General features: G+C 39.7%; 4 protein-coding genes and 1 long non-coding RNA gene across 12 annotated transcripts; 3 read left to right on the top strand and 2 right to left on the bottom strand.

The window, feature by feature from the left end:
- Positions 1–10,809: 10,809 nt before the first annotated feature.
- RWDD3 (RWD domain containing 3) lies at positions 10,810–22,280 on the bottom strand. 4 transcript variants are annotated; one of them, XM_055341348.1, is made up of 4 exons: positions 22,182–22,280; positions 14,084–14,571; positions 11,400–11,515; positions 10,810–11,301 (listed from the first exon to the last, which is right to left on the bottom strand). In XM_055341348.1, exons 1-4 carry the CDS (start codon positions 22,264–22,266, stop codon positions 11,187–11,189), a joined length of 804 nt encoding a protein of 267 aa, XP_055197323.1. In that variant the 5' UTR covers positions 22,267–22,280; the 3' UTR covers positions 10,810–11,186. The 4 variants fall into 4 exon arrangements, with proteins under 4 accessions (XP_055197323.1, XP_055197324.1, XP_055197325.1 ...); XM_055341349.1 differs by having other exon boundaries at positions 14,084–14,565; positions 22,182–22,267; XM_055341350.1 differs by lacking the exon at positions 11,400–11,515.
- A 32,260-nt stretch (positions 22,281–54,540) lies between these two features.
- Positions 54,541–84,568, top strand: LOC129520298 (uncharacterized). Its single transcript, XR_008666551.1, has 3 exons — positions 54,541–54,621; positions 58,080–58,191; positions 84,511–84,568. It is a non-coding gene; the product is annotated as an uncharacterized LOC129520298 (long non-coding RNA).
- On the bottom strand, positions 61,257–164,478 carry TLCD4 (TLC domain containing 4). Of its 5 annotated transcripts, none has more exons than XM_055341404.1 (8): positions 164,390–164,478; positions 163,923–164,016; positions 109,656–109,821; positions 105,212–105,301; positions 103,427–103,485; positions 101,109–101,203; positions 81,334–81,407; positions 61,257–66,377 (listed from the first exon to the last, which is right to left on the bottom strand). In XM_055341404.1, the coding sequence occupies exons 3-8, from the start codon at positions 109,808–109,810 to the stop codon at positions 66,059–66,061; spliced, it is 792 nt and encodes a 263-aa protein (XP_055197379.1). In that variant the 5' UTR covers positions 109,811–109,821; positions 163,923–164,016; positions 164,390–164,478; the 3' UTR covers positions 61,257–66,058. The 5 variants fall into 5 exon arrangements, with proteins under 5 accessions (XP_055197379.1, XP_055197380.1, XP_055197382.1 ...); XM_055341405.1 differs by lacking the exons at positions 163,923–164,016; positions 164,390–164,478 and adding exons at positions 110,178–110,274; positions 130,299–130,760; XM_055341407.1 differs by lacking the exons at positions 163,923–164,016; positions 164,390–164,478 and adding an exon at positions 130,841–130,928.
- LOC129520297 (phosphatidylinositol N-acetylglucosaminyltransferase subunit P-like) lies at positions 136,239–136,670 on the top strand. Its single transcript, XM_055341409.1, has one exon. The coding sequence runs from the start codon at positions 136,269–136,271 to the stop codon at positions 136,668–136,670; it is 402 nt and encodes a 133-aa protein (XP_055197384.1). The 5' UTR covers positions 136,239–136,268.
- An 85-nt stretch (positions 164,479–164,563) lies between the features above and the next one.
- ALG14 (ALG14 UDP-N-acetylglucosaminyltransferase subunit) lies at positions 164,564–255,070 on the top strand. Its single transcript, XM_055341408.1, has 4 exons — positions 164,564–164,746; positions 169,607–169,758; positions 200,390–200,521; positions 253,983–255,070. The coding sequence occupies exons 1-4, from the start codon at positions 164,611–164,613 to the stop codon at positions 254,211–254,213; spliced, it is 651 nt and encodes a 216-aa protein (XP_055197383.1). The 5' UTR covers positions 164,564–164,610; the 3' UTR covers positions 254,214–255,070.
- Positions 255,071–288,358: the final 33,288 nt, after the last annotated feature.

Here is a 288,358-nt window from a genome sequence, read left to right as displayed (position 1 = left end):
ACCAAAGAACAATTACTGATCCCAGAATGGGGATCAAACCATTTATAGAAAGAAACATTCTGAAAACAGAAAAACAGATCAATAGATAGTTGGCAGAAGAATGGAAAACAAGAAAGCACATTTCAGGAAGAAGGATGAACCTGAGTATATGCAGAAGGGGAAAAAAAAAGAAGTATTTAACCAGTTTAGGTAGGTCAAAAGGATATGTAAAAGATAAAACCAGGCAACAATGCTTTGTGGTCAAACTGAGAAGGCATTTGAAATAGCAGAGTGAAGAGTTCACAACTAACCCAGTGAGAAACAGGAATGATAGTGTTATCTGAGGAAGATTTATCTAGTTCCAGATCTACCAGGCCTTTTCCATAATTCCAAAAGCAAAAGTTCTAAAAATAAAAAGTGTAGGACATTGTTTTGGTTCCTTTTTGATACTTTATTTGGAGGCAAAAGCCAATCTTATTTGAACTCATTTGGTGTTAAAGTTTAAGTTGAACAATACAAGATCACTTATATTTTTTATTTACTCTACTTAAGGTGAATATCCATATATTTCACTGAAGAAAAACAAGATCTGACTACAGGACATTGCTCCAGTATCCATTAGGGGACTCTGTAATATAAAGTATCTTCTCCACATTACCCACCTTTCTAAAACTCCAACATTTTCTGAAATGAAAAATCTGCAATCTGAAACACATCTGACCCTAAGTTTTATATGAAGGATTATTAATACATAGGACGGGTCAGGGGGAGAACAGAGATGAGAATATTAGGTTGGAGACTTCCAATAGTCCTCACCAGAAAAAATAAGAACCTGGCATACAGTGTGTCCATGAAAATGGAAAAGATATGAGAATACAAGATTTAGCAGGAACTAGACTTGGCAGCTATTTGGATACAAAGAAGTGAGGAAAAAGTCAATGGAAAATCCAAGATTAATCCTGGGAGTCAAGTGACAGTTTTGGTAACAATATCAACAAGAACAAAAAGGGATCATTTGTTTTTAATCCTAGTGGATTTAAGATGTTGGCAGGACATTTAGGTTGTAATATCAGGCAGTTAGAAACAGGTGTGTAGAGTTCAGAAGAGAAGCCAGGACCTGAGGTGTAAACTTGAACCAAGGCTACAGAGAGAAGATACACAAATGGATAAAATTCCCAAGTAATAAAGAAGTGAAAAACTCCATGCATGGAAATCTGGAAATCACTACCACTTTACAGCATAGCTTTCCTACTTGCATGTACAGTCTATTGCTGAAGATTAGCAGAGGCTAACAGTTCCCCAGTGATGGAAAAACAGGATTGTCAGACACATCAGGAAAAAAAAACTAGGTTGGAGTTCACATAGGAGTACCACTCTAGAATTCCCTCCTAATAACACTTTATAGCAATGAACTGAACAAACACAAGTTTAGAGCTCTAGAAAGCTGTCCCAAAGCAGGTGAGTTCACTTTTTTAAAAAAATCAATACACATCTTTGAGTCTACATTTTTTATACTCCTAGGCTGGTAGAAATGTAGCTTTTTGTGGAATTTATTACTGGGGTCAGTTCTGACTCAAGAGGAGCCATTCAGGCCAAAGAAAAGTACAGTTTGTCAAGTTGTTAACTTGTTTTATAAATGGTATCTTTCTTACCAATGTTATTACAGATTCCTTTCAGTCTTTAATGTTTTGTAGCTTTGGTATATGGTAAGAAGACACCAGAGTGGGGTAAGCGGCTACGAACTGAAAGCCACATTCCTTGCCTCTGAAAGCAAAGCTACGGATGGCTTCTTGAGAAGTGTGATGGCTAATTGTGTGTCAACTTGGCTGAGCCATGTTGTTCGCATATTTGGCCAAACATCATTCTGGATGGTCCTGTGAGGGTGTTTCAGGGTGAGGTTTGCATTTAAATCAGTGGACTTTGGGAAAGCAGATTGCCCTTTATAATGTGGGTGGACCTCATCCAATCAGTTGAAAATGTGAATAGAACAAAAGATGGACCTCCCCCAAGCAAGAGAGGACTCGGCCAGCGGCCTGCCTGCGGACTGCAGCTGCATCACTGGCTCTTCGCCACGGCTTCACACTGACAGCCTTCGACGTAAATGACAACATCCGCCCTTACTGAGACTCCAGCCCGCTGTCCCATTCCACAAATTTTGAGTTTGCCTGCCTCCAACTCCTTAAAATAAGGAGTTGGCTCTGTTTCTCTGGAGAACCCTGACTAATCCAAGAGGAACGGAAGGAATAAAGAAACATCACTCCAGGTGATCTGAAGAAATTAAAACTATGATGCAGGTTGTTTGGAAAAAAGCAACCTAGTCCAAAACCAAACGGTGGAAAGCAAACTGACTTAGGCATTAGATTAGCTGAAACGACAAAGTGATCAAAAATGAAGAGTTCACTCCCCAACTTTTCTCGTTCCTGGATCATTTTTGTAAGTCACTGGCAGTTTTGCAATCTTTAGACGTTTTTGTCTGCTTTTCATGATATGAGGGGATTGCACCTAGTTTTAATCTGTTTATTTCAAATTCATTTTTCTGCCCTATGCAGTATAGTAGTGAAACTTGATTAGTAGCATTTTTTTCATTTGTCATTTATCAATTTCAGATAGTGGTGCACCAAATGACAGACAAATTAAGCTATCGTACCCCAATTTCAAAATTGTTAATATCTTCAACTTATGTAGCTGTTTGTACAAGTATTTGCATGTTGTATTTTCCCTTTTGTATAAAAATACATGGAAAATAGCATATTAAGGGGTCAAAAATAATGCAAACAAGCCTAATAAGTCTCATAAAGTTAGCATAACTGAAGACAGAGATCATTGGGCATGCTAAGACAGGGAGATGTACCGCTTCTGTCTCAGAATCAATCTCCACTCAGTTGAATCCATTTCAAACAGGCTGTATGCCTTCAGGCCTCAGGGGTTCTTCACTTAGAATTCCTGCTGCCTGGAATTCTCTGCTGCCTACTTTTCCCAGGTTTGGTCACTTTCATTCAATATTGCTTCAAATGCCATCCCCTTAGAGATTTCCCTAACGACTCTACTTAAAATAGCCTATCCTTCTGCACCTACCTTCCAAATTTTGTATGTGGCTGGGCCAAGCTTTAAGATTGGAGAAATTGCTACTAATTACAAAGATCTAAGAAGTACTTTCAATATTTTTCTTATTTACTAAAAATATTGTAAGAACTCTGGCATTTTTTTAAAGGTAAGCCTACTTTTACAGAAGAAAAAATATACAATAAAGTAAGTGTAGAGTCTAATGAATTACTATAATGAAATGTCTGAGAAATGAGCACCTGGTCAGGAAGTAAAACACAGCCATCTCCCCCTGCAAAAATAACAACAACAAAAAACCTTTAGGTGCAACGCCAACCACAATCCCATGGTTTCCCCCTGTAGGTGACTGCCATGCTGACTTCTATTATAACTACTGCTTTGTTTTGTTTGTCTTTGAGTATGCCTCTGTAACTCAGTGTCAATAGCCTGCTTTTGAACTTTTAAAGTCATATGGCACATATTCTTTTGTTTACTTCATTTGTGCAACATTGCTTTTTAAAAATGAATCCATGTTGTTCTACATGGTTATACTTCATTCACTTAGTTTGCTCTGTTGTGTTCCATTGCATGAGTATACCACAACTTACTTATCCATTCTGTGTTAATGGATGTTTGAATTGCTTAATTTGGGCTATTAAAAATGATATTATTATGGACATTCTTGTATGGGTAACCTCACACATGCGCATGTTTCTGTGAGGTATATATCTATGAGCAGAAATGCTGGGTTATAGGATATGGAATTGTCAGTTTATCTAGATTATATCAAGCTGTTTGTTCAAAGTAGTCAGGTCAATTTATACTCCTGCCAAAGGTGTGTCAGTGTTGACATTGCTTCACTTCTTTGTCCACTCTTGTTATTATCCATCTTTTAAGTTTTAGCTCTTCTAGTAGGTGCCAAGTGGTATCATTATGGTTTTAATTTGCATTTCCCCTGATTACTAATGACATTGAGCACTTTTGCATACTTTTTGATCCATTTGGATAATTTTGGTTATGAAGTACCTATTCAAGATTCTTTTGCCCATTTTTCTATCGGGTTATATTTCTTTTCAATATTATGAAAATGAGACCTGTATCAATTAAATGTTAAAGGCCTTTGCCCATTCTGTGGCTTGCCTTTCTGTTATCTTTAATGATAGCTTTAATGATGAACAGTAGTGTTTTATTTTAATGAGTCCAATTTACCAATCTTTCCCATCAAGATGTTGTTTCTGTGTCCTGTTTAACTCCACGATCTGAACATCAAGAAAATATGCTTCCGTGTTTTCTTCTAAAATATTTTCGCCATTCACATTTTGGTCTCTAATCCATCTGGAATTAATCTTGGTTATGATGTTAAGTAGGAGCAAAATTTATTTTTCTTTTTCTCCGTGTAGGTACTCAATTGTTCCAGGACCATGTTCTGTCCTTTCCAAGTGCAATTCCTATAACATCCCATTTAACTCACCGATTGGGCTTGGCAGAGGCAGATGGGTCTCAGAGAATGGCTGTAGAATATCAAATTCAGGTAGGTAATTGACTCCAATTATAATTGTTATTCCAGATGTGGTCTTATCCTGCAGCAAATCAACATAGCCCTGGATACTTGGTATCCAGCTCTGGTTCTGGTAAATGCTTTTTCTCGATATCAGTTTGTAAAGCCTACTAGAAGCAGTTTGGTTTTGCCTACCAAGTACAGCCTGACACTTTCACTTCATGACTATATTTTACTGATACCATAAGTTGGTATTCAAGGACTTCATTCATTTTAACATCCCTCTGAGCATGCTAATGAGACCTGGTGAAAATAAAGTAGTCAGTGCTCTAAGTACCTTATCAAAAAGAAGGAGATAAAAACCCATAAAAATTCAGAAGCCCAACAGCATGATGAGGTTTTTAGGGCTCCAGTGTTTCCAGGTATATCCCAGGATATCCCAAGTTGCCTCCCCCTGTACTTCTACCATTAAAGTATAATGCTTCTTAGGCATCTTTGGATTCTGGAGGCAATATATTTTGCATTGGAATGTGATTTTCTGCCCCATTGGATGAATAACCCTTGGAATTGCCTGTTTTGAGTGGGTCCCAGAGCAAGAAAAGGTTATAGATCCAAACTACAGTACAAGCTGCTTTACTTACATGGACTTTGCAACCCAGAAGACCCAATGAAGCTCAACACAATTATGGCCTGTGGTGATGCCATATACAGCCCCTCACAAGCACAGTGTAACTTAGGGTTTTAAATCAAAGCCATGCTCTCTTTTATGTATAATTACCTTTCCCTTGAAAAAGAACTCCTACCTTACTCCTAGATCTTAGATGAGACTGAACACTTAACTGTGCTCATTGACTATAGCATGAACTGGATATTATTTCATCCATGAAATCCTAAATTTAGTATGTACAATGAAGTGACCTGTACAAGATCAAGCTGAAGCAGATCCTGAAGGCACAGGCAAGCTACATGATCCAGTGGCTCAGATGCCTCTAGCAACTACAGAACAGCTTCTTCTTCCTGTCATGGGGGAGTACCTATAACTTGTTAACAGAGAAAGAAAGAACTCAGGCCTGGTATATAGTTGGTTCATCACAACATGCTTCAGCAATTACCATTCCAGGCTAGAGTGTCTCTGAAAGGTTAAAGTGAAGAAAAATCTTTTCAGGGGGCAGAACTTTGAGCAGTACTTCTGGTTGTCTGCTTTGTCTAGGTAAGGAAATGTCCATGGTGTAGATCTACAGTGTTTCATGGGCAGTGGCTAATGAATTGGCCAGGGACTCAGTCACTTTGAAAGAATGAGATCAGAAGACTAATGACAAGATCTGAAGCAGAGACATGTGAATGGACCCCTCAGGATAAGCACAAAATATGAGGATATTTGTGTCCCATGTGATGTTTATCAAAGGGCAACCACTGTGGAGAAAGCCTTCATTGATCAAATGGACAGGCTGACTCAACCTATAGACATCAGTCACCCTCTTTCCCTAAGCATCCCAGTGGTTGCTCAGTGGCTCTTCTACAAAGCAAATATGGCAGCAGGGATAGAAGCTATACATGGACTCAGCAACACAAAATTTCTCTTACCAATATTGACCTTGCTGTTATCACTGTCGAGTGCCTAACCTGCTACGAACAGAGATCAATGCTGAATCACCAGTAGGGCCTCATTTCCTAGGAGATACTAGCTGCCTAGTGGCTAATCATGTTGGACCTCTTCTCTACTGGAAGGGCCAGCAATTTGTCTTCATAAAAATACTTATCTTGGATATGAATCAGAAGTCCCTTCCTGTAATACTACCAACCACAGTATTATAGACATTGTGAGAGCACAATGAGAAATTCATTTCACTACAAAAGAAATGTAGCAATGGGCTTGTGACTATGAAATTCATAGGTCTTTCCATGTACCAAATCACCCAGAAGTGGCTTGCTTGATAAAATAATATAATCATCTACAAAAGACTCAGTTATTTGGCCAGCTGGGAGACAAGATTTTGAAAGGCTGAAGTGCTATCATACAAGACAAAGAAGTACTTTGAATCAATGATCAATACAAGATGTGTTTCTCCCACTACCAGAATACAAGGGTCTAGAAATCAAGGAAACAAGAGGATGGGTTTCTGTCCATATTATATCTAACAATCCACTCACGGATTTTTTTTATTCTCATTTATGTAAACTTGGGCTATACTGGTTTGGCAATCTTAGTTCCCATGAAAAGAATATTTCTACCAGGGCACACAAAATGATTCAAATGAATTAGAAGTTGAGACTGACACTTGCATATATTAGGCACCTCATGACACTAAACCAAAAGCAAAGAAAGAGGTTCCCATAATGGCTGTGGTGATTGATCCAGATAATTACAGCAAAATTGGCTTACTGATACACAATGAGGTCAACAAGAACTATGTTAGGAGTCCAGGAATTCTCTGGGTTGCCTCTTAATATTTCTTGACCAATAGTCAAAATTAATAAGCAACTCAACTATTGAGGACTTAGATCTTTCCAGAATGAAGCTTTGGCTACCCTACTAGGTAGAGAGCCTTAACCAGTGAAAGTACTGACTATGAGCAAAGAAAAATGGAGTAGAAGAAGAAGTTATAAATATCAGCTGCAGCTTTATGGTCAGGCATAGAAATAAGTACCAAAGTACACATGAAAATTTTATTCATTGCATGTTCTGTATATCTTTGTATACATTAACTATTTCTTCTTCCCTCTTACCTTAAGTTCATCCCTTTCCTTCCCTCAAGTCATATAGGAGATGTTGGTGTTGGCACACTTTTATGATTTCATTTCAGGTTACAGAATATTGAGGTGGGATTTGTGACTGAACTAGAAGAATAACACCAGTGTGTATAATAATAACTGATGGGACTTTATTTTTCCCCTTTGGGGGAAAAAGGTGAAAATCTCTTTGCACACAAAAAGATAGTTAAGTCTGCATAGATGAAAGCATAAAATTATAGTTGTACAGAAAGTTAAATATGAGTAGGGAGTATATGAGAATGTTTAATAGCTAAAAGGGAAAATTGTGCTGGTTACTTGCTACAGGCACTCAAGTGTTTCCCCTCTCACTTCACACACACACCCATCCTTCTATATTCTGTGGTTCTTCTGGGTTGGGATATTCAAACTACATTTCCCACACTTCTTTGCCAGCTGAATTCCTGTTGGGTTTGGTCAATAGGAGGAACTGCTGAGAAATCTGAAGACAGCACAGATTCCAGCACTGTGATGTGATAGTTGCTGGTATTTGCTACGGTGGTAGCAAGTGGCAACTTCAACAGCCCAGGGATAGTACCTATAAACAGTTTTAGCTCTGGTCCAGGGAGTATCATTTTAGCAGATCTGGGACCAATTACAACTGTTTTTAAAGTGCAGCAACAGGTACATACTTTTGGCAATTTCTGAACTCTAAGGAAATCACCCATCCCTCTTTTTTTTGTTTTCCTGTCATCCAGTGTCATTCCTTTTCCCTTTTGCTTTTCCAGCCTTCTAACCAATTCCTGCATTAAATTCACTGTTTGAAATACCTTTGCTGGTTTCTGATTTCCTAAATGGACTTTAAGTAATTAACCATCCTTTAATTTTTATATTTTTCAGTTTCAGAATTTCTGTTTTTTATTTTGTTGTTTTGCAAATATAAGTATACCATGTCACCTCTTACAGTTTCTAATAACAGCTCCAAGTTTGGCTTTTATCTACTGAAACATACTAATCATAACTGTTTCATGATCTAGGTCTAATAATTTCAGCATGTAGAGTCCTTATGGGTCTGTTTCTATTGTCTATTGTTTCTGCTGTTTCTTGCTGATAGTATCTTCTCTTCATGAATCCAATTATATCTGATTATTTGCTTGATATTGAATTTTAAAATTACTCACAGATAAAATTTGACACCTAGAATAATGTTACCTTCCTCCAAAGATTTGGAGGATATGGGGGCATTAGAATTATGGATTACCTTAATCCAAAATCAAAGTTTAAGACTTCCTGGACCTAACAGAATCATCAACATTTAGCTGTAGTATTAGGACAATTAGTTCATTTACACTTCGGTCTTACTCTTATGATAATCCTTCAGGAGTCCCAGCCTTTGGCCTCACCTCTTCTATCTTCCAGAAGTTCTAATTATCTTTTCCTAAGTTCCTCAAGCTGAAAAGAAACCATCAGAGTTTGAAGCAAAAATATCAATGAAAACAATTCTCTCCCTCTAAAGTTAATAAAATACCAAAGAGACTCTTACAGACTTTTTGATAATTTTAAATTATCTTTTATTCAGAGATGGTCAAATTAAATTTATGTAAATCTCTGTCAAGTTTAGTTTTGCATTGATATGTATATTTGTGAAAGACTCAGATGTATTCATCCAAGAAAGTAATCATAACAATACTTTTTAAACATAATTTTAGCAAACAGAAATTTAATTAATTTGGAGAAAGTCACTACCAACATTCAATTTTGCCTGATTCAAGTTTTTCTCTAGGGGTACAGGATCAAATCTGAAGATGAAAGTTTGGAGGAGAACCACAAAGTATGCTGTGGAAAACATCTGAGCAGAGAAGATTCAAGATAAAATAAATAAAGGACTAGCAGTTCTGTTGTGATAAAATTCAGATCAGCCTCCTCCTTCTTTTCTACTGTTACAACCTTGATGGCAATAATTTTTAATCTCCCTGTTTAGTAAATCCAACTACATTTATCAGTTCTCCAAGAAAAAAATCATTAACACTCTGGAATGAGGTAAAATGAACCAAAAGTCTCCCTCAGTAGAACCCCATAAAATGATCAATAGGTAGATATAATTAAATTAATTAAATTATAAGGGTGCCTGAAAGTGAGACAATCAGATTGAGCCACTGTGGCCCCAGAGCAGCACAGTCAAGAAACACTACCAGCATGCTGCAACATTTCCTCACTTATGTCTCCCATCAGTTATGATTTTATAATGACCTCATCGTACTTCATAGATGCAGTGAAAGCGATTTGCATAGCCTTTCCTCCATCACTTGGCCCTTTATTTTGGAAGCACAACTGATTTTATGAACACAAATACCCTTTCTCAAACATAAATGCCTCCTTACATTTTTGTTACAGATTGTAATACAAGCTTTTATTTTATGGCTTCTTTCTTCCTTAGGTTGTAATAAATATATTTTAAGATATCATACTTCAACATATTTCCTAAGAAATAAAAAATAGTATCTAAGGGTCTCTGGGTGGCTCAGTCAGTTATGCATCTGCGTTTGGCTCAGATCATGATCCCAGGGTCCTGGGATGGAGCCCCACATCAGGCTCCCTGCTCAGCCAGGAGAATGCTTCTTCCTCTCCCTCTGCCCCTCCTCCCCATTTGTGCTCACACTCTCTCTCTCATATAAAAAAAAGAAAGAAAAAATAGTAATCTCTATATCATTTCCTCCATCCAACAAGTCATTTTATGTAAAACATTTCTTTCCTTGTAAAACCAGAAGGTAAGTTTTTCCAAAAATTATTTTAAGGGGAACCTGGTGGCTCAGTTGGTTAAGCATCTGACTCAATTTCATCTCAGATCATATTAGTAGTAACATCAAGCCCCTCTGTAACAATTCAACTGTGCTTCGTATCATGTACCTCTCTAGTCGAAGTGGTATTATAAACATTCAGTGACAATGAATCAGTGTTAATTATAAATCCTTGATCCTTTGCAATGTGCTTGAAAACACAAACCTTTTGGGTTAAAAGCTTTAACACCTGTTAGGAAGAATTTGTCACGTGGGTTTGGAATCTTTGGTTTTTCCCCCTTTATGAATTGTACTGGCTGTTGACCACCAGACACCTGACTGCAAATATCTTTTTTCTTGTATTCCCATATTTCTAGACAATGATTTTTGTAAGACAATAAATTTATTCATTATATAAAAAAAAAAAACGCTGGGCATGAAGCCTGCTTTAAGATTCTTTCTCTCCCTCTCCCTCTGTGTCCCTCCCACAATAATAATTTAAAAATATTTATAATAATAAATATTTATTATTATAAGTATTATTATTTAAATTGGCTCTCTAGTCCTATAGCTGACAAGTACCATGCTATCTGGGACCCCAAAGAAAGTGACCAAAAATCAAGTTCTATAGAACTTCTTTGGTTTGTATTTAAACCAACAGTTTATGCACTTTCGCAAAGAAATCAGTGTTGTATTTTTCTTAACATTCAAGTTAAAACATTAGACATAATAAGCTGAATGGAGGAAAATCGTGATCAAAAGCTAAAAATATAAACATGAAAAAAGTAAACATGAAAACAAATCTTTAAAAAAATTCATTTAATTACAAGAAAATTGGCCAGAAAATTGCACAGTTCCAAACAAATCCTCTATATAATCACAAGAGCTCATTTACCATCATCATTTTATATTTATCTTTCAAATAACGCTCCTTCTAATGAATCTAGCCTTTACTGGCAAAAATTAGAATACTTGGGTGTTTTTACTGTTTAATAGTCCATAAACAAAATGGGCCTTTGTTCTCAAAGTTAGAACGGTGTCTATCATTTTGCTTCAGAGAAACTTTAAAATTGTTCCCTTACGAGGATTTCAATTAGCCATTCCCAAAATCCAATGTAAAACACAAAACAAAACAAAACAAAAAAACACTGCTGTCTTACTAAAGATTCCTGTCTTCCATTTCATTTTACCAGCCCGAGAACAAATTCGGAGAAAAGCTTCTTAAGTCCTGCAGTTTCAAATTCCTTTTGTAACTCATCCAACGATGAATACTCTTTGACTTCAAATGCCAGAAACCTGCATTATACAAGAGAAACTCATGAATATGCCTAGATTTGTCAGAGTATAATTATCGATTCAGTTACTTTTCCATCTGCAATCGTACTAAATTATACCTTTTGTGTTCTGTCTGTACTTTTGTTTCAAACAGTACACTAATCATTTTCTCTTTGCATTTCTTTCCACTTGAGTCCACATCTACTTTGGAGGTTTTCTGAAGAATCAGGTACTCCTAAATGATAAATCAGTACATTAAATACATATCTTACTCTGAATCTCCAAATCCTAGTTTTAAAGGAGCCATGGGCCTGCAGGGTTATTTTCCTGCCTGGAGTACTCTCTGAATCAAGCAGGAAGAGGGCTACAGTGTCTTTCTATTCTAGGCAGAACAATGTGCTGGTTGAAGGAGGCCATCAAACTACACAGGTTTAAATCTGGACTGCGTGGCCTCCTGAATCTGATTCCAGGCTGGTTATCTAAGCCCTCTGTGCCTCAGGAACCTACTCCATAAAACAGTACTCAGAACGGCACCCACCTTATGGGAAGCTGTGACGATTAAATGAGTTAATACATGCAAAGCACTCAGAGGACAGGCTGGCACAGAGTACTATGGCACAATTAATAGTACAGCCAGGGGATCCCTGGGTGGCTCAGTGGTTTGGCTCTTGCCTTTGGCCCAGGGCGTGATCCTGGAGTCCTAGGATCAAGTTCCACATCGGGCTCCCTGCATGTAGCCTGCTTCTCCCTCTGCCTGTGTCTCTGCCTCTCTCTCTCTCTGTGTCTCTCATGAATAAATGAATAAAAATCTTAAAAAAAAAATAGTACATCTACTGGCAGTATTATTACTATTTCTGTGCCTGAAAAAAGATAATAGGCACACAGCACTTACCATTCAAATTGGATGGTATCTATAAATATGTACCTCCAATTCTCAATCCTGATGTACAATCTTTAAAAATCTAACCAAGAGGGATCCCTGGGTGGCTCAGCGGTTTGGAGCCTGCCTTTGGCCCAGGGTGCGATCCTGGAGACCCAGGATCGAATCCCACGTCGGGCTCCCTGCATGGAGCCTGCTTCTCCCTCTGCCTGTGTCTCTGCCTCTCTCTCTCTCTCTCTCTCTCTCTCTCTGTGACAATCATAAATAAATAAAAATTTTTAAAAAAATCTAACCAAGATATTTACATTAAATAGTATTTTAGGGAAAGCTCATAAAAAAGAAAACACATTAGGGATGCCTGGGTGGCTCAGTGGTTGAGCATCTGCCTTTGGCTCAGGGCATGATCCAGGGGTCCTGGGATAAAGTCCTGCATTGGGTTTTCCACAGGGAGCCTGCTTCTCCCTCTGCCTATGTCTCTGTTTCTCTCTCTGTGTCTCTCATGAATAAATAAATAAAATCTTTTTAAAAAAACTCTTTAAAAAGTATAATTTCGGGATGCCTGGGTGGCTCAGCGGTTGAGCATCTGCCTTCAGCCCAGGGCGTGATCCTGGAGTCCCGGGATCAAAACCCACATCGGGCTTCCTGCATGGAGCCTGCTTCTCCCTCTGCCTCTCTCTTTCTCTGTGTCTTTCATGAATAAATAAATTTTTTAAAAAATAAAAAAAAATAAAAAGTATAATTTCTCTACATTAGCAAAGTTCTAGTCATATGAATAAATACTTGTTAATTAACTGATGGATCCAATCTGAGTAACAACATCTGCAAAACAGCTGCACTTAGCCTACCATTCCTGAGCTGGCCTAAAGAAAAATCTGAGCCTTTCAGGGAAATATGAACAAGGAAATTAATTTGTATTCATTTTGTTAGCCAGTAGTTTACCCGAAATGTCCAGTTTTATACATATACTATAAATCACCTTGCATATCTGGTACTTTGGTCAGACCTCAAACTAAGATTTAAACTTTAATTATTTGTGGCATCTAGAGCTATAACCCCAACACTAATCTGGTTAACCAAATGCCAAATAAGTATTGTGATAAGCGCCCATCCTGAAAAAGCCCATCCTGAAAAAGTTATTCTACAAATCTTTCAGATTATAGGTTGTGCAAGCTAAATCTGTTTTGAATAAATTCAATTGTAAGTATTCTTGACCCAACCCATCTGAAAGCATAAAACCTATTAAGTGATTTGTAGTGCTTTCAAGATTTAGAATATAATAAGCAGCTTTCCTCATCTGGTCCCACAGAAAACAGGTTAGATGAGTGGAGAATGCAAACTTGGAGAATCTGAAGATGATGATTTTGAAAGCAGCTGCTGAGACAAGTCAGGTGGAAAGCAAAAGTTAGGTAGGAGGTGACAAGCTGACAGCCTTAATGATGCTACTTCCACTAACACTAAATCCTGGTTAGGGGGAACCAGCTCCTCTTTCCAGGTATTATGGAAGCCAAATTAAAGCATCAGAATGTGTTTTTAACTGACAAAAAGATAAAACTTTTACATACTACTCATAAACAGATATACTTTGCTGTTCTTGAGGAATAAAATCTAAATATGCACGAACTTTTAGTGCACGTTTATAAAGTTGAGGCTCAAAGCTAATTACAGAAACAAACATTCATGCACCACAGAGATTTTCTTATGATCTATCACTTTCATCAAATGGAATAATTTTTTAAATATCCACTTATTCTTCAAGCTTTGCAAGTTTGTAGTCGTAATTAGAAGTTAGAGACATTCTTTAAAAAATAGAGATTCATTAACATCTTAATGATTAATTTGTCCCATGGTCACAAAACACACTTATAGACACACCATTTTACAGAAAATAGCCAAATTCATATTCAATGTTAAAATTTTTGGCACCTTGATATTGCTTCTGTCTCCTTGCAGTAAAATCAGTATTATTTTACCCATGAACATCAGTCTTCCTGTCAGCTTTAAATCGGAAGCCCACTTCTCAACAGTTTTGACATACTTGGTCTTTGCTCTCATGTGATCTAAATGCAAAAGAGTTATCCACAGTCCATCTTCCACGGTCATGCCTGTTGCAAAAGTACACTTTTCACTGCCACTTCCAGTTTCTAGTTGGTTGAGGATGTGCCTGAGATTCTGCTGAATCCAAAGAACCAACTCGTGAATCATAGGTTCCGACAAAAGGTTCTCTGCTTGCTTAAGTAATTTCTCTTTCACAGTCATGGACTGGGCCCGGGTCAAGTGTTTGGAGTGAACTGAGATACCAGGTAGACACGAAGGGTAATTGACCGGCAAATGGAACACCAATTCTAAAGGGACATCCGCACCCGTAAGTCCTTCGGCTTTTGTGAGAATTCTGAATACCGTCCCATCTGTTTCTGGAAAGCATCGAAAAATAATGATTAGCTATACATAATTCAATTTGAATGGCACACCAAGAAGTTAAGATTTTTGTTTTCAATGAGAATTTAGGATTCATGACAAAACTGGAGATATCTTACAAAGAGACACATAATACCAAGAGAGCCGTGATTTACAGATCTCCTTCAATCTTACCCATATTCATGGGCTTCTAAATACCAGCACTCGGGGCTTCTTTAGCATTTGCACTTTTGCCCCATTTCTATTCACGTTTACCAGAAGGCTTTCTCTCTCTCTCTCTCAAGATTTTATTTATTTACTTGAAAGAGAGAACAAGAGAGAAAGCACAAGCGGCGTGAGGAGCAGAGGGAGAAGCAGACTCCCTGTTGAGCAGGAAGCCCAACGAGGGGTTCAATCCCAGGACTCTGGGATCATGACCTGAGTTGAAGGTAGACAACCGACTAACCCACCCAGGGGCCCTCGATTTCTCATCACAAAATTTTTTTCTACCCACACTTAGTTCTAATTCTGGAAACTCTTAATGAACTCACAATAATGTTCAGAGTGTTGCAAAAAATACAATCAGTAATTAAAAGTTATACAGTACATCTAAGGAAGGTCATTTTGTGGCAAATCCAAGTCAAAGCAAAGACTGGAATGCTGTGTGGTTGCAGGGCCAGAGAAACTGATGACTGTGCATGAGACAGTAACTGCCTGGCCCCACTCTTTTCTACTTCAAATATATTAGTATCAGTGTAACATGAAGGTAACAAGATGAACTAAAATGGGGCTGACATCAATTCAGCCCTTTCTGGCTCCATGAGAAGGAGGGGGAAAGCACACACAGGATAGGAGATGAAACACTGCTCTCTTTCAGATTTGCTCGACTTCACCCCTCTGATGTGTTCCACACCACTTCACCCCACTTTTCAAAAAGTTGATAAAACGTCAGGCTGATTCATTCTGCAGGGGGCAGAAGCACACAGATCAGAAGAGCAGAGTAGAACAGAACTGGGTGCAGACGAATCTCTTTGAAGCTAACTTGCCTCTCTCTACCCCTACTTCTTTCTCCACAAGCCCTTGTTCCATTCTCCTTCACAAGAGAGGCAGGCAAACCTTTCTCATTTTCATACCTGGATTGCTGCTCAACAGCCTCAACAACTGGAACCTGAATGTGTCCCCCTTGAAAGAACCAAACAGAACATTAAAATGGCTTTCTAGCCATCTGATTCCATTTATATAAAAGCTGTTCTTACAGACATTGATTCACACAGGACCAAACACATCTGCTATGAAAAGGTTTTTGTTGTGGTTTTTTTTTTTTTTTTTTTTTTTTTTTTTTTTTTACGATAGTCAGAGAGAGAGAGAGAGAGAGAGAGGCAGAGACACAGGCAGAGGGAGAAGCAGGCTCCATGCAGGGAGCCCGACGTGGGACTCGATCCCGGGTCTCCAGGATCACGCCCTGGGCCAAAGGCAGGCGCCAAACCGCTGCGCCACCCAGGGATCCCTGTTGTTGTTTTTAACAGACTCTTCAGTATCAGCTGCAAAGCACTATTTTAAGACACCATCCAGAAACACAGTGACCATCATACTTTAAAGGCCGTATTAACATGATACAACTGAAATGTGTTTACAGAAGTAAAATGGGTACTGTATAAAGAAAAATTTTCCAAACCTAACTTACTTAGTGCACTCCTCTACAATCCATCATGTTTCTCAAAACCCTTCTTTCTTCTATCTAGTTCCTTATTTTTTAAAATATTTTATTATTAAATAGGGTCCCTATATGTAAGTTAGATTAGTACATTTCACTGTGAAATGGGCATTATAAATACACCTACAGACAACGTATGACCATTAGGCTGAATAAACTCTCCAAAAATCCTTTAGGGAGCCCACTTTCTCCCTCAATGGGAGACAATGTATTGTCATACATTCATCATTCAACAAACATCACCTCTTTAAAATCTGTCTTATGATTCCCATGGTACTTTGAACTTATTTTCTGGTACTTTCATATCAGAAGTATTATGGCTGAAACAAATGAACTATTTTCTTCACCACTGGAATATCTCAATTTTCTTTTTAGACAACAGTCAAGAAACAATTTTACAAGTTATAAGAAACTTTTCAATTTTATGGCTCTACAGCTCTGAGAGCTAGTTTGTAACTATGGGGCTCACAGGTGCACAAGTCCTTGCTACCTGTGGTAAGCTAAATAATGGCCCAAAGATGTCCTAATCCCCAGAACACAGCAAAAGGGCCTTTTGCAGATGTGATTAGGTTAATGATTCTGAGATGGGCCCTAAATGTAATCACAAGTGTCCTTATAAGAGCAAGGCAGAGGGAGACTGTACTACAAAAGGTAATGTAATCTCTGAAGTCAGAAGCTATGCTGCAAGCTTTGAAGACAGAGAAGGACCATGAGCAAAAGGGTGCAAGAAATGCAGCTCTAGAAGCTGGAAAAGGCAAAGAAGTAGATTCTCCCCCAAGAGCCCCCAGGGGGAACCAGCCTTGCTGACCACTGGCTTTCAGCCCAGTGGAACCAATTTCAGGTTTCTGACCTTCAGGACTACAAGAGAGAAAATACATGTTATTTTAGGCCACCACATTTTTGGAAATTGGATATAGCAGCCACAGGAAACTAATACAGTGGAAGCTTTTCCCTTCAAGCAAGACTCCCTTTCTGATCAAAACCCTGAAACCCACAGTGTTCTCCAGTCTCTGCCATTCAAGTACCCACCTGGTCCTCCCCAGTGCAGATAGCGAGCTGACAGAAACAGGCAGTCCAGGGAGAAAGTATGAAAAGGCTATTGAGCTGGCTTTCAATTTCTTACCAATTATCATTTTTCTCTCTTAGTAATTTTCTGGTCCTAGTCTACAAATAGAAAACAAGGGAGGGGGGCACCTGGGTGGCTCAGTTGGTTGGGTGTCCAGCTCTGTATTTTGGCTCAAGTCATCATCTCGGGGTGGTGAGATCAAGCTCCCCATTGGGCTTCATGCTGGGTATGGAGCCTGCTTGGGATTATCACTCTCCCTTTCCCTTCCCTCACACTTGCACTCTCTCTCAAAAAAAAAAAAAAAAAAAAAAAAAAAAAGAGAGAGAGAGAGAGAGAGAAAGAAAAAGCAATGGGAGATCCTTACTTTTGCCTTAGAAAATTGCAAAATTATTAGTTATATGTTTAGAAGAAAAATTGCTTTGATTCTTTCAAGAATTGGAAAGGATTAACATTCTTCCTAATTGGTCTTCTCCGAGACAGTGATTCTCTGCCCATTTCCCCTTCACAACACACACACACACACACACACACACACACACACACACACGCTACAAACTAACATTACAAAAAATGTTATCTCTATAGGAAAATGAAAAGCCTAATAACGTACCCCATTCTGCTGATATTTAATGTGGTAATAAAACTATACATTCTTTTAAAAACTCATTTTCTCCCTAAAACTCTAGAAGTATGTATATTATGCTTTCATTTCATATCTGCCTTAGTTTGTACATGCAACTAAACTGGCTCTTTCTCACATCAGAATTTTTCATATAACCACATGCACTGTCAATCTGATTTTTTCATTAAAACACACACACACACACACACACACACAACACACACAAAACAAAGTTGCCTCTATCTGCTTTAAGATTATTGGCTTAGAAAGAGTGATTAACAAAAGTAATCATGCTCTAAATCTAATGCTAATCTTTGCCCACCCCCGCCAACCTCAAAAAACTCATTAAGTTTAACAAATTCATCTTTGTCAATAAATATCTAAGCCCAAGAAAACTTATGTTTTCCCTAGAAAACTAAAATTTCATAAGTTCCAAGACTATTTTAATCTAAAGATCTTACCAAAAGATCTTGTTTCTGGTTGAAATTCACATATAAATTCCCTAGTTGTTTTTTTTTTTTTAAGTCACTCTGCCTTATAATAAGTGCATTAATCTCATAAATAAAACACTAACTAAAATAGGTTTCAAACCTTATTCTTCCTTCCAAGTATATGAAAGAAATTACACACTTAACCACACTCCACACAACAAAAATTCAAACTAGAAAAACTGAACTGAACCCCCAATTCCACAGCAATGTTATTTTTAAGGATTTCCCCTACTTCATGGTCACACAAGAGGAACTTAATAAATGCTCTCCAATTAACAGAAGATATTGGAAAATGTAAACAATTTAATAGAACAAATTCTTCAAGATTCATTTAGCATCCATTAAGAAACCATATACAACTGACTTTCCTTTTACTTGTGTGTTTTTGGGTTTTGTTTGGGTTTTGGGTTTTTTGTTGTTTTTTAGGTTTTTTTGTGTTTTGTTTTTCGCAATGTTTAGATATCATCAGAGTAAGCCTTTGCTCAAAAAATCATGAAGAAGCCCCAATCCCCTCTTGTACATCATTGCATAGGGCTTTCTTTCCTTTTGCTCCCGGGCAGCTCACCATGAGTATGCATCCACTCATGCTGGTTTCTATGTTATGGCTGGATTTTTATGTGTTTAAAATGCGGTTAGAGGAAAAAAAGCAAAAGGAAAACTAAAAATAAGTAAAGCTAAAAGTGACAATCTGATCCGTTAGAAGTCAAGTTCAAGGCTGAATTGGTTTTACACAGGTGAGCACAGTACTGACAATCAGCAGGAAACAGAGCTGAGCAGATTTAGAGGGGTCAGTGGGTGACAGTCATGATTGATTTTGCAAGAGGGCCCAATCCAATCTGAACATGAGTGTTAGCAGAATACAAAAACTCACTCTGAAGCTACTGTGCAAACACACTATATATTTAGTCTTATATGCCTTCCATTTTACAACTTTTTGATCTGCAAGATAATTTCCAGAAATACAACTCCACAGATAATGAGCACTGACTACAGCAATATAACCTGTGACCCCCCCCCAACTCCCTCATCAAGGAAGTGAGGATTTATAACAATATCAATTTCATCTGATAGGTGTGCATATGTAAGCATGTCCACACACTCCCCTTCAGAATTACTCTGAATAGAAGTTGGGTGATACCTATCTCCTTTCTCTGAGTGATCATTGATGGTCTTTCACAAGTGTTATCCTTGCTAAGAATTCTTTTCCTCACGTAACAGCCCCATCTCTATCAAGGAGTATGATACAGTACAAAGGTCCATACATTCTGGTGCCTGGTGGTTACTTAACCAGCCTGAGCATCTGTTAACTTCTCTATAAAACAAAGCTAAGAGTACTCCTCATCAAGTAAGATGCATATGAAGTATCAGGTACATGGAAGGTGACCTCATTAAACCTGGCACTGGCCTGACTGCACTGTATGAGGAGGCGTAAAATATTTTGGATTTGGTCTACCCCACAGCCTTTCCTAGTAGATAGCAGTGTGGGGGGTTGCATAATTTGTACCCATAAGAGACAGTTATACCGGATGCCTCTTACTATAAGCTTACTATAACCATTGTAAAGAGGCCATGTGCTTAGTTCCCAGCACAAATTAGCACAACTCTGATTTTCTAATTAGTCAGCCTCTTCAATCTTATGGCCTTAATAGCTGACCCTTGGGCAGGCAGCCTAACCCTTCCTAGGCAACCTCAAACCAGAAATGCAATCCAACCCACAATATCCCACAATATTCTCCTGATTCCAGGAGGAACAAGGAGATGCATTATTTGTGGGGAGGCCAGAAAGGAACTGATGGTGTTAATGGTATCAATTTCATATCCTCCACCCCAGGCCGACAGTGACCCAGAGAATGGCAGCCAGTAGCCCACTGTATGTTTATTGTGGTCTATTAAAGAAGGCCTTACCTTACCCTTAATTCCCAGTTGTGAACATCAAACAACCCTATTTCAATCACTGAATTGTTCTATTCTCCAATGAACCTTTCAGCAACAAAATGTCCTAAGTTGTTACACTGAATTCTTTTATAATTCAATTACTTATTGATGCCAGAACGCTGAATTAAATTAATTAGGAGGCATGGCTTAAAAGTCACGCTCAATTTAACAGCAGATAAAGGGTCCACAGTGTTCCCGCTATTAAGAAACTGCTCTCTTTCTTTCTAGGGTTACTTGTTTAGGTTTTTCTCTGACCCCTCAGTAGTATCTTAGGCTGAGCGATGTACTCCTGACCCAGCTCACTACCACTCCGTCCTCTTTAAGGTGTAATGGGAAATCATGCGTTCAATTTTCCGAGACATTCCAACTGAGCCGTTATGAAAGAATTTGGAAAAACTGATGATCTCCCAAATAGCCTGCCTTCAGGCAGAAGTAATTATCAATAAAGAAAGACATGGAGACAGTGAATAAGATGATGAAGAATTATGAATGCTATCCAATCAGAAGAGGGGTGACAAGAAAACACTAAAAATAAATTCCTTCCTATGGATTGTCGAGGACAGTTTGACAGGATAGGCAGTGAAAAAGAAACAGCTCCATTATTGGAATTGGCTGGCAGTGTCTGGAACAAAACAGTGGTCACATGACCACAGGTGATGCAAGAAGAACCAATGAAAAGGTCCAAAATCTGGCTTCCTGTGTGAATAAGCAACCAAATGATACCATGAAACCCACCTAAGTCCTAGACAGTTTTCTCACAACACCCAGAATATTTTTTAGACTACTTTCTTAAAGGTCAACCAACGGATGGTCAGAAAAGCAATTTCAGTAGTTGCTGAAACATAACGTAAGGCTAGGGCAGCCCCCCGGGTCGCTCAGTGGTTAGCGCGGCCTTCAGCCCAGGGCGTGATCCTGGAGACCCGGGATCGAGTCCCGCGTCGGGCTCCCTGCATGGCGCCTGCTTCTCCCTCTGCCTGTGTCTCTGCCTCTCATGAATAAATAAAATAACAAAAGGCTGAATCCCGTGCCAAAAGGTTTACATAATACATTTAAAAACTAAGTGAAAATGGAAAATTATCTGCATCACCGCACTTCTTTCCATCACCTGCAGTCCTGGTTTTTACTTACTGGAAGTCACAGGCAGGGCCAGAATACCTTTTAACCATCGTTGAAAAAAGAGCCAAAAGAACCCCGCTAGACTGTAAGCCCCTAGAGGGCACGGGCGTTTGCGGGGCAGCCGGACCCGGACCCGGACCCGGACCCGGACCCGGGAGCTCAAGGACCGAGTCCCCGGAGCCTGCGGCCCGACCGCCGCCTTTCGGCGGAGCAGGGAACGCCAGAGGCGCAGCCCCCCGGAAACGTCACGGAGCAGAGGCTCGGAGCGGGCGCCGCGCGGACCGCACACGCGGGTCCCGGGAGCGGGGTGCTGGGGTCCCGTGACTCGCGGGGGCGCCGCCCTCGGAGACCGAGAACCGGGCGCCCGGGACACACGCCCGAGCTACAGAGGGCGAAACGCAACTCGGGGCGGCTGGGTTCCAACCGGGGGGGCGGGCACCCCTGGGCACGGTGCGCCCTGCAGGCATCACGGCCGCGGGGGGGGGCGGGGCGGGGCTCCGGGAGCAGCAGGCCGCCCCCCTCCCCGCGGCGGTGGCCTCGCTCTCCCGCCGCCTCCCGCGGCCCCGGCCCCGCCGCGCGCCCCCCGCGAGCGTGGGAGGAGGGCTCCCGTCGTGGACCTGCAGTCCGCCCAGTCCCGGGGGCGAGGGGAAGGACGCCCGGGCCCTGCGGCGCGGGGCAGTCACCTGAGCGGCTCAGCACTTCCCACTCGTCCGGCCCGCAGAAAATCGCGGCCAGGGCCGAGAGCTCCTCCCGCGCGGGCTCCGCCATGGCCGCCCCGCCGCCGCCGCGATGCCCCGCCCACGCCCCGCCCACGCCCCGCCCACCGCCGCGATGCCCCGCCCACGCCGCCCCGATGCCCCGCCCCTGCCGCCACCGCCTTCTCCCCAACCTGCCCGGAGCGGCGCGGCCGGGCGGCCACTAGGGGGTGCCCCGAGTCTCCCCGGCGCGCCGGGCCCGGAGGGGACCGTGGCTCTAGGTGTCCTTCCAGGAGCTCCTGCTTGCTGACTCTGGACGCCAGGCTCCATCTCTTTGGGGAGAGTTTTCCCGGAGGCCGGAGGCGACCGTGCAGCGCACCCGTTTGCTTTCTGACCGAAGAAGGAGGCTCCCTGCAAAGTCTGAAGCCTCCTAACCTTAGCGCAGGCTTTGAACGCACCATTCCCGCCCGATCTTGGCCTTGCCCCCCCACCTCCTCCCCCTGCCCCCCCACCTCCTCCCTCCACCCCTCTCCCCCCACTTCCTTCCACCTCCTCCCCACACACACATCCTCCCCCACATCCCCCCCCCCGGGGGTGGAGGACAGACTGCGCGGAAGGAACCTGCTGGCTAAGAAGAGGAAACAAGCAGGAGTGACGCGTGAGGGGGTGAGCCGTGGCCCAGCGCAGAACTGACCTAGGTGTTGGGGACCTCGCAGTCAACGGGGCAGGAGACGCTCTGTCCTTGGTGAAGCTGGGAGTGGCTCTGGCAGTGTGGAGCACCCCGAGCTGTAACTGGCGCCGGGACTCGGACCCGAGCCGGACCTCTGGGACTTCTTGCTCCTGACCCAGCAAAAGCAGAGGACCTGCAGGTCCTGCCGTTCTAAGGATGTTACTGGGGTCTTGTGGGGAGCTGTGCGCCAGGGTGCTGGGAGCAAAGTCTTAATCTTCCCTGTTTGTCCCCTGCCGACAGCCCAAACTCTTTGGCCTTTGAGGATGCAAGGGTGTAAAGGCAGCAAACTCCAGCTTTTCAATATTACCCATTTTGTGACATTCGATGCATACAAAACAGTGGGACTCTCAAAGCTTAATAATGGAAGGATCGTCCTTGAATCCAGTGCTTCCATCTAAGAATTTGAGCAACATCCATCAATAGGGTAACAGAATTATCCGTCCATTCTGTTCCAGCTTTGATTTAGTGAACAAGATTACAATGATCCTCTGTGATAGTCCTATCAGTCAGCATGTTTGGCTTGTCCTTTTGTTTTTCTACGTAACAATTTAAAATTTTGCAGCCCCAAGAAGTACTGGTCTAGCTCCCCGAGGTCCCACAATTTTTCTTTGTATCAGGAAAAAGTTTGTAAGATAAATGAGAAAACTTAGATGGATACACAATGACTCCTGTCATTGACCTACAGAAGTCACATCTAAAAGGGCTGATTTTGGGCAGCCAGGGTGGCTCAGCAGTTTAGTGCCGCTTGCAGCCCCGGGTGTGATCCTGGAGACCTGGGATCGAGTCCCATATCCGGCTCCCTGCATGGAGCCTGCTTCTCCCTCTGCCTGTGTCTCTGCCTCTGCCTGTGTCTCTCATGAATAAATAAATAACATCTTTAAAAATAAATAAATAAATGTAAAGATCCTGAATCCATGTTACCATCCTCAACATCATTCCCACTGTCCCTAAAGAGGGATTTTTAAGAAGGAAAACATGCTGGCTTCCGAAAAACCAGATAGGCAATCTAACCAGATAGACTGCAGGAAAAATGCTTTTCTCAGGATGCCATGGGATTTCAATGACCCCAAGTAATTAAGAGCACTGCTGTGCACAAAATTGGAAAGACAAAGGTTTATTTAAACCCATAATTATCTCTGATGTGGCCAATTTGTTTAATAATAATTTTTTAAATTTCTTTGACTTCTTTCCAAAATAGCAGCAGTTCAATAGGTCCATAATTAGCTACAAAGGAGTACGGTGAACAAAAGAATAAATTTTTAATTGAAAATTGAAAATTACTTGATTTTGGTTTGAAGTCCAATATCAGTAGGAAAATACAAATATTAGTTATTTGACTTATTAAAGATAGTCTACAAAAAGTCAAATAGTTCATATCTTATTTTTAATTTCCCAAGTTCAACATAAGTGATATGAGTGAAATGAAATGAACAGCAAGGCTCCAGTTGTCAGAAATATTAGTAGGCAATCACAAAGCCTGCTGTCAGCTAGGATTCCATTAAATTGATGTAAGAGTACATCAATCTATTTAAAATTTTCTTGTCAATAGGTTTCTTCTTTGCTCTTCCTTTCTCTGTTGATTTTTTAACCTGCTTTTCATCCTCCATTTAGCAAGTTTAAATAAAAAAGAAGTCGATGTGAATGTCTTTTAAATTGACACTATCCTAAGGCCCTGAAATCCCATGAATAAGTTTCTACTCTCTGACATTTGGAAGTAATCATCACAGAAAAAGCATAATGTCAGCTTGATATTTCTCACACTATGAAAATATCAGCTACATGTCAAATATCTAAAGCCTACCTTAATGTAATAAATTTTCTTGTATTCACAGGCTACTGAAAATTCTAAATATTTAAATGTGGAATGAATGTCTAGACGTGTGGATGAATGTCTAGTTAGAGCACAGTCTCTTTCTCTTCCTCTCTCTACTTCTCCTCTCTCAAACAGTGTATGATTTGCTAGAATATTATTTATACATGCAGCTTGCTAAATAGTTGTTTTCCCAAGACCATAAGGAGAAGTTTTAAATATCTCACCTCTAGTTAAACCACTAGCTCAGAAAATAGTTCTTTTAGCTTTTCTGAGAAAACATTTTTACTTACTTTATCATGAGTAGTATGGAGACGTAAATACTTACTCTGTGTCTGAAAATGTAAGTCAAACCCCATTTGGGCATAGAAGTGAGAACATACAATTTTAAGAGTTTTAGAAGAGGTTGTCTGGATACTAGTATCATATCAAAAAAGCTAAGAATACTGAAGTACTGGGACATAATAAGGAAAATGATCATGTTAAGACTATAAGTTAAAAAAAAAAAAAGAACTACTAAGAGTATTATATACCTGAAACTAATATAACACTGTATGTTAACTAACTGGAATTTAAAAAGAGAGAGAACCACTAAGAGTAAAGAACAAAAGAGGCATTAAATGCCACCTTGCTAAATCAACCTGAACTTCAATAAGCTGTGCTACTGGTTTTACCCAAAGAGTTTCTCTATTCACTCATTTCATAAAATGTTCTTGGGCACACACTGACTGTTGATTGTTCTAACCCTACAAGCTGAGTGTTTTGAGATACAGAGATGAAAGCAACAAGCCCTTGCTCTCAAAGACTTTAGTTTAGGGTTAGGCAAGTAAACACAATGAGCAACAATTCCAAGTTCTTTGACCACACCTTACTGATGTGAAGGTCAATGTAATAGGTGAAAGCAATGAGTGCTGAAGTAGCACGTACCTCCCACAACTTCCCAGAGGAGAAATATGTTTGCAATGTTCAGGAACATAATACATTTCCAAAGGTGCATAAAGACAGTTGTGTTGCTCGGTCATCGTTTTCTTCATTCTGTTTCAGTGTGAAAGTCATAAATTGATTTTTCACCAAGATAACAAAATAAAAGCAAATAAAACCTATGAGAATTTGACAGTGAGTGACTCAGTAATCATACCATGTGGTGGCAAGATCTGCTTGCAAGTTCAAATAATTTGTACTCACTCCAAAAGATTAGTTACATTCTGCCTATGAGAAACATGCTTGATTCTTATGCATGAGTGATATCAAAACAGTTCCAGCTTGCTTTGTGGGAAAACATCCACATGGCCCAGTTCCAATGGCATAAAAGTTCAATCCCTTATCAATAGTATAAAAACAAGTCTTTAGTATCAGTAGGGTTTTAGAGTTTATATAATTAAAATAACATCCAACACTTAATTTTTGTTATTACTCTAACTGGATTCCTTTTATTAATTATATTTTCTCACAATGTACTACTAGTATAGCCAGTTTTTATTATGGGATGGGGGAAGGTACTTTGGGTACTATGTGACTTTAAAAATCCTTTGCTTCAAACTCATGAAGGAACTATAAATGAGGAAACTCTCCCATTTTGGCAAAACAGATTCTCAGTGGTTGAAAATCCAAAGAGGTAGGTACATCAAAGAACCACATCTATGACTGGGAAAATTAGACCTGGTTTTCCTTTAAAAAAAATTTTGGGGGGGCACTTTAGGCAAAAATTGTATTAGATACAGAAAGAGGGAGGGAAGAAGGGAATGAGGAAGGAAAAAGGAATGGGGGAGGGGCAAAGAGTGGGGAGATAGGAAGGGGAACAGTTCAGAAGATAATATGAAAAGGATGAGTTTTATGAGGTGAAGAAAAACATGAGTTAAAATTTTGGCTTTACTTCTAGAAGAAAAATATTGCTTCACCTGCTTTTTAAGCAATAGAGAGACCTAGAACTTTATTTGTTAATAATATGAGATCTGAGATTTGCCTCAAAATAATGCAGAGAAAAACAAAACAAGAGGCTGGAGTGTGGCTGTGGCTGAGTCGACCATAGATTAATAAGCGGTGAGGCAGAAGGATTTGGTATTTTATTCTGTCTACTTTGTATATTTTACATTCTCTATAATAAGTTACTTTTTAAAACATATTCAATAGAGAATACATCAAGATATTTGAGTTTTGCATAGTGCTCAATAAGGAGAAAAGAACAGAAATAAAGGGGAAAATAGGAAGGAAAGGAAAAGAAGAAAAGAAGCAGGACTAAATAGAGACAACAGAGTCGGTGAGAGGTATTAAGAGATAGAAGATAACAGGTTCAAAAGTGGTATGTTCAACAAATGTATGGCTTAGGATTCGTTCAGATGCAAAAAGCACAAAACCCAAAACTGCAGCACTTTTAACAAGATACACGGGGTTTTGTCTTAGAGATTCAAGAGGAAGGAGGCAGAGCAGCCCTGGTTTGCTCAGCGGTTTAGCTCCGCCTTCAGCCCAGGGTGTGATCCTGGAGACCCGGAATCAAGTCCCAAGTTGGGCTCCCTGCATGGAGCCTGCTTCTCCCTCTGCCTGTGTCTCTGCCTCTCTCTGTGTGTGTGTCTCTCATGAATAAATAAGTAAAATCTTTAAAAAAAAAAAAAAAAAAAGAGGAAGGAGGCAGGCAGAGCTGTGGTGCCCTGCAATGTATGGTCCTTCCCCTCTGTGGCTTGCTCTGTACAGTTTGGATCCTCATTGTCCTGCCATGCTCCGGGGTGGTCACTAGAACTCCAGCCACCAAGTCTATACATCTGGTCAGGAGAATGGGACTCAGGCCAATGCCATTGACTACAATTGAGTCCCATGCCCACTCCCAGCTAACAGAGGGTTAGAAAACAGTATTTTTATTCTGGGAGGCGACATACCCAGCTAATATTGGAGGAAGAAATGAAATATTATTATTATTCCTTTCTCATTATGGAGAAAGAGCAAACATTAGGAGGCATCTGGCAGTCTCCACTACATCGAGTATAGTTTTTAGTCAAGAGATTAAGTTGTCACATACATAATTCTGTCGAAGAGCTCACCCTTGCCCCATCCCTTGACTGCCACTACCCGTCACTGTTTGTCTCGCCCTGTTTTATTTTTCCCATAACATTTACCATTACCTGAAATCACTTTGTTTGTTTACATGTATCTTGTGGTTGCCCCACAGAAAACAGGATCAGTCCTCCACCAGCACCACCAAAGTGGTTCAGATGTCCAGAGTGATGAGGACACACGTGTATCAGAAAGGTCCAAAAAGGGTTTATTGCTCACATGCTGAGGCCTTCTGGAAAGAATAGGGCAATTCAAAATGGCCTGACTGAAGCCTGGGACAAATGGCTCTGGTGTTCATTGTGGTTTGTGAATAATGCCGGGGTTAGAATTCTCCTGGGCTTCACTGGGATTTCTGGGATCTGAACAAGGGAGGGAGTGCCCAGACTTTCTTACCCACTTGTCCAGAGGTGGGCAGAAGGGAAAAGGGAGGGCTGGAGGTTGAAAGCTGTCAGCAGTCAAACATCAAAAACAGAATCAGACTAGTTTATTGCCTGTCTCCACTAGAATTTTAACTTCTGTGAAGTCAGGGGCCTTATCAGTCTTGTTCACCTCCATATCTTCCTCATCTAAGACAGTGTCTAGTGAATTTGGAATTCAATGAATATTTGTTGATACAAATAAACTCACTGCAACGTTTATAAACTCTTCATACAATGCCATATTCAGCAGAGTTATGGAACACCTACTCTATCCTAGTGACTTTATGAGATCTCAGGCATTCCATGACTGAGTAAGATACAGTCACCATCCCTCAGAAGCTTCAAATCCAGTTTGGGAAAGGCATTAGCCTTTCCTGGGGCCAGGTGGTAAATGTTCTGCCAAATGAACAGAGGGCTGTCAGAGAAGGCCAAGGAATTCTGGTTTGACCGTCATGTTTGAGTTTCCTCATCACAGGGTACAAGGAGGAAAGCTGGAGTAAAAGATGGCTGGAAAGATAAATCTCTACTTTCATTCGACAAGCATTTATTGAGCACCTTACTATGTGCCAGCTATTACACCAGACCCTGGGAAACTGGTTTTTGACACAGATGGAAGTTGCAGTGTAGTCGGGGAGACTCAAGTTTATAAACTCTTCATACAATGTCTTGCTGATTTGGTAATCAGCAGCCTGTTGAAATTGTGGAAGTAGATGAAATTGCTTTCCTGTATCCCAAGAATTTCATAACGATGATGATGTGTTTCCCAGCAATTGGAACAGTGAAGCACTGGTTTGCCAGTTTTTCTAACACAATCCGGATCAAGACAATAGTCCCTTTGTGATAGGCTCTCTGTGTTTCCCTGTTGTTTTCACTTTTTGTCTCATTCTGTTTTCAGTGAAGAGAAAAATCAAGCCAAGAAACAGAAAAAAAAAAATTCCTTTGTGGCACTTTTATCACTTAGAAGGGTCTCTGTCTTTCCCTAGGAATATAAAAACTATTTTAGAATAGAAAGGTTGAGCTGGAATACTTGGTTTGTTGTCTCAGATAAAATTTATGTGATTCTCATTGCCCTTTGAAAGCTTGATTGGCCAGTAATTTCTTCACTGATGGCTTCATTTGTTTTAAAAGGAACATTATACTTCAAGAGGCATGGCCGGAGTTGCTACTATTGGGATCATATTACCAAATACTCTCCCGTTTCCTTCTCCTTTCTTATAAGATACTTTCCCAGCTCTTTACCTGGTGAATTCTTTTTTTTTTTTTTAAGATTTTATTTATTCACTCATAAGAGGGAGAGAGAGGCAGAGACACAGGCAGAGGGAGAAACAGGCTCCACGCAGGGAGCCGACGTGGGATTCGATCCCAGATCACCAGGATCAGGCCCTGGGCTGAAGGCGGCGCCAAACCGCTGAGCCACCCCGGCTGCCCTACCTGGTAAATTCTTACTCATTCTTTAGCTCTGAATCCCACCCTGCCATCTGAATCTGAGTTGAGGACCCTGCCTATATTTCCCCACCACTTAGCATATTTACACACTTGTCAAGCTGTATTGTAGTTACTTATGTGTCTATAACCCCAGTAGAGTATGACTTTCATGAGATGAGTAATAGACATTGGGTTTGTCCTAGCTTTTTGGACAGTGATTGACTCCTTGCTGGGTGGACAACTTATGAGCCCCCATTCGGTCCAAAACTGTCTTCGGTTCTGGTTTGATTATTCTATCTTTGGTTGTACCTCCAACATTAGCACAGTGACTGGCATATAAAAGGAACTCAATATTTGTAGAATAAACCAAGAATGAGTGAACCCATAGTTATAGTGTCAAAGTAAATTGACTGTGATTCATTTTTTCTTATTACCTTTACTCTGATTCCGACCAGATTTTATTACCCTTGAACATGTTAATACACATCAACATTAAGCAAGCAGATTATTACCCATATCTTTCCTGGAATCACATTCCGAGTAATGAAGAAAGTACAAATGGGCAAAAAGTAGTGAATTAGTCCTACTAAAGCCCCAGGATTTCATACAGGGGAGTGAAAGGGAGAAGGAAGTTGTCACCTTTACAGTAACTTCTTACATTTCAGTAATAATCTTCCACAGTTGCCTCTTCACTTTACTATATACAAAGAAAAAACAAATTTTAGGTAATTAGTACAGCTAATACACAATATAAAGTTTAAAGACTGTTGGGATAAGTCTGGAAGTTATGTGGTAGGTAAATCTATAAGTGTTTATGTCCTAACCTGAAATAGGACACCACATGGTACCTGATGCAGCCTGGCTAAAAAATATATCATATTTCCACCTGTGTGAGTGTGTGTGACTAGGGTGTACATTTTATTTACTATTCAGGTTAATATTAATCATTTTAAAAATAACAAAATCACTTGAGGACAAGGTAGTTATATATACTATAACACAGCCATAGTAATTAAAATTGTTATAAAACAGATTTTTCACCTTGTAACTCATAATCGCTTAAGAAGTTTCTTTTTTTTTTTTTTTGATACTTCAATATGTTGTTGGCCCATGTTTTAAGTTAAAAGACCACATTATATTGAAGGGGGCCCAGGAGATGATAATTTTTTTGTCATGATAGAAATGTTCTATTTCTTGATTGAGGTGGTAGTTATATGAGTTAATGACACTTAACTGTACCCTTTTAGACCTATGCATTTTATTTTATATAGAGGATATCTCAATTTAAAAAAATAGAGTACTGGGGGGAAAAGACAGATTAGTAAGTTCATAATACTTTTATTAGATTCCTTTTTTTTTTTCTGATTTTGAGCTGATGCCCTCAACTTGAACACTGAAGGAAGTTGTTCTTTTAAAATTCTTTAAGCCTTGCTGCTGCGTGATTTTTATGTTATAATAACAAATCTTGGCAATAAAAGGCTGCAGGTCTCAAGTATCTTCAAATGGCACCAACTTGTCTGTGTGAGTAGGATTTTAACAGAACTGAAGAAAACCATTCCTTCATTTAGGAGAAGTTGTTTTTAGCCTACCATTTCCTGTTAATGTAAAAAAAGAAAGGAAATATGATTGGTACAAGCATACTTCATTTTATACAGATTAAAGAGGGGTTATTCAAATACTTTTTAATGTGCTAAATAAACTATTTCAAATAATTTTGTGGTGACTTCTTTTCTAAGTGAGGGATCTGTAATGATGTGGGCTGTCTACCATTTGTACATCAATCCTTAGATGCACATATTTTCACATTTTAACAACTCTGAAGCTGGGAATTTTTCTACCATGGATGGCACCTTGCATTGGCCATTGACCAGGCAGCAGACATCAACATGGCTTGCACATGCATTAACTTGTATGTTTTCCTTAATCACATGATTTCTGGTGAGATCATGAAAGCAGCAGACTCAAAACTTGCAAAATGGCAGAGTGGGCATTAGTAATTTGGAGAAAATCTAGAATCCTAGCATTAGTGGAATGACTTATTTAAAAGAAATGCTGTCTCACGGATGCTCTTGATGGAATAAAGGATGATATATGTGAAAAAACATAGACACTGATGCTGTGAGTTGATACGTAGATTCACAGCTGTCAGACACAGAACGTGAGGCAGTTTCAGGAATGTTTTAACCAATTTTTTGCTTATATCTTCCTTTTTATGTATGCACAACAGTGGTATTTGATAATGAACATCCAAATGGCCTAAAGAAGCTTTTTCAAGAAGCATTAAAAATTCCAAGTGATAAGAGAATGAGCCATAGTATAATTGGCAGCATATTTTTTGGCAGCATATTTTATTTTTAATGGTACATAAAATAATGTCTTATCTTACAACTGATGGCATCTTAGATGCTCTTAAAGCTGATCTTTGCAATTTTTGTGTGTTGGTTTTTCAGCCAGGGGAGATGAAAGAGCAATCAGGAAAGAATCTTAAGTGTATGGTAACAATAATACTATTTATTGAGTAGTTACTATAGGCCAGTGTTATGCTAAGTGCCTTATGTGTATCATTACATGTAATTCTCCCCAAAAAGTCTGAAAGTTACCATTGAACTGACTTTTATCAGTTCAGATCCATTAAATAACATGTCTTATGTTATGATTGCAAAGCTGAATTTGAACTTAGTTTAGACTGATCCCCAAAGTTCTTGACCTTTGTGTAGTAACTTCTTCCCCTGCCTCTACCCCTGAACACCACTCCTGCTAGTCTTTTTTTTTTTAAGGTTTTTTTTTTTTTTAAGATTTCACTTACTTACTCATGAGAGACACACACACACACACACACACACACACAGAGAGAGAGAGAGAGAGAGAGAGAGAGAGAGAGGCAGAGACACAAGCAGAGGGAGAAGCAGGCTCCTCACAGGGAGCCCGACGTGGGACTCCATCCCAGGTCTCCAGGATCATGCTCTGGACCAAAGGCGGCACCAAACCACTGAACCACCCAGGTTGCCCAGGTTTTAATTTTTAAGTAATCTCTACACCTAATGTAGGGCTCAAACCTATAACCCTGAGATCAAGAGTCACATGCTCTACTGGCTGAGCCAGCCAGGCACCCCAGCACTCAAACTAGCCTTACCGGTTAACTTGCTTCAAGCTTATGTACTCCTTGCTTGCTGACCTAAATCTCTTGGTCTGTAGCACAACTAACTCACTTTCCTGGAGGTTTGCAGACCACTGGCCTTAAGGAGTGAAGGACGAAACTACTCCAGAAGGTAAGGCCTGACTACGTTCAAAGACAGCTGTCACGGATGCCCCCAACTCGGTTCGCGGTCGTGTCAACACACACCTAACCGCCTGAGCGAGCCCCTGCTTCTCCTGCAGCAGCTCCCTCCTTTCCCCATGCCTTCCCCTTTTACACCCTCTGGCTTCCCCTGGACAGAGAATATGGTCTTTGAGATATTAGTCCCCCACCTTCTCCGGCTGCCAGCTTCCTGAACAGAGCAACCTTTTCTTTCCCACTATCACTTGTCTCTCCAATACTGATTTTGGAGCTGCAAGCAGCCCAACCTGAGTTTAGAACCAGTTCTCGTCAGCTGACAGCCCTACCCCACCATCCCCAGAAGTTCAAAGTGAAAGCTTCGGGGGGTGGGGGCGGGGGCGGGGGCGGGGGCGGCATGAGAGCCCTAGCGGCGTTCAGCTCTGTTCAGATTGTTCTGGAGCTTTACCCTGACTTGGCAGTGCAGCTCCTCCTGCAACTGTGTGGTACGTCCCGGGATCCTACCACCACACCACGCCACCGTCTTTGCCTTCGCCAGTTCTTTTGGGACTGCATCCCGTGCAAGTGCAACAAAGAGCACACTACCGTCACTACCGTCACAACTCGCAGTTCTAATACATGCGCGCATTTTTTAAAGAGATTTTATTTATTTATTCATGAGAGACACAGAGAGTGAGAGAGGCAGAGACACAGGCAGAGGGAGAAGCAGGCTCCACGCAGGGAGCCGATACAGGGCCCGATGCAGGACTCGATCCCAGGACCCCAGGATCACGCCCCAGGCTGAAGGCGGCGCTAAACCGCTGGGCCACCCAGGGATCCCCTGCATGCACGCATTTTTCTGGATAAGACAGCACTTCCCACATCCCTGGAACGGAGTCTGAGCCGCACCGGGTGGCGCAGCCCGCCCCGCCGCCGGGGGGCACCTGCGCCTGCGGCGTGAAACCACAGCAGCGCTCCGCTATGGGCGGTTTCCCCTCGGCAGTTTCGCTCTCCCAGGCCAGCCTGGGTCGGGAAGCACGCGGTGCCCCTCCTGACGAATCAGCAGACGGTCCAGAGTCACCTGACGCTGCGTCCGCGCTGACGTCACCCCCGGCTCCACCTCCCGGCGCGGCGGCCGCGCGCGTGCCGTGGGCGCCGGCGCGGTGAGTCCGGCCCAGGAGGGTCCTGAGGGTGAGTCGCAGGCGCGCCGCTTTTCTTGCGGCTCTCGCGTTATAACTGCTCCATGTTATTATTAGTCACCTCTCGTGCCTAATTCATAAATTATATTTTTATCACAGGAATGTCTGTGCTGGGAAAAGCGCGGTGTGTCGGGGGCTCGGGGGTGTCGGAATCCAGGCCCGCAGCCGAGGGGCGCCCGCCCTTTGCCCTCAGCAGCTCGCGGTGGGGAGAGCGAGCTGCGCGCACAGAGCACAGGGCGCAGGCGCCAGGGGCCTCCTCGGTAAGCGTCGGCCCCTCAGGCGTGAGCCCCTCAGCCTGTGACCTCGAGGTCAGGGGCTGGAGCCCCGCCCGCCCGGGGCGCGGTGCTCAGGCGGGTCCGCTGCAGCTTCCCGCCCGCTCTCCCTCAAATACATAAATAAAATCTTTAAAACAAAAACCGAAAACACAGGACCACAAACCTGCTGGGTTTCCCTCGGAACAGCTGTTTCCCTGCAAGCTGCCTGCCCACCTCTGAGAACTCCCGTTTATTTCCCCGACTGTAAGAAGATGCAGATTACAAGACCATTTCGAAGAACTTCGCTGGTTTGAAAATTCATGGCTTCTGCACAAATTAAAGCCATCCACATATTGCGTGAGTCATACGATGTGTAAGGAAATCTGGTGGCTTTCCTGGCCAGTTCCACCCCCAGTTTCTTTGGTAATAGGTCATTTATTTCGTAGAATTCAGATTTAGTAGGATTCAAGCGATAAGCTTAAAATTACAACAGTTTTGCTCAGTGGTAAGAATTTTTTTTTTAAGATTTTATTTATTCATGAGAGACACACAGAGAGACAGAGAGAGAGGCAGAGACACAGGCAGAGGGAGAAGCAGGGAGCCCGACGTGGGACTCGATCCCGGGTCTCCAGGATCACGCCCTGGGCCGAAGGCGGCGCTAAACCGCTGAGCCACCCGGGCTGCCCAAGAATTTTTTTTTAGACTATAAAATATTCATGGATGAAATAGAAGAAATAAGTTGATGCTAAAAACCTTATCTCCAGAAACTATCTGAAGATACCTTTTTTACCACAAGACTTGTGACTCAGGGAGGGAAACCCGCCAAATTCTGCAGAGTTCTCGTTCTTACCCCAGAATATATCCTTGAAATGGAAGTCAACTCTTTAACATTAGGCAATAAGAAGGAGGCTGAAGTGTCCTGTTTTTCCTTATGGACTATTGATTTCAATCAAATTTTAATACCAAAATAGAATATATGATTACTCCCCCCCCCCAAAGTGATGACCTTTGAAATATATATTAATAAATGATTTGAAATTACTTAAAAAACTATGTATTCCATCTTAGGTGATCAATACAATTCTATAAATTAAAAATACTCTAATGAAAATGCTGACTTGGAAAAACAAAACATGCAATGTGATTGGAAAATTACGATATTATTAAGTATTTCTTCCAAAAGCAGTACGTTATTTTTCCAACAGAAGTGGAATTGATTTGATAAACTGCCTTCAATTAATAATGTATTTGAGGAGAGCCTCCTGAACATTTTTGTTTGTTTGTTTACCGGTGTCGGATAATTACCTGGAGCAGCTATTTCTTACCTCAGTATTAAATACCGGTTGGAATGTTTGATAACTTTCTATGATGTCTAACTTGCTTACACTCAGGAAGGACATTATTCAGGGAGTAGTTTGCCTCCTGTGTTCATTGCTTTGGATAACATTTTAACAAAAGGAAATCAAGGAAAGGAATGAGACTATCTTTACTGAATATTAATTATTCTACTGCCTGAAATGTTCACATTAACAGACGGAAGCCACAGAACCGCAAGCATGAATAAGGGCATATCTGCCTACCTATATGTGCTTACACCAGGAAGGGCTTCCCAGCATGACTTGCTGATTCAGGCATAGCAAGAACATCATCTGCAAGAACAAGGTGTGCCTTTCAAAATCCATCAGGGTGAACCCCTGGCTCCTCACCTCCATATCTCCAGGCATCGAGGCATCTTAGTTACTCATATGTAGTAAGGCCCAGATACAGTGCTAGTTCCAATAGTACATAAATTAATTGGGTGTGAGGGCCAGGAGGAAGCTGACTCTCTGTGTGTCTCACAGGAAGCTAGTAGAAGTGATGTCCCAAGCACTTAACACTGATGCAGCTTGGCCCCCGACCAGTCTCTAATGAACATTAGGCATAAACATACTGGCTACAGCAAAGCACCCTGGTTGAGTGTTACGACCAGAGCCTGTGTACTTTATAGGTTACAGATACATTTTAAAATATATTATCTTCACTTATATGTGGAATTTAAGAAACAAATGAGCAAAGGTGGAGGATGGGAGAAAGTGAGAGGCAAACCACGAAACAGACTCTTAACTATAGAGAACAAACTGATGATTATCAGAAGGGAGGTTGGTGGGTGGGGGAATGGGTGTAATACGTGATGGAGATTAAGGAGTACACTTGTAATGAGCACCAGGTGTTGTATGGAAGTGTCGAATCAGTATATTGTACACTTGAAACTAATATTACAAAACTAATATTACACTGTTAACTGGTATTTAAAATACATGTATCTTTTCCCACTTAATCCTCAAATATTTATGTAGGCATTATTCTTTTTCTAATTTATAGGTGAGGAAATGGAGGTTTGTTTACAGAAGTTAAGTTGCAGTAGGTCACACAACTAACTAGTAAGTGGTAGAGCCTAAATAAATTATGGCTGCTTAACACAACAAGTTTTATTCTGTAATTTCTCTTTCATTATCAGTGCTAATTATCAGGATATGAAACTCAATAACTTTAATTTTTTAAAAGTCTTATGGATTCAGAAACTAGAAAATTAAAACTGACAAAAGTGTTGATTCGGTATTTCAACTTCATGTTATTCAAATCAGTTACAGGTCATTCCCATTAAATGACTTTTTTCTTGGCCTATGGAAATGTTAACGCTAGCAAAAGAAATATGTGAACATTTTCAATATTTTTGTGAGGCTCTTCAGTGCTCTCAATTTCTGCTACTGTCAGCATGTTAATTTGTATTGAAAAATATGAATCAAATAGCTGACTTCCTGGATGAAATTTATCCTACGAGTTTAATCTCAGTAAGCAAGGCATGAAGTCATTGAGTCTTTCATAGGGGGACTAAAAATTGACTTATCCCGGAGAGTAGAGACAAAGTTCCTGTTCAGAAAATTCCAAATAATTTATGTAAATACTCGAGGAGATAGAAGCTAGCTCCTGACTCCTTAAGTGTGGGTTTTGCATAGTGACTTCTATCCAAAGATGACAGTACAGAAGGGGAGGGGGGGAGGGAAGTAACTTTACAGTGGAGAAATTTGACAGATACTGCCTTAGCCAGGTGATCAAGCTTAGCATCAATTGTGATTAGTCATATGATTAAAATAACTTTCTGAGGTCTTCCTCCCAGAAGCCATAACCTCAGTCTAATCATGAGAAAAGCACCAGACAAATCCCAGTTGAGGGACATTACACAAAAAATACCTGACTAATACTCCTCAAAATGCCAAGGTCATGGGGAGCCTGGCTGGCTCAGTCACTAAAGCATGCAACTCTTGATCTCAGTGTTGTGAGTTCAAGCCCCACGGAGGGCATGGAGCCTACTTAAAAAAAAAACAACAACCAAAACTGTCAAGGTCATCTAAAACTGAGAAAGTCTGAAAAATCCTCACAGTGAAGAGGAGCTGAAGGAAACATGATGACTAAATGTTATGAAGCCTGGATGGGATTCTGCAACAAGAAACAGCAGGGCTCAGTTAACTCAAAATTCCTAAAGAAGCAGATAATACAAATGAGACTGCAATTCCTCGAAGCCACCCTTGTTCTGAGAAAGCTTACCTCCAAGATCACCCCCTACACACACATACACACATATGCAGTTATCCTCTCTCATTTTGCTTTCACAGCCAAGGTTCTTATAAGGAAAGCGCAGACTTAACAGTCTCTACTTCACTTCTCATTCATTCTTCAATCCAGTGCAATCATGTGTCTACCAACAATGACTCAGAATCCAAATCCAGTGAGTCCTTTTCAGTTTTCACTTACGTAACCTGATACAGATGAAATTATTGATCACTCATTTCTTTTTTTTTTTTTTAAATATTTTTAAATTTTTTTATTTATTTATGATAGGCACACAGTGAGAGAGAGAGGCAGAGACACAGGCAGAGGGAGAAGCAGGCTCCATGCACCGGGAGCCCGACGTGGGATTCGATCCCGGGTCTCCAGGATCGCGCCCTGGGCCAAAGGCAGGCACCAAACCGCTGCGCCACCCAGGGATCCCTGATCACTCATTTCTATAAAACGTCCAGTCTCCTCACCACAGTCTCTCCTGTTCTCCTCTTACCTTTTCTTTTCCTTTGCTAATATTACAGGATATCTCCCCTTCACTATTTTTATTTCTGCCTTTTTAAACTTGATAGAACTTGAGCTTCTTGGACTGGAGAAGGGTCACTTGAGTAACCCTCTTAGTTATGCAAATATAGGATGAGTAGACACCCATCACTCTGGAATAAGGGACTTTTTTTTTTTTTTTTTTTGTCTTAACAAACTGTTTCTTTCATTGGTGTGTAGAGCTGGTCATTAGGGAGGAGATGACACAGTCCCTGTAAGAAACCTAGTGCCTTCTTGCAGAGAAGACATCAGAGCCCCATACTCCAATTTCTATGATTCAAATGTAGGAAACCTGTAAAGGGTCTATCAAGGAGTCCTGACCAAAGTCTGCTAGAAAGAGAATTAACCAAGTATTCCAAGAGCTGAATGGACCAGGGAAATAAGACATGCCAACACAGAGACTCTGCTGCCTTTGCAGGGCCTTGGGGGTAGTAGCCTACCAAGAATGGTCTCTGATTGCCACAGTCCTATGGGACTCGAAATGCAAGCTCCCATGGCCACCAAAGCTAAGCAATCAGGTGGTATTCCCTGGGTAGCAGTCATAAGAACCAGGGCAGTCATAAAAACTAAGGCAACAGATGCATGTAAAGCCTCCCTCCAGGAGACGCTGGTACTTTGGAGCACAGCACAGGGAGAGCTTGAAGATAGAATCTGTGGAAACAATTATAATCTATGCCTAGATGGGTGTTTAATTAGAAACCTCCTTCCCCTCAGGCTGCAACTATGATCATTAGCTATTTCATAGTCCTCCTTCACAGAGAGACCAAGCTCTTGGGTCTGTCACCTCCTGCTGTGCCCTGGGGGTAGTACTGTTTAAGAAGCCTTTCTTCCTCAGTTACAGTCCTGTAGGACGCACAAGCATACGCCCCGTTGGCTGCCAGAGCCAGGTAATACAGAAGTGACCCATGGCAGCAGCTGCAAAACTTGAGATACCAGAAAGGGGTATGAGCTCCTTTCTATAATACAATGGGAGCACAAGCTGCCCTGGCTTCCAAGCCAGGTGGCCAAGACAGCCCCTGGGCTGCAGCCACAGTAAAGCACACTTCCAGGAGATGCTGCTGCTCTGGATCCTGGAAAGGGGGTAGGGCAAAGGGGGTACCTGCTAAAGTCCATCCCAGAGAATTTTCCAGTAGGCACCTACATGTGTGTGTAAATTAGATGCCTGCCCTTCAGGGGTGCCTGGGTGGTTCAATGATTGAGCGTTTGCCTTTGTCTAGGGTCATGATCCGAAGGTCTTTGGATCAAGTCCTGCAACAGGCTCCTGGGAGGGAGCCTGCTTCACCTTCTGCCTGTGTCTCTGCCTCTTTCTGTGTGTCTCTCATGAATAAATAAATAAAATCTTAAAAATAAATAAGATAAAATAAAATAAAATCTTACCTTCAGGCAGATGCTTTAATATGAGCTTTCTTTATTTAAGCCTGGGTGCTGTTGGCTGCCTCTGACCTAAGTCTGGGGCTGGGTGAGTTTGATGTTTTGGGGGTCCATCTCTCAGGTGTAGGTCTTACAAGTTAAGTTACCTGATTAGAGGGTGCAAACCCTTGGTCTCTGGGGGTGAGGAGGCTTTGAATTTTCCAGGCTTTGAGTTTTCTTCTGGTTGTAAGTCAACATGCTGAGGATGGAGGGATTTATGGGGAGATTCTGTGCCAGGCTTTCCTATCTGCTTCAGTGCGATTTTCTCCTCATTTGCCCAAAATGTAGTCATCACTCAGCTACACTTTGGGTTTTTTAAAGAGGGATTGTTCCATAGGTGGTATTCTGTGGGAGGAGGTGAGTTCAGGATCTTCCTACATTGCTATCATGAACTGGAACCAGAAGCCAATTCCATAGAAGAGAAGGGAACTTTTTCAGACTTATTTTATGAAGGCAGCATTACCCTGACACCAAAACTAGACAAGGACCACAAGAACATGAACATAGATGCAGAACTTCTTAATGATATATTAGCTAACCAAATTCAACAGTACATTAAAAGGATCACACACCCTACCCTGATCAGTGTAATTTATTATAGGGCTGTAACAATGGTTTATCATCTATAAATCAGTGTGATACATCACAATAATAAAATGAAAAATAAAAATCAAACAATTATCTCAGTGGATGTAGAAAAAATACTTAACAAAATTCAATATCCATTTGTGATAAAATCTCTAAATAAAGTGGGTACAGAGAGAATGTACCTTGCAGCTAATATCATACTCAGTGGTGGAAAGCTTAAATCTTCTCCTCTAAGATCAAAAATAAGACAAGGATGCTCACCTCCTCATTTTTACTGAGCATAGTATGAGAAGTCCTAGTCAGAACAGTTAGACAAGAAAAAGAAACACAGGGCATCCAAGTTGGAAAAGCAGAAGTAAAATCATCAACACTTACAGATGATATGATATTATGTATAGAAAACCCCAAAGATTCCATCAAAACACTGAAAGAACTAATAAACTCTGTGAAGTTGAAGGATACAAAATCAATGCATAAAAATCTGTTGCATTTCGTACACAAATAACAAGCTAGTAAAAAAAGAAATTAAGAAAACAATCCCATTTGCAATTGCATCAAAAAGAAGAAAATATCGGGATGCCTGGGTGGCTCAGCCGTTGAGTGTCTGTCTGCCTTTGGCTCAGGGCGTGATCCCGGGGATCCGGGATGGAGTCCTGCATCAGGCACCCTGTGGGAGATCTGCTTCTCCCTCTGCCTATGTCTCTGCCTCTCTCTGTGTGTCTCTCATGAATAAATAAAATTTTTTTTTAATAAAAAGTATCTTTAAAAAAAAAGAAAAGAAAATACCAGGAATAAATTTAACCAAGGAGGTGAAAGACCTGTATACTGGAAACCACAAAACATTAAAGAAATTGAAGAGGGTACAAAAAATTGAAAGATATTTTGTGCTCCTGGATTGAAAGAATTAATATTGTTAAAATATGCATACTAATCAAAGAAATCTACATATTCAGTGCAATCCATATCAGAATTCCAGTGACGTTTTTCACAGAAATGGAACGAATAATCTTGAAATTTGTATGGAATCACAAAACACCCTGAACAGAGGCATCTGGGTGGGTCAGCCAGTTAAGCGTCTGACTCTGGATTTCAGCTCAGGCCAAGAACTCAGGTTGTGAGTTCAAGCCCCAAGTCAGGCTCTGTGTTGGGTGTGGAGCCTGCTTAAGATTCTCTCTTCCGGGGCTCCTGGGTGGCTTATTCAGTTAAAAAGCTGCCTTTGGCTCAGGTCATGATCCCTGGGTCCTGGGATCAAGCCCTGCATTGGGCTTCCTGCTCAGTGGGGAGTCTGCTTCTATCTCTATCTCCCTCTGCCCCTCCCCACCACTCATTTTCTCTCTCTCTCAAATAAATAAAATCTTAACAAAAAAATGACCATGAATAGCCAAAAAAATCTTGAGAAAGAACAAAGCTGGAGGCATTATACTCCCTGATTTCAAACTATAGTACAAAGCTATAGCAGTTAAAACAGTATGGTACTGGCATAAAAGAACAGACACAGAGAATGGAATAGAATAAGGAGCTTAGAAATAAAACCACACATATGTGTCAATTAATTTATGACAAAGAAACCAGGAATATACATTGGGGAGAGGACAATTTAATAAATGGTGTTGGAAGAAGTGGACAGGCCACATGCAACAGAATGAAACTGGACCACTACATTCCCACACAAAAAAATCAACTCAAAATGGATTAAAGACTTGATCTTAAGAGCTGAAACTATAGAACTCCTAGAAGAAAACATAGGCAGTAAACTCCTTGATGTAGATCTTGGAGATGATTTTATTTTTAACTGGCACCAAAAGCAAATAAACAAGTAGGACTACATCAAATTAAAGAGCATCTGTACAGAAAAAAAAAAAAGATCAACAAAATGAAAAGACCACCTATTGAATGGAGAAATTTTTAAATAAATTATAAATCTGATAAGGGGCTAATATTCCAAAATACATAAAGAACTCATAAATAATAGCAAAAACTTTCAATCCAATTAAAAAATTGGCAGAATATCTGAATACATCTTCCAGATGCCCAACATCACTAATCATCAAGGAAATATAAGTCAAAATCACATGTTAGAATAGCTATTACCAAAAAAGACAAGAAATAACAGGTATTTGCAAAGATGTGGAGAAAGGGAACACTTGTGTGCTGTTGGTGCAGCTACTATGGAAAATAGTATGGAGGTTTCTCAGAAAGCTAACAATAGAACTATCTATCATACAATTCAGTAATTCCACTTCTGAGTATTTATCTGAAGAAAAGAAAAACACCAATTTGGAAAGGTATACACACCTCCATGTAATCTGCGGCATTATTAATAATAGCCAAGATGTGGAAACAAGCTAAGGTCCACTGATGAATGGATGGGGAAATTGTGGTATATATTCACATATAATGAAATATTATTCAGCCACTAAAAAGAATGAAATCTTGCCATTTGTGACAATTTGGACCTCAAATGCATCATTCTAACTGAAGTCAGGCAGAGAAAGAAAAATACCATATTATCCTTCTTATATGTAGAGTCTAAAATATAAATAAATAAATAATACAAGCACAGAGATATGGAGAACAGATTGGTGGTTGCCAGAGGTGGGAGGCAGGAAGTAAGAAAAAGGGGTGAAGGGGGTCAAAAGGTAGAAAACAAATTGAAGAATAATAAAATGCTATTCAAAGCTAATGGTAAACATAATCCCAGACAGGTGGAGGAGGGCCAGATGCAGAGCCAGAGTGAATAAGCTATTTGTAGTCTGGTGATTGGATTTGAAAAGGAGTAGAGCTTCCCAATGACCATTTTAAAATCACTGCAGAGACTGGTCAAAGAGTTGGGAGCAAGAAATCAGCATTGGTTCCAATGTCAGAGTGCTTTGGAGAAAGTTTTTGCTGGAGACCAGCAGGGGTAAAAAGATTTAAGTTTAGCTGGGGTCCTGTGTTAGCCAGATGGTTCCAACTGCTGGTGAAAAATTCATCTAATGTTTTGTCATTTGGCAGCTATGGCAGAGCCAATCTCAGGCATTAGGGAGAAAACTTGTAACTATGCTGATCTAGTAGGAAGTAAAGGAAATGCCAGGAAAGTTAGAAGGCGACACCCCTGGTGGAGAAGCAATGTTCAGTAGCATTTTTGGCTATTTTTTTTTTTTCTTTCAAACTACAACCAGATAGAGAACTCAGTGGAATATCTAAGAAGAACCAGGGCAATCTGTTTTACTGCTGGAAGATCAAGAATGCAGAAGGAGGAGGCCTGAACTAGAAAATTGGTGGAAAAATAAACAAAATAACTTATTCTAAGCCTACCTCTTTGGCTCTTTTCTTTCTCCTTGAGAATAATGTTCTACAAAAGAAGTTAACTGATAAGTGCTAACTGAGCAGTATTTTGAGTATCTATTTCTATAAATAGTTCAAAAGGAGCAGAAATCACAGTAGGTTGGAGCCACTGAGGGAATAGTGACTGAAACTTGTCTTCAGGGATAGGTAGGATTCCCACTAAGTGGAAAGGAAGAAACAGGAGAGGCTTGCTAGGTAGAGGACCATGCCATGTACAAAGGAGGCAGGAAGCACAAGGCCACTATTACTCGTAGTTTAAGCAGATGAGAAAAGGTTCAGATAGACTAAATTGTCAAAGGATACACAGCTCCTATGTTACTATACTGGAAATTAAAGTAAAGGTACTTGATGTAAAAGCCTACATTTCTTCCCTCAGAAAGAAAGGAAAAGAAAAAAGACAAGACTGGTGCGGGGATACTACCCTAGGCACTGAATTCTCTTCTTGGATCTTAGATCTCAGCCATTACTCTGCAGCCAGGCATCTCTCCAGCTTGCTGGCAATTCTAGCTGCCTAACTCATATCTGGCAACTGCAGCCTTGCAGAGACACACAGATAAGCTGAAAAACAAAAACAGAAAAGGCAGCAATAATTCTAATGCAACTCTATGGTACTGTTGTCCCCTATCAGACCAACAAGCACATCCCAACACCATCCATCAGACTGCGGGACCAGTCTCTAATGGTGATACCCTATGGACTGAAACAAAGATAGTAGACTTACCATTTCCAGGCCTCTCTCCACTTGATGCCTGGAAGAGGACAGACCCACAAAGCCCCCACTCTTGGGTTGAACCTGTATCTGAAAAAGTATGGAAACTGCTTCCTAACATGGACTCAATTTATTTTTTTTATTTTATTTTTTTAAAAATTTTTTTAAATTTTTTATTTATTTATGATAGTCACACAGTGAGAGAGAGAGAGGCAGAGACATAGGCAGAGGGAGAAGCAGGCTCCATGCACCGGGAGCCCGACGTGGGATTCGATCCTGGGTCTCTAGGATCGCGCCCTGGGCCAAAGGAAAGCGCCAAACCGCTGCGCCACCCGGGGATCCCGGACTCAATTTATTAAACAAAACATGTGATCGCATTTGTAAATTTGTGAAGGTCACACCAGTCACACAAGTTTTGGTCTTTCTGCCTGACACATAAATATTGCCATTTTTTAAGATGTACTTCACCTAGATAATTCCATCCAATCTGTCACCTTATTATCTCTGAGGGGGAAAAAATAGGTATGCTATTTTTCTTCTAACATGTATTAAGAAAAAAAGCACCTCTTGACCTCCAGGAATTGGCCTGCTACTATCAGCTAGGCCTTGGGGCTCTCCTGTCGAACATCAACAATTTCACAGAACTTCAGCATCAGACAAGGCTGCTTTGTGACCATGGTAAGTCAGGGCAATAAAAGCCACTCCATAGTCATGTCTGCACACAGACATAACATAAACATTGTGCAAGCCACAGAAATTACTCAACATCCTTCTAACCTGCCTAGTATGAATGACTGGTGCTTCTTTGCCAATAGCCTATTCTCCATTTGATCTTCTCTCCTTGAAGATAGATTTATTAAGATACCCAATCATGGAATTACCTGTCTCCTGACAAAATCCAGCCCTAAGCACAGCCCCATTTCCTCAAACTCTCCCTAAATTGTGTTAAATGATAACACAAACCCAAGTCCTATAATTTGTCATGGAGACACCCCACGAGTTCCCCATGGTATGCATTCTTCCTTTCTGCCATGAGTACTTAACCCCAATTTGTTCACTCACAAGTATGTTTCTAGTAGTCTTTGGAGGGCAGTGGCAGTATGTTCTCCTATATCTAAGTAAAATACTGAATACATATGTACTATTATGTAATTATGTGACTTTAAGAATGATAGGAAGTCACATGGACACCTGATGTACATTGATATACAGCCAGTATCTACCAACTAATTAAGCATTGCTTTTTTAAAAAGATTTTATTTATTTATTCATGAGAGACAGAGAGAGAGACAGAGACATAGGCAGAGGGAGAAGCAGGCTCCATGCAGGAAACCCGATGCAGAACTTGATCCTGGAACTCTAGGATCATGCCCTGAGCCAAAGGCAAAGGCTCAACTGCTGAGCCACCCAGGAGTCCCTATGCACTGCTTTTTGTTGTCTCTTAACTTGTCTTATTTCACTGTTTTTTTTTAATAGTGTTTAATTTGTTATATTTAAACATTTATACTCCCCAAAGGATTCTCCTGGATCTATCTGGACAGAAGGAACTTTTGATTTGCTTGTTTTAAATAGGTATGTGATCATATATAGCTCAAATACCGCCTCAGAAAGCATGTGCTCATGGGGTGACATTTATAGCATGTAGTACAGGATGGACACAGCACCTTGTTGTTAAAAGACTCAGATGCTGAACTCATCCTGCAGAAGCAGGAACCCACGGTTCCTTTCAGTATTATTGCTTGTGTTATATCAACTCCTTCTCTGTTTTCTCCCATCTCAGTAAAGTCTACAGACAATATCTTTGTTCAGGTGTATTTTTTGTGGAAAGTGGAGATGAAACAAGTTTTGCCTCTGAGTTCATTCTATAAATTGTGGGAAAGTGTTTGGGTTTTTAGAGGCTACAGAATTAGCAATATGTTTTGATCTAATTTTATCTAGATTTTCAAGGAGAGGCTTTCTGTTGACACCTGGGTTGTACACATAATCTGAAAAATATGTTGAGACTTTTTGAACTATAGTGGAGAATGGAAGTGGCTGTAACTACACTATGGACTTTTTCGGAATGGACTTCTCTTTTCAATCCTTACTACTCAAAGTGGGATTCAAGGTACAACAGCGTTGGCATCAACTAGAAGCTTATTAGAAAAATAAATTCCTATCAACCCCAGGATCAACCATGCACAAACCCCAGACCTACTGAATGAGAATCTGCATTTGGATAAAACTCTTGTGCTCGCTTCGGCAGCACATATACTGAATAAAACTCTTGATTCTTTGTAAGCACAATGAGAAGAACTGTGAGTCTGGTACTTTACCTCAGTCATCCTTGAAGGAGAGAAAGGATAGAAAGAAGGAAGGAAGACCATCTTATTTTGAAAGCTCTTATGCTAGGTTATCAATAAATGAGTTTATGAGGTCTTTAAACATGAGGAGATAATAAGGAAATATTTTAAATTAAAATTCATAAATACTATGTAGTCCATAAATGCTTTTTTTGTTTTGTTTGTTCTTAATATCTCATATTACTGTCACAAAATTTCTCACAACTAATTTTTTAAATATAAGTGCTATTATGATTGAAATCATCTTTTTTTTATTACTTACTTTGACATAAAAATGCTGCCAACTTTGACCTAAAAAAATAAGGACATCAATATTCCTTCTTAGCTACCCAGATCAGCACTGCAGTTTTTACATATTATTTCCCTTTGATTTAAGTTTCAGGATATTATTAATATTCCCTACCGAAGTTGGTCACCAACTTTCACTCATCTTGTTTTGGTAGGAAGTTAAGTTGCCAAAATAAATTGTATTAAGTCAATATTCACTTTATAATTTTGGCTCCCTTAACATTTTGGAACAAAATCATAAGCACCCTTCAAAATTGTTTTCAGGTTTTGGTAAATTTAAGAAATGCTAGAGGTCACAATGACATTTGATAATGAACCTTGTGCTGAAGTAATCCTGTTGATATAAGTACTTTGAGAATTCTGAGTACTGTGCTGGCTCTCATCCTCCTTAGCAAAGATAAGAGAATGTTGGAAGTGCTCACACTCCAGTGACCTTAAGAACACAGTAAACAGAGAGCACTAGTCTGCTGGGGTAAAGATTTACTTAAATTTCATTGCTCTTCTCCTCAATGTTTGCTGAAGAGAAAGAAGTTCCCCAAGATATTCGACTATCAACTACAATGTTTTTGTTTATTTCCAGGAAATAAAAAATTATGTGAGGACCACACACTTTAGAAATCATATTTGTTATAGGAAATTATATTTTTCCACTGAATCTGTAGGATGTTATTATTTAAATGTTTGCTATTTAAATAATTTGATAGATTGCTTAGTATTTAAATATAAATTGCTCAACATTGTATAAATGGAATCTACCAGACTTGTACAGACTACCTTCCCTCAATATTTCATGTGAAGGGTCTCATTAGTCAGACTCCAGCCTTAACTTTCCAATAGCAGTCGCTGAAAATATAGGGGGCCCCAAGTAGATACAATTCCAAACACATCAGAAAGCCTCATTCTTCCACAGAAACCATAATTAGGCAATTCTTATTTATCATTAATGTATTGAAGACTTTCCTTCCTCACAATTAAATAATATATATATGTGTGTTTTTTTTTAATTTTTATTGGAGTTCAATTTGCCAACATATAGCATAACACCCAGTGCTCATCCCGCCAAATGCTCCCCTCAGTGCCCATCACCCAGTCACCCCAACCCCCCGCCCACTTCCCCTTCCACTACCCCTTGTTCATTTCCTAGAGTTAGGTGTCTCTCATGTTTTGTCACCCTCACTAATATTTTCACTCATTTTCTCTACTTTTCCTTTATTCCCTTTCACTAATTTTTATATTCCCCAAATGAATGAGACCATATAATGTCCTTTTCTGATTGACTTATTTAACTCAGCATAATACCCTCCAGGTCCTTCCACGTGGAAGCAAATAGTGGGTATTTGTCATTTCTAAAGGCTGAGTAATATTCCATTGTATACATATACCACATCTTCTTTATCCATTTATCTTTCGATGGACACTGAGGCTCCTTCCACAGTTTGGCTATTGTGGACATTGCTGCTGTAAACATTGGGGTGCAGGTGTCCCAGCATTTCACTGCATCTGTATCTTTGGGGTAAATCCCCAGCAGTGCAATTGCTGGGTCGTAGGGCAGGTCTATTTAACTCTTTGAAGAACCTCCACACAGTTTTCCAGAGTGGCTGCACACTGGCTGCACAGTGCAAGAGGGTTCCCCTTTCTCCACATCCTCTCCAACATTTGTTGGTTCCTGTCTTGTTAATTTTTACCATTCTCACTGGTGTGAGGTGGTATCTCATTGTGGTTTTGATTTGTATTTCCCCGATGGCCAGTGATGAGCATTTTCTCATGTGCTTGTTGGCCATGTCTATGTCTTCCTCTGTGTTCTGTTCATGTCTTTTGCCCATTTCATGATTGGATTGTTTGTTTCTTTGCTGTTGAATTTAACAAGTTCTTTATAGATCTTGGATACTAGCCCTTTATCTGATAGGTCATTTGCAAATATCTTCTCCCATTCTGTAGGTTGTCTTTTAGTTTTGTTGACTGTTTCTTTGCTGTGCAGAAGCTTCTTATCTTGATGAAGTCCCAATAATTCATTTTTGCTTTTGTTTCTCTTGCCTTCATAGATGTATCTTGCAAGAAGTTTTTGTGGCCAAGTTCGAAAGGGTGTTGCCTGTGTTATCCTCTAGGATTTTGATGGAATATTGTCTCACATTTAGATCTTTCATCCATTTTGAGTTTATGTTTATGTATTGTGTAAGAGAATGGTCTAGTTTCATTCTGCACGTGGCTATCCAATTTTCCCAGCACCATTTATTGAAGAGACTGTCTTTTTTCCAGTGGATAGTCTTTCCTGCTTTGTCGAATATTAGTTGACCATAAAGTTGAGGGTCCACTTCTGGATTCACTATTCTGTTCCATTGATCTATGTGTCTGTTTTTGTGCCAGTACCACACTGTCTTGATGACCACAGCTTTGTAGTACAACCTGAAATCTGGCATTGTGATGCCCCCAGCTATGGTTTTCTTTTTTAATATTCCCTTGGCTATTTGGGGTCTTTTCTGATTCCACACAAATCTTAAGATAATTTGTTCCAACTCTCTGAAGAAGGTCCATGGTATTTTGATAGGGATTGCATTAAATGTGTAAATTGCCCTGGGTCACAGTCACATTGACATTTTAACAATATTAATTCTTCCAGTCCATGAGCATGGAATATTTTTCCATCTCTTTGTGTCTTCCTCAGTTTTTTTCAGAAGTGTTCTGTAGTTTTTAGGGTATAGATTCTTTACCTCTTTGGTTAGGTTTATTCCTAGGTGTCTTATGTTTTTAGGTGCAATTGTAAATGGGATTGATTCCTTAATTTGTCTTTCTTAAGTCTCATTGTTAGTGTATAGAAATGCCACTGATTTCTGGGCATTGATTTTGTATCCTGCCACACTGCCGAACTGCTGTATGAGTTCTAGCAATCTTGGGGTGGAGTCTTTTGGGTTTCCTATGTACAGTATCATGTCATCTGCGAAGAGGGAGAGTTTGACTTCTTCTTTGCTAAATAATATTTTTAAACACCAGCTTGAAAATAATGTGTTCTGGGGGGAGAAGGAGAGTAAGGCTAATAAGTACAGCATAAAGTAAGTGTTTCAAATGGTTTATAACAAATTTTTAAATCCAATATTCTAAAGTCAAGGAGGGGTGTTGGTTCCTTTTTTGGGCAATGAATCCAAGAAGGTTCTCCAGCAAGGAATTTCGATCACTGTTTTCCCTTGAAAATCTCGATTCTTTATATTAAGCTACTGTTAAAACAACCATTGGGAGCACCTATTCATATGGTTTTATCTTAAGGAAGCTTTTTACTGATGTATATCATCCAGAAGTTTGTACAAATTACATAAATTTTACCAAATGAACTCACCCATGTAACCAGCACTGAGATCAAGAGACAGAACATTGCCAGAATCCCGAAGCTTCCATCCTTCCCCCTCCCTGTCGTTATCCAGCCTTTGTCTCTCTCCAAGGTGTAACTGTTAACATCATAGATTAGTTTTGCCTGTTTTTTGAAACTTATGTAAATAGCATTATATGGTATTAACTCTGTTATCTATCTTCTTTCACTCAACAATAACATGAGTTCATGTTATTCACCCATATTATTCCTAGTAATTGTAGTTCATACATTCTCATTGCTATGTAGTATTCCACTGTGGGAATAGATAGGGAATGCGTTTTCCATTCTAGTATTGATGACATTTGGATTGTTTCCAGTTCAGGACTGTTATGAATCATGCTGCTACATATATGGTTTCAAAGCCAAAGTAAAATAATGAGTTTGAATAAGGAGAAGCTTGTCAGATACTTCGTTTTCATCATGAGTTTCCTCTAAGAAAATGAAGCTATTGGACTAGAGAGAGCAGAGTTGAACCTTAGAGGTTAATATTCTGTAATCCTAAAATATCATACTAATACTTTCTTCTTCTTATAAAAAGTAGTCAGCTTATCAACTCCATTAGTTTCCATTGCTGCTGTAACAAATCACCACAAATTTGGTGGCTTAAGGCAACACGGATTTATTCCGTTACAGTTCTGGAGGTCGGAAGTTCAGAATGGGTCTTAAGCAGCTAAATCAAAGCATTGGCAAGGCTGCATTCCTTCTGGAGACTCTAGGAGAGACTCTTCCTTGCCTTTTCTAGCCTCTAGATGCTGCCCATGTTCTTCATCCCACAGCTTGCAGCCAGTAACCCATCCCTGCCATCTGCACCTCTGGTCATGTATCCTGCCTCCTTCCCTATATAGATCTTCCTCAATTTATGATGAGATTATGTCCCAATAAGCCCATCATAAATTGAAAATAAGTAAAAAATTCATTTTTACACCTAATCTATTGCACATTGTATCTCATCCTAGCCTACCCTGAACATGCTCAGAACACTGAATTAATCTACAGTTGAGTAAAATCATCACACACAAAGCCTATTTATTATTAATAATAAAGTGGTGAATACCTCATGTAACTTATTGAACCCTGTACTTAAAGTGAGAAACAGATGGCCAAATGGGTACAAAATGGTTATAAGTGTATCAGTTGTTTACCCTTGTGATCACCTGGTCAACAGGGAGCTGGGGCTGCCACCACCCAGCATCATAAGAGAGTATCATACCACATATCACTAGCTGGGAAAAGATCAAAACTCAGAATTCAAAGCACAGTTTCTATTGAATACATATCGCTTTCACACCATTGTAAGGTTGAAAAATTGTAAGTCCAACCACTGTGAGTCAGGGACTATCTGTAATATAAGAACTCTTTTGATTACATTGGATCCATCTGGATAATCCTGTATAATCAAGATCCTTAATCACATCTGCAAAGCCCCTTTTGCTATGTAAAGTAACATTCACAGATTACAGGGATTAGAATATAGATATCTAAGGAGGGCCATTATCAGCCTACCCCAACAATTCTCTGAAATCATGTTCTGCTACCATTTCACCATACATTTTGTCCTTCCTGCCTCACTGAAGGAAAGCAGAAACTCAGTGCCCTTTTATTCTGTGATTTCAGCCCAAAAACATTTATAACATAAATTCCTGGAGAGTAGAGAGTGACCGCTGTATTACTGTTTCTGCACCAACCCAATAATAATCTGATGCTCAGTCGGCATTCAGTGACTATTGGTTGGTTGACTGAATTCATGAAGAACTATTCCCTACATCCTCACATCTCCCTGATAGGTAAGAAGCAGCCACATTACACTCATGGACCTGGGGATGGGTGCCTGCAGCTGTACTTTCATTCCATAGTCTGGTCTTAACCTCCATTTCCTCATCTGATAAATGAGGTGGCTGGCACAGGTAATATCTAGAGTACCTTGCTATCACTATTCGTGTTCCACATTTTAAGTGGAAATGATACTTACAATATACTGTAAAATGAAAAGGTGAGGATTCAAAATTCTGTAAATGGTATGATTCAAACTGACTGTAAAACTATGTACCATACTAACATAAATGGGGAAACCGGATTTGGGTATTAACCGTATTAACTTCACAGTATTTCGGTAAACTTAAGCTGTTATTTTATATTTGAAAAAATATATTTTAATCCTCTATCCAGGGATCCCTGGGTGGCGCAGCGGTTTGGTGCCTGCCTTTGGCCCAGGGCGTGATCCTGGAGACCTGGGATCGAATCCCACGTCGGGCTCCCGGTGCATGGAGCCTGCTTCTCCCTCTGCCTGTGTCTCTGCCTCTCTCTCTCTCTCTCTCTCTCTCTGTGTGTGACTATCATAAATGAATAAAAATTAAAAAAATATATTAAAAAAAAAGCTTTTAAAAATAATAATCCTCTATCCAGGATTCTCAGTAGGTATGGAGATGGATGTATATACATCCCAATCTGAGCACTTATACAAAACTGATTGGAAGATATGATGTGATCATATGTATAGATATTTAAAGTTTCAGAAACAGTGGACTAATTCACTGGGTTTCTCATTAAATTCACCTCATTATAAAAATAAACATCAATTAACATTAAACATCAATTATTAAACATCAATTACCATAATTATCATTATCCATAGAAAAAGTTACATTAAGAAAACATTAAAACAAATAATCGTGGTCATTTCTATGTGGCTAGACCACGGATCCCATTTCTTTCTCTTTTATTTTAGTAAGCAGGCTTTGCTTCTATGATGAAAATAAAATTAACAATTTTAAAGTATTTTCAAGAGTCTACACAAAAATTTTTGTTGGCTTATAATTTGAGCAAGTAATATTACAAATATTCTGTATGTACATGAATGTATATAATTGGAATTATTCAGTCTTTAAAGAAAATTTAATGATTTTCTTTCTACCCTTCCCGTAAAACATATTCCTTCCTTGGTCTTCCCCCTCTCAGGATATAGGAACATCCTCCCATTGTTCAAGCCAAAATCATAGAAAATCATTGTTTATCAGGCTTTTTTCCTTACCTCCCCACAAATCCATCAATAACCACTGTCAACTCTACTTCTAAAATATACCCTGAATCTGTTCATTTTTCTCCATCTCTACTGTCAGCACTTTAGACTGAACCAGCATTTTACAAAAACTGTGAGTTGCAACCCATTGATGAGTTATGAAATCAGTTTAGTGGATGACAACCAGTATTTCTTCTTTTACAGTGAAATCAAATAGCAAATCTCAGAGTGCATCACTCATGGTTAAAGGGATTGCTTCATGAAATTTTTGTTTATGCATATGTGTTTATGTACTGAGTTACCATATAAAATATGTGTCTTCTTGGCTATCGTGCTAAAAAACGTTTGAAAGCCTGCATGTAAGCCCACATCATTTTTCCCCTGGACTGCTTAAAACCTGGAATTCTTACTCTCAGCATGATGAAAAGCCAAAAACCTTACAATGGCCTAACAACCCAATGTGATCTGTGCCTGTATACCTCTCTGACCGCATCATCTTTCTCTCCTCTTCTTACTAAACATACTTCAGTCACAGTGGCTTTCTTTATATGAAACATACCAAAGTATCTATACCTCGGGGACTTTGCACCTGCTATTTCCCTTACCTAATGTGCTCATCACAACACCTGTATGTTCCACATGATCTTAGTGCAAGGGTCATCTCTACAAAGTAGCCTTTCCAAAATGCCTCCCAATCCCAACTGTCTTTTCTTTCTTTCTTTTTTTTTTTTTTTTAGGATTTTATTTATTTATTTGAGAGAGTAAGAATGTGCAAGAGCATGAGCAAGGGGTGGGGAGAGGGAGAAGCAGGCTTCCCACTGATCAGGGAGCCCAATGTGGGGCTTGATCCCAGGACTCTGGGATCATGACCTGAGCTGAAGGCAGACGCTTAACTGACTGAGCCACTCAGGTGTGCCCTCCCCACCCCCCACTGTTATTCTTTCTTTCCCAGCACTTATTACTTGAAATTACCTTGTATATTTATTGCTTTTTGTCAAGTTTGTTTACCATTGTTTTCCAGTGGCTAGAATGTAGGTTCTAAGAGAGCGGAGTCTTCTGTGTCTACCTTGTTCACGATGTCCTCTAGAGCCTAAAATAGAGCCTGGCACATAGTAAGTACTGACTAGATGTTTTTTTGATTGCATGATTTACTATATGTGAAACACTATGCTAGATCTGAGATCAAAGAGGAAAGACAGGGCTCACAGAGTCACTTGACCTATATATGCTTTCCTCCTCCTTACCTCTCCCTTCTAGCTCCCTGTCAAGAAGGCCTCGACAGTTTTGTTCACCATATTTATATACCCTGTGCTTTCATGGTACCTGGTACCTAAAGTGTCAATGTTTTTAAAGTGAATGACCGATTCCATGAATTTGTGGTGGCTCCAATTACACAGAGTTGAATGATTTTCCAGCAGATTTCTGGATCCTGAGTTGAATATACAAAATGTAGGCATTTGGTTAGATCTGGGATAAGGATATTTAAGAGTTTAAGCTAATGACTGGAGAGTCACGAAGGGAATGGACAGCGGAGAGTAGACTTCTTTTTGGGTTCACGTTTTCAATACACACAGTTTAGATGCCTTTCTAAAAAGAATGGTCCAAGTTATAAAAGTTTTTGGGTTAGTCATTTTTAAAGAACAAAATTAACATACTGGCACATCCATTTTCTCACTCCATTCTTTAGAACATAAATCCTAATTAGCATTTATTTTTACTCATTAGAATGCTAAGGAATCATTCACATTTTCTCCTTAGAGCAATGCAGATTTACTTATTTCATTACTTTTCTTCGTGACACGGTGTCTTAGAGAGTCCATCTACTGATTGTAAAAATCCAGAGTGGATCTTTCTATAGATAATTCCATTATCAGTCAGCCAAAGACCAATAAAGTTACAAGAAACAACTAAGTTTACCACTCAACTAACTCACAGACAACAAAGGTCATCAGAATAGTTTCCCCATCCCAGTTCATCCTGGCCTTGACTTTGCACAGAGCCACCACATAACCCTAGCAGACTACGTTTAAAGTTACTAAGAACACAACAATCTTATGGAAAGTCTGATTAGCCAGTACTGAGTCAACCAAGGTAATTGACCCATTTGTGGTAGACTTGCTTCTCAAGATAATTGGAGGATTCAGAGTTTTTGTTTTGGTGAGAAAGGAATAAATAACTTACTGTTTACATTTTCATTAGTCATTTGCTTTCCTTTCTGATTATATTTTCTTGTGGGAAATAAAGAAAAGGGGTTCCAGTTTGGATACCATAATGGAGATGTTTATATCTTTCAGAGGTTAACACTAGGAAGAGTATTTTAAAAATCAACTTGGCTTCAAGTATAGTGGGAAAGTACATCATTAAAACTTTATCTCTTTTCCTGAAGAATCTTGAAGCACTTAGCAAATATTACTCTCAGACTCTTTTGGCTAGGTTCATCGATTGCAAGTGATACCATCTCCTTTTACAAGTGAGGAAGATGGAGTCATAAACAAGGGGCCTTACTCAAGGGCACACAGTTACAATCAAAATTAGAATTTAAGCCACCTCCAAAAACTTAGCAACTGAAACCAATATTGTAGAATTGCTGGCTGACAGAAATTAGCTTGCCATAACCTGGGCTATATACCCCAACCTTGATTTTAATTACTCTTTTTTTAAAATTTTTTTAAGATTTTATTTATTCATAAAGATGCAGAGAGAGAGAGAGAGGCAGAGACTCTGAGAGCCTGATGTGGGACTCGATCCCGGGACTCCAGGATCATGCCCTGGGCTGCAGGTGGTGCTAAACCGCTGCGCCACCAGGACTGCCCTTAATTACTCTTATCATAGAATGATGAACTTGAAAGAAAAGGAGCCTTAAATTCATCCAGTTGAACTTCTCACCTTACAGGTGAAAACAAATGCCAAGAAGGTGAGAACACTCGCCTACACAGGTCACAAGTAGGTGGTAAGCTGGAACTGGAATCCAGGTTTCAGACTCCCAGATCAAGTCTTTCCACCATGTTACTCAAAATAACAAAGTCTGTGCAAAAGCCTGAGGAGGGCTGAGCTCCCACTACTTGTTCCAGCCAGTGGGAGTGGATGAACTAATTTCTTTGAGAGAAAACATAACAGCTTGGCTATGGCCATAGAAGCTTCCCCAGGACAGAAAGTTCTGGGATCCAGGCTCAGTAAAGAATGAATTTATTTATCCTGGTTGTTCCAGAAGACCTCTTGGCAATCTAACCAGTGCTTAATAAATATTAACATGATTTGGGGTGCCCAGGTGGCTCAGTTGGTTAAGTGTCTAACTCTTCATTTTGGCTCAGGTCATGATCTCAAGGTCTTAAGATTGAGCCCCAAGTTGGTCTCTGCACTCAGTGTGGAGTCTGCTTGTCCCTTTGCCTCTGCTCCTCCCCTTGCTGTCTCTCTCTCTCTCTCATAAATAAATAAATAAATAAATAAATAAATAAATAAATAAATAATAAAATATTTTTAAAAATATATAAAGGAACATGATTTAATAAATGTATTCTCCACTTCACCTGAATGTGTTTTGTTTTTAGTGGAGAAAAAAAAAAGAATTTTCTTAATATGTCTTGAGGTTAAAGTAGGTGACAGATCTGTGAGAGGCAAGGGTTTCCAAACTTGAGGCATAGCAAGTGCAAAGGCATGCAGCTTGGATGAACAGGTGCAGATAGCAGAACCAACCTGCTGGAAGTTAGATAGATAGGATAGGGTAAAATCACCAAGAACTTTAAATTCGGTTGAAGGAGTTTAGACTTGGGAGTATTTTACTCAGAATATTCAGAAATTCAGATCAGGGCTGTGACACATATTGAGGATGTGTTCGAAAATGAGTCAGTAGCATGTGTGACAGATGGGCAGGGAGGTAGTGTATACTGGGAAAGACCAATTAGGAGACTGTATAGCAGTCCAAGAGGGAACGATTTAGAGTGTTCTCCATGACATCTTCCTAGCAATTCAGACACAGAAACTGGAGACCTAACACATTGACAACAGCCTCCCTGAACCTGCTCCAGGTTACGTGGGCTTCTGCTGTCTGCTTTGAACTTTGCCCTCCACCCTCACCATCCAATGACCACCTCTCCTAGGCAGTCAAACCCCTCCACAAGGCTGTAGCTGTCTGCAGCAGTCTCCAACTACCGACCTGCAGCCAGACTCCCCAGAAGGGCCTTATATTCTAGTCATCCTCTCTAAACTTTACTCAAGCTCTTTGACGAGAGAGGGCTGGACTGACACCATGGGCAGCATTGAGTCACGAGGACAGACAGCAGACCTGAAAGGGCTGTGGGGAAACTATGGGTCAGTGACACTCAGGAATCTTGAATACACAAATACGAGGGTTCAGGGCAAGACCATTATTCAGACATGAGAAAAGCAATGCAAGTCACCATAGTGAGGCACTTTGAGACATTTCTTTCCCCCAGAATGAATTCTCCAAGTGGCCATTATGTTAAAAGTTTACCACAGGCTCCATTCTGCTCTTCCAACTACTGTACTTTGCCTTTCCTCATGTATAGAAAATGCCTGAGGCCTTGACTTCCCTCTTTCCTCTCATCCACAGCATCTCCGAAGAGCTGTTGCCATTCTCCAACATCTTGCTGAGTCCTCGGCTCCCCATGTTCTGACATCACATCCAGTGGCATCTGTCACCTCTCAGTTCCGCAGCTTTATTCGTGAGTAATATTCAGTTTTTCTAAAGCCCTCTGGTTCTCTCTTTGCAATATTTAGCAGATCTGGCCCTTCTGTCTTTCTTCCTTGTCCAAGGCCATGCATCAGGCTTAACCACTTTGCAGTTGCTTGGCCAATTTCTCCATCACTAGCCTATTTCTGTACTCCCATTCATCTGACGCTGAGAATCTCCCTCGGATGCCATTCCAATCACATCACTAAGCCTTAAAGCTATACTTGCTCTGTTGTAATTGCTTTGTTTCAAGTAAAAGCTCTTACTAATAGGATAGGAGAGCTGGAAGGAAAGTCAGGAGATACATAAAACATAACTTTACAGATAACAAGACTAAGACTCACAGAGATTAAGATACTTTTTCACCAATACCTTTGGCCCTTGGATACTTCACTCTGCAAATTGCTCTTTCCTAATTTACAATTCAAACAAAATCCTACTGTCTTGTGCCATATCCATTCGTACATCCTTTCTGTCCACAACACAGTATACTTTCAAAACTTCATTTTCTAAAACCTCTCATGATGAGTCTGACAACACAAATTATTTCACAAAGCTTAACTGTCGGGCACAGTTGGGTGTTTTGTAATCACAACAGATTTGGACTTGGGGTCTTCTGCAGGCTCAGACAGTCCACTAAAATCACTGCTCCAGGAGGGTGGCCCCTCATTCCTGCCTCTGCACGGAGACATCTGTCAGCAGTGGGTGGCACACTACCAAGATAGATGATAGATACACACAGTCATACAGCATACCTGCATATATATACATATATATATAAAGACAAATACTATATGATTTCACTCATGTGAAATTTAAGAAACAAAACCAATGTTTGGGCAGGGGGATGGGTTAAATGAATGATGGGGATTAAGGACGGCGCTTGTGATATATAAACTGTATACCAGAAACCAATATAGCACTGCATGTTAACTGGAATTTAAATAAACATTTGAAGAAAAAAGGCACATATAATGAATGCTTACATTGCATTTTAATGAAGACATTCTTGTAATGTGCACATGAATTTCACTATATTCATTTTGATGGGTTCATGTTACCCCAAATGCAATGTTTACCTACAGAGCATGTTCTTATTTTGGTTTTCCTATTCCTTGAGATCTTTTATCTCTACTTTTCTATGTCATTCTTCCCAAATTTCTATCTATCCTTGAACTTTATCCTCCATAAAAATGCAGCCTATAATCCATATTACTTTTCATTTCTCCCTACAAGTCCCCTTCTTTGAAAGTTCTGCTTAGATAATTTCTGAAATGGTATAACTAATGATTTGGTAAAATGACATAACAAGATGTAGCAGAATTTAGCTGGAGATAGATAAAAGAGGAAGGGGCTATTTAGCCAATAGGGGAGTCAAGCTCCAAGCCTAGGAGCGCTGCAACAATGGGCTACTCAAGTAGATTCGGTGTGCATAGACCTTATTTGAAGAGTCCAATTTATGAGAAGCATCTAGGAACAGATTATCAGTTACTAGAAAGGGGAAAATTGCAAACTTGCCAACTTGCTTATTCTGTGCAGTTAAGAACCATCAACAAGGAGGGAACGCAGTAAGTTAACTTTGGTAAAGACTAGGAAAAAAAAAGACGGGTGGCTCATCTTTGAAACAAGCTGAGGTGTGAGAGAGAGCACCCATTTACACTTGCTTAGAGCAGTTCTGAATCCTTGTAATTTTACCTGTGGCCTGTCTGCACTAACAGCTGTGGCTGCTATTTTAATTTTGAAATTCAGCTGTTCCTTTGCCAGTCTTGACACAACATTTTAGGCATGTTCTGAAGCATGACTCATGGTACTCTCTCCAAAGGCCACTTCAGTATTCTATTCAATTAGCTTTCTGCTTCCTGATCTACTGGATATTCTCAGACCAAGATGCAAAATTAAGACATGGGCAATTTGAGAAGGGAGAAACTCCAGCCAAGACATTTGGCAAAAAACACTTGAGACCACATGAGAGGCCTAAAGAACACGAGGAAGGAGATTAAAAACATAACTGCAAAAGTTTTACTTAATCTGAAAGAGCCTATGGATTAGATAGCACCATTCCTTCCATCAACAAGCATGACTATAATGCCTGCTTCCCCTCCTGGTTTGTTATAAGGCAGGGACCTCAGGGAGAAAAGGGAAGGAAGAGGGTAAACAAGCTCTACAAACATCTTGAAGAAAAATATTAGCTTTAGGATTCAAGAGCTGGAAGAGATTTGAGGAAAGTAATTTTTATCATCTATTCATCAATTACTATGAAAATGTACACTTTGCAGACTCAGACTTTTGCACTAAATAATTGTGATTTTATTAATTTTTTTCCCACAAAATACAAAGCTTTGCACCACATTAGTGTTCTAACACAGGAAAATTTCACGGTTTTCATTGGGAGGAGGGACGATTTATATATATAGGATATTGATTTTATACACATTCTTAAAATCAAGATCAAATAAAATTTGTCATGACAAAGGAAGGCCAACCTTGTGTAACATGCAGATTATTGCTTAGAACTTGCATATACTTTGAACTGGCACACATACAAATAAAATATATAAACATTTAACATTTTTAAGGGAATTACCTAGAGATATTAATTAATCCCCTTCAAATTAAGCACAACCAATGACCAAAGAATACTAAATTGCTATTTGAATTGCTAATAAATCTGAATAACACTTGTTTATAAATTACCAAGTCTCACATTTTGTAAATAAGAGTTTTTCATTCAGCCTTATGGAAATAAATTAGAAGGTGTGTTTCTCAAAATGTTAAATGTATTTTGAAAGACTTCCAAAATCTTTATAACAATTAAATAGTAATGTATATTCCCAGAAAAAAATTTTGTGTATCACTAGAGTTATCACATTTGCTGCAATTTCCAAGTAGCTTTTTCAAATGAAATCCATGTCTAAAAGTTATTATAAATTCTAATAATTACCAAAAATACTCATAACTCATTCTAGTTACTAGTAAGAGTATCATCTATGCAAAAATTCTTTAAGTAGAAAGTAGACATAATGATACTAGAAGCAAACCAAGCAAGAAACAGAAAAATATATAGCATATTTTATTTACAGTTATATTTTTAGGCTTCATTAACCAAGAAGTAGCAAATACCTAATGCACACTTAATTACAGAAAAAATTAGGTAAAGATATAAAGAAAAAATATACAGATGATGATTAACGAGTTTTCAGCCAGAGGTATTGTATTTATATCTTTAAGATTTAGAAATACTTCTCATTGTTTTTGGTCTTAAATATAGGGCCTGATATCAAAACTGTCCAGTTTGCTGTAGACATTTTCAATGCAAACAAATGGTTCATGGTTTATGGTGTAGCAAGGGACTCAGTGTAAACATTTTCAATGCAAGCAAACCAATTTTAGCAGCTAGCCTTCAGTTCTCCACTGCTATCCAAAACATCTTCAAATAAAGGTACAACTTAATATCAAGGCTGGTACAGGCAGTTTGAGGCCGGGGCTAGAGAGGGATAGGGCTCTAGTCCATGGGTGTTGCACTTGTAAAACATGCTGAGTAATCCACTTGCTGGTAAGCTTGTTTTTAAAAGAAACATGACCATAACTAAATTTGCTCAGTTAAAGAGCAGGACCCAGTAATGCTGCCACACACCGGCAGCCCCTCCTCCTAACGGCCTCATAACACAGAGCTACTTCAGTTCCTCCTCCTGCCATGGGGTCTAAGGAAGAGCATTTAGATAATTTATAGGTCTACAATGAATCCATAGCTGAAATATATATAAAGCTCTTACTGCTAAGCCAGTCTAAGAAAGAGACTACAGATGTTTTTCTCAATAAAACCATAACCTTATTAGCCTTGTTTCATCTTGTAACAAGTATTAAGTACTAAATGGCTTCTGATAGCCTCTTAGCAATTATGGTTTGCTGACCTCTACTTAAACGTATTGCAATGCTTTTTTTCAATTGAAAAACGTACTTGAAAACTTTGAAATTTGCCACAACAGAACAGAACACTTACAGGTATGGGGAAGCCTCAAAAGTTGAAAGGTGCTGGCATAGTCTTAAGGGTGTTAGGAGGATGAGTTGGAAGGGCTGAAGGAATTCAGAGAACAACGTTTAGATGAGGAAGGGACATCATGCCTTTTAAAGGAAAATCAGTCATGGTGTCTCCAACTCCAGGTCCTGCTGGCTTCTCATTGTTCTCACACATGCCACATATGCTTCGTGTGAAAAATCCCTTGCAGTAGCTTTAAGGGATTGTGCCTGTCATCAGTCTAGCTGTGGTTAAGGCTGGGCAGTTTGTTTGTGTGCCCAGGATCTCTAAACACTGGAGGGGTCTCACTGCTGTGTTGGTTCATACTGGTGGAGAAATGCTGTGCCACATTTCTGATAAAGTTATATGCACTTCATCTGGAACCCAAGACACACAGATAGATACATAGTCTTCCATAAAGTAAAACTATGATGTCCACAATTAACATGGACTTTTCAATTTTAAGCAATAGCCTAGACCACTGAAAGCTGATTCATATGTATATTTACACATTGGAGTTAGCAGTAACCTAGAAACTGAAATTTGTTCAAACATTTATTTTAATAGTGTCTTTTGGAACATGTTTATTTCCCTAAAAAATGAAACAGAACAAACATGAATGTTACACTTCCCCTATATATCTCCATGACAGGACTTTTTCTGATGCATGATGACAAAAGGTGTAACCAGCTGTAAAGCTGGCCCTTACATCTGTGAAGAATCGTTCTCCGAACACCCAATGCACCTCAGAGAAAGTGTACAATTTAGAAACTGACACTTTAGCAAGAAGTCGAGCCAAACAGATTAAAATTTAGAAAAGAATTTGATTCAAACACCTATAAACTAGGCAGTTTTTAAAAATAAGACCTTTACAATAGTACTGGGGCATCCTCGGTATATCAATCACCCTTAGGAATGGTAAAGACATTATTATTTCTCCAAACATAGCACTAGCCCATGAAACAACAAAACTAAACAGTTGAAATAAAAATTACATCTTAACTTACCATAAGGCATCAAGACACAAGTTACACATGAGTTAATTTCTTTGCACTTATATAACTCCATTTTGAGTTTTAAATAAATGCAAACAATACTTACTAGAAAGATTTCAGACACAAGAGTGCAAATTCTACAAACTCAAGTTCATAATTTTTAAATTCTCCCAAATAACAGACGCAGAATCTATGATCTTGCATGCTATTTAGTTGATTTTCATTCACTTTCAAAATTTTGTAAGAATTTTTATTTTTTAGACTACACATTCAAAGAACACCTTTATAGTTACAGGTTTGTCACTAATCTTTTTCTATAAAAATAGAATTGCTTAAAAATTTATACCAATTTGCTTTTATTTTCTACAAATATTTTAATAGTTGTTAAATTCAGAATGCCTAATAGAATTATTTAAATTAATCCAGTCAAAATACTTAATATGTAAAATGTCTAGCAAAAGTTAGTCATTTAATAAATGAAAAATTCATCGTTTAATAAATGATATGTTCTGTCTTTAACTCCTTGTATCTTAGGTAGGTGGATACAATCACAGAACAGCAAAGTATAGCTCCTGTAAAGATCTGACTTAAAGTAGTATGGCAGTTTGTAGTGTCTTTTCCATTTCATGCATGTTGTACAAGGAAATATGTAGCTTCTACTTTTGGATATTGAATCTGGATGTTGAATTAGCTGTCATGCAGCCAGCATAAAATAAGATTTGCTGACTAAAGGGAATAGTGAACTTTGGTTCAAAACATTGTATTTTAAACACTTGTTTTGTGAGTAGCTATACTAATGAAAAGTGCTGTTAATGAAAGCAAAAATAAAGTTTTAAGCATGAAATTGCAACTATAAAAACTGAAACTGCTATATGGAAACTCACTTATCAGTGAGCTTTATATTACAATACATTGCAATATATTGCTTTATATTGTCTTCATTTTGATGGTGGATTTAAAATCTGTGTTCAGAAACTATAGAAATATCCCAAGAGTCAAAAATATTTACTTCAATTTTTGTTTCTTTTTAAAGGAATTAATTTCCAAAATAGTTTTCTAATATAAATATTTTCCACTTAAAAATCCAGTTTTCTTGCAAAAGAGCAAGAAAAGAACAAGATAAAACCATGTGCTTTCCTACTCCCTCTAAACAACCAATACACATTTAAGTGCCTGTGATGTCAAAGGCACTAAATTGGTATCAAATTATCAATTTAATATTAGTAGCTTTAAAAACAAACACCTATACATTACTTTGTCTTTCAAAAATAAGTGTACTTAACTATAAGCCAATAAATTTGATTTTCTCATTGAGTTATTGACGGAGATTTCAGTTACTTTCTTTAAATGTTCTAAAACTTATCAGGCTCTCTCTGGATTAAACAGCCAAATCAAATCAAATCAGATCAAATCAGTCTGATCTATCCAGCCAGCCTCCCTTCACCATCATAACATGGACAATGAAAGGAAATCATTCTCCTACCAGCTGAGAAACTGAGTGGATTAGATCTTTTGGGTTGGGCTCAATTAAATTCAAGCAGCTGTCACTGATTAAATTTCTTCCTTAGGTGAGAACAATCATTAAAGTACTTGAGAAAAATAAAGGCAATAATAGTTAACTATTATAATTCTATATTTGGGTTGTAAGAATCAAAGAAGTAGTTAACATATACTTACAAGATACACAAAAAAACCCCAAAACCCAAAAAACGGGAGTCACCAACCATTTATCACCACACGGGAGAAGGATGTTAAAAATCAGAATATTTAGATTAAATTGTCTATTTTTTTTCCTGTCCTTTAGGAAAGACAGATGTCCAAAGCACTCAAAATGTTGGTTAAGTATGGGTGTAAACTGTGAATAAAATATGAATTCTGACTCTTTTGGAGTTTTGTTCTCATTAAGAGGCCTACGTTAGGAGCGTGACAGATAGATACTGCATAACACTTTGGTACTGATGATGTTGGGTTCTGAACTTAGGGGAGGTTTTGCAAATAGAGCAAATAGAAAGGTTATATTTTTCATGGAAAAAGTGCAAGGGAAACAGAGACAGCAGTGTTAAAGCTTTTTTCTTAATAATTCCTCCCATCAGCCTAAATAATTATCTGTAACATGCATTTTTAGAAAGAGGAATTCATCTCTTAAGGGGCTCTGTAAGACCTATCTTAAGCCTTACAACAAATAAAAAAGCAATACTTTGATAAAATGTTAAAAATAGAAATAAAGTGGTCTGAAAAATCTAAAAATTAAAGTATTTTCTGTGACTGAAGTAATTAAATATTCCCAAAATAAGCAAAAATATTTTATCATTCATAGATGATAACATAGCTAAACAAAATATACATCATTTCTAATAGCCTAAGAAAAAGAACATTTTAACAATTTAGAAATTAAACCCTACACGGGTATTGATAGCCATAGTAAGAAGTGAGTGCAGTACAACAAAATGTTGAGAGCTATTTACAAATTTAAAAGCAGTTCCCATTCTTTCAGCAAAATTGGTGACATAAAACTAAGTGCACCCAATTAGCATAGTCATCTTTCCACAGAGAAAAATACCAATGCAGGTTAACAGATTTCTGAAAAGATTCACCACTATATTTGTAATTTTTTATTTAAACCTTTAAGATTTTATCCATGCTTATATTGCAGAAGAAAATCAGAAAAGAAATCTTGGAATAAAATCTAAGTTTTAGTTTCTCTTTTCTAAAGGTAAAAAAAAAAAAAAAGGATTAAAATCCTCGATAACAAATATAATTAATAAGAAGTACAAGAACATGCCAAGAATTCATCCTATCAGTAGATATAATGCAGATAGTACTGAAGTATGCATATCAACAGCCCACTTTTAGTCAAGTTTTCCATTCTGAAGACTACTTTTGGTTTTCTCTTGTCTGATGAAAGAGATGACTTTGATGCAACCCTTTGTAATTTTGATCATCCACATGACATTCATTATATCCAAAACAACACAAGTAGAGATCCAGGAACATTGGATTAAAAATCCAAGCCTTATGTAGGCTTCTGTTCCTAACACGGAATACATGTAACTATAAAAAGGAGGTATTGGGGCAATCCGCACGATGAAGAACACCACTGTCATGAGTATTCCATTGATGACGTTAGCCTTGGAAAACTTAGGATACTTCAGAGCTTCAAAGAACCACCTGGAAAAAATTTTTAAAAGCATCACATTTACTCCGTATCTCCAAGGATTAACCATTTTAATTTTAGTTTTCAGTTTTTAAAATTCAGTGAATATCCCCCTAAGATTTATATAGAGAGACAAAGGGCCTAGAATAGCCAATATAATACTGAAAAGGAAGAAAGTTGGCAGACACATACTACCCACTTTCAAGACTTACTTACTATATTAAAGCTACAGTAATCAAGACAGCATGGCATTGGTGAGAGAGCAAACAGATCAACAGTCTTAGCCCAGAAACAGACCCACACAAATATACTCAATCGATTTTTCACTACAGTGTAAAGGGAATTCAATAGAGAAAGAATAGTTTTTCCAACAAACAGCTGGAACAATTGGATATTCATATCCAGAAAAATGAACCTAGGCAGAGACCTCACATTTTATCCAAAAATTAACTAAAAATGAACCACAGACTTAAAACATAAAATGAAAAACTATGAAACTTCTAGAAGAAAACATAGGAGAAAATCTTCATGATCTTGGGTTTGGTGATAATACTTTAGATATAACACCAAACGCACAATCATAGAAAACAATATTAAGTTGGACTTTACTAAAATTAAAAACTTGCTCTGTGAAAGGCACTGTTAAAACAAAATAAAAGGATACCCATGCACTGGGAGAAAATCTTTACAAAATACATCTAGGATAAAGTACTTGTATCCAAAATATAAAAGGAATTCTTAAAACTCAACAATAAGGCAACAACCCAATTAAAATGTGGGCAAAATATCTTAAACACCTCATCAGAGAAGATATACAAAAGGAAAATAAGAATATGAACAAGATGTTAAACATCATTTGTCATTAGAAAACCGTAAATTAAAACAATGAGATACTACTACATATCTATAAAAATGATAAAATCCAAAATTTTGGCAATACCAATTGCTGGCAAGGATATGGAGCAACGGAACTCTCAAGCATTGCTGGTGAGAATAAAACAGTAAAGCCCCTTTGGAAAACAATATGTCAGTTATAACACTAAACATATTCATAGCACACAATCCAGCAACCACTCTCCTAGGTATTTTTCCAACTGATTTGAAAATTCATGTCCACACAAAAAAATTACATGCAAATTTTTACATCAGGTTTATTTATAAATGCAAAAAACTGGAAGCAAGCAACTAAGATGTTATTCAGTAGGTGAATGGATAAGCAAATTGTGGTATATCCACACAATTGAATGTCATTCAGCAATAAAGAGGACAAACTACCAATTTACATAACCACATGGATAAATCTTAAGTGCAGATTACTAAATAAAAGCCATTCTGAAAACAATACCCACAGTATGATTCCATTTATATAACATCCCAGAAAAAGCAAAACTATAAAAACAGAAAACAGATCAGTAGTTGCCAGAGGTTCAGGGAGAGAGAAAGAGGGTAGAGAGTAAGTGAAGCAGAGGAGATATTTTAGGGTGGTGAAACAATTCTATATGATATTGTAGTAGTGACTGTATGACATTATGCATTTGTCAAAATCCACAGAACAGCATGAAGAATGCGTACACATTTTTTTTTCAAATTTTAAAATATCAGTTTGGTAGTGCCAGGATAGAATCTAGACTGTGGTAAAAGAATCTAAGTGCTTTACAAATATATGACATAACCTTACTGTAGGAAGTGCGGTAAACACAGGTGATCTAAGTAACTTTGGAAATGGTGGCTATAAGACTAAAGACAAAACTATACACAAGCACTGTATTCTAGTTGGTAAAGTTGCATGTCATGGAGGAACAAGTTAGCAATTCTGAAACCCATATATATAAATTGGGATTTAACAAATAAGTACATTTGTTTGATGGTGAAGCGGGGACCCGATTTCTCATTGTTGGGGTGGAAAATTACCGACAAGTGAGTAAAAGAGGCTAGATTGAGCCATATGATACTGGGTTAGAGTTGAAAACATCAGTATGAATTCATTTAGCTTAATTGTGTGTGTGTGTGTGTGTGTCTGTATTTATGGACATAGAATAATTATAGGTAGCTGTGTATACACAGGCTAGTATATTTCCCAGTTGTTATCTGGGAAATTATAGAAACAATGATGTCCCAGTAACAATGAGGACACCCAGAGCCTAGACCATGGTCTCTAATACCATTTTCCAATAAAAGGAATCAGGGCTCTTTGAGATTCTAGGGCTGGAACAGAGAATATACAATATGAATCCAGCATATTTTTTACTGCCAGAAAGTAAGGAAATACTCAAAAAACAAAATGGTGAGGTTATAGCAAAGGTTATAGCAAAGCAGAAACCAACTGAAAGAGTTCAATGGCAAAAGCTGTAACATTTTAAAAACACTCGAAGTATAATATAAATCCATGAATCCATAGTAATATAAATGAATGAAGGAATAAGTGATTGAAGGAGAAAAGATAAATATCCTATGCAGAATAATTATAAATAATTTCTGTAGATATTGCACTCTCAACAAGGAAAGGCATAACTCCTCACTCCTCAAGAGGGGAACTATTCATAGTGACTTCCTTCCAGAGTTCAGGATAGAAAGCAGGTGGGATTGAGAGAGTAACTTAAAAATTGAGAAATCTAACAAATGTTACTTCAGCCAGGTAAACAAGGAAAACATCAAGTGATAAGTCATGTTTATAGCACGTAGGCCTGATATGCTGTCATGGGAATGGTACTTTAATTCTGTGGTCTTCCTCCCCAAACCCCATGATCCAAGTCTAATCATGAGAAAAACATGAGAAACTCAAATTGAGAAATATTCCACAAAACACCTGACCAGTACTCCTCAAAAACAACAAAAGTCTGAGAAACTGTCACAACAAAGAGGAGTCTAAGGAGATACAACTAAATGTAAAGTGGTATCCTGGCTGGGGTCCTGGGATAGAAAAAGGAAAACTAAGGAAATCTGAATACAGTAGGGACTTTAGTTAATAATAATGTATCAATATTCATGAATTGTGACAAATGTACCCTACTAATGTTAAAATGTTAATAAGGGGAAACTGGCTGTGGGGTTATGAGAAACTTCTGTATCACCTTGCACTTTTCTGTAAGTCTAAAATTATTCTCAAAGTTTATTTTAAAAAATTCAGTATTTTCTCTGTTATTTCTGCTCTTTAAAAAAGATTTTGCTGAGGGATGCCTGGGTGGCTCAGCAGTTGAGCATCTACCTTCAGCTCAGGGTGTGATCCTGGGATCCAGGATCAATTCCCACATCGGGCTCCTTGTGGGGAGCCTGCTTCTCTGCTTGTGTCTCTGCCTCTGTATGTGTGTGTCTCTCATGTATAAATAAATAAAATCTTTAAAAAAAAAGATTTTGCTGAATTTCACCTCATTGTTTAGAGATTAAACTGCAAATATAGTAAAATGTACTATCTTAATATATATATATAAATATATATATCTTAATATTTAATTTGACTGAATTAGTTATGACTAAACTAGAAACTGCTTAACCTTAGTAACTAAAGCTTAACAATTAAGAAAACCTTAAAATATTTTACTAAGATCAAAAGATCAAGTAGGAGTAATTAGTAGGATAAGAGGTGTATTACAATTTGTAAGTATATGTAGTGTGAAAAGAGAAAAAGCTCAACTATTCAAGTCAATTAAAAGAGAAACTATTTAGGTAGCAATGTCAAATTAATAAAATATCACAAACAGGAAAACCATCACTGAAGCAGTAAAGTCAAAAACCTTTGTTCTAAGGGATCTTCTATCCCTCAGTCTTCTTTAGTCCAAAGACTTCTCTTGTTACCCTCAGCCATTAAAAAAAAAACAACCAAAAAGCCATTTTTTTAGACTAGATGGTGGCCACGGGATTACCAGAAATGCTATCCCTCAAATGACCAATCCCTTTCTCATCACAACTCTTAACACCCCGTATTTTACTCTACCCAATTCCACCTAAACCCATTCTTTGACCTCCCAACTCTCAAAATCCTATCAGCCTCCAGAGTTTGATTACTTCCTTTCCTACCTCCCTGAATTCAGATAACTTCAGAACACACATCAGCACACTCAGGTCTCTAAACACTTCATACATCCCACCCACCCTATCTGCCTCCAATTTCTTATCACACCACCTTTCCCAGGCATGTACACTGCAAGTCGTACTGTGCTCTGCAACCAGAATGCCTGGGTTCAGAGCCTGCCTCTGCCACTTAGCACCTGTGTTGTCTTTCCTCTCCCTGTCATTGACTTCTGTGTCTTAGTTTTATCTCTACAATACTGGGGGCAATGATGGGAACTCCCTTCTGGTATGAAGCTGTTATGACACATAGTAAGAACCCCACTCCAGCTAGAGCTCAATAAATAATTATGACTCCCCAATACTGAAATTAAGATAAACAGCAGGCACAACTATAATTTAAAGAGAGCTGGACTTTAGCTGAATTCTCAAATTCCTTCACCGTCCTTTTACTTAACTCCACACTCCATAAAATTGCTTCGAACCTCTTTCACCATTCACGTTACTTCCCTTCCTCATTCTTTTCTACTTGTCAATCCCTTCAGAGGAACTGGCCTCTTCTAACTACTGAGATAGTAGAGTCCATCAACCATGAATTCCTTAAACTCTGACCTCAAGGTCTCAAAACTTCTTTTCAGGCACCTTTACCTTTATACTCAGATAAGGAGGTTTCTCTTGCTCTCTCTAAGGCTAACTGCTTCCCTGCCCATGCTTGGGACCACACTCCATCTTCTGGGACTTTAGTCCATCAATTATCCCCTTCCCCTTGATCCATCTAGGTTGATTGTTTCTTCTCTCTGACCAACTTGCTCAATTTTTCCTAATCCAAAAATCCCTCTGCTTCTCTTTCCTATCACACTTTTTGAAAGAGAAGTCAACAGTATATTCACAGGCATTCTTATTATATCTCATAACCCAATACAATATGATTACATTCCCCTACAAAAGAAATTGGTCACTAGTGGCTTCCCTATAATCAAGACAGTGGGTTCATCTTAGACTTCATCCTAAATGGCTTTTCTATAGCATATGACACTGCCAACCATCATACTTCCATCTCTCCTCACCTCCATGATACTATTTTCCTCTTGGTTCTCTAACTACACTTTTCCAGTCTCTACTTCCTCTGCCTATCCCTTAAATATTTGTGCCTCCCAATCATCATTCATTTGTATATGTGCTACCAAGGCCATTTCATCCACTCTCAAAGGCTTGACACCCTAACATGAATATTTGATTTCAAGTCATCTCTCAAGGTCTACTTGTAGTTCCAGATTTTTAATTTATTGTTGAGCATTTTTATTTCATTTATTGGTGAGCATTTCACAAATCAAAAATTCTCAAATATGCCCAAAACTCAACATGCTTAAAGCCAATACTCTACTCCTTGCCTAATCACTCCTCTGTACCCACCCCTCAACCACAGAAAACTGCCTCTTTCTCTTCTGATCCTCTCATTTTGTGGGGTTTTTGAGAGATGATATGCTTTTATTTTCATGAATAAACTCCATTTTTGTGAATATATACAAATATGTAAATATATGATATATATATAATGAGTTTGTACAAGCAAACTTTTACAATAACACTAAGCTATATAAAATTGGCTTGTGTAATTAAATGGTCATATTTCAGGTAGCTACATAAAACTGGGAAGGGCCCAAAGGCCATCTTTTCAATATAGTTTGTGTGTTAGGTGTCATAAGCATCCCAACATTTGCTTTTTCTTTGTTCAAATTCAGGTCTCTCTGTGGAAAACTGTGTGTGTGGGGTCTGTAAATTTTAATTATTTATTTTTAAACTTGAAGTATAATTGACATATCACAGTATATTAGTTTCAAGTGTACAACATAGTGGTTCCACATTTGTATACACTGGGAACGGAGCACCACAGTAAGTCTAGTTAATGTCTGTCATCACACAAAGTTGATACAACATTACTGATTTATATTCCACAGGCTGTACCTTACCCCACACATTTTATAAATGGAAGTTTATAGCAACCAATCCTCCCAAATCTTCATCAGTGGCATCACCAATGACTTAACCATCCAAATCAGAAACTTGCAATCATCCGAGACTATTCCTATAGTCTGTAAACAACCCCTACCCATTCCATTTCTGAAAATTCTTCCTTTTCTTCCCCTGATTCATTCCGTTCCCACTGCTGCCATTATAATTTTTGTTCCTCAGTATCTCTAACCTCAATGACTACAATGACTCAACTGGTCTCCCTTGACCTAACCTTTCTAGACTTTTCTCTTCTCACAAGTCCTATTCTGTATTTAGTCCAGAATACTTACACTTTCTGTTCTCCAAGTACTTCATGCACTTTCCAAATTTTTGGTTGTGTGGAAAGGTGATCATCTACAAATCCAGACTTAAAGAAGTTGTCCTTTGGCTCTACTATGAAATCACCATATTCATCTTCTGCCAATTTTTTTCATGTGACCAAACCTGGTCTTTAAGCCAGTTTCATTCATTCATTCATTCATTCATTCATTCATTCATTCATTTGAGAGAGAGAGAGTGAACATGTGAGCAAGCAAGGGAGGGGCAGAAAGACAAAGACAGAGAATCTCAAACAGGCTCCGTGCCCAGCACAGAGCCCCACTTGGGGCTCAATCTCATGACTCCGAGATCATGATGTGGGCCAAATCAAGAGCTGGATGCTTAACTAAGTCACCCAGGTGTCCCAAGCCAGTCTCTTTTAAAAGAAAGAGCTCATATATTACTTTGAGATAAAATAATATTTATGTAATTGCTTTTCCCTTCCTCTCTCACATCAGAAGAGCCACCTATTTTGTTGGAATCTACTTCTTACCTAATTCAAACACTCTTTCATTCCAACAAATAAAGGCTACTAGATTCTGAATATATGCATTAAAGCTGAGAGGGAAAGGGGCAGGAGGAAGAAGGAAGACATGCTTGTGAGAAGAAAGGACAGAGGGAAAACACTCTTTTACCCACCATCTACAGTTATTACTAAGAAAGGTATACAAGAAAAGATAGCAAATTGTACGTGTTTATAATCTTCCAAACCCAACTCTATAGGGAAAAATCTGTCTTTGGTCATTGAGCACTTCTTTCTCCACCTGCACTTCTAAACTTGAACCTTTCAATTATGTCCTGGGAATTAATGGTGCAGTGTGGTATTAACTACAAATAGTGTAAAAACAAGATATTATCTGGTATAATTCACACCTGGCAAAAGCAAAAATGGTTCCTTGCAGGAAGAGAAAGAAAGGAAAAAAGTGAGAAGAGAATGGAAGCAAAAAAGCCCATCCCAACACAGCACTGCTTCAGTGTGTTTTTGGAATTCAGAGTTGAAGGTCAGAATTTTGAGTAAGCCTGGGGTTCTAGGAGATATTGTGAGTTCAAGAGGAGCAAAGAGAATTTTAAGAAGTGTAGCTGTGAATAACAAACTCGATCTTTGTTGACATCCTTGGAAAAACTCCAATAAGGCTATGGATGCTGTACATTTCTCGGCCTGGGCAGTGAGTTGACCCCAGTTACCTTGGTTGCTAATGTAATTTTTTCAGAGTGTAAACATTGGTATTTAATAAATATTAACTGTGAAATTTTAGGAGTTCAGAAATTTAATTTTAAAAAAGTTGCCCACTGCTCCAATATTATTTTGGCTCCCCTTCTTCTTCTAAACCATTCCTTCATTATCTACTCCTCCTTATCTTATGCTTCCATTCTAAACACTCAACTTTATCATTTAAGTGCCATCTTTTCTCATGGCTTCAAATGTCACCTCTATCTGATCATTCCAAAATTCTTCTCTGTACCTCTCACTATAGTTCTACTCAGATGCCCTGTTTGTCCTCTTACCTAACATCTCCAAACCAAACCACCTTCCCTCTAGTCCTCCCCCTTGCCTCCTCATTTCTTTTCATGGGCCCAATCCTCAAAGGTACAAAGGAGTTGCCCTAAACTCATCCCTTTTCTCTAATCTCTCATCCATTGCCAATTTCACTTTTTCTTCCTTGAAAATCTCTATTTTGTCATTTTTTATCTATCCCCACAGGCTAATTTGGACTCCTATTTATTTCCTGGACTAATGTAATTACACCATCCATTCACATAACTAAGAGTGTCTGCTAACCTCCTAATCCAATATTTTGCCTCCAGTCTTCCAATCTATCCTACAAATACCAAAAACTACAATTACTCAATGCTATTTTCAGAATGTCTTCCCCACTAGACTATGTTCTCATCATCCACTGGTTCAAGTTCAATTAACTCTGACACTCAACACCCTGTAAGTCTATCCACCCTCCTCCTAGGCATACTCTGATTCTACAAGAATGGGTTTCTCTTTCATGCAGCATGTTTATTCCACTTTTTAAAAACTTATGTTCATTCCTTCCCCAACCACTTCTAAAAACATCCTAAAAAACATTTTAAGAATATGTCCTGCCTTCTCTGTGAAGGCTTGCATGACAAATATCAATAATAGATATTGAAATGTGGTCCATGCACCCTGAGACTTTTTGGAGGGTGTACAAGGCAAAACTATTTTCATAATAATATTAAAATATTATCCACCTTGCTCCTTGTGATGACTTCTACAATGAGGGTGTAAAGCATGATAGATAAAACTCCTGGCATCTTAACACCAATAACGGCAATGGCACAAAATGATACTAGTGGACACTGTAGGCTTTACCACCACACACTTGCAATTAAAAATGAAACAAGGGAATTTTTAAAAATGTTACAAAAGGGGGGGGGCAGAAATGGTTTCACTTAAGAATGTCCCCAATGAAGAAGAATAATTTCACTGCATCCTGACCTTTAGGTTCATCTTTTTAATATTATGTGTGATAAAATGGGAAGTATACATAACACACTTCTGTTGCAAAGTACAACAGTTATCTGAAGGAAAAAAACCCTTAGATGATGATTTGAATTATGAGCTAAACTACCTGCCTTTTCCATGAAACACCATTTTTACTTGAAAAAACAACTGAAAAAACTATGTTATTTAGACTTGGGTATTTGGCAGGCATTTTCTCAAAAATGAAAAGTGAGTTTGTCACATTGAGAAAAGAAGCTTGTCAGTATTTGTTGCCAATAACAAAACTTGAACTTTCAAATGAAAATCAGAATTTTGGAAAATTTTTATTTGCCACTATGATTTTGATAGACTCCCAATACTTAAAGGCTTTTGAAATGAGATCAGTGGTGATATTAACTAATGTGAGGTTTTTAAATATTACTATTTAATGTACCAACATTTGGAAAACCTACAAAACTCAGTGGACCAAATAAACAAATGACCAAGGCATGATGTTACATAATTATGCATGGGCAAAAGATTCAAAGTGCAAAGAGACCAATGAATTTGAATATAACTCTGTATGGGAAGTTCGCTGATATAGTTTCATATTCTATATTTAGATAACCTTTAAAAAAATACCTCTTGGTATATTTTGGCATAACGTTAAAGAAGAATATCCTTGAATACTTGAAAAGACTTCTTAAATACTTCTACCTTTTCCTACTACATTATTAACTCTGAGAGGCCGGGTTTCTCTTTCATATGCTTCAACCAAAATAACATTTCACAACAGACTGAAAACAGAGGCAGCCCTGAGATTCCAGCTAAATACCACCATGCTAGACATTAGAAAGATTTGCAAAAGCGTACATACATGACACTGTTTCCACTAAAATTTTTTTCATTTTGGTAATGTGGTTATTTTTCACAAAAAACACATTATGTTAACATAAAATATTGTTACTATTAAATGAATTAATAAATATTTTTAATGTTGCAGTTTTAATTTCCAATCTGGCAAATATCAGTAGATATAAGCCCACAGGAAATAAAAGTTCATTCAAGTCCTCAATAATTTATGATATCAACAAGTTTGAGAACAGCTGTTTTATACCATTAACATCAGCGCTTTTTTTCTTGCCCTTTTATACATAACGTCTTGTTTTACTAGCTCATCATTTTATACTTTTAAGTCCTACTTTTTCAATCATAGACATGACACCAGACACCATACTCAAAGGTCCCAGAGGGCAGGGACTGGGACTTTAGGTACTGCGGAGGTATTTAGGAAATACTGAATTAACATACTAAGGAGCATGTGTACAAAGTTCTTATAAGCTATTTAATTTTAATAGCAATGAATAAATATGTCCTCATGGCAACTCAAGGCATTTAGACAAGAAGGAAGTTACCGCCATTGAATTATTTCTTATAAAAAGAAACCTGATGCGTGGATATAACTTAGCAGAAGAAATGTAACTGTGAAGCCCAGGTGTCCAAGCTTTATTTCAGTCTTCTTTTCCTCTATGCACCCACCACATGCATTCCATGTGCCTTCTTTTTTTTTTTTTTTTTTTGGTTTTGTATTTATTCATAGAGACAGAGAGAGAGAGGCGGAGACACAGGCAGAGGGAGAAGCAGGCATCATACAGAGAGCCTGATGTGGGATTCGATCCAGGGTCTCCAGGATCACGCCCTGGGCTGCAGGCAGCGCTAAACCACTGCGCCACCAGGGCTGCCCTCCATGTGCCTTCTTAAATCATACAACACTTTAAAATAAAGAAAACAAAAATTTACAAACTATAAAGAAAACAATTAGCCAATAGAAAACTCTAACAGAGCTTAAATAGCTGCACTCAATTTTGTTATGATCTCCTTGCTCCATTATACCATTTCCTGTTCACATTCCAACCACACTTCTCCTTCTCTTAATTTACTAAAGACTCAAAGCTTTTAGATAAAGGTATAGAATTAAACTATTGCTAATTTAATGAGTTCTCAAAAAGTTTCAAACAAAAACAAATTGAAGTTCCTTTAAGCATCAGAGTTAATTTTTGCTTCAATATCACATATTCTGAATCATATTCAAGAGATGGACATTGCTAGAGCTTAACTGATCACCTCTTGGGGGGCATTTTGTCAAAAAGCAATTAAATGGCTATTAATGTGCCAGGTAATGAGTGCTGGACCACACAAAGTTTAACAAAATTTTGTCCTTGATCTAATGAAACACAGAGATGAGTAAGACACAGAAAGAGAAAGAGAGAGAGAGAGAAAACACTATCATAAAATACACTGATCATAATGGTGTAACTCTATGTCACTATTATGGAAACACAGGTGAGGGATACACAATATAACCAGAGAGAGATGGGGTTTAGTAATGGAAATAATCCTCAGGCTGAGTCTTGAAGGATGAGTAAGAAGCCAGGAGACTTTTCCAGCATGTGAACAAGTTGGAGAGATTTTTGAGGAGGAAAGAGAGGCAGAAAGAGATAAAACAGATGTATTTGGAAAATTTTCTGTCCTATTAAAGAGCCCATGTTTTATCTTGTAAGCAGCAGGAATCACTGAGGGGATTCAACCAGGGGAGGGTTGAAAACATTTTTGTGTTTTAGAGGGATCATTGTGGAAGAAAATACAAAAGACAGATGCAAGGGGAACAGGATTGGAGACACGGACAGTCTGTCTAGAGCAGGAATCAGCAAACTTCTTCTACAGAGAGCCAGAGAGTAGACATAAGTAGTAGGCTTTGGAAACTGTACACTCTCTGTCACAACAAATTGACTCCAGTGTTGTGGTGTAACAGCAGTCATGTAAACAAATGAGCATAGCTGCGCCCCAATAAACTTTATTTACAAAAAAACAGCAATAGTTTGGCCCCTCAAGCCTTACTTTGCCAACCCCTGGTCTAGAACAGCACTGTCCAAAAAACCTTTATGCGATAATGAAAATGTTCTATAGATATGCTACCCAATTTGGTAGACACCAGTAACATGGGGCTGTGAAGCATGTGAAATGTTACCAGTTAGACTGAGAAACTGAATTTTTAAATTAAATGTAAACAGTTACAAGTGACTCATGGGTACCCTCTTGGGCAGTACAGGGTTAGAAGTTGGTACAGGAGCCTAGGCAAGACATGATGGGAACTGATGGTAGAGACAGAGAGATAGTGGCAAGGCAAGAAATATTTAGGATCTAATGATGGACCAAATGTAGGTGAGAGAAACAAAGATGATAACCACATGTCAAGCAGGAGTGACTGACAGAGAATGGCTGGGCCACATGCTGAATAAGAGAATATAAGAAACTACAGAGGGAAATATGTTGCATTCTATTTTAGACATGTTGACTTTGATGTCCACTTGGAAGGAGAAAACACTTGACTATAAAACACAGAAGTAGGTAATATTAAATATGCTCTTTTTAAAGAGAAAGCAACTGTAGTACAGTGATGTTAAATAACTTACCCCAGGTCAGGGCAGGTTAAGTGGCAAGGCTGAATTGCAACTTGAGTTTATCTGGTTCTAAAATTCATGCATAGTCCATCACATGAAAATGAGAAAATTGGTAATAGTTGACACCGTGAAAGAACTCACCCCAGGGAGAAGCATGGAGAAGGTCAGTGGGCCCAAAAGAGAGCCTCAGGGAACACCAGCATTTATGGAACTCTTACCAAGGAAGCTGAGAGAGTATGGTCAGAGAAATACAAGGACTGGGTGAATACGGTGTTATGAAAGCAAACCGTAGAAGAAGGTGCTCAACAGCATCAAGTCCACAGAGAGACATAATGAGACAGGCACCAAAGGGAGTTTGCTGCATTTTGCAACTGGAAGTCACTGGTGCCTCTAATGAAATAGTTCCAGCACAATGACAGAGGAGGAAGCCTAATTTTAATGAGTTTAAAGAGCAAAAAAAGGTACAATAGAGAAAGCAAGTATAAACTATGTACTTCCAGTGTTCATTGGGTTTTAGCATGTTGAATATGAATGACATTAAGCATTTACTGTATATAATACCCAATGGCAAGCACTGTGCCAGGTGCTTTATACACATGATCTCACTGAATCTTTACAACAAACTGTGAGGCCTATAGGCATCATCATCCCTGTTTTATAGGTAAGAAACCAATCTTAGATTAAATAATCTTCCACTCATATACAATGGTGAGTGGGAGAGTTTGGATTTGATTGCAGGTCTTTTGACTTCATAGTCATTGCTCTTTGCTCTAGATTTTCACATTATCAGAGTCTTTGAGGATTGTAGAAGAATTATTATTTTAAATATATAAATGGCCAAGCCTAAGAAACTTACTATCTTCTTGAAGAAATATTACACCATCTGAAATACTGGCAAACAAAATAAGACAGTATATAAACAAAACTTGGGAAAGAAAATGTCCAGCAGCAGCTCTGTAATCTATTTGCTCTTATTTGGGGAGTGGAAGGATCACTCTTCCTCTGCTCCCACAACCTTTGGCAAGAAAAAAAAAGATCAGTCTGGGGAACCTAGGTGGCTCAGTCAGTTAAGCATCTGTCTTCAGCTCAGGTCATGATCCCAGAGTCTCAGTATTGAGCCCTCACATTTGGCTCCCTGCTCAACAGGGAATTTGCTTCTCTCTGACCCTCCCCCATTCTCATGCACTCTCGCGCTCTCTCTCTCTCTCTCTCTCTCTCTCTCTCAGATAAATAAAATTTTTAAAAAATCAGGCTAATTGCTTGGTGAACATACTAATGACAGATGTCCTGATAAACAGACTTAGGTATTTGTTGCAGGAGAGTCTCATCCATGGAATGCTTTTCAGATAAACCTAGTTTAGGATTGCTTATGGTACCCCTTGGGGAATATTTCATAAGTTATGTAACTATCTATTAAATGGCAGTGTTTCATAACCTCTATGTCCACAATAGGAGCTATATATACTGCCTATATGGCCCCTCATAGATAACCATATTCCAGAGTCAGCCCAATGCCAAAAGGACCCAGGGAATCATTTTGATGGTCCTGAACATCTCCCTAATTTCAGGGCTTCGTGATTACCTGGATCCTTGGGATTATTAGTAAAGTTTAATAGAGGGTACAGTCTAACCCACACGAGTCTGGTTTGACACTCTCAATTCCCTGGGTTATCTCTGTACTAAGTCACAAAAGGGCTAACTGCCATCCTGGGAGCCTCCCCTGGCTTTGTTACTTTGACCTAAGATTTAAAAATAGGTAAATTTTTCAAAGATAGAGGATGTGAATAAGGGAAGAAACGAAAGAACCACTCACAGGTGTATGAGACAGTAAGGGCTCAAAATGGACCCTAATGAATAAGAAGAAATAAGGCTGGAGACATATGGAGCACATTACAGTGAACCTCAAAGTCAGAGAAGTGTCTAAATAGGATGCAGTTTTTAGAAGAAAATAAGGTACAGAAAGTGGATCCCAGGGAAGATTACATCAGTAGCCCTGTGAAGAGAGGACTGAAGAGAGGGTCAATCTGGAAGGACGGAAGTCAGTCAGAAGGCTATGGCACTAACTGAACTGTGGATATCCAGAAGGCCCTCACCTAGGACCATGGACATGGAGTGAAAAGAACAGCTAACGTTACACAGAAAAGACATCAGCAGTCCTCACTAAATGACAAGATAAGTGTAATACAGCACCATAATAAATCCATTGGCAAATATGAGCAACTACCTCCTCCATGGGGTGGAGCTTAATTTCCTTTCTCCCTCACCCCCTTGAGAGTGGGCTCTACTTCATATCTTGCTTTTCAAGAATAGATAAGGAAAAGAAAAAACTTCACAGTGGAGAAACCTGGTAAACACCACTTTAACCATGGGATGCAAGTTCACATCCCCAGTGATGTCACATGGACACCATGTTCCTCCTGACATGATGTGATGAGAAGGGCATTCTAGTGTCAAGAATATGAACTGGACCCAAGTTGAACCCAAGTATAATAAAGCATCACCATCCTTCAAAGAGAGCTTTGTTGTAAAGCTAGGACCACCACTTTCTAACTAGGTTTCTCTCACTTTTCCAAAGCTTGGTTTCCTCATGTGCACAATGGTGATAATAATTAATATCACATATTCTCATTTTTATTCAGTAGCTTTAGGATCTTGGAAAAAACTTCCCAAACTAAAAGTAAACAGCACAAGTTTAAAATAATGAGATTAATAACCTACCGCTGGTTCACAAAAGGGCTGGAAAGTTCTGCAAGCAGGCGAAAATTCCCAATGGATGCCAGGACTCCATACCTCTGGATGATAGACATAAAACACAATGTCAGGGAGGACAAGCTTATCAACATTTCTAAATATTAAAAGAACATTCAATAACTTCTCCATGTAAAATAACATCAATACCAAAACAAACCATGTCTCCTAGCTGATTTTCGTTATGAGAATTTAGAAATGTCACTACAATTCTATAATATTTTTAAAAGACAGCATATTGTACAGTTATGTACACTTATAAAAACAGATTTTAAGCAGTTTCCCATGTTGAACTAATGAATTCTGCAAACAGCCAATGGTAGCAGCATTCTCAAATTACTGTAAAAATAATGACCAAAATAGCATAAATTTCAGAAGTTGAAGAATTTTATAGCAATGAAATACCTACTAGAAACTCATTTTTATATCCATCAATAAAAGTATCTTTAAAATCTCAAAAGTGTACTTAACATCCTCAATAACAATATGTGAGTCTGTGAGTAGATGCATATTTGCCAAGGGTACACACATGCTAAAACTTATTTATCGCACTTGACCTGAAAAATATATTTGTCAATCAGAAGATACTGCAGCTAAAACACACACTTTAAGGACCTTTATGAACTTAGAAACACAATGCCTAGTAGTACATTGTATGAATTTAATAATAGGAAAAGTAGAGCTAATAAACATTAGAAGAACAAAAGTATACATTTCAAAAATATCGTGTAATTAAAAAAATTATTGCTAGGTAAATAGTCATTTCAGTACTTCTAATTCAATCAGAATTATGATCACACACAAAAAGAAATAGTCCTACCTACCCCCAAAACATTAGATACACATGGAACTTCAGAAACCCGATGCCTAAAAGCTATACCATGCTGTCTTCCAAATGGGAATGATGCAAAGCAATAAAAACATGAACTTTTCATTTGAATATTTTCAGTTCTTCTCCATAGAAATTATTTTAGGGATTAAAAATTCAGAGCTTGGGGATCCCTGGGTGGCTCAGCGGTTTGGTGCCTGCCTTTGGCCCAGGGTGCGATCCTGGAGTCCCGGGATCGAGTCCCACGTTGGGGTCCCGGCATGGAGCCTGCTTCTCCCTCTGCCCCCCCCCTCATAAATGAATAAATAAAATCTTTAAAAATAAATAGATAAAAATAAAAATTCAGAGCTAGTTACACAAATTAGCTTTTCCAACACTAATTTAGAACTTTTTATAATCTCAAACTCACTGGCCTTAGTGAAATTGAAATGTGTGATGAGGAGAAAGAGAAGAAGGGCACCTGGGTGGCTCAATGGTTGAGCAACTGCCTTTGGCTCAGGGCATAATCCCAAAAGATCGAGTCCTGCATCAGACTCCCTGCCGGAAGCCTGCTTCTCCCTCTGCCTATGTCTCTGCCTCTCTCTGTGTGTGTCTCATGAATAAATAAATAAAATCTTAAAGAAAAAAAGAAAAAGAAGGAACAGAGGGAACAGGCACAAAGACAGTGGGTGATTATTGTGCACGGGGGTGATCAACTTTATCTAAAGTCAGCTGAGACACAGCCACACCACTCCAAAAACACTGACAACATAGAAATAATCACTCACATGTGTTATTACTTTAACAAAGAATTATAAAGAATCAGTGTTTATCTGAAATTATATATTGTTTTGTACTATTTACTTTTCTGTTACAATAAGAGCTTTTATTTAAAAAGATTAGTTTAATAATGGCAATTAGTAGTAATTAAGAATAGGACTAATTTAACCAGTAAATGTATGAAAACAATATTTTTATGGTTTTTTTTTTAATAGGAGGAGAGAGAAGGAAAGGCGGGGGGGGGGGTAGAGGGAGGGAGGGCGGAGGGAGAGAGAGAGAGAGAATCTTAAACAGGCTTCATGCCCAGGAGCTGATGTGAGTCACACTCTCAGTACCCTGAGATCGTGACCTGAGCAGAGATCAAGAGTCAGATGCTTAACCAACTGAGCCATCCAGGCGCCCCAACGTTTTTATGTTACTTTCTACCCTTTTATTTAACTCTTTTTTTCTGGATATTTAAATTTACTAGGCTATATTATTGTATATTTCTGAGGCTTTGTAAAAGGAGAATGTAAATACAATTGGGACTAATTAAACAGTTGTCTATATTTAATAAAAAATAGTGACAACTTCTTATCCATGACACAGTAGGATATTTTTACTCTGTTTCCTTTTCCAATACTACTACTATGAACTGCCTGCAGCCATTAGGTGAAATTATATATATATATATATATATATATATATATATATATATATATATATATATAAAATACACACACATATACACACACATATTTTGCTTTTATTCCCCAGGAATGAACTACAGTCCAGCATACAATTCACTTTGGTTTCTAACTCTGCTCTTAGAAGTCCACATTACTTATATCGGTCCAACAGGAGGACCTCAACCTAAATATTTTCCTAAGAAAGATGTGAGCATAATATACTTGAGGTTTTACTTACTAGCAACAGCAGGCTTCTTAGAGTTATAAGAATTAAGTCCCTAGCTCTCTTAAAAAGGTCCACCCACTTTATTCCTACAGGCTTGTTTTGCTAGACCAACTGTTTGTTTCCAAGGTCCTTTGCATGTATAAATTCATCATATAGACTACTCATTTCTAAAATAGCCATCCTTTTCAACACTCCAAAGCACACTGGGTGGATTCCAAGTAAGTTAGAGTTCTAGTAAAGAAAATCCTGTTCAGTGTGGCTACTCTTTTCTGGTAACATTTTTTAGTTCAGAAGCAGTCCAATTTCCCCAAAATGAGTCATTTTTCCATTGCAAGAGTGTTCATCACAACCTGCACACCCCATCAAATAACTAAGGTTTGGATTGTTCATCCTTTTCTGGCTGCTTACCGGTCCCCTCAGTAATCACCAAACACTTTTAGAGAAACGGTACATAAATACCCATTTACTTAATGTAATACTTTTCTTCCTTTTCCAATTTATTTCCAAGTTACAGAAGGACATTCTCCTTGCCTCACACTCTAAACATGTGATTTTACAGCTGGCCAACATTTGCTAGCAACAATTGTAGCTATGTTGTAGGCACATGTCTATGGAGATCATCTCCTTATATTTCCATAAAGTCAAAACTTTCATTGTTTTTGCAGGTTTTGAGGAAGCTAAAGGTGACAAAGAACCTTCATTGTGAAAGCCTCAATGTCACAGGTAAGCAAATCACATTCCTTTTTAGCACTGTTCTATGCATGATGTAGAAGACATTTCGCAGGTAGTAACTTTTCATTTTATTTGGTAAGAAGTTGATAGACCAAATGGAATTTGCCAGACTTACATTTGTGCTGTCTGCCAAATATGCAGACAGATTGAGCAAAATCTAATCCATACTTGAACACATCAACAATTTTTGTTTATTTGGATTCTTTATAATCTTTATAGAAATCAAAAATTCAGCTTGGACTCCATTTTTCAAATCAAAGTACCTCAGAGCTAGGGGAACATCTTTTTGTTGCTGTGATTCGGTGCAACACTTGATAGAATGAAGAAAGTATGATCATTAGTAAGATCCAACAGAATCAGCTCTCTATGTTGTAAGAAGCCAACACATCTGTTATCAAAATTTCCCTTTTTTTTTTTTTTTTTCACTGACAGGATGTTTTAGTTGCAACCTCTGAATCAGGAAATGTAACTTTAGTCAGTTTCATAGAGCAATCAAGGGAAAAAATAAAATGTGTACATCCATGTGATATGTCCAAGTTAATTCAGTGCCTGCTATTTTCAACTGAACGTCAATGTCTTTTTGGAAAATGAAAAAAGTACAGATTGAGATGCATTTGCTTCTCTCATTCCAGACTTGTGAGACTCAGTCTCTTCAGGTGCTTTTACATCCCTATCTCTACCAGGCCCAGGTTAATTTGCCAGAGCTGCTATAACAGAATACCACAGGTTGGGTGGCTTAAATAACAGAAGGTTATTGTTTTACAGTTCTGGAGGCTAGAAATCCTAGATCAATGTGCTAGAGATCAAGGTGGATCCATGTTCTTTCTGAAGGTTCTAGGGAAGGCTCTGCTCCAGGCCTCTCTCCTAGCTTCTTGCAGTTCCTTGGCTTCTGGCAGTCCAACTCCAATCTTTAGGCCTTTTCCCTGTGTGCATGTCTGTGTCCAAATTTCCCCGTTTTATAAAGATACCAGTCACATTGGATTAAGGACCCACCTTCTCAACGATGACCTTGTTTTCACTTAACTAATTACATCTGTATTGACCTTATTTCCAAATAAAGTCACATTCAGAGATAGTAGACCTTAGGACCTCAACAAATGAATTTGGGGGCGGGTTACAATTCATTCCATAACAATGCCCAAACTCAAATTCTTTTCCGCACGTTGTGCAGTATGGTCTATCTTGGTTATCCAATTCCCTCATCCATGTGTCTTTCCATACATCTATAATAACATACCACTATATACTAATATATGTAATAATATACATATTTCCATATATAATAACTATAACCTTCTTTATTGGTGATGCTTAGAGCATTCTGGTGTTGGTATCATAACTATTCTCATTCTGGTTATCCAAACTTCCAATAGACAAAGATAATTGTTAATGCTCATGATTACAACATACCTCAGTTCCATCATTCAGCATAATGTGACAATGAATGATCCATTATTGTGAATTGCAAATCATGGTTGCCATGATTTTTTTGCATCACAGAAAAAGATTTCACAGGATGTAAGACTTTCAGTGCTAAAATGGTAAAACCAAAATGGACTTGTGCAGGCCACTCCTATCTTTGTTTTATTATGAATTTTATTATAATAAATCTCAAATGTCAGGTGAACTTTTTCATTTTAATAATCAGAATCATCTTCCCAGCAATGAGAAAGAGACATGAATAAAGAGTAAATGTCTTGGGATGCCTGGGTGGCTCAGCAGTTGAGCATCGGCCTTCAGCCCAGGGCGTGATCCTGGAGTCCTGGGATGGAGTCCCATATCAGGCTCCCTGCTTGGAGCCTGCTTCTCTTTCTGCCTGTGTCTCTGCCTCTCTCTGTGTGTGTGTCTCTCATGAATAAATAAGTACAATCATTAAAAAAAAAAAAAGAGTAAATATCTGACCTAACTCATGCCGCACAAAGAAGCACTTTGAAGATAATAGGAAACAAATTGCCTTGCATATGCCAAGTTCCTTGATGTTTTGTGGATTTATTTTTTAGTTTTGGTGATTTGTTTGAAGTTTAGGTAAGTGTTTCCAAAGGAAGTAGTTGGAATATTTCAGTTAAGAAAAGGTCAGGAAAATAAGTAATTGTGTTTAGTTGGAGACCATCCCAGTAAAATTAAAAAGCTAAAATGTCCTGCTTTCCTCTACTACATACTTAAATTCTGCAGTGAGCAGAGCAAGGGAGAAGAGCTTTGAAAATAGTGCACAGGTAGAACATAATTTTTGGGGAGGCGAAAAAAGCAAGGAAAATAGTTACTTTAGGGAGATTCTTACTTGAAGCACACATATGAAAATCTTAGAAATATTTTTTATTAGGAGAAATCCTCTATTATAATAAATTTATGTGTGTAATAAACATTTACTCTTATTTTTTAATATTTTTTAAAAGATTTTATTTATTTATTCATGAGAGATGAGAGAGAGAGAGAGAGACAGCGACACAAGCTGAGGGAGAAGCAGGTTCCATGCAGGGAGCCCGACGTGGGACTTGATCCTGAGACTCCAGGATCACGCCCTGGGATGAAGGCAGCACTAAAACACTGAGCTACCAGGGCTGCCCTACTCTTATTTTTAAAGTTAATTCTCTCATTTATAACATTGCCTTTCTCTTTTCAGGTAAAGGCAGCTCTTATTCCAATCTATTTTTCTAACAATCTTATTCTTTTGTTTAATTGTTTTAAATCTATGGTATTCTAGGTAACTATATCCAATGTTTAGAGAGTATGACAGACCAAACTACTATAAAATATGAATTAATATGTTCCTAGGGTCAGCCAAAGCCATGCTAAATTCCTTACTGTATCTTTCAAGTAAATCATTTTTCCAAAGATGAGATCCAATACTGAAAAATTTTTAATTTTTGTGATTTCTAAAATATTTGCAAGCAGATACGCCAAAGTCATGCAAAATATTGAAATAATATTCCAGCAATAGTCTTACTTTCAGAATTTTAAATATTTCTCTCTACTGAACTTTAAAAATACAAAAAAAAACCATGTACTGACTTTTTTTAGAGTCTAGAAAATTATTTCTTTTAACTCCTTTCAAATTGGTATAAAATTAAAAGTAATATTAACCAAAATATCAAATTAACATCAGATAAAACCTGACTTTATAATAGTCTTTAAATATTAAAAATGACTAGCAAAAATTATAAATTTTGTATGTTACTTTCATCTAAATTTAGACAAAATGCAGTATCTCCACACTTTGAAAAGACTTTCTCTTGATTTATGAAAAATTGGGCATAGCATCCTAGCTGTTCTTCTAATTTCTCTCCCCTCTTCCCAAAGAAAAGGGTTAGTTCTCTCATTTCTAACCCAGTGGTTCTCAAAGTGTGATCACTAGCCTAGAAGCATCAGCATTACCTGGGTATTTGCTAGATATGCATATTCTTGGGCCCATGACAGATCTCCTGAATCAGAAACCCTGGGGGTCAGATAAGCAATCTAGTTTTAACAGACCCTCTACATGATTTCAATATTCAATAAAGGTACACAACCATTGCCCTAGCTTACAGATGACCTAGGAATCTCTAAGCCCTTGGGGAAACTATCTCCCTACTTCTCTGACATTGTAATTAGTGAAGATTTACAAATCCCCCATCAGATCCCACCAGCATTATGAAGGTAGACTAGCTGTATCCCTCTAGAAATTTTTCCCCGACTCCTTAATATCCATCAGGGTTAAGTGTCTCAACAGATCTCTCTGCTTGTCAGAGTACTTAACTCCCTGCAAATATCTGTATTCTTTGTCTCATTCTTTCTATCCATAAAGCCTAGTGCAGTGCTTGGCCTATATTTTCTGAGTTGAACCTCACCTGCCTCCTCAGTGTGAAACAAGCAGAATCACCTCCAAAACCAGAATCCTAAGAGTCCTACAAACCTATTTCTGAGTGGGTAAGCACTCTAATGAGAATATTAGTATTCCATTCTAAAAGAAAAGGAGAAAAATATCCAGATGTTAATTTTGTAAAGAGATCAGTAGAAAAGAGTTAGAGGTCATCATAAATGTATATGATAAAAAGAAAAGTCTGATATTTAATCTCCAAAAATTTATACATTTAGATTAGTGAAGCAAGACAGAAAAAAGTGGGTAGGCAAGTAAAAGAGATAGGGAATATCACCTTACTTCTATCAGATTGGCTAGTGTCAAAGCTAAAAAAAAAAAAGTAAGTGTTTGCAAGGATATGAAGAAAAGGGAACCTTCATACACTGTTGGTGGGAATGTAAACAGACATAGCCACTATGGAAAACAATATGGATGTCCTCAAAAAATTAAAAATAGACTACCATATGATCCTGCAATTCTACTTCTTGGTATTTACCAAAAAAAAAAAAAAAAAAATAAGAACACCAATACAGAGAGATATGTGCACCCCTATGTAGCATTATTAACAGCCAAGATATGGAAGCAACCTAAGTGCTCTCTGATAAATGAATGGGTAAAGAAGATATGGTATGTACACACAATGGAATATTAGTCATTAAAAAAAGAATGAAATCTTGCCATATATGAGAACATGGATGGACTTGACCTAGAGAGTTTTATGCCATGTTAAAGAAGTCAGTCAGAGAAAGACAAATACCATATGATTTCACTTATATATGGAATCTAAAAAAACCAAAACAAATGAACAAGCAAAACGGAATAGAAAGACTCACAGATACAAAGAACAAACTAAACTAATGGTTGCTAATGGAAAAGTCTGTTGGTGAGGGACAGGGCAGGTAGCCAAATGGGTGAAGGAAGTTAAGATGTACAAACTTCCAGTTATAAAATAAGTCATAAAGATATAATGTACAGCAAGGGTAGTATAGTTAATAATATTGTAAAAACTTGGTTTGGTGATGGATAGTACTACACTTAATGTGTAGATCATTTGGTAATACATAAAAATATAAAATCATGATGATGTAAGCCTGAAACTAATAGGATATCATATGTCAACTATACTTTAATTAAAAAAAATAGAGGTAAGAGAATTTGAGACCTGCATAACAGCTATGGACCGGAAGGAAACTCGCTAGAAGAGGGCATCAATGAGCCCTTTATTAACTGCATAACCTTATGGTTATTAACTGAATTTCTCTAACCCCATTTCCAGATTTCTACAAATATGATGAATACTTTTTAACAGAGCTACTGTTAGGAGTGCGTGACGGCTGCTGCACTATCCTCATCATCCCTGTTTTATGGAATAGTGGAATGATAGATGGAAGTGTCTAAGAATGCTACTTGATTATCACCACTGTATCCCAATGCTGATGGCAGAATTTCCATATTTCTTGGCTGGCTGACTGTCAGAATCTTTCAAAACCTTATTCTCTTTGGAAAATTCATTATGATAATTAAACAGTTAAGTCTGGGAAGACGGGAGACTTAGTATAGTGATCACAAGCCCATGGCATGGAGGCCAGGCTTTGAACCCTCTCTGTCATGGGTGACCTTGGGTGAAGCTGATCTAAATTTCAGTTTCTCCATTTGTAAAATGGGCATAATACCACCTTTATGACAGAACTGATGCAAGAATAAGATGAAATGTGTACCAATGGCAACCAAGAGAAATATGAAAACAGAAAAGGCACTCCAAAAGTGAAAAAAAAAATCTGTAGTTTAAAGGTAAAACTGAACCTCATAATTTTTCACACCATGATTATGAAGACGATTAATTAAGCTTAAGGACGAGTCCTAAAAGGGCCTTTTCCTTCCTGTCTATGTATTAGTCTTTGGCTCACTGATACTTGGGTGATTTCATGGGATGAATGGCCCAACTGGAAATGATGAGGAAGAGGTAATAATAACACATCACCGTCATGATTAGTGAGGAGTGAATGTGGGCTCACTATTCTATTTCAGTATAAAACATAAATTATGTCAACACATCACTCCTCAAAAATAGCTAATGTTACTAATTGTTGCAGAAAAAAATCCAATTTGAAAAGGAAAATAAATACTTCTTAGGGTGAACTGCTTTATTTACAGAATAGCTTATGCCAAACTTTCTACCTTACAAGGATACTTCACCCAACCCAAACTTCACTCTGTTCATGACAACTTTATGTTCATCACCATCAGGATGTGGTGGCCTCCTTTTACCCACAGATTTTGTAATCCCATCTACCAAATCTCTTTCAATTTGCCCTTCAGCCTGGACAACTCCAGGTTAAGAAGTATAGCATCTCCAAAAGCTGCCTACTCCACCTTGGAATTGCTATTCAAAAGTTCCAGAACGGGGGATCCTTGGGTGGCTCAGGGGTTTGGCACCTGCCTTTGGCCTAGGGAGCAATCCTGGAGTCCCGGGATAGAGTCCTGCGTCGGGCTCCTGGCATGGAGCCTGCTTCTCCCTCTGCCTGTGTCTCTGCCTCTCTCTCTCTCTCTCTCTCTCTCTCTCCTCCTCCTCCTCCCTCCCCCCCCATCATGAATAAATAAGTAAAATCTTTAAAAAAAAAAAAGTTCCAGAACTACACTGCACCCTCTATGACCTCTACCTGCCAGTCCCTACTTCTGATCTTGCTAATCCAAAAATCTCCTTCACATGATAATTCTTCAAATATTTAAAGATAGCACATGTCTATCTTCTTTCCAGGTACCATTTCCAACTTGCTAAAAAAAAATTCTGGTCTACCCTTTTCACAAGGTTCCTGAGCCTTATTAACTGCCCATCTTCAGAAAGTAAAAAGAAAACAAACAACAAAAACTAACCAATCTCTTGGTGAAGCATTTACACACAATAATCTCTACACATTAACCAGTTAAGTCACACATGCACATACATCTTTTTGAAGGCATGGGGTAACCTTTCCAAAGAGAATTTTAGCAGAACATGTCAATATACTTAAAAATGTACATGTCACTTGCCCAAGATTTCCACTCTACAGAATTATTCTTTGAAGATAACTGTGTATCGCACAAATATGGCATAAATATGAAAAAATATAAGGATGTTCAATCTATACATAATCAAGAAACTCTGAACAGACACACAACAATAGGGAATTGGTTAAAGATGATTATATATCTACATGCCACCAAAAGAGATAACAATCTGACCAGATGGCCTGAGAATAAAAACATTTTTGGAACTTAAAAAAGACTTAGAGAATTTACCTCCTTCATGCTCTTCCTTAGGAAATCATTTGAGGTTATGCTACAGCACAACAAGTGAGTGAACCAAGAAAGACAGACACAGGATCCAGGAAACAGTGACCCCACACCAGGAAAGTCATGGCAGGAAGCCCAGGACACTGGGAAGCAGACCTAGAGAGCAAGCTGTTCAGACTGGAGTGGCAAATGGAGGGCTCCAAGGGCTGGGAAAAGACAATTGCAGACATGGGATGCAATCCTTGAGAATATGAGAGAAGTCAAATGTTAAATGATAAAGGCAAATGTTGCAAGAAGAAAGGGAGGCACCAGAAACTCTAAGCAAAAATTAGATAGGAAATGTAATCTTGCTTGTGCAGAGAACTATTTTAATATAATCATCATAAACACATTATTCATTTTCTGTGTAGGATAAACTGGATATAAAGGAAAACTTAATATGATTATGGAATAAAAGGTAAATAGTTTAATATCTTGGCGATACAAAAGTCCAAGTACAAATGACAGAAACTGAGGAGTGAAGTAGGGGTTAGAGACACAGAAGGAAGAACTGAAGTGCTAGTATGTTCACCTTAAAAAGTGTATCAAGAGGTGCTATGGAACCAGAAATAAGAATTTTCAGAGGAACTGAGACAGAAACTATAACTCCTTTAACAACACTGAAATAGAGGCATGAGCATTAAACTTTTATCTATCACAGCATGAAGATAATAAACATTCTCTCACATTGACCAAGACTGGGTGATAGTCTCCGAGGATGGCCACCACCAATTCCTTCTCTCTTTGTTTGTGCACAATGATCCTCACAGGAAGAGGTGCAGTCTAATTTTCCTTCCCCTGAATCTAGGCTGCCCTCGGAAGCTCACTTGACCACCAGAATGCATTGGAAGTAACATTATGGGTCTTCTAAAGCAAGGTCATGAGAAGCCTTGCAGTTTCTTCCTGAGAAGCCCAAGGTACACGGAAGGGCCACATATGTGCGCTGTAGGCAACAACATGCTGAGGTCCCAGCAGACAGCAGCAATTCACGAGAAGGGGCTACTGGAATGAACCCCCTTTGACCCAGTTGAGCCTTTAGAGGACTGCAGTCCCAACTGCTACCTAATAGCACCCACAGGAGAGACCCCATACAAGAACTGCCCTGCTTTCTTCTTTTTTTTTTCCTAACATCATTAAGAACTCATTGAGTCGATGGGTTTCAATGGCCACAGTAGTTTTTGTAATTGATGATCAAAATGCCACATTTTTCAGCCAACAGGACTACCTTCATGTTGGTTCCTGTGTCCTTTTGACACAGCCCCATTAGTCTTGATGGACTGCTTTCTGATACAAGATTACCAGTTATTTTGTTGTATGCAAACTTCAATATGTAAAACAAATTTTACATTTTAGTTTTGATCTCATTTTTGTAATAGTCATACACAGAATGCTATTTTTGACTTATGCATGCGTACATAGGAAAAAAGCAGAAATACATTCCTATATGTAAATGGTAATTAAATAGATATAAGTAGTTATGTCTGGGTTGTGGGATTGGGGCATTTTTCTTTTTGCTTGTCAATGTTTTCTAATCTTCAAGTAAAAATGAATGACCTGGCTAATTAATTTTTTTAATGGCCTCTGCTTATGCATTATTTTTCATAGCTTTTTAATTTACAATGTTGCTATAAGGGGCTTAACCACTGTTTTCCAAATGTATACTCCTGTGGTTCTCTTTCTACCCTTCTGAAGTTCCCCTTTGTCTCTTATAGAGGATTATCCATCCTCCTTCTGGTCCCTGACCGCGACCTTGATCACACTGCCTCCACAAGACAAACCTTACTTCTAATGGCATATGGGCCCCTTTCCCCTGGAACAGCTATGTTATTGCCACAAACTTCATAGCATCTAAGTTACCTTTCTGCCCAGTGTCTCCCATTTCCTTCCATGGTATCACACTCCTCTAGTGCTCTGGGTCATTTTGCCCTTTTCATTTTCTGAAATCCAAATTAGTCACCATGATCTATTGATTACAAAATAGCTTTTAGGTTTTTCTTCTTCATTAATATGACCACCACGATAACCACCAAAATTAAATTCTTCATAATCTATCACTTATACTACTCTGATAACCTCCTACAACATATCCTCCCCCATGCAGTATTTTTTTCTATATATTATTATCAGCTTTACCTTTCTACTATGCCAATTGTATCAAGTTATTTTTTGGCTAGAAGTCCTACAGCAATTCTGGGGGGAAAAAAACAAGGCTGGTAAGTTGGAATGTTCACTCTATCAGGTGACCCCATCTTACTCATCCAAATGTACAACCACTACCAGTCCCCCATGGATCCTATGCCCTTACTACAGCCCCTGAAGATTGGACCTCTTCTCCTCAGTGATTTTCATCATGTCTTCTGACCGAGGAAGCCTTCCACACTTTTTTGCTGCCAATTTAAACATATTTTTTTTTGAGATTGAGTTTAAGTCCCATCTATCTCAAAAGCTTTCTTAGAAATTTTTAAAAAGCATAAATATATATAGGAAAATCTAGGCACAACTTATATTCACTTCAAGAATATATATCAAGTATTGTCAACTGTTATCTCTGAAGAATCAGACCTAGAAGACATTATACTAAGCATTATATTTCAACAAACTCAGAATTTTGTTTATAAATATCCATATGTAGACAAAAATATTAATAGAAATTAACACATTCATCTTTTCATTCCCTAAATTGCTAAAGCATTACTGATTTATCAGCAGCTGATGTATTGGTTGAATTTTTTGATAACTTCCAATGTTTAAATCTTTGCTACCTAGCAGAATTCCACAAGTTCTATCATATCCTTATCCCCTACCCCCAGAGCTCCTTAGTTCAAAACCACACAGGGGTATAGAACTATGCTTCAGTAATCTTGCTTCTGTATTTTCTGCTCCTGTACCTCATGACTGGCCACCTGATTAATCCAATGCACCTATGATAGCATTAAGTGTGGCATGTACTTCCAGGGGCATAGGTAACTATTAGATAAGCCTTAGGTTATGTGTAATTCTTCATTACCTTATCCCCAGCTGTCCTACTCAAGAAAACCAACCGAAATACAAATGGGATAGATGTTATTAATGGGAGAGGTTTAAGTCTACTCTAATATTTTTAGATACATGAATTATACATTCTGACACTTTATTGTTAGTGAATTATGACAAAACTCACAACTCACTTCTGGCCAATAACGGGTTTCTGACTCTACCATTTATCTACAGTACAACTCACACTTGCCTTGGCCTCTACATGACTCCCTGAGGGAAAACAAGACAGGATTTGTCTGATCCCTTCTGGAGCTTAAAAGAAAATTCTCCCTTTAGCCACTGATTATGAAAATCTGGATTTTTCTCACCATGGGAAATTTCATTTTCTTCAGCTGAAAGTGGCTAGGGTTACAGCTTTAGTAGATAAGAGAGAAGGATAACTAAAATTATTATGCATCTACTCCTGTTAGCATGGTCTTAAATACTGTGCCACTATCAATGGCCTGGAGTGGGATGGACACCCTATCTCACCACTAGGGCTAGAGAGAAATTCTGGGCATCTCAAACTGGACACTTGTATAAAAATGTGACTGTGTTCGGCGTGGCAATAATGAGGTGCTTTTTCATAGGTTATTACACTGACCTGGAGCCTTAACACATTTCCATGGAAACTCTTTTCAGAGTACCATCAATCTTAAGATGAGATTTTGGAACAAAATCCATCCTATATTTAATAATTATTTGCTGAACTGTAATCATTCAAGGCTTTTGGTTATTTATTTACAAGACAATCAAAGGTCTAAGCTAACACACAGAACTGGATTGCCAAATGAGACTCATGTGAAACTGATCTTATCTAATATTAAGCTTTACTAAATGTTCCAAAGATAGAAGCAGCCAAATAATTCAGAGGACACAGAGAGAGGTGGGGGACGTCAAAGGCAGCTAGCAAGCCAGGTCCTCCCTGTGTTGAACAGGAAGCTCTGGTCCCTAAGAAATGAAAACTCTACTAAGTGACATTCACAAAGTTCCCCATACAGCAGTGAGAGTTTCACTTGTAAAACAGCTCTTTCCATACCCCCAGAAAGTTGTACGGCCAATATGATGTTCTCCAAGGCAGGCCTCACAGCAACTCCATTCACATTACCATGTCATCTTTGGCCAGGGCCATCTTAAAGGCATTTCAGAGTTAAGGTCTCTTCCTCTTAACATAGGTCAGAACTCTGTTTACCCAAAGGTCCTGCTGACAAGATCAGACTAGAGTCATCTGCCCTCCTTTCTTCCCCTCCCTTTCTTCCAAGAAGCAAATGGATTTGTAGGCCAGCTGCTTTCACCCCTTCCTGCAGTTACTTAAGAACTTGGTGACATAATTTAGCTTACTCTTACTTGCCCATTGCCTAATTTCTCAGTATTAGAACCAAATCAAATCATTTTAACAAAACTGTTGAATCACAGAATTTCAGAATTAGAATAAAACTTCAAAGATACTTTAGCGTAAACTCCTACCCAAAGTTTTTACTTGCTATATCTATTTTTATATCTAGCTGATTTAAGATATCTTATGGTAGAACTATTTTTAAAAGGTCACTGTTATAATCATCTATTCATTGAGTGTCTCTTCTGTAAAACAGAAGTCTGACCTACTTCTCTTTCACTGTCCTCAAAGGTCCCAGTTCCAATACCTGAATTAATCCAGAATAAATCTACTCTTCTTCCACTTAATAGTCCTCTCACATTCCCAAAGACATTTCCAAATCATCATGTCCTACAATTTATCTTTGTAGGCTCACCTCTCTGGGTCCTTCAATTGTCACAGGACATAGTTTCCTAATCTAATCTCCACTCCGTTATTCTGGCAGCCCCGCCCCCACCCCAGGCATATGCAAGGTCACGGACATCAGATAATGAGCTTGGGTGTGGTCTAACCAGGAAATCTGTGATTTTTGTTTGAATTGGATACTCTGCCTCCCTTAATAAGAGTCTAAATTTGAAAGCAGAATTCTTTTTGAGATGTGACATGCTTTTGGTACAACTGAAGTTGTGGTCATTTACCACCTCTGGGTCATTCCTCCCTTCTTATACATTGCCACACCTAAATGCAAACCTAACATTTATCACTATTAGGTTCCACCTATTTGTTTCAGCCTATTGCTCCAGCCTGAAACTTTTTAAGAATGTAATATATTATCCAGCATATTATTAGTTCTCCTTCCTCGCCTTCAGTCATTTGATAGGCTTGTTAAAAAAAAAAAAAAAAAACTTTCTTTATTGTGGTAAAATATATGTAAAAGTTACCCTTTTAACCACTCTTAAGTGTTTAAGTCTCCAAAACTTTTCATATCCCCAAACTGAAACTCTCACCCATTCAACAATAACTTTACCCCTTCCACCCAGCCCCTGGTAACTTTTCTTTTCTGTGTCCATGGATTTGACTATTCCAACGCATCATATAAGGAGAATCATATGATAGGACTGTTTTTTAAAAAAAATCTAAGACAAATATTGACTAGGGTAGACATGGCAAGCCTCTCAGGTGACATCTATTTTACTGTCACACAGAAGTCCAACGTATGAATTGTTTCATTTCCTGGTATTGAAAGGAAATAGGCTTCAAAAACCAAGCCAGGTTAGAAAGGGAAAGGGAGACAGTTCTGCTAAAATAATCCAACTATGCAAATCTGAGGGGATTCTCTGCTCTCATAAGAAAGCATGAAGAAGCAACCACAGGGCCAGGAAGGAAGAGCTAGCCTTGAACTCCACCTAAACCCAAACAAAGGGCGGTCTTAAGGAGATTTGTTATGTTCATGAAATAGGGGGAAATGGTCACATCAAATATTAAAGTTTTAATATTTTAATAAAAATTAAATTCCAAAATCCAAACTCATATATTATATGTGTGTAGGTCTATACATATTTGCACACACATAGAACATAGTTTTTTAAGTAGCCACTTAACATTTTTACCACGACTAATCCCTCCATTAGTAGTAAGAGTTATAAACTAACTGTAAAACTGTGGTTGCCTATAGATTTGAATAACTATACAAATACTAACAAAAATCTAAATCATACAGACCTTACTACTGAATCTTGCTTTAGCAAGCTATATTGGATGGCTGTTTTATTACTTACCTCATCAACAAAAGTATTCAGTTTTTGAAAGTTTATTATCTTTTGAAATGTTGCTCTAACAGCTATGATAGTTACCTAAAATTTTTAAGGCTCTCCTAACAGGAGAAAAGGAGGAAATACATTATTTATGTCTAACTGAGAACAGGCAACACTATTCAAGTCATCTTAAAATATTTTAACAGTTTAACACTGTTAATGATAAACTGTTAGTCAGTCATGGCATTTGTTTCATGGCACTGTTGTGGCAATTCTTTAGACTAAACCGGAAACCAGTATTTTTCTAATTCTTGTCTCCTGATGTAAATTACAACTTTTTATTATATCTGACATAACAAGTCTTTCATTTTTCAATACCACTTCATACATACTTGCTTGCAAAAATGTTTTTAAAATGTGGACACTGGAGTATAACACTAAACAAAAAAACAAATTCTCACCCTCAGGGTATCACACTGCACCTAATTCCCTTACATAAATTCACTGAGAATCTTGGAAACCAAATTCTCTTCCTAAATTGCAGCTGCGTGGTTTAATGATTAGGTTCCAAGGTAGAAGGTAGTGTAATAATTCAGAGGAATTGGGGAAAGTATGTATAGCAGTGCTTTTCTTTTCAAATTTACAAGTTTTCCAAGAGTATTCTAACTTTTATTTAAAAGTTGTGGTTTGATAGGGGGAATGAGGTGATTCACAAGAAACACAGAAGAAAATGAAAGCTACCAAGAGTATCCTGACTGAGTGAGGGAAAAGTAAATACTAAGAAAAAATCTGTAGGATTATCACCTTCTTATATAGAGAGAAGATTTCTTAAGCTCTACATTACTCCACCAGAGAATTTTCAAACTCCATTAAATATACTGAGAGAGATACAAAAAAAAAATCAAGATGTTATATAACCTATTTAATAACCTATATTTAAAAGGATCTTACTTTTCAACTATTCAGTAGAGCATACATTTAAAACCTACAGATAACTCATCTCTATTTTTCATTTTAAGTTTTATTTAGTTACAATCAGACAGTCTTTTGGGGTGTCTGGTTGGCTCAATCGGAAAAGCATGTGACTCTTGATTTCAGGGTTGTAAATAAGTTCAAGTGGAGAGAGAACTTAAATAAACTTTAAAAAAAAGAAAATTTTTGAAGAAAAGAAGTTACTACAAATAGCTTAATTAGTTGTATGCATATCAAGTCAAAGTGCTTTCCAAACCCCAATTATCAACATATAAGTGAGGAAATTCATAAAAGTTTATGTTAAATAATAATAGTAGTTGTTACTATTATTATTTTGTTAGCCTTACTTAAATTGCACAAAGTGACCTGGGATTCACTGCTTGGAACAAAAATTTTTCTAGAGTTGAACTGGAAATGTAGAATCCATAAATGACAAAGGATCACTAACTACATCTATAAGCATTTATTATTTTCTAGGTTTTTTTTTTGTTTCCCTCTAAATAGTTTCACTTAGATAATTATAATTAGATAAATTTACCTCATATCATTTATTTCATACAACAGGACATAGGAAGAAACCAAAAAAGCAATCATCTCTAGAAAATACAGCAGTTAATTTTTTTATCAACTAAATAAAGTTAATTTCTTTCAAAAAAATCCAGTATGCACCTTGATTTTTTTCTATAAAAGCATAAAAGTCCAAAGAGAAAACAGTATTTATCCCACATATAACACTCAATCTGCCAATCCATGCACAGCCAGCCCTTTGGCAAGCCTGTAATTCAAGGGCTGAGAGAGAACGGCAGCTCATCATATTCACATTTACAAGTTCACATTAAGTGACCTGTTATCTTTCATCAACTTATATTCTTTTCACAGCACAATGGTTATTTGTGACGCATGTTCAGAGAACATACTTCTATACTGCAGTATGATACTAAACTTACATGGGCACCCACACATTCTTCCCAGATTTAATCAGTATTTTGTTAGTCAGCTTTCATGTTTTTTAAGCAAGTGTTTAGGAAACAAGTGCTTGTACACCAAATATTTAAGAACTGTAAAAGGTAAAAATCTATATTTTATAACTACTTATAATCTATTAAAATCTAAAAAGAAGACAAACAGTAGGAAATGCCACTAAAAATAGCCTATTGGTTCAGAAAAATAAAGGATATCTTTTGGATATACATAAAGCACTTGTTTATAGCATTAAAACCAGCATAGTTTTTAAGACATTTATGTTAATGATTTAGATTTATGACTTCAAATGGGTGATATAGTCATGGAAGGCCAATAATATAAGGACTTTAGTAAAACCAAATAAGAAAAAGTCAGTGGTTATATTTAAGTTTTAAAAAGTAGAAAACATGGAGTTGGTATACCATAACTATTACATAAAATTTAGATTATCCTAGGGGCATCTCGGTGGCTTAGTTAGTAAAGTGGCTGACTCTTGATTTTAGCTCAGGTCATGATCTCGGGGTTATGAGACTGAGCCCCAGGTCGGGCTCCACACTCAGTGTGGAGCCTACTTAAGATTCTCCCCCTCTCTCTGGCCCTGCTTGCTCCTGCTCTCTCTCTTGTGCCCATGCATACACATGTGCTTGCACATTCTCTTTCTAAAAAAAATAAAATTTATGTTATTCTATTTTACATGTATCTGTTATTTCCAAATATCTATTTGGGGCTTGTTGGCATATCTAGGTTTAAAAATAATTGATTATGGAGAAACCTAACAAACATACAAGGGATATAAACTTGCTAATTTACAAAGGTATAATGCAGGAAAATAATTTTAGATATAAAACAATATGCATTACTGCCTGAAACATTCTGTTGAGTAGTACCCTCTATTAGTTCAGTCTTAGAACTCTGATGAAGTATCTGTGCAAGACTCTCCCAAATGCTCCAGTCTACTTCAATGTAATTACATATATACATGTAATTGTACAATAATTAAACAGAAAAGAATTATAGTAACTGGTTATATAAGAATCTATTCCTAACTCTGGCTGTTAGTCATAAACGCATCTAGAAAGACAGGCAGATATCAAAAGCTACGAAATCCTAAATGGTTTAAGTGAAAATTTAAGAAACTAGGGTCATCTGCCTTAAATTTTATAAATCCAAACAGACATACTAATACAAGCACACAAGTAATTATTTTTGTTAATAAAAAGATGACATATCACAAGGGTGATCCCTGAATGCATCTGGAGTTGGTCTTTATAAACTGAAAATTGTATGCTTTAATGTCTGTTCACCTTTAAGTCATCATTCCCAATCTTGTCTACTTGTCAGACTACTGTAAATTCTGGCACTCACCAGTACATAGTAGTATGCATACAGCGCTGCACAATGGTGAATTATAAAATATTTGTCACCAATCACTTTCCAATACAAAATGAGAATCAACAAATCTGAAAAAAGGAAAAATAAGTGAGATATTACATAGGAAGAAAGCTGTTTTGTTTTTCAAGTGTATTTAACTTTCTTCCTTAAGGAGAAGACTACTTCACTAGTCTAATTACCCATGTTATTGTAAGGTATCGCTTCCACACAACTGTTTCCCCAACTCTACTGTGACTACCCCCAGATGAAGACCAAGTCAGGGAATCTAGCACAGTGCTGACCACACAGGTAATATATTTGTTGAAAGTATAAATGAATAACTTGTTTCCAGGGTTACATAAAACAGAAATGTTATTGAAAAAGATAATTTTTAAATAAGCTTAAATTACTGATGTTTGCTACTATAACAATTCAGACAGATAAGATGGCTGCAGAAAAGGTACAAAATGACAACTCATTTATGACACAAATTCAACAAACAATATTTAAAAATTAACAAAGGATGTAATTAAATATTCATTCAAAATAGAAAAAAAAAAACTAAACCAATTCAAAAGATATACAAAGAGGTCAAGGCATCAATTTCTCTTTAAAAGATCCTAAATCTAAGCACCATGATTCAGAAAATAGTTTCCCTTAACAAAACAGAATGTTTAATGAAACAAAAACTTCTCAAAATGTTAACACAACTATTTTCTTTCCCAAATGGTTAAATGTGAAATTTAGACATGGAAGCAAATGGCTATCATGGATGGAAACCAGGGGAGGATTCAGCATTTATGGGGTTGGAGCTAATATATAATATTGGAATCTTCTTTTATACACTAAAAAAAAAAAAAAGAAAATTACTGATACAAAACTAGATGTCAATATTTATTTTAAGAAAAAGTAATCAGATTACAAATTTTAAAGAGAAAGCAAATAGTACAAATATGAAAATCAAGAAAAGATAACAGTACTAGAACTGACTGCATGACAGACCTGCAAAGATACATTTTCCACTACATATTTTGGCTGTACACTCTTTGGTCACCAATTTCTATGATAATGACCTTGTCACATTTTCCACAGACAGAATAAAAAGAATTCACTTTCATTCAGCTTGGTTTAGAAAAGCTGGTTTCAGTTCATAATTCTTATTTTTAAATGCTTCAGATTATGATCTTATTTGAGGAAAACTTTATCAAGTTTCTTTTATACAAGACCTTCTGGGGGAACCTGGTTAGCTTAGTGGTTGAGCGTCTGCCTTTGGCTTTGGTCGTGATCCTGGGGTCCTGGGATTGAGTCCTGCAGCAGGCTCCCCGTTTTTCCCTCTGCTCGTGTCTCTGCCTCTCTCTGTGTGTCTCTCATGAGTAAATAAATAAAATATTAAAAAAAAAAAAAGACTTTCTGGGTGACTACTCTCTGAATGGACAACACTCATTAAGCAGGGCATGGGATGTACTATAAATGTTGTGTCATCCTTGTCAATGACGGTATTTTTTGCTAAACAAACATTCTCACTTAGTTTCCCCTCTGTCTCTTGTTTAAAAGGTTATTCCAATCCCATCCCACAAGAGGAGAAATATGACAGAGGGAAACATGGAGCAGAAAGAGTCCATGATCTTAATGGATTATGACTAAAATAGTTTTCCTTTGTGAAGTTTCCCCAGACAATACAAAACCACAAGCATAGGAACGCATTTCAAGTGTCCTTGCAAGTGAAAAAGACCTTCATGCTTAAACTTCATTTGCTTCCACCCATTCCACCTGAGAGACCCTTTAGGCCAAAAATGGACCATTGCTAGTAAAAAAAAATATATCTTGGCCTGAGACCCCACTCATAGCTCTATCTTCAAAGAGAACCAGAGAGCCAACAAGAAAAATGTTTCATGTTCTACCATCACAGCAGATATTTTTTCCCTCTATATGGGTCCCACAAGCAGCTTCTCAAATAAATAAACCAAAAGCACAGACTATGTATTCTTTGCAAAATCCCATGAGTAGTTTATTTTTTTTAATTTTTTTTTCTTTTTTTGGTATATATTTTTATTGGAGTTCGATCTGCCAAAATATAGTATAACACCCAGTGCTCATCCCATCAAGTGCCCCCCTCAGTGCCCATCACCCAGTCACCCCAACCCCCTGCCCACCTCCCCTTATTCATATCCCAGAGTTAGGAGTCTTTCATGCTTTGTCACCCTCTCTGATTTTTCCCATTCATTTTCTCTCTTTTCCCTTTTAATCCCTTTCAGTATTTTTTATATTCCATGAGTAGTTTAAAAAGAAATAGTGACCAACATATCACATACCAGAAATGAGGTAGCCTGTAGCAATAGAGATATTCACTTTCACAAGCGATGAATCACCCCTATAAATATTTAAAAAAAAAAAAAAGAGTTTCCTTTTTTTAGCACATGGGTTATAGATGACAGCTACATTTTTTTAAATTGAGAAATAGAATTAAAATGCTTCCTATAGATTCTTGAATGGTAAATTGTCATTTGTACCAGGCCCTATGTTAGCTATAATATACTTCTAACTACACAAATAATCATAATTTCTTATATTAGCTAAAAGTTTTATATAAATAGTTTTACCAAAAGACAACTTCATATAAATGTGTTCTCATATGATTTGTTTTCTGAAAGGATTCAAACAGATTTCCAGATGCTGGATTTTTGTATTTTGGGGTGGTTTTTTTTTTTTTATTCGTTATTCTAAATCAGAGACTCAAATACCTCAAGAAGTCATCTAGCCTGCCTGATTAAGGCAATCAATACACTATGATTAGTATCACTCTACTGATGACTGGAGAGATCTGCCTATTATCACACAACTGGGAAATGGTCAGAACAGGACAGTTTAATTCTGCTGTTTCAAAACCTATACATATCAAGATCCTACAATTTGCTCTAATAATTGTCTTTACTCCAAGAAACAAATATGAACTATTAGCCTTTTATCTGGTTTATAAGGTGAACTACTGGTGAAATGAACACAAAATTAAACTGATAACAGCTAAACTGCAAATGGAAATGTTTAGCAGAAGTCCCGTCTTCTTTATAAATTTTGACCTGCAAATATAACCCAGGAAAATTGAACCTGGAATAAATTGCAGCATCAAAGAAAAGTAAAAAGTCTGATAAGGACAAGAATTGGTCACTGAATCAAATCTTTGTCATAAAATTTACCTCCCAAAAGAACTGGTTCTGTTGACAATCATTTACTACAATAAAATTAGGAGGAAAAAACTTAGAAACAGTTTAGGTAGATTACATGAAAACCTTATGGAATTAAATTCACTAAATTGATTCACTTTGAAAAATACTTTTCTGAAGAGAATTTATCAATACTGATTGAATTCTGATGAGCATAATTCCATATTTATTAAAATGATATTGTTGCAAACAAATAACCAAAAATTAAATTGTCCCACATCCCCCAGAGCCCTCATCTACTACATCCCCATGCAGTGCTTTCTCAAAACATACCTCACCTCTCAAACAGCGAAACTAAGCCTTCTCATATAATGCCAGGAAATACAGTTTGCAATATCTCTGCCATTGGAATGACATTTACATTTTTCAAAAAGAGTCAGCTTAGAAATTATCCTATTATTGCTGAACATAGTTATTATTAGTACTTCAAATCTCCTCACGTGGTACTAACTTCGTCTTCATCTATAATCCTCATTTTTATACCTTTGATATCAAATGATGGGTTAAACACAAGACTGAGTCTTAAGTAGATTATTATCCACATTGACTATCCTATCTCAATAGTAACTCATTTTTGCTCAAAACAGTGGTTACAACATATTGGTTTTACTCACTAACTCAGTATAGATGTTTACATCGTCATCATATTCTCCCTGTTTTGGATAATAATTGTGATACTCGTACAAAGTGGCCCTCATTATTTGTGTTCAACTCTAAAATCCTTTTATTGCATCTTGCTAAAATAAGCCTGAACACAAGCATTTTAATAAACCATGCACCATCAATATGTTTTCCATTTTAAAGTAGGAGATGTTCTTATTAATTATTAATATCAAAACATAAAATCAATTTGACTATATTGGAAAGAAAGCTTACCAGAGTGGATCAGCCATTGTAGCCTCATCAAAAAAGAAAAGGTACAGGCCAAAAAGCCCAACCACCAAAGAATGGCATGTAGATACTACCCTGAAATGAAACAAAATATAAAGATTTTAGGTTCTTTGCAAGAAACTGTAATTCTAGCGAGACATTTAACATTTTGAAGAAGTTAAATCTGGAAGCATTTAAATATAGGAATGGAGTACATCTAAGAGTATGATATAAAATTGCCATTTAGAAATCCAAGGGCTATGACTTTACTTTGGAATTAATAACGAGAAGGATGCCCAGGTCTACAATTTCCCGCAAAAAAATTGTGGAATCACTTATTGGTTAAATATTCCAAAGCAGGAGTGCCAGGGTAGCTCAGTCAGTTGGCATCAGACTCTTGATTTCAGCCTAGGTCTTGATCTCAGGGTCATAAGTTCAAACCCTGTGATGGGCTCCGCATTGGGTGTGGAGCCTACTAAGAGAGAAAGGGGGAGGAGGGGGGGGAGGGAGAGAGAGAGAGAGAGAGGGAGCAGAGCCTATCTAATGATGAGGTTGACAAAATTTTGTACAGAGAGCACCTGGTAAGTCCACTACCCTGCAACCTGCTCCAAGCCCCAACCCTAACAACATCACTGCAGCAGTAGTTTCCTGTTCCAAACAGTTAGGAATAATTTCTAAATCTACTGACCTTCACCAATTCTATATTCTTGAATCGGAATTCGAATGGATCGTGAAATGAAAATTTATTGCCTTGGAGATTTCAGTGTTAAATGCACATTCACATGCACTGCTGCACTTGATTCCTATAACCAATCCATGAGAAAGCTAGAATAGCTATTATTAGTCTCTTTTTATTATTATGAAACCAATTCTAAGTAGAAAAATTGAGGACCATGAATTTATACAGAAAATCTATTTTTAAAAGAAACACTTGAGTGAAACCAAAATGTTCACGAGATCCGGGCTGAATTTTCTTTTATAGAAGGAATAAGGTTTAGATGAAAAACATCAGTTTCTACGAACATATCTTGCTAATAATTTAATGATTCAACCAACACCCAAGCTCTAGGATACACTACACTTAAAGAAGTGTACATAGGATACAGTATATTTATTCACACAATGAAAAAGTTTACAACTAATTAAGTTTCTTTTTTCTTCATTAGAATAAAGGATAAAAGGAACAGCAAAATTTTCTCTCTAGAAATTAATGGGATATCATAAATTTCTGTCTAAAATATGACCCCAAATCTTTAACACTGACACATATCAACTAATATGAAGCTTGATATTAGAAAGTCTTATTGTAACTTGAAAAATCAATATGCTTGATGTAATAGTGTAGGTCTAAATAGATATACCATGTTACATCATATTTAAAATGCTCAAATATCCTAATTATTTATTTTTTTTAAAGATTTTATTTATTTATTCATAGAGACAGAGAGACAGACAGAGAGAGAGAGAGAGGCAGAGGGAGAAGCAGGCTCCATGCAGGGAGCCTGATGTGGGACTCGATCCCGGGTCTCCAGGATCACACCCCAGGGTGCAGGCGGCACCAAACTGCTGCACCACCCGGGCTGCCCCATCCTCACTAATTTAAAGGCATTGACAAAGAATACTTTGTAACACCAAAAGATCATTTCGAAGTGTGAATAAACCAATTTATCTGGTTTACAAGTCTGGAAATTTCATGCCAAAGGTATCTATACAAATACAGCAGTTTAAGGATGTAAGTTCCTTTGCGGCAAACAAAACTCTCCATCTAAATAATCATACAATCAGCTTTCTATTGCCATTCAAAAATTCTATGACACCAGAAAGCACAACCTCTCACTAACTTATTTTAGTGTTTAATAAACTTACACCAGAAAGTTTCCCCTTGGAAAAATGCAAACATTTTGTTCCTGATACTCAACCCTCAAATTCCCTTTTGTGTTGAAATGTTACATGATAAGTGGGAAGAATTACAAGCCCTAGCTGATGGAAATGGTATTAATTCATGAGAGAAAAGTTAAATCTTATTTGGATCAAATAAGCTCCTACTGTAATGAGCAGGAAAAAAAAAAACCCTATGTTTACATACTCCTCTGCATTAAAAGTCTATGCATTCAGAAACTTCTGTTTAGCAAACATTTCACAATCTATTCTTTATTTTTTTTCTTTATTTTTTTTTTACAATCTATTCTTTAAAATCAGACTCTTGGCAAAGCAAAATGTAGGTTCTCACAGTCTAAAATGAAACACCAAGATGCCCAAAAGAAAATACTTTTTTTTTCCCAAAGGGGTTAAAAATAAATGTTTGTGCTAATAAAAAGACAGGGAAATAATGGAAATAATGACCATTGTAGAACAGCAATTTAAAGTTACTGATTAGATCATTTGCAATTGGTAGGAGTATTGCCAACAGAAATTATAAAGCTCAAACAGACAAGAGTTAAAAATTAGAGAAGCGGATTTTAAAATTAGGAGTATTTCGACACAATAGGACTTTCCATACCATAGGAAAAGAAGTGTATATAAGAAAATGTTTTTTAATTATAAGATATAAATAATACCTCTATAAGTATGTTTTTTTCTGAAAAAGCAACAATTAAATACAGCAATTTATCACTTAAACTGTCATCTCTCAGGTGTGAATTTTCTAGTGAGTTGTTTTTCCTCCTGTCCTTTTTTCTTCTGTAGGGCTTAGACCGCTCATTATTCAGAGATTCTTTCCTGATTATTAGTAAGAATTACGTGGGTTGTGTTGATCTGGGTGTTTCAAGACTGGAAGCTGATTTCAAGACCCATATATTTACTTTACTCAAAAAACAGTCAATCTTTTTTCTTTCTTTACATTCTACCTCACAGTTTCAGTCTCATGTAAACCAAGCTGGAGTGGAAACAAGAGAACATTTGAAAGACAAAGAGAGAACACCATTTGAATAGGGTAACGTATCTTCTGTAATCCCAGACTCCTTTTTCAAATAGGAACTCAGTTTCCCAAATGGTGATTCTGCACACCACAGAATGGCAGTGATTAGACTGAATAATGCAAAGCATTTTTCAATTTCATTTCATTTTCATCTTTCCCTCTATCTCTCTGTACTATCCCTATTTCGTGGGCTCCCTGCTCTCCAAGATTCAGTTGCCCTTACCTACCCTAACCATGGTGAAAAGGAAATGAAAATAGCTCAAAATTTATTCTCAGAAAATTGGTCTCCCATCCCACTCCTCAACCCTTCCTTCTCTTTCCCTATTCTACCTATCTCCATGTTAGAAAGGGTTTTTGAAAATAATGGTTAGTATCTTTTGTATCCCGCTTGTGCAAAACATCTTTGTGCTATTAAGACAAAAAAACACATACTTATTTTTCAAAACTACACAGAGAAATAGTTTTCATTTTTTGGGTAAAAAGAGCTATAGCATGTATGAACTGGACAAATCAGTTAAGGTACAAAAGGAAACAACTGCGGTCTTATTCACAGTCTTAAGTTATAAGAGTGGATACCTACAAACCAATTTGGCTCAAATAGAGGGGATTTCCAGTCAAATATGACCATTCTCAAAAAAATACTTAGACTTTGGCAGAAGTTAATTCTAAAAGGAAATTTCGATGAAAAATAATTATAGCAAGTTTAGAGACCTGCTGAATTTATTTTATAGTTAGCATTAACTTCAAGTAAACAACAAATATACTGATAGCTGCTCCAATTCACCGTAGTTTGCAAATACTTAGTGATGTGTGGGTGAAATGTTCTCAAGCACATGAAGCAGTCATCAGAGTCATTTTGTGTTTGAAATGTTGTGTGAAAGGTTAACGAGTTGCACACACAAAATATCCATAAGCCAACTAATTAAAACTCTGCAGATTTCTATACCCTAAACAAGTACTACTCATTTTCCTTTTTTTTGGGGGGGGGAGGGTCTTAAATAAAATCTAAAAAGTGTATTTTACTTTAACAAAAGAATAGATTCTGGTGGGCTGAATTATAATAAAAAGTTCATTAAAAGAGAGACAGGTATGTTAACCATTTACCACACTCTTTGGTGTACAGCATTTAACTGCCTTCAGTCTGGCTAAACCAGACAACACTATATATAGGCTACTCACAGCCCCAGCCAACAGTAACTTCTGTGATCACTTCCAGAGAGCATGTGTTTGTTATCATAAACGTTTCAGAGAATGTAAAACAGGACTCTTCTGAAGTCAGCTGGAATCTACTTAAATGTTCCCACGCTTCCCCAGAAACTTCAATTTTTCCTAACATCTTTCAATAGAAGAATTTTTAGAATTTTCTTGTATGAGATCTATCTACTTACTTTCCTTTTCCTCCTAAGGTCAGATAAAAAAATCTGACCTTAAATTTTGTTAGATCTTAAATGAACAATTTTTTGGAAATATTTTAGATAATTTTATTTCATAAAACTAACTTTCAAAAATCAGTTACATTTTCATATGCTTTACCTGGAGTTCCATTCAATCTTCTTCTCAAAGCTGAGACTAACAAAACCTGGAGAAACTTTTGCTGAAAACCAGAAACTTATAAAGTAGAAAAGAAGCTGAAAGGTGAAAAAGCTGGTAAAAACAGTGCTGGAGACCACTTTGGTGTTGGTGTCCATATTTCTTCAAGCTGTTAAGAAAAAAAAGATAGCTGTCAGTTGCTTTAAATTGCTCATAATAAATCTAATTTTATTTTAAAAGAGTTATGTGCTTACATTTTTAATATTTTAACTTGCACAAATACCAGAATACAAGGAAACTAAAAGACTTTTAAGTCTTTATCAGCTATTTGTCACGTATTTTGTATTTATATTTAAAGAAAAGGGAAAATTATCTTAAATATCTCACTCTTGTCAATTTTAGAAGGCAAATTTGACAGTATGATTTCCAAAATTATCTCAGTCTTAGAGTTTAAGAGGCATTTCAAGTACTATAACTGAAGGTATTCTTTTAGTAATATTTTTAATTAAACTTAGGAAGAATCACCTGATTTCTCTATGCCTCAACTTCCTCATCTATATGAGTTCATTAGATAATTTCTAAGAAACAATTAGGCCAAGAATCCTAATAAAACCAAGATTATCTGCAACAGCAAAACAAAAATAATTATATTATAAAAATTGTACAGTGAGACAAATGACATTTAAAACAAAATTAAAATGTTAAGAAGAATACTATCTTAGAAAAAAGAACTATACCACTGTTGCTGCTTAAATTAGAATTTAACTTATAAGAAGTATTCTGCAATCACACACATCTTTGAACCAAAAATAGCCCATGGCTTTTTATCTCTAAGATTTTTATAAAAGAACTTCAGGTTTTAATGGTAGAGTTAGTAGAAAGAATAGTAATATGCATATATACACATTCAAAGTATGTTTTCCATCTCACTGAACTGAACTGTATTTGGATCCTAAAAATCTTCGGAACATTCAGACCAAAAGAAAGACACTAAAGCATTTGCTCATATTCAGCAAATACAGCATTTCTAGAAATGGCTCCATCTTTGAGAGAGCTGACCCTCAAATGAAAAGGAAATGAATCAATACATATTTCCAGCTGCCTCATGTGAAGAAATAAAGTCACCTACTGAAGCCAATTCACTAGAGAAAAGCCAAGTCATTGACTGTACTAGCAATAACCCCACTTCATTCCCTTCCAACCAGGACCTCATAATAAGAATCAGGCTCCCACAGGGCCCCTTCTGACAGAACTCATGTGTCTGTAATGAGTTCTTTCCCCATTCTTTCTTTCTGATGTGTGTGCTCAGTAAAAATATTGATATTACAATTCTTCTCCCTGAGATTCCATTAACCTTATTGTTCATTTACTTTTTTTACAATTCAACATGTGTTTTAGGGTATTAAAATTTTAATTTGTGATCTTTTAACCTAGGTTTAATATTAACCAAATAACACATAAAAGTTTTGTACATAAATTAAACATCATTATAATTCACTAAGTGAGATGTAATAGGGAAAATGGTTTTCTAAGATTAAAGTAAATGGGGATCTGGAGGCCAGGTGGGCAGATAAATATTAAAAAATGAAACCAGTAACCAGAAAAGAGTGGAGAGTTTAAGCTTCATTGTGAGGATAGCTTGCCCTGAAGGATTCTGTATGTTCCCTGTTAGTCCTGGTGGGTGGCTGGACATAAGCTACTCATTTACTTTTGTTAAAATTCAACTATATAATGAGCATTTGTTTCATTAATGATTTCTTTTTTTTTTTCAAGATGCAACTTTTTTTTTTTTTTAAGATTTATTTATTTATTCAGAGAGAAAGAAAGAGAGGCAGAGAGGCAGAGAGAGAAGCAGGCTCCATGCAGGGAGCCAGACGTGGGACTCAATCTCAGGTCTCCAGGATCACACCCCAGGCCGCAGGTGGTGCTAAACCGCTGCACCACTGGGGCTGCTCTCATTAATGATTTCTAAAGTTATATTATAAAACATAGTAGGTATCACACAATATTATCCATTTTATGAACTATTACCCAGCATGTTAACAAAAAAATACTTGAACAACTCACCATTAAAGACATTCCTCATTCCTACTGGAAGAACAAACATTATTAAAATGTCTATCCTACCCAAAGCAATCTGCACATTTCATGCAATCCCTATCAAAATACCACCAGTATTTTTCACAGAGCTAGAACAAATAATCCTAAAATGTGTATGGAACCACAAAAGACCCCAAATTCCCAAAGCAACCCTCAAAAAGAAAAGCAAAGCTGGAGGCATCACAATTCCAGACTTCAACTTATATTACAAAGCTGTAGTCATCAAGACAATATGGTACTGACACAAAAACAGACACATAGATCAGTGAAACATAACAGAAAACCCAGAAATGGACCCACAACTATATGGTCAACTAATCTTCAATGAAGCAGGAAATAATATCCAATGGAAAAAGGACAGTTTCTTCAACAAATGGTGTTGGGAAAACTGGACAGCAACATGCAGAACAATGAAACTGGACCACTTTCTTACACCATACACAAAAATAAATTCAAAATGGACAAAAGACCTAAATGTGAGATAGGAAACCATCAAAATCCTAGAGAACACAGGCAGCACTCTCTTTGATTTGGCTATAGCAACTTCTTACTAGACACATTGCCAGAGGCAAGGGAAACAAAAGCAATAATGAACTACTCAGACTTCATTGAGATAAAAAGCTTCTGCACAGTGAAGGAAACAATCAACAAAACTAAAAGGCAGCCTATGGAATGGGAGAACATATTTGCAAGTGACTTATATGATAAAAGGTTATTATCCAAAATCTATAAAGAACTTACCAAAACAACACCCCAAAAACAACCCATTTAAGAAATGGGCAGACATAAATAGACATTTTTCCAAAGAAGTCATACAGATGGCTAACAGACACATAAAAAGATGCTCAACATCAGTAAGCATCAAGGAAATACAAATCAAAATCATGAGATACCACCTCATCCCTATCAAAATTAACTGATAACTAAAATTAACAGCACAAGAAACAATAGATGTTGGTGAGGATGCAGAGAAAGGGGAACCCTCTTACACTACTAATGGGAATGCAGACTGGGGCAGCCACTCTGGAAAACAGTATGGAGGTTCCTCAAAAAGTTAAAAATAGAATTATGCCATGATCCAGCAATTGCACTACTGAGGATTAACCCAAAGAATACAAAAATACTGATTCAGAGGGGCACATGCACCCTGATATTTATAGCAGCATTATCAACAATAGCCAAATTATGGAAAGAGTCTAAACATCCATTGACTAATGTATGGATAAAAAAGAGGTGTTATACCATTTGCTTCAACGTGGATGGAACTGGAGGGTATTATGCTGAGTGAAGTAAGTCAATCAGAGAAGGACAAACAGTGTATGTTCTCATTCATTTGGGGAATATAAATAATAGTGAAAGGGAATATAAGGGAAGGGAGAAGAAATGTGTGGGAAATATCAGAAAGGGAGACAGAACATAAAGACTCCTAATTCTGGGAAATGAACTAGGGGTGGTGGAAGGGGAGGAGGGCAGGGGGGTGGGGGTGAATGGGTAACGGGCACTGAGGGGGACACTTGACGGGATGAGCACTGGGTGTTATTCTGTATGTTGGTAAATTGAACACCAATAAAAACTAATGTATTAAAAAAAAGAGGTGTTATAGACACAACCCCCCCCACACACACACACAATGGAATATTACTCAGGCATCAAAGGAATGAAATCTTGCCATTTGTAATGATGTGGTTGGAGCTATACTGTAGGATATTAAGCAAAATAAGTCAGTCAGAGAAAGACAAATACCATATGATTTCACTCATATATAGAATTTAGGAAACAAAACAATTAACACACGGGAAGGGAAAAGAAAGAGAGGGAAGCAAACCATAAGAGACTTTTTTTTAAAAAAAGATTTTATTTATTTGAGAGAGAGAACACAAGCAAGGAGAAGGGCAGAAGGAGAAGTAGGCTCCCTGCTGAGCAGGGAACCCAATGCAGAGCTCAATGTGGAGCTCATTCCCAGGATCCTGAGATCATGACCTGAGCCAAAGGCAGATGCTAACCAACTGAGCCACCTAGGCATCCCACCATAAGAGACTCTTAACGATAGAGAACAAACTCTGGGTTGATGGAGGGAAGTAGATGAAGAAGGACTAAATGGTGATGTACTTGTGATGCACACTGGGTGTTATCTGTAAGGGATGAAACACTAAATTCTACTCCTGAAACCAGTATTACACTATATGCTAAACTAGAATTTAAATAATAATTTAGAAGGAAAAAAAAGAAATTCCTCATTCCTAAAAGGCTACTTTTTGTTAAGTCTGGCTTATTTTTTATTTTTAACAGGTTCACTTTCACTTAACTGGGGTCTTTAGGGTACATGTTGAGTCTCCCTTTGCAAAAATGTTTCATTTAAAACTAAAGAGCTCCATATAGTCAGTGGAGCTGTGGCTTCTATTAAAGGCTCAACAGACAGAAGCTAATTAAATTGTTCTACTCCCAGCTTTGTTTCTTATTAAGCAGCTGCTTGCTTCATCAGTCATGCCAAATCAAGGACAAATCCAATGATTTTTTACAAATTTCCCCAGAAAATCAAGGCTTCCGGTAGAAAGCAAAGTGCCCCTTTCAGTCGTTGAATCAGACAAGAAAAGGGGGAAAATGGACAATGCTTATTACTGACCTAGATTAAGAATCTTGGAGGGGCACCTGGGTGGCTCAGTGGTTGAGCATCTGCCTTTGGCTCAGGTCATATGATCTGAAATAGACTTAAGAAATAACTCCTGCTATCCCATAAGGTTCTCTCTTGGTCTCTTATATGTAACATTTTTTACAGATATTTATATGGTACTCAATCTGCATATAATGCAGAGCTGGGAAAGATAGCTAATATAATGGGTTAACAGAATTAGTTTCTAAGTTATCTTCATAAGCTGAAATAGTGAATCCTAATCAGAAAGAAAAAGTATAATAGGAATACATTTTTTAAAGGCAATACCTAAGTACAAGATTTAGTATAATAGCTACATAACACACACACACACACACACAGTGGAAGCCTTAGCATTTTAAGTTACACAAATCAATGAGAGATAATGTAATGAAGATACGAAAAAAAAAAGTTCAGGCTCATTTATAGTCAGCATAAAAGTATACCTTTGGATCAAGACACTTATTCTCACTTTACTCTGAATTAATCACATATCATTGGGAACAAGATTACTTAGAAAAGACTCAAGAGCATTCTGCAAACATCTTCGGTGTCATGCGGAAAAGTGAAAGAAGGAACTGATTCTGCATTACTCAAAATGGCACAAATGGGCAAAAATTACAGGGAGGGAAGAGTTCAGCTTAATTTAAGGAAGAACCTTCTAACAATTTAGAAGTGCCCAAGTATCCATCACGGAGGTGGTAAAAGGACCTCAAGGAGGTGGACCTGAGGCTTTGAGAGCACTCTCAAAGATTCTCTAATTCTAGGACTAAACTGAACTTTGGTATCTAAAAAAAAAAAAAAAAAAAAAAAAAAAATTTGGGGATGTCTGGGTGGCTCAGTCAGTTAAGCACCTGCCTTGAGCTCAGGTCATGATTTCAGGGTTCTGGGATGTAGTTCCTGCATTGGGTTCCCTGCTCAACACGGAGCCTGCTTCTCCCTCCCCCCTCCCTCTGCTACTCCCCTTGCTTGTGCTTTCTGTCAAATAAACAAAACCTTTTAAAAATAGACAATTTTTCATTAAACACTATGTAAACTTCTCAACAGTCTATCATTTAGGTTTTTAAAAGTCAAAATTACATATGTAGGAAAATATTAAGTACATATAACTCAGTGGGGAACACACAGAGTTAGTTGCGGTCTTGAGGTTGAACTTCATTCCACCGCTTGCTGTGTGACTCAGGACAGATTACTAAATTTGTCTTACCTGAACTTCAGTTCCCTGTAAAATGGGGATAATACTACTAGCTTGGCATGGTTGTCATGAGGCATGAATCATACGTATGTTGGACACTTAGAACAGTATGTGACATACGGTGCACATTCAGTTATGTTTCTGCTTTCACCACTATCCGTCCCCAGCAGCAAGAGGGTATGCAATTTCTGGGTCTGTCACCACGCCAGCCAAGGGCAACAAGACCACTGTCTGGCCACTAGCCCTTAGGCCCCTAACCCCTCCCAGTTGGCATTAGTCAACAACACTCTCACATGCAGGCAGACCCCATTGCAGATATCTATCTGCAGAGACCACGTGACTCTCCCTATCATGCTCCTGAGTTTCTCCCAGGTAGCCACCTGACCCAGCCCCTCACTGTTCACCTCCCAAAGCCTCCCACTAGGCCCCCCATTGGGCTGCTGCTCCATGCCCAGGGAACAGATCTCTGTCCTTGGCCTCTCCTCTGTGAGCTCTGAAAACCACCCTCCCCCACCCCTCCAGTCCCCTCAGGTCATCGCTGCCTGGTCTCCCACACTTCAGAATCAGGAGGTGGCCCCATGTCCTCTTTACTCCTCATGGTCTCCTTTGGGCCCGACTCCTCCTGTCCCCTGCTGCCCAGAAACACCCAGCATGCTTTGCTCCTGCTATTTAGTGATGCCACCTCTCCCTCTCCTCACTGGTATTGTATATTCCAACCTCTTGTATGTTTTCTCCCAGTCAGAGACTTTGGTCCCAGTTCCCCAATCTCCTCAAGTCCTATTATCACCCTGAGTGACTTCTCACTACGTAGAAGGTGTAGCCTTCCTTAACAGCCCTGTCCTTCTTTCTTCATCAGAACTGGCACCTCTTCCATGCCACCTCAACCACTCATGGACCTTTATCATTCCTGACTCACTGTTTTCCTGCCTCCACAATAACATTTCAAGTATTCCCCTGTTGACCTTTTGTCAAGTGTGCTCAGTATTACAACATTTTTGAGTCCACTGACTTCTTGGCTTGTTCCCAACCCACCAGCCCTTTCCTGTGTTTTACTTCCCTCTTTCATCAGCTTAGATCCTAGAGCCTATCATTTTAGTAATACTCTTACTAGCACCCTACATTCCTATTCCACTGCCAAGAGCTGGCAAAGCTCCAACCCCAGAACTGCTCAACTATTTACTCAGCAATGAGCCCTAAACAATCAGAGCTCTGTTGGGAAGTGCCACACACCAGAAGGGATTGGGGCTGGTGAGTGAAAAATGGCAGAGGGATTAGACAGCCCTCAACACTGGCTGCACTCCCATCACACTGCCCTGGCCGACCCATCCTCTCACACACCACCATTCATTTTCCAAATCATCCCTACTTTTCAAACCTCTAGCCATGCACCCCCATTCTCAACAGATAACCCCCATCCGACCTCATAAAAGAACAGAAGCTAACATAAGAAAACGCAGTCACCAACTACCTGCATCTTCACCCATCTGTCCTTCCATCCCAGGACAACCTCTCCAACCCATGCACTCTGGAACCATCCTTTCTGGTTGCCCTGGGAATCTTCTGCTCCCCGTGATCCTTTATTCTCTGCAACTAGATTTTTCTACTGGCATTTAAACAGGCTCAAGTTCTCAGTAGAAACAAAAATCAACAAATCTACCACTTCTTTAATCTGATAGTTTTCTCTCTTGTCTTCTCTCCCCCTCCCCCCACTCCCTTGAAAGACAAAGTTCTAGAAAGGTGTATCCATACTACCATATCTCATCTCTCTTGCTCTTTAGCCCACTCCATTCTTGTCCCCACCTTCATCACTCCCCTGAAATGGCTATCACTACGTCAACAATGACTCCTAACATGGCCTTCGTGTTACCTGAACTCTCAGAAATGTCAGACACTATTGACCACTTTCTCCTTGTAATACTTCCTTCCCTGTGCTTCTCTAACACCTTACTTCATCTTCTGTCCAGTCACTAAATAAGAGAATTCCCTAAGGCTCAATCAGATCCTCTTCTCTCTACTTGCTTCCTATGTGATTTCACCTATATCTGTGACATCAGTAACCACTTACATGCAGAACAATCTCAAGTTGAAATATCCCTCCCAGACCCTTTGAGCTCCTGATGTATACAGCCCACTGCCTACTTGTCAGTACCACATAAGATTTCAAAGGCATCTGAAACCAAGCTCATGACTTGACCCCTAAACTTAGTCTTCTAGGCTCTTCATTTCAGTGAATCTGTATATCCAGATTTGACAGACAGAGCCTAGGAGCCATCCTTAATAACTTGCTTTCTGGACCTTCCTATTATGCCCCATAATCCAATCCAACAAGTCTATGGGTTTCATTTCTCAAAGAGCTTTCAAAAATATCCATTTTTCTCTAGCTATGATCATCATTTTTCTAGACTATCCGTAAACCGGCAGACTATCTCCAAACAAACTGGAGGACTCCAGGGGAATCTTCACTCAAAGCTGCCCTTGATTATGTCACATCCTCACCTACCCCCAACTTAAAACCTACAATGGTTTCCAAGTGCTCTTACGAGTACCCTACTTTCTCTAGCCTCAACTGGCACTTGCCCTCACTTGCTACACTCCAGCTAGTGTGACCTTTCTGTTCCTTAAAGATGCCACATTCTCTGCCTTTAAAAGGCCTTTGCAGAACCTATCCCCACCCCCCACTCTGCCTCCCACTCCCAGGTTAACTCTCATACTTCTTCAGCTCTCAAGTCAACCCTCACTTCCTCAGAGAGGCCTTCCCCAAGCTCCAGCACCAGGTCAGTCTTCTCTGCTCTCATAGTCATAGTGCCAAGTTCTTCCCCTTTACAGCTGCAATTTTGAAAAGATTTTATTTATTCATGGGGGACACACACACAGAAAGAGAGAGGGGGGGGCAGAGGGAGAAGCAGACTCCATGCAGGGAGCCTGATGTGGGACTTGATCCTGGGTCTCCAGGATCACACCCTGGGCCAAAGGTGGCGCTAAACTGCTGAGCCACCCAGGCTGCCCTACAGCTGCAATTTAAAAAAACTATTTTTTTTTTTAGTATACTAACATGCAGTGTTGTATTAGTTTTGGGCATACAACATAATAATTCAGTAAGTCTATATGTTAGAAACACTCACAAGTGTAGCTCCCATCTGTCACCACACAACACTATTACAATACCATTATAGACTTTATATATATATATATATATATATCTCCATCCCAATGCTGTGCCTTTTATTCCTGTGACTTATTCATTCCATAACTGAAAGCCCATATCTCCTTCTCCCCTTCACTCATTTTGCCCACCTCACACCCCTCCCCTCTGGCAACCATCAGTTTGTTCTCTGTATTTATAAGTCTGATTCTTTTTTTTTTTTTTTGCTTGTTTATTAATCTGATTTTTAGATTCCACATGAGTGAGACCACATAGTCTTTGTCTTTGTCAGTTATAGCTACAATTTAAATCAATGTCTCCTTCCCCTAGTGAAATGTGAACCCCATGAAGGTGGGAAACATGAACTTGTTTCCCCTTGCCACTGCATCCCCATACCTAACACAGGCCTGCCACATACAGGCCTGTGCTCATACATGTGTATTAAATAAAAATGATTAATAACAGGCATTCATATCCTTACATGGGCTTTCCATTCTGCTAATACCTCATCAACAACAGGTCTCTCATTTTACAGTATAGTCAGAATATTTGGAAAAAAAAAAAGAATATTCTAAATTGACAACCCCCGTATTACAGCATGAAAACATATTTACCTCAAAAGGATCCTCACCTTGAATGTCCAAGAGTAAAGAGCACCAACGAAATATTATAAAGTAAACTATTACTGAATATGTGTTTTAGTCCATTTGTATTGCTCTAACAAAATACCACAGACCGGGTGACTTACAGACCGGGTGACTTATAAACATCAGAAATTTATTGTTGCCCACAGTTCTGGAGGCTGGAAGTCTGAGATTTCAACATATGAATTTTTAGGGTGGGGGACAGACAGACATTTAGAATATAGCAGTAACATAAATGGTTTCTCTATCCCAAACTCCTTATAAAAAATGGTATGTGTTCAAAGGTTTCATAATAATTATAATCTGCATTGTATTTTCATTCTCTTATCAACGACAGAAGTACTTACTTCTTGATTTAGCTATGTCACTAGGCCTAACATGTTAAAGTGTTTTAAAAGTTTCTATTTGCAAACTGTAAGCTATTCAGAAATGAACACAGGTCTACAGAAGCTATTTGCCAAACCAAAAAAAAACCCTATCAAAAAAAGGCATACTTGCACCTCACCCAATCATTCTCAGTTTTGTTTGCATTTTCATATAGGTGGTACACTGCAATTATCTATCTAAATGCTTGTGAAATGTCAGTAATTAACCGGAGACAATAAACCCCCCTCAGTAAAGAATAACTATCACACTACACACTCTTATCTTTTTACTCATGTAAAAACCATTAAACATCTAATCAAATACATACAAAGGTCTCAATTAACTACAGTTATAGGTTTTGGGTTTTATTGGCATTACTGTTATTTTAATTCTACATTGAAAGCTATATGAGAAAAGGAAAATTATGTGCAGAAAACATTCCACCTGTTCTCCTTTTCTGAGCATCAAGTTCAAGAACCATTAGCAATAGTGTGAAAGTCTACGGGAAGCCAGCTACATAAAAGCCAACCTAACTTCCATAATCCTCCAGCTCCTTAACCCCCTCTGAGAATTCCTGCTGTTTCAAGAAATAATTTCTCTCCTTGGTTTCCTACAGCACTTAATCAGGCCTCCCTTCTATTACAGGTATTTTTAATTAGGATTTTAATAAAACATTCATTCTTATTTTCCTAGCTTACATTTACTTACACTTTTTACATGTTCTGGCTATTAACTTGAAAATAAATAAAATGAAATCTAATACAGTTAACCTATATTGTATCAACTTTTTAAGTCTTGTCTTATTCACATTTTTTTATTTCCTTTTGCACTTACTCTCTGATATGGGATTTGTCTTTATTTTTTTTCCTAAAGATTTGATTTATTCAAGAGAGATACAGAGAGACAGGCAGAGACACAGGCAGAGGGAGAAGCAGGCTCCCCACAGGGAGCCCAGTGCAGGACTCAATCCTAGGACCCCATGATTATAACCTGAGCCGAAGACAGACACTCAACCAACCACCCAGGCACCCTGGGGATTTATTTTTATAATGCCTAACAAGAAGTGTGGCTGTAGGAGAGTGACAGGAAAAGGCTGCCTTCCCCAGCTCGCCCTACTGCTCTGCTAGTTCCTGATTCCCAATCCACTGAAGAATTCTCACCTTAGAAATTCAGTCCATTTTCTAGGGCCTTAAGGCTCAGAGTAAAGATTACATTTTATTTAATTAGTAAACATTTCCTAGCATCTAACCCCACTTAAAATTTTTATAAAGAAGTTTTTGTTTTGCAAACCTAAGAGATCCAATGACAGCCACTGGATTTTGGATAAACCAGAATGTCTTAAGCTAGCAGACAATAGTAATTGGGAGATTGCACAAATATAGCACTTGACACAAATAATAAGGGGGTTAGAAGCATGTACAATTAGAGGGCCCATCCTTAAGAAACTCAAGATTTCAAGTACAACAGTCCCCAAGCCTTAGAAGAGGTTAGTGTAAGAGCAGCCCAACAGCTAAAGCAGGGACCAGGTGGCACTGTGTCACCTGGGGGACTTGGGAAGAGGACTGATGTTCTGCAGCCAACTTCTACACAACATCCAATGTCCTTATTTCCCTGCAATTCTCTTCCTGGAAGGGAGCCTCTTGGCTTGGGACATCTCTTGGCTTTCTGCCAACACTGTGAAATCAAGGAAAAGCTGGACAGAGCAAGATTTTGCCAAATATGTTTTGTTCCTCTTCTAAAGGAATCACTGCCAAGCCAGCTGGGAAATCAGAACCTAAGGAAACAGGGAGGTCCCCTTCTCACCCAAATTGTCAATCGGATTACCCCTGAGAGAGTCCTTGGGATGCAGAGAAGTGGCTGAGGCAGGACAAAGCCCGCCTATCTTCCATTTTCTCTCTTTTTGCCTACTCCCCACAGGAGCCATAAAAAGTACTAATGGGGTAAAGGAGCTGAAGAACAATTTAGCAAAATTCTCTCACCTGTTGAGTCTTAAAATATATTCCATTCAATTCAAGAGAGACCTAAAATCAAATCCTACTCCCAGAGGCCATGGGCAAGAAAAATATAACCTTTCTGACTTGCAAGTCCTATGGAAAGGGATAAGAATGCAAACATTGCAAGACTGTTGTCTGGTTTGAGTGAGATGGATTAAGTACATCAAGCACAGTGTTTGGCACATGTAGCCACTTGTGATAATTCCTTGGCAGTGTGACATCACCACTCCTGTCACCCATGAATCTGAGCTGGCCTTGCCCCCTGATGACAAACAATGAGTAGAAGAGAGGCTGTGAGGATCCCAGGGCCTCAGTAAGCCTCAAAGCACCTCTTAGAGCATCTGCCTTTTGCTCTCTTGAGCAGTGCTCTAAACTTGCCACATAAAGAAACTGGTCTAGTCTACTGGAGCATGAGAGACCATCTGCAGAACTGAGACACCCCGCTGACAGACAGCACTCAATACAAGCCACCTGCGCCACACTGGTAAGCCTCCTCCGATCTGCCAGCCCAGTGGACCCTCCAGCTGAATGCAGCCATATATATATGAGCCTATAACCAGCAGAGTAACTGCCCAGCCACCCACAGAATCATGAGAAAGAATAAATCACTGTTTTAAGCCACTGGGTTTGGGGGTGGTTATTCAGGAGTACATCAAAACACCACTCAATAAAGGATAGCACCTGTTATCACCACCTTTTCCTAAGCAAGAAATGTTACACCCATGTCTCAAATGGTACCAAGTCACAGAGGGATAGAATATTCAGGATTTAAAGCAGTGTGATCATTTCCCCCTCCTTTTAACCTATGGCCTAGGGGCCCTGCAGCTTGTCTACATCTCTGATCTGATTGGGGGATATGGTGGCTTAAATAAGAAGCCAGAGTTTTTAAACTCTCTAGGTGGCCTTTCATGTTGTTCCCTAAAGGCCACTTAAAACCCTACCAAGGTACGTTGAGAGTGGTTTCTCTTCTCTTCTGACATCTTCCCATCTTCCCGTAAGATTGCCTTTGCCCAACGGCACTGTTTCCCAATAAACAGGATATTCACCAGCCTCATGACATCTAGTTTGACACTTGACAGGCAGCCAAAAAAATCTGAACACAGTGACATGTTTCCCTGAACCATTTCTCAGGCCATGAGGTGATGTACAAAACAATCACATGTAGCTTTGGATGACCTCAAGGTTAACATTTACTACAATCTCATGTTTAAATTCAGGCTAAGTCCTATATAAGTACCTTAGCTTAACCCACAGGCTGGGTAATAAAGAACTGTTCTGGGACAATATTCTGAGTTAAGACTTGAGTGAATGTGATCATGGAAGCATAGACTCAAGGTTCATGAGACTTGAACTTTCCCAGCTTCACAAAACAAGGTCACACTGTACTGACCTGTAGATCTTGGAGTCCCGCTAACACTCTCACATGCTACAACTTAGTAATAACTGAGAGCTGGAACACGCTCTCGAGATTTCTTGGAATAGTGACCCTGAGCCCTTCTCAGTGTGAACATGTACCATCCTTCCTACACGGACCAACTACAGATTTGTGCATGTATGTTTTTAAGAGGAAAATATTTCATTCATTGCTATAGTTCTGATACATTAATGCTATTTATTTTTTATTTTTTTTTAATTTTTTTATTTATTTATGACAGGCACACAGTGAGAGAGAGAGAGAGAGAGAGAGAGGCAGAGACACAGGCAGAGGGAGAAGCAGGCTCCATGCACCAGGAGCCCGACGTGGGATTCGATCCCGGGTCTCCAGGATCGCGCCCTGGGCCAAAGGCAGGCGCTAAACCGCTGCGCCACCCAGGGATCCCACATTAATGCTATTTAAACATCCTCACTTCTTAGAGGTGGCTGAAATAGATGATGGAAGATTGAGGAGTGCACCCATCATGATAAGTGCAGGGTGGTGTATGGAAGTGCTGAATCACTATATTGTACACCTGAAACTAATATTACACCGTATGTTAACTGGAATTCAAATAAAAACTTTAAAAATAAATAAGTAAACACCGTCACTTCTTGCTGTGTAAGTTGCAAGCCTAGAAATCCTGGGCAAGTGGGTTCTACTCATAATATTCTACAAAAATTATATAATCTGTACTACCTTATAGGAAAAAATTGCCTGAGAACAATACCAGATTGCTGTTTTAATCTGTCCTCTTAAAGCTCTCTCTGGATTAAGCCCATGATCTTACCTCTCACTCTAATGGCCCTTCACTGAGGAGTGCCAAGGCATGATAACAGTAAGGAACATGGTATGAAATGGCATCACAAGGCAAGGTCACTAGGTTTTACTGTACAACACTGGGGATGTTGTTGGGAATCCTGGCCATCGCAAATGCAATGTTTTCTGGCTGAAAATCCAAAGGGGAAATTTCTCTCACCTCCTAGAATCAGGAATAGATGGATTTCTCCAATTTGATTTCTCTTCTAGAAACCTCGAACCTTGTTGTGGACTGTTTACCTCTCCTCTTAGGCTGCTGGAAAGTTTACAGACAAAACTTCAGAGTACACTAACCTCCCTCATAACTCCATCTTATTTTCCTTTGGTTTATTTTTCACTCTCATCTGAAATTTACTGCATCTTGTCCTATCATATGCATCTTTGTAAACCATCCCGAATCACTTTTGGAATAAGGATGGGTATAAATAAAACTAAAGATATTATAACCAGTGTGTATGCCTAATTCCCCTATGCCAGATGGTGAGTTCTTGTAAGGAAGGGCTGTGCACTGCCCCACTATGAAATCCTTATAGTGTCTAGTGCTTTTACCCCTGAATGAATATTTGGGGAATTAAATGTACAGAATATATACATTTTGATACCACTGTGTTAAATGAATTACAAAATAAGCAGTATACCAATGATTTTATCTTTTATCCTTAAAACAGGAATGTGTCAATGGATGCATGTACAAGGGTGTCTACAACAGCATTAGAAACAACTCTCAGGGGATCCCTGGGTGGCGCAGCGGTTTGGCGTCTGCCTTTGGCTCAGGGCGCGATCCTGGAGACCCGGGATCGAATCCCATATTGGGCTCCCGGTGCATGGAGCCTGCTTCTCCCTCTGCCTGTGTCTCTGCCCCTCTCTCTCTCTCTCTCTCTCTCTCTCTCTCTCTGTGAATATCATAAATAAATAAATTTAAAAAAAATTAAAAAAAAAAAAAGAAACAACTCTCAGGGCCAATGATAGGGAAATGATTAAATATACTGCAGCCACACTAGCAAAGGTTATACAGACATTTAAATAAACAAGATGATACAGAAAGGCATTCATTCACCTATCACACACTATAGGGTGAAAAAAAAAAGCAGGCAGTAAAATAATACATTTTTCATAAATACCTGAGTATTTTGGCATTTATAGAGAAGAAAGGCTATACCCCCAAACTGCTAACTGGCTGTATTCAGGAGTGAAATCAGGGGAAATTGGAGCTGGAGAAAGGGGAAGAAGTGAACTGTCATTCTCTTCTGTATTGATTATTTTCATGGTTTTTGTTATTTGTAACAAGCAAGTTTCACTTTTGTAATTAAAAAAAAACACTAAAGAAAACATTTAGCGACTTGAGGTTATAAAGCATTCTCGAATCCTCAAATTGTCTAATGTCTCAAGGGTTTGGTTGGGAGATACTAAGCTGGGATACTCCAAACAAGCTGCCTTTGCTCCCAGGCTCTGCCTTCCTTATGGGCAACTTGGCCTCCTACCTTTAGAGCCTTTATCTTGCCCTGGATTCCTCCACAAAGCAGGTAAGAAATTGGTCTGTTTAGTGACATTCATACAGGTTTTTAAAATACGAAAAGGCAAAAGAATCTTTCTCAGTCAGAACACAGCTATAGTCTTTGCAAGTCCTGAAAATAGCACATAATAAATTATAAAAAATTTAAATTCTTAATTGTCTCAATGTTTTCACATGTACTAGAGCAAAACATGTTAATTGAACAAGACTAGTTTGGGGAACTATGTCCCTAAAACGTTAATGCTTTGTAAACAGGGAAGGTTTAATTGTTCTGATTTTTCCACGAGATGAAAATTCCTTCTTCCCTCATTCCACTAGGTAAATACATATCAAATAGGGAGAAGTTTTCTATGCCTTCAAAGTGTACTTTTGAAAGGTTTTTGTAAGCCTATTTGGAGAAAACTAAATTAACTTGACCAAGACAGATTTTCCATGTCCCCAAAATGTAAAAATTAAATCAAAACCAATGTATAAACCCATCAGTGAATGGTTATTTCTAGGTTGGCCATGGCAGGATACGGTGGACACCAGCACAGCACAGGCCAGGATCCCCACACGGGATTCTATGGGAACAGTCAGGCGGACGCCAGCAAGTCCAGAGCTCAGAGATTACATCAGAGAAAGCACTAGATCTATACCAGACAGCTGAGGAGAAGGAATGTGAAACGCTGAAAACATATCACCTAAGGAAAGAAAATCAAACAAAGCAAGGATGGGTCAAAGGGAGGATCTAACGAGTTCAGAATGCGTATGACACAGGCAAGCAAGTACACAAGCACCTCCAGTGAACTCTGACACCTGTGCATGCGGCCTTCCACCCTTTGTGGTACTTGCCCTACTGGTGAGGGTGCCAGGTGTAGGAGTCAGGTGTTTGTTGTTAGGAAAAGGCAATCAAAGGCACACAGATAAACTCTGTCCTTGATTATCAAACCCCAGGACCCAGTTACTGGAAATTAGCTTACGGATGCTGCATGCTGCCTCACCTATTTCTCCAAGCTTATTTGGCTATCCCAAAGACTATGAATAAGGATTCCAGTTTGACTGTAGATCTTGAAACAGACATCTAAGGAAGCTTTGATAATCTAACCCCTTTACACAAGGTAATGAGAAGATTTTTCCGATTCTCTGTAAGGCAGCTAATTTCCTAGTGAGTTTCATCAGCACATGGGATTTTGAAATAACACATCTCATCCACTTTTGTAAGAACTTCTCAAAGCTGAAAGGGGAGTTATGAGCCCCTCTGGTCCCTATCCAGCTGATGAAAGTGGACATGGCCTAAATCCACCAGGCAATTTGTTCTGGATCCATTTGTCCTCTTAACCTACAGAAAAAAAATCTGCCCTAAACCCTAAAGATCCAAGTTTACTCCTTCCACGCTTCCTTTTCCCTCAAAACCAACTATTTTGCTTTGATGTGGATAGAACCAGTAGGAAGTTCCCCTCTGCACCTGTCCATCCAGCTGCCTTCACTAATATGAGTCCTGCTATGAGACACCAGATGAGTTCCCACACTTCCTCCTGTCTCCACCAACAGAGGTCTAGATTTCCCTATCAATTCTATGCTCCCCTCGAGCATCTCCAACCCCAATGCAACCTGCTTATCCAAACATTAGGCAAACATCTCTAAGCAGTGGACTCTGATCCACTAATGGATAATGAGTTTTTCAGAACACTGAATAGGAACAGAAAGCATAGAAAGAGAAACAGAAAACAGAATGCTATGCAGGGTAAGGGTATGTATCATTTCATGAAACTGGTTTCAGACTCACATACACTTACTTACATCCTGGGTCTTGGTCCAAAAACCCATTTTGTACTGTGTTGTAATCCGAAAACTCTGAAACACTGCTTTAGACAGCCTTTATCCCTGTAGTCAGACTACCCCCTTGCTATCCATCCCACTGCTCGACAAACTCCCTTCCCTCATGCTAGCTCAAGTTCTGAACAGACTTCCAGCTGTCTTCTTCACCCGCTGTTTTCACAAACCTTGGCCTTTTACAATGATTCACAAGCTCCTTCTCATGTATCCAAAGGATCGCCTTCTCCTTGAACAGACCAATGTTCTGAGGAAAAAAAAAAAAACAAAAAACAAAACAAAACTCCCTTGCTATTCCTGCCTTCTTTTCAGGTCTGGGATCTGCTTGCAGAACATCCAACTGTCTCACTATGAATAACAAACCTCGGAGCAGTAGGACTCCATTTCTTTGTGTGCTACCTTTCATCTCCAACAAGATAAAAAAAAAAAAAAAGAAAAAAGAAAGAAACACCACCAAAGTCACTCTCAATACCTTAGGTTTTCTTACAAAATTAACCTCACTTTCCTGATGTAATGTGTTCTCAGGTGTAATACATTGAGTGCCTGAGACCAATGCCAGGTGAATATAGCTCATCTCCAGTGGTGAGTTAAAGTCTGGTCCCCATCCTTGAGAACAGATGGTTACTCCACCTCCATACTGCCATCTTCCTCTTGCAAGGCAAATGGAAGGAGGGGAAGCACAGCAAGGTGGCTCTCCCTGTGTGGTGGCATCCTTTCCTCTCTCAAGGACGAGGGCACAAGCTGTCCAGCACAACTCCACCACTCCCCGCCCCTGCCTTTCCTTGTCCAACTGCCCACAATTCTCCCCAAGACCATTCATTCATTATCTCCCTCCATAGGAAAACTAGTTTTGTGTATCTTCCTGTATACTGTTCAGTTTACTTTTTTCAGCCAAAATGACTACCCTGCTTTTTAACCTTCCAAGAGATATCAAAGCCAATATGTAGGACATGGAACACTAAGTTGAGAAGAAGGGGACAAGGAGACACTGAGGTCTGAAGGTTTCTTATGAAACCTGCTCAGTTTCCTCTCATACTTGGAATGCCAGCTCTGCCGGTGGAACATAAACCTAGGGTAGTCCCCTTGCAGAGCACTAGGGGAGGAAAGAGCTGCACTTGACTCAGAAGGGCAAGAAACTTGCTCAGAGGGAAAGAGAAAGGGAAGTAACACCTAGGGCACTTTCCAGAATTTGCCAGGAAGTTCCATCGCTGGTCCCTTTCTGTAACCCATCCCCTTTCTCACTTCTGAGTTGGGAACCTGGGGGCTCCTTCACTACCTCTCTGGTTGCCGGACTACCAGGCAGGCCCTCCATTCCCCCACCCCACACCCAACCACACCAAGTCCTCCTCCCTAGTCCTTTGGTGGGAATGCTCTTCATCAGCACTCAGTCAGGCCTCTGTTTACCTTGGTAAACAAATGAATCTCTCTCCATTGGTGATTTCAGAGAAGGAAGGACAAGATAGGCCGACTCTTGTGTCCATACTCCAGGGTGTATTGAGAAGACCCAGCTTCTTCCGGGTAGCTTCAGCCCTTGACCCCCACCATTCCTAGGCACCTCCAAGTACTCAGATTTAGCTTGGAAGAGCCATTTTTCCTTCCCGTAAAGAGGCTTACAGTTAAAGTGATAGGAACAGAAAGCTCATCGTGTACACAATTACGACCGGCTGAGCAGCTGGATGCCAGATGTCCAGCTCTAGACAGGTGAAATTTGTACAAGATCACACAGTAAGGATTCCAACACTGGAGGGGGGTATTGTGGCAAAAGGAGTCGCAGGGGTAGGAGGAAAAGATGCGCTCTGTAAATATATTCTCTGGGTCATCTGATGGCATTGGGGGGGGGGTGGAGTAAGTCAACTAACGTCCACTGTTCCTGGAGCCATTCTTTCTAATTTCCTAGCATTGCAGGAGTCCACTTGTCTAATTTAGTTTCATCCCTACAATTAAATGAAACGATTAACAAGGGAAAAAAACCCTCTACTTCACACTTAGAAGGGAATGGAGGTTTTCGGTCATATTACCTCAACTGGCTACATAAAGATGAAGCTGCATCCCAACCTACCCCATTGCTCACACAGCAGTTATCTCTCAACACACACACAATCCCAGATCGATTTTTCTCAACTCCATTTATGACTGAAGATTTCACTAAAATGACAGCTTTTTTTCCTGCTTCACACATCAACTCCTAACATCCACACAAACTCTCCCCTCTTGTCCCCAAACTGGTATCAGAGTCACTTAAACATTGTCAAAGATCACTCCTTAGGAACAATTTTATAGTGTCACGTAAACATGTGAGCTGCATTAACACTCACATGTGGACCACTGAGGGGGAAAAACAAAAACAACAAACTCCTGGCCCGCAACAGCGACCCTTTAAGGAACTTCGACAATTCTAAGCACTTTCCCGGAGGTTCCCCCACACTCTTGGGGCTGTAGGAAGATGCTGGCATTATGGATCCCATTTCCCGGCGGGGTAAACCGAGGCTTTCAGTGTAATGAGCTCACCGGGGCTGCCACAGCAGAGCTGTAGATGGAGCCCAGGATCTTTCCCAGTAGACTCTTCAGCACGAGGCGACTAAAAATGGGACCCACTTGAGAACGACCAGGGTGAATAAGAGCGTGTTGTTTTCTGTAGTTGGGGGGTGCGAGAGGGGGAGACTCACCCACTCGGCGCACCCGGTGGGGCCCCGGCCTCCCACGAGAAGGCCCCCGCTGCCCCCGCGCCCCCCGCGCCCCCCCCTCCGGGCCGACACCGCGGGGCGCGGGCCCGAGGATGCTGCGCGGCCGCACACCTGCTGCACCCGCGCCCCCGCCGCCCTCGCGGGGCGCCCACCCGGCTCCGCGCGCCCCAGCCGGCGGCCGCGCTAGGCCGGGACGGGAAGCCGCGGCGCCCCTGGCCGCGGGCTGCGCGGGGCTGCGCGGGGCTGCGCGGGGGACCGCGGGGCGCAGCGAGCCCGCCCTCGGCCCCGAGCCCCCTCCAAACGGCGTCACCTGTGCCGGGTCCCGGGGCGCCTGGCGCGCGGGCGGCGGTGCACGGGCCGGGAGAGCGACGGGCGCCGCCGAAGCCTGGTCCTGCGGCCAGAGCCCCCCGCGAGCTGCTCGGCGGGCGGGAGCAGCCCGAGACCACAGCTACCGCCGCGGCCGCCGCGCCCGCCCGGACTGCGGGCTCGGGTTTCCGCACGGCGGCTCCTTAAAGGGGCCGCGGCCGCCCGGGCTCCGGCTCGGCTCCCGCTCCCGCTCCGGCTCCCGCTCCGGCTCCCGCTCCGGCTCCCGCTCCGGCTCCGGCTCCGGCTCCGGCTCCGGCTCGTGGCGGCTGCGACCCGCGGCCAAGGTGGGCGGGGCCCGGGCCGGCTGCGGGGGCCGACCTCCGAGGGCAGCGCTCGGTCCCGGAGGCGCAGAGCCGGGAACGCCCGAGGCGAGCACGCCTCGCCGGGGACCGGGCGTGCGGTTCCCCCGCTTCCCACAGCGCGAGCCAGACTCGCAGGTGAGGACGGTCCGAGCCCTGTTCCGCAGCGGGCAGGACCTGGGCTCACCACGTAATGGAGACTCTTTTCAGATTAGGACTTTATATTATATTTATAAGCGAGAGGACAGGAGAAGGCCAGCTGCAGATTTTCCGTGCCACGTCTGACTTGGCCAGAGCCGAGTCCGCCCAGTTCTTGCTGGGGTTGCAGGTGCATCCCAGCTGGGTAGGGGGCGTGTGTGGAAGAGGCTCGTCCTCCCTCCGAGCCGCCTCCTCCCGAACCCCTGAAAACCACCCCAGAGAGTGCCCTAGCCCTCCCCCTACACCCAACACCTGGAGCCCCGCTGCTGTCCCGGCGAGGATGTAGAATCTCAATTTTTGGTGCTGGCAGAGAATTCCAAGTTGCCCAGCGTATAAAGTCTGCCGTTCAATAGCAGCTCTCTGACCTGCTATATACAGCCTCAAAAACCTTCAAATATTCTCGATCAACAGGATGGAATTTTTTGAATACAATAAAATAATGAAGAAGTATATTTGGGCTGTTAGAATTTGCGAAAAGTAATCATGAATACTTTTTTTGGAAAGAGAGGAGTTCTAATGTTAATTAATAAGCACTACTCTTAATCATGTAGGGAAGTTATCTGTAAGAAATGTCTATCAATACAGTTAATATGTTTTACCTAATATTTACATGCACACACATACACATTAGCTAAACTAATCTCACTGAGGCTCAATTTCCTCATCTATAAAATGGGGATAATTCATAGTTACCAATCTTGGCAAATGTACCTCTGACTGACCTAGAAAGGCAAAGCCGAAAAGAAAAGAAAAGAAAAGAAAAGAAAAGAAAAGAAAAGAAAAGAAAAGAAAAGAAAAAAGAAAAGAGAAAAAAAGAAAGAGAAAAAGGAAAGAAAAAGGAAAGGAAAGGAAAGAAAGGAAAAGAAAGAAAAGGAAAGAAAGAAAGAAAGAAAGAAAGAAAGAAAGAAAGAAAGAAAGAAAGAAAAAGAAAGACAAAGCCTGTTGTTCTACCCTATAGGGACAGCGGCCTACTGGCAATCAAGCAGGGTGGAAGATCCTGCAGCCCCCAGCCCATTTCTTCTTTTTCTACCCAAGACTCTCAGGAAGTACTAGGGCAATAGTGGCCTTTGACCACAACCTGTCCCATCATATTTGCTTCACACAGTCCTTGACAACTTGGGTTTGGCCCACATATGCTTTATGTATTCATGGGGCTATAAGCTCACTCTGTGGTTGGTTGTGTGTGTACATCTGTGGGGGCAGTGCTACATACACAGATTGCACCTGTCCTCTCCAGACTCTGCCTCTAGATACCTCCTCCAGACCCTCCCCTGTGTTTGTCTGCAGTGGCTGATAGTTGCTCTGTTTTTTTCTGATAAATGCACCATCATTATGTTTAATATGCATATTTCCTAACACCCAAAGCAGTAGCCAAAGCCAAGTAAACCCACAAAAATCCACTCTATACTCTATGTCCCACTATATTCCTTCTTGTTAGGCCTCTACAAATGCACCATCAAATCTGCAGGATTGTTGTGAGATTACACAGAGCATGTCAGTGAATACATCAAGGACAAGGCCTGAGACAAGGAAAGGAATTCAGTAAACATTAGCTGGATTTTGAAACTTTTAAACTAATCAAAACACAATGACCTTAGGAGGTAGAAAACTATATCAACTGCATATTTTTCATCAAAACTGTAATGCAGCTTGATTTCTTTAAAAATATTCATTTCATTATTCACATTTAAGTCTTAACTGTGTTTTACCAAAGCTCTCCTTCCAAGGACAGTTGCCCCAAAGTCTGTTATTTACTATCTTAAGTTTTTCTCCTTCTTAACTGTGAGGTATCAAAGCTGACCTGCACTTCTTAAACTTTTGGTCATTGAAATAGTTCAGAGAAATGAAATTATCTTTCCTTAAAAAGAAAAAAAAAATACAAAAATTCCTTTAAGGCAAATCCCCCCCCCAATTTTTTTTTCTGCATACACTCTAGACAAGAAATATGGTTTATTGTTTTTGTTACTAGGTAAAGAAATAGGGTTTATTTTATTTGTTACTCTCTAAGTAATGTATTCTTGTTACTGTGTGTGTGTCTTGTTTTTCTTTTTTAATTCCATGATTAACATACAGTATTATATTGGTTTCAGGTGAGCAACATAGTGCTTCAATAATTATATATTCTCATTGCTCATCATAGGTGTACTCTTAATCCCCCTCACCTATTTTACCCATCTTTACACACATATACATACACACACTATATCTCCTTTATCCATTCATCTATCCGACACCTAGGTTGCTTCCATACTTTGGCTATTGTAAATAATGTTGCGATAAACATAAGGGTGCATATATCCTTTCAAATTAGTGTTTTTGTACTCTGTGGGTAAATATCCAATAGTGCAATTACTAGATCATATGGTAATTCTATTTTTAATTTTTCGAGGCAACTCCATACTATTTTCCACAGTGGCTGCACCAGTCTTGCATTCTGACCAACAGTGCAAAAAGGTTCCTTTTTCTCCACATGCTTGCCAGTACTTGTTGTTTCTTGTGTTTTTGATATTAGCCATTCTGACAGGTGTGAGGCCATACCTCACTGTGGTTTTGATTTGCATTTCTCTGATAAGTGCTGTTGAGCATCTTTTCATGTGCCTCTTGGCCATTTTTATGTCTTCTGTGGAGAAATGTCTGTTCATATCTTCATCCCATTTTTTAATGGATTGGCTTTTTTTTGGTATTGATATGATTAAGTTCTTTATATATTTTGAACACTAACCCTTTATTGGGTATGTCATTTGCAAATATTTTCTCCCATTCAGTGGGTTGTCTTTTAGTTTTGTTGACTGTTTCCTTTGCTGTGCAGAGCTTTTTATTTTGATGTAGTCCCAGTAGTTTACTTTTGCTTTTGTTTTCCTTGCCTTAGGAGACATATCTAGAAAAATGTTGCTATGACTGATATCAGAGAAATCACAGCCTGTGTATTCTTCTAGGATTTTTATGGTTTCAGGTCTCACCTTTAGGTCTTTCATCCATTTTGAGCTTATATTTGTATAGTATAAGAAAATGGTCCAGTTTCATTCTTTTGCATGTAGCTGTGCAGTTTTCCCAATGCCATTTGTTGAAGATAAATTTTCCTGATGAATTTGTTTTAAAAAATTCCTAAACTACTAAATGGAGGCAATTGTTTAGAAAAAGACCAAACGCTGTTTCTTCCTAAAATAACAAGATAATTAAGGCAGAAGTATTTTGGAAGACTGCCTCAATTCTCCACCCTCTTGTTAGAGAAGATATAACCAAAATAATAGCAAGCATTTTGATCAGAAAGATTGATTTAGTTAAAAATGAATAACCCCACGCACTACTTTTTAAATTAGTATTGATAGTTTTCATGTATCAAAAATTTGTGAGTTTTTAAAGTATTTAAAAGTCCTTTCATTTGTTTTTCAGAATTTTTCAAGAAAAAAATATTTCAGGATATTACCAATGGTTATCTCTGGGTGGGTAAGATCCTTATGTCTTTTGTGGGGTTTTTGCTTATCTTATGTAACTTTTTCCTATAATATGTATGTATTGCTTTTGTGTGTATTTTTAATGAAAGTAATACATATAAGTGAATACTCAAATAGTTCATAAAGGCTTATAACAAAAACACTTGAGTCCCATCAGCCTCTTAACCAATTTCCTCCCACCAGTTCCACCCCATGCTCCACATAACCCTACCAGGTGTTCATTTCCTAAACAATATGCTTATATCAATGTTTCCTGACTTCCATTTTTAGACATTATTTATTGACTTCTTGTCATGGAATTTTGAGGATCTAGCTCTTTTATGCATACCACCACCACCACCACTTTGCCCTTACGCTTCTCACACAGCTATGTCACAACTTTTATTCAAATCAATAATTTGTGTTTTGATCATTCTGTCAACATAAATACAGTACACTACTGAATCTAGTAAGCTGCCATAATGGTGCTTCTCTTGAAAATCTCCTGGTCTCCCTGGAGTTAATAATTGCTTTTCTTTTTCACTTATTTTTAATGTATCTGACCCAAATTTTATCCAGATGCTTCAACATATCAAACACCCATCAATAATATCTTCAATGCTCAAACATTGGAAGTTCACACTCTTATTTTGCTGAAGCACAGATTTCAGTAGTTGGAGAATGTGTATAGAAGATAAACTATTTTAGCGTGCTTGCATGTCTGAAAATATCTGTATCCTAATTCTCATCCACGATTGATAATTTGGATAAGATAAAGGTCATTTTTCCTCAGCATTTTAAAAGCACTGTCCCACTGTCTTTTACTTCTAGTGTTGCCACTGAAATAAATGCCTAATGTCTTTCTGGTTCCCCTTCTTCTGTATGTAGCCAGTTGTTCTTTCTAGAATCTTCCTATTATCTTTATAATCTGAAATTTCACAATGTGCCTTTTGCTTTAGAACGGGCCTTTTTTCTTTGATTGTGCTAGACCTCCAGGGGTGCTTTCAATCTTACCTGCAGATTTTTTTTTTATTATTATTTCTTTGCTAATTTCCTCCTCATTTTCTATGTTCTTTGTGAACTCTATTCAGCAGGAGGTTGGGACTTTTATTATTCTCTAGATTTATTGTGCTTTTATCCCACTGATTATCTCTACAGCTTTCTTTTCTTTTCCTTTTTTATTTAAGTAGGCTCCACACTCAGCATGGAGCCCAATGCGGGCCTGAATGAATTCATAACCCTGAGATTAAGACCTGAGCTGAGGGCAGCCTGGGTGGCTCAGAGGTTTAGCGTGCCTTCAGCACGGGGCGAGATCCTGGAGACCTGGGATGGAGTCCCACGTCAGGCTCCCTGCATGGAGCCTGCTTCTCCCTCTGCCTGTGTCTCTGCCTCTGTGTGTGTATGTGTCGCTCATGAATAAATAAATAAAATCTTAAAAAAAAAAAAAGACCTGAGCTGATATCAAGAGTCAGATGCTTAACCAACTAAGCCACCCAAGCACCCCATCTTTTCTATTATCTATTGTCTAAGGCAGAGGTTCTCAATTGGGGCAAGGATGGGAGGTGTTGATTCTCCCCCCCCCCCCGCCTCCCCCTAGCCATTTGGCAATGTCTGCTGATGCTTTTGGTTGTCATCACAGGGAAATGAGGCATGCATGGACACCTAGTGAGTAGAGGCCAGGGAGGCTGCACAGCCTTCCCACATTTAGGAATTTCCAATCCCAAATGTCAGTCACACCAAGATTCAGAAATCCTGGACCAGGAGAATTACTTATCTTTATCTTCCAACCTTCTACTGAAGTTTCTATTTCAAACATCCTTTTTGGCACAGGATGGCAGCATGCAGTGGTTTAGGCTAGGGGAAAAAAATGCAGAGGCAGTGCCCATAGCAAAGTGATGAGGCTACAACAGACCAGTGACAAAGGGGTGTGATCACTGATGATAACTGTTTCTTTCTCACAGATTGTCTAAAGCCACAGGGAAAATGGTGGAAAACTCACCATCGCCATTGCCAGAAAGAGCTATTTATGGCTTTGTTCTTTTCTTAAGCTCCCAATTTGGCTTCATACTATATCTTGTGTGGGCTTTTATTCCTGAACCTTGGCTAAACTCCTTAGGCTTAACCTACTGGCCTCAAAAATATTGGGCGGTTGCATTGCCCATCTACCTCCTCATTACTATAGTAATCGGTTATGTACTCTTATTTGGAATAAGAATGATGAGTACCTCTCCACTTAACTCCATTCATATAATCATAGGTAACTATGCTAAAAATCAACGGCAGAATAAATATCAAGAGGCCATCCCAGTATTAAGGGGTAATCCTATTAGTGAAGTGAGCCACATGTTATTTCTTGCAGCCAAAGAACTTTATGCCAAAAACTAAATTGTATGTAGACTAATACCAAACACTTATTGTAAGTTTTTGATGTAATAATCTTTTTTTTTTTTTTTTTTTTTTTAAATATTTTATTTATTCATAAGATACACAGAGAGAGGGAGAGAGAGGCAGAGACACAGGCAGAGGGAGAAGCAGGCTCCATGCACCGGGAGCCCGACGTGGGATTCGATCCCGGGTCTCCAGGATCGCGCCCTGGGCCAAAGGCAGGCGCCAAACCGCTGCGCCACCCAGGGATCCCTTGATGTAATAATCTTGAACATAATACTTTATCTCTTATTAGCAACTGATATCGAAATATAAAAAAGCTGAACTTCTCTTAAATTCCATTAATCTTATAAATGTTCCCAAATACTAGTTATTAATGGACAGAATAAATAAAATACTGCATTACCATAAAAAAAATCTTTCTTTCCCAGTCTCTGATCAGCCCTTCTATTACAGGAACTCTCCATCAAAAGATAAACACCATTCTCCAGAAAAGAAACTTCATATTTCACAGAGGGATTGTGTTAGTGGTAGTATGGTCAGTATGACATGCATGAATGCACAATGCTGTATGAGAGGCAAGAAGGGACCCAGTGGTGTCCAAGAGCCTTATAAACAACTTTCAGGCAACTCTCCTTCAGGCTTGCACCTCACTCCTGCCTTCCCCGGTAAGTGCCAAGGCTCCTCAAAGCACTTTTGATTAGCCCCTGTTCCACTCTGTCAAGTCAGTTATCTCCATCAGCCAACTTCTGGTTTCCATAATTTATTGAAAAGTCTGATCTACTGTAGACTTTTCTCTTTTCTTTTTCCTTGTGGATTCTATCTTGTAAACTCCTTTCTACACTATCATCACTATGTACACTACGAGTACCACTTTGCAAGGAATAAGGATAAACAAAATAAAATTAAAATAGCAGAAAGAGATCCAGAACAGAGAGAAAAGGAAAAACATGAATCTATTTTTCTTAATTTCTAACTTGTTTTTTTAATTGTGCCAAAATGTTTTCATGAATTTTTAAAAACTTTTACAGATACTGAAATCGATATTACCAATCAGTAGTTTATGTTCATAACATTTTTTGTTCTATAATCTTATTTATTTCTTTCTTTTTTCTTTTTTCTTGAAGCATAGTTGACACACAATGTTACATTAGTTTCAGATGTACAACATAGTAACTCAACAACTTTATACATTATGCTATGCCCTTCATAAGTGTAGTTACCATCTGTCACCATACAACACTATTACAATATCATTGATGATATTTCCTATGTCGTACTTTTCATTACCATGACTTATTTACTCCATAACCGGAAACTTGTATCTCCCATTCCCCTTCACGTATTTTGCCTCACCTCTGGCAACCATCAGTTTGGTCTCTGTGTTGATGGATCTGGTTTGCTTTGTTTGTTTAGTTGGTTTTTTAGGTTTCACATATAAGTGAAATCATATGGTATTTGTCTTTCCCTGTCTGAATTATTTCACTAAGCATAATGCCCTCTAGGTCCATCCATGTTGTCATAGATGGCAAAAATCTCATTCTTTTTTATGACTAAGTAATATTCCACATCTTCTTTATTCATTTATCAATGGACACTTAGGTTGCTTCCATATTTTGGGTATTGTAAATAATGCTGCAATAATATATTCATAACTTTAAGATCAGTTTGTTGAATATCCTCCCAGAGTTTTCCAAGCATACATGTATATACTCTGATTTTTTTAAACAACAAAAAGGACTAAAATATACACATTATTTTGTAATTGCTCAGACTATTCCATTCAATGGATGCACCATGATGTATTTTACCAAACCTTTACTGCTAAACATTCATGGACCTTATTGTGGGCCAAATTGCCAGTTTTCCAGGTAGAGCAAAGTAGTAATTAATGTCTGACTAGCAATTAATTCTAAGATTCAAAGCTAGTTTAGATTGAATGGGGAAACACTGGAGGGTTCTTGTTCAGGTCAAGAAAGGAACAAGGGGATACCCACTCTCCCACTGCTAATACAGTGATACTTGCAGTAGCAGTCAAGGGAACTAATGAAGGAGAGAAAGTAAAAAAACTGCTGGGGAAAAAAGATTATACAGTTGTCATTATTTGTGGATTATATGATTATATACTTAGGAAACCCAAGAAAATCAACTGAGAAAATAAACAACAGAAAATTAAGTATGGAAGCTGGATACAAAATTAATTTATAAAAATCTGTGACATTTATGCATATATATACATATATGTATATATAAATACATATGTATATACATGTGTTGTACATACACAATATCCTCTTAACAAATAAAAGAAAAGATTCCATTTACAATTGAAGCAAAAAATGTAAAAGGCCTAGGAATAAATTTTATAAGGAATATGAAAAGCTTATATGAAGAAAACTTTAAAACGTTCTTGCAGGATCCAAAAGTAGACCTGAATAAATGAAAAGATGGACTATGTTTTGAGATTGGAAAAGTCAATGTATATCAATTTTCCCTTTTAATTTTTAAATTTTAATTTTTAAATTTATTGCAATCTCAATGAAAATACCAAGAGGCTATTTTCTGGAATAGGGCAAGCTGATTCTAAAGCTTGTATGAAAAAAGTAAACAAACAAAAATAGCCAGAAAAACTCTTTCAAAAAGGAAAAATAGCTTTCTATATATTTTTAAAAAATAAAATTATAGAACCTCAATAATGAAACACCCTGGGATTACTATAGGAATAGACTAATGGAATTGATTAGAAAACCCAGAAATAGACCCAAATAAGTGGCATCTCAAATCAGTGAGATAAGATGGGACTTTTTAATAAATGTGTATCATCTGGAAAAAATTAAGTTAAATCTCTATCTCATATTGTATGAGATAAATTCCAAATGGGGCAAATATTTAAAGTATGAACACTCAAATATATTACAAGAAAATATGAAAAAAAAATAAATAAAAATTAAAAAAAAGAAAATATGGGTGAATTCTCTTCTTATTTTGGAATGGAAAAATCTAACTATGATTCAAAATCTAGAAGCCACAAAATATTAATAAATCTAATTAAGAATTAAAAAAAACACTATGAGGTAAAAAATAATAATAATAACAGACACAGAGTCAAAACACAAATTACAAACCAGGAGGGGATCCCTGGGTGGCTCAGCGGCTTAGCGCCTGCCTTTGGCCCAAGGCGTGATCCTGGAGACCCAGGATCAAGTCCTATGTTGGGCTCCCTGCAGGGAGCCTGCTTCTCCCTCTGCCTGTGTCTCTACCTCTCTCTCTCTCTCTCTCTCTCTCTCTCTGTGTCTCCCATGAATAAATAAATAAAATCTTTAAAACAAACAAACCAATAAAAAAGATGTGGTGCTCAAGTCACAGGTAAAAGGCTAATCTCCTTAATAAATAACAAGCTCCTAGAATGTGAGGAAAGAAAGACCAGTCACTCAAGTGAAAGATAATGGGCATTAACAAACAAGTGACAGAAAAAGAAACATAAAAATGACCTATACACATTATAAATGGCCCTCATTCATATAGAATATGCTAATTAAGATTAACCAACCCAGAAATAGATTGTAACTCTATTTTCACATTACTCTGCCTTTGGAGCATTTACTTTTTACTACATTTTCTTCAGACTGGCACTATCTATCATTGTTTTTGGAAATTTATGAAGCTGTATCTTTTTTAAGTTCTAGATCCCAAACAGTAAAGTATTATTGCTTATAGACATATTAGAGTTTATGCTTAATGTTTCAAAACATGAAAAACCCATGTATCATATGATAAAAATCAGAATATAATTCCCTCTATTGCTATGAATAAATGATTTTTTAAAAAAATAAAGTTGATAGTTGAATTAGTCATGTCATTTTCATAGACCTTATAGCAAAATGCAATTTTTGAATTTAGAAATATTCCTTAGTAAAAAACATCTCTTGCCCCACCCATCCTCTGATAAACATACTCAACTCCAAATTTCTGTAGTGCTGTAAATCTACTACTTTGCTGGTCATATGTCCACATGCACCATTTATATGATCTATCCTTTTTTTTTTTTTAAATATAACTAAAAAGAAAAAAAACAAGAGAAATTTTCATGACAGTATTTTTAAAATATATATTTCTCTTCCATGTCCCAATCAAATTGATCTCTTAATGTCATTATGACGCTTGTTCATTCAGTATAGTATTACTATAATCAACCCACTCCTGTACATCTAAATGATGTTCATCACTAACTTAAGTTCCTACTTTTAGACACTCTCTATATACAAAGTTAAAGGATCAAGAAAATATATATGCTGCATTCAGATCTCCCACTTAATCCTGAGGTCTGTATTCTTTGCATTTTGGTAAAAAGAAAAACACACACACACATTTTTGCCCTCCAACAAGGAAGTCTTGAAAAATTACCATCTCTTTTCAAAATACTTTTGTTATACTTTGCAATATACTAAGAATTTTTTTTAATTTTAAAAAGAAGGCAGTCTAGTTTTAATAAAAAGAAATCATCTTATGAGAATGTATTTTCCACAAGGAAAGGTATGGTTCTTGTCGCAGATTTTAAAATTCTCATTGGTAGAAAATAAAAGGTAAAAAATAATGTTTGAACGACTGTTACAATTAAATGTCTTCAAACTTTGTCAAATATGTTTCACATGTGGGTATCCCAAAATGCTAACATAATGTTTAATAACCAAAAAGTAGGAAGAAATGGATTGTGGGGTAAGGAAAATGTTAACTATTAGTACTAATTATACATAACGTATCAGAAACTATAATATCAATAATGAAAAGACCATCAGGATATTGAACTTAATCACTGAATTCTTCTCCTAAAATATAAATCAAGTATTTCACAAAAATAATATGTATACCAAACTGAAATGAAATGGCCAAAATTTTTTAGCACAAAAATTATCGTTTGATGTGAATAGGAAACTTGCTTTTCTCCTAAATATTTAGTTGTGAGCTGAAGTCTTCAGAATTTGGACCTTTGGCCATAACCAGTTTGCAGACACACTACTACTTGGAGAGGCTCTCAATCTCTCTGCAAGGCTACATGACCCACAAACAACTGTGTCACCTCTGACTCCCTTCCTGCCCCACAAAAGAAGCATTCATGGTCTGAATCAGAGCAACCATCACCAAACTGGTCTCCTATGCTCCAGCCTTACTCCTACAACTTCTAATTTATCTTTATTGCTATCATGAGTAAGAAAATAATATTTTTCATATTTAGAAATAAATATGACTACATATTCATCCGAAGTCCAGCAGAGTTCTGGACAGCACTTCACTATCAAAGCCCATCACCAAAGGGAAAGGCAGCATATGTTCCATCAGAGTCCAGAGCACAACGGAGAGTCTCACAGCTGTGTTCTGGGGGTTCAATCACTAAAGTTACCTGGATTTTACGTTGCCTAAAGACAAAGTTTCTGTCTCATGCATCTTTGCACCTTACACTGCTCCCTGCAAAGGTTAAGTGCTCTGCATGTATTCTCTCCTCACATGTCTTCCCCTACTCTTCTCAGCTTGCCAAGGAATTCTTACAGGAATTCAAAGCTCTACAGCTCAGGGAGAGTCTGAACTGATAATCTATATCTACAAAGGAAAAGAGCAAAAGAATGACATATTTCCCCTCATTTTTTATCCTGAGCGATTACCCACAGGTAATAAAAGGCAATCAAGTGATTTAAAGAACTTTAAATCGCCTTTCCTTTTAAAAGCTCCAACAGGGGAACTGACCTCTGGTTTGCAAAGGGAGTCCTGGACCAGGTGGCATTTTAAAAATGATCAGGACTTGGCTTTTAACACAATTTTATGCACACATATTCTGCTAGTACAGAAAGGGAAAGTAGTCCCCCCACCCGATATATCAAGGTAGAAGTGAAAGGAATTTAACTTCGATTCACTGTCTTAATCCAAATTATCAATTCTTTCAACAAAGACTGCACATTTAAGAGCATCACGGGAGATTTTTAAAACAATTGAGTAGGGATCCCTGGGTGGCGCAGCGGTTTGGCGCCTGCCTTTGGCCCGGGGCGCGATCCTGGAGACCCAGGATCGAATCCCACATTGGGCTCCCCGTGCATGGAGCCTGCTTCTCCCTCTGCCTATGTCTCTGCGCCTCTCTCTCTCTCTCTCTCTCTCTCTCTGTGACTATCATAAATAAATAAAAATTAAAAAAAAAACAATTGAGTAGATTCTGATTGCTCGTTATACAAGAAATTCTTGAGAAATAAGTAACTATAACCAACAGTTAAAAACACTAACTGTTTACATTCAATATTTGCTATATTAATTTGAAAGGCAGAGGGGACAAATAGAGCTAAAGTTCAAAACCACTTGTCTCCTAAACAATGTAGATGTGGTTTTTGGTTTTTGGGTTTTTGTTGTTGTCGTTTTGGTAGATCTGCCCTTCTTTAGTGTGTAATGACCATTACAACAAGAGAAACTAATCATTCTTTGAATTTGGATGTCAATATAAAATTACAAAGCGTTAACTCACTGACATCCCTGTCATCACTTCATCACCCTGAACCCAGAACTCAGCCCTTCCACTAGTTTCCAGAGAAAAAATTATCTCTGAGAAGTTCATGGTTTTTCCCCCAATTTATATACAATTAAGGAGTTCCTGGGGAGTTGAATGGCTTCCCACCAGTTCTGTGTTCTCTCTCTTCCCTACATGGGAATCGAAGGACTATCTTCTCTTGCTTAAACTCCTTGGAGTTTCACTGCTTGCCTAAAGTAGCACTTCCAAAGGCAACCCTGTCCCTAAAATAAGCCCTAGGAAACATTCTTCAACTTGATTCCCCTCCTTTGCTCTCCTTTCTCAATAAGCTCTTGCATTCTCCTAGACCTTGACTTCTTCATCTCCAAGTTGATGAGTCCTTGCACCCAATAACACATGGGCTTTTCTGCTTAATTCTGAGGTCTAAAGTCTGCAGTTGACTTTGCTCAGTTCATTTCTACCCACTCAAGGCAATAGCCTCACCCAATATGGACCCTATCTCAGCCTTGACTTATCTCTGTCCTCTCTATTCTCCAATCATTGGCATGTATCTAATATCAGCTCAACTTACACGATACCTGTCTTACACTTCCTTTCTTGAGCTCCAGATTTTTAATCCCAATATCATACCAGGTGTTCCAGGTTCTACAAATGCAGTAAAATTATCCCCTTTCTCCTCTCCATACTTTTTTCTCACTTTTCTCAGTTTATGGAGTAATTTGTGCCTCTAATCACCAAATCCAAGAAACCTCAATGTTCCTAAATTCTCCCCACTGCTTAGTCCTCTGCATCCAAGTAGACACCAAATTCTCTCAATTCTACTTGCTAAAGATCTTCCATATATTTACCTTCTCTACCCTTCCTCTTTCACTCTCCAATTTTAGGCCTATATACCTTCCCAGAGAATCTCTGACATCTTTCTGACATTTTCTTTCTTCAAGCTTTTGTATACCAGGACAATAACTTCTCTTCCCATGTTCTCCTAATGCTTACTACCACATGTTTCACACACAATAGACCCTGAATAAATATTCATAAGTTAGGGAAAAGATTCAAATCCTTGTAATCTCACATCTTTCCTTTTCTTGGCATTCAAAGATTGCCTCTATCTCTCCAACCTCATGCTTCTTCAGGATTCTTCTAACTTGCTGTTGATTATCTTCTTATTCTTTCGCTTTCAGTCAAAGCTTTCTATTACTCTTTATTGCCTATCAAATAAATGAATGGCATGGAGGTCCTCCATTCTGGCTAAAAGCTACCTTTCCAATCTCATGGTTCATATTCTCCCTCTCACATTCTTTACTCAGTCTAGCCCAATCCAGCCACTAGCCATTCCCAAAACATGCTGTGCATTTTCCTGACTCCTTGCTTTTGTTCATGCCTCTTCCAAAACAGAGATTGTCTTTCCTTGGGACACTTGGGAGGCTCAGTCAGTTAAGCGGCTGCCTTCGGCTCAGGTCATGATCCTGGAGTACAGAGATGGAACCTCGCAACAGGCTCCCTGCTCAGCGAGGCATATGCTCCCTCTGCCTTTCACCCCACTCCTACTCTCTCTCAAATAAATAAAGACCTCTAAAAAAAAAAGTCTTACTTTCTCCTCTTTCTCTGTCAAAAGCATTCCTAATTTTAAGACCCAAACTGAATGTCACTTTCTCCATAAAACTTACAGATTCCTCCAGACAGAATTTCTCTCTTCCTCTTCTCTCCTTCTTTGAAACTTAGTTTACAATTTTGCTTTGTACAAGTATTTTAGTTCTTCTACTAAAAAAGTTGTTCAAAGCAGTGTTTTTCAGACTACCTGAAACAGAATAACTGGAGTCTAGTTTAAAAAGAGAAGCAAAATAAAAAACCCTACAGAACTAGTTTCAGGAGGTAGAACTGCAATCTGAAGAACGCTGCAATCTGAAAACCAGCACCCCCTTACGGTGCACAACAAAGCCGGAGACCTTGGAGTTGCAGAATGGGCCTTGAAGTCGGTAAGCCTCGGAGTTGCATTCCAGTTATGTCTCTGTTAAAAGATAATTCTCAGAAAAAGCTAATAGAACCATAATTCTGATACAGATAGAAAAGGAAAAAAAAAAGTCAGAGATTTTACTTAACTCATTCAATGAGGTAACCAGACAGGTGTCATAACCTGTTCAAAAGAGAATCTGAAACACATTCATACAGGGTTGTAAAATGGCTCAAATATGACGAAAGGCTACCAAAAGATAATCTGAAAGGATGTGCAATAGCTCAAAGACAATGAAAGACAAGAATCTGATGACCTAGAAGATGTCCTTTAGGCAATGCAGAGTTTTCTACTGACACAGTTTTTTTCTATACCTCTTCCTAGCCATATGACTTTGAGTATGTTACTTTTCTGACTTCATTTACTTTTCCTATAAAATAAGATTTCATAATTAAAAACATTTTTATTTATTTATTTTTTAATTTTTATTTATTTATGATAGTCACACAGGGAGAGAGAGGCAGAGACACAGGCAGAGGGAGAAGCAGGCTCCATGCACCGGGAGCCCGACGTGGGACTCGATCCCGGGTCTCCAGGATCGCGCCCTCGGCCTAAGGCAGGCGCCAAACCGCTGCGCCACCCAGGGATCCCTTAAAAAAAATTTTAATGGTAATAATGCTTACCTAATATTGCTCTTGTGAGAATTAAATGAGCTAAGGAGCACCAGGCACTCAAGATGAGCACGTAATACTCGACAAACATTGCATAGTGGTACTAGTACCAGTGGCAGAAGTTCCTTGAGACCTTCTCTTGTTTCCTAATGAATGTGTTCATTCAATCAATCAACCAATGTGCATAAAATACCTAATCATGCTAAGGTTGGGTGGATAATAAAATAGTCCTTGTCATCAGGGATTCCAGGCTAGCCAAGGAAATGAGAACCGAGGCCAATAATTACATGGGATATAATAAGTGAAAATAAAGGTATGTGAGCACCACTGACAACATGACTAACCATGTGTGGAGTGTACAGGATGCTTACAGAGAAGCATTATCAAGGGGAACTTGAGCTGAATCTTGAAGGTTGAACAGGAAATCACTAAGCACAGTGTGCTAACAATTATTGTACTAGATCATTACGTATGTTAACCTTATTTAAATCACACAAGAGCCATACAATACAAGCTCACTCTAATTGAGTACTTACTATGTGTCAGGTACTATTTTAAATAACCATCATTATCTTATTTTATGGAGAAAAAAATCCTGAGGCTTAGAGAAATCAAGTAACCTTTCCAAGATGATACAGCCAATGAGGGGCAAAGCCACAATTCATCCCAAATAACCTCTTCCCAAACTGCAGGAAATATTACTTCAATTTACTAATAGAAGAATCAAAACCTAGAAAGATGATGAATGAGTTCTCCCAGAGAAACTGATGGAAATTTTGTCCCTGGTTTTATCAGTCAGGCAAATGGGAAGGAATAATATTTCAGAAAGAGGGAGAACAGACAAAACCCTGGAAGCATGGAGGTTAGCATGGCTGCAGGAACCAGAAATGTTTGGAACTCAATATGCATTTATGGAAACAGCAATCAAAGATAAAGCCACTGGGGGCATCTGGGTGGCTCAGTCAGTTAAGCATCTGCCTTTGGCTCAGATCATGATCTCAGGGTCCTGGGTTGGAGCCCTGAGTGCGGCTCCCTGCTCAGTGGGGAGTCTGCTTCTCCCTCTCCCTCTCCCTCTGCTGCTTCCCCTGCTTGTACTCTCTTGCTCTTGCTATCTCTCTCAAATAAATAATTTTTTTTTTTAAAAAAAGATAAAATCACTAAAGTAGGAAGGGACTGTGTGAGAGAAATTACACCATACTAACTATTGCAGACTCTGCTCAGGAAGATATGAAACTATCACAGATTTTAAGCAAGAGAATGAGATCAAAGGTTTGGCAACTGGAATTTAGTATTATTGAGACCAGTATTATTAATATCAAGAGTTTTGAACTCCAACAGCCTGCCATTTATCATGACCTCAGGAAAGAGAATCTCTTTGAGCCAGAGTCTCCTCATCTGTAAAATGAATAATAGGGCCACCACGAAGTTTAAATGAAAGAAGGTAGGTAAGTACCTGCTAATGTACTTCCAATCTAATTGGCATTTGATAAATGGTGGTTGTAATATTAACAGTTGTTTATTGTGACTTTTGCTGTGATGCAAATACATTGAGACCTAGTTTAGGTCTTTTTGAAGGAAGAACATGTTAAATAAATACTCTTTTACTAAAGTTGTTTGATTTGTTCAGTCGGAGTAGATTGATCTGTTCAGACAGAGTAGATTGTTCTAAATAGCAAAGTCCCAGGAACACAAAAAGAAGATTTCAGGAATGGCATGAAGTTTATCAAACAGTTCTTGTGTCCCTACCATGTGTGTCTAACATTGTATTAAGTGGTACATATCTAACAAGAATTAAGATACAGTCTCTTTTCACAAGGAGTCAACAGTCTACAATAGAATTATTTTGGTTGATTTCCTTATCCCAACCTGGCTTCCTCTCTTATTTACAACTTCACCCTCCCCTAAGGTCTGATATTTACATTACTCTCATGGAAATGACCTTTGTTTCCCTACTTGGTTACCTGCCCTCCTCTCCCACCTTGGACTACTTTCTTTCCTGGCTACTCCAGTTGGCCATGTCAGATTACACCTGTTTGATCCAAATCTGTTCCCAGTACCCTGGTTCTAAGACATCTTGCTCCTATAGTGAAGTTAAACCAATTTTCTCAATAGCTGGTAGAATTCTTTTCAGAAGAAAACAACTTCATGAGTCATTGTGAGCAGTATGACTGAGGAATGAGGTTAGCAGGAGACAGGATCATAAGAGACAAAATGTTCTACTTCAGAAATTCACCTGGGGGTAATGGAAGAAGTAGTTAGAAGAGAGAAGAGAAAGAGAAAAGAGATGGAAGACATAGGAACTTCATATAACACCTAAAACTTTTTTAAATATACAATGCTCTTACTTGCATTTCTTTGACTCCCTCATGTCTTCCAAATCTTTAGTAAGCCTTCTATAATCCCTAGGCCCCCACGCCTCCCCACAAACATATGCCTTGTGAGTAGGTTGGCGGGGAGGGGTAAGTGAAGAAATCATGGGGCCAAGTGCCACACTTGAAGACAAAAGGAACAGCATGGAGACAGCACACGCAAAAACGATGACACAGGGCATAACTGAACCCATCAGTAGGAGCAGGGCCCAAGGTAATGTTAAAATCATAGACATCTGGGAAATTGGCAAAACTTATCAGCAGGTACCTTTATTTAAAAGTTGTATAATTGGGGCTTGAACCAACTTAACTAGTTAAAAAGCAAAACAGATGATCTCAGCTGATATCTGGGTCATGATTTCTTCAGTCATTGATAATTTGGCACCAATTCCACTGGTCTGCCTTTCCAACATTCCTACTGCCTTCCTCAAAGGTGGTCACTGTTGTCTTACTCAGTTACTGCAACCATCTCCCTGGGACCAGCAAACGTTTTCTTCCTCTTGCTCTCTTTAAAACTGTACTTATTATTATTTATTTATTTATTTATTTATGATAACACAAGCTGGGGGGGGGGTGCAGAGGAAGAGAATCTCAAGCAGGCTCCACACTCAGCTCAGACCCCAACGGAGGCTCAATCCCACGACCCCAAGATCATGACCTCAGGCGAAATCAAAAGTGGGACACTTCACTGAGGAGCCACCCAGGCACCCCAGCAGACATTTTCTTAAAGGGTCAGAGAGTCAGTTATGCCACTCTGCACTTAAGGCCTGGAAGCAGCCACAGACAATATGTAAATGCATGGATTTGGCTGTGTTCCAATAGAACTGTTTTACAAAATCAGGTAGTAGACTTTCTGTCCTGCTCCTTCTGTTCCCAATATTATACTCTTTCAAAATGTCACTCTTCTGTATAAACATGTGATTGTCTTCCCATTAACCTCGGAATAAAATTCCAAATTCCCTAACTTAAATTTTATACCATTATCTCCTCTCCAGCTTTTGGCTTCAAACTCAATTTTCAGCACTATTGAACTGCTTTAAATTCCCCAGGTTCCTGGTTCTCTCTTCTTTCTATGCATTCGCATATGTTGCTCTTTGGCCTGGAATCTTGTTCTCTTCCCCCCCACTCCCCTTATTAGTAGATTCCTACTCATCTAAAGTTCAAGTTTCACATTAAGTCTAACTTCTTCCAGGAAGATTTTCCAATCCCTAAATTCTCACAAAGAGTTGAGGTTGCTGATTTAATTGCCTGAATCTGCTGTTGGTTTGAAGTTCTGTGAGGACAGGAAACTGGTCTGCCACTTATCATTGTATTCCAAGGTGCTCAATAAATAACTGGATTCTTAACTGATAAGGAAAGAAAAGACAAGAAGCAAGCTAAAGATGCAGGGGGCCCTCAAAGGCAATTGGTGGTGCATAAGCTGAGATTTGTTTGAGCTATTCCCTCTATTTTTTTTTAAGATTATTTATTTATTTATTTATTCATTCATTCATTCATGAATGAATGAATGAATGAATGACAGAGAGAGGCACAGAGACACAGGCAGAGGGGGAAGCAGGCTCCATGTAGGGAGCCCGATTTGGGACTCAATCCTGGGACTCCAGGATCACACCCTGGGCAGAAGGCAGATGCTCAACCGCTGAGGCCCCCAGGCGTCCTGAGCTATTCCCTCTAATCCAAAGTCGGCTCCTAAAGCATTTTCCATTTTGCTGTTATAGCTTGCAGAGAAGTTCAGGAAATATACATTACATCATCCTACACTTTCTGATGCAGCAACCAAAGTCCTGAAGGGTTTCACTTTTGCCTTGGTTTCCAAACTTCTTCTGTTCACCTTCTCTTTGGCACCTGATCGCTTACCTCACATCCTGTTTACCACCTTGTATACATGTACATATTATCCTTGCCCAGAGATCTTGGCTTGCCTTTCTCACCAATACTCACATTTCAGTTATCATGTAGCGGGCATATTCTATATGCCAGGCTCACAAGGCTTCTTCTATAAGCCAGTCCTACACGACTTAATCATTTAGTCCTCAGGCGAGCCTTGAAGTGATGTTCTCAGAGATTTCCTTTTATTATTTCCACTCAACAGCTGACAAAAGGAAGACCTAAAAGGAGTAAGTAACTCATGAAAGAAAGAGAACAAATGGCAGAGCTGGGATGGAAGGGAGGAAAGCCTGACTGCCAAGCCCAAATTTCTGACCTCATACTACTTTACTGTCCCTCTAGGACCATGTCCCTTTGTGAGTGCTGATCCAGCCCAAGCCCAGAAATCTTCCACAGTGATCCTGCATGGTCCCTCCTGAACTTCACGGATGGTGTGGCTAAATTCAAGGCCATCATAATCACTAACACTTAGAGAGCATAGTCACTGTGCTCGGCTCCATTCATTTAACCTGCACAGACCCTAATATGAAAGATAGGGTTAGCTCTGTTTTATGGATAAGGAAACAGAGGCACAAAGAGGTAAAATAATGTGTCCAAAGTCACACAAATAGTAATGGGAGAACTTCGGATTTACACCTGGACACTATAGCTTCACGACCCGCACTCCTAGGCAAGACGAGCACATACAGGAAGGGAAAAAACACAGAGTTCCTCAGGCCTCACAGGATGACATGAAAAATATGGGTGAGGTTGAATGATTTGAGCTTTAATCATCCTGGATAGGAGGTCATTAATGAAGTCTTAGTTATTGCTGCCCAAAATAAACTATCACAAAACTTCATGGCTTAAAACAATCATTTATTAGCTACCAATTCTGTGGCTCAACAATTTGGGCCGGACTTAGTTGGGAAATTCCGCTGCTTTTGCCTGGGCTCACTCACACAGGGATAGTAAGCTGTGGTACCTTGGCAGGAGCTTGATGGTTCAAGATGGTATCTCTAGGGTCAAGGCCTGCTTCGTGGACATGTAGCTTGTGCTGAGTTTATTCTGCTATTCCCATCTCCTGGAGATTCTTAATAATTATAGAACAGGGGGAGCTACTGGGCCTTGTAAATTCCACTGTTGGTCATGCTGGTGGTTGGTACTGGATGCCAGCTGGGCACCTTCTCCACATAGCCTCTCATCCTCAAAGAGGCTAGCCCATGTTTCTTCACAGGATGACAGAAGCTTTCCAAAAGATTGACAGCAAAGCCTGCGAAGCTTCTTCAGCTCTAGGGTCACAAATCCCACATCAGTACTTCTGCTGCATTTTATTGATCAAAGCAAGTCACAAAGTCAGTCCAGATACCAGGAGGTGGAGATCTGGAGTCCACTTCTTGATGGGAAGAACAGAAAAGTCACAGTGCAAGAGGGCATGTATAGTGGGGATAGGCCGAGTTTGTGACCATTAATTGCAATCTCTCACAGAGTAGGTACATGTTTAAGCAAAAATTATTTCGGTCTCAGACATGTTATGATTAACATTTTTCCTATGGTCAATCCATGCAAAGGTATCCAATACAGTTAACCCTTGAATAGCATGGGGGTTAGGGTACCAACCCCATGTAGTCAAAAATCTGCATATAAGTTTTGATTCCCTCAAAACTGAACTACTAATAGTCTATTGTTGACTGGAAGCCTTACCAATAACATAGTCAACTAACACATATTTTGTGCATTATATGTATTACATATATTCTTATAATAAAGCTAGAAAAAAGAAAATTATAAGGAAAATATATTTATAGTACTGTGCTGTAAAAAATCCACATGTAAGTGGACCTGCACATTTTGTTCAAAGGCTAACTGTACTTAGATAATATAGGTCTGGAACATGAAAGAGAATCCTGGTTGGACATATGAATTTGAGAGGTATCAAGTGCAGGTGATAAGTTTCTGAATAAATAAATCAGAACCTCCAGGAAGATTGTATGAATTAAGGCAAAGATAAACAAAGAGGTTCACTCAATCCTTCAGACTACCCAACTATGTGAGCACTCTCTTCTTCCTATATACATCAACCTCTCTCTCTAAAAGACACCATTCATGGGCCTACCCAGGTTCTGAAGCCAGCTCAAAGTCCAGTATCTCTGAGGAAAGTACAGCCTTCTCTGTTATGCCTATGTTATGTGGCTGAATATAGTCCAGTAATTATAAACGAAACAGAAGTTACTTGATGCCCATACTCAATGCAATATGCAATGGTGGGGCAGGAATAAAACTAACCACAATAAAAACTTCCAATTCAAAAAGGACAGAATGGGAAACATGCAACAACCAATAGTCCTTCATAGTTTCTTTCCAAACAGAAATTCCTGCCCTAGCCATGGAAGAAATTTCCTGATTAATCGCTCTGGACATGTTTGGTTATGCCCACAATGACCCTAGGTTTACACACTCCAGAAGGTTCTTCCTTGTCCATTATCCTCCAGTTTCAAAATAGAGTGAATACTGGAAAGTGTGTTTTCCTAGAAATGGCTTGAGGACATAATGACTGGCTTTTGCAGGTCAGATCCCTGGTTTCTTTAGCACTGTAATTTCCTCAAAATCTTAGTAGGCTTCTATGCTATTCCTCTCCAGTCTGTTACATGTGCCAGAAACTATACCCAAAGTTCTTTTCTGGATGGAGCTCTTCAACTTCCTTACCCTCTAGTTTTATTGTTTAAATGGTTGCTATTTTGAGGTAATCTTTACAAACTAAGTGAGGGTAACACTGCTAATCTGACCTTCACTGTAAGGCTAGATCTCTTTGGCTGATGAATCTTAATGGGTGGGCTTTAAGAAAGTGTTTGAAAAACAGTCTTATCCTGTTTGGACCACAGAAGTAATCGAATTTCCTAACCTTGTGAGGCTCCAATTTTCTATATACTCTATTCCTTCCATCTCTCCTTGCAAACGCATCATTTCTTATGTGATCTCATTTCTTTCTTGAAAAACCTTCCTAAACTAGCCAAGGAGCAACAATTTCATTTATATTCTGGTTCTTTCCAAATGCTTCCTCTAAAATTCAGCCATACAAGAAACATGGTCAGTCTTCCAAACTGAGTAGGTGAGAGTTTTACCAAGTATCTTACAATGGTGCCACGAAAATCACCAGTTTTCTAGCTAGCAAGAGCTATTTCCTTGCTGCCAATTATCTGACCACTTAGGTAATGCTATATGCTTTAAGACTTTGTTACAAGTCTCCCATTTCCAGGTATCGATTTTTATATTCGAGTCAAGGCTAACTTGCTGTAATAGAGACCCCAGAAAGCAGTGGAAATGAAAGTAAAGAAATGAAAAATTAAAATAAAGAAGATGAGTGTCTTTCCCTCTCACATAATAGTTGGGCCTAGACTACACGGCACTCTGTTCTGTGAAGCCATTTAGGACCCAGATTCCTTTTATCTTGTTGTCCCACCCTCTCTTAAGATGTCTCCCTCATCTCAATGGTTGCAGATGGTCATAGACATTTCCATGGAGGAGACGGCAAGCAGTGCAAGGGAAGCTGTCTTCTTTTACAAAGATAAGGCCAAAGTCGAACTCACCACTTCCAGTTAGAGTCTATCAGCAAGAACATCCCCACAAAATCATACCTAGCTATAAAAGAGGACAAGGAGTCTCTGACGGAGCCAACATGCACCAGAAGAGGAGGAATGGAGGTTATGGCAGCAGCCATTCATCTGCCAGAAGAAGTAAGAAAAGATTCCCAAGGATAAGACCCCTCAGAGGTATAAAGACCAAAATGGGGTATATAAGGATTTTTTCCTTAGGGGGAAAGAGAATGGTAGTATGGAGAAAAAATACAAGAAAAGGAAAACCTAGCTGGTGACTACCTAAGTTTCCATTTTATTATTTCTAGTATTTTCTAAATATATTTTTAAGCTGTTTTTTTTTTTTTTTAAGGGAAGTAGAAAGAAAAACTAAAGAAAAATTTCCAAATAGAACAATAGTGATGTGAGGAGAATCAGAAGAAAATGGAGTAATGAAAATCAATGGGAGGGAAAAGGTTCAATTACCTGAGAGAAGACAAGAGAGGCTAGAGAAGGAAATACTCTTTGGACTTGAAAATCTAGATGTTGCTGGTGAATAACAATGGCAGAAACTAGATTGCAGCAAATTAAGAGTGAATATGAACAAAGAAAAATAAGACATCAAATGGATTAAACTCTTTTAAGAACATTGAGTTTTTAGGAAAAAAGAGATAAGATGGTAACTAGTTATGACTAGTTCCACTTGCATCTGGACTAAGATGAGAACTAATCCCCAGGGACCAAGTTGGGGTATCTGGCTCTGGAGACCAGAAAGGCCCACAGTTTTAGCTCCCTGGCATTATATAATGTGTAACTTGAACAGTTGGAATAGAAGAGCGTTCTGCATGTTAGGTTGGTAAAGTTCTCCCAAAGTTCAGAACTACTCTTGGATATGGTGGTTGAATCCTATAGTAATGGGGTCCTGAGGCCTCCAGAGACACTGCTTCTACCTACCTCCACTCTCATAATCAGTAATTGCCTCTTGTGCATGAGATAGACGGCTTGTTCTCTGGAGAATCGGGGATCCATGCTGGGTGTGGAAATGAAGGACCCAAAACACCTTAGCCACAGCTGGAGTTTGGGCAACCCCCTACTCTTTAGAATATCAATGGAGGGGGGCAATACATCAACAAATATGAACAGACAAAAGAGAGATGAATCAGCAACAGTGAAACATAAACTTTAGGCATTTTTGCTTGGCAGATTAAATTGAAAACATGACTCCCCTCCATCCCAAACCCCCATGAAAAGACTCAGAATCAAATTCTAATTAAAGTTGGTGCTGTTTCTTTAAAGTACCAGAGAAAGTAGCAATCTTTGTTCTGATACTATAGGGCCAACATTATTTTAAAAGGAATATTTCATGGAGAAAGGATTGGATTGGATGGATTGGATTGTCTCTGAGGAAAAAAAGTGCTATTGCAATGTGTGCTTAAATTTTAGATGGCCTAGAGATCACTGTGGTGGGAAGACTAAACAACTATTGGGATATTTACCTTCACCCTTAGTCATGAGACTTAAGGTCATTATCCTCTGGAACCACAAATGACTAAGGGAAAAAAAAAAAAAAAAAAGAACACTTATTCAGATGAAGCCTGAGGCATTGGGATATGGAAAAGAAACCAAGGAATAAAACATCCTTTGATGGGAGGTGGATGAATATTTCTGAAGGACAAGAGGGGCCACCAGACTGAGACTAAGAAGAAATACAACAAAATGGGGAGAAGGCATCTGAAAGCTCCTTTCTTAGGCAGTTTGTTAGGTCTTTTCAGAGAGTTATTGCAGAGCCATATGGTGATGGCTAACAGGGAAGACTGGCTAAGATAGAGCAAACCTAATATACCGCATTTGTTTGTTTCCTTTTGTAGGGGCAAGTCAGGTCAGCACAAATTCAACCAAGCTCTTAACCACTCAGCCACCCTTCAGGCTGGTGTATTATAGAGGTATCCTGTATACATAGGACAGTGTCATTCTAGGTCAAGGCCTGTGTCAGTCAATACCTACTTCTCTAGGGTTGAGATGAGAGGGTCCTGCTTCCTCTATACACTGAGAGGAGCCTCCATATGTGGAGTCCACTAAGAATCGGCTGCCTGGCTACATGCTCAGATGACTACCTCTCAACACCTGAAATACAACTTTGGTGCTCACCAGAAGGCTTCAGGAAACAGCCCAATTGTGTTAAAAACAGGCTGGGAGTGGAAAAACACTCTGGCAAAAGCATAAAGGTGTGGTTAAACACTGGAGTGCCATTTTCATGTGGTTGGGCTGTGCCTGGCTGGTAGTTTAAAAGGGTTATGCTGAGCCAGACTGCTTGAGGAAGGGTTTTATTGATTTTGCTTTTATTTTTTAATGGGGGAGACTTAAGCTTTGTAGGCTATGGATAAAGACACGGTGAGTCAGTGGTTAGTCAGGAAAGAGAGGGCATAATTGATGGAGGACACTGACCATGGGAGGTTTTGTTTAATTTATAGCATTTTTTCAAAAAGGGATATCTAGAGATTCTTTTAAATTTTGAAGTTAAGACGCAGGTACTCCCTAGTTCCCTAGTTAAATACTCAACAAATATTTCAAAGTGGTAAGACTTTCTCAGGTTCATTTGTTATCTTTTATGTTACTCCAAAACAAATAAAACCTGCAAAGATCTCATTGGAGTACTAGAGTGGAAAAGAGAACCTTAAGTTTGGGAAATAGCTAAGTTATCTGAGATTTCTACCAAAAAATATTTTTGGTAAATTAACAACCCTGTCTATAACAAATTGAGAAGAGATTTCACAATGAATAGGACACCTAGTGCTGATATAAGGTAAGTAGAACATTAAATAAAGCACAGAGACTGATAAAAAACCAGGTTAAAGGGCACAGTAAGAGTTATTTACCTGCTGTGGTGAAATGTATTCATATACATTTTTTTGTTTACACAAAACTTGAAAGAGAAAATAACACTAACCTTTAAGTAGCACATCTGTATATTTCATTCTTCTTATCCCCTTCTTCTTAATGTAACATGTTTTCTGCATTAAGTATCTTCCCTAGGTAACATCACCATATTCCTGAAGCCACTAGATGGCCACAGTACATCCACCGGAAATCAAATCAAAGCAGCAGCCGCGATGAGTTAGTGTTAGCTAGCGTGGTAAAGCCTCAACTTCCTCACCTACAAAATGGGGATGATAATAATACTTAAGTTCACAGGAGGCTGTGAAAAGTGGTTGAGAAGGTATATAAATGCCTACTGAATGGTAGCCTGCATGTTTTATTATGCATGTGAATTTCACAGGTACAATGTATAGTCAGATAAGAGAGAAGGTACAATCTGTGTGTTTCTAACAAGGACAAAGAGCTCTCTGGCAGCAAAAAAAAAAGGATTTGGGAAAGAGAGGGTGGAAAGGGAAGATGTACAATGAAGAAAAGACAGACCCGATTGGCATGCCAGGCAGAGGCATTGTGTGGAGGGAGGGTTGGGATGAAGAGAAAATTAATTTGCAAGATTTCAAAGAAAAGCAGTATTTAGTGCAGAAATCTAATTGTTTCTGACTTTATTTATAGGTCTAGAATTGAAAATATGGTAACTGAAAATTAAAGGAGCCATTATTGTTGTGGTTGTCATTAATAAACAGTACGATGTGGTGTGATACTTACCGTGATAGTCTGGGAATGTATTTTTAAATAAGATTTTAATGTCTTGCTAAATTTGGAACTGATCAGGCATTTTGTGTGTATAAGGCTGGAGCAAGGAATTTATAAACATATCTGGAAAGATATACCTAAGATAAATGAACATAAAGCAAGAGAATAAAATTAGTGTGTCTAGTAATTTCACTGCAAACTTATCTTAAACAAGGCATGAATCAAGAGTGATTATATACACAGAGAGACAGAGAGACATGTCTATTTACTCTAATATCCTTTTGGAATGCAATTGAAGAACAGGCTAGAAAACAGAAGCAATTCTTAACTGGAATATGAAAAACCCACTTTAAAAAAAAATTTGTTTTGGTAGGCTCTACACCCAAAATAGGGCTTGAACTCACAATCCCTAGATCAAGAGTCATATGCTCTATCAACTGAGCCAGCCAGGTACCCCTGAAAAGGTCACTTTTTAAAAATCCTTTGCCTCCTATTTAGCTCCAATTTTATAAAGAAAAAGTCATAGTAGAATATATCTCTATCTTCCTTTCTTTAATATATAGCACAACAGCTGATATAAATAGATGACAAATACTTTTAATGATACCGTAGAAGGGAAGAGTATGGCTTTTTGGAATACTGACTGCCAATTCCGGGCTCTGTGACCCAGAGCAAATGATTTCTCTGTACCTCAATGTCTTCATTTGTAAAATGGGATCATTATAATGCCTACCTTGTAGGGTATTGTGAGAATTAGTTAATTCATGTTCTGAGTGCCTGGCATATAGGAAGCACACAGTAAATGCCAATCAAATATTAACAATTGCCTTAGCCTTTAAGGGTTAGTGTTCAAGGAATCCTAGCACGTGGCTTCATTCAGGAAAAAGCTGCAACTTAAACATGTATTAGTATATTTGACAAGGAAAAAGTCTTGGCTATAGCAAAGATTTGGGTTGTACTGGGACAATTTCTGTCCCCTATCCTACCACATCTTCCAGAAGATCTTTAATGGTAAGGCAGTCTGTGGCCCAGACGAAGAACTCCCTTCCAAGTTTACCTTGTCATGGGCAAACATAATGCTGATCAAAACGGTCTTCCTGGCTCTTGCAGAAGAGCTTCAGTCTTTATCCATAATTTACTACTCTCATTAGGCTTCAGGATTGTTGAACTCTGTTGGGAAAGGGTCCCTAGTGGCCCATGCTCCAAGGCAGCCCATGAAAGCATGGGTTAGGTAGCTTTTCTCTAGGAGGACCTTTCTCTCTAGGAGGTATGCAATTCACATAGTCAGGGTCATTATTGAGTCACTGCTTGGGTATTAACTGTTACTGCCTTACCACTGTAACCCCAGGACCTAGCCCAGTGAGCTGCACATATTAGGTACTTGTAGAACTGAACCCAAAGAATCGAGAGCCTGCCCTCCACCATATTTACTTCAAGCCCTAGAAACCTCCCAGATTAGTATTATCCTGATTATCAAGATACTATTATCTTCATGATTACTTTAAAACTTCTATATTCCCCCAATCTGACACAACTCCTATTCCTCACCACCCTTCAAACCCTTTCACAGCATACTTTGGACCTCCTAATCTGTAACCTGAAAACTTCCCCTCTATCTTCAACTTCTTTTTGAATGACTTCTCCACCTCCTAATCTGTAACCTGAAAACTTCCCCTCTATCTTCAACTTCTTTTTGAATGACTTCTCCACCTCCCTGCAGAAGCTGAAGACTTGCTCCTCAATACGTCTCTCAAATGGAGGCCATTTGTTTCTCACACATGCACAGGAAGTGGGGAAACTCCTGATCCATATCACTGCTTCCAAATCATTTCTCCTTCTTTAAAAAAACTAGCTCCTCTGAAGTTCTTGATCATGCAGTTGTACCACCCCAACAGAATACAGACGGCATACTTGTATTAAGGTGAGGATGATTTAATAAAGGTACTATTTACAGAGGTAGGAATGAGGGAAGGAAGGCACAAGGGACAGTGCAGTCACTGAAGGCCAGTAACAGTGGAACTGTCACCATCCCTTGGCCTGAAGGAATAAGGAAAGGGAGCTCTGGGGCCCAGAAGGAGAGAGCGGTGTAGAAGCCATGTTGAAGAGCAGAGACCTCCCATTCAGGGACATGGCCTCCCTGCATCAGATCTACTAAGGCACCCCACTGGCCAAACCCAACCAGAACCCGACAGCAAGGAAAATGTTGACTGAATCCACAGGTTTCAGCTCTCATGGCTCTGAGTGGGGTGGAGAATAAGGAATCTTGAGGGACAAATGAAAGACATCCAGCTTATACCCAAAGGTCTTTTTGGTTGCTATCATCTTCTACACTCTTCTTGAAAACTTGAGCTCATCTTCCTCTCCACCCCTTAGTGACTTTGGCATCCGTGTGCGTGGCCCTTGTATCTTTTTCATCCATTCTTATAGTTACGCCCTAAAAACTACTATCAGTAATAACACAATACTGACTTCAAGCATCCCACTCGCTGACCACTGCCTCTTATCTCTACAGTTCACAGGCTCTAGTTCTTTCATTGCTAATTTTCAACCTTCTTTAGGCCTCCAATGCCCTGACTTTTCATTCTGTCACTATTCACCCACTCTCCTACCTTTACCTCTTGTCTTCACTTCCCACTATGTTCAGAGAAAGTTCCACAGACCTTGCTCCCTTGAGAAGAATCTTATCTTGCTGATGTATTCACCTGTCAAAAATCTAACTTTGGTTAAAGCCAACTATCTGCCTTTCCCAGTGGGGAAAAAGACATAAAATTATGCTGACTGGTTTCTCTCTAAATTTGTTATCATAAGCTTCAAGTGGGCATTCCAATCTCCCCAGAAATCCTACGCCAATCCTTGAGAATGTGCCAATTACTTTTCAAGATGATTATTTCCCAACTTCTTTCTCCTTGAGCCTCTCACTCTCTACCCTGAATCTCCACACACTCATCTATTTACCACCAACTCTATAAACCTCACAGTACCTGCATTGTATCCCTGCCTTACACCCTGTTATCTTGGGATAAAGGTCCCTCCTCCTATCAAAGCCCAGTTCCTCCACTTGTGCTACATTCTGACCCTCTTCATCTTTTGAAGAACTTTGTTCCTACTCTCATTCCTTTTCTCTCTTGCATCAATTTTCCTCCATGGGCATTGTCAACATCAAATGAATATTTCTAATAGTTCCCATCTTGAAGTAAGTTTCCTCAATTTCAAATTCTCCATTTCCCATCCAATTTCTCCATTCCCTTTCAAAGAAAAACTTGAACTGTCCACAGACACTGCGTTTCTTCATCTCCCATTCTCTCTTCTGCCCATTTCCAACTGCCTTCTGTAACCACCATTTCATGGAAATGCTGTTCTTGCTTAGATCCTCAGCGACTAATTTAAGTCATGTGATCCCAACTATGAACAGCATGTGATATAGCTGACTGCACTCCCATTCTTGAATCATTCTCTTCTCCTGGTTTTTGTGGATACCACTCTTTTCTGATTTTCCTTCTATCTCCCTGGCTTTCCCTTCTCTATCTTTCTTGCTGGCTAAAGCCCCTTTATTAGACCTCTAAATGTTAATGACCCCATATTCTTCTCAATCCTGAGCTGCCCAATACCGTAGCCACTAGCCACATGTGTCTATTTAAATTTAAAATAATTTAAGTAAAATTAAGATTCAGTTCCTCAGTTGCACCAGCCACATTTCAAGTGTTCAACAGGCACATGTAGATAGGAAACAACGTGGACATAAAACCTTTCCATCATTGCAGAAAGTTCTATTGCACAAGACTGACCTAAACTCCCTCCCTAGGTGATCACACCCAGTCTCATGGCTTTCAGTACCATGTATATGCTGACTTCTAAATTTAAACCTCTAGCTCTGACCCAAGCTTCAGATTTGTACATGAAACTACCCATTTGACATAACCACTTGTATGTCTAACAGGCTATTCAAGCCAACATCCAAAACAGAACACTTTATTTTCATATCCTCCCCTTTGTCTACCCACAAAAGCTTGTTTCTCTTCCTGTCCATCTATTCTTAGCAAATGACACCATCCAACCACATTTGAAGTCAAAACTCTAGGAGCCACCTTGATCTCCAATATCTAATCCAACAATGAGTCTTAATGACTCTATAAAATATATCTCAAATCTACCCTCTTCTACCTCCAGTATCATCTTTCTAGTCTAAGTTTCTCATCTGGGTTATTGTTCTATTTATACGAAATCCACTGTACCTAAATCTAGCACATAGCACGTGCTCATTAAATATTGATAAATTAACAAGTACAATCCTACTTAACAGCACAAAATAATCTTAACATTTTTAATATTCATGAATAATAGAGATTTTCCATAGAAGCTTTAGAAAAATAGATTTAAAAGGATAATAAAAATCACTTCCCAGATAGAACTTTACTTACAATTAGTTATGGCTCAATAGCATTACTCATTGCCAATTTTTTTTTAAGATTTTATTTATTTATTCATGAGAGACACAGAGAGAGAGGGGCAGAGACAGGCAGAGGGAGAAGCAGGCTCCATGCAGGGACTCAGTGTGGGACTCGATCCCGGGATCACGCCCTGAGCTAAAGGCAGACGCTCAACTGCTGAGCCACCCAGGCGTCCCACTCATTGCCAATTACTAATATTTTTCGTGCTTTCACAGCACTATAATTTACTTCTATGCATCTGTAATCTGCATTGGTGGTGCAACTTACTCCTCACGAGGAATTTTAGTTGCTGCTTGCCACTCAGCCTTGCTTTTCCTGATTAATCCAGTACAGCTTCTTGACCTCTTGATTATCTACACATTTCATGCCTGTCACAGCCCAGCGATCACTGATTTCGTTCAGGAGTTCCCAAGTTTGTTCCTGTCCCTGCCTGCCACCTACCTCCTCTCTGAACTCAACTTGTCAGGAACACTGAGTATTTTGACCCGAGCCTTAATTCAAAATAATCAATAATTCTAAACAATGTCTGCTACTCCTCCCTTTTTGATTCACTGCATTTACTGGCAGCCTCTAAAAGCTTGATCATCCTCATTCATTCCAGCTGCATGCCAATGTGGTCAAGCTGGTTATTTCCTACAGATACAGGTAATTATAGAATTGAGGCGATGGGGTAAAGGAGAATGCAAGGGTGTCTTCTGAGACCTGCAGTCTAGTAATTATTAATATGCCTGACATCTGCATTACCTGTGTTGGGTTACAAAGCCATCTGGGACACAACATTTTCACAGCAATCCAAACGCTATTATTTGCCTAACCAACAATCATCTCTCCTTTACCCTCCTCCAACTTCCTTCTCTCCAAGAGACCATTGTGTTCAGTACCCACCCTCCAACCAACAGCCGGATACAACAGGTATGTTGTACGCCATGCTCCACCCTACCCAAGCCAGCTTTGAGGTCTCATCCCTTTTATGAATAAGCAAGTGACATAAATATGGCCAGAGAGCATGAAAGAAAGTTGGCTGTAAGGGGTTCAGGCAAAAGTTTCCTCACCCCTTAAAAAAAAAAAAAAAAAAAAAAAAAAAAGACCCAATGACAAGATAATGTCCTTTTTTTGGCTCTGGAGATTTCCCCCATCTGCATGTAATTTCTGACACGCTAACATCTTCTTTGAAGTATAAGGGGCGAGCCTTACGTTGAAGACATTGCTGGGAATGGCAGAGTGGGCAGATGAAAGAAAACTACAACCTTTGTAATATACTTAAGTTGTTTTTTATACTGTGCCAGAGGCTCTGGACTTTGAATTACGTATTTATAAGCCCAGGGGATTCTGATTCCATTAAAATTTGAGGCACTGACTTCTAAGCCCACAACTATAAACCTTCTCCACCACTTCCTAGCTAAGAAATCCTAGGCAAATCATTGAACTTTTATAGAATCCGCGTCTTTATCCTTAAAGAGGGAAATAATATTCACCGTTTGGCCTCATTGTGAGGGTGTAGGGTTAAGAGGATTTGATTGGAAGACTGAATATGGGAAGCGCTGTGAAAATGACGCTACCAAGTCCCTAAATGTTTCTCAGACTTGCCTGCTGATAGAAATTGATACACTGCTTGGATGACCTGATCCCAGGCCTCTCCTGAGGGACTGCATTTTAAAAGACACATTCTAGGGGTCCCTGGGTGGCGCAGCGGTTTGAGCGCCTGCCTTTGGCCCAGGGCGCGATCCTGGAGATCCGGGATCGAATCCCACGTCGGGCTCCCGGTGCATGGAGCCTGCTTCTCCCTCTGCCTGTGTCTCTGCCTCTCTCTCTCTATGACTATCGTAAATAAATTTAAAAAATCGAAAAAAAAAAAAAAAGACACATTCTAGGCTCCAGGGAAGTGATGTGGTCATCAAGCAAGTCTGGAGCAAAGGAATACGCGATGTAATACTCCTATGCGGAGTTAGCATTTCTGGTTTCTGAATCTCCATCTGCCACTATTTCCCTTGAGCAAGCGGTTTCATCTTTCGGGACCTGTTCGTTCATCTGTATACTTGCCCGGTCTAACCTGTAGTGTGTACGGGACTGACGACAAATTACACTTGGGGTGAGGGGGCTTCTGTAATCTCAGGTATTTTTATATTGCTGCAATGCGGATCAAACGGGCCACAAAAGATTAGCAAAACCGGGACTGGCGGAGGTGCTGGCTTCGTGGTAAAATTAACTATTAACTGTAGGCGCTGCCTTCTCTCTCCTGCTACCTTGAGTCACTGAGCTTCCGCTCCTCTCAGGATCAGGGCATAGCTGGAGGTGATCGCTCTCGGCCACTCGGATCACAAAGATCTGTGACAATGCCTAGAAAAGTCAAAAACACGAGTGTCGGGAAAGAGACTGAGATGGGGGCCTTACATTCAATTTTTTCGTACTCAAGTAGCTTTTACTGGCAAGCGCAGTCTGCACGTGCAACAGAAACACTTCCTCCGGCATTTAAAAAGGAGGAAGGGGAAGGAAGGGTAGGGAAAGGGGGGAGGGGAGGGGAGAGGGAGGAGGAGGAGAGAGGGGAAGGAAGGGAAGGGGAGGGGAGGGAGGAAGGAGGGAAAGAAAGAGGGTTGGAAGAACGAAAACAGGCGGCGTAGGCTCTCGGCCTCAGGTGCAATTCCGAGTCAGCGGCGCCGGACACCTCCGACTTGGGAGCTCCGGAGCCCCTGGGGCGCACAGGTGGCCTGACCTCGTCACGGCTGGAAATCACACTCGTCTGGCGCAGAAGCTGCCGAACTTCAGTCCGAGCGCGGGAGCAGCCGCGCGGCACTTCCGCCCGCCGCCCCAGCTCCTCCCGGCGCCGGCAAGCCCCGCCCCCGCCCCGCCCCGCCCCGGGTGCGTCTCCGCGGCGCCCGTACTTCTTGAACTTTGACCGCGGCTGAGGGTGGTGCGCATGCGCCCTGTCTCCGCATGGCGAGCGTCCTTGTCCTGGCGGCGGCGGGAGCTGCGGGGGCCGCGCTGCTGGCGCTGCGGCTGTGGGTAGTGCTCCGTTGTCGCGCCCCCGGGCCGCGTCGGTCTCTCAGTCTCTTGGTGGTGGCTGGGTCCGGTAAGTATTGGGGCGTGACCGTCGAGCCTGGGTCGCTCACTACAAACCCCAGAGTACACCGCGGCGCTCTCTTCTAGTCTCCTTAGCCGTTTTCGGAGCGTTGCCTGCTGGGATTTGTAGTTTCCCCCCGTTATTACCGGACCCGGTCCGCGCGGCCGGTGCAAAAGGCTGGTTTGCCGACGCGGCCCAGGCATCTTTTAATGACAAATGAGTGACTTACGCTGGTCTGTAATTAAGCTTCCACGTGGCCTGTATCCTTCTGACAAATCATCATTGAACAGAAAGGACGCAGAAGCCTCATGACGCTAACGTGCAACCTTCCGGAGTAAAAAATTGCTGCTTTGCCTTATTAATCGAGGCATTTTTGTCTTTAGTGTAGGGATCACCAATACTACATGGCAAGTGAGGCAAAGTGAATTGTCACATTCATAAAATACACAAATCCATGAGGATAGAGACAACATAGAAAATACACATTTCAGAATATGGTGTCAGACTGTGAACAACAAGCTGCTGTCAGGTAATACAATTTAACAGTGTTTAGATTTAACAATTTAATTTTACCAAGTCGGCAGGCCCTCACAATTTTAAATGGGGCAAGTTCTGACAGAGACAGATAAATTGTGTGCATTTAGAGATGCTAGGAGACTGTATCCACTTAGAATAGTGTTTATAGTATGAGCAAGTGTTCTAAACTTATGTTCAAGTATAATTCATTATTTTCATTCACTTAACGTATATTGAGCTACAGGAGAGGCCAGGCACTATATGCTAAGCTCTGGAGACAGCAAAGCGGACTAATGCTACTACTTGTCACAGAGTGGAGACGAGGTACTGAAGCCATGTGAAAGGTACAAGGATATCACAGTGAATGACATGGAGGTCGTGGAAAAACTATCAGAAAACAACGAAAATAGAAAACAAAACAAAACAGGTATTCAGCTATAACCTGGGGAGTACAGACTGCTATGGAAGTCTCCTGGAAGGGCACCATTTTCTCTGAACCTGCAAAGTGCTGTCTAAACTGGGACTTGAAAGATGACCAGGAAGCAACCAAGGAAGAGGGTCAACCAAAGAAAGGGGGACCTGGGGCTCTGAGGACTGGGAGGGTGTGAAGAGAAGTTGATAGCACTTGGAATGGTCAGAGGTGCGAGGGCACTCACTGTTGCTTGGAGTTCCATACGGAGCCCTAAGCCCAGTCCAGATCCCAAAGGGCGCTGTAAACCGTCCTCTCTAAAGCTATCAGCACCACTCCACTGCTTCACATCACCTAGGGGCTAGGACCCTATGCTCTAGCTTGACGTAATCCTGGAATTGAATCACATCTCTGCCCCTTACTAACTTGATCTTGGACAAATTAGTTAACCTCACTGAGCTTCCTGTTCCCACCTTAAAAAATATGAGATGAGGGCAGCCCGGGTGGCTCAGCGGTTTAGGGTTTGGCGCCTGCTCTCGGCCCTGGGCATGATCCTGGAGACCCGGACTGAGTCCCACGTCAGGCTCCCTGCATGGAGCCTGCTTCTCCCTCTGCCTGTGTCTCATGAATAAATAAATAAAATCTTTTAAAAAATATATGAGATGAAAGGAGGTGATGAGAGATTAAATGTGGTGGTATTAAAAGTGTATAGCAAATGCCTGACATATAATAAGCATTTAATAAATGGTGACTGTTGTTAATCCTGGTAGCAAAGGGTCTTTTAAAATACTTTTGAGTGGAGAGTGACCCAGTTAAATCTAAGCTTTTACAAAGGTCATTCAGCTTGCATTGTCACAATGTTTTGACAAAGACTGAGGTAGGGAGACTTCTGGTTTGAAAGTGGGAGGTGAAGGAAGGAAAGGCTCAAGAGTGATGTCCAGGTTTCTATCTTGAACGAATGGATGAATGGATGTTAGAGCCATTCACTTGACAGTATTAGATTTGGTGGACTGGGAACCAGAATTAAAATTGAGAATTAGTCTGGCAAGTGGTGCCTTTGTCATTCACACCATTCAAGGTAGGGGGAGGTCAAGGACCTCAAAGAATCATCCAAGTCAAAGAAAGACTTGTGATCAGACAAATAATAATAGTTCATGCCCAGAATTTTGGAGGAGGGGGAAGGCATTTTCAGTGTTTACCTTGAATACCAAAAAATGTCTAGTCTTTTAGATTTCCATAAAATATTATTAACCACATATATTCAAAGAATATCAATAAAAATAACTACTTTTCTTTGAAATCCTGTATGATTTCCTTAGGCAGATTTTAGATTTCATACCAAATGCTCATCTACCCGTGCATTCAATAATAGGAGTGCCTACTATTTTCAAGCCACTGGAGATCAGCAGTAACAAAATGAACAGAAGTCCCTGCCATCATCGTGCTTATCTTCTAGTGGAACAAGGGTTAGAGGAGACAAAAACAAAAGAAATAAATAGACTGTATATTAAATTAAATGGTGATAAATACTATGAGGTAAGGAAAGGAGGTTGCATTTTAGACGGAAGTGTAAGGGAAAGTCTCCTCAGGGAGATGACAGCTATCAAACACAAGGAGGCCAGAGCGGCTCGAGTAGACATAAGCCAGGTCCATGAGGTTAAAAAGTAAGGGGTCAAATTATGAGATGCCTCTTATTGAATGTGAGAATGGAATCCCCTGGAGGGTTTTGAGCAGAGGTAAATAATTTGATCAACTCTCCCTAAAGGATCACACTGTATACTGTATTGAGAGGATAGACTGATACCTTGAATAGACCGGTGGAGCTAGGAGAGCAGACCAGGAAATTGTGGTCATAATTGATGTGAGGATGATGTGGCCTGGTGCAGGGTAGAAGCCAAGGAGATGATGAGAAGGGATTGGATTCTGAATATATTTTAAGATAGGGTAGACCTGAGAAGATTTTGTTCCCAAAGAATATATCTTAATAAAAGAGTAAAATGGAAGATAAAGCCCATCATTTTTAATGACTTTATTCAATGGCAAGGTTAAATCTTCAAAGAATATATTCAGTAAATGTTTCCTTTTAAAAAAAGAAAAGACGGGACGACTGGGTGGCTCAGCAGTTGAGCGTCTGCCTTTGGCTCAGAGCATGATCCCAGGGTCCTGGGATCGAGTCCCACATCCGGCTCCCTGCATGGACCCTGCTTCTCCCTCTGCCTGTGTCTCTGCCTCTCTGTGTGTTTCTCATGAATAAATAAATAAAATCTTTAAAAAAAATAAAATAAAAAAAGAAAAGACTGTTAAAGCAGGTATAATGAAGTTTTAGTTGCAATGGAAAATGGGAGTATTATCCCTTTTATCCTTAATTGGTCCAGCTGTGAAAACAAGTACCTGCTTTGCAAACTACATTTTCTCAAGGCTAAAAACAAAAATACTAAAATGAATGTAAATCAGATGGTGTAAATTACATGCCCCAGACAAGAAGATGAGTGACAAATTATAAAGTATGGTTCTAATTCCTCTTCACCACATAATATATGCCAGTTTTATTTCTATATCTAATTCCTTCTGGAACCTAAAGAGCAATCCTTCCCTTTCTTCTATAAGAAAATACGTGTGGAGAAACCAGACACTTAATTTGTTTGATTATCCTTCTAGATGTTCACTACTGAAAGCACTTCCATACAACAGTAACAGTGGGGGAGAGTTTAGCAGATGGGGGAAACAGTGTGACCAGAGGCAAGGAGAAGGTAACAAATAAAAACACAGAGAATGTTAAGGACATCAACTTGGCTGAGACTGAGAGATTGTGAAGTGAAACAAAATAGGTATAATAGGGCTTATTGAGAAAGAGTTTGATTGCTTTGCTTAAATGCTATATAGTTAATGTGAGAGGTTGATGTTCTTTTGGTTTTTTTTTTCCCCCATGAAGGAAACCTCAGTGTATACAACTTTTAAATTCATGATTTTGAAATTAAAGTATTAAAATTTTGGAGATCATACAGTTTCAAAAACTGAACAGGTGTTTGGTGAAGCAAGTGAATATTTGACCTGTAGGGTGCTGAGACCTCTCTTTGGAGCGAGAAATGGAAGTCTTCCCTAGGAAGCCCCAAGCCCTGTGGGTCAGTGCTCATGCCTCCCTGACGTCACATCTCAGCACAGAAACCCTCAGTGACCATCTTGACATTTTCCAGCCTACTTTCCTGATCTCTATTCCCTTATCCTTCTTCGCAGTATTCCCACCATTCCTTGAACACACATCTCAGCTCTTGCCATCTCATGTCCTAATAATCCTGCTTCTGTCTAGGGGCGCCCTGCTCCTATTTGTCCATTAGTTTCACCTTTCAAGTCCTCTCAGCCTTTACCAGGCATATTCCTTCCTCTTAAAGATTGTTTTTTTTTGTAACCATTTGCTTGCCTCCCCTCTGCCCCCATTTATATTTTGCATGCTGTCTTGTATCACTCTTTCTTTCTTTGTCTGTGCGTGCCTTTCCCTTCTTCTACCAGGCTTCTTGATAACAGGAGTTGTGTCTTATACTTCTTTGTGCCTTCCTTAGCACCTACTGCTAGTGCCAATTTTATTTTTATATAATTATCTCCTTCCCCCATATAAAAGTAGTATTTATATAAGGGCATAGATTAGTGTTTCCAAATGTTCCTTTCGTAAATACGTAAAACATAACATTAGTATAACATAGTCAAATAAATATGTCCATTGGGGGTTTCTCTTTTTTTTAAGGTTTTATTTAAATCCCAGTTAGTTAACACAGTGTACTATTAGTTTCAGGTGTACAATGGAGTGATTAAACACTTCCATACAACACCCAGTGCTCATCACAAGTGCCCTCCTTAATCCCCATCACCTATTTCACCCACCCACCCCCACCCCTCTGGTAACCACAGTGTGGGTTTCTTAATCTTAGACCTTCCAATGTTTTTTCCAGGTGGGCACACCACTGAGATCCTGCGGCTGCTTGAGAAGCTATCCAATGCTTACTCTCCTAGACATTATATCATTGCTGATACTGATGAAATGAGTGCCCATAAAATAAATTCTTTTGAACTAAACCGAGCTGATAGAGACCCCAATACCATGGTAAGTGATCATTTCTATTTCTAAGAAAGTTAAAAGTTGAATATTGGGTTGAATTTATCTCTGGAAATAATCTTGTGGCACCACAGTTCCCTGCCCACCCAGTGCAGTCAAGTGTTTATTGCTGATGAAATACATTTCCTCTGCTACTAAAAGATAAGAATTTCTTTAAAATACATCTTCAAGGGGTGCCTGGGTGGCTCTTTTGGTTAAGCCTTCAGCTCAGGTCATGATCCCAGGGTCCTGGGATTAAGCCCCATGTCGGGCTCTCTGTTCAGTGGGGAGCCTGCTTCTCTCCCTCTCCCTCTGCAGCTCCCCTTGATTGTGCTTGCTCTCTCGCTCCCTCTCTGTCAAATAAATAAATAAAGTCTTTAAAAAAAAGAAAATACATCTTTAAGTGATAGCTTAATCTCTTATATTCTTTTAAATAGAGGAAATTGTTCTTTCAGTTAATTCCCACTGGGAAAATTTTAACTTACATAAAGCATATAGTGCATCTGCTTTCTGGCTCTTCACTAAAGTTCTTCATCAATATATTACATTTCTTTTTTTTTTTAAAGATTTTATTTATTCATGAGAGACAGAGAGAGAGAGAGAGAGGCAGAGACACAGGCAGAGGGAGAAGCAGGATCCATGCAGGAAGCCCGATGCAGGACTCTATCCCAGGACCCCAGGTTTAATGTCCTGAGCTAAAGGCAGATGCTCAACCACTGAGCCACCGAGGCATCCCAATATATTGCATTTCTTGATGATGTATCTATGACTGTAGTAGTCATAGATATATCAAATTGTATTTGTATCTGCCTTTAAAATTACTTCTGTTTCTGGTTGCTCACTTCAGTTTAGCATTTTTGTCAGAATTAGGGGTAAAAGAACAAAAGTGAAACTACTTCTTTATGAAGGAAGAAAACTCAAACTGTTCCTTGCATCATTTGTCTCCATCCTTCCCTCCCTTTGGTACCTGCCCAGCAATGACACGGCAACAGGTAGTTCAAGGGTGGAAGGCAGCTCAGGCTACTCGAAGTGTTTCTCTGTGCATTTTGGACTTGGGGACCCAGAAGATGGAGGCAGTCTTTCTTTGGGGGCAAACCCTATAAACTAAAATTTGAGAGCTGCTGGCAGGCATGTTTTCACCTGGTGAGTGAAGATAAACTACAGTTGGAGAAAAGAATGAGGCAAAGAAGAATAAAATGAGCAACCAGGTGGTGAGTTCTGCCCTCAGTAACTCCAGGGGTCCAGTTGCATCTGTGTGGGAAAATGGGGATCCAGCAATTATCACCCATCTCCCCCTGCCCCTCATTTCTGCTCTCACCTCCTCACCCCATACCACTGCCAGGCTCTTCTAAAGTCTCTTTCAGGGATCCCTGGGTGGTGCAGCGGTTTAGTGCCTGCCTTTGGCCCAGGGCACGATCCTGGAGACCCGGGATCGAATCCCACGTCGGGCTCCCGGTGCATGGAGCCTGCTTCTCCCTCTGCCTATGTCTCTGCCTCTCTCGCTCACTGTGTGCCTATCATAAATAAATAAAAATTAAAAAAATTATTAAAAAAAATAAATAAAGTCTCTTTCAGTCGAGTTTTGGTCATTCATAAACAGGATCCCTAAAGCACTGTTAAAATGTATTCTTGGAAATTCCATGTCAAACAAGAATCTGCCTGCTGTTATTCAGCCATAACAAGGTGCTGTGGTCTGTTTCTTCTATGTGGAGGATGAGCCAAGTGCTTTATTTCTGTTTAGGAATCGATACTGTATCTGTTTCTTATGGCCTCTATAATAAAGTACCACAGATGGGGCAGGCGTGGGGGGGTGGGGGGTTGGCTAGGCCGAGTTCCTGCTGGAGGCCCTCGGGAGAGTTCCTCCTTGCTTCTTCCTAGCCTCTGATGGTTGCCAGCACTCCTTGGCATTCCTTGGCTTGTGGCAGCATCATTGGAATCTCTGCCTCCATGTTCATGGGGCTATTTCTGTGTCTCTGTCTTCACATTCCCTTCTCATCAGGACATCAGCCATTGGATATAGGACCCAGCCCCATTCTGTATGACCTCACCTTAACTTGATTCCATCTACAGGACCTTTTTCCAAATAAGGTCACATTGACAGGTTCCAGATAGACAGGAATTTTGGGGGGACGCTGTTCATCTTTGTGTGCTAGTAATTGATCCTTTTAATAATGTGCGGGACAGGGGCACCTGTGTGGCCCAGTGATTGAGAGTCTGCCTTTGGCCCAGGGCGTAATACCAGGGTCCTGGGATCGAGTCCCACATCAGGCTCCTTGCAGGAATCCTGCTTCTCCTTCTGCCGGTGACTCTGCCTCTCTCTGTGTCTCTCATAAATAAATAAATTAAAAAAATAAGAATAATGTGTGAGACAGATAATACTATTCTTATTTTATGAATGAGAAAATTGAGACCCAGAGGTATAAGATTCTGCCTAATATGTGACACTTACCTAAATGTGTCTTCTCTAAAACTTTTTCTGTATAGACCACTCTGCTTTTTTTGTGTATTCTTTTCCAATCCAAAAAACTAAGTGAGAAAAGAATGCTTTGGGGATTATTTACAGCATCAGAGTCTAAAAATGTCATTGAATCACTTATCTTAGAGAGTGTATCAGAAATGATGGAGAATTGTAGAATACAATGATGATTTTTTTACACAAGTGGAATATAGTATTATAATTTAGCACTGATAAAGACTAGTTAAAATATAAAAGTCAAGTAATTACAGAATTGTTATTGTTCTCAACATAAGGAACAGGTATTTTTCTAGCTAATTATTAGCATATATATTATTATCTTCTTTTTGGAGTTGGATCCAATCAGGCTCCAATTTTAATTTAGCATACATATTGAGTATTTCCCTCCTGGTCCATCAGCATATGTATTACTTGCTGAATTTCATGCTCTAATGAAACATTTGGAAGATTGCTTTATACAGGAAGTGTTTGAGGGTTTTTTTTTTGAGCGGGGGGGGGGGGGGGGGGTGGTTGGGAGGAGTGGGGGAGGGGAGCAGAGGAAGAAAGAGGCTGAGCATGGAGCCTGACACAGGGCTCAATCTCACAACTCTGAGATCATGACCTGACTGAGCCAAAATCAAGAGTTGAACACTTACCTGACTGAGCCACCCAGGCACCACTATAGAAATATTGTTACAGACGCTTTAGAGCCCTGTAAGTTGGGTATCTTTCACTTTATTTTATTTTTTAATTGAAGTCTAGCTGACACACACTGTTACAGTAGTTTCAGGTGTACAACATAGTGATATGACAACTCTATGTATTATGCTATGCTCACCACAAGTGTAGCTCCCATCTGACACCATACAGCACTATTACAGTACCACTGACTGTATTCCCTATGCTGTAACTTTTTATTCCTGTGGCTTACACATTCCATAACTGGAAGCCTGTACTTCCCACTCCCCTTCATCCATTTTGCCCATTCCTTCACCCTCTCTCCTCTGGCAGCCACCAGTTTATTCCATTCTAATGGGCCTGATTCTACTTTATTTGTTTCTTTTGCTTTTTAGATTCCATTATAAGTGAAATCATATGGTCTTTGTCTTTCTCTGTCTGACATATTTTACCTAACATAATACCGTCTAGATCCATACGAGGTTTGGGTCACGTTAATACAAAAGCCAAAGATTTTGAATTTTTAAAGTGCCATTATTTTGTCTCACTATCAAAGTGGTACCACCAGTGTAGGACTAAGCAACTTTGTTGGACTACCTTCTTCCATCAATTCATTCACTGTTGGGACAATGCAACCCTTTTTAGAGAAAAAATAATATCTCATTCCTAAGAGGGTCTCTACTCATGAATTCAAAGCTGGGAAGAGGCGAGCCATTGAGGGTTGTAGCTTAAACATGCCTGTTATCCTTTCTGCTGGCTACACCATATGCCACACGTCGGGGAGAGGCCAAGTGGAGAGACCTTCCTACCAAGCTTTACTCAAAGGAAGAATCCACTTATTTTCTCTTTTTTCACTACAGCTTAGGGGACTTGTGCCTGCAGCCTCCTAGACAGCTATCTATTATACCATCCTTGGAGCTCACAAGACTGGGGAGAAGGAAGGAGTTTTGCTGAAGAAATTAGTAGTAGTCAATATATTTGCTGGCAGAGCCCTTATTAGCCGAGAAGATTGAACAATGTAGATCTACACGGTCTAGTACAGTAGCTACCAGCACTGGCTCAGCACTACTTATTGAATACTTTTTTTCACTGATCTGCAATGCTACCCACTGTTAAATCAAGTTTCTATGTATGTAAAGATCTGTGTGTGAGCTTTCTTCTTTGTTGACTGGTTTGTCTATTCCTACTATCAGCTCCCATAGTCTTACTCTACAGAAGTGTCTTAGCGGTTCTTTCTTTTTCACGTGGGTTTTTTAGTTAGGTTTGACAAATTCACGAAGAAACATGTTAAAATTTTTATTTGAATTGAGTTAATCAATGCATCAATTTGAGGAGAACTTAAATCTATATGTTGATATCTTTCTATCCAGGGACATCATCTATCTCTGCATTATTTAGGTTTCCTTTAATACTTTTCAATAAAATTTCTAATTTTCTTCATAAAAGACTTGCATATTTTTTATTCTTATATACTTTGCATATTATTTATTCTTATGTACCTTATTTTATTATCGTTGTCAGTGATTCACCTTTTAATGTGATTTACAGTGTTGCAGTGTATAAAAATATATTTGATTTGAGTATAGTGATCTTTTAAGAACCACCTTGCTGCACTCTAATTAATTTCAGTAATTTGGACACTTTTGTGTTATCATCTACGAAGATATCATCTGCAAATACTAACAATTAGTGATTCTTTCTAATCTTTATACTTTTTATTTCTTTTTCTCATTTTGTTGTTAGACTTCCATAATAGTAACTAATATAAGCAGTGTAGTGATCATCCTTACAGTCTTTCTGATTTTATTTTATTTTTAAAGATTTTATTTATTTATTCATGAGAGACAGAGAGAGAGAGAGAGAGAGAGAGAGAGAGAGAGAGAGGCAGAGACACAGGCAGAGGGCGAAGCAGGCTCCAAGCAGGGAGCCCAAAGTGGGACTCGATCCCACGCCTCCAGGATCACGCCCTGGGCGGAAGGCGGCACTAAACCGCTGAGCCACCGGGGCTGCCCAGTCTTTCTGATTTTAAAAATTTGCCAAGAGTTTAATTTTAAATCATATTTGGTGGTTGATTTTTATCGAATGTCTTTTCTTTATCACAGATGATCATACTATTTTTCCCATTTTATCTGTTTTCATGGGCAGTTATGTGGTATGAACTAATTTGAAGTCAAAAACTTAAGATATTAAGTCCTCCTAAAAAACAAGGCTTTTAGAATTTTTTTTATAATTTTTTTAATTTTTATTTATTTATGATAGTCACAGAGAGAGAGAGAGAGAGAGAGGCAGAGACACAGGCAGAGGGAGAAGCAGGCTCCATGCACCGGGAGCCCGATGTGGGATTCGATCCCGGGTCTCCAGGATCGCGCCCTGGGCCAAAGGCAGGCGCCAAACCGCTGCGCCACCCAGGGATCCCCTTTTAGAATTTTTTAACTGTAAGCACCTCTTCCCGTCTTACATATTATTATTTAATGTTTTGGTTCTACCTTATTTTTATACCACCCAAATTACTTAATTACTATTGTTATTTTATACAGTGCTTATTTAGATTTATCTTGTTTGCTTACTCTTGCTTTTTCCTTCCTTTTGGAGCCATTTTCTTTCAGAGTATATCTTTTATTCTTCCATGGAAGGTCTGTAAGTGATTTATTCTTTCCATGTTTTTTTTGGCCTGAGAATATGTTTTGGTTTTGACCTTCCTTTAATTGCATTCTGCATTTAGAATTCTAGGTTGAATTTTTTTTCCTTCATAAATACGTATTTAGCATTCATTTATTTAACAAATACTTGTTGAATACTTTCTGAATATTAGTGATACAGTAGTGAATAAAACATGCAAGAATCTTTCCCCACATTACAATGGAGAGACAATAAACAAGATAATCAAGTAAAATGTATAATATGTTAGTGTTAAATGCTAAGGAAAATAATAAAGCAGGGAAAGGGAATATAGAATATTGGGGGATTAAAGGGAAGTTGCAGTTTTAGGCGAAGTGGCCTTTGAACAAAGACCCGATGGGGAAGGGATGATCAAAAGCCATCTGGGAAAGAGAATTCTTGGAGAGGAAACAATAACTGCAAAGAAGACTCTGAGATGGGGTTATGCCTGGCATATTTGCAAAATAACAAGGAGATCTGGGCAGCCTGGGTGGCTCAGTGGTTTAGCACCACCTTCAGCCCAGGGTGTGATCCTGGAGACCTGGGATCGAGGCCCACTTTGGGCTCCCTGAATGGAGCGTGCTTCTCCCTCTGCCTGTGTCTCTGCCTGTGTCTCTCTGTGTCTCTCATGAGTGAATAAATAAAATCCTAAAAACAACAACAACAAGGAGATCAAATTGGCCAAAGCAAAGTAATCGAGGAAGAGCTGAATAGATTGTGAGCCCATAGAAGTCAGGGTGAGGATGTTGAGATCAGATTTCTTTAAGACCTCGTGATCCATTTTTAGTCTTAGAAGTTTTTTTCCCCCCGTGTGTGAAATGGGGAACCATTTAGATAGTTTTTTCCCCCCGTGTGTGAAATGGGGAAGTTTTAGATAGAGGAGTGATGTGATTTTTTTTTTCTTTTTCTTTAATTGAAGTATGTTGACATATGATGTTACATTAGTTTCAGGTCTACAACATAGCAATGTGATGAGTTTATATGTTATGCTATGCTCATCCGAAGTGTAACTCTCATCTGTCACCATAATAATGCAATTATAATACCCTTGACTATATTCCCTATTTTGTACCTTTTATTCCTGTGAGTTATTCATTCTATACCTGAAAGCCTGTGCCCCCATTCACCCATTTTGCCCATCCTCCCAGCTGCCTTCTCTCTGGCAACCATTAGTTTGTTCTCTGTGTTTATGGGTCTATTTCTGCTTTTTGTTTGTTCATTTGTTTTATTCTTTTTTTAAATATTTTACTTATTTATTCATGAGAGACACAGAGAGAGAGAGAGAGAGAGGCAGAGATACAGGCAGAGGGAGAAGCAGGCTCCATGCAGGGAGCCCGATGTGGGACTCTATCCCGGAACTCCAGGATCACGCCCTGGGCTGAAGGCAGCGCCTAAACCACTGAGCCACCTGGGCTGCCCCATTTGTTTTATTCTTTAGATTCCACATGTAAGTGAAATTGTATGGTATTTGTCTTTCTTATTTCACTCAACATAATACTCCCTAGGTCCATCCATTTATCACTAATGGTAAGATTTCATCCTTTTTTTATGGTTAAGATCCCATTGTGCATGTATACCATGTCATCTTTATCCATTCATCTGTCAGTGGCCACTGGGTTGCTTCCATATCTTGGATACTTTAAATAATGCTGCAGTAGACATGGGGTGCATATATCTTTTCGAATTAGTGTTTTTGTTTTCTTTGGATAAATATCCCTATAGTGGAATAATTGGATCATATGGTATGGTATTTCTATTTTTAGTATTTTGAGGAATCGTCATATGGTTTTTCACAGTGGCTATAGCAGTTTGCATTCCCACTAACAGTGCACAAGAGTTTTCTCCACATCTTTATCAACTCTTTGTTATTTCTTATCTTTTTGATTCAAGCCATTCTGACAGTGGTAAGGAGGTAGCTTATTCTGGCTCTGATTTGCATTTCCCTAATGTTGAGCATCCTTTCGTGTCTATTGGCCATCTCCATATCTTCTTTGGAAAATATCTATTCAGGTTCTCTGTCCATTTTTAATCAGATTATTTGGGGTTTTGGTGTTGAGTTGTATAGTTCTTTATATTTGGGGATATTAACTCTTCATTGAATATACCATTTGCAAATATCTTCTCCCATTTAGTAGGTCACCTTTTGTTGAGGGTTTCCTTTGCTGTGCAAAAGCTTATTATTTTGATGTAATCCCAATGGTTGATTTTTGCCTTTGTTTCCTTTGGTTTAGGAAGCGTATCTAGAAAAATTTTTCCTTAGCCAGTATCCAAGAAATTACTGCCTGTGTTTTATTCTAGAAGTGTTATGGTTTCATGTCTCGCGTATAGGTCTTTTTTTTTTTAAGATTTTATTTATTTATTCATGAAAGACACAAAGAGAGAAAGGCAGAGATGTAAGCAGAGGGAGAAGCAGACTCCAGGCAGGGAGCCTGATGTGGGACTTGATCCTGAGACCACAGGACCATGCGCTGAGCCAGGGGCAGGTGCTCAACCACTGAGCCACCCAGGCGTCCCACATATAGGTCTTTAATTCATTTTGAGTCTGTTTTTATGTATGGTGTTAGAAAATGGTCCAGTTTCATTATTTTGCATATAGCTCTTCAATTTTTCCAGCACCATTTATTGAAAAGACATCTTTTCTTCATTGTAAATTCTTGCGTCCTTTGTCATAGATTAACTGACCATTTTAGCATGGGTTTATTTCTGGGCTCTCCATTCTGTTGCATTGATCAATGAGTCTCTTTTTGTGCCAGTACTATACTTTTTTTATACTTTTATTACAACTTTGTAATAAATTTTAAAATCTGGAATTGTGATGCCTCCAGCTTTATTCTTCTTTCTCAAGATCATTTTGTCTATTTGTCTATATGATCATGATATGTCTTTCCATTTGTTTGTGTTGTCTTCAATTTCTTTCATCAGTGTTTTAAAGTTTTCAGAGATCATGTCTTTAATCTCCTTGATTAACTTTATTCCTGGGCATTTTATTACTTTTGGTGCAGTTGTAAATGGAATTGTTTTCTTAAGTTCTCTTTCTGCTTACTTTGTTAAGTGCATAGAAATGAAACTGATTTCTGTGTATTTTATATCCTGAAATTTTACTGAATTCATTTATTCTAATAGTTTTTTGGTGGAGTCTGTAAAGTTTCCTATGTATATAGCATCATGCCATCTGCAAATAGTGACAGCTTAACTTCTTTCTTACCAATTTTAATGCCTTTTATTTCTTTTTCTTATCTGATTACTGACTAGGACTTCTAGTACTGTGTTGCAAGAAGTGGTAAGAGTGGACATCCTTGTCTTGTTCCTGATCTTAGAGGAAGAGCTCTCAGTTTTTCAACATCGAGTATGATTTTAGCTGTGGGTTTTCATATATGGCTTTTATCATTTTTAAAAAGATTTATTTATTTATTTGAGGAGGGAGAGAATTAGGACGGATGGGAGGGGGTAGCGAGAGAATTTGAAAGAATTCAAAGCAGACTTCCTGCTGAGCAAGGAGTCAGATGTGATGCTTGATCCCAGGACCCTGAGATCATGACCTGAGCCCAAATCAAGAGTCAGATTCTTAATCAACTGAGCCACCCAGGCACCCCTTCATATATGGCCTTTATGATGTTGAAGTATGTTTTCTATAAACCTACTTTGTTGAGAGTTTTTATCATGAGTGGATGTTGAATTTTGTCAAATGCTTTTTCTCTGCATCTGAAATGATCATATGATCTTTACCCTTCATTTTGTTGATACAGTGTATCACATCGATTGATTTGTGAATATTGAACCATCCTTGCACCCCCAAAATAAGTCCCACTTGATTGTGATGAATAAATCTTTTAACCTACTGTTGAGTGTAGTTTGCTAATATTTTGTTGAGGATTTTTGCATCTTTGTTCATTAGGGAAATAGGCATGTAGTTTTCCTTTTTTGTGGTGTCTTTGCTTTTGGTATCAGGGTAATGCTGGCCTCAGAATGTATATGGAAGCTTTCCTTCTTCTTTTGTATTTTGGAGTAGCTTAAGGGAAATTTCTATAAATTCATCTGGTTCTGGACTTTTGTTTGTTAGGAATTTTGAAACTACTGACTTAATTTTGTTACTAGTAGTCAGTCTGTTCAGATTTTCTTCCTGTTTCAGCTTTGGAAGATTGTCTTTTTCTAGGAATTTATCCATTTCTTCTAGGTTATTCAATTTGTTGGCATAGAAGTTTTCTTAATAGTCTCTTATAATTCTTTGTATTTTTGTAGTATTGGTTGTTACTTCTACTTTTTCCTTCTTTCTTTTTTTTTTTTTTTTTACTTTTTCATTCTGATTTTATTTATTTGGGACCTTTCCCTTTTTTTCTTGATGAATCTGGCTAAAGTTTTATCAATTTTGTCTTTCTTTTCAAAAAACAGCTCTTGGTCTCATTGATCTTTTCTATCGCTTTTTTAAAGTCTCTACTTCATTTATTTCCACTCTGGTCTTTATTATCTCCTTGAGTTTTGTTTGTTCTTCTTTCTTGTTCCTTTAGATTTAAGGCATCATTGTTTCATTATTTGAGATTTTTCTATTTTTTGTGGTAGACCTATATTGCTATAAATTTCTCTCATAGAACTACTTTTGCTGTGTTCCAAAGATTTTGGACCATTGCATTTCCAGTTTCATTTGTCTCCAAGTATTTATTGCTTCTTTTACTTCTTCATTGACCTATTGACTGTTTAGTAACATGTAGTTTAAACGTGGATAGAACTAAGAGGATATTATGCTAAGTGAAATAAGTCAATCAGAGAAAGACAAGTTACTTCTACTTTTTCATTTCATGATTTCACTTATATGTGGAATTTAAGAAATGAAACAGAGGAACATAGGGGAAGGGAGGAAAAAATAAAACAAGAAGAAATCAGAGGGAGACAAACTATAAGAAACTCTTAATCATGGGAAACAAACTGAGGATCGCTGGAGGAGAGTAGGATAGGGGGATGGGGTAACTGGGTGATGGACATTAAGGAGGGTATGTGATGTAATGAGCACTGGGTATTATATAAGACTGATGAAGCACTGACCTCTACTTCTGAAACTATTAATACATTATATGTTAATTAACTGAATTTAAATAACATTTTAAAAAAGATTTTAGGCACCTCTGATTTATATTTTAATAGGATCATTTGGACTGCTGAATAAACTAGAGAGGAGAAGGGCAGAAGCAAGGAAAGGAGTTTGGAGGTTATAGCAGTGATCCAAGGGAGGCCAGTATGGTTTGGACCACAGTGGCAAAAGTAGATGTGATGGCATATAGTCAGATTCTGGATATATTTTGAGGGTAGAGCTAAATTTTATTTCAGATATGATGTTTGTGGGTATGGGAAAGAGAGTAGAGGATGACATCCAGATTTCATCTTAAGCTACCAGAAAAATGGAATTGGCCATTAACTTAGGCAAAGAGGATTACGTGAGGGAGGAGGAGGACTAAGGGTGGGATTTCTGTAAACATCTATGTAAACATGTGGGCTCTGCAGTTGGATCTGTGAGTCTGAAGTTCAGGAGGGAGCTCTGGTCTGGTAGGTGAATTTTAGAACCTTCTGTGTTTACATGAGGGTACTTAAAACACAAAGCTGGATGAGATCACCCAGGGAATAAGTATAGTTAAAAATTAGATGAAGACCAAGAAATGAGCCCCATAGCACCCCAACTTTCAAATATAGAGAGCTGTGATTGTCACATCAGTTTGTGGTTCCTCTGTCGCCTCTCATCAAGAAACCACAGGGGTCCTCAGACCCCAACTCCAGGTTACTTGCATAGTAATGTAGTTATATCTTTCTCCCAGATGTCTGTGTCTCAAGCCATCTCTCTTCATTTTTTTCTTATTTTTGGCAAGTAGGGGTTGCCCTTCTTTTGACTTCAGATAAAAGGATATTTTCTTCCATTTCTAGGAGCATTTTAATCTCTTTATAGAGGGCTTCCAGGTTAGTTTATATTGCCATCTTGCCAGAACCAAAGTCAAATTAATTTTCTAATTAAAGTCAGAGTTTTAATATGTTCTCTATATTGATGTCTATTCTGGAATTTTTGTATAAGTAGCAACTCCCCCCCCCACCACCAATTTTTTTCTTTTATTTTTTTTTCTGATATAACTGTACCAATTGAAATTTCCTAGCAATAGAGAATGTTCTTATGGTTAAAGGCCTTGATTCTCACTCTCTAGTTTGATTTTTAGATTTTTTAAGTAAAGCAGAAAGTCTGCAGTATTTGAAAGCATCAACAGTAATTGTGCTCTATGCCTGGACAAGGTGTCTCATCCACATGGCTCAGAGCACTCTGGGAATAAAAGTGCATCGATTCACACTTGGTTCTGGTGAGAAGCCAAAAACCACATTTGCAATACAAGCCTGCTCTTCCAAAAGCATAAAGACCTTCCTAGAAATCAGGAGATACAAATTACCAGTTGTTAATCACTTAGATTTACCAAGTAGCATAGAAATGTTGTCGTTTGGTTTATAACTTTCTCTGATATGGAATTACTCTGTAAATTTCTAAATGTTTTTGCTAGCTTGTAGGAAATGTATTTAAATGCTTTTATTTGTCTATTTATGCTAGATATAAATATACAGTAGATTTTAAGCTACATCTTAATATAATTTTGCTAATTCAATGGTAGAGATGATCTATTTTTGTTACAGGAACTTCATTCAAATTTTCCCCGATTCCTTTGATTCAGTATAATCTTTAAAATGGTATTTAAAAAATAAGGTGTGTAATTTATCCTATTGGTTACATTGAAGTAAAGAGAGATAATTATTTGTACTATTTAGCTCTATTAGCCTGTTTCTCTGCATGGTTTTGCAGTTAAAGAGAAACAGGCTTTCCTTGGGAAAAGCATCTCAACCCTGCTGGAATAAAGCAACTGAAAGTAGGAAGATGAGGACTGAAAGTTAAGCAAAAACACACACAAACTAGCAAAACAAAAACAAGAAAACAAATGTTTAGCTGTGAAATTACTTACATGAAAAAAAAAACTTGAAAAGCCTCCCAAAGAAAATGTAATTTCCACTGGGATTAGTTCTAAAGTAAAAAGTAGCTAAAGTACTATCTTTCAGAAAGATTGGAGAGTAACTTCTCCAAATAGAACCAATTACCAGAGCTGTGTCATATGAAGGTAAGTGAAAAATCGAACCAGAGCTTTCTTCCTGGAGCACAGCAGTCTCTGCATGGACCTGTGTTTTGACAGGGACACACATGTGGGTGAGACGTGGAAGGGAAGAGGCTCAGGGCATTTCACTGGGGATTTTGGTTCATCCTTCTGTTCCCTTCCCTGTCTGAGCCTTATCTGTTAACTGCCTCCCTTGACAGCCGTTACTCCTGTGCAACTTCTGTTAGCCCTTTTAGATCATATCGCTAAAGGAAAAAGCTCAGTGACACTTGAATAAAGCATTTTCAAATCTACTTGTAAAAATTACAGGGTAGGCTTTTTTCTTGCCTAAAGGAACCAAAGTTGTTGAAAACTGATTTGAAGGGTTAAAAATTAGAGCCAACTTAACTTTAGGGTCATTTCACTAGATTTGCCACTACTGTATAAGTAAGCTTATACTGTTTTACCAAGAAAGCTATATGTCCATTTATTCAAAAAATATTAAATGAGTACCAATTCTGTACAAGACACTATGCTTATATATATGTATATATGTATATTTCAGCAAATCTTTATTAAATATGTCCCCCAATCAACTGTGGCAGGATTGTGATTATTTTTCTGCCTCTTTACTCTTTTCTTTCAAAATCTTATTGCCTATTTTTTAAATTTATTTAAAAACAGACAGTGAAGAACTTCTTCACTTACTTTATATAAAAGAAAAAGTGGGAGTTCCCTGTTCCTATCCCAGTCCCACTCTCTATAAATAAACATTGTGCGAGCTTGAGTCATACCTGCCAGTATTACTTTTTGCCTTCTGTTGTCCATGTACTATAAAAAATATAAATTACATACGTATATATGTGTATATATAAACACATAAACCACAGGATGGGGGCAGGGGGTTGCTGGTTTATAAATCAAACCCTGTATCATTTTCAGCATTTTTGCATGTAAGTCTATAGCTTGATAGCTTTCCATGTTGGTACATATAGATCTACCTTACACTTTTTAATGATTGCATAGTAGTTTATGGTGTCGATGTACCATTTCCCTGCTGTGGTTTTCAGTTTTTCATTGAATACTGCAGTAAACATTTTGTGCACACAAATACTCTTATGTGTGTTTTATCTTGATTAGAAAAGAAGTTAAAAAGCAAGAAAAGTGGGGCACCTGGGTGGCTCAGTGGTTGAGCGTCTTCCTTTGGCTCAGGTTGTGATTCCAGGGTCCTGGGATTGAGTCCTGCATCAGGCTCACTGCGTGGAGCCTGCTTCTCCCTCTGCCTCTGTCTTTACCTCTCTCTGTCTCTCATGAATAAATAAACCAAAAATCAAAAAAGTCCAAATTAAGTAGCATGGTGAAATTAAATGGCATATCAACCCTTTCCCACTTAGCATTTGGCTAAATTGTTAATTGAATTATTGTTTTAAAGTAAATGTAGGGTAGTCTGGGTGGCTTGGGCAGCCCGGGTGGCTCAGTGGTTTAGCGCCGCCTTCAGCCTAGGGGCCTGATCCTGGAGACCCGGAATCGAGTCCCACGTCGGGCTCCCTGCATGGGTCCTGCTTCTCCCTCTACCTGTCTCTCCCTCTCTCTCTCTCTTTCTGTGTGTCTCATGAATAAATAAATAAAGTAAATGTAGTAAACATATCAAAGAGTATAAATATCATGTGGGGTAGAGACATATAATAGATATCCCAAACAATTGTTCTGGTCACTAAATAAAACTTCCTGTGCCCTCTATTCATGTCCATAGACATTAAATAGGACCCATATATGTGGGTTTTGAGCCTCATGCTGGGTGTAGAGATTACTTAAAAATAAAATCTTTTTAAAAAGAAAAGATTTTCAGTTTTCCCAAATTTATAATGCAATAGTAGTCAGAATTCTAATGATTTCCTTTTTTTTTTTTTTTTTTACCTTTCTTTATTCGATACTATGTTTGCTTTCCATTGGCCAGGCATGGTTAGTGTCAGCATCCTGAGCCCCTGTCGCTGTCATTGCCCCCTGCGTCCACCGGGTGGCAGCGCACTGCGCCGTAGCTCCCTATTCCCTCTCCCGGAGCGAGCCGCTAGGGCGGAGATTGCCAGGGTGTGTTACAGCCTAATCCGGCTTGGGGAAAATGAGGAGAGGCTGGCTCGTTTCTTTTTTAGAAACATCATATATCCTTGCTAAGGATGATTTTCCTCTCCTGAGTTGAAAAGGCTTTTAGAGCAATCTTTCCACGTTGGAGAGTATTTTTATCTAAGGATTTGGTCCACCACGCACCTTGCTGCGGTTGCAATACTAGCATCTGTTTTATGAGCTCTTCTTGTTTGAGATAGGTAGAGCAACTCCTGGAGGCTGTGCTGTCCCCAAAGTGAAATCCTTCTTGAAAATCAAAAGTGAATATTTGATTAATTTCTGTGTCCAAAATTTGGACCAAGTTTTATGAGGAACACAGATAAGGAAAGGAAGTGCCCTTTTGCCTCAAGAAATTGATACCTGTGGCTCAGCAGTTGAGCGTCTGTCTGCCTTTGGCCCAGGGTGTGATCCCGGGGTTCTGGGATCGAGTACCACATTGGGTTCCCCCACAAGGAGCCTGCTTCTCCCTCTGCCTGTGTCTCTGCCTCTCCCCCGTGTCCCTCATGAATAAATAAATAAAAATCTTTTTTTAAAAATGTGGGGTGCAGTTGGAGAGGCATAAGCACAAATACTGGAAGTCTTAAGAATTAATAAAAGTGTCACTGGGCAGTGCTGCCTCTGGAGCCTAGAGTACAAATTGGTTGAAGCCTGCCTACAGACCAGTTAGGCTCCCAGGCCGTCTACCCTATCCTGGCAGAAAAGCCATCACTTACTACTGGAGGAGTTGAACTAAATAAAAAGGTGGAACACCAAACCAAATTGTAGATGGGGTAAGACAGTGCCCTGTGAACAGTGGGCTTAAGGGGAGTGTATACTTACTCCTGGTGCCCCCAATATACATCACTCAGGTCTCATATCCAGTCGGTTCCCAGAATGCTACATTTATTTCACCCAGGCAGGAGACTGAAGATTAGCTTCAGGGAAACTGGTTTGCTCAGGAGACTAGAACTATAGAGATTCTGACACTTGGGATTTCCCCCAGTGAGATGGCCAAATGGACCACTTGTATCCTCCCCTTAACAAGCCCCACCCAGGACACAGGGCTTCCAGTCTGCCTTTTAATGCCTCCTTCCTTGATAGGAACCAGGGTTTCTCGGCCTCAGTGCTATTGACATTTGGGGTCAGGGAAGTTGTGTGGGGAGGCTGTCCCCTTGTTGAGCAGCATCCCGGGCCTCCACCACTAGATGCCAGTAGCACTCCTCCTTTCCCCAGCCCTCATCGGAACTGTCCCCAGACCTTGCTGAATGTCCCTGGGGAGAAACCCATCCACCTCTTGAGTCACTGGCTTGAACTGGCAGCCACAGATTCAGACATTGGAGGGAAGCCTCAAGCATAAGGAAAAGCAAAACTAACTGGGGAAGGAACTTTGAGAAGTAATCAGAGGAAAGAGCAAATCAAAGGGGGTGGGGTGGAGACCTTAAAGGAACAGTTTCTTCAGGGAAGTGAAAGTACATTGTAGCTTTGGTTTTATAAGATTTTAGATATTTATTGGGAAGAGAGAGAGAGCACACACAAGCGGGGTCAGGGTAGGGGAGGGAGAAGCAGACTGGGGCCTCCACGCAGGGCTCAACACTGAGACCCTGAGATCAGGACCTGAGCCAAAGTCTGACTCTTAACTACCTGAGGCACTTGAGCACCCCAGGATCAGGACATTATATCTTTAAAGAATGATATCATAAAAAAAAAAAAAAACAACCAACCAACTCTTAGAACTAGAAAGACCAGGGATCCCTGGGTGGCGCAGCAGTTTGGCGCCTGCCTTTGGCCCAGGGCGTGATCCTGGAGACCCAGGATCGAATCCCACGTCGGGCTCCCGGTGCATGGAGCCTGCTTCTCCCTCTGCCTGTGTCTCTGCCTCTCTCTCTCTCTCTGTGACTATCATAAATAAATAAATAAATAAACAAACAAACAAACAAATAAATAAATAAATAAAAAATTAAAAAAAAAAGAACTAGAAAGACCCTTGGCTATTAACATTTTTATTGTAGGAATAAAAATCAAAATATTCAAAGATCATCCTGAAGAATTCTGATATAAAGCGGAACAAAAAGGTAAAACCAATAGAGAAAAGATTTAAAAATTAGATAAACTGGATGTTGGAGGACTACTCTCCAGAAAAAGCAAGAACACAGGGCAAAACTTTAATTTAAAAAAAAAAAAAGATCACCCAAGAAAAATTCCTATAAGTGAAAGGACATCTTCAAACTAAAAGACTGTCCCCAGCCCAATTAAATTGTAGTCTCACAAGATATATCATCATGCAACTTCAGAACTGGTGATACAGGGCAGCCCAGGTGGCTCTGGTTTAGTGCCGCCTTCAGCCCAGGGCCTAATCCTGGAGTCCCAGGATCAAGTCCCACATCGGGCTCCCTGCATGGAGCCTGCTTCTCTCTCTGCCTGTGTCTCTGCCTCTCTCTCTCTCTCTCTGACTCTCATGAAAAAATAAAATTAAAAAAAAAAAAGAACTTGTGATACAGAGGTGATGCAGAGGATAGCCAAAAATTTCCAAAAAGAAAAAGAGAAGAGTCACAGTGGAGCCCAAGACCACCATGTACAGGAGACTTAGAGAGCAACTGTTTGGGAGTGGCACCAGGGAACAGAGAGAGAACTCCAGAAGGGATGGAGCAAAAAAGTAGTGGTGATGGTGAGTACTACCACAGTTGTTTGACCAGAGTTTCATAGGGAACTTCAGAACTCTGTGTGTGTGTACATACATAAATATATACGTAGAGAGAGCTTTGATTAAAAAAAAAAAGATAAATGCTTTGAATGCAGGCGAAGGAGGGATCTCAGGGCTAGAGTGTTGGGATGGAGGGGAGGTGGCTTCTCTGAAAGGTAGAGGAAGATGAAGAGGGGAGGATGGTGTGGGGGAAAGTGTTGGGCACAATCAGGCAAATGTAGAGCATTTTTGAACCAAGACAGGAGATTGGGAAAGAAGTTGGTTAAATTATAAGAAATTACTTCAATTTTAGAAACTTGAGATCTCATCTTAGAATGTCCGCTACAGAAAGGATCTAAGTGATCCAGGATTTTTTTTAATTTTTTTTAATTTTTATTTATGATAGTCACAGAGAGAGAGAGAGAGAGAGAGAGGCAGAGACATAGGCAGAGGGAGAAGCAGGCTCCATGCACCGGGAGCCCGACGTGGGATTCGATCCCGGGTCTCCGGGATCGCGCCCTGGGCCAAAGGCAGGCGCCAAACCGCTGCGCCACCCAGGGATCCCCAGGATTTTTTTTAAAAAAATGATGCAGAGGGTAGAGGGATCCTCTCTAAGTTGTGAGTAATAGTTGGTTTTTGCTTTTGTCTTTGGACATTTTTCTATATTTTATAAGGTTACAATTAGAAAACAATGAAAGTTATGTTTTAGAAACAAACTAAGAAGAGATAAAAGCCCAATGGAAATATTAACCTATTGATATGAAAACATTTATTTTCTAAACCCAAATAGGTATCAGAAGCATGAATCTTTTGGGACAGGTATCTTTACCTTTTTGGAGGCACGTTAGTTTTCTGTGACTTTAATAAACAGATCTTTTCATTTGTATCCCTTATTCCGTACATGCATAGAAATCAGTGGCAGTTTGGTGGTTACAGGACTGATCAGTTAGGACCTCTGAAGTTAACATGGCCTGCTTGCATTCAGCAGCACCTGCTGTTTTCCACAAGGTGGGGTGCTAACTTCACACAGTAGACTGAGTCTGCTGTCACTTATAGAAACTTCTAACTCTAATGCATTTGCTAATTCTTTTTCATAATTCCTAAGCAATTCTAAGAGAAATAATGTTTGGAAGTTATACAGTTGCAATTGTGGGGTTTCACTTCATTTGTAAATTAGGTTAGACTCATGATTTACATTTTTAGAGCGTGACTAACCTATATAGGCACTTTTCCTCTTTATGGTGGACCTTGGCTGTATTCAATTACAAGCATAGATAAAGAATACCTTTAATTTGGTGAAGGCCATTTTAAATAAGTGAATACACGAATAAGGAAATGTTTGTAGTCTATTGCAAATAGAGATCCTGATGTGGCTACCTCAGTGAATAAAAGATTATTTTCAAAACACTGTATCAGGTAGATGTACTCATGGTTCCGAAGTATTTTAAATTGCTTAATCTCATAGATTCCTTCCTAAATCTTAATCAGCCCATCCTCCCTTTCTACAACAAAAGCACATCAACTTAAACTTCCTGAATCAGATTCTGAATTGATGGAAGACTTGAAGAAAGTATGAATAACATACTGCAGTTGTGTCAGCCTTCTGGTAATCTGTCCAGTTTCCCTATGCCAGTTAAATTTGTATGAAAATCTTACGACATGCAGAGCCAGTAGCAGTTTAGTATATGATGCTTCTATTTCTCCATTTTGAAGCAAAATAAAAACATTCTAATAGCAAGTATTTAAATGTAAACATTTATACAAGTAGCATACTTTCCCTTTGTCCTTCTTTTGCCAAGGTAGAGGTTCTTTGGTCCCTTTAAACCATTAGGCTCCAGGAAATAATTGTGGAGCTGGTAGTTAGAATCATGGCAGGCACAATATAATTCCAAGCCATACAAGTAGTGAGGCTGACCATTGTACTTGCAGTTTCAGGATTGACCAAAGAGCTGAGCATAGGAAGGAAGTGAAAGTGATGAGTGCAGAGGGATGTTCCCTTGTCCTTCGAGGACATGATAGATGCTCGATTCATAACAGCTGATGAGGAAGTGCCATGAACTGACCTATGGGTGAAGAAGTCATAGGGCATGATTGGGTCCTGCTGATAACCAGCTCTGCTCACTTGGGCGAGTTAGCCTCTCTGGACCTCATTCTTTTTCTATGAAGCAGAGGCCTGGCTGAGATCTCAAGGGATCCTCAAAAAGCCACTGTGATCACCACAACTAGCTCTCAAGTCTGACTTATCAAAGACAAATGGAGCTCTGCTCCAGGCCATGCCACTCTAGGACCCACTGGTGCCTGCCTAGAATCTTCATTTCTGAACACTGCCTTTTCTTAGATTCCTAGGCTGTCTTGCTCTATCTACCCACTTGCCAGGTCCACCCATTGCCCTGGTGTTAAGTACAAGCCCCTGTCTGCCCCATTTCAACCCAAAACTTGCCTGTAACATCTCTTAACATTGATATACTTCATAGTTAGTGTTTTACTGACTCATAAAATTATGATCAAAAGCAGACTCTGATCAATAATGATGTGCTCTTGATCTGTTTCCCCTTTCACCGTTCAACCCACCTAAAAACCTAAGAATCACCCCAAATCCTCCAGCCTCCAAAAGTCCCTCCTTCCCACCATTTGCTCTCTCCATTCCTTCATCACAAGGCCACAAGCATCCTTTAGGTCCTGGACATCATTCTCCTGATATATTTCAGGGATCTGCTAAATGAATTTTCCTTGTCTGGGTGAGCCCCACCGCTTCTGTTCATTCTCTCCCTAACTGCCAGAGTGGTAATTCCTGAATGCAGATCCTGTCACATTACTCTTCCTTTTTTGTCAGCCTGCAGTGGCTCCTCATTGCCTTTAGCTTTGAGTACGTGCTCCTCAGCATGGCTTTGAAGGCCCTGCCTCACCACCTCCATTTCCCCTGCTCTCTGCTTTGCTTCTGTATACAAAAACATAGTTCCCCAAATATTCCATGCTATTTCATGTGTCACTGCTTTGAACATTCAGTCTGGAAGACCCTTCCCCCTTCCCCCCATCCTGCTATGCCTGGTAAATTTCATATCCTTCCAAGTCAGATCAAGTATCTCTTCCGTAAAACCTGACTTCATTTATCAAAATATAGTCCATTGTTTCTTACTTGGTGCTAACGTTACCTTTAATAATTATGTCTCCTGTTGTATTAATCTCTTTGATTGCAATTACTAGTTTTTCTGTGTTGCTCTGCCACACTGTAATGAATTCTTTATGAATGTCTTACCCACCCTTGTGTTGCTAGCCCAGTTCCTGTCACCTGGTAGGTGCTCTAGAGTATTTAATGAATGAATGAATCTTTGCTCACAATAAATAAATATAAATAAATAAATACAACTCTGAAATTCAGTGTTCACCTATGGTACTGATAGATTTTCTATCGTTTTTGTTTTTGTTTTTTTAAGTAGGCTTCATGCCCAGCTTGGAGCCCATTGTGGGGCTTGAACTCATGACCCTGAGATCTAGACCCGAGCTGAGATCAAGAGTCAGATGTTTAACTGCCTGAGCCAACCAGGCACCCCAAATTCATACCATTTTGCAGCTGAAAGGGTGTTTCAATTGCAAGTGACATAAAACTAAACCCCAAACTGGCTTGAATAATAAAGGGAATTTGTTGACTTACAAAATGGGAAAAACTCAGTCGTATTTCTGGGCGAGACTTGGTTGAGCTGCCCAAGGATTTCACTAGCAATAGTGTCTCTCTGCTCTGTCTTCTGCAGTGTCAGCTCCCGTTGGCCTCCCTCCCCACAGTACTGCCAAGGTCAGCTCCATACTCTCCCCTCAGGGTGGCAAAAACCAGTAGTACCTCCTGGCTTCCTATCTTTGCACTAGCCTGTGTAGAGAAGAAAGTCTCTTGTAACATGTAGGAGATCAAGAGAGATGAAGCTTCTTTTTCCCAGAAGCCTCAGCAAATGTCTTCAGTCTCATGGTCCTCAGTTGGGTTATAATTCCATCTTTCAGCCAGTCGTTGTGGCCGGGGATAAGAGTTTTCTCATTTTACTTAAGCCATTCCAGGCCTACTCTTGGAATTAGAGGTTTGGTGGTGAAGGAGACACGGGCTGAAATGCTACTGTCTGCCTGAGAAAGTAAGAGAGGTGAGTTACCCGAAAGAAAGCTTGGATATTGTTGACAAAGGTTATTGTTGACAAAAGGAGGGGGCAATACAAGGTTGGGAAGAAGACAATTAATATTCATTATAAAGGACATTAGAAATTTGGGGGACCAGAGTCCCATAATTATTTTAATAACAAATGAATTTTTTTTTTATTATTATTTCCCTGAAGTCTAGACTTCTAAGTAGGGAAGGGCTTCTCAAAGCGAGGAGTGGATGAAAGCCATGGGCAAGCCCAGAACAGCAGCCTTGCTTGTCTTTGACAAGTCAGACTTGAGAACCACTAGTAGAATCATGGTGGCTAGTTGAGGACCCATGATCTTGGAAGGCCTCCTTGTGAGAGACTGAGGTCCAGAGAGATTGACTCCTCCAAGGTGACAGAGCCGGTTATCAGCAAGACCCAATCTGAAGCCCCTGTCTCCTCCACTCCATCATGGGATTTCCTCATCAGCTACCATGACATGAGCAACTACTAAGTACTTAAAGGACATGAACATAAAACATTTTTGTGCATGCAGTAAATTATGGTCATTTTGATTTCAGAATGATGGAACCATCCAACATATTTTTTTAATATATGTATGATACTTTGCATTATTGAAAAAACAGTTATGAAAGAAAGCTGAAACCATTTTTGGTTGAATGAAATTTTACCATTTTAGTTTTGTCTTGTTTCCAAGATTCTGCAATAGTGTGGCATTCATTAAATAATAAACATATTGTACACTTCAGTGTGTGGTAACAGCAAAGAATGACTTCATAGACCACTTAATCTGCTCTGTTGTGGTTTATGATGCCATCTGGATTCCTTGGTGGAATTATTTCCATCTAAATCACTATAAACTTCTATTTAGGTTGTCACAGATCTAAAGCCAGATATGTTTGTGGGTTTTAGCAGTGATGTAATTCTGGAAGATACTTTGAAAGTTACAAGTTGTCATATACCATTAGCATTTAACTCCGTGTTTCACATAATTTCAGACAAACTGGAAGCCTGAAAAAGAATCCATTTCCCTATTTTTTTTTTTTCCGTAGGCATTCTCCCTTTCTTGTCCATCTTGCCACTATACATTTAGTCAAGCACGCATGGAAAACACTGGGAGGCTCTGTGGGTATACACCGTACTATAACACATGGCCTCTGCCCTTTCTTAATTAGGACACTTGGATGGATGGAAAGGATGTTTCACTAACTAATATATGTCCTTTTCTAAGATATGGTGGAGAGAGAATAAGGGAAAGCGAGGATCTTACTACTTTGTCTTTTATATTACTGCCATTCGTGGGATAGAGACTGGATCATGTTGCAAGATCTGCACATCCTGAAGGATTTACATGGGAGCTGCACAGAAAGAAAGCACTCTGCTGAAACATACTTTCTAGGAGCATGTAATTCATTGGCTACAGGCAAGTGCAATAGGAAAACAACAGAACATGGTAAGGCTCAGCAGAAAACTCTGAAGTTTTCTGAGGCCCTATCATTTTTATTTATTTTTTTAATCAGAAAGGCTTGGAAGCAGGGGAAGGAGACATCGGTACCTGTAGCAGGTGGGGGTGGTGTGCCAGACCTACAGTGCAGAACAGAATCCAAAAGAGAAAGTAGGCAGGAGGCAGAGAGCTCAGCTCCCACAGAGCCAGGGAAAGAGATAAGCTCTGAGGGTCTGTGGATATACATGGGGTTAGGTGAGTTGAAGAACAGAGAAGGAAAAAGAAAATGGGTCAGGATGGGTAGTTGGCTATATATAGAAGCAACAGAAGGCAGGAAGCATAGCTCCATAGGAAGCTGGTACAGCTCATTATGTTGGGGAAGGCAGGCTCCTCAGAAGTGGGGTACAGGGTGAGGTCAGCAGCATATTTCAGGACACATGAAAGACCTGTTCTACCACTTGCTGGCTCTCTCACCTTGGGAAAATTTAGATTTCTCATCTGTGAAGTGGGGAGGTTGTAGTAGTTGGGTCACTTGCAGTCCTGAGATGCTATCAGGTAAAGAGTCAGCATCTTCTCCCACACAGACCCCAGTCTGGACATCTAGAAACTACAGTGACGGTCAGTTCTCTAATCAGCAAGTACTGACCGAGCATCTGTGGTGTATGAAACACCATGCTGCACACTGGGATTACAGCAATGAGCAAGAGGAAATCCTTTCCTTTCACGGAGGTTGGCTCTGAACAGAGAGGCAGACAACAATCAAACACAGGAATGAACAAGTTAATTGGAAGTATGAGTAATTGCTGCGACGATGGTAAAATAAGACAGTGCGGTGGAAGGTGACTGAGTATGGGGGAGGGGCCAGTGGGGAGGCTGCCTCTTCTCTGAGGAGGTGATGTTCAAGTAAGACCTGAGTGGAGCCAATCTCAGGGGCGCAGCAGACTGCTCAGAATGAACCAAAAAGATCCTCAGGAAGGAATGAGTTTCGTGCATTCACACAGCAGAAAGCAAGCTGGTGGGGCTGGTGAGTGAACAAGGAACGATTAGAAATTTGGATTTTATCACAAGCCTTTTGAGAGTTGTAAGCAGGAGAATGAAAGTGAAGATCTGCTATACATTAGCATCTCTGGCAACTGTAGAGAATAAAGCATAGGGGAGCCAGAGAAGAAGCAGAGATGAGTTAAGAGGCTGTTGTAGTCAAGATAAGAGATAGTGATAGTTTGGACCAGGAGTAGCAGGGACATAGGAAATAAGTAGATAGATAAGGAATGTGTGTAGAAGTTTTGAAAGAAGGAAACACTGGAGCAGGTCCTCCCACCCTCCATCCCTGTCAACCCCAACATAGATTTTCATGGCCTTCATATATAACCAGGAAATCTACTTAATGATAGATTCTACTATTCATTTGTCTATTTCTGGCTTGGGAATGCAGAATAGCATGCTTTGGGAGATTTGATCATTCACTTTTGAGTTGTAATAGAAAAGCCTGGTGAATAGAGGAACACTAAAACAAGTATGCATTCTTGGCGCCAGGGGAATGGATTCGGAGCCAGTTTAACAGCCACAGTGTCTTTCAAAGAAAGAACATTTCCTGGGTCCAGAATCCAGGAAAGACTGACCCTGCTTGGGTTGTAAGGCCACTCCTGAACCAGATATTGGGTCTGGGGATGAGGAGTGGGGGTGGTAACATGATGGATGAAGCTTCCTTTCTGTCCTGCATCCCATTAGTAGGAGATAAAAGAGGGTCAAGGGACATTTCCCTCAAGGCAAAGGTACAGACTAGCAAAAACAATATATCTGTGAAGATGCCTTCATTTGGATTTCTCAGATGCCACACCCCCTAGGAATGTCTGGCCAAAGGTCATAGCCAGGCCTGAATTGTAGCTCTCTGAAACTCTGTCCCATTCTTTTGTCTTCAAAGAAACTGTTGTTAAAATCAAAATACAAGCTTGTTATCTATAATTTGTCCTTGTTGACATCTTTATATATTTGATTATTTGGTATATAAAGTAATAATAAAACTCTCTCAAGAGTTTGCCATGGCCTAGCCCTTAGTGTTTCCTTTAGACAATACAGGACATCAGATACCCCAACACCAAATTCTGTGTGTCAAGCATAGCTAATCTGAGAGCCTTGTTCTTATCAAGATGGTGCTGGGTTCCCATCCACTTGACTACACATCTGCATAACAGGTATAATACAGAAACTGTGGACACAGGACTTTTCCAAGCAGTTTTAGGTGCAGAATGGGATGCTCTGCTCACTCAAATCTAGCAGGCTCTAGCATTAAAAAAAAAGGGGGGGGGGAGGGAAAGCCTTTTATGCTCAGACCTCAAAGCCTCAGGGACACTTACTCTCTCATGGATCTGTTTTCTGGGAAGAGGACCCACAGGGCTGAGAGGCTTCTTGAGGCCCCTGAATGGTCATTTTCACAGAGAAAAGTCTTGGCTATTTACCTGGAACACATTATCAGTGGAGGGGACATTGGTCTTTGGATCCTTTTTACCCTCCCTCCTGTTTCCCGAAGCTCTTAGAACATGGTCCCTCCTGGCCCTAGCTGTTTATAAGCTCCCAACCCCCTGCTTTGCTTGGGTGAATTCCATTCAGTTCAATCCATTGAGTGGCCTCTGCAAGTAAGACCCTAAATGTGCACTGAGAATCCCCTTCTTTTTGTCCTTTTATATTCTCCATGTAAATGCATCTCAGCTAGGTGACAAGACTGGATTAATTTATATTACACATACAATAAACAACATACTGAATCACTCATTCAATAAACACTTATTATAGCATCAACTGTAAACCAGGTACTCTTAACAAGCACTGAGGTGGCAGTGATTATATTTCCTGGCCTCCCTAGGTAAATTATGTTCTAATGAGGGAGACAGATAGTAAATAAGTATATAATATGCGAGTGGAGTAATTTTAAAACACAAAGGAAGCCTGCTAATATGTACATGTGGGGGCAGGAGACATCTTAGAAAGGTTAGTTGAGCAAGGTGCCTCTGAGGAAACCAGACCTAAAATGGGGGAAATGGGTGGGTAGAGACTTGGATTTGGAGAGAAATCTTTTTGGTAGGATTTACAATTAACCTGAACTTCTCATCAAAAAATTAAAATGTAGGTGCACCTGAGTGGCTTAGTTGGTTAAGCATCTGACTTCAGCTCAGGTCATGATCTCAGGGTCCTGGGATTGAGCCCAGCATTGGGCTCCTGTTCCACAGGGTGTCTTCTCTCTCTCCCCTTGCCCCTCCCCACCATGCTTATGCACACTCCCTCATTCTCTCTCTCTCTCTCAAATAAATGAATAACATCTTTTTTTAAAAATAGCAATAATGTAGGGAAGATTTGGATAGGACTTGGAGATAGAGGGCCTCTCCAGTATAGAACTGTAGGCTGGACCACTGCACCATACAGACTCTCCTGTCCTCTGCCAGTTGGGGTCATGGTTCTGACTTCCCAAGCTCGTCATCACCTGACTCTTTTCCTGTTTATACACTGGTAGAACTTCCCGCTTGGCTTTCTTCCCAGCTACCATTTACACTCTTCATCCTTGATGGTAATGCAGACTCTACCATCACGTTCCCCAGGCTATTCTGAATAAATTTCTTTCCCTGTGACTTGGAAGAACCTATTCATTGTCTTGCCCTGTAGGTTACTATATAGTTTATCATTTCACTGGGACACTTCTGAGAACAGAAAGGGCACTGTTAATAATTATGCTGGGCCTCCAGGTATAGATTGGGACTGTCCTCTGCAAACTGTGTGGTTGTCACCAGAGATACGTGGTCATCGTCCTAGTTAGCTCCAGCCACAAGTGAACTGATTGCCCTCTGCTAGCCTCTGATCCAGAGGCTGAGTTGGGCTCCTTGCATGTTTATCTAGAAGTCAAAACAGAGGCCATCCCTCTTTCCTCACCAGCCTTGTTTTTCACTCCTAGGATAGTTTTTCTAGTTTCCATCTTGGAAGTCCCTCTATCTCCATACTAGAACATCCCTCCACTAGTTTTCATTCGTCTTCTGAGAACGGAAGAGACTTCCTAAATCTATTTTCTCTGTTTCTTCAAGCTGCTACCTGAGATGAGATGTAGACTGTTCTTCTGTGTTCAGGTCTGACACCACTGTCTTCAGACCCAGACACTTTTGCAAAACTCCTACCAGGCCTGTGTGTTTGTCCCTCTGGAGTGAAGATAGAATCTGAAGAGTTGGGCTTCGTGAGGCAAAGTCAAACTGATGGCCTTCCAGCCCCTCAGGACACTAAGAATATCCAGAAATACTGTGCATTGCCTCTTTACAAAGTTATGTGCTAACAACTTTAAGAGATTCAAGGGACAGAGATGCCTGGGTGGCTCAGTGGTTAACCACCTGCCTTTGGCCCAGGGCGTGATCCTGGAGTCCGAGAATCAAGTCCCACATCGGGCTTCCTGCATGGAGCCTGCTTCTCTATCTGCCCGTGTGTGTGTGTGTGTGTGTGTGTGTGTATCTCATGAAAAAATAAATAAAATCTTTGTGAAAAAAAGAGAGAGAGAGAGAGATTCAAGAAACATGATAAACACCCATGCTTTTTTAAAGAAAATTTTAAAGATATTAAGGTCAGGCCACAAAATTGGGAAGTAACATAAAAAAATTTTATAATAAGACCCTTCTGGGTTATTTTTACTATAATAATAATAACACTGACATATTATTGGATTCAAATATATTTTGCAGTACAGGTTCCATAGTCCCTTATCCAAATCCCCAAAAAGTTCTGAAAACCAGGGGGTAGAAATTCAAAGTTTGTCACAAGTTTGACAGTAAAATCTGATTTGAATTGGCCTTAGTCTCATAGTCTTTGTCCTACTTAGTGTGACTATTCATGTTTTGCTACAGAAATATTAATATGTTTGGTTACTTCACCAAACTTCAAAGGGGGACATAGGCTATATGTACTGTATTACCTGTTAAAAATACTTCTGACCCAAAAGTTTTCTAATAAGGGATTTTGGCTCATAGTACTAGTTTGCCAGTTATGTGTTTTCGATTAATAATCTCCACAAATCAGGTAAAGCACAGACCTCAAAGAAAATTCCTTACAGAGTTGTCCCCACTTTATTTACTGCTCCCTGCCTGTTTGGTCTATATAGCTTGGGAACTAATCAGTATTATTTTCCAGTTAAACATTTAGTACCTTAATCCTGTGGAAGGAGATACCATGTTGATTTAATAAATGATGAATGAATAAAAACAGTGAATAACATGTTGAACCCAGATCTCTCCTTCTCCACTTGTGTAACATGGAAGGAAGAGGAAAGAGTCCTTTACAGTTACATGTGAGACACAGTAGTCACACATGCAGTCCATATTCATTCTGTGTTGAGTGTGTAAGAACTATGCTCATGCCCTCCTGGAGCCTCAAAGAGGCCTCCAGAAACAATTTCATACCTTTTTCTAAATGCATAATCTTAGGACCAGTAATTATGGGTCTTCCATTAGTTTAGCAAAAGGCTTTTCTATTCTTTTCTCAAGAAGTATATTGTACTTCCAAGACCAATAAGGGGGATGAGAAGAGTGTATTAATATTTAGCCCTTTACTGTCCAACTTAACCTATGTGGTAGCCAAACTCCAAGAAACCCCCAGTGATTCAAGCCCTTGTGTAGTTCCTTCCATAATAAATATGATTTATCTTTGTAACCAGTAGGACTTTGTACAAGTGACAAAGTGTGGCTTCTGATGTTAGGTTATACAAGACATTATGGTTTCTGCCTTTCCCTATCTTGGATCACTTGCTTTGGGGAAGGAAACTAGCTGCTATGTAATGAGAATACTCTAGTAACTCGATGGAAAAGTCCATGTAGCAAAGCAGTAAGATCTTCTGCCACAAACTCGCACTAAATTGCCAGTCATGTGAGTGAGCCACCTTGAATTGGATCCTCCAGCCCCACTCAAACCTCCAGATGAACCAGCACCAACCAGCACCAACCAAAAACTTGACTTCAGTTTTGAAAGGGACTGTAGTCATAACAAACCTGCTAGCCTACTCGTGGATTCCTGATCCCCAGAAACTTGATAAACAAAAAAATATTTGTCGTTTCAAGCTGCCAGGTTTGAGGGTAATCTGTTCTACAGCAAAAGATAACAAATATACCAGGAACTTTGATTCAGTGAAGAAATGTTGGTTTCTCTTATTGTGAAAGTAATAATATGTGCTTGTTGCAAATTTCAAACATAGATATATGTGACCTAGAAAATAAAAATATCCAGTTATTTCACCCTCTTTGCAATTTATGATGAATAGTTCCAGATTTTCTCCAAGTAGATACTAATATGTATACATGTGTATATACAAACATACATGTGTTGTGATTTGTTAATACAGACTAGATCATATTAAATATACTGTCCTGCAACTTGTAGATTCTCTTTAACAACTTACCATGGTACATCTTCCATTTAAGTTCATATAAATCTATGTCATTTGTTAGTATATCTTCGTATATTTTGTTGTGTGGTCTTATCCATTTCTTACTAGAGGATATTTGGGCTGTTTCCAGTTCCTACAAATACAAAGCATCATACAGTGGATAAGTATGTAGATAAATCTGTGGGATATATTTCTGGAAACAGAAATGTGGATCAAAAGTAGACACACTAGGGGATGCCTGGGTGGCTCAGCAGTTTAGTGCCTGCCTTGGGCCCAGGGCATGATTCTGGAGTCCTGGGATCGAGTCCTGCATCAGGCTCCCTGCATGGAGCCTGCTTCTCCCTCTGCCTGTGTCTCTGCCTCTCGCTCTCTCTGTGTCTCTCATGAATAAATAAATAAAATCTTTAAAAAAAAAAGTAGACACACTTAAAATTCTGATAGATATTTTCAGATTGCCCTCCCCAAAAGCTGTATCCCAAAGTTGTACCAAGGAATGTAAATGTCTATTTCCCAACACCCTCAACAACATTGGGTATCCACAACCTTTGACAATCAGGCAAGTGAAAAATGATATATTGCCTTCTTTTGTGTTTGATTACTATCTTTTCACATCTAGTTATTCTTCTGTTTGGGATTGTCCATCTCCTTTGCTAATCTTGATACTAGATTATTTGTCTTATGTATTGGTTTGTAAGGACAGTTTGTCAGTCAGCATGTTAACCTCTCTACCTAAAACATATTTTCTAGAAAATTTACCCCAACTTATCATCAAAACCAACTTTAACATTTTAGAATCATATTTAGGAGCTTTTTTGTCCTAACCCAATAATATGTGTTATATCAAGTATAAAAGAGGCTTTATAACTTAATTTGAAAGTAGTTAGAATGAAAATTTTAAATAAAGCATTTCCTATGTGTACAAGTGTTAACTGTTACTGTGTTTATCTTGGGTATCAGTGGCCTGGTTGATTTGTATTTTTACTATTTCCTTCTAGTTTCCTGAGTACTATATTCACCGCATTCCCAGAAGCCGTGAGGTTCGGCAGTCCTGGCTCTCCACAGTGGTCACCACCTTGTACTCCATGTGGCTCTCCTTTCCCCTGACTCACAGAGTGAAGCCAGATTTGGTATGTATTACCATCACTAAGGAGATGGAAAGTCACACTCCTGTCGATCCTTTATTAGTAATAGGACATAGTGTTTTCTTCAAAAGCTACTTTTTATCAGGGTGCCAGATTTTACAGTAGACCTTTTATGTTAAAAATTGATCACATGAATGCACTCTGCTGAACGAGGTAAGATATTTATCTTCCCTTTCTAGCTATAACTTGAAGTCTAAATTTGCCCTCTTCCCTCCCCCTTCTCTTGTGGTGATAAGCCCTAACACGACAGTGTCTTTAACCAGTTTGTCTTCCTCTTCACCTATGGTTCCCAGGCCAACATTATGCATTTATCAGCCAGAAGAGAGCCAACTTTTTATTCCTTTTCAGTACTTTTTGTTTTTGTCAAGATTGTCTTACCAGGTTATGGTATGCACTGGGATGAATGTCCTACACATCCAAGTTTTTATAGGAAAGTAATACAGAAAACAGAATTTTTATAAAAACATAATTATTACACTGTGTTCAACCTTACCTTCCTTATCATCTTAAGTTCTCTATGGTCTTCAGGATGAAGTTCTGTTATTCAATTCTAAATGTATTTTATTTTTAAAGGTTTATTTATTTATTATTCATAGAGACACACACACACACAGAGAGGCAGAGACACAGGCAGAGGGAAAAGCAGGCTCCCTGCAGGGAGCCCAAGGTGGGACTTGATCCCGATCCAGGGATTCCAGGATCACACCTTGGCCTGAAGGCGGCGCTAAACCGCTGAGCCACCCCGGGATCCCCTCTAAATGTATTTTCGTAGACAATGGAGAGCAATGGATATGTTATCATAGTAGTGTACACAGTTCTTAAATAATACTTTCATTCCTATTTTAAGGCAGAATCCATTAATTGGCATAGCCTGAAAGGAAACTCTTTACTTGTTCTTCACGTACACGAGTTCTGGCACAGCAGATGGTGTTCTTATGAGTAGTTGAACAGAAATGTGTTGCTTGATTTTGAAAGATCTCTGAGTTTGGTCATTGCCTTTCATCAGCTGGATTGCACTTCACATCCCTTCTTTAGATGAGAATTTTAGAATCTGAATTATTCTACATGAGTAGTTTAGATTGTTTTTAAAAGATACAATTTACAAACAGTGAGATGCACAAATCTTTTTTTCCTGAGTTTTATTTAAGTTATCTCTATCCAATGTGGGGCTTGAACTCTGAGATCAAGAGTCACATGCTGTCCCAATTGAGCCAACCAGGCGCCCCAAGAGATACACAGATCTCAAGTGTTTGATAGTTTGACCATATTCCTGTCAAGATAGAACAATTCTATCACTCTATAAAGTTTTCTCCTGCTTCTTGCCAGTCAGCCTCTATCCCTGAGCAGCCGCTTTCTGATTTCTGTCACCACAGATTAATTTTACTTATATTTATTTTTAAATTTTTGACAAAAAAGTTTATTTCATAAGCTCCCACCACATTTTTAGTGTGTAGAATTTAGATATTTCCCTAAAAGATCATTATTGCCCAGAAAAATTTATTTCTAAAATTCAAAAGACAGTGGAAAAGAGAAAAAAGGTCTTGACATTTTAGGCAGGAAATTTGGGATTTATATTTACTGCATCACTAGAGGCCTGACCACCATGACAGGCAACAGCTAGCTTGAGTGTGGTTTAGGACTCTAAAGGGTTAAGGCTCAGAAGGAAGTAGTGACAGAGGTGGATGATGTGTGTTGCAGACAGATGAGCTCTGGTGACTGCCTGACCAAAGTATTTGATACCCTTGTAGTGGAAAGAGTAACCGGTGGGGCTTTAGGACACTTGGTCCCAGGCCCACGTTGGCTTTTATTTCATTTTAGTCAGTTCTCTTCTGGGCCTCATTCTTTACCTTAAAACTAAAGGATTGTACTAGATATCTTCTCAGTTTCCTTCTAACTTTAGTCTAAAATTTTATGAGTGCTATAAATTTGCTCATAAAAAGTGAAAGGGGGAAAAAACTATTATGATGTTTCTAAAGGAGTAAGAGTGAAAAGGGGTAGGGGGATATTAAATACTCAATTTCCATTTGGAACTGAGTTAGTTAAAAGAAATTATTTCAAACCTGAGCATTTTCCAGTCAGCTGCTCTGATACAGTTGGCTTCACAAAATCAATTGGCACTTAATGAAATCCCCTTCACTTTACAGAGAAAAGTTAATAGTTAAGAGACCTTTTTTACTATAACATGCAGATCTTTCTTGTATTCTTCCTTGGCTTTCTTATGACTTCCATCACAAAGCATTATTCCTTCTTTACTTGTTTAGGGGGGGAAAAAGTGAAAGAAAAACCCACTCTTGAGAGAGATAGCAGCATCAGACCTTAAATCACTGGAGTTAGCTGAACGGCCAGGTGCCTTTCTGCTCTGCATTAAACTGTGTGCACCTGAGTCTGCTGCACACTCAGCTGTGTCTCTACATCATTTTGCCATCAATAAAATACAAACACAGGCACTTTCCTTTTTGTTCCAGAATGAGTGCTGAATAATAGAACATTTTAATGTTTTTCAAGTGGAAATTCCATCTAGTGTATATTGGGTACTGTTCATTGAGCACTTAGATGTGCCAGATGTAGTACGAGTATGAGTGCTTGCATCCCTGCTGTATGAGATAGGTAGTGCTGTGATTCACATTTACTGGGTGAGGAAACTGAGGCACTGAGGTGGGAGGTTACTTGCCCAGAGTTTGCACAACCAAAAAATAATGGAGCTAGGAATAAACAAACAAATAAACAAGCCAGGAAATAATGGAGCTAAGAATAAAAAATAAATAAATGAATAAATAAATAAATAAATTGAAATAAAATAAGCCAGGCCTTGCTGATTCCAAAGCTCAAGGCATTAACCACTGAACTGTGTGCCACTTTGCTTCTGGCTCACACCATGGACGCTATATTCATTCATTCGTACCAATTAAGAATCAATTGATACATTATTTTCTTTTATTTAAAGATTTTATTTATTCATTCATGAGAGATACGGAGAGAGAGAGGCAGAGACAAGCAGAGGGAGAAGCAGACTCCATGCAGGGAGCCCAATGTGGGACTCGATTCTAGGACCCCGGGATCACGACCTGATCCAAAGGCAGACACTCAACCGCTGAGCCTCCCAGGCACCTGATACATTACTTTTTAAAATAAGTTACATGAAATATCACTCCCCCTAAGTAGTAGTATAAAATGAAAATAAATCCCCAAAACTCCCAAGTACCTGCTTTCATAGAGGTTTAACACTGATATAAATGAATAATAGCATGTGTCATGTATATTTGTCAGAATATCTTTAAAACAAAGTGGTACTAGAAATGGGAAATAATACTATTAAAGAAGTATTATTACAGAATTCTACAAATGAGATTGACTTGGGAAATTAAAATTCATATTTACCAGTTTCCTGTTAGAGAAATATGTACATATTAAACCATTGTGAGGATATGGACTGTTTCATGCCTTAATTGACTGTTTTGGGAGACCTCAGCCTAATCTCCACCAATAATTTGAAAGGATGGTTTCTTTTTTTATAAGATCATCAAATACTTTTTAGGTGCTTCTAATATTTCACAGGTCATATTTTTTAAGAAATAGGATTTTGCCACGCATCTGTGAACAGCCGTCATAAGTTCATAAGACTATTGTTGAGTTTGAAGATAATGGGACCAAAAACAGAGCAGTAGTTGCCAGCATCTGGGACTAACTACAAAAGGACTTAAAGGAACATTTTTGGGGTGAAAACTGTCCTGTATCTTGATTGTAGGGATGGTGGTTAGTTGATTGTATTTGTTAAAACTCAGACCTGTACACCAAAAAAGGGTAAGCTTTACTGTATGTAAATCGTATCTCAATAAATTTTCATTTTAAAAAAGATAGAATGGATTAAAATGTGTATCATTGCCCAAAGCAGCACATTTAGCTTCCAGTAGTCTTATGTATATAGCCTTTCACTCACTATCTTTGAGTAAAAGTGATTTGATGAGTCATTGCTTACTGCTCTTGACACTAATCACTGCAATGTTTATAAGGCCTAAAGAAGTGGAGCAAATACTTGAATTGCATTGACAGCATTTGTCTAAAATTTCTGACATAAAACGTGGGACCTTTGTATTAAAAATCTGGGTCAAGAAGCATCAGAGGAAGCAAAAATAACACTTCATCAAATGAACTGAGATCTCTGGTCATTTTAGTCACTTACTGTTTTCTGTTTTTCTCTATTACCTTGGAAGCAGCAAATACAGTTAGGCAAATTTGGACTGCTGTATTATGTTTGATTTGTAGATGAATCTATCCTCAAAGTGGTAGTTTTTCAAAGTATAAAGCAAGTGCCTGCTGTGTGCTACTTTTCCAGTTGGATATCTAATAGGCATCTGAAACTTTCTTAGTCCAAAATAGTAGATATTTCACACTCTTTCCCAATTTTAGCAAATTTGCTCAGTGAAATCCCCAGGAGATATCTTTGATTCCTCTTTCCCACACCCTACTTCCTGTGTTCAATAGCAAGCCCTGCCAGCCATGTCTTTAAAATTTATCACCTGTCTGTTTATTTCTGTCCATTTTCACTGCCACCATGACGCCCGGCCCCTCTATTGCCTGGTCTCCCAGCCTGTCTGTGTATCTGCGTATGGAAGGAAGTTCATGTCCACCTGCAATTTCTTTACCACTTAACAATCAATGTAATTTTTTAAATGTAAATTAGATTCTGTTACTTTATACTCAAAAATCCTCCAGTGGTTTTCTATGCTGTTAGAGTAGAGTCCAAACTTAGTGGAGCCTGTGTGCTCTATCTAGCCTTGACCTCCTTCTTTGACCTCTTCTCCTCCTCTCATCCCCTTGTTCACTATGTGCCAGCCACACCTGCCTTCTTTTTTTTTTTTTTAAACAAACCCAGCTGATTCATATCTCAGAGCCTTTGTACTTGCTTTTCTGTGCTTGGGACTCTTTACTCCTGATCTAAACATAACCAGATCCCTTTTGTTCTTTGAGCCCAAGTGTTACCTCCTTACAAAGACCTGATTGCTAGCAGTTCGGCTAATGTCCTCATCCTCTACCCTGCTTTATTTTCTTCAAAGTACTAATCCCAATAAAAGTTATCTTTTTTATGTATTTGTTTATCATCATTCCATAAGAAACCGTGCCTGCCTTGTTCACTGTTAGGGAATGGTGCCTGGCCCAGGGTAGCCACTCAGCACATATCTTACTTAGATAAATGTTCCAGTCACTGTGCTGGTTACTCAGGATGCAAACATATGTGAGACATGGGCCTTGCCCTCAGAGAGCTTATACTCTAGTGGAAAACAAATGGGAAAGTAATTGTAATTCAGTATGCCAAGTTCCTTAGTAGTAGCAAGTCCAAATTGCCATAGAAGTATCAGAAGAGGATGCCAATGTTTGGTTCATTCCCAAATATTTGTTGAGGTCCTACTCTGTGCCAGGATTTATACTCTGTGTGAGAGATATAAAAGTAAGCACAGTAGGCAGAAGTCTTGCCTATAGCTGGATGGTTACAGTGTGATAATCCTCTCTGGGGAGTGAGGTAAGGCTTCAGAGTAGAGATGACATTTAAGCAAAGGTGGATAGAAGAGAGAATAGAAAAAGGTCATTTTAAGAAGAGCAAAAGTAATAAGTCAGCTGAGTAAAAGTCACATACTGTACATAAATTTGAAACCTTTGACTACACCTTTATTAATTGGCATTTTACATATAACATTTCATTGTTATTAGAAATCAGTAGGACCTAGACCTTAAGAACTCAGTACAAGTAATAAGTAGTTATTTTTACAAAACTAAATATCATAGGTACTGTTAAGATGGCATAGTTGGCTTTTTTCTCTAAAATCCCCATAAACAGGCATTTTTCATTGAAATTTCAGTAGTTAAAGGAAATAACCACTTCACCATTTTATTATCATGTAGATTTATGAGAATGGATCCACCTAAAAGTCATATTTTTAAAATCTTTTAGAAAAAATAATTATTGAGCAATGCCTGGGTGGCATAGTTTAACATCCGACTCTTGATCTCAGCTCAGATCTTGATCTCAGGGTCATTAGTTCAAGCCCCAAACTGAAAAAATTACCGAACTATTCTGATCTGTGTGGCACTCTCCTGAGTACTTTACATACATTAACTAACTCATTTAATTTTCCTAACAGTCTCCTGACATAGTATTCTTTATCTTCATACCATAGATGAGGAGCCCAAAGTCCAGCGCGGTCTAAGTAACCAAAGTCACAGAGCTAATCAGTGTAGCTTAACTCTGGCTCTCTTTAGAAATGTATCAGATTTTGTGAGAATTAGCTAACTTGCTCAATTCAGAACTTAACTAGTCTTTTTTTAAACATCTGTATTGCAGTAGGCACTGAAGGGGGTTAAGGCAATATAGCCTGTGTCTTTGAGAAGTTTTTATTTAGTTAGCTGCAAGAAAAATAGTAAAAAACAACAACAACAACAAAAAAAAAACCCACAGGTAGACATGAAATAGAGAGTAATTCTATTGGAAAAAACCTATTTAGATCAGAAATTTTTCTTCCATCTCTGTAGCTATAGCTTGTTTTGCTACTTGAGATTCTTTTTAAAAAATATTTGAACACATTTTTTAAGCTTTTTTAACATTTTGAAATAATTATAGATCCCAAGAAGGTGCAGAAATAATACATAGAGTTTCATGTACTCCTCACCCAGCTTCCCCTAATGGAGACAACTATAACTAGTACAATGTCAAAGCCAGAAAATGTGTATTATTAGTACAATACTGTTAACAACCAGACTATACTCACTTTTCCCTGTTTTTTATATACATTCACATGTGGTTGTATGTGTGTGTATGTATAGTTCTGTGCTACCTTATTCATGTATTTATTTGTGTAACTACCACCAAAATCAAGATATAAAACTGTTTCGTCACTGCAGAGGAAGTCCCCTGTATTTCCCTCATCCCTGTCTCTTGGCAGCCACTGATCTGCTTTCCAGCTATACAATTTGTCATTTCAAAAATGTTCTATAAATAGAATTAAACAGTGTGAAACCTTTTGAGGTTGACATTTTTTGCCAACTATAATGTTCTTGAGATTTTTTTTTGCATGTATCAGTAATTCCTTTTTATTGGTGAATAGAATTCCATTGTACAGATGCACAGTTTGCTTAGCCATTCATGCATTGAAGGACATTTGAATTGTTTTCAGTTGCTGCTGTAAGTAAAACTACTATGAACATTTACGTACAGGTTTTTGTATAATGATTAAGTTTTCATTTCTGTAGGTAAATGCCCACAAATGAGATTGTTGAGTCTGATAGAAAGTTCAAATTAAATTTTGTAAGAAACTGCCAGACTATTTTCCATAGTGACTATACCATTTTACATCTCACTAGCAGTGTACAAGAGATCCAGTTTCTCTACCTTCTCTCTAGATTTCTTTTTTTTTCTAGATTTCTTGATATTATCATTACTTCTTATGTGTGCAGTGACACACCATTGTGGTTTTAATTTGTATTTCCCTATTTGCTAATGAATTTGAATATCTTCATGTGCTTGTCATTAACATGCCTTCTTCATTGAGAGGTCTGTTCAAGTCTTTTTGCACAGTTTCAAACTGAGTTGTTTTACTTTTGAGTTTTAAGAGTTCTTGTCTATATTCTAGATATAAGGCTTTGTGCTATATTGTGGTTTATAAATATTTTCTGCCAAGTCATAGTTTCTCTTTTCATCTTCCTAACAGGGACTTTCACAGAGCAAAAGTTTTATTTTGATGAAATCTAATTTGTCAATTTTTTTTAAATTTTGGTTGTCACATCTAAGAACTCAAGTGAAGCATTCTAGATTGTGCCTACCCCTAGATTCCAAAGCTTTCCTCATTTTTTCCCTAAGAGCTATATAGTCTTATGTTTTACTTTTGAATCCATAGATAACTTTGAATCAGTTTTTGAATAAAATATAAGATTTAGATGAAGGCTCATTTTGCCAATAGATGTCCAACATGATCTGTTTTAAAAAACAAAAACGAAACAAAAAAACAACTTTCCTTCCTCCATGGAATTGCTTTTGCCTCTTTGTCAAAAATCAGTTGGAAATTTTTTTTAAGAATTAGTGTGGTGTGTTTGTGTTTATCTATTCCTGGACTCTCCATTTCATTGATCTCTATGTCCCTCTGCCAGTACAACACTGTTATGAATGATATAGCTGTATATAGTAAGTCTTAACTTCAAATCAAGTTATTTCTTCCACTCTATTCTTTTTTAAAATTATTTTAGCTCTTCTAGTTCCTCTGCCTTTCTGTGTAAATTTTGGAATAAGCTTGTTTATATAAATACAACAAAATTTTGCTGGGATTTTGAGAAGAATTACAATATATGTATACATCACTTTTGGGGAAATTGACCTCTCTGTTGAGTCTTGCAGTCCATAGCCATGGTATGTCTGTACATTTTTTTAATTTTTATTTATTTATGATAGGCACACAGTGAGAGAGAGAGAGAGAGGCAGAGACACAGACAGGGAGAAGCAGGCTCCATGCAGGGAGCCTGACATGGACTCGATCCCGGGTCTCTAGGATCATGCCCTGGGCTGAAGGTGGCGCTAAATGGCTGAGCCACTGGGGCTGCCCTACCTGTACTTTTAATTTAGGTCTTCTTTTCTTTCTTTCATCATCATTATGTAATTTTCTGTATATAGACCACATACATATTTTTTAATTGATATCTTGGCATTTTACTTATTTGGAATGATTGTAAATTATAAATAGTATTATGTTTTTAGTTTTGGTTTCTACTTCTACATGTCTGTTGCTAACATCTAGAAATACAGTTGATCTTTGTTTTTTTTTAATTTTATTTATTTATGATAGTCACACAGAGAGAGAGAGAGAGAGGCAGAGACACAGGCAGAGGGAGAAGCAGGCTCCATACACCGGGAGCCCGATGTGGGATTCGATCCCGGGTCTCCAGGATTGCGCCCCGAGCCAAAGGCAGGCGCCAAACCGCTGCGCCACCCAGGGATCCCTGATCTTTGTTTTTTTAATCTCATATCTTGTGATCTTGCCTAACTCATATATTAAATCCTAAGAATTTTTAAAATATATATCCTGGGATATTCTAGACAATCTCATATTCTGCATATAGGGAAAATTTTTCCCTTCCAACCATTATATCATTTATTTCATTTTCTTGCCTTATCGCACTGGCTAGGACTTCTAATATTATATTCAATAAGAGTGGTGAGAGCAGGCATCTTTGTCTTGTTCCAGGTTTTAGGAGAAATGCATTCACTCTTTCACCACTAAGGATGATGTCAACTGTGGGTTTTTATAGATGTTCTTTGTCAAGTTGAGAAAGTTTCCCTTTGCTGTTAGTTAGGGTTCTCCAGAAAAACTGAACCAGAAAGTGGTGCAGGATTTTATTCAGCCTCTTTGTTCTATTCAGGTCTTCAATTAAGTGGATAAGGACAATCCACATTAGTTGAGAGAGCAATCTGTTTTACTCAGCCTACCAATTCAAACACTCATTTCACCCCCAGAATACCCTCACAGACATACCCAGAATATTTGACCCCATTGCCCAGTCAACTTGACACATAGTATTAACCATCACAACCTCTGTTCCTAATTTGCTGCAAATGAAAAAATTAATGTCATTAGTGATATTGACTTGCCAGGAACTTTCTTTTTTCCCTGAATTGCTGTTACTTGATTCTCTTGTATAAGAACTTCATCTCTTATCATATTTTTTGGTAATCAAAAACCTCTATAACATGTTCAAAGGAAACGTAGCTGGACAAAATAAATTTTGTCAGGTTTTTTTGCATCAACTAATACATGATATGTGATTTTTCTTTAACCTATTAATATTGTGCATTACCTTGATTTTCAAATATTGAAACACACTTGTATTCTTGGGATTAAATCTCACCTGATCATGGTATAATTCTTTTATTTTATATATATATATATATATATATATATATATACATATACATATATATATCTGGATTTGACTTACCAGTAATTTGTTGAGAATTTTAATGATGATAGTCGTGAGTGGTATTGGTCTTTAGCTTTCTGCTTGGGACTCTTTTTGTCCGATTTTGGTCTTGAGATAATAGTAGCCTTATAAAATGATTGAGAAGTGTTTCACCCTCTTTGTTTTCTGATATATTGTTTAGAATTGATATTAATTTTCTTTTAAATGTTTGGTAAAACTCCCCTAACTGGGAATAGAAGATTTCTGGCCCTGAAGATTTCTTTTTCAGAAGCTTGTTGTGGATTACATTTCTTTAATAGTTATAAGATTATTCAGATAATCTGTCTCATGTTGGGTGAATTTTGGTAGTTTGTGATTTTCAAGGAATTAGTCCATTTCATCTAAATTATTACGAGCATAGAGTTGTTTATGGTATTCCCTTATTGCTTTTTTTTTTTTTTACCAGCTTTAGGATCTGTAATTACATCCTCTGTTTCTTTCTTGATATTGGCAAAATCTGTCTTCTCTTCTCTTTTTACATTTGTCATTCTTGCTAGAGATTCATTGATTTTGTTGATCTATTTGAAGAGTCAGCTCTTTTTTTCACTCATTTTTTTCTGCTCTTTATTGTTTCCTTTCTTCTGGTTGCTTTGAGTTCATTTTGCTCTTTTGGTTTCTAAAGGTAAGGGCCTAGATATTGATTTAAGAAATTTCCTCTTCTCTAATATAAGGATTTAGTGCTACAAATTTCTCTTTCAGCACTGTTTTAGCTTCATCCTACAAATGTGGATATGTTGCATTTTCATTTTATTTAGTTCCAACTTTCTTTTTATTTCCTTTGAGTCTTCTTTGACCCATGGATTTAGAGTGCTTTGCTTAATTTCTAAGTACTTGGAGGTTGTTGTTGTTGTTATTGTTTTCCTATTATCCTTCTGTTATTGATTTCTAGTTTGATCCCATTGTGGTCAGGAAACCCTGCTCTGTTTTTAAATATTTCATGTTTGTTTTATGATCCAGGATACTGTCTGTCTTGGTGAATACTCCATGGGTGCTTGAAAAGAATGTATATCCTACTCTTGTGTGGAATATTCTGGAATTGTCTGTTATATGTTAGCTGGTGGACTATGTTGTGGAGTTCTTCTGTATCTTCACTGATTTTCTATTTAATATGTCTACTGATAGCCACAAGAGACATGGAACACTTTGTTAGCCCTTCTAAAACCACGGCTAACTAGGCCCATTGATCTTGGCCCTTCATAATCTGTTGTCTGCCCTTTTCCCCCTAATGTAATAGACACGTTGATCTCTCAGTAATATGAATTTTAAATACTCTTTGTAGTTCCCTGTTTGCATCTTGAAACCCCAAAATTTCTTCACTGTTGTATCTTCTTTAGTTTCTCCTAAAGATAGGAGTCTTTAAGTCAGTCTTTTAGTGAGTAGACTGATCTGGTACTGTCTTGAAAATATACTCCTGAGGAGAAATTAGTGTGTTTCAAGGAGGAGAAGAGAAAGTTGAATTTGAGAGATTAGTAGTCATTAAGCTACAGTCAGAGAACTGCCTGTGTTGGGGGAAAAGATCTGTACAGTTCTCGAGGGGAAGGGCTGTGTATTTTTGTTTTTCCCATGGTCCCTTCCTAGAAAAGTGCCTTCCACATATTTGCGGAATGACTTAAAAATAAATGAATGAATACTGGATGGTGTGAGTCATCACAAAAACAAAGACGCCCACTCCCTAAACTGCTACTCTTCTCAGGCTTTATTGAGCGTCTGAAAGACCAGAAGAAGGGTTTCGCGAGTCCACTGTGTTTGATTACTGGCTTCATTCCAACCTGGCTGTTGTTAAATGAAATATTCAGGCAAAGAGCTCTGCATGCAAAAATGAAACCTAATTTAATTTTTAATCAAGTAAAAAATAAATTTCAGATTCTACATGTATAACAAATTGGAAAGAAATGGATCATTTCAGCCTAATACTCTGCCTCTTTGCCTGAAGCTGAAGCTGGTTTAATTCGCCATGACAAATTTAGATGTATTTATTACATGTACACTCATGCTTTGTATGAAAGAAGACCATTATTTTTCTTAGTCATTTTTTCCTATGTTCCATACCCAGTTTGAGCTGTGAAATGTCTAAGTTCAATAGCAAATTGATGACATAGAGAGTGGATTATTGTCCTTAAGTGGGATACTGTGATTTTTTTTTCATTAGATATTTTCTATGGTGAGCCACAAACTGGGCGGCACTGGGATTACCACTGTTTGCATAGCATATAAAATTTTTATTGGCCTATTGATTGACATGTGTTTGAAACATTAAGAAGCCAATTAACTTCTTGTTGACTTGCCAGAATCCTTACAGGAACTTTCTTTTTTCCCTGAATTGCTGTTAGTTTGATCCTCTTTGTATAATGAACTTCATCTGGTATTATATTTTTTGGTAATCAAAAACCTTTATAACATGTTCAAAGGAAACGTAGCTGGACAAAGAAAAAGTCAGCTGACCCAAGATGCCTATCTGTAAATGGAGTTAAGTGAGAATAAGATTTTTCCAGCCAAGTCAAATAAGAAATGATTAGACTGCAATTATCTCCCGCTTTATGTTTTTCAGGATTAATGAAATCATACTTGTGAGACATTTGTTTAAATTTGTTCAATTCCTATACCTCTGCTAACCAGTCCCCTGTAACACAGTAAAATGATGGCAGTGTTCCTTTGACCCAGCTTGTATTTCTCCTGGGTACATGCACTGTAAACTTAGTAACTTTCATGAAGATATAGAAAAACCAATTCTATTATACGTGCATTTAGCAAGTCGGATGATGGTTAGAGTCCACTATGAGAAGCGATTCTATGTGAAAATCCTCCCACATATCTGGTTTCTTCTGACTGACAGGCTGCCTCTCCCAGCTGCATGGTGAAATTACCAGCTGTGCCACTGACACATTGGCTGGGTGACAACCCGTAGCTGCTTCCATCCACAAACGAACTATTTAATTTAAACATTATGACTTCTGTTTCACATTTTGAGTGACCTCAGAACAAAATCTGGGTCAGAAGTAGGCTGTATGTAACCAGAGATTGCTTTGAGTTGTTTTTATTTTTCTCCACTTTAGGGGATTCTCCAAAGCTTGAAAATGATTTTTCTCTCCTTTCTAAATTGATCCTTTTTCCACTTGGCAAACATTACGTTTTTCCTCTCTGCAGAAGCCAGCGTGGCTTTGCCTACCGGTTTTCTCTCTCATTTCACTTTGCCTGCGTCACTGTCTGAGTTTGTCACCGTTCCAGCCCATCACAGGCATATGTGAGCACCAGGCCTGATGGGGCCTCTTCCTTTCAGGGTGAAAGCTAGCATGTTTTCCTAAGGATAACAATGTGACTACAGTGAAAACAAAAACGAACGTTGAAGGAAAAGGAATTCAGTTGTGAGAGGATGCGAAAGGGAAGCGCGATGAAAACAAAGCTGTTTCCAAAGAAAGGACTCATGTGCAGCCAGAGGCAGTGAACTTGGAGAGCCTTGGCCTTGTGAGAAAGGCTGTAGGAGGCCCAGGCAGCTAAATGAGAACTGAGGGGGGAAGAAGAGAAAGGAGATCTTTGAAATGATCCTCAATTAAGTATGTGATTCCTAGAGCCAGTCCCAGTTTCACAGCCTCTCCAGGGCCTACTTTAAAGTTTCAAATGAATCCTGATAGCTCTATTTATATAGCATCTGAAAATCAATAAAGTGCCATTTGTGTTTAGCATTTTGAAAATCTCTCTTTGGTCCTGAGGGGAAAAGGAAGAGAAAGGAGCACAGAGAGAACACAAATAGTTGAACATGGTATGGGAACGCTTAGTTGGGAAGGCTGGGGCAGTCCAAGTCAAGTGCACTCTTGAAAGATTTGGAGATGGCCAGGACCAGAGCTGGAATGGAAGCAGCTGGGAGAGTTTTTGGAATTGAATGCAGACTGTGAACTCCTTGAGGAAAGGTAAGGTGCATTACTCATCTTGGCAATCTCAGCACCTATTAAAGAGAAGTCGGGGAGGAGGGATATAGAAAGGAACGAAAGAAACTGAAAACTTAGTGATGACTGCTTAGAGCTTACTTAAGTGGGGTGGAAAAAATAAAATGAAACAACAACAACAAAAAAAACATTGCAGAACTGCTCTTGATGAACTTTTGCACCCACTGAATTAATCCCTGGAACTCATCTCATCTAAGGATTTTTTTGATAGTGCATTTCCGAAGTGTTAAATGTTGCCTTTGTCAAAGAAAGCAGAAGGAAGTGGAGAGTTTCTCATTCATCTTACGCAGAATACTGTTGGTTTACTTTATTTTTTTTTATCAAGATGCAGTTCACACAACATAAAATGAACCATTTTAAAGTGTACTAGTCAGTGACAGTGAGTACATTCACTGTGCTGTGCAACCACCGCCTGTAATAGGCTCTGAAACATTTCATCAACACTTGCTTTACTCTAATGCCTGAATGTCATGGGATCACTTAGGGCTTTGTCTTTATAAGAAAGAAAGAAGAGGGGAGAGAGAGAGAGAGAGAGAGAGAGAGAGACAGACATGCACACATACCTAGTCAGTGTTTTATAAAGCCTCTGGAGACTAAATGCCATCTCCTTCATTGTCTTTTGAATTTCTCATTGCCTTCATTGCCTTCCCCCACAAGACAGTAGCTAAAACTGTACCTTTTAAGGCTAACATTTCCTCTTTAGCAGTTGCTTTTTGGTGATTTATTTTTCTCCTGGCCTCCTGGTATAATCCTTATTTAAGTAGCATGAATACAGTGAAACTACCTGGTCATGGATTTCTTTTTCTTTTCTTTTCTTTTTTTTTTTTTTAAGATTTATTTATTGGAGAAAGAGAGAGTGAGCACAGGTATGGGGATGGTCACGGAGGGGCGGAGGGAGAAGGAGAGAGAGAATCTCAGGCGACTCCCTGCTGAGCATGGAGCCTGACTTGGAGCTCCATTTAACAACCCTGAGATTATGACCTGAGCCGAAATCAAGAGTCAGATGCTTAACGAACTGAGCCACCCAGGTGCCCCTGGATTTCTTTTTCTAGTATTAGACATGTATGAAGTTAAATCAGCTATAGAAAACTTATTCTCTACATGGAGCATGAGATTTAGGATCCTACTTGCACCAGGACAGCATTTTATATAGATGTAAGCCATGTGCTTTTTGCCTTCCATGGAGCCTTTTTCATGGGGTCAAAAGAACAAACTCTGATTTTCTCTAAGGCACATTGGCAAATAATTATAATATATTTGCCAGAATATTATAATATTCTTCAAAAGGACCTTCTAGTCAGGGTTAGGGAAACTATGACTATCCTAGGATTACTGAGGGGAATGAGTAAACACCTTACAAATTTCAAATGTTGTAGTGGCTTACAGACAAAGATGTTTTAGCATTATGGTTAGAGGAGTTTGAAGGGTTGGATTTGAAACAGGTTAGAGAGCTTGAGCTGTTATTATTGCACACACTCTTAAAAAGACCAAAAAGTTCCCTGCTGATAAGACCTTTGAATTACAGAAAGAACATGTTGTGACTGATCATTCCTTTTAAGAAATGTGAATACCAGATTTATAAGATTCATATGTTTATGATGTCAAAATTTCCATATTCTGTCATAAAGAATGAAATCTGCAGGGGGATCAGCTGTAGAATTGCAAAGGGCAGCAAATTCCGTTCGTTAGCAGAATACCGTTTTGCGTTCTTGGTTTTCCTGACTTCACATTTAAGCCATTTATACAGATCTTTGACAAAGCAAAATTTTAAAAATATTTACAGCCAACAGTTTATGAAAACAGGTTTGGCCTTATGGGCTAAATAATTGCTTTTCTCTAAAGACAGGTGTCACATGCTCAGATCAATTGTGTCCACATCTTCAAAGCTCCAGATGCTGCTTTTCAAAAGATTTGCTTACACAATACAGGATTTTGTAGATAAGTCGTGTTCGCAGAGGCAGTGCCCAGGGCTCAGGGGACTTGGTCTGGTGCTGTTTTATTATTCCGAGGCCAGCTGTCCTGTTTGAGCTTTTCAAGCAGCCATGATTCAGCCTCTGTGGAAGTCACAGGGGAAAAAAAAATTCCTTAGGGCACCCTGCTGGAGGACAGAATTGGAGTGGATGGGTGCTGGGAGTCGGTAGAGGTGTGGTGTGCCCTCCTCTTTTTGGAAACCAGGCGGGGCTTCTGTGTGGCAAATTGCCAATCTTCAGCTCACACAAGAAGAGTTCCCCACTTTTATTTTTTAAGTTTCAAGAACTCCCCCTGACTACTTGCTTTACATTTTTTCTCTAATTTCCATTTTGTTGTTTTCTCTGGTCTGCATCCATTTGTCTACCGTAGTTGTGGTATGGGAGAAAAAAAAATGCCATACTGGGAATCAGGAGGTTTGGGTTTTACTCTCAGCTTTGTCAATAATTAGGTGTGTGACGTGAAGCTAACCAGGTAGCCTCTCTGAGCTTAGCGTCACCTCCCTATCAGATGGGAATGATAAGAAGCTCAGTAGAAAGAGCACAGATTTCAGATCCACTTTGCTTTTAAACAGGCCACTCTCTGCCAGGAAGGTGATTTCCCAGCCATTCAAAACCACTAGCTCCTGCTCACCTCCTGCCAGAATGACTTAACGTTCCTTGCACCTCCTGCATCTCATAGGGTCACAGATAGAGTGGAAGCCCAAAGCATGTTCTGTTCTGTCTCTGTTCATACTTTGACCATTCTTTCTTCCTCTTCCTTATTCATACCTGTGTGCTCCCACAGGGATCATGTTGAAGCTGCAGTTTTCGTCTTCCCCTTGATATCTCTCCCACCTAACTGTTTACAAAGACCCTGGAGTTTGGCCTGTTAACCTCCACTCTTGGGCAGTTGCCTTAATCAGTTTTTATTGCAGGAATTATTCTTTTCCCCAGAGTCTATTGAGAAATAGAACTCAGTTTTAATTTTTGACAATTCTCCTCATTTTTTCTGTCCCTGAACCCAGCACACTCACCTTTGTTGTAAGGGGTTTCTTGCTGTTGGCTGCAGGAAGCAGATAAGTGGTAACAAAAAATAGAGAAGGATTATGGGGAGCACCTGGTTGGCTCAGGCAGTAGAGCATCTGGCTCTCACTCTTGGAATGGATCGAGGCCCATGTTGAGGGTAGAGATTACTTAAAAAAAATTTTTTAAATCATAAGCCTTATAGGAGTTAGATGTGTAAGAGCTTATGGGTTACTTGATGGACTTCATATAAATATGAATTGAATAAGGTCTTTCTCAGTACCTTTTCTTTGTCTAATTCAGTAATGAGCCCTTTCATATTTCTAAGACAAGCACTCCTCCAGCCTCCTGACTTTTCTTTTTTATCAGCAAATTCTAAAGCAGACTGATGTTCCTTGGGCCACATGTGAACACAAACATGTTTTGTCATATTCATATAGTTAGTTGGTCAGTATTTGAACCACCTAGTTGATCAGTATATTTCACATAGCACCAAAAAATCCATATTTCTGGCTCTTTTTGAAAAAATGGGTGGGAGGATATTAGCCAGAGCTGAGTAGTGACTTCCCCATCCAGGATACATGCTCTCTGTGATCTCTTACCTCTGTTTCACTTAGGTGGGTTGTATGAGTGGACCATGTTTGTGTCCAGCCTTCATGCTTTTTCCTGAGGACCTTAATGGATCATAGCAGTGGGAGGGGGTGACTGGTAGATCTCATACATATCATGGAGGACTAGATGCAGGGATATAAGTGAAGACAGTTGGCTTACTGTGCACCGTAGCAAGGCAAACCTGCTGTCCCTGAACTCTTCCTATTTTTAAGTCCTAGAGCTGCTACCACTAATGTGGCAGAGTAGTTAATATTTATTAGATTACTGATTATTATTATCTTTATGGATCTCTAGATACAGAGATTAGTGTGGATCCTCGTATTCCCCTTCCTGAGTCACAGCAAGTCACCCCCTGGTGGTACACTTTGAATTATAAACTTATACAGATAATACCTTAGTAATAATTTAATCTCACTCATTTTATTTATTTTTAACTTCTTGATTTTTCTTAGAAAGAGAGTAGAGGCAGAGGGATGGAGCAGAGGAAGAGGGAAAGAGAGAACCCCAAGCAGTCTCCACACTCAGCATAGAGTCCAACACAGGGCCTGATCCCTTGACCCCAAGATCATGACCTGAGCCAAAATCAAGAGTTAGACACTTAACCAACTGAACCACCCAGGCACTGCCCTCGCCCCTCATCACACGCACACAACATACTCTCTATTTTTAAAGCTTAGATAATAGAGTCAAGAGGGGGAATGCCTTGTCCAGAGTCTTAGGACTCATACGAAGCATGAACAAGACAAACCAGTTCTTCTCACTCCCAGCTCCAGACTCAGCTGTAGGCCACACCACAAATGAAACAGATTTCTCTCCTCTCTAAGGGTAACCAAGTTTATACTCTTAATAAGGAACAGAGAAAATGGGCTTGGGCAATACACATCCTGGAGTTCAGAATCTAGGTCTGCTATTCTGATATTTGGGCAAGCTTACGTGAGCTGTTTAATCTCCATAAACTTCCTCTTCTTTATCTGTAGAACAGGGACCATAATACCTACTTCATATGAACACAAGTAAGATATGCAGGAGGGGCCTCCATAGTAGTTTCCTAGGTCTTCCTCTGCCCCCTTTGTCAATTCCTTTCCAAAAATTCAGAGGCTAACAAGGAGTTAATATTTTTAAACTTAAGCCAAGGAATGTCTGCACAGTGCCCAGCTTGGACGATGTGGTATGCCTAACTGTTTTCATGTTGATTTTCATGCCACAGTGAGCCCCTTCAGGCATGAAAACAACCAGGGATTATTTGTTTCTCTGTTCTTTCTTTTTTGGCTCTCTTGTTGTATTTTCATCAGTCTCCAGCCCTTCCAAAAGCAGTCTGTCAGGATTTACCAGTGAATCTCAGCTTTCTCCTGTTGGGCCACCGTTCAAGGGCATCCTTCTGAATCTGGCCCTCTCAAGGAGGAGCTCATCGGCATGGGCCCGATTCTTAGTTACATAACTCTTTTCCTCATTTTCTAGATGCTTCTTCTGAGCTTTGCTTTGCACTATCCCTCCATCCAGATCTTTCCTTCCTGTGAACACCTCTTCGACTAATAAGTTAGCATTTAATTGTTCTGTAGTCATTTTAGCTCCGTTACTTTTCTCCTTCCCCAGATTAGATTGTGAACACTTTAAGGTCCAAAACCTAAGTCTCCTGGCTTTATCATTATCTGCTATGGAGTTTAACAATCTGTCAGTTGCTTATTAGCAAGGTCTTTGATTAATAGCTGGCTTGTAGGGAACTGGAACAGATAGCAGACAAGAGGGTGGTAGTCAAGGAGGAGATATTTGGCTGACTAAAGAGGAAAATGGTGTAATACTCTTGTCTCTCTTGGTCCCACTGAAGGTGAATGGAATTCAGGGGAACCTTGAACTGCTTCCTGGGTCATCTTTCTTGCTGGGACTCTCTCCCTCCCTACTAGCCAGGTGTGCCATGTTCTACTTATCAGAGAGCATGGGAACTTAAATGTCCTCTCTTCAAAGAGTGCCATGGCAAGTTTAAAACTGTGCTAAACTCTCTTAAGATTGAAAGATTAGGAAACATAACCAAGGCTTCGGAACTCAGATCTTCCTTTACTGCCATTCTGCCAAACGCCCACTTGATTCTTAAGGAAAATGTTATTCGTTGAATTATTTCTTATTTTTTAAAAGGATCTGTAACCATCAATGTAGAATTGCTTTCTCTTGCCATTTCCTTATATCACAAGACCTAGATATCAGAGCAGAATTTTACTGATTATAATCTGAATGCCTGTTCTTTGAAGCTATTTATTTCTGAATTTTTTACTATTTTATAAACTTGTTATTATTTACAAATGGTTACAATTATTTGTAAATAAATTATTCACAAATTTGTTACTGTTTTTCATTGAATAACTGCTGTGAGCTAGGCACCACGAATGGTGAAGATGAGACATGGATGGCATTTATGTTCAGAGGAGTAGAAAATCTAGGAGACAGGGAGTACCTGGGTAGCTAATTTGGTTAAACATCTCTAGGATTCACTCAGGTCATAATCTCATGGGTCATGGATTGAGTCCCACTTCTGGCTTCACTCCCAGCAGGGAGTCTCCTTCCCCTATTCCCTTTCCCACTATCCCTCCCCCTGCTCACATACTCTCTCTCCCTCTCTCTCTCTCTCTCTCTCTCTCTCAAATAAATAAATATTTTAAAAAATTTAGGAGACAACCATGGCCAAGGGTAGGAAGGAGGGATCATGCAGACTGGGAACTGACTCACCTCAAAGTTCGAGACAGAAACACCAGTGTGATTATTTGAAGGTGTTTTAAATCCCAGGCCCCCTTTTGGAGGTGAGAGCAGGTTAATGAGCCATTATCCCACTATTCCCGGCTGCACAAACTACATAGTAAAGAATATGGCATGAGGTTCAGAATGTCTGTCAGAATGATTCCAGAAGGCAGGAGCAGTGAATGTACTTCAAAGAACCCAGAACAAATGGCCCTTTAGGTCAGTTTTTAAATCAATAGCAGATCGGGCACTACAAGAGGAAGCCTGTTTCCGAGCCAAACAGTGAACAATCCTAACTAAAAGTCCAGGCTCCCACAGTCTCTGGGGAGTAATTAGAACTTGTTCAGTAATCAGCCAATTTGGATTTCTGAGCATGATTCTAAACACAAAATGATAAAAGTTGGGGAAAGTAAACTAACCATTGCTTCATAATCGAATCACATAATTCAATTAGAGAATCATAAAGTTAGAAATGCTGGAGGGTTTTTCTGTTTTGTTTTGTTTTTTAAGGAAAAGTTATTTAAAGGCAATGCTATTAAAATAAAAATAGCTAAAAATATACAGTAAAACATTTATCTCACTAGGGACCTGAAAACAGTTAAGTATCCAAGTTGGAGTCTAGCCCTCATTAGACCAATAAATTAGTTTTGGAGCTCTGAAGTCATTATTTGATTTCTTTTGTCTGCCTAGCCAATTCAGATGTGGGGGACTGTTTGCTCTAGTTGTTGGCAAAACACTATAAACATCCAGGTTCTGGTTGTTGTGTTTTTATTATAAAGCACAGGAAAATTACTTTCATCAGAAGAAATGAAGGGTTAGGATAAATTGTGAGTAAACAAGAGCTTTTGGTTAAGTTTAAATATGGCCTGCTATTTATCCTACACTGGAAATATGAGACAATTCTATATTTACAGATATAGCAACCCTAGTATTTGTAACGAAAGGGAAAGACTCTTCCGGATTGTTTGCTTAAGTTTGTTTTGTTGTTTAATCAACAATGCAGATACAAGAAAGGACTGAACAATATCTTACAAGATGATACTTTTTCCTGTGATATCATTTTTTATCTGCTTTCTTTCCAGCTTTAAGAATCTTAAATTCTTGATTCTAAAGTGATGTACTAGGAAATTCCACCAAAGCAAGGCTGCTTGGAACAGGCCCAGTTGGCCCTGGAACATAGATAGTCTCAAGAGGAGAAGCCAGTATATGATACAGTATGTGACTAACTTGCAGAATATTGCCTAACTAGAAGTACCTCAGAACTTTCCCTGACTCTGCTAACACACCCTTGGGAACCACCAAATCTGACATTTGTATGTCTTAGTAACAAATATGGAGAACTAATTATTACTTAATAAGCAGCAAAATCTTACTAAGCTCTCCCACAATAAGATGGTAGCTTACTCTAATAAGAGAAAAGAACTATAAAATAGTTCATAAAAGTTAAGTTTCAACTCTACTTCTGATTGGGTTGATGGTATTATTTCCCTAGACTAGAGATTTGGGGTTATAATGACATTCACCAAAAGAGCCAAATTACGTTTACATGAAAGTTCATATGACAAAACAATAATTAAGTTAGGTTAAATGTTTTCACTATTTTTACTTTTTATCACTTTGATTTGTTAAAAGTGAAGACTGAGGGCAGCCCCAGTGGCTCAGCGGTTTAGTGCCGCCTTCGGCCCAGGGTGTGATCCTGGAGACCCGGGATCGAGTCCCACATCAGGCTCCCTGCTCCCTTATAAGACCCTCTGCCTGTGTCTCTGCCTCTCTCTCTCGCTCTATGTCTCTCATGAATAAATAAGTAAAATCTTTTAAAAATATAAAAATAAATAAATAAAAGTGAAGACTGAAACAATAATCAAATTTAGTTTTTGAATTTCAATAGTAAGGAGTGATAGAGAATCTTAAGCCTGTTTTATGTGGAATAATTGGGATCTAAGTTTCGAGACTAATTTAGTTGCCTGCACCATCCCTCATTCTTTTCTGAGTTGGTTTTCTGATCACAGGGTGGTAAGATCAGTATACAGTATTCTAAATAAATGGTCAAAACAGTTCTTCTGTCTTTATTCAGTTTCTTTGTTTATATAATGAAGAACTTTGCTTGTTTTTATTTCTGCTAGGCCCTGTTGGAATTTGAATTCTGTCTTCCAAATTTGTACAACTGTTCACTAAATATGGAATGATACTCTGATTTTTTTTTTCCCTTCCAGTCAACAAGAACTTCCTTTTCTTTGTAGAATTTAGGAATAGCAAAAAGAAATAACTCATCCTTTTGGTATTTTCTAAATTCATAATATACAGATGAGTGGCTAATGGCTACATTAGCTAATAGATAGCTAATAGAAATATCAGTATACTAGGCTGTCTCTTTCTCTTGTGCTTTTTAATAGATTTCATTTTTTTAGAGAGGTTTTAGGTTTATAGCAAAATTCAGTGGGAGGCATAGGAATTTCCCATGTAACTTCTGCCCCCACACAGGCATAGCTTCTCCCATTATCAGTGTCTCCTACCAGAGTGGTACATTTATTATAATTGATGAACCAATACTAACACATCATTATCACCTACAGTCCATAGTTTACATTATTTTCACTTTTGGTGTTATACATTCTATTGGTATTGACAAATGTATAATGGCATGTATCTAGCATTTTAATGTCATACAGGATAGTTTCCCTGCCTTAAACATCTTCTGTGTTTTGCTTACTTATAGTTATTGGTGTATACCCATTCTTATGGGTTGTTTTAATTGCATTTCCCTAATGACATGATGTGGATGGTCTTTTCATATGCTTATTTGCTATTTATCTGTCTTCTCTGATGAAGTGTTAAGATCTTTGATCCATTTCTTCTTTAAAAAAATATTTATTTTAGAGAGAGAGAGAGAGAGACAGCATGAGCAGGAGGGCCAGTAGAAGAGGAGAGAGAGACTCTTACGCAGACTTTGCTGAGTGTACAGCCCTTGCAGGGCTTGATCCTAGGACACTGAAATCATGACCTGAGCTGAAACCAAGAGTCAGATACTTAACTGACTGCGCCACCCAGGTACCCCTGGTTCATCTCTTAATTGGTTTGTTCATTTTCTTATTGTTGAGTTTTAAAAGATTTTTGTATATTTGAAATCCCAGGCCTTTACCAGATCTATTTTTTGGTAAATTTTTTCCCCCTATCTGTGGCTTTTCTTTTCATTCTCTTGACAATACCTTTTGAAGAACGGAAATATTTTGTTTTATTGAAGTCCAGCTTATCAGTTTTTTCTTTCATGGATCATGCCTTTGTTGTTATCTCTAAAAAGTCACCAACAAATCCAAGTTCACTTAGATTTTCTCCTATGTTATCTTCTAGGAATTTCATAGTTTTGCATTTTACATTTAGGTCTATAATGCATTTAGAGTTAGTTTTTATGAAGGGTGTAAGGTATATAACAAGATTCATTTTTTGTAAGTAGATATCCAGCTATTGGAAAGACTATCTTTGCTCCATTGTGTTGCCTTTGCTCTTTTATCAAATACCAATTGACTCTATTTGTGTGGCTCTATTTCTGGCTCTCTGTTCTTTTAATCTATGTGTCTATTCTTTCACCAATATCACACTGTTTTGATTACTGCAGTTTTATAGTAATCTTGAAGTTGGGTAGTGCTCATCCTCCAACTTTCTTCTTCTTCAAGATTGTATTGGCTATTCTGTGTCTTTTCCCTCTCTATTTAAATTTTAAAATCAGTTTGTTGATATCCATAAAATAATTTTCTGGGATTTTAAGTGGGATTTCTTTGAATCTGTAGATCAAATTGGGAAGAACTGACATCTTGACAATATCAAGTTTTCCTATCCATGAATATGGAGTATCTCTCCATTTATTTAATTCTCCTTTGATTTTGTTCATCAGAGTTTTGTAGTTTTCTTCATAAAGACAGGCCTGTATATATTTTGTTAGATTTATACCTAAGTATTTCATTTTTCAGGGTACTAATAGAAATGGCAATGTGTTTTTAATTTCAAATGTCAGTTATTCAATAGGAATGTGATTGACTTTTGTGTATTAACCTATGTACTGTAACCTTGCTGTGATCACTTATCCTAGATATTTTTTGTCAGTGTTTTCAGATATTCTACATAGATGATCGTATCATCTGCAAAGACAGTTTTATTTCTTCCTTCTTAATCAGTGCATCTTTTATTTCCTTATCTTATTACATTGGCTAGGACTTCCAATACAGTGTTAAAATGCAGTAATGAAAGGGGACATCCCTGCACTGTTCCCGATCTTAGTAGAAAGACTTCTAGTTTCTCACCATTAAGTGTCCTAGCTGTAGGTTTTCTGTAGATATTTTCTTATCAAATTGAGGAAGTTCTTGTCTATTTCTACTTACTAAGAGCTTTTATCATGAATGGCTGTTAGATTTTGTCAAATCCTTTATCTCCTTTTTTTGATATGATCACATGATATCCTTAGCCTATTAATATGATATAGTACATCAGTTGGTTTCGAATGTTTAACAGCCTTGCATGCATGGGATAAATCCCACTCAATTATGGTATATAATCATTTTTAAAAGTTGTTAGATTTGGGATCCCTGGGTGGCTCAGCAGTTTGGTGCCTGCCTTCAGCCCAGGGCATGATTCTGGAGTTCTGGGATCAGGTCCCACATTGGGCTCCCTGCACAGAGCCTGCTTCTCCCTCTGCCTGTGTCTCTGCCTCTCTGTGTGTGTCTCTCATGAATAAATAAATAAAATCTTAAAAAAAAAGTTGTTAGATTTGATTTGCTAATATTTTTTGGGGGGGTATTGATTTGCTAATATTTTATTGAGAGTTTTGCATCTGTCTTCATGAGAGATATTGGTCTATAGTTTTCTTTTTTTGGTAATGTCTTTGGTTTTAGTATTAGGATAAATCTGCTGTCATAGAATGAGTTGGGAAGTATTCCTTCACCTTCTGTCCTCTGAAAGAGATTGCCACCAACCTCTTAACACTATGCCTCAGATTCTCCAGAAGTAAAGAGTGCATATACCTGCTTAACTACAAGTAGTGGGGACATGCAGATTAATACGCTTCAGATTTGTGACCAGTTTGGTAGCTTGTTGAGTCTCATGATTGGGAGCCCCATCAGAATAACATGGAAGAGGGAAGAAGTAATTCTCAAAAGAGAGGAATGCTGGGTAAAACAAAGATAGAGGTCTACCATTATCAGGTCAATTCATTAATTCATTAAATGAATATTTGTTGAGCATCTGTTACATGCTAAGCACTGTTCTAAGGGCTGGGGATACATCAAGTAACAGACAGATGTCCCTGCTCTCACAGTTTACCTTCAAGCTGGTCTGTCCAGCTGCAAAAGCATGTTGGAACTTGAGCAGCCAGTAAAAGTGACATAAAGTGCTTAGACTTCTGAAGCTAGTCTGTCTCTTATTTCTTGGTCAGTCACTTGAGGCCATTGCGTTAATGGTGGATAGCAAGCTAGTATTTATGCCCTCATGATGTCTTTGTAGAGTTCTGCTGTGGATTCCAAAGTTTCAGACCAGTGGATGCTATCACTGTGGTTCAGGAGTCTCTAGCATCTAGAATAGGGAGATGAACTGGCACTGTTTCAGCTCCAGGACACAGCATGTTGGCAAGAGCCAGTCAAGTTATTGCAGGGTTTCAGTCTCAGACCAAAATGGGATAAAAAATCAGGAGCCTAAATAGAATTATCCATAGAATAGGGCTCAAGCTGAGATTCACTGGATACACAGGAATGCAGGGGTTTTACACATACACACATCAGATCCATGTTTAAGGCAGAAATACTAACTTCAGTTTACAGGCCAGGCCCTGGAAAGAGTGGTGGACCTGCCAGTCTTGGTTAGATTGACTTGGGACATGGGCAGGACCCAGTCTGTTTTTGTTTGTTTGTTTGTTTGTTTGTTTGTTTGTTTGTTTGTTTTAAAGATTTATCTATCCATTCATTCAGAGAGAGTGAGAGAGAGGCAGAGACATAGGTAGAGGGAGAAACAGGCTCCATGCAGGAAGCCCGATGTGGGACCCGATCCGGGGTCTCCAGGATCACACCCCAGGCTGTAGGCAGCGCTAAACCACTGCGCCACTGGGGCTGCCCCATGGACCCAGTCAGTTAAGAGAAAAATGTCTTCAGACGAGAAATGACTGTAGAATGGCAGTAACCACACACTATCAGTAAACAAAAGTAATTGTTAATCAATTCCATAATTAACCAGTCCCATATTTTCATTTAATACTAAAAACAAAAACAAACTGGGGGGGGGAGGGGAAGGCACTGAGATCAGAGCTGTAGTTGCAAGTATTAAAAATTCAGAATCAACTTGCTTAAACAAACAAAAAAATTTTCAATATTGGCAATACAGTGATGACTAAGACAGATCCTCCCCTGTTCCCTTCTCCATCCTGATCTCACTATGAAGAGTGATAACACTTTCCCCTTTGGGGAATCTTAGGAGATACAGTTATTGTTTCAGCTTTGGAAATCACATTTCGTTCTAGGCACCACACTTTTAAAGAACCACTGACAAATTGGAGCATGTTCAGAGGAAAATGACCCAGATGGTGAGGGAATATGAAACCAAGTTATATGAGAAACAGTTAGAGGAAGTAGGGAGATTTAGTCTGAAGAAGAGAAGGTTAACCAGAGAGTATTACAAAGACCACAGTTTTTAGATTCTGGAAAAGACACTACATAAGCTAGGGATTTATCATTCTCTACCTACTGGAACCTCCTAGAACAAGGGCCACTGTGGAGGAGTTATAGGAAGATATAGGAAGAATGTCAAAAAGAACTTGATAAAAATCCAGGGTCATGCCAAAAGGAATGGATATCATTGGGAGGCAGATCCCAAGCCCCACATCTCTGAAGTTACTCAAACAGAGGATGTCAGTCAGTCAGTGCCTACTCACATTATACTTCTTCTGTTGGTCTTTCTAGATCCCCCATGGCCAATAACATCTCTTTCCCTTGTTCTCTTTGTACTTTTACCTCTCTGAGGTGCTTCCATGATTTATGTCTGGCTCTCACTAGTGATTCTCAACCCTTTCAACATAATGTATCCTTTATATAACAAATATTTTATAACATGCCCTTTCTTATCCTGAACTGAAGTTCACAGTTGACATAACCCTCCTCTGTGTCACAGAATTCCAAAATACCATATAATGCCCTAGTCGTAATAATATAAAGGAGAAATAAAAAGAAAGTAACTACTAATCACATTGCATGTTTTACAGTATCTCCAGGCATGACCACACCAGGAGTCAAGTAGATAGATTAGAATGTGGAGTCGCCATGATTAGGACAGCCGTAATGCAGACTGCTGCAGGTACATTGTATTAGTAACTCAGAAACTATAAGTGGGTTTGATGCCTCTCATGTAATTATCTTTTTTCTTGTTTTTTTTTTTAATTTATAACTTTTTTATTTTGAAATATATATATAACAGGGGTGCCTGGGTGATTCAGCCAGTTAAGTGTCTGACTTTGGCCCAGGTCATGAATGATCTCAGGGTCCTGGGATCCAGCCCCGCATTGAGCTCCCTACTCAGCATGGAGTCTGCTTCTCCCTGCTCCTTTCCCTTCCCTCTCCCCCCTGCTTGTGTTCTCTCTTTCTCTCTCTCAAATAAATAAAAAATTTAAATATACATATATATATATATATATACACATATATACTCCATAAAATTGACCATTTTTAAGTAGACAGTTCTGTGGCATTAAGTACATACGTTGTTGTCAACCAGTACCACTCCCTATCTCCAGAACTTTTTCAACTCCCCCAATTTGTGATGTAATTTTCCTGAATAGTGAACAGCTTGCTCTTGGTAAAGGTCCAAACAAAACAAAGTATAGTCTTTGCTCAATTCCCATGGTAGTTCTATTTGGAACATTCAGTGTGTTTAAGAAACATACAAAAAGATCTCTTTTGTCTTTCTATGTGAAAGAGAATTAGGTTCTATGCTCAAATAATTATAAATGGAATATCACCTATACATATGTCCAGTGGGACACAGAATAGTGCTTTGCTGTATTAAACTGTCCCAAATATTACAGAATGTGTGGTATCCATGCCATGTCCACTAAGTGCAAATAGCATCCCCCTACCCCCGTCACTGTGACAACCAGAAATGATCCTGTTAGTTCCCCAATACATTGTCACCATTAAGAACCAGGCTATAGAGTGCATAAACTCCAGGAAGGCAAGACCTGGTTTTGTTTTCTTACAATTTTCTTAGTACCTGCTACAAAGGGCGCTCAGTGTTTGTTAAAGTTGAGAATGTGGTAGAGAGGATGCCCAAATATCCTTCAGGTGTCTCTAACTCAGCTTTTCTAAAACTGAACCAAGGTGTCATCTTCCTCTTCTCTACCCCAGCTCCCAGCCTGTTACCTCTATCATGTCTTTACAATAGTCTTAAATGCCTACTTCACTGCACACATTCAGCCAGTCACTAGATCATTTCGCCTCTGCCTTTCCTAACTGGCCTCTGTTTCCCCCTGCTCCAGCTTCCATTTATGTTTTCACCCAGACTAATAGCCTTGTTTCCAACCCCCATACTATCTCCCTTTCAAATACACAGTGAACTCTGCGCACTCTCCATACATGGCCAAGCTCTCATGCTTTGGTAGTACAGTTTCCTGTGCCTAGAGCAGTGTTACCTTTGTCACCTTTGCATCTAGATCATGCATCAAGACCTGGCTTAAATGTCTCCCCCTCAGCTCCCAGACCTGAGAAAGAATTACTCAGTGTGTGTCTCTGTTCATATCTTTGTTGTGGCATTTGTTGTACTAAACTTTATTTGTCCACATGCCTGTGGTCTCTGCCAGACAGAGTTCCTTGAGTAGAAGTTAAGTGCTCAAGCTTTGGACACAGTGGCTAGAGTTCGAATGCCACATGATTTACCAGTCCTGTGGTCCTGAAGCCCCAGTTTTCTTATCTGTAAAAATAGGGATAATGTGATGCTTATGACATATTTAAGATAAAGCTTGAAATGTTAATAACCATCATCATTGGCTTTGTATCTGTCCAGCACCCCCAAGTAAGCATCATAGGGAAGATGCTTACCAGCTGTCTTGAAAGAAAGAACTGCTACTATTGTCAAATTCTAGATGTTATTATTTAGTCACAAAAGCGGATGTTCTGTTTGGCAGTTGTAGCAAATTTTGTCATGAAGAAATTTAACCTTGGAAAATATTTTTTTTTTGAAAGAGATCTATTTTCCTAACTTTTTTAGGTGCATTATAAAGCATTCTCTCTGAAACAGTAATGTACAAACTTTTGGGCTTACAAAGTCCATGCCCACCGCGGAAAGCTGTGTGCCTAGAAACTCCCGTGTGGGGGGATTTTGACTTCTGTCTTCCAAAATGTGAAGTGCGGGGAACGTCTGCTTCCTCTTACCTATCTGGAATGGTGAAGAGCAGCGAGCACCACTGGTTTGGTGAGCTGAGCTCAGTAACTGTCCTGCAGCTGGCTCACCTTCAGTTAAAATATATAGTCTTCTTCCGCTTATGGCTCAGTTGTTTCCTTGCTTTGAAAGGCCTTTCTTTTATATGTCTCAGTGCTGCTTGCAGTATAAAACTAAATCCTAAATTTTAAAAACTTCCATAGCTAATACTCTGCTAAATGTTTAAAGCCTGACATTTAATCTGCGTGAACTGAATCTCTCTGATTTCACTGTTTGCAGCTAGTAAATGTCACTCTAAACATTGTTGCCTTCACTCACACTTAAGCCTTTCATCTGCAGTGGGGGCAGCCTGTCAGAGAATTCTTTGTGTGCCACTCCAGCAAGGGGAAAAAAAGACTCCGGCCGGCCTTTAAACAGAGTGAAAAAAACTGCTTGGAAGGCAAAGACGACCCTGTTTTTATATGGTGTTTGTGAACACACAATCCTGAATCTACCAGATACTCTTAAAAAGCAACTATATTAGCTCAGTCTGAACAGGGTCCCCGCTGAGCTCATGCAGGGTTGCCAGCCAGCTCCGGGCTCTTTTGTGCCCGGAGGGGGATGGGAGGCTGGGGGCAGCGGCTAGAGATGTTGTCATTACTTTAATTTCACTTTTGCCTACAGGAGGAATCTTGTCATCTTCTGGCTCCCCAAACTCTTTTCAACCGGGGCGTTTTATTTCTTAGTTCCTGAAGGCTACTGGCACACAGATCCGCCCTCACTTTTCATCATCTTGACATAAAATGGAAAATCAGTCTGTAGTCTGTGGCTCTTTTCAGAGCCAGTGATTTACTCCTGTTCTTTTATCTGTCTCCCCGTTACGTTCTTTGTTGGGACATATTTTTATTTCCCGCGTCTGCAGCCTTTTGTTCTGCTGGGATGTTTATGGTCATTCTTCCTTGCTTGCCTCCTCCCCAGCCCCCCTCCCCCCAGCCCCCTGTTGGGATCCCTTCTTTCTCTGGGCCCCCAGTCCTTTGCCCTGCCCCTTCTGTGTGCTTGCTGCTTCAGGCCAGCTGCCTGCCTTTCCCCCCCATCTGTACCGTGCGCAGCGGGTGCCACCTCCACTGCTTCTCCCTATCTTCCCGCCCCCCTTCTTCCTGTACCTACAGGGCTCAGTCAGTAGTGGCCCATGATAGAGCCGGCGACAAGCAGACATGCTGAACTCATCCCTAACCACGGTGGTAGACCAGCAGATTCTCAGCTAAATGCTTAGGTGTATGTGTGTTTTTATAGCAGTTGATGCCAGTGCTTCCGGTTTCCTGGCAGCCATATGGAAGCATGAATTGAAATCTGGAAATAGAACATTCTATAAGAAGCACTAACGTGGTGATCCCTGGGTGGCGCAGTGGTTTAGCGCCTGCCTTTGGCCCAGGGCGCGATCCTGGAGACCCGAGATCGAATCCCACATCGGGCTCCCGGTGCATGGAGCCTGCTTCTCCCTCTGCCTATGTCTCTGCCTCTCTCTCTCTCTCTCTCTCTCTCTCTCTCTCTCTCTCTCATGTGACTATCATAAATAAATAAAAATTTAAAAAAAAAAGAAGCACTAACGTGGAATTTTAGGAAACCATGGGCATTTCTATCAGACATAGATTCAAGTTTCTATTCTGTTGTTTATTGGCTTTGTGGACTTGGACAAATTCATTCATTCATTTAACACATATTCATTGAGTGCCTATTATGTGCCTTGTATTTAGCTCTTAGGGAGCCAGTTAATAGCCCTCTGTCTTCCCTTTTTATGTTCACAACCAATTGAGAAATAAGACAGAAAGGAAAATATTAGCTTTATTGAGTGATAAAAGCCAGATTGGAGGATGTGGCTCTTATATGTGGCCACTATGGGTTTACTAAGTCTTCTCGCCTCAATTAGGCTGCAGGCTTGCCTCTCTCCTCTATTCTGCATACAAGCCAGAGTAAAGGACAGATATGGAAGATGAATAGGCTAGAAGAAAGAAAGTAAAAAAAACCCATGGGCCTGGCAGGGTTGAGCATCCTCAGTCTGTTCTAAACTCCCTGCCCAGGCAAGCCACTCCTCTTCCCCAGGGAAGGGTTAAGTGAGAAGACACTTCGCTCTTCCCTCCAGGGAGACAGGATGGGTGAGCTTCCCCCTTAAGTGTGGGCATTACACTTCTCCAATGGTTACCATAGTAGACAAAATAAATATTGCCGGTCTGTCTCTTCACCTGTGAAATACAGATAATCATACCTATCTCTTATTGTGGCTGTGGAGACTGAAATGAGGACCCGATAACTGTCATTCTTTGGTCAGAATCAGCCTGAAATAGAACTGGTCGTTCAGGGGTCTGATTTATCTTTATTGCCCCCTCTCTCTTTTCTTTCTGAGCCCTAATTTGATCATTTTTCCCCTCCTCATTCCTGTTTTAAAAAAATAAGTGGGACTACTGGTCCTAAAGCTTTTGATTTGCACGAAGCATACTGGCCAAATCTTTTCTAATCCTGGCTTATGTGTTCAAAAAAACTCATTAATTTGGACAAATAAAGTATTTGGAACAATTAAGTCTACTTCAGAATGACAAAACTGGTTGTACCTGAAGGGTCACTAAAGTACAATATGTGGCTGCAAACAGGTATTATTACATGAGAAATACGTGCCTTGATTCCTCACCTTTATTGTTATATTAACTTGAGTGATGCTCACAAGTTTCTCAATTACTGTAGAAAATAATCTAAATCTAAAACCACGGTGATGAAGGAAAACAATACAGATAGGGAGTTTTAGAAAAGAATTTTTAGGGTGTTGGGACTTTATGTTGGGGGCAGCAGGAAGCATTTGACGATAAGTGATAACAGGATCAGGTTTGTATTTGAGGAAGAAGTCTCATGGTAACGCTGCAGACAGTGGAGCTGAGAAGGAGGAGGAGGGCCTGGGAAAGGTAGGAGGCTCTAAGCAAACCAGGTGAGAGGCTCACCCCAAGTGGTGGAGATCAGGGCCAGACTGAAGAGGCCTGAGAGATGGAATTGGCAGGGTTTAGGTGAGAAGGTTTAGGTGAGAAGGGAGACAGAGAAATGGATCAGATAAAAAAGCTGTTTGTTTGTTTGTTTGTTTGTTTGTTTGTTTTTTTAAGTTAAAATAAAAAGATTTCAGATGATAGTGCTTCCAGAGCCCCTTCCCCAGCAAGATTAGAGGGTTAACATGTTGAATCCAGCCTAGGAAGACAGGTGGAGCCAAAAGAGAGAGAGAATTGACCAATAAGAGGGAGTGGACCACTCTCCCACGAGAGAGCTAGAGAGGGAACCCCCTGACAGGTCAGAGCTACAGGGTATGGTATAACACAGGGATTTGCAGTAGGAACTGACTGCACAGAGGGGAAAAAAAGGAAAAAGGAAAACAGGAAAAGACGTAAGTAACCATGTTAGGGGCATTTGGGGGCCACATGCTTTCCAGAATGCAAGGCTATCATAGACTCCTACCTCATGCACAATTATGTCTGACCAGTTTTTTCAAAAACCAGATCTAACAAAAAGTACTTAATCAGATACTTAGCTAGATGTTACTTATATTGTAGACTGCATCTTTATTTTCTTTGGATTTTTTAAATTGCATTCTTCTTTTGCCTTAAACTGGATTAGAAAGAATTCAGGCCCTGGAACACGCTCTCTCCTTGTAGTCTGATTTTATAGGGTGCTACAAGAACTTTTGGGTTTTTTTTTTTTAAAGATTTTATTTATTCATGAGAGACACAGAGAGGCAGAGACACAGGCAGAGGGAGGACAAGCAGGTTCCATGCAAAAGAGCCCATGGGACTCGATCCCCGGAATCCGGGATCACACCCTGAGCCAAAGGCAGACACTCAACTGCTGAGCCACCAGGCCTCCTAAAAACTTTTGGATTTAAAACAAAGACTTAAAAACTATGAATAAGAAAAGATCAGTGAATACTCTTGCAAAGTGGAAGGGGGAAAAAAAAAAGTGGAAGGGGAAAGGAGAGGGGATCAATTTTATGGCTTTAGAACAGTCTGTGATGTTCTCTCACTTTTTTATATCTGTATCTATAGTCTAAAGGTTTATATTGATTGAACATAACAGCACTCAGTGCCCCTCGTAGCAGAGTGTTACGGGCATATCAATGGTGAACACACACTTTAAGTTTTATAAGTGATTACATAAGGCAATGAAAAAATATTTCCTCTATCTGTTTAAAGACTAAAACTTTCCTGTTCATTTCATAGTTTTTAAAGACTCTCAGTGTTGGAGTGAATAGTTTTTAACTAATGACATGTTATAAAAAGGTTTTGTTTTTCTTTGTGGAGCCAATGTACAAGCCATTGGGTTTGGTTTTGTTTTGTTTTATTTTTTGAGGCATTTTGTGATGTTAAACCATCCACCACCCTTGGAGACCCAACAGTGAATCAGCAGTTTCTGCCACCTTCCCCCAAGACGTTTTTTGTGCACCCATTTTGTGCAAAGTACATGATAGAAGCTGAATGCAGTACCACATTTGTAGATTATAGGCTCCCTGATGGTTCGCCCATCTTCCCAGGCCCCCGTGCCAAGAAAAATGCTAGGCATCGTTACAATTCCTCATACGTGTTAACTCAATCCTTACAACAAGCCTGTGAGTTAGTTACCTGCCATTTTTTAGCCTCATTCTGTAGTGAAGAAAACTGGGACATAAGGGAAAAAACTGACTTGCCCCAAGTTTGATGGTTACTAAGCAGCAGAGATAGTATTCAAAGCCAAATAGTTTGAAGCTGTGGCATCCGCACCGTCCTCATTTTAGCGTGCTACCCACTCTGCTCAGGATGTAATTGTTGAATTCATGAAAAAATTTCTTAATAAAGACATACAGGTGAGACAGCCCAGAGTGATGGGCTAGTGGGAGCTCTTAGAACCACAACGTGGATTTTAATTCCCTCAGTTACAATTAACATCAAATTTAAAGTTAGCATCTGCCCCATATGTGAGTGCCTTGCTCCAATTCTCTAGAATTCCCCTTGCCAACGGTTTCCCGAACCAAACACGGTGCAGTTTTGTTTGGGGGTGCAGCTCTCCAAGACAGGAGCCACAGTGAGCTGGCAGGGGAGGTCAGATGGGCTGGACCCTGGTGGGGGCCTGAGTCAGGGATGATAATGAAGGAGTGGCATTAAAGTCTGTGCAGCGCTTGCTCTCCCTGGAAACGCTCTGTCAGACTCAGGAAGCCAGATTGAATCCTGGCGGAGATAATTCCACTTTATGCCCTAGAATGGACCTCTAACAGAATTTCATTTTCAGTCTTGCCCTGGGAAGCTTCACCAGTAAATAATTTGGAGTACGTGTTATTTGCCCTCTTCTCCGAACTGCACAAAATAGGGGTCTGTTCTTCTGCCAACCCACCTCCTTTTCCCTTAAAAGGCTCACACGAGAGGACCTGGGAACCTGCTGCCCCAACAGAGGATGCCTGGACTGTGGCCCAGCAGTGCCCTCAGCGCAGCTCTGGGGAGGAAGAAAGACTGTAATTAAGTCAAAAGAGCCACTGTTGATCTTGAAAGAACATCAGCCATACAGATGACATGAGGATTCCTTTCCTCCTTCAGTTCGAAGGCTGTCTTTTGGAATTTGTTGTGAGGGAACCCAAGGCAGAGAGACTTAAAGAAAAATAATAGCAAATATGCGTAAGGGACCTGCTGAGTTCTAAGTGCTTTGCAAGCCTTACCTCACTTAATCCTTACCATAGGAGATCGCTGGGTGGCTCAGCAGTTTAGTGCCTGCCTTCGGCCCAGGGTGTGATCCTGGAGTCCTGGGAATGAGTCCCATGTCGGGCTCCCTGCAGGGAGCCTGCTTCTCCCTCTGTCTGTGTCTCTGCCTCTCTCTCTCTGTCTCTCTCTATGTGTGTGTCTCATGAGTAAATAAATAAAATATATTTTAAAAAAATCCTTACCGTAACCTTACCTAGACAGCACTATTTCAATTCCCCTTTTACAAATGGTGAAACTGAGGCAAAATTAGGTGAAATAACTAGCACAAGTTCACACAGAGATGAAGTGGCTGAGCCAGGACTCACTCCCAGGCAGTCTGGCTGGAGAGTCCATGCCCTTACCTGGAGTCCTGCCCTCTCCCTGGCCTGTCAATTGCTCAGATATTGCATCTTGTTCACAATTAGAAACTCTTACTGCCAAAAACACAGGTTCCATATCTGAATTAGAAAACCTAGAGGTTCACGATTCCATAGTGGTTGAGAATCTCTTCTTTAACCAGATTTGGCTTTTGGTCAGGTAGGGTGTTTCTCAGATTACCTGCTAGATGAAAACCTCTTGCCCCTTCCTTTTTTTTTTTTTTTTTTTTTTTAGATTTTATTTATTTATTCTTGAGAGATACAGAGAGAGGGGCACAGAGAAGCACACCCCCTGCGGGGAGCCCAATGTGGGACTCAGTCCTGGGATTCCAGGATCACACCCTGAGCCAAAGGCAGACACCCAACCCTGAGCCACCCAGGCGCCCCTGCCCCTGCCCTTAAGAAGACACTGGCGGAGCGCCACCACTGAGGCCCTACTTCTCCAGCCCTCTCCTCCCCAAAGATCCCGGATGTAATGCCAGAAAGCATGCAGCAAACCATTCCCCCACGTCTGCAGAGACGGCTTCTTCAGCATGGGTGAGATGGAGCACGTTGGTAGCTAAGAGAGGATATGCTGCTTTGCCACCTGCCACCTCCCTATTAATGTCCCTTTCTGTTCTCTTACACCTCAAGTGCCTTCTCTGTATCCTGTCCCTACTCTCAGAATGCTGTCAACTAATCCTTTTTAAAGCATTAAGTACTAATTTAAGGACCTAGGTTCTAGCGCTTTAAGTTTAAGATAGGTCTCCTCCCCAGGCTACTCGATTTCTAGGAGTCTTGCCAAAAGAGTTCTCTGCTAATAGGAACCTCAGGCTCGCTGAAAAGCTCCTCCAGATGAGTTCAGCTGGGCTCCTGCCCCCAAAATGGTCTTGCAGGATGAGAGAGAGAGAATGGCCTTTGATGATCACCAGTAGCCTCATCTCCTTCTCCCTTAGCACATACAGACCCCTTTTGCAGGAATAAATAAGCGTAGATGTGATGCCAGCCTCCTTCCTGCAGTATAGCACAGAGGTTTACAAGCTATAGTTTGTACCAGAATCTGGGAGCTTGTTAAAAATGCATATTCTTGGACCCTGGACCAAGAGATTCTGCTTTGGAAAGAATTACATTTTGGGTGATTGCCCCTCGGTGAATGTGATGGGAAGGCCTGAGAAATACTAGCATAGAGTCGCTTCTGTCCTTGCTAGTTGAAAAGGGTCCTCTCTGAATGGAACTGGGATAAACTCATTCCTTCTCCAGTTCCTACCAATGTCCCTGTCCTCTGAGTCTATATTGGGAAGGAATCAGTAATGTAACCTTTAACTCAGCCAAAGGTTAAAGTCAATAAAAACTTCAAAAACTACCTTGATTTTGACAAGCAGGGTCACTCTGCTCATGCATGTTACTGATCACGCACCATCACTAGGATTTTGATAAATGTGTGGCAGACCGCTAAGGGGAAATAACTTGTGAATACCTGAATGCAGAGAGTAAAGCACATGTTTGTTGGAAAACCTTGACAGCTTACTCAAGGTGTGGCGTCCGAGCTTGGCAGCAGAGTCTATGTTTAACCAACTACTTAATCCATCTCAATTTATTGAGTAGTATCCTTTGTCTTTATTTCATTGTCTAAATGTCTCTCTTTTACACACACACACACACACACACACACACACACACACACACACACAACCAGAATCTCATAGGCAAGCGCTTCTGTGTATCCTTTTGACTCAGAACTAAGGAATCAGGTAATCCTCTATAAAAATTCATAAACATTTTTATATAGGCATAGCTTAACGATATTATAGATTTGGTTCCAGGCCATAGCAATAAAGCCAGTATCACAATAAAGCAAGTCAATGAATTTTTTTGGTTTCCCAGTGCATATAAAAGTTATGTTTATGCTATACTATGGTCTCTACTAAGTGTATACAATAGGATCATGTCTAAAAACTGCATATACTTTAATTTAAATATACTTTATTGCTAAAAGATGCTAACCATCATCAGAGCTTAGTGAGTTGTAGTCTTTGCTGGTGGAGGATTTTGCCTCGATGTTGATGGCTGCTGACTGATCAGGGTAGTGGCTGCCGAAGATTGGAGTCATTGTGACAAATTCTTTTATTATTATATGAGAGAGAGAGAGAGAGAGAGAGAACACACATGAGCAGAGGGAGAGGGACAGATGTGGGGTGCCATCCCACAACCCTAAGATAATGACCTGAGCTGGAATCAAAAGTCAGACCTTTAACCAAATGAGCCACCAGGTGCCCCATGACAGTTTCTTAAGACAGCAGTGAAGTTTGCCACATTGGTTGACTCTTCCTTTTATGAACAATTTCTCTTGATCATGTGATGCTGTTTGCTAGCATTTTACCCATAGCAGAATTTTTTTTCACAAACGGAGTCCGTCCTCTCAAGCCCTGCTGCTGCTTTATCAACTAAATGTATGTAAGATTCAAAATCATTTGTTGTCAGTTCAGTTATCTTCATAGCATCTTCACGAGGAGCAGATTCCATCTCAGGAAACCACTGTCTTTGCTCATCCATAAGGAGCAACTCATCTGCTGTGAAAATTTGATCATGAGATTACAGCCATTTGGTCCCATCTCCAGACTCAACATCTACTTCTAGTTCTCTATTTCTACCACATCTGCAGTTACTGCCTCCACTAAAGCCCTGAACCCCTCCAGGTCATCTGTGAGGGTGGGAATCAACTTCTTCCAAACTCTTGTTCATGTTGATATTGTGAGCCCTTCCATGAATGCAAGCGTTCTTAATGTTACATAGAATGAGGAATCCTGGGCAGCCCAGGTGGCTTAGCAGTTTAGTGCCGCCTTCAGCCCAGGGCGTGATCCTGGAGACCCGGATCGAGTCCCACATCAGGCTCCCAGCATGGAGCCTGCTTCTCCCTCTGCCTGTGTCTTTGCCTCTCTCTCTCTCCTTTCTGTGTATTCTCATGAATAAATAAATAAAATCTTAAAAAAAAAAAAAGAATGATGAATCCTTTCCAAAAGGTTTTCAATGGACCTTTCCCAGGTCCCCCAGAGGAATCACTATCTATAACAACTATAACTTTATGAAATGTATTTCTTAAATAAGGAGACTTGAAAGTCAGAATTACTACTTGATCCATAGGCTGCAGAATAGATGTTATGTGATGCATGAAAACAACATTTAAAAAAAAATGAAGAAGAAGAAGAGGAAGAGGAGGAAGAAGAGGAAGAAGAAGAAGAAGAAGAAGAAGAAGAAGAAGAAGAAGAAGAAGAAGAAGAAGAAGAAAACATTAATCTTGTTCTACATCTTCTTCAGAGCTTTTGGGTGACCAGGTGTGTTGTCAATGAGCAGTAATATTTTGAAAAGAATCTTTTTTCTGAGCAGTTCTCAATAGTGGGCATAAAATATTTTAATATATTATGCTATAGACAGATGTACTGTCATCCAGGCTTTGTTGTTCCATTTCCAGAGCATAGGCAAAGTAGGTTTAGCATAATTCTTAAGGGCCCTAGGGTTTTCAGAATGTTAAGTGAGCAGTGGCTTTGACTTAAAGTCACCAGCCACATTAACCCCTAACAAGAGTCAGCCTGTCCTTTGCAGCTTTGAAGCCAGGCATTGACTTCTCTCTGGCCATGAAAATCCTAGATGGCATCTTCTTCCAATAGTAGACTGCTTTGTCTACGTTGAAATCTTGTTGAGTGTAGCTACCCTCGTGAATTATCTTAGCTAGATCTTCCGGATAACTTGCTGCAGCTTCCATATCAGCACTTGCTGCTTCACTTTGTACTTTTATGTCATAGAGATGGCTTCTTCCCTTCAATCTCATAAAACGACTTCTGCCAGAATTGAATTGCTTCTCTCATTTCCTACCAGTGTTCCTGTCTTTTGAGTATATAACAGGAAAGAGTCATTAGTGTAGACTTTGGCTCAAGGGAATGTTGTGTCTGGTTTGATCTTCTATCCAGACTGCTACAGCTTTCTCCATATCAGCAATAAGGCTGTTTTGCTTTCTTATCATTTGTGTGTTCACTGGAGTAGCACTTTTAATTTTCTTCAAGAACTTTTCCTTTGCATTCACCACTTGGCTGACTGTTCAGCAACTTTTGGCCTCTCTTGGCTTTTGACATGCCTTCCTCACTAAGCGTAATCATTTGTACCTTTCTATGTAAAGTGAGAGACATGAGACTATTCCTTTCACTTGAATACTTAGGGGCTCTGGTAAGGATATTAAATGGCCTAATTTCAATATCATAGTGTCTCAGGGAATAGGGAGCCCGAAGGAAAGGCAGAGAGACAAGGGGAATGGCCAGTTGATAGAGCAGTGAGATCACACAAATTTTTCAAGTTTGCCATTTTATATGGCTGCAATCTGTGGCTCCCCAAAACAGTTACAATAGATCATTGATCACAGATCACCATAACAAATATAATAATGATGAAAAAGTTTAAAACATTGCAAGAATTACCAACATGTGACACAGAGACATGAAGTGAGCAAATACTGTTGGAAAAACAGCAATGATAAACTTGCTCGATGCAGGGTTGTCACAAACCTTCAATTTGTTAAAAACAAAAGCAAAACAACCCAGTATCTGTGGAACACAATAAAGCAAAGTGAAGTAAAACAAGATATGCCTGCACTGCCAAAATAATCTGGGTGTAAATTATCTAAGGAAAACTGCTGACTAGTTTTCAGTTCAGCACGATAGAAATTTTATACATGGCTTTATGAAAAAAAAAAAAAAGAGAAGGATCATGAAGAAAATATCACTTGTCTAGTCAAGAGGGGCCTTGACAAGAGTCAAGAATTATATAATTGCTTTGAATAAGCCAGTTCTTTCCTGTTTTGAGAGGATACTCCCTTTTCTTATAAAAATGTTAATCATTTTTCCTATTTAATCTGCTGAAAAGGTTTCCTAATTCATCCTACTCCAATGGTATGTTACAATCTACCACTAATTTCTCTATTAAGGCTATAAAATATTAGTAACATTTGCCAGAATTTCACCTTTGTTAAACTCCGTGCATCATATCTGCCCTGGAGCCAGCCTTGCCTTTAGCCCACTTCCAGCTAATGCCAGATTTGCTTGACAGGTGCAGGACCAGGATGGTGGACAGAAGAGCCCATGCTTGTCTTCTAAAAGCTAGGTTTGAGTCTCAGCTGTGTGACCTTACGTAAGTCATTTAATTTCTTTGTGCCTATTTTTCGTGTCCTAAACGAGGATAACAGCATCCACCTCAGAGAGTGACTATAAGGTTTAAGTGAGGTAATTATGCAAAATGCCACACAGGCAATAGTATGGGCCTGTAAAGGTCAAGGTCTTGCCCTTCTTCCTCAGGCGACAGGAGAGAACTGGACCAAATGACTCTCAGAGTCTGCATCTACAGCTAGCAGTCTGTGCTTCTGGGAGAGCAACTGAGTAGAGGGTGTGGGGAAAGCAAAAGGAAAAAATTCAGACAGTTGAAAATACAATGAAAACAAAACAAAACAAAAAAAAAAAATGCCAAGAGGGCAGGAAACGTCACCTTGACCATTTGGTCCTGACAACAGGAAAACTAAAAGATTCAATTTCCTCAACTGCTTCCAAGAAGGGTTGGAAAACAATGTTTGGTTAGCCTGACAATGATCTTTAATAATGACATGAAGCAGGCATGGCTTAACTAGACTATATATATATATATATATATATATATATATGTTTTAATTTTATGTATCTACTTTTTTTATGATGGAAGATCAGGACAAGGAAATGAAATGCCAACCCACTGTGTCCCCTGACAACCTCTGAGTTCTTTTGCCCACTCTGCACTTCCAGTGGGAGGATTGGCCGTCAACATGTACAGAGTGCCAAACCTTGTGGGCCTTGGTCTATAGGGCCTTACTAACACGCACTGGAACTACACAGCGCCTCTGAGTTGTGGAGGAGATGCTGGAGCCTGTGTCTCTGCCTCCTATTTAGCCACCACCCCTGTCGCTGAACCCAAACCCAGCAAATCAGGAAGGTCACCAGAAGATTAGGAAGTCTAGTTTCCCATACAAGGGGAAAATAGCCAGCTCTGTTTTGGAATGAACAAGATCAGGCTTATTCATCATGTCATCAGGCTTGTTGACCATGTTGTGGCCATTCAGCTTTCACAGCCATTGGGCCACAGGCTGAGAGGGAGCTACTGGGGCTCCACAGACCCAGAGCAGGAACATTCAAGAATCCCTCTGTCATCTACCGTCTGTGGAAATCCAGAAAATACCACTGCTGGTCATCAGGCTCCTTCTATCATTTTTTTTTTATACAGACATCACTTGGAGTGAAGCAGTCGGGGCAAAAAATATGACTGGAACATAGAGACCAAAATGGATGGTTGGGTTCTCTGAAAAAGTATCCTCTGAAGGGTAGGATAAATCATGCCAGGTCGATGCTATCCATGACTGTGACAGAGTATGAGGCTAGAGCTTTGTGAGCACTCCTCTAAGAGTTTGAAAAATGCTACAATTCTACTACTTCACTTTTGGATAGATTATGATAATAGCTGCCATTTACTGAATTTTTACCATGGGCCAACCACTATTTGATACTTTACATGTATTATCTTATTTAATCTTCACTGTAACACAACTATGTAGATGCTGTTTTCTTTGTGTTCTGGTTGGTTACTCTTCCCCACCTAACATTCTCTGCCTCACCCCTACAAACTCCCAAGGAGAATACATTAGAGTTTATTATTAGCATTTCTTATTCGCCTCCACACAAGGACATCAGACCAGGGTCATCTGGCCCTGCATGTCTTTGTTTCCAATATGTACACAAGAAGTCAAACCCCTGAGACAGAGTTTCACTTGGACATAACAGCTCTGTTAAATTATAATCTGTTTCAAACTCCTGCCCCTCTCCAACCTCTCAAACTTTTTCACTGGCCCTTGGTAACTTACGGTCACCCACAAAATCTGCTCCATCTCCCCTGCCCCCTGCTCTATGCAATGTCTGATTCACTTGGAAGACTATACCACTTCATCAGATCCTTGCTCACAAACCCCCTTTTCACACATCTTCCTTGACCTCCATATCTCCTGTTTCCCTATCCTGCTTTATGTTAATATATTCATACGTGCATCTGTTATTTTCTGTCTGCCTACTACAGTGTATGCTTTGTGAGGGCACTGACTTCTGTTCACTAATACATCTCTAATATCCAGAACAGTACCTGGCATATTATCTTTGCTCAATAAATATTTCTTGAATGAAGTAATCCATAAATGAGGAAACTGAGCCATGCAATGGATAAGCAGTTTGTCCCTGGTCACAATGCTGTGGAACAGCCAGCCCAGGTCTGTGTAATTGCAAATGCCTGGCCCATAAGTACCATGTTGTCCAGCCTCTTGTGGATCATGTGAATGCAATATGAACAAGAATATTCTGGCTGAACTGGAGTAATCAATGTCGGGGTGTCAGTATAGGGAACTTAATTGATTGGGCAAGATACTACAGGACCAAAGTTCACTGCTCTTTTTTTATTATATTGTACAACACTGTGATTTAGAAGTAGAGTGTGTATTTGGTCATTGAGGTGACCAAAATTTATTTCTCATGTATATTTGGCCTTTATCCACAGTTCCTGACTCAAAGCTCCTCTAAAGCCCTTGGAATTTCCTAAGTTTCCTAAGTGATGAGAATAGTAAAGATTGTTGGGTTTTGTTGTTTGGGTTTTTTTTTTTTTTTTTGGAAAGCCCCTGAGATGTGGGCTGGTTGCTGGTTGCCAATGTAGCCAACATGTGATTCAAGGATTTGAATTCTCAGTCCCGACCTCCAGGGAGGGAAGAGGACCTAGAGGTTTGATATTCACTAATGGCCAATGATTTAATCAATCGTGGCTGTGTGATGAAGCCTCCATTAAAAAAAACTAGAAGACAGAACTCAGAGAGATTCTGGATTAGTGAGCACATGGAGATTTGAGAAGAATGGCAAGCTCTGAGAGGGCCTGGAAGCCTGGCTCGCCCTTTTCCCATCCCTTGCCCTGTTATCTCCTCATCTGGCTGCTGATTCATATCCTTTAATATCCTTTGTGATAAATCAGTAATCTAGCAAATAAATGGAATTTCCTGGGTTCTATGAGCCAGTTTAGCAAATTAATTGAACCGAACGAGGGGATCATGGGAACCTCTGATTCACAGCCATTCAGTCAGAAGTACTGGTAACATGGACTTGCAGTTGGTGTCCTGAGTTCCAGCAGGTGGTTGGAGCCTCTGGTTTGTAGCCTGTCAATCAGAAGCACAAGTAACATCTCAGTTGTGTGACTGGTGTTTGAAGTGGAGGGCAGTCTGATGGGACTGAGCCTGTGAAAATTTCACCTGTGAAATCTGATTCTGTCTCTGGTAGATAGTTTCAGAATAGAGTTGAATTGTAGAACACCCAGTTGGTGTCTGGATCATTGTTGGTATGGGGAAGTATACACACACAGAGACACACATTGGAATTGGGTCCAGGAACCTGATTTACAGTAGGAACAGTTTTTTTTAGTTGTCACCAATCAAAATGCAAGTAACTGATCCTTTGAGGAGCCAGCAATAAAATCAGTATCCTTACAACATGAGCACATTAGCCTACATGGGAACAATTTATAATTTACATACCTTTTTGATATGGTTTAAAAGAAAATGAAAGCTATACTTGGGTCTAGAGAAATAGGGAAGTATCCAGGTGGACCGTGGCACATTCGTTGCAGCGAAACAACAAACAACTGTGTAGCACATGGAATGAAAGTAGTGAAGAATTGGGAAAGTAGACCTCAAAATGCTATATGCACAATGATGACAACTCTGAAAACTCACTGTGTTAGCAAACGAATTGTAAGGGACCTTTAGGTTCATAAATAGTTGGTGATTCCAGTGTTTAGGATTTATGTGGTTATTTCACATTGGTTTTGATATTTAGATGTTTCTGTTGAACTGTTAATACTCAGATGATTAAATACATAAAAAAAGAAGAAATACAGTGTACCGTATCGTGAGCCAAGGAATACATCATCCCATCTGCTACACATCCTTTCCTTCCTGCTGTCCACCTCCGCTGCTCACAGACACTCCGTGCTGCCTTTCCTCAGGCTTACCCCCTGCCTTCTGGTGCTCTAACAGTAACCTCTACGTGTTACAGACCACCTGCTCTCCAACTGTATTTTCTTCCTCACTCCCTTGATTATTCTCAGATGCTTCTCTCTCCAGTTTCCTGAACTGTTCCCTCACTGATGGTGCCCTCCTCCCCTCTGGATGAGGCCTTACACCTGTCCTTCCCATCCTGGAGTGCTTGCCTACCAGCCTCGTCCTCATCCATGACTCACTGTGCCTGCTTCCTGTGCTCACGATTCAGTGTTCAGTCCTGCCTGAGCACATCCTCTGCCTTTCGACATGATCCACCCCTCCTCTAACTCTGCATTTGCTGCTCTCAAAGCCTTTGTTCTTCACATACCAGTCTGGGTTCTTGGTAACAAACCATAAAAATCTACTCTTGCTGATTGAAACAGGAAAAGAGTTTAGTGAAAGGCTACTGAGAGCTACAGTTTTGTGATTTGTAAGAAATATATAGTTGGTCATTCAGACCCATATTCAGATGACCAGCCATATATTTCTTACATGTTTTTGGTCTTAGTCCAAGGTTCCTGGCTCAAGGCTCCTAAAACCCTTGGAATTTCCTGTGATAGGGCTATGAATGAGTCTTTTGTTACATTAATGAAGGTGACTTTGGAGTCCTGGTTGCCAGGAGGACCAACCCTGTGATTAGAGGGTTGGAATTTTCAAGTTCCCCCCATCCCCCATCTAGGAGGAGGGAAGAGGGCACTGGAGGTTAAATCTGCCAGGGGCCTGTGACTTAGTTGATCATGACCATGTCATGAAGTCTCCATCAAAACCCAAAGGACTAGATTCACAGAACTTCTGGATTGGTGAACACTTGAGAGATTGGAGAGAGTGATATGCTATACCTCATCCTATGAATCTCTTCATCTGGCCGTTTATTCATATTCTTTATAATATCCTTTAATAAACTGGTAAGCATAATTGTTTCTCTGAGTCCTGCAAGCTGCTCTAGCAAATTAAAAACATAAGGAGGGCAGCCCGGGTGGCTCAGCGGTTTAGTGCCGCCTTCAGCCCAGGGCATGATTCTGGAGTCCAGGGATCGAGGCCCACGTTGAGCTCCCTACATGGAGCCTGCTTCTCCCCCTGCCTGTGTCTCTGCCTCTCTCTCTGTGTCTCGAATGAATGAATGAATGAATATAAATAAATGAATGAATGAATAAATAAATAAATAAATAATGTAAGGAGGAGGTTGTTCTAATTTTTAGGCTATAGCCTGTCAGTTGGAAGCAAAGATAACAGCCTCTGGCTTGTGATTGGTGTCTGAAGTGAGGGGTGAGAGCCCATCTTGTAGGACTGAACCTTTCACCTGCGGAATCTGGTACTATCTCTGGATGGATAATGTCAACATTGAATTAAATTCTCATACACTACTGGTATCTGAGAATTGTTTGATATTGTGTATAAGGGCCCCTCCCCTGCTCCTCCTCTCACACACTTTGGAATTGAGTCTGGGAACCTTAAAAAGAAGAGCTCTTAGAATTACTGAGAAAGGGGCACCTGGGTGGCTCAGTGGTTGAGCTTCTGCCCTTGGCTCAGGTCGTGATCCTGGCATCCAAGATCAAGTCTCATTAGTTTCCCCACAGGGAGCCTGCTTCTCCCTCCGCCTATGTCTCTGCCTCTCTCTCAGTGTCTCTCATGAATAAATAAAATTTAAAAATCTTATAAAACAAAAAAGAATGTTTAAAAAAACAAAAAAAGAATTACTGAGAAAATTAATGGAGTAGGATGAGAAAACATGGAGGGTCAAGCTAAGAACTGGGCAGGTGGGACCATGGCCAAAATTCCATGGCTGCCAAGCTGGTTTGGGAGGACCCTGTGCCACCACTGCTAGACAGCGAACACTACAACAAGCACCACTAATATTGGACAGGAGACTCTTCTGGTGGCACACTGGCCACAAGAATAGTTTCTTCTCCAGAGTTGCTTTCCTACACTGCTAGCTCCTAGTCAGAGGTAGGCAGAAACATCCAGCTGGGTCCCCAGCCCATCCACTATTGGCAAAGAGGACCTAGAAAGAAGTCTCACTTGTGCTATGAGAGGTGGGCTCTACTTGCTGCCACAGTTCAGTGAGAAATCGCTGGAACAAATTCTAGGCAGGAACAAAACAAAACACAGTGGGGCCCATTCCCAATCCATGACAGTTGTTTCTACAACTTCTTTAAGTCCTTGAACTGTTTCTTCTAACCTCTCACTCAGGGAGAACTCTGGAACATAGTTCAATGCAAAATTAAAACCATAGGGGTCACAGATTTGTAGACAAAGATGTTCAAAGAGCATGATTTAGAACAGGAAAAAAAAATTAAATTTCTACCAATAAGAGAAGAGTTAATTGAGTTATGAGATATCCATAGAATTAAATACATGCAGTCAGGGATCTCTAGGTGGCTCAGTGGTTTAGTGCCTGCCTTCAGCCCAGGGATCGAGTCCCACATTGGGCTCCCTGCATGGAGCCTGCTTCTCCCTCTGCCTGTGTCTCTGCCCACCCGCCCCCCTCTGTCTCTCGTGAATAAATAAATAAAATCTTTTATAAATAATAAATAAATAAATAAATAAATAAATAAATAAATAAATAAAATCATTAAAAAACAAGGATTTTTTTAAGACTTTTTATAACACACAGAACTAAACTTTATGGTGTTTACATACAATTATGTGTGTGCATATATGATCCTATTTATAGTAAAATATAGAAATGTTTATATAAAGACATTTTTTGAAAGAGAATGTTAACAGATTGATGAAATTAGAAGGATTGCTCTTTTTCTTTATGCTTTTTATAGTTTTCACATTGAGCTGAAAATTATTTTAGTATGTAAAAGAAAATCTGCTGGGGGCAAACTTCCAGTTCCATCATTCTTATCCTTTGTCATGTCCTCAAAAAGTACAGGTTTTCCCACACTAACCTCAAACTCAGGATTCTTTTCTTCTGGTGTTGAAAGAACTCACTGTCTGCTATAGAGTAAGTTCCTCCCTCCCCACCACTCTGTTCCCACTGACCTTTTACGTGTAGATCATTGGTTCCTGCTCACCTCACCTGGCTCCTCCTGAAGCTCTCCTCCCCCTCCAGCTCACTCTTCCCCTGCCCTGCATTTTAGCCCAGAGATTCCCTGAAATAGCTATCCCTGAGGTTTCCATTACTCTTTTCTTGGCCAAATCTCAGATCTCTATCATTGTAGCTTTGATGATTATGAGAAACATTGATTCATTCTCTTTGGCTCACTTTTGGGCACAGGCTATGTCAGGTAGCCTTGTGGTTTTCTTAATTTTCTGAAATAAGAAGGTGCATGCTTAAGGACCTCATCTGACTTTGCTTCCTAGTAAGCCTTATGTCCAAGCAGTTTTTCTCCCAGTGTCTCCAGACAATTCCCAAACCTCAGTGTTTGCTCCCTTCTGCATCTCCCCATTCACCTGTCTAGAAAGTGGAGCCAGTATCCTACATACAGAAGTGTTGATTCTGAAACCTGTAACCTCCACAGGTCACCTAAACCTGTTCAACTTAGACAGTGGGCTCCAGTTCTCCAGGTTTATTCATGGCCCTAGAAGCTCTGCTGAACCTTCCCTGCAGCTCTGTTCCTGTAGTTCATGAGCTCTCTCCAGCCTCGACCTCCACCAGCAAGAGACTATTTGAAAGCCTAGCTTTCAGGCTGGTACCTCAGAGTTGGACTCTGCCTCTCTGTTCCCTGCAATTGCTGCCCTAGTTGGACTCTCCATCTGGCTTGCAGTCTCTCCTTCACACACTCCCTGTTGGCGCACTCTCAACCTCATGGCCTCTTAACTTCAAACCAATCCAGGACCCCCAGAGGTCCTGGCCCATATTCTGTGTATGGGGTTCCTACTAGGCTGGGAGTTGAGTTCAGGCTACCCAAGTTAACTGCATCTCTTCATACATGCTGATGTTGTGTCTCAGGCAACAGGACTTGGCCTCTGGTGACCCAAGTCTACAGAACAACAATCCTCTTGTAACTATTGATCCTTGATCCGGCTCATCCACCCTCATGACTTCTTATTTATATTAGCCCTGACCTCTCTCTGTTTTCTAGACCTCTGAGTTATATTATTCTTAGTACATCTCTTGGATTTTATGCTCTCAGAGAAGCTTTATTGGTCTGTTAATTCATCTCGCAGGCACGTACTGAACACCTACCAGTTGGCACTGCAAATAGTCCGAGGCTAGTCAGGGAGTTAGACAAAATAAAGGGCTATATCAGTTAGTATACTTTTTATTGCTAGTGACAGAAGTCCTGATTCATACCGCTTAAGCAAAAATGGAATGTAGTCTCTCACCTACCTGTCAAGTCTAGGGATAGATCTGGTTTCCTTCAGGCACAGCTGGATTTGTGGATTGTAAATGCTACCTTGGGACTTGTCCTGTCTTCATCTCTCATCTCTGCTCTCTTCTACGTTGTGATGGCTTCATCCTCATGGCAGCAAGATAAATGTTAACCGTGCCAGGCCTACATCCTCCTAGGTCCCAGTATAGCAAAAAAGGCACTGCTCTCTGGGCAGTCCCAGCAAACGTCCCACTGCATCTTGTGGCATCTCACTGGATTAGGTGCTCTTTCCTAATCAGGTGACTTTTGTCAGAGAAATTCAATGCCCTTACTGGTCAGACTGGAGTCATAGGTCCTCTCCTTATGGTTGAGTATGGAGTCCACCCCAGTGCTTAAGTTGAGAGACAGGTAGCAGTGGTTCCCCAGAGAAAAGGCAAATGGATGTGGGATGGTTGGGATTTTTTGGTTTGGGGTTTTTTTTTGGGGGGGGGGTTAAAAGTTGTCAGTTATAGCCATTATATATATATATATATATATATATGATAAGCGGGTATAATAGAGTCACAGAGTTGAGTGTAGCAAAAAGAGCATTTGACTCCATATACAATAGGCAAAGAAGGATTCCCTCTGCCCTTACTCCCTTGCTCCTTCCTTTGGGCAGAATTTAGTGAGTGCCTTTTTTGTTCCAGGTACAGAATATAGAGGTTGACCTTGCCCATAAGGAGCTTACAGGGTATTGAGGAGGAGAGGGAATAAAAGCAATGCCCCACATTGATTGAGAATGTCCATTTTAAGAAATAAAAATATAAAGAATACTTCTATGTTTTTTATAAAATTAAAAAGACAACATCAACCATTATATTGTTTAACATTGTTTAAATCTTTTATACTTAATTCTATTTTGTTCAGTCCTTGGAATAAGTCTTTCTGATACGCTTCATTGAACAGTGGAAACTCCATAATCCACAATGTTTTAATTTTTTGCCTAGGCTTCCGTAAAACTCAGAGTTAAAACCTGTGCTTAATTAAAAGTAGCATTCCTTAGCCTAAGTTTTCCTTGAGATTAATTTGCCCTTCTTTTTTTTAAGTACTTGATTTATGGTTTTGTGGTTTTATCATACCTATGACTTTTAAACTAAGTGCTTCAAAATAGAGATGTGGCAGAGATAAATAAATGAATACCTTTAACTTCTACTTTCATCCTGACAGTCTCTGCTTCTGATCTATAGCAGGTTGTCAGTACATCTCCCACCAATGTCTAGTCATTTCCCTGTCTACAGACGTCTCTATCAGAGTATTCACAGCTTGTGTATATAGAGAGCAAAATGAACACGTGTGGATGTGTACATTTTTTGAAGGCAACAAACATGTAAATATTTTTGTGACATTGAAGACCCAACAATTAGTCTTTACATTATATTTTAACCTTAAGTTTCATTTTGTTTTGTACAATGGAAAAAAAAGACTGAGAAAAGCAACATATAATCCACAGTTTAGGGGATTCATTAATGCAATGGTTCTCGACTGGAGACATTTGGCAATGCCTGGAGATATTCTTAATTGTCTTGCCTACTGGAATCTTGTGGGTAGAGGCCAGGAGTGCTAGTAGACATCCTACAGTGTGCAGGACAGGCCACCACAATGAAAAATTATCCTATCCAAAATGTCAATAATGCCACTGTTGAGAAACCTTGCATTAATAGGATTTTTAGAATTCTAAACCCTGAAAGGATTCAGAACAATCTTGTAACTTAGGCATAAGACAAAACTAGACGCAAATTAAAGTCATAGAATTAGAAGAATCGTGGAGCTGACAGGGAAAGCCTTTTAGTTCAGTCTCCCTGTGTATATGGTAACTGAGTCACAGAAGAAAAAGTGACTAAAGCAATAGAACTCCTCCACTCCTGGGGCACCTGGGTGGCTCAGTGAGTTAAGCATCTGACTTGTGATTTCTGTTCAGGGTCATGAGATCGAGCCCTGCATCGGGCTCCATGCTCAGTGGGGAGTCTGCCCCAGATTCTCTCTCCCTCTCCCTCTCCCGTTCCCCACTGCATGCGCTCACTCTCAGTCTCTCTCTCAGTCTCTCTCTCTCTCTCTAATTAAATCTTAAACCAAAAAAATGAACTCTCCCACTCCTAAACATGTGATCAGGCAACTTGCCCAATCTTGCTGTGCCTCAGTTTCCTATTCTGCAAAAAGGGACAATAAAACTTGCCTCAAAGGATTGTTATCAGGAGTAATTAAAATAATGTATGTGAAATGTTTATACAGTGAGTTGTTGATAAAGAGTGGTGGTGAGAGCTGAGGCAATGATTCCCATTTCTATTTTGCCCAAGTTGGTTGCACCTTGTTCCCCCTACTCTCAGTCCTGTTTTCTTTCTATTACACTGCCTTGAGGGTCTATGAAGAAAGGTTATAGGGGCAACTCACTGGGGATTAAAGAAGACTGATCTGAAAAGCAGCTTGGTAGCTGGTAATCCAAGAAAAACTGAACAAAAATTCTTCATAAAGACAAGGGGTTAAATTTTAGGTAAACACTTTAAAGAGGACACAAAAAAGATTGGTTCCCCCCTGAAACAGGCACCTTCTCTCTTCCCAAAGTTCTGTGAATGGTGTGCCAGTGGTCATGCCTCCAGGAAGGGCAGCGCCTAGATCAGATAACCTTTATCAAACCCTAAGAGCCCTGGCCATCGCCCGCAGCTGAGGCAGGACGTCTGTCCATCTGGGAGAATCTCTGAAATGCCAAGATGCTGAGGTAGTGTATCTAGGGGCCCTTTCAACTCTAAGGTTCTCTGAGGTCTGATAAGTTTTGTGGACTTTTTGCTGGAAAGATCATGTGACATTGTAAGTAATGCCCAACAGGCATGCATTAGACAACCACATATCTCCTGTTTTATCATTTGTGGAATAAAAAATGCTTTATTAGGGGCACCTGGGTGGCTCGGTTGGTTAGGCATCTGACTCTTGATCTCAGCTCAGGTCTTGATCTCAGGATCATGAGTTCCAGCCCCAGGTCAGTCTTCACACTGGGTGTGGAGCCTAATTAAAGAAAGATGCTTTGTTAGGGCTACTAATTCAATCAATATAAGCATATGATTAAGATGTTTGTGCAAATACATTTTTTTACTGAAAGTAATAATAAGTTATCTTACCAATAAGTCTGTGAAATAGGTTTCCTCTCATTTTCTTAAAAGACTTCTAGGGCACTTGGGTGGCTCAGTGGTTGAGCATTTGCCTTTGGCTCAGGTCGTGATCATGGGGTCCCGGCATCGAGTCCCACATCCAGTTCCCCATGGGTAGCCTGCTTCTCCCTCTGCCCTCATTTTTGCCACTCTCTCTGTGTTTCTCATGAATAAATAAAATCTTAAAAAAAAAAAAGACTTCTAAAAATTCTTTGCAGTTGCTCTAGGAGTTGAATTTTTATTTTTTAATTTTTCTTGTTATTTTTGCCAACTAAATTGTTTTTAACCAGTGACTATCTATAAAAATTAGCAGAATTCAAAGGCATTAAACTCTCTGGACCACAAGCACAGATTAAATTCTCTTGAAAAGAAATGACATTTATTTAGTACACTTCTCTCAAATATCCCATTTGTTGGGTTGAACTCCTAAAATGATTCTATATCCCACAAAGATACTCTACGTAGTCATTTATTTATTTGTTTTTTAAATATTTATTTATTTATTTATGATAGACAGAGAGAGAGAGAGATTGACACAGGAGGAGGGAGAAGCAGGCTCCACACCAGGAGCCCAATGCGGGACTCGATCCCGGGACCCCAGGATCGCGCCCTGGGCCAAAGGCAGGCGCCAAACCCCTGAGCTACCCAGAGATCCCCTACATAGTCATTTAAAAGACATTTTCTCCTACATCTTACATGTCACCGCTCCAACTATTATAAAATTATTTTAAGAGATCAAGAACAAGCTGATACATGAGAAAATATTGACTCAGAGCTAACTTTATCTGTCTTCGATGTTTTTACGTGATCCATAAAACAGTTGGAAAAGAGCATCACACACGCGTCCAGTGAACACTGGCTGAGCACCAGGCAGTGTGCTGGATGCCTCTGGTCGCACAGGGCAGGCCCCCTGGGCCCAGAGCAGTTCTGTTATTTGCCCCAGGTCACACAGTGATAAGCAGGAGAGCCTGCAACACAGCGCTACCTGGCTCCCAAGTGCATGGGTTTGCTACATCCTAGATCTTGACAAGGAATAATGCAAGGCATAGAGTAATAAAAATCTCTCCTAAAATGTGACTGTTATTAATTTCAAATGCCTCTTTTAGATTAGTATTCTGTATGTTAATTTGACCTTCAACTTTGTGTTTTTTTAAGGTGTTGTGTAATGGACCAGGAACATGTGTTCCTATCTGCATATCTGCCCTTCTCCTTGGGATACTAGGAATAAAGAAAGTGATCATTGTCTATGTTGAAAGCATCTGCCGAGTAGAACATTTATCCCTGTCCGGAAAGATTCTGTTTCACCTCTCCGATTACTTCATTGTTCAGTGGCCGGCTCTGAAGGAGAAGTACCCCAAGTCTGTGTACCTCGGGCGAATTGTTTGACAAATGATAGCTTCTCTGGAATTTTGCAGTCAACCATATTTATTATAAATGGAGTAGAAAATACTACACGTTTTATTGTAAAGGCTTCTGAAGATCCTGAGAATTATTGGTGGTGAAGAGTAAAAAAATGTATAAATAACCCAGTAAGGAAACCGAAGGTGCTCTTACGAAACAAACATTAAGGAGTCTCTGGGTGGCTCAGCTGGTTAAGAGTCAGACTCAGGTTGTGATCTCAGGGTCATGAGATCGAGCCCCACGTCAGGCCACCCCGCTCAGCATGGAGCATGCTGGAGATTCTCTCTCCCTCCCCCCTACCCCCCCCCCACACACACGTGTACTCCCGCTCTCTCAAAAAAATAAATAAAATCTTTTTAAAAATAAAATAAAAATAAAACAAACATTAATACGCCATTAAGTATTTAAGCTTCCGTGCACCAAATTTCTTTTCTTTTGTATCACTACCTACAAGTTATCTTCTGACTTGTTTTAGTAGTATTTTTCCTACAACTAAATATAGAATTAGTATGATTAGTAACATTTCCTGTTCTGCAACTCTTTTTTATTTTACAATATTTTGCCTAGTAAAAAGAAAAAAGATATTTCTTAGTTTTTGTTCCGATACAGCAGGCTCTGTTTCCTGTATGGAAGCAGTAAAGTCCCTAGTGAATCCCTTCAGCATATATCACATGGGCTTCATGACAAGTTGTACTCCGCAGGCTTCCAGAACCTTGAGCATGAACCAGTATCCTTTTTTGTTCTTCGGTTTTGCTTTGTGAGTCGTTGTTCTCAATCCAGAAGACCTTTTGAAATCTCTTGTTTGTTAAAATAAATTAAAAGGTGACCAACTGTTCTAGTAATAAAAGCATGATACTGGTTTTCAGAAATCTAAACTCTCAAAACATTTTTTTTTAATGTTTTAGTAAATTCACAATGTCATGGTCATCATCGTCCCTGGCATTTTGAGGTTGTTTAGGCTCAGTAGAGGATATTTTTATTAAACATTTATGTGAGTGCTTGCAATATGCTTCTAAACACTTTTCAAACATTAATTCCTATAATCCTAATAACAACTCGATGAGGTAGGGTCTGTTATTATTCCCCTTTTACAGGTGACTTGTCTAAGATCACATGACTAGTAAATGGCAAAGTCGAGATTCAAGTCCCGGCAGCCTGACTGGAGAGTGAAGCCCGCTACTTGGGCATGCGGCCTCTGCAGCCACACAGGGACCCACACTCAGGAAGGCCCTGCACTGGTTTTCAGGCTCTGCTGTCACTCTCAAATTCCTTAATAGATGTAGAACAAGGGACCCGTGTTGTATTTTGCACTGATCCTCACGAAGTATTTAGTTGGTCCTGCTTGAGAATCTGTGCTGCCCTGCCTAGTACAATACCTAGTGCGGCACCAGGCCAGGGAGCTCTTCAAAAAAATAGGAATTCCTCTTTCTCTAAGTTCTCTCCTTTAACAGTGAGAAGACCTCTTGTAGTGTTGAAGTTTTTAAACTTTCTCCTCTTAAATCTGTTTAGTAAGTATGACATAGATCTAATAAAGAATGAAGAGATTAAATGTCAGTGGAAATGCATGAATACCTTGAGATGTTGGAAAATGAAAATGCTGAGGCCAGTCTAGCTTTTATTGTTCTTTGGGCAAATCTTCTCTGGATAAAGTAGGCACATCTGTCATCAGGACGTTTTCCTAGGTGTTTGGCTGAGAAAACCCTCAGAATAGGGAAACTATTTTGCTGTCTAGTTTGGTGGCCACGGGAGAGCCAGGAGCTAGCTCATTGTGTGCTTTGACCTTAATCGTCAAATGTCAGGTGCTGCCCCAGCTACCCGATGGAAAGGCCTGGAATGTCAGAGGAAATAACTCTACTTTTCTCGAGAGAAAGTGATTTTTTTTTTTTTTTTTAGGGATAACAGCGTGAACATTTTTTTTCACCTTTTACTTTTTCTCCGCTCTGCACTTTGTTCCTAAGTGGCACTAGGTAAATAGTCGATGCATGAAATTGGACTGTGTTCAGTTCAATAAATGCCTGTCCATGCGCCAGCGCAGCCTCCCCGGCCCCCACAGGTAATCCTGCTGCGGAGGCTCCTGTCAGGCCAGAGCACACAATGCTTAGGCCGGGGAGAGTTGTAGAAAAGATGCCGTAATCTTTTCCAGAAATGTATGTCCCAGATGTTTTGCAGAGACTTAGACAGTGGTTAGCCTGGAATGTCAGAGAAAGAACCTCGTGTGTGTTATATCACTAAAAATTTAGGACTGTCTTCCTGGATTCCGACTATCATGCACACATTCAGAGTGAGGTTTGCTCAGTTCCAGATTATTTGGTAAACAAGTGCCTGCCCTGCTGTGTGTGGTGGTTATGGCTAATTCAGGGCCTTGAGGTCACAGTGGCAAAGGGAGTTCTGCTTGAAAAAAATAGTGCTCTAGCCCCAACTCAAACTGAAGATCAGTAGCTAGCTTGTCCTTTCTGATTTCTCTTGAAACACTCTGGAATTTACCTCTTACTGGAATAGACTGTTCATGAAAAATTAATTGCATCAGTCTTTAAATGAGGGACAAGGAAACCACACATCCTGCCCACACCTACTTCCCTGGAAGATTTTTATCTACAGTTCAGTTGTCCTGGAGGGTTTCAGCAGCTTGCCAGAGCCGAAAGTCTAACTATTTCAAATAGGACATCCAAAAGTCATCCCGGGAAGCTTTAGCCAGGAACTTAGAGTGCTATGAAGCCGTGTCAACAAGAGGAATGTACAATTTGAGCTTGAGTAGCAAGAAGTCCTTGCTGGAAAGGAGATGACCCTGGCTTTTCCCTACAAAAGCAACTTGAAACGTGTTTATTTGGCCTTCCAAAGTTCCATTCAAACTGAGAAATGTATTACCCCCTTCACTGTGCATGCAGTTCCTTAGACTGAATCAGTGTTTTAATTCTCCCGAAAAGCCCCATCTCACCAAAAGGAGTTTGACAGCAATGTATTAAGCCTCTTTTATCCACGATAAGAACGTCATTGAGTGTTAAAGATTGTCCTTCTCCATACAGCCCAGCATGGGGGGCCGTGCACAGTTTCTTCCCCGATACTGCAGCTCTGGCCAGCAATGAGCAGACACCCAGATTTTCTTGTCTGCTCTCAACTTTCTTCTGTTCAGCCTGTCACTTGAGCGCTCTAAAAACAAATTGTCTACACTTCTGTTCTTGCTGCTAATTCACTTTAAACATGGATTTGACATACTTTCCCCTTTTCCCTTCCAGAGTAGTTAACTAGCCGCTTTCGTATCTCTCAAGCAACAAACTTTGGAATAGCCGCTGTTTTGTACGCTCTTTCCTTACTCCATATATAATTAATTGGTCCCCCCCCTTTAATATCCCCAGAATTTTCCTTTGTCTTCCCATTCACTTCTCTCCATGTCGTCTGAATTCACCTATCCGTTCCACCTTTGAACTAATTTGCACCCACCCTTTCCTCTTCAGTCCCATGGTCACAAACTAAGCTAACTCTTCAGCATAAATTCCTTGTTTTCTTAGCACATTTGTTGGGAGACTGAGGCATAGAGAGATTAAGTATCTGCTCCAAGATTTTATAACTAGCAAGTGTCAGAGCTGGAATTTGAACCAAGGCATTCTAGCTCCAGCCAGACTTAATGGCTAGGTTAGGTTAAAAAAAAAAAAATGCCTGGAAGGAAATTAACAGGGTGCTCTGATGGAGAAGGTGGTGCTGGGTGCTCTAGAATGGAATGTCAGGAAAGGCTCTCTAAGAAGGATGTCTTAGCTGAGATCTGAAGGATAAGCCTGGAATATTTGTCCTCCTTCTCCTACTTCCCCACCCAACTTACATTTCACCTCCCCCACAAATTGTTCTCCATCTCCCACAGCCTTGTTTCAGCAAATTCTTCTCTAAACACCTTGGTGACATAGGCACCCATACCTGAGGTTAGCGCTGAGCTACCTCAAATCGTATTTCAGTACCTCGTGCCTAGAAACACCTGCAGAGGAGAGAAATGAATGGTTCTGATAATTATTTCTTTATGTTCTCCTTATGTCAGGGGCTATACCTCATACTTATGTGTCCTTGCTCCACTCTTGGTCACACCTGCCACAGTTGTAGACCAAATGCAGGCATCGCCTAACCATATAAATTCTCATACCTTCCGACTTTGTCTAGGCCTACTTAGTTACAGCTCACCTAGCCCAACATGCTCAAAATTTTTGGCCTCAGAACCTCATTACACTCTTGAAAATTATCGGAGACCCAAGAAACTTTTGTTTATGGTGGCTGTGTATGTCAGTATTTGCCACATTAGAAATTGAGACAAGGAAACTTTTTAAACACAAGAATACACAGGACACATTCCATTAGCCATCAGAGCAACGATATCCCCGCACATCACGTAGCATCTAGAAAACCATAAGATCATGAGAGAATGAGCAAGGAAAAGAAAATGACATCTTTTCATTATTATGAAAATAGTTTTGACCTCATACACCCCTGAAAAGGTCTTGAAGATCCCCCCTGCAAGGGTTCCTGGGTTACATTTTGAGAACTGCTGCTCTATATGACGGCACATCTATAACTTCATCTCCTCTACCAGCCTTTAGTCAGTCAGAAAACTATGGACTAGTTTTCTATTGCTGTGTAACAAATTGCCACAAATTCAGTGGCTTCTGACAACCCTTGTTCTTTCTCTGTTCTGTAGGTTAGAAATCCAGGTAGAGCCTAACTACTACTCTGCTCAGGGTCTTACAAGGCTTTGATCAAGGAGACGGCCAGGGCTCGGTTCAGATTGGGAACTCTTGACCTTCCAAGCTTGCTTAGAAGAATTCAGTTCCTTGTGGTTGTATTATTTGTGGTGACCTGCTCCTTAAAGCCAGTGGGAGTCCCTACTGCTGCTTGTCTCTCTTAAGGGACTCATGTGACTGGGTCAGGCACATATAGGATAATCTCCCTTTTTATTAACTCAAAATCAACTGACAAGGGACCATATTTATATCTGCAAAGTCCCTTTGCACGTATTAATGTAACATAATCAGGGGAGTGATGACCCATGATATTCACAGGCCCACCTATCCTGGGGGATTATAAAGCTGAGGATGCCATGGGTGGAATATTGGTGGCATCACGAGTTTTGCCAACCACAGTCTACCAGAGGTGTTTTGTTTTGCTTTGGGAGAAAAATGTTCTTCGACCTTTCAGTTGGACTACAAACTGCTGCCTTAGTGTCCAAGTTTTCTAATTTTTTTTAAATATAGGAATGCATGTCTTCCAAACTGCATCACTTTTCCAGCAAGTTCTCCTGTGCCCTGGTTTGTTTACCTGTCAAATAGGCAGAATGATGGTCCCTCCTTACAGAGTTGTGTGCATCAAACTAAGATGGTACATGTGCCACCGTTAGCAGAGAGCCTGGCACATAATAAGCCCTTAGTAACTCTGTCTCCAAGTAACCAACGTGACTTCCATGGTATGTAAGTGGCCTGAAGGAGGGGTGTCCTTAAAGTCAGGGCAGCAACCATTTCCCACCCTCTAGGATAGCTATCATAAAAAACATTGTTTTAAAAGCAGAAAGTAACAAGAGTTGCCAAGGATGTGGAGAAATTGAAACTCTCATACACTGATGGTGGGGACATAAGATGGCTTTGTGGCTGTGGAAAACAGGTTAGTAGTTCCTTAGGAAGTTAAACATAAAGTTGCTGTATGGCCCAACAATTCCATTCCTAGCTACATATACCCCAAAGAATGGAAATCACACATTCACACAAAAAGTTGTACACAGATGTTCATGCCCCCATTACATAAGAGACAAAAAATGGAAACACCCAAAGGTCTACTGAGCAATGAATGGATTAACAAAATGTGGTATATCCATACAACAGAATGTTACTTGGTCACAAAAAGGAATGAAGTACTAATACGTGACGTGGTACAACATGGATCAATGAACCTTGGAAACATGCTCAGTGGAAGAAGCCAATCATGAAACCACATATCATATGATTCCCTTTATTATGAAATGTCCAGAATAGGCAAATCCATAGAAAGTAAATGTATTGTTGCCAGAGGCTGTGGAAGGGGCAATAGGGGGGATTCCTACCGGTAATGGGATTTCTCTTCAAGGTGATGAAATGTCCTGGGATTAAATGGTGGTTATGGTTGCACAACTCTGAATATACCAAAAACAACTGAACTGTATGTACACTTTAAATGCGTGAACTGGGGGGCTCCTGGGTGGCTTAGTTAAACGTCTGCCTTCGGCTCAGGTCATGATCCCAGGGTCCTGGGATCAAGCCCCACTTCGGGCCCCTTGCTCAGCAGAGAGCCTGCTTCTCCCTCTCCTCCTGCTCGAGCTCTCTTGCTGCCTCTGTCTCTCAAATAAACAAAATAAAGTCTAAAAAAATTTTTTAATTAAAAATAAATGGGTGAATTTTATGGTATGTGAATTATTTCTCAAAAAAAAAAAGGATTTCTCAACCATCAATAGTGAAGGAATCCGTCCATATATATTTGTGGCTGTACATATAGGTGGAAGAAGACAAAACAGAAAAGTAAGTACAGCGGCCAGGAAGCCGCTGCAGGGAATGTTCTTGTTTATTGTGATTCCCCCTCTGCCCACGAGAGGAAACAAGGACAAAGCAGGGCTTTGGGGCAGAGCTGAGTAAGAACTGGATGAAACCGCCTAGTGAGGGGCCTGGGGGAAGAGGCCTCAGCAGGAAGAAGGCTTTCCCAGGCCTCCTCACTGGAGACGCCTGGTCACAAGGCCTCAGGCCAGCAAAGAGCCAAGCGCCAGAGTCAGCTGCCGCGTCCACGCGTCCACACTCGCATCCATGTGCTCTCCTGCAGTATGGCCCGGACTTCTCCATCAAGAGGTAGACCCCAGGGACTCTAACTCAGCTGGCCTGGGTGGCTTGCCCGCCCCTCGGTGCAGCAAGAGGGGGAACAAGGTGCTGACCTGGTCTCTTGAAATGCTGGCCTGCTGGGCCCTCCACCTTGGTAGGCCCCCCAGCACCAGGCCTGCGCCTCCAGACGCCCAAGCCACATGCAGGAACCACGCCTGGGTGTTCTGGCTCCCAGTCACATCCGGGGACAGACGAGTCCTCTGAGTCCAAGGTGCTAGACCTGGGCGGAGAGAAGCCTCCAGAAGACTCGGGCGCTGCCATTCCCATCACTCCCCGGCTCTCTAGGCCTCCCAGCCCAGGCTGCCCCGTGTGTTTCTGACCCACCGAGTCCATGAACAGGATGAGATGGCTCCCCTTTTCTGCCACCAAGTGTGGGGGGAGTTTGTTACAAAGCAATAGGTAATTAGAACAATAACCTTTCAGAAGGAGCCAGTCCCTCCAAAGTTTGGTTACTTTGGCTTAATATTAGGAGAGGAAACGATTTCTTGCCCCCAAGGCCAAGGGAAGAAAACTTATTTCTACCCCAAGGATAGGAAAAGGCTTTTTTCCCCTCCTTGCTCCTTGGCCTGCCTGTAGCAGTGGAACAGAAACCAACGGATTCTTTTAAATCTTTTAACCATATGCAGATGAATAAGCAATGGTTGGACTTGCTTCCTAATCTCTTTTCCTTTCCTGAATAACTTTTTTTTCCACTCTAATAAACTTTAGCATTTAAACAGAAGTCATGTGTCACATACATGACGATTAACAGCAAGAATGTAGAAAACGAGATAGCTGCTGAGCACGAAAACTTAATTAATAGCCCAGCCATTCAGCCGAAAATAAGAGCAGTGTTTCTGGCAGGGAAATGTGAAGTCTTTTTTCTAACTTGAAATTCCTTCCCACCCCCCCACCCCCCCCAACTCTCAGGCTTTTTAGGATCGTGATTTAAAATTCAGTGACTACACAGAGAACTTTTTAAAGTTTCCAGTTGATCTCCACTGATTGAAGTGCAATATCTTGCAATGACACTGAGCAGGGCCGCTCTCCCCACCCCTGGGTCCCCGCAAGAGCTGCCAAAGCCCAGAATCCGCAAACTAAGATTCGTGTAGGAATCAAATGGCAGGAGAGCTGAACAACAGCAGAGGGGATGAGGGGTCTGCAACGACAGCCTTCTCTCTCACAAACAGGGGAAGGAAGGTTCATTCTTGGGGCGCCTGGGGGGGGGCACACTGGGTTGAGTGTCTGCTTTCGGCTCAGGTCATGATCCCAGAGTCCTGGGATGAGCCTCACTTTGTGTTCCCCGCTCAGCGGGAAGCCTGCTTCTCCTGCTCCCTCTGCCCTTGCTCCTGTGCTCTCTCTCTTGTTTATCTCTTCTCAAAGAAATAAATGAGATCTTTAAAAAAAATTTTTTTTTCTTTAAATTAGAAAAAAAAAGAAGAAGTTTCATTCTTAAAAAATGGAGGAGGGAGAAAACAAGACTTCCATGGGAATATCATATACAGAGTTATCAGAAATTCAGCAAGGGATTAAAAGCATCCAAAATGTTCTTTATTCAATTCCTGCCAGAGGCTCCATTTTCAAGATGATTTGTCCTGAATTCTCAGGACACGTTATCATGCAAGGCCCAAGACCTGGTGCACTGACTCCCCCAAACAAGTGGAATCTGAAGTGGCCAGATAGAGAGCTTCAAATGTTCACCAAAATCGTAGAGAAAATGAATTGTTTATGGATGGAACGATAGAAGGCCTGAAATTTGATTCAAAACCCATTGCCCAGGGATCCCTGGGTGGCGCAGCGGTTTGGCGCCTGCCTTTGGCCCAGGGCGAGATCCTGGAGACCCGGGATCAAATCCCACATCGGGCTCCCAGTGCATGGAGCCTGCTTCTCCCTCTGCCTGTGTCTCTGCCTCTCTCTCTCTCTCTCTCTGTGACTATCATAAAAAAATAAAAAAATAAAAAAAATAAAAACCCATTGCCCAGAGCCCCTGGGTGGCTCAGTGGTTGAGCGTCTGCCTTCGGGTGTGATCCTGGGGTCCTGGGATCGAGTCCCGCATTAGGCTCCTCATAGGGTACTTCTCCCTCTGCCTGTGTCTCTGCCTCTCTCTCTCTCTCTCTGTGTGTGTGTCTCTCATGAATAAATAAATAAAATATTTAAAAACAAAACCTATTGCCCAAGTGGGGAAGGAAGGGAAGTTTACGGATGAAACAGGATTAGCCATACATAATCGCTGGGGACAGTGGGTGCACGAGGCATCCTACACCAGACTCATCATATTATTGCCTCTGCTTTCCTGTATATTTGAGCATTTTCATAATTAAAAGTTTGGGAGCACCTGGCTGGTTTAGTCATAGGAGCATGAGACTGTTGATTTGGGGTTATGAGTTCGAGCCCCACGTTGGGTGTCAAGATTACTTAAATGAATAAAACTTTTTTAAAAATTTAAAAATTAAAAAAAAATAAAAATAAACTTTAAAAAAAGTTTTAAAAACATAAATTATTTTTTAGTAGGAGTGAGACATCTTCAGATGCTAAAAAATCAGAGTATATTATTATGGATAAAATGAAATAAACTAGGTTTTACAATGAGAACAAGAAAGGAAATCCCCAAATTCTTCTTATTGCATATTTAATTCCTAAAAAGAAATGCGGTCAGCCTATAATTCTGATTCCTGAACCAGAATAGGTTTTTGTGACTTAAAATATTCACGCTGGGGCTTTTTAGTACGCTGCTAATCACGTACAAAATGTCACCTTCTTCTTTATCCATATGCTTCTCATCATTCAGTAAATATTTGCGGTGTTCCAAGGTCAACATGGCGAGCCATTCACAGGAGGCCTAGAAGTGTTGGCTCCCACTGAAGGTGCCCCTTTCTCCAAGGACACACTCCCTACCCCTTTTCAGAAAATCACGATAACACAAGTCACCTCTGTGAACTTTGAATATTAGAGGTGGTTCTGACCCCACACCTTGGCGTTGCTGAAGAGAGCGTGTTGTGGAGCAGAGAGAGGAAAGGCAGTTGAGTGGTAAGAGGCCCAGGTTCAGGTTCTGTTTGTGCTTAACAATGGTTAATTTTAGTATTTCTGTGTTTCCTCACCACAGAACATGAAGGACTCAGACAAGATAATGCTTGAGGTCTCTTCTGATAACAGTCCTGCCACCACAATAGTAGCTCCCATCATTTATTGAGCACCAGCAACATGCCAGGTGCTGCACTAAGCATGGGACATGCACTGACCCATTCCTCAGATATAAGCAACTGAGGCCTCACACTTTAGAGATGCCTCCACTTGCCACTCCCCTCCTTGTGGGATCAGGATGGTGCGACCACCCTGAGCCCACACTCCCTTTCTAGACCAGGCTCTGCCTGCCTAGGGCTCCAGAATCGCCTGCCTCAGTGGCCCAAGCCACCTTCTTGAGCTTGCATGGGCCTCTTCCCCCGGTGTGCCCTCCCAAGGTTGGCTTACTGGCCAGTGAGCGGGGGTACGGGGGCAGGAGTGTGGAAGGATCAGTACCTGTAGATTGGAGTGTGGACACTCTATACAAAGCTCCTCACCGTGTGAGATGGGACCAAGTAGAAAGAAAATGGATATGTGGGCTGGGGGTATTTTGTTTATACTCGGCTCAGGTCCTATAAATGTTAGGGATGGGCCTAATGAGGCATGGATGATGATGATAATGATGATGATGATAATGATGATGATGATGATGATGATATCTATTTTACAGAGACTAAAACCGAGATGCAAAAGCTTGAGTAATTTGCCCCAAGCTGCACAGCTGGTTAGTGGCAGAGCCAGGGCTCGGGTTGCCATCCTTGTGATTCCATGCTCTTCCCTTTCATGCTGCCACCCAACAAAACCGCAGAATCTGGGATCCCTGGGGCTCTCATGAGACAGGGATGGTCCTGAAAAGCTGTCGGCCACCAGTTGAGTTGCTTTTCTACTGCCTACTACCTAATCGGTGCCAACTGAGAATGTAGCAGACAGCAGTGGTGGCAAAGCCTCATCCAAAAGAAATTACCATGGGAAGTTGATTCAACAGAAAAATATTTGATACAAGAGTATGACAGTTAATCCTAGGATTTCACTCTTTGTTCTGAACTTCTGACCCACAGCTGCTGGTGCAGCCACAGAACATCAAGAAGGTAACTTAACTAGATTTTAACCCCATCCAACAAACGTTTGGCCAATCCAGTAAATAGGTCCTTGTTGACTTCCTTTAAACTCTAAAACCAGGAAATCACTTCTACTGTGTTAGGATCCCCACCTTCCCTTCAAGGACATCCTGAGGCACAGAAATAAAATCTAAACAAACATCCTTTCAATTACTATTCATAATGAAACAGCCAGCAAATTATACGTAATCTGAAAAAGCAAATTTCTGAACAAAGCTATAAAAATATTCTTAGAGTATTTTTAGAACGCATAATTTGATGGACTTAATACCAAGCACTCGATTTAGTTCTGTTTGGGTACTAACCACAAATATCTGAAGTCAATGGTAATAATAGCTAACCATGTGGAGTGCTTATTATGTGCCAGGCGTGATTCTCCATCTTTAATGTGTCCTCCCTCACCTGACCCTCATGACAGCCACAGAAAGCAGTTCGTTCTATGGCTTCTTTGCAGTCAGGGACAGAGAGAGGCGTTGGAAAGCTGAGAACTAAGAGTGTACACAAAGCGCTTTATCAAATTACCATGTGTAATAGAAAAAAATGGAAACAATCTAAATTGGATAAATTATATGTCCAGACAATGGACTTGTGTGCAGTCATTAAAAATCATATTGTTGAGTAATATTTAACGGCGTAAAAAAATGCTTAAAGTGTTATACTAAGTTTTTCAAAATAATGCAAACAAGTGTATATTATGAGGACGGTTTGAACCTCTATGTAAATAGATACAAAGTTTTAAAAGGGCTAAAGCTATGTAAAAGGTTTAAAATGGTTATCTCTGAGTTAAGGAGTTATGTGTAAAGTTTATTCCATGATTTTTTTAAAAATTCTATTTTGATTATGTATAACATAATGAAAGAAAATAAGATTTTTAAAAAATGACTGAATTCTTGTGAACCATCAGTTCAGGGAGTAGAAAAAAAAAGGAAACCATAATATATCCAAAGAAATACCATGAGAAATACCATGCTGGCAAGTGCAACAAATAATGATAGAAATAACTACCCGCTAAACGTGTCTCCTACTTCCTGTTTTACATGCAGCTTTCACAACATCTCACTTGATCCTACAAGGGCACTGAGAGGGAAAAGTCTTAGCTCCCACTTTTCAGATGATGAAAATAAAGCTCTGAGGGGCTGTGACTTTCCCAGATGGTGACATGGTCAAGGCAGGGCTAGAATCTTGGGAAATTCCGTCCCAGGGCAACATCTGTGAACACAGGCCCAGTGTGTGGGCAGCCAGAAATGTGTTGTCCTGGCCACATTCTGACTTACTCAACATGAATTGAATAAGTATAGAAGCCGACTAAGCCCCATGCCAATTTATGGGAAGGCATCTGGAGATCTGAGTTCTAGTCTTGGATCTGCCATTAATTAGGTCATGGGCAGATCCTCTGACCTCTCTGTTCATCTAGATCCAACACAAGTGTAATCGAGCTTCTTAGGCTCGATTCATTTCTACTGAAGATGAGCGGGAGGAGAGTTGCATCACATATCACCAGCAAAACATTCATACAGTTTCCTTTAAATACTTCCTTTTCCCCTAAATTCCCTCTTCCCTTATGAGCTGCCCAAATTCTTTGTTCTGTTTCTTTCTCCCTTTAAAACAAAAGCAAAACAAAAACTCTTTTCGCCCCTTCTTTATCTGACCCACACTCTTCCAAGATTTCTCCCTATTCCAAGTCTATTTTCATTCAACAAATATTTCTTACATGGCCTGCCGTCTCCCATGACTGTTCTTGGTGCTGCAGGATACAGCAATGGACTTTGCATCCCATCCATTCTTGCATGGAGTTATCCCACTTGGTCTCAGTTTGCATCTAACCAAAGACAGCCTATGGGGGTGGTGAGAGAGTATTTTAATTACTAACTGGTTTTTTTAGTGTTACACATAAAACAAGAGGTGAGTACTTATTGTTCTTAAAGGACTGCCTTGGCTCTATTTTTTAAAAATGATTCTCTGATTCCACTAAAGTAAATTCATAGTACTGTAGGGGAAGAAAGCAAATATCTCTCTACCCTTCTGGGTTTTTTGCTGAGACACCCCTTGTAATAAAAGATTAACAAGAATAAAACAAATTTAATTTAGTGCATACAGGGGCCCCCCCAAAAAAGGAGAGCACCCGTCACATGGGGAATTTATTTCCTGCTTCCCAGGGGACAGCCAGCTTAGTCAGAGTATCCTTCTTGCACTAGCTGTTTCCCAAGTAACTTAAATTAAAATAATCAATATGCCAGAGCGGCGTACCCTAGGGCAACCTGTCCTGAACCCCATCAGTTCACAATTTAGAAGCTGAGTTGGCATCCATGTCTCATTGAACCAGTCCCTCAGTCCAGAGAATAGGCCAGCCCAGTTAAATATTTGTGTCTCATTTCAGTAGGTTTTCTTACAGGAAGGCCCCTACAATTAGTCCCGTGTGGCTCAAGCAATCGGGTATTTAGTAAGAGGCATTTATACAGAAACAAAATAAAAATGATAGTTCATGATTAGCGCAGACTCTAATTCTAGTTTCTGAGTTCTGAAGGCCGTTAATTGTGAAGATTTCTAGATGTCCAGCTCAAAGCATCTTTAGACAAAGGGAGGGCAGGCAGTGGTGATTTGAAAGAGTCTCCTGTTTGACAGTTTGAATGTCTCTGGTGATCTTTCTGAGTGGCCCATAGAGCAATAGGCATGAAGGTTGTCCATGCATGGGCTATTCGTATCGTTATCTATTTTATTTTATATTATTTTATTTATTTTATTTTTTGTTGTTGTGTTGATTTCTGTAGTTAACATCGAGTTGTCCAGCTTTAGCTTGTGCAGCTTTGGAAAAAAGGGCAGATTTAGTTCTCAATGATTCTGAGTCAGGAGGGAAAAATTGGACATGTTCATTTGGAGAGTTGTAGCATGATATTGGAGGAAACTAGAAGAATTCAGGATCTAGTCAAGTTTATAGGTAGACAATGAAACCTCAATGACAACTGACAGAACTAGAATCTAATATCCACAAGTGCACATTATAGGTTTTACTGACACATGATTTTTTTTTTTTTACAATCACCACGTTTCTATCAATGATAACCATGGTAAGACTAATTTATTTACAAATTAAGTCTAGTTTCTATAAACTTGGCTTGTGTATTTATATGAGTGCAGTAAGAATAGCTTTTGATCATATAGAATCTTTACTGAAACTTTTCGGAAGGAACTTCAAATTGGACTTTTAAAAGCTTTCGAGGCTGAGAAGTTAACCCAAGGACTTGTCATCAGACTTCACCTCTAACATCTAGGTATTTGGGGAAATTCCTCTCTTCTTGAGGTCTCCAAAATATCCTGAGGTTCCTGGGCTTGCCAGGAAGTGACCTTCCTTACTCACCTGGTAAGACTGCCAGGAACACTGGAAGCAAAGCGCCAGGCCAATTTTTCCAAGAGACTATTGGCTCCATGAAGTCAGCCGTAGTTCCTTGAAGCGTCTGATCGTATCTGAGTCCATACATGTGTCTCTCAAACATGACATTCCAGTCAATGTCTTGGTAATATAACCAATGCTTCCAGTGTCCTGTCGTAAGGAGAACAAATTCTTACGGAACCCATATAAATAGCTCTATTGCCATGAAAATATAATACTCACAGTTTCCAAATTCTAGGGGGATGAAGTGGGGAGAAAAAGATCTATGTGTCATAATTGTTCATAAAGGTATATTTTACCAAATTGCTTTAAGTCATAGTTAGCTTAAGAGAAAAGAGTAAAAGTTTCCCTTAAATTTGGAAGAACAAAACATTTTTAAGATCACCAATGTTGGGATCCCTGGGTGGCTCAGCAGTTTAGCACCTGCCTTTGGCTCAGGCTGTGATCCTGGAGTCCCGGAATCGAGTCCCGCATCGGGCTCCCTGCATGGAGCCTGCTTCTCCCTCTGCCTGTGTCTCTGCTTCTGTCTCTTTGTGTGTTTCTCATGAATAAATTTTTAAAATCTTAAAAAAAAAAAAGATCACCAATGTTTCAAAGTCATAAAAAATTATAACTATAATTATCCTCCTCAATTCATTTAGTCCCATTTAATTAATTCGTGTAGCCTAAATCCAGCTTTCCATTAGTTTTGGAAATTCTTACCCAGCTCAGTTTGATGATCTCAAAGCTATCAGAAACCTGTATTCTAGAGGACTTGTCAGAGTCCTTTCCTCAAACCTCTCTGAAGATGAAATATATTCCCAAAAGTACCAGAGTAAAACAATAACCATCTATAAATGACAAAAGACTTAAAAATACTCATGGTTAAAGATCTGATGAGAGTTCATTATAATGCAATTGAAATTTGGTTATTTTTATGCCATGCAACATTTTATATAATAACTAGAATAAATAAAAACTGGAATTATGACTGATAATATTATACCAGGACATATCAGAATTTTAGGAATTTTACATAACTTCTGGACACTTATATTAATAATATTCACCCATATAACATAACTTAGGAAGGTTTAGCACCACTTATCTGGCAATGCTTCCCATGTAATTTAAAATAACAAAATAACAAATAGGTGAATTAGTGTAACATTTCTCTTTTTATTAGGAGAGAGAACAAATCCTTTGACTTGTCCCCGGAACCTTCTGGAAATTCCCAAAGTTTGTTTGAGGTCAAATAGACTTTGTTTAGAATCTGATTTGGGGGAATTTTGTCAAAAATATCAAAGAGGTTTAAAAACATTTTGTTAAATAGGATCATATGTCACTGTGAAACAATGCTTAGTTATCTGTTTAAACATGGTGACAAAGATTTCTCCCGCAAACACCAGAAGTTAAAAAGTTGTAAGTAAAACTGAGCTCTTTTAATAGAGAAGACTCAGTTGTTGTTGTTGTTTTCAAGGAACTGAACACATTAAACACAAAATATTTGCTTCCTAGACAGATTACTTAAAAGGTAAGGAGAAATCTTTTACAATATCTTCTCAGAAGCAGATTGAAAGCCCAAGCAAAGTCCTTTTAACACATGAAGGAAAACTAAGTTCCAGTGTTACATAAATACACGATTGATATTAAAGCTTTCTTTTAAAACCCTTATAGCAAATCCATTCCATTTCATTCAATTTGATCACACATAAAATTCCTTTCCCAAGATCCTTTTTTTCCATAAACCTCCTACAACTTTCTATGGCCTTTTTAGTTTGTCCCCTGTCATCTTTCCCACTCAGAAGTAATCAGCTTTACTTTAGGAAGAATTACTTTCCTTTCCCTCAACAAAAAAAATTGCATCTCTGTTCTCCATATATTTTCTCACTCAAATAACCTAGGTCCTACGTTCCTTGCATACAGAGTTGTTCCCCTTACTATTTTAAGTAACTTTAATTTCATATATTAACTAAAATGCTTAACCTAAGAAATCCTAATTTGTAGTGAAAACCAAGAAGTAAGCAATTGTGAACTGTTATACCAATAGTCTTTAGATTGGCAAATTTATGAATATGTTTCATAATTTCTATAAACCTACATTTCCTTAGAGCAGAGTTTTTTAATATGGCACAAGACATGTTTACTAATCAACCCAAATATCCTTAGTTCCTTTGTCATAAGAGGTCAAAAGTATGTAAACTTAGACTTCTTTAGCAATTAACGTTTCTGTATTTTATCTTATTTGGAAATGCTCTAGCCTTTCGGTGAATTCCCATCATCTAATTTCACTTGGATGGTGCAAGTTACCCAAGAGATTTGGAAAAGTATTTAAGCAAACATGCCATAAAATAATCATTGCCAAAAAGGCACCTAAAGCCTCATCTCCTTTACATGCATTCAATTCATTTGTTCGTAACGATCATGCTTAGATTACTCAAGATTTCATGAGACATTAGCCACCATCTTAAATTATTTTTCTTGCTTACAAATTCTCGTAACAGAGATAACATGAGGTTTTTTGACTTTTAGCAAACCTGGGTAAAATAAAATATTATGCTTAATGCTGATAACTCTAAAAGTATAATACATGTCTGTACAATTAAACCAACAAACTTAAATATTTTTTATTTACCAAAAATTATCCTAAATAAGTGAACTTGAAAACCATTTGGGTTAGTTTCTATTATATTTCTGAGATTTAGAAATGCTTAACCAAAAAGTACTTATTTTTACTCTTATACAAATTAATTTTGGCAATACTATTTGGAGGTTGAAACATAACCATATCCTGAATGCACACACATAGACATACACACAGCCAAACACAGACAGATATCTTACATTTAAATTTTTTAAAGGTTTTATTTATTTATTTATTTATTTATTTATTTATTTATTTATTTATTTATTCATGAGAGACACACAGAGAAAAAGAGGCAGAGACACAGGCAGAGGGAGAAGCAGGCTCCATGCAGGGAGCCGACATGAGACTCGATCCCGGGTCTCCAGGATCACGCCCTGGGCTGAAGGCGGCGCTAAACCACTGAGCCACCAGGGCTGCTCCATTTAAAATTTTAATCATGAATCAGGTATAACAGTATAAGGCTCGCTAGTTTATAAACAATAATTGGAATAAGTTTATCCATTCAGATAACCATAGCAATTTTACTATTTGTGAAGAAGACCTTTAAGATCTATATTCACCCTTGAGAGGTAATCTTAAGGAGGCTGTAGTCTTAAAGAGTTTGGGCAAGAGAGCCTCTCCAGCCATCTATATTTCTAAAAGGCCTCTTTCCCCACCCAAACAGTCTCCAGTGAGTTTTAGTTACCTCCTAGGGTGTTTACCTTTCAAAGACATGGTAAGATTTACATCTTCAAGGCACAGAGAAAGAATACAAGTTTTCTTCTAGGAATTTGGATATATTTTTCCATTATCAGAAGTCTAGGGTAATTGCTATCTAAATTTTTTTCCTCTTGAGTGTAGGACAATTGTACTTCTAATGTCCTGATTTTTGCCGTATCTATGGATGTCTGAAGGCAAATAGGAAAGGGTCTAAATGGATTTTGAGTTGATTTCAGAATTATGCTTTTGTTTTTCTAAAGAGTTAAACTGTAAATCAGTAATTCTTGGGGCTCCTGGCTGGCTCAGTTGGTGGAACATGTGACTCTGGATCCCGGGGTCATGAGTTTGAGCCCCACATTGGGTTTAGAGATTACTTAAATAATAAATAAATCTTTAAAAATAATTAGTTTTTAATTTTAAGTAATCTCTTAAAAAATAAATCTCTTTAAAAATCAATAATTCTTTAAAAAATTTTTATTTTTAAGTAATCTCTACATCCAACATGGGACTCCAACTAACCACCCCGAGATGGAAAGTCCCATGTTTCACCAACTGAGTGCCCCAAGAATTGTTGATTTTGAACTCTTTTTAACATTTGCATTCCTGCAAGCTATCTTCAAAGAATTGCATAACCTTTTTCATTAAAACACTTAGAAGTTAATTTGCCCACTCAACCGTATTGTTTTGAATTTGACTTTTTATATCAGGGAGAAAATTTCCAACTAAGATAGAAATCAATAGACTTCAATGTTCTGCTGTCCAGAGGACATGCATTCTTTGGGTGGAGGCCTAGAATATATCCACAAAGGACATTGCATAGGAAGGCCTGAAGCTTGCAGAGCCTGATTATAGAACCCAGCAAAATGAGCCTCATTGTCCAGGCCAGGCACTTCTGAATTTATTTCCTGGCTTTTAGCATTTACATGAGTAACCTGTAGATCCTGGGCCCAGAGATTAGGCTGAGTGCTCTCGGTATAGCTTATAGGGAAAGGGAAGTTAAAATAAGCAGGTTAGTGTTTAAGGGATTTTCTGGGGAAGGGGGGGGGAGTTTAAGGAGTTAGCTTCTTTGCTGAGGAGACTGAGCTAGATTGTAAGAAGGGGAATTTACATTGGATGTGGACTTTAATTTTGTTCTAATTTCTTCTCTTTCATCTAGTGAAAGGAGTCCCCAGGGCTAGCCGTTCTGCTTCTTAGTATCCACTTTGCAATTTGGGCTTTCCATAGGTATAATCAAACAATTATTTAGGATGAATGCTCTCTAAAAATTTTTTTCAAATACAGGAATTTTTCAAATTCAAAAGATCCACTGTCTGGCCATTGGCCAGTAGGATCTATTCATCCCAATAGCCACTTAAACCAACAGACCTGTTTTTGTCTATCCCCAAAGGAGAGTGCAAAAGATGCAGTCCGCACAAGATCCAGAAAGGTCACTCCCGGAGTAAGCCCAAGAAAGCAAAGGCCATCCTTGTCACAAGGGGTAAGAATCATGTAGTGAAAACAGTGTCTCCAAGTCTCTAACAGAAAAACTAATCTGTGACAGAGGGCAAGTGCTACTGGAGTGGGACTTCTCCAGAATTAACAAGACGATGAAGGTTGAGATGACAGAGGCCCCTTATGAACTGGGATTCCTTACCACAAACTCCCCTGAAAGCAGGCACAGTCTACAAAGAGAAGGCTGCTTGTGACCTTGTGTCTCGGAACCCCAGTCTATTCCACTGACCACCAGATACACACCAGCATGTACACGTTTCAGATGACACAGGCCAGAGAATAATCTTAGTGTTGATAAAGCCAAACTCTCAGGACATAAAATAAGACAAAGGGAAAAACTCATTAGTCCTATGAGTTTTATGACAAACAACACAGAAGAAAGAGACAAAAGAAAACAATGACCATCTCTGGGAGGAAGAGGATGGATAGAAAACAGGAGTACTCATTACCAAATCTTCACCAGAGTCGCTATATACAAAGAAATAGTTCCACAGGTATTTCCTCCTGCCAGTCTAAGTTTAAAAAAAGGGCTCTCCCTACCCTCACTTCCAACAGACCCCGCAGGCAGAAGTCCAGGAGACTGGTGCGGTGAGAATTCCTAGCCTCTGCCAATGCGCGGCGGAATTCCCACGCTCTCTCTGCTACAGCAGCCCCAGAGCAAGCAGGTGCAGCCTAGTGAAATCTCCTGGCTGCCTTGCCAAGGCCGTAGGGGGAAAAGAAAAATTTCCCTCTTCCCTTCTAGTTTCTTGGCCAAGACACACCCCATCATAAAAGATCAACAGGAAGAAAACAAATTTAATTTAGTACATACATGGGCCCGAAAGTGGTGACACCCGAAGTAAGGGACCGAAGCAGGCAGCTTTTATACCTTTCAGACAAAGAATAAATTTATAAAGAACTGACAAGACAAAGGATGCCTCTACCCTCCAGGTGCTCTGAGGGTACCCTTCACATAGGGACTTTATTTCTTGCTTCAGGGGACAGGGGAGGGTCGGAGTGCCCCTCTTGTACTAGCTGTTTCCCAAATAATTTTAGTTAAAAAATAATCAACATGCCAGAGTGGCCTGCCTTGAACCCCATCCGTAGTGTCTCCTTCACAGTCACTCATAATTACAGAAGCCTTTCCTGGATACTCACAGCGCCTCTTTTGCACTAACTACCTTACAGTGAATTTCTACAATTCAGTGAACTATAGGTACTATTATCACACTCCTTTCCTCAGTGAGGATACTGAGGTGTAGAGACTTTCAGTGACTTGCCCAGCTCCGGGACTCAGATCCACACCTGTGTGACCCTAGACGCTGTGCTTTTAGCCTCTGTCCTGACTGCACCATGTCCCCAGTCCTGTCTTTACCCAAAGCCACTGGTGTCTCTGGGACTTACTGACAAGATATTAGAATCTATGTTCCTGTTCTCTTTTTGCCACATCCTCTTTCTTAGTCCGTCCAAGTTGCCATGACAGAAATACCATAGAATGGGTGGCTTATAAGCAACAGAAATTTATTTCATTCACACTTCTGGCATCTGGAGAGTCCAACCTCAAGGCACTGGCAGGTTCAGTGTCTGGTGTGAACTGCTTTCTGGCTCACAGATGGCCATATTTTTGCCACAACCTCTCATGGGGGCAGGGGCAGGAAAGCTCTCCGGGGTCCCTTTAATAAGAGCGCTAACCTCATTCGTGAGGATTCCACCCTCATGACGTCATCACCACCCAAAGGCCTTTCTTTGCCAGAAAAAGCTCCATTCATGATGCTGTTTAGAGATCTAACTTGTCTGCCTCTCAACATGTTTTCAAGTCATGGGCTTAATAAGCTGCTCCAGACCCCTCATGTGGAATCTCTTTTCTCTTTCCCTCTGGTTTTCTCTTTATGGACTCCAGGTTTCAAATTATTACTACAACCTCCTGTCTGTGACAATGTTTTTTTAAACAGTTTTCTTAGAAAACTGCTTTTCTCTGTAGATGAGTGAGAACTCCTGGAGGGATTCATAAAGAGCCAGGATAGGTTTTTATTTCTAACCTAAAAGCAATAGGGTAAGTGGCCGCATGTCCTTGGTGAACCGCCGGCACATTCTTCACACCAGCATTGGCTAGAGTGACCTGGCGCTTCTTTTTTCCTTTAAAAAAATTTTTTATTTATTTGAGACAGAAAGAGTGCTCGAGCAGGGGGAGGGTCAGAGGAAGAGGGAGAGAGACAAGCAGACTCCCCAGTGAGCACGAAGCCCACCTTGGGCTTGATCCTGGGCCTCTGAACCAAAGCCAGACTCTTGGTGGATTGAGCCACCCAGGTGCCCCCGATCTGACACTTCTAAGCTGAGACTGATAGAGACAATTCTGATTCAGTGTCAGAGTTTTTATGGCTTAATCGTTCCTTTATTGTCTTAACAACCTTTTAGAGGTGAATGTCCACATAATTAAAATATCTGAGGGCCACCACGTGAGTCCGGCTCACAAAGGGCCCTGAATGCATAGATTTAAGGCAGTGTCCCTTGAAAGGCACACTCCAGTTGTGAGAGGAAACGAGTCAGCTACACAATGGAAGGATTTCCTTGCTTTTTTCTCTGCTGTTCCAGAGATGCTCTAAAACTCAGGTTTGTTTAACCAAACCTGTTAACTTTTCATAAATTTACTGGGTTGTAAATGGGAGCTGATCTACACCATACACAAATTATGTCTGAAATAGTTTGGAAAACTAAGGGTCTGGCTGCCACAATTACCTATGTAAAGTACCTGGAAATCTTACAAATAATATTTTTAAATATTTTTCCCCCAAAGACTAAGCCAAGGATTCTTAAACTGGAGTCTGTGGAAAGGTTTGAAAATTGGGGGATTTACCTATGAATTTTCTGGTAAGATAGTCCATAACTTTCATTAGAATCTCTGTCACCCTTTCTCCACTCCACCCCCAAAAGATACAAAACTTGCACTTAAGTTTTATTTTACAATCTTTTATTTTTTTTTAATATGAGGCTTGAATTTAATGAAAAAACAAACAACCTTATCTCCCTTCCTTCTGTGCCTGTTCAGTCATCCCACACCTCCCAAAGTGAATGGTGTGTGTGTGTTGGTGCATCTGTAAAGCCTTCTCTTAGGGTAGCAGGATGTAAGAAAAAAAGATGGAGAAAAAGTTTTTAAATAGGGGTAGACATTTTCTTTTTTTATAGTACTCTGCCTTGAATTTGTTTTTTTTTTTTTTTTAATTCTCTCCTGAGTTTCTTGACTATTATTATTGTTACTTAGTAGCCTTCACTGTAAATTCATTCGTGGACAACTGTGAAGTGCTAGATTCTATTTTAGCTAGCTGAGCCGACACAGCAAATTTATGTTCTGTTATAAATTAAGTGATGTGATGACATATGCTTAGTGGTTAGACTGACATGCAAAATAAATCAAATGTAATCATTCGAATGTAAGTTTGAGATATAAAATAAACCATTTGGGGGTTGAAACAAAAGACATAACTATAGGAGTAGCAGTCTGCCAAAGCACAAATAAGCTAATTCTGCTTGTAGTCAGCAAAATAAAAATAATTTCAATAATTTCAGCTGGATTTTTTTTCTCCTATGAGTATCATACTCTGTGAGGAAACTGAGCTCAAAGAGGTGAAAAAATTTGCTTAACGTCCTACAGGTAGTAGGTGGCAGGACTGAGATTCAAACCTGCCTATATGTGACGCCAAAGCTCACTGGAGAACTGTTGGCTAGGATTGCACTTTCCTCACTTTTGAATAGCTGACAGGTGCCAGCTGATCGCTATACAAATAGCAGGTATTCAGTAGGTGCTTTTGAAAAAGAGTGAATGAGGGATCCCTGGGTGGCGCAGCAGTTTGGTGCCTGCCTTTGGCCTGAGGCGCGATCCTGGAGACCCAGGGTCGAATCCCATGTCAGGCTCCCTGCATGGAGCCTGCTTCTCCCTCTGCCTGTGTCTCTGCCTCTCTGTCTCTCTCTGTGTGACTATCATGAATGAATAAATAAATAAAATCTTAAAAAAAATAAATAAAAATATTTAAAAAAAGAAAATGAGTGAATGAATAAATGATAGGTTTAGTGAGAACAAAGGATAAGGACTTCATTACACGTTATTGTCGACCTTTCCGATATGTCTTGTTCACCTCCTATCTGGGGGGCAGTCTACACAACCTACAATTCAGCAACCCAGGGATTCATCAAGTTTCCCCGGTTAAACACCAGAACTTCAGGGCCCTGGTGCCAGGCTGCCTGGGTTTAACTTCTTCTTCTTTTTTTAATTGAAATATAGTCGATATATAATATTGTACTAGTCTCAGGTGCACAACACGGTGATTTGACATAGACGTTATGAAACGCTGACCACATTTGGTGGTGTCACCTGCAACATTATCACGATGCTATTGACTGGATTCCCTGGGCTGTGCTTTTCCTCTGGGCCAAGTGGCTTCATAACTGGACGTCTGCACCTCTCCATCCCCTTCACTATGCAGCCCATCCCTCCGCCCCGGGCCTGCCGGGCTTTACCTGCTGTCTCTGCCACTCGCCCTCGCCCTGGCCAAGTCACTGAGCTCCTCCGTGTGTCAGCTGTGTCACTGGTAAGGAGGTGGGGATTCCAGTTGTGACTTCTTTATAGGGTTGTTTTGAAGATAAAGCAAGTTAATAGATGTAAAGCACATTAGAAAACACAGTAAACACTCAATAAAGAGCTTTATTAACTTAAATGCAGTTCTTCAGAGCCCTTGTAAAACCTTACCATCCTTTTGCAGTAAAGCTTTTCCAAAAAGTGCGTCCTACCAGGGTCATGTTTGTGTTCTTTTCCTGGAGTTTCCTGAGTGTGCGCTGTGTTGACATCCCATCATTAATATCTTCTGCTGTCGGTGCTAAGTTTTTCATCGTGGCCTCAGATACCCCCGGGGTTTGCTGCACTTCAGCGGACCTCCAACATGATAACAGGACCTGAAATGGCAGAAACTGACAGCAAAATAGAAAAACTCAGCCAAGAAATGCTGGGTGACTTTTCCCTTTGCTGTGTAGTTAAAAAAAATAAAATAAAATAAAGGTAAATTGAAAACCTATGAAGGCAGGCATATTGTACAGGGCTGTTTTGGCTTAATTTTCTAAATATCAGTACAGAGTTTTCATTGCTTTGTTGAGCAGACAACTCCCGAGTGCTTACTGTGGTGTGCCCAGACTCTCTATATACATCTGGTGTCCATCTAGCCTGGATTTTCCAGAACGATCCTAATTTTAAATGTCTTTGGCATCTTTTCATGGAAATAAATTAACAAGGCTGGGAGAGAAAAGGCTTTGTCAGAACTTCTGGCTAGAGTTTTGCTTCATATTTACGTTCAGCTGTGTTGCCACTTGCCCCAAGCGTAGGAGCCGCCTAGTAAAGAAGCCTCCACGAGTCCTGCGGGGCTGCTGGAGCCAGGTGAAGGCACTTACCATCCCATGCACTCTGTTCCCCCCTTTGGGGGAGGAGATTTAAATATTCAGATTCTTATCCATAATTCTGGTTGTTTCTTTGGGGCTGGCAATACTGAGAAGTAACTTTTTATATTATATATTCTTAAACTGTTGCTTTTAAAAAATTTTTGCAAGGAGACACATGACTGTAATAAGCAGAAAAGAAAATAAAATTTTTAAAACTCGAATTAGGGGCACCTGGGTGCCTCTGTCAGTTGGGCATCTCTTTCTTGATTTCAGTTCAGGTCCTGGTCTCTGGGTCATGGGATCAAGCCCCAGGTCTGCTCCATGCTCAGCAGGAAGTCTGCTTGAGATTCTCTCCCTCTGCCCCTATACCCTGCTCACACCCACTCTCTCTCTCAAATAGATAAATAAATTTTTTTAAAAAAATAAAATAAACTGGGCAGCCCGGGTGGCTCAGTGGTTTAGTGCCGCCTTTAGCCCGGGGCCTGATCCTGGAGACCCGGGATCAAGTCCCACGTCGGGCTCCCTGCGTGGAGCCTGCTTCTCCCTCTGCCTGTGTCTCTGCCTCTCTCTCTCTGTGTCTCTCATAAATAAATAAAATCTTAAAAAGATAAAAATAAAAAATAATAAAAATAAAATATTGACTTACTACCACAAAGAAAGTGGACGTTCTATTTTTAAGCAGCCCACTAGTATGGAGTGGCATCACTCCAAGAAGCCAAAAAGCATACACTCTAGGAGGACAGAGATCATCTGCTTTTCTCATCTTTGTGTTCCCACAGAGGAACACTTGATAAATATCTGCAGAGGAATGAACAAAGGCCTCTTTAATATTCTCTTAAACATCTTCACTTTCCCGAATAAGAAGACCAAACATTATAGGTCACCTTAAGTGTGCCCAGAGTTATATGTGACACACACAGAATAGATAAATATAAATCTGTATCTATGCCTGTATGTATCTGGATTTACACACAGACTAAGTATTATTTACTTGATGGAAGGATTCACCAGATCCTTCTATATAGCAAAGCTCTGTAGGTTTAAAGTGGAATTTGATTTTCTTCCTTTTTCCTATGAAGTAGTGGAGTAGTTTGAAAGAATTTTGGTCGAACAACAGCCCTGGGTTCGAATTCCACTTCTACCTCTGACCTCTTGTATGTCCAGGCTTTCGTTTGATTGTTTTACCTCTCTGGGTCTGCGTCATTTCCACTGTGAAATGAGGAAAATTGCAAATGTTAAGAGTTCGGTATTAAAGCACCTGGTACAGTGCCTGGAGCACAGGTACAAAAGGTAGCTGCTGTCACTGTGGTTTACTAAAGCTTTAGGGAACATGCAGTACAGGAATCCAAGTATCACCCCAACAACAGCCACTGGTCCCCAAATGCATCAGAGAGGCTCACGATTAATTGGCATGAGAAAAGAAGGCCTTCCCTGCCCCGTCCCAGCCAAGTGATATCAATGCTTAGACTCGCAGCATTTCACACTTGGCGTTCTGAGAGCACAGAGGCCTCCTTCACTTCCTTGTTTATGTGACAAGAGGAGGGGAAATCCCACCCTCCTCCAGCCTCTGCAGCCTGCCTTTTTGAGGCTCAGCCAGGGAAAAAGAGAGCAGTGGTTAAATTCGGGAGCAGGGGCTGGAAAACCGGGATATTGGCATTGTAGTCTAGCCAGAGGAATAATTAAAGCTTCATCTCAACAAAATTACCTAACCTTCAGTGTAAACTTGTCAGTCCAATAAATAAACCAAGAGCTGCACCATATGGTGAGGTAGGAAGTGTCCCCGTGGCTGCCCCCTTCCTCTCTGAGGCATGAGAGGTGCCTGAGGGCCTCACAGGCCTGTGGGCTGAAAGCCTCGAGGCCCCCCAGTGTGGCAGAGCAGGGAGATGTGCTCCAGATTCTTGATGCCAACCCCCAGTGAGCTTTAAAAACCAGGGCCAGTGGGGCGGGGGGGGGGTGGGGGGGGCAGGAGGAAGGAGGCAACAGGCAGGTGTGTTTCTTGCTCCAGAACCTGGTCTCCAGCAGCTCTGGTTACGTGGCTACCAGCCAAGCCATGTCTGGGGTGAGCTCCCCTGTGGCCTGGTGGTGCAGTAGCCCTGGGCCTCTGCTAAGACCTTTTGCAAGTCCGCCAGTGAACAGACTTCCTCCTCATACCACACCGGTCATGATCTTCTAGAATTGGAACGGGACTTTCAGGAAGTGGATGAGGGGCCACAGGCTACTGGGCACGCCTACCTCGACCCCGCAAATGAGATCTCCGTGTCCCTTTTGTCCTTGTAGTGAGTGTGTAATGCCATTACAAGTTAAAGAGAGACAGAATGGCTTTCAAGGGAGGAAACCCAGAACTCGGGCCCCCTTGTCCTGGTCACAAGCGAATGGAGGGTTCAGATACTTTAGACAAGGAAATTACAGAGAGAGCACGGGGCTAAGGTAGGATAGCATTGTCCTCGAAGTGTGTGTGCGGGAGTGTGCATGCACACACACACACACACACACAGTATACGGAGAGTTCACTGAGATATATTAGACGGCAACTTGTACTTCTCTGAATTTTTTACAATTAGCCAACACAGTGTTAAATCCATGGTACATGCTCAAGTGATATTTGTTGAATAAATGAATATACACCTGTTGAAATAAAGAGCCCTGGATGGTTGAGAGTGAGCTTCATGGAGGAGTAGTAAGTTACCTAGATCATTACGAGGCATTGACCGGAATGTGGGTTATAGTAAATTTTTCAGTGTTATGGTCAGAACTATGTAGCCTGTAGTGGTCATAATTATTAAAAAAAAAAAAAGCTATTCCTTTCTGCTTCCATCTTCTACAATATGATGGGGGGAGGGCAGACCACTTAACTTTTGACTTATCTTTTTGCTACTGAAGGGAAGGATGTTGTTCCCTAAGGACCAGATGTACAGCTGTCCGATTTTCAGTCCTGATTTTCTACTCTGCCGACGGGCTTCTTCAAAAGAACCAGGGCACAAAAGGCCTACTGGTGAACAACAGGGGTCAGGTGATCCTACTCTCAGAGCCTCTCATGGCCAGCCAAACCCAATGCTTGGCTCTGTCGAAGATGGACAGGGCAGGCTTTTTGGTGATAACCTTCACTGTACCTGACTCTAGGCAGAGAAATTGGTTATTAAAGCTCAGGTGACTAGATCTTAGATCTTTTCTCATGAAAACAACGAATCATAGCATAATGATTATAGTGTAGTCTCTAGTGCTTTTTCAAATATTGTATCTTTGTAGAAAGTTTCATGTGTTCAGTATATTTTGAAAATAACATGTCTTCCTTTACCAGAGCAGGAACAGCCTCTGAGTGAAGACAGGAGAAAGAGAAATAGGCCATTTCTGAAAATGTTGGTGGCTATTCCCAACACATCTTGGTGTGACTTAAGGAAATACTAGCTGTTTGTGATGGTCAATTTTATAGCCAGGCTGTGATACCCAGATGTGCGGTCAAACATTATGGATGTTTCTGTAAAGGTATTTTGGACGAGATTAACGTTTGAATTGGTTGATTTTGCCGTCCATGATATGGATGGGTCTCATCTAATCAGCTGAAGACCTGAATAGAGTAAAAAATCTTACCTTCCCTGAGCAAGAGGGAATCCTGCCAGTAGATGGCTTTTGGACTTGAACTGCAACATTGGCTCTTCCTAGGTCTCTAGCCTGCAGGTCCACCCTTCAGATTTTGGACTTACCATCTACCATAATCACATGAGTCAATTCCTTAAAACAAATCTCTCAATAGATTAGATAGATAGATGATAGATAGATAGATAGATAGATAGATAGACATCCTATTGATTCTCCTTTTTTCCTGGAAAATCCTAACTAATACACTGCTGTAACAAATAACCCTGCACATTTCAGTGGCTGAACACAAAATTAATGTCTTGCTCAAGGAGCAGCCCAATGCCAGACTTCCACATCAGGGGCTGATTTTTTCGCCCTGTGGTGATTCAGGGACCCAGGCTTCTTCCATCCCATGAGGCATTATCCTCCAGTCCCCCCAAATCCTCTCTGTCTAGCCAGCAGAAAGCAAAGTGAGAGTAAAGAGGCACACTTGCTTCTCAACCACTTTGGCCAGATGAGACCCACATCATTTCAGCTCCCTCTCCATTGCTGGGAACTAGTCGCATGACTCCATCAAGAACGATGATGGGATTGGGAAATGTGGTCCTTGAAGCTACTTGCCAACAACTGTCTACTCTAGAAAAGGAAGCAGGACTTTGGTAACTACCATAATCTTCCTCATGAACCCTCACTTTCTTATCTCTGTGTTTAGGATTTAGTCCACCTCAACTGTCATTCCTTTTGTGTTTTTCTTTGGTGAATTTGTTTCCTTCTGACATGACAGAGAGTCTCTTCCGTCAATTTTCTGTGATTAACCTCATATCATTAGACCTTTACCGATTTTGAATCTAATAAGGAAAGCAAGGTTAACAAGAATTTAAAAGGTTAAGTAATAATAGAAGGCAGTGCAGTGCATGTTATATGTGTAGGAGCAGAACAGATGGCAAGTACAATGGGTGTTCAGAAAAGGGAAAGAATTCTTGAGCTGCTATGTCCAGAGCAAGCATTCAGGAAGAAATGAACTTGAATTGAGATATTACATATGAGTGGGGTTTCAGTAAGCAGCAGGGATGGGAAGCATGCTGTAAGGAGGGTGAATAGGGGACAGGAAGGAGAAAGTACTTTTGAGGAATAATCAACCAATCTAACTGGAGGGAATACTGGGGAGAACATTGGTTTAAAAGGAGGGTGGGGGATCCCTGGGTGGCTCAATGGTTTGGCGCCTGCCTTCAGCCCAGGGCATGATCCTGGAGACCCGGGATCGAGTCCCACGTCAGGCTCCCTGCATGGAGCCTGCTTCTCCCTCTGCCTGTGTTTCTGCCTCTCTTTCTCTCTCTGTGTGTCTCTCATGAATAAATAAATAAAACCTTAAAAAATAATAAAAAATAAATAAAGGGAGGGTGGGGGGAATTAAACCTAGGTTCTGTGTGAAGTGGATTAAAGTATAAATACTGGAGCTCCTTGGAAGGATAACGTAATAGAATTTTGCAGGATGGTTGGGAGGGGGAGCACATAGAGGCAGGAACCCAGAACTTTCATGATCCTGGGTTACAATCTGCAGTAAATCACAACTGTTTTAGTTGCACGTGAAAGAAGTGCAGCTTCATCAGGCTTATGTAAAAAAAGAATGTCTTGGTTTTTGTACACAGGTGATCTAGGCTGCATCTGTTTCAAGCACGGCTGGACTCCAGGAGCAAAAGTGCATCATTAGAGCTCACTCTTCCGTCGCTCAGTGCCGCGTGATTCTGTGTGCCACCCTTTCCGGTCTGAGCGCCAACACTGTATGGACAGCTTCAGCCTCACATCCTCGACAGGCCCGACAGAGAGTCTCCCTAGATCGGGCCTATGGGGAAGTTCCTGTGCAGGTACTTCTTGTCCAGGTTTGAGTTGTATGTGCACCCCCTGAGTCTGGACTCGTGTGGCCAGTGCTGGGCCACGTGCCCCCTGAAGGGGAGGATAAAGGTATTGGGGGGGGGGTATGGAGAGGCTAATGTGTCCCATCTGAAACAGCAGAATGAGTTTACCATGAGAATTTATTATCAGAAAAAGGAAAGGAGTGCAGTTCACTACAATCTCCATTTTTTTGCATTAGGCTCTCCTTTTTTAAAAAAAAAAATATTTGAAGTTCCTCATTAAACAAGCAAAGATTTGGGTCCCTCTTCATTGACTGGATCATGTTTTGCTAATATCTTCCATCTCATCTCCCTATACCACCTGTGCTAGTACAAAGCGGATAGTCAACACTCAGCTTTTTCTCTGAATTCTACTCCGGGATATCTCATGTTCATCCCTCCATTCACACTCCCCATCCTGGTCCTGGGAACAAAGCCCTCATGCTCCTTGCCTGGAGTCCTGAAACAAACTCCCTGCTGGGCTTCCTGTCTCTAATCTTTGAACTTTCTAATTCATCATGTACAAACCACCAGAGTCATCTTCCCAAAACACAGGTCAGACTGTGACAAAATTCCAAAACCCTTATGGTGATACGACCATTTGTTGAATGCACACAAATTCCCTGCCTCCCTGTATTACACTCCTTTGCAATGTGACTTCACTGCTTCTCCTCTTGAGGCTTGGAGTCCGTTTTCCTGCTTCCTTGAATCTGGGTTGTCCTTGTGATTTGGTTTGACAAATGAAATGCAGCAGATGTGACATGAGCATTATGAAGCTTAGGCCTAACAGGCCTGGTAGCTTCTGCTTGGCTTGTTTGGAGCGTTGCCCTGAGACTCTGATGTAAGGAAGCCAGTCTAGCCCAGTGGAGGATAAGAAGGTAGGTGGGAAGAACTGAGGCTCTCTAGCCAATACCCAGCACCCAACACCAACTGCCAGACTCATGAGTGAGGCCATCTTGGACCTCCCAGCTGGCTAATTGGCTGTATGCAGGCCATTAATAAGCCCAAGAAAAATAATAGCAGGATGCTCAGCCAAACCAGAGTATCATGAGAAATAAGAAATCATTGTTATTTTAAACCACTAAGTTTTGGGGCAGTTTGTTTAGCAGCAATTGGATAACTGAAACAGAATCAATAGGGTTTATTTGAAGGTGAGAGAGAAGAAGACTAAAATGACTCCCATTCAGTGAGGTTTAAGGAAACAGTGAGTTCATACGAGGGGGTCATGAGCACTGGGAGCCTTCGGGGTATTCCAGTGGGGTGTCCAGTAAGTAGTGAGTATGTGGATCTGCCTGGATTGGGACTTGAGTGTCAGTAGTTGGGAGCGGATTAAATCCCCCAGGGCTACCTACTGAGTGAGAGGAGCAGAAGCCAAAGGTCAGAAGAGGAAGCCTTGGGGAACATCAGCATTTAAAGATAGGCAGGGGAAAGAAAGCCAGAAGAGGAGATAGTTTTTAACACCGTTAAATAGAGACGGGGTGTTTGTACTTTGCTTTTATTCTTTACCTCTTTCAGGTTGGTCAAAAAGGGAAAAAAGAGAACAGTAGAGGAAGCCAAGAAGCTACCCAGAATGCTAATGTAAGGATGTCCCGAGAACCTAATCAGTCATTCTCAGGATGCAAACCACCCTTGGAAATGCAGCAGGTCAGCGGTGAGATGTTGCCCCATTGCATGCCAGGGCGTGGGTGACGTGCTTAGCTCAGTGGCAGGGCAAATTGTATGGGGAAGAAAACAGTTCCTTTAACCAAGTTTGCCACCCATAGTCCTCTTTTACCCAGACAGAGATGCAAGGAGAACCCAAACAAATGCAGAGAAACATAGACAAACCAGCCAGTCTAGTCAGCGCCAGAAGAGGCAGGTATGTGGGTGGAGGCAGTCACAGAGGGACGCGCATCAAAATCTATGGAACACGGGCACAGTGAGGACAGGGACAAGATGCAGGACAGTAGCAGAGAGGTGTGCTTCTTGAATTGTCCTACCTCTGCTTCAACTTTGTTTCTCTCTCAGATCCAGCGCCGCTGTAGCTTTATGAATACTGCCTGTGGGAATCTTGTTCGTTCCATTTATATTTCAGGATATGTAAGTATTCGTTACATATTTATCCCAGAGTCAGAAACTCCTCATCTAAAACATCACCGTAACAGTTCAAATTAACAGAGCCACTGATACTCTTTATAATACGTGGTGTGTGTGTGTGTGTGTGTGTGTGTGTGTGTGTGTGTGTTTAGTAATCAGGTCATATCTTTAAAACAAACTCCACTATCTTAGCTTTGGTTTCCTCATTTTATGATTTTTTTTGACGTTTTGTATAAAGACTGCAGTACTGTTTACACCTCCATGCCTCTTAACCAAAGATTCATTTTAACAAACATACACGAAGCACCCACACTGTGTGAGGTTTTGTAGGACACACACAGATGTAGGCAGTGGTGTCCTGGTAAGCCGGCACTCCAGAAAAAAAAAAAAAAAAAGACCCGATTTATAGCATTTTTCAATTTTTGCAGTATAAATACTTCCACATGGCTGATTTCAAGCTACCAGTGGTTTAACAGCTGACTTACAAAAAATACTGAATACTTCACTTCTCTGGGACAAACATTTAAGAATAAGCTGCCACAACTGTCAGCTGTGTGTGGGAAACTATATTGGTCCAGGCAGCCCGGCTGGCTATCCAGCCAAAGTGTGTCCAGGAAAGACCAGCACAAGAACCTCCAGAACAAGCCAAAGAATCATGAGAAATTTTAAGCTGTTTATTAAGCCTCTAAATTTGGGGATGATTTGTTACATAGCAGTAGCTGACTGATACACATGAAGTACAGGTTCCATTGGTAAGACTCAATCGAGAAGCTGGAGCTGTTTTCAGCCTTCCCTTCTTTTTGGCATCATAGTCCTATTCATAGGCTGCCTGGGGAATTTTGATCTTTCTTTTTTTTATAGGAAGCAAGACTTCCTGGCCACCTGGTGCTAAACAAACACTGGCACCTCCGATGCTCTTGGCCTTTGGATATGCTGCCCAGTTGAATTTTTAATCAGACTAAGTAAACCAAAGGTCCATATCTATAAGCAGTAGTTTTAGGAGAATATGTTTTTTTTTTTTTTTAAATCAGGACTGATGATTTTCTCAAATGAGGGGAATCGGAACTGCCATGAGCAAGACCACCCAAAGGCAAGTGGAACATTTAATAACATTCTTCTTATTATCTCCTCTAGGTACTGACCTTTCTCATTTGTAATAGACTTTGACCAACTACAACGGATTTGTTAAATATTGACTTGATGTAGTAGCAAACATCCAGAACTCACTTATTCCAGTATATTCCATTTCTAAAGTTAGTATTCTGTTTGGGGGTTACCCCCTCTGTTTGTGCATACTTTTCCATAGCAGACCCCAGCTCCTCTAGGGGTCTTTCTTCTGCTGAAGATTTCCAAAGACAAGATCTGTCCTCTTGGCCCGTGTATCATTATCACATGTGAAACACTGATGACTCCAAAGTATCAGGAACCAGAGCAATGAAAAAGCATTATTTTAAATATTCAGTTTCCTAAAGAAAAGAAAGAAAATGATGATCACAAAAGTCAAGAGAGAGTTTCCTCCCAGGAGGAGGTGGAGGCTTAATGATCAGGGAGAGACAGAGAAAGAAAGAGTTCGTCTTGTCTGGGTAGCGGGATCACATAGCATTTGCTTCATTGTAATTTTAAGTATTCATGTAAAGTTTATACTCTTGTGGATGTAGGTTTTATTTCACAATAAGAAAAATAATCAGGGGCACCTGGCTGGCTCAGTTGGTAGTGTGTGATTCTTGGTCTTGAGGTCATGAGCTTACTAAAATAAAATTAAATCTAAAAATCAATTAAAAAGTAATGTATTTTGTATTCTTTCTTTTTTGGATTGTATCACCTGCGAACTTGTGAAAAATGAAGAATCAGGATCGCTCTCCCACCCCCAACTTACTAAGCCTCCTGCACATTAAAGACTGAGAAGCACCACCCAAGATGAAAAGACTGCAAGTGGGGATCCCTGGGTGGCTCAGC

The sequence above is a fragment of the Nyctereutes procyonoides genome, unplaced genomic scaffold (genome assembly GCF_905146905.1).
Source record: "Nyctereutes procyonoides isolate TBG_1078 unplaced genomic scaffold, NYPRO_anot_genome, whole genome shotgun sequence".
Lineage (NCBI taxonomy): Eukaryota > Metazoa > Chordata > Mammalia > Carnivora > Canidae > Nyctereutes > Nyctereutes procyonoides.
The sequence above is the reverse complement of the archived record's forward strand: the minus strand, read 5'-3'. Positions and strand labels throughout refer to the sequence as shown.

Bases quoted from the DNA above. Each gene is read 5' to 3' on its own strand.
- RWDD3 (XM_055341348.1), bottom strand. From the start codon at position 22,266: ATGGCGGAGCCCGCGCGGGAGGAGCTCTCGGCCCTGGCCGCGATTTTC. The intron at 11,516-14,083 runs GTGCCAAAAATT...TTTATCATTTAG, and splicing joins GAGACAGAAGCAATATCAAG to GAGTACCTGATTCTTCAGAA. The intron at 11,302-11,399 runs GTATAATTTAGT...TGTATAATGCAG, and splicing joins GTACAGACAGAACACAAAAG to GTTTCTGGCATTTGAAGTCA.
- TLCD4 (XM_055341404.1), bottom strand. From the start codon at position 109,810: ATGGACACCAACACCAAAGTGGTCTCCAGCACTGTTTTTACCAGCTTT. The intron at 81,408-101,108 runs GTGAGTGCCAGA...TCTATCATCCAG, and splicing joins ATGCATACTACTATGTACTG to AGGTATGGAGTCCTGGCATC. The intron at 66,378-81,333 runs GTAGGTTATTAA...AATTTTTTCCAG, and splicing joins AGCCCTTTTGTGAACCAGCG to GTGGTTCTTTGAAGCTCTGA.
- LOC129520297 (XM_055341409.1), top strand. From the start codon at position 136,269: ATGGTGGAAAACTCACCATCGCCATTGCCAGAAAGAGCTATTTATGGC.
- ALG14 (XM_055341408.1), top strand. From the start codon at position 164,611: ATGGCGAGCGTCCTTGTCCTGGCGGCGGCGGGAGCTGCGGGGGCCGCG. The intron at 164,747-169,606 runs GTAAGTATTGGG...TGTTTTTTCCAG, and splicing joins CTTGGTGGTGGCTGGGTCCG to GTGGGCACACCACTGAGATC. The intron at 169,759-200,389 runs GTAAGTGATCAT...ATTTCCTTCTAG, and splicing joins ATAGAGACCCCAATACCATG to TTTCCTGAGTACTATATTCA.